Source organism: Malania oleifera, chromosome 8 (assembly GCF_029873635.1).
Source record: "Malania oleifera isolate guangnan ecotype guangnan chromosome 8, ASM2987363v1, whole genome shotgun sequence".
Classification (NCBI taxonomy): domain Eukaryota; kingdom Viridiplantae; phylum Streptophyta; class Magnoliopsida; order Santalales; family Ximeniaceae; genus Malania; species Malania oleifera.
Window position 1 is genome coordinate 1,800,563 of NC_080424.1, and position 288,358 is coordinate 2,088,920.

Sequence of the window (288,358 nt, forward strand, 5' to 3'; positions counted from 1 at the left end):
TTATTATTTTAAAATAAAATATTAAATAATACTCTGTTTGGAAAAAAAAATTTCAATTTAATACTTACGTAATCTCGCAATTTGGTACTGCGAGATTTAAAGAGAGACGTACTTTTGTGGTGACGCGTGGCAGCAAATCTCGCAGGATGGTCCTACGAGATTTGCCTAGAAAATGGGACAGCGTGTGTGGTGCGTGGCAAATCTCGCAGGACCATCCTGCGAAATTTGCTTGATCTGGTGTTGGCCCCTTCATTTCACTCGCGAACAAAGTACAGAGAGGGTCGTCTGCAGAGCTCCATTTGTAGAGAGAGCAAAGAGCAAAGAGGAGGTGTACGAGCGCAAGTTACCGTTCGCTGGACTGGAGCAGGTGACCGTTCGGGAGTGGATTGAGCAGGTAACCGTTTGAACGGCCAGACGAGAAAAGTTATAAAAAGGAGAAAATGGGGTACGTATTTTTTCTTACCATAAAACAAAATTAATTTCATTAAGTTCTGCTTTAACCAAACGTTTGAAGATTTGTTATTTTAGTTCCATAAAGTATAGTGTGGTTTCGATTTTTTGGTTGAAGACTGCATCCGGCAACCCCCAAGGTTAGGTTTCATTTCATTCGCTTTTTTCCAATTTTTTCTTTTTTTCCTGTTCTGTGGCTTTTGGGTTATAATGAGGTTTGAAGGAATGTATGCTCTTAAGATTATATAATTATAATAGGTTTTTATAATTAATTGTATAAAAAAGTTATTAATTTGTTGGATTAAATTTTCTTGTGGTTCAAGTGGGAAATTTTTATTGAAACAGGAAACGGTAATCACGTGTCACCTTGTGGCTTGTGGAATTTTATAATCAAATTATTTCGAAAATTGACACGTTCTTCATTTCTGCCTCTGTTAATTATCTAATTATAATTTCAATTGAATTATTTTAACTACCCAATTTGTTGCTTAATGTACATATACATTTAACTAAAGTATGTACTTTGATAGGTTGTCTTTTTACTAAAAATGTGAAATTGCTTTGCCTTTCAGCCTTAAGTCTTTATTAATATGAAAATTGGTTTTTGCAGAAGCTCTTGTTTTGTCGCCCTTCCAGCATAAAAGAAAAAAAACATATAGTTTTTGCTCTTAGCAATAGTGAACTAGAAAACAATTGATTGAAGTATTTTGTTTGCTTGGTTTTTTTTTTTTTTTCCACTTTTCTTTAGTATTATTCAGCAACACTTCCCCTCACGGATTATAAAACAAACTTGTTTTCATAAAATAAAATTTGGAAATTTTCTTCTAGAGATTTATGCAGATACTAGACTTTATAAATTTTAAATTAAGAAGATAGAAATCTTCTAATATTGTCTTACAAATATCATCTAATATCTTTATAATATTAGCCTAAACACAATAAAGTATTCCTAATATATAAAACAACTTAGTGAGTATACAAGAGAGTTAAATTATTTGGTATGGTAAGATATTATAATTCATTTGTCGTAGAAATTAAAACCTTATTCTAAACTCCAACTTTAAGAAAAATAGAATGTATTACAAAGTGGATGATTGACTTATTCCATACTAAAAATAATAATTAATGGAATCCTTTTATAGCATGTAGTATTAATACTTAGGTGTCTTATATTTTACTATAAGAAAATACTATAATAAAAATTAAATTATTGTAATTATTTTACTTAGTTATTATATTTCAAAATTCATTTTAGAAGAACAATCATATTGTACATGACACTTGAAATGTAACGACCTACTAAATTAACTAAGTTTTTTTTTTCCCCTCTTTATAATAATAATAATTATTATTATTATGAAATTCCATTTCTCTGATACCCTCCTATATAAAATTAGTCATCCACCTAAGCAGCAAGAAGCTAAAATCACAAAACCACCACTTTATATAAATATGTACAATACTAGAGAACTACAATGTTCCTAAACTATACATATATGACTATTTTTCAAAATACCCTCAACTGGGCTAGGGCTATACAGAAATACTCCCAAAAATACTCACTCTACTAATAAGGCGGTACTGAAGCCCCTCTACCTGCAAGCCTAATCTGCTTGCCTGGCTGGATCACCTAAAAAATATTAATTTAATGAGATGAGACGACACTCAATAAGACGAAATATGCTATTGCTAATGTGTGGCAATAAGTTACAATACTATGAAAATATGTTTCTATATAATCATGTATAACTGAATCTATAAATACAGTACAAGTAATATAAATCACCACCTTTTCCATGTTGCTTAACATATCTGTATTTTAACTTTCTATACATAATACTTTTAATATATATACACATATATTCCCTATTTCTGTGAAACTGTACATACATAATAATAATTGAAAACTTCCTTAGATGGATAATTGTATGTCATGATTTAACCCCTCATAACAGGGTTATGCGGCTTGTAGGCAGGATCTATCACTGGTTGGCCTACCAGGATAAACCACTATACTCCGTCAGTCCGATCGGCCCTCCTCAATCCATATTTAATGGGGAGCCTGTCCACACATGGGTACGATCGACTTATCTACCACATATTATTTAAATAGGTGGTTGCACTCTATTCTGTATATAACAACGGTACCGTGCTCTGTAAACTGTATCTGTAATGGTCCATAAAAGTCTGATACAATATAATACCTCTTTATATACAACTATCTGTTTTACCATGATTCTGTAATAACTGTATTAACCATGACGTTGTAGTAAACTGTATCTATATTAACTGTGTTTCTGAGATTAACTGTAAATTTGTATGTCATGGTACTGTAAAACTGTATAATCATGGCATTCTGAAAATGTTGTAAAACATATTCACTATCTGTATATTTTGTATAACATAACTCTGAAAAATACTATAAAACATGTTTCTCTACTATATCTATATTCCCAAACCACATAGTAATTTAAAACATATTAAGCATACTTGAAAAACTGTATAAATTTCTGTTGTGAATAATAATCTGGTAATAACGTATAATTTATACTGAAAACATACTAGAATTGCCTAGCATAGCATATTTCCCTTACATGATTCCTGCTAAAATCCTCTACTGTGACGGGTCTTACACCTGCAAGGTTCTCCACTCAACACCCTGAAAATCATATATCCTAGAACAACATATTACTATTTCTACATCTATAGCATTTCCTACAACTGCTAGGTAGTCAAATTTCAACAAAAAGGTCTTCCCCTGAATTTGAGATGAAATCCAACTTTGTCCCACCGACGATCCGCTCCGACAGACTTAAGGAGAACTTCCCCAAGAGCGTCGTGGTGGCCTTAGATCGTCAATCTGGTGGTCGATGGGGCCGAAATCAAAGAAAGAAGGAGGAGGAACCGTAGGAGAGAAGAGAGAGAGAGTGTCGATGAATTTTCTACATAAAAACCTTCGTTTAACACTATTTATACTGCAAGCTTCGTCGACGAGCCACGTCACCTCGCCGACGAGGCCAAGAAGAAGGTTCGTCGATGAACACCATCATCTCGTTGACGAAATTCAAAACTTGAACATAGTCTCTCGATATCTTCTCGTCGACGAAACTTGTCTTCGTCGATGAGGCCCTCTTGTACCCTCATCGAAGAATCCCCTAAGTTCGTCAATGAGGACCTGATAAATTTTCTTGGGTCATTGCATCCCAAAGTGCAACGTCGTCGACAAACGCTGCCTCCTTCTATTACCGTTTCCATTTCCCTCCCTCTTTATTATTTAAATACCATTATTATTCGAGTCATTACATGAAAAATAGTAATATTTTTTAATGTTTTCATATTGTTTATTTACTTATATATATCATTTCACAAAATAATTTACCCTACCATAATTGTATTAATATATAGGATAGACATAGGTATAGATATATACATATATAATTAATTTATTTTATTTTGACCAAACAATAGTTTTTCTTTCTTATTCAAGCAATAATTTATAAACATAGGTATAAATATATTTTTTAATTTGATTTTGGTTTAATTAACTTTCATAGGTCTTTACAATTTCCTGAGGGTCAATCTATAAATGGTAGGAAGCTCAAGCAGTGTTCCGGTGACGGTGTTGTTGTATATTGGGAGGGGGGAATTATCACTGGAGTAGAGGGTGTTAGTTATAGTACTACACTGATTCGACTAATTCAAATTAGCCATAGGTGCATTGCGGGTGACCGTGAGATACCCTATGCGATGGTATAATGATAAAGTCCTCTATGAGGTTGTTCCCGTAACTAATCATTACGGTCTACGCATTGTGTTGGATGCACACTGCGTAAGTACGACATATTTAATTGTGCAGTTATATGTCGAAACCATTCCTCACATAGGTGTCACCGCGGATAGGCAGACGGGGACGTCTATCGAACATATGGTTGAAGCGGAGGAAGATACCCAACAGATATGTCATTATGATATGACTGCGGAAGAAGGTATTGAACCATACACAAGTGCGGATGTTGGTGGGATGCCTGTAATGGATTTCAATGAATGTATGGGATTGTCGTTCGAGCCGCCAACGTATGAAAGACTTGTTCTTCACACTGATGATCAGGGAGGTTGCAAAGAAGTTCCAGCAGAAGGTCTAGGATCATTGTTCGTCATTGCGAACAATGCGTTAGATGAGGGGATGAACATCACGAATGATGCTAATTTACAAGATGACACATACGAGTAGGAAACAGGTGAAGGGTTAAATAAGTTCCCCGATGATGTGAACCCACCCCCCGTGAAACGAATGATGTCACGTACGATGCCCAGTTTATGGATGAACTTCCTATGTACGGTCTAATTGACGTAGATGCTATAGATTTGTCACTTGATGAGGAGCTTCCTATATGGGCGACTCGTTGAGATGAATCGTCTAAGCTGAGTAGGGGAATGTTATTCGGGTCGAAGGATCAGTTGATAGCGGCAGTGTGAATATATTACACTCGAACCCACCATGACTTCCACGTTGTGCAGTCTACCCTAGTGTTATAGGTTGCTAGGTGTAAGGAGTCTAATTGCGGATGGAGAGTGCGTGCAATGTATCAGATGAAACACTAATTATTCGAAATCACCTAATATGGTGGTCCGCACACGTATTTGAATAAACTTCTCTCGTAGAACCATAACCAAATGACATCGTCCCTCATTGTTAGGGAGATCATGAATATGATCAAGGGAGATGCATCGACATCAATCGCCACATTGAAAGAGTTCATAGATCATCTCTTTGGCTATTCGATTTTATATAAGAAGGTTTGGTTAGGCAAACAGAAGGCAATTGCCTAAGTATTCGGCGATTGGGAGATGTCTTATCAAACTTTTTCGAAGTGTATGGAATCGATGTATGCATACAATCCTGGTATTGTAGTGAAGTGGAGGTGGACTCCTGTTCTAGGTAGCCAGAACACTGTAACATTTGTATCCGTATTTTGGTTGTTGGCAACATCTATTCAAGGTTTTCGTCACTCCCCTCCTGTTATATGTGTGGACGGGACACACTTGTATGGTAAGTACAAGGGTAAACTCCTAATTGCGATGTGCCTAGATACAAATAGATAAATATTTCCCCTTACATTTGCTATTGTTCAAGAGGAAAGACTAGACACATGAAATTGGTTTTATGCTGTCTTTGTCCCATTACCGATAAGGACGACATTTGCCTTATATCATATCGGCATCCAGGAATTCTTGCTACAGTATAACACAATCCCGATTGGCAACCACCACGTGCCCACCACTGATTTTGCCTTCAACACATGGTCAGCAACTTTAATACGAAAGTATACAATGTCAATCTTAAGCATATGACTAAGCGAGTGGGAAAGGAGCATCAGGTAAGAAAATTTGACAAGTGGATGGAGAGATATTCGATGAGGGTGAGGAACTAGTAAAGTTGTTTTTCAATCAGATCCCTCCTTATATGTGGACTCAATGCCATGACGGTGGATGAAGGTATGGGAACATGACCACTAACCTTGTGGAATGTTTCAACGTTGTCCTGAAATACCCTCGTAGCCTCCCAATATTGACCCTTGTGCAACTAACATTTTATTGTGTTGCACATTATTTTAATAGCCAACGGGAGGCTGCTCATACGTAATATCACTCCACATCTCCTGCTAACAATGGAAAGAAGGAAGTTGAACACGACTAAATATCGAGTCACGACATTCAACCAGTCTAAGGGTAGTTTTAGCATCATAACCGCGCAGTTGGGGCCTCATAAAGGAAACAACCTCCAAACTTTAAGCATTCAGGGTAGACGCGAATGCTCATGTGGGAAGTGGCAAGGTTTACACTTTCCCTGCTCACACCTTCTTGCTGCATGTGCAGAGACACATGACTAAAACCTGTCCAGTACATTGAGTCATGCTAGAGCACTACCGAGCACTATGTGACATATGCTTCGGATTTTCATCTGATTATGCATGAGGCATACTGGCCAGCATCCTCGTTGTCGGATTTGCAGGCAAATCCTGCATATGTTTGATATAAAGGTCAGCCTAGGAGCTCACGTATACATAATGAGATTGATGCAAGGGAAGGCAGGAAGAAGAGCACGTGTAGCATATGTCATCAAGAAGGACATAACCGCACAAGGTGTCTAAGAAGGACCCAACCTAGGGATGCAACTAGACCGTCACATTGACTTCGTATGCACTTATAAGACTTTTAATACACTTCTTGTTTTTTTATAAATTTATTGTGTTGCACTGGTGCATTTTGCATAATCAATCCAAGGTCGTCTGATCAAAGCGTGTTGATGATGGGTGATGATCACCGATCCAGTCGAGCATGGGCTGATGGGCACGCCGACCCCTTGTTCTACTGAGGGGGCACGTAGTTTTCTAAGACCGCTTCTACGCGATGCATTCTTCTATGGTATATATTGGATTGCCCATATCCAATTGGATTGGCATCTTGTGATCACTTTGGTGGAGCTCTAACGACTTGCTTTTTCATGCCATTTTTTATTCCACTTAAACATATATAGCAAATCTCTGTATTATCTGTTAAAAAAAAAATATCCCAGGCCCCAAGGGAGCACTGAGGAAACTCTGTTCACATTACATTCCTAAGCAGTGGTAAACATAAAACTATAAACTATATTTACAATACCCTAAATCTAGAAAGTCCAAAAATATACATTACAAAACTCCCAGTGACATCCATAAAAAACCCTGGGATCTACCCAAACAACCAACACCCAGGAAACACTCAACCTTCAAAAAGGGCAATGCAAGAATCTCTCTACCTGCGAGCCTGATCTGCTCGCATAGCTGGATCACCTGAAAAATGTTAAGTCACAGGGATGAGACAACGCTTAATAAGAGAAGATATGTTATCACTAGTGTGTAGCAACTGAGTTACACATTTAATATACTGATATAATACTGAAACTGTAAAATTGTTAGTCTAGTATACCGTAGAGATTACATTTATTATAATTCAAAATACAATTGTATATCTGAGTTTTCTAGTTACATATAATTCTAGTATTATAATAAATCTATTGTTATACTGTAAATTTGTACATATATAGAAACAACTGTGATAATACCCTGGGAACTGAATGTCATGATTTAACTCCTCATGATAGGGTTGTGCAGCCTATAGGCGGGGCTTGACACTGGTTGGCCCACCAGGTAAGTTAATCTGAAACTCTACCAATCATCAATCCGGCCCACTACAATCTCTCCGGGCACAATAACTAGTCTCTACCTCGTCAAATCGGCCACCTCAACCCAGACCTCTGGGGAGACTAAAATCTCTCCAGGCATAGCAAACGGTAACCCACACACTATCTGAGATATGTGGTTGCACTCTGTTCTGAAATAACAACAGTACTGTGCTTTACTATTTGAATCTGACTGAATAATTCATCAGGGTCTAACACTATTTAGTACTGATACTTATAATTATCATACTGTTTTTATCATGATTTTGTAATAACCATAATATTTTTAAACAGATCTGCACAATCTGAATATCTGACTGAATAATTGAATAACTGAGTGTTATGGTTCTAAAGTATAGCATTCTGAAAAATACTATACATCATATTTGCTGAAAACTGCATATTGATATTTTCTGCTAATATACTGTAAAATATTTGTCTGATAAATGTCTATAAAATATTTCTGTAAATACATATACGTTGTAATTCATAATTCTATAAAATCTAGTAAAACATGTTTCTATGCAAAAACACTGTAAACCATGATATTATGAAAAAATGTATAAATCCTAAACCGATCCAATATTAACTCATGCCACACAATTAAATAAATAAAAACCCCTATAATAAAATTTGCATTTTTTTATAATAAAAATAATTTATACCCTATAGAATTCACCCCGAAACACATATATACTACTAATGAGATTTCTGAAATTTCTAGCATAGCATATTTCCCTTACCTATCTGTCTGGGAGGTTGACCTCCACTCAACTCTCACACCCTCGATGTACCAACCCCAAAAACCTGCATTTACATATACAAATTCTCTAGTGAATCAATACACTCATATTTTCTGAGATTGCTTAGTCATAATTTCTTGAACTATAATTTACCTGGGCTCCCGAATAGATGTTTGCTGGGGTCCTCAACCCATAACTATAGGGGCCCAAAACACCTTATTCTTGAAAATATGATACCCCAAATTTATTTCACAAAATACTAGTATATTCTCATAGAATACAAAATTTGGCCCCAAATAATACTGGTAATACTGAAATTACCTAAAAATCCACTTACCCAAATTTTAAGATAGTTCCTAAACTGCCCAAATTGAATTTTCGCTCCAGCTAGGTTGTAGAGAATCTCCCCAAGATCATCGTGATAGCTTTTGATCGTCGAACCGAGGAGAATCGGAGCCATGAATCTAAAGAGAAGTGAGAGAAACCATTTTCTAGAGAGAGAAAAGGAGAGAGATAGAAATTTTTTGCTAAAAACCCATTTTCTGCATATTTATAGGTGCCTGACCACGTGGCCTTATCGATGAGCCACATCGCCTCGTCGACGAGTCCATGAAGGCGATTCGTCGACGAAGACGGTGCCCTCGTTGATGAAATTCAGGCCTTGAAAATAGCCTCTTGGTAAATTTTTGTTGACGAGACACGCGTCCACGTCGACAAGCCCAAGAAGACAATTCGTCGATGAGACCGTCCCTTTTTTTGAAATTTTCATTTTCTTTCCTTTTTTTATTATTTAATTACTATAAATTCTCCGGGTCTCTACATTCTCCCCTCCTTATAAAATTTTGTCCTCGAAATTTACTATCTGTACTATACACCACTTTCTTAAGAAAATTGACTACTTATTTTATTAATTACCCTCACTTGTGGTGGAAGAATACCGTGGTTACATTCAAAGTCCTGAGAGATTACAAATATACTCATAAAAGAAAATTCTCCCAAAACCAAAACATTACCTATCCTATAATCTAAAATACAACCATATACGTATCACTCTACACTAAACAAACTTTGTCTTTATTTAAACAACACTGACTAATACTATAATTCATTAAATAAGTGTGGGTACTTCTGTATAATTTCTTCCTCAAGTTCCCATGAAACTTCTTCTATAGCATGGTTTCTCCATAAAACTTTCACCAGCTGAATTCCCTTGGCGCGCAATTCTTGTGTCTTTCAGTCTAAGATCTGTACTAGTGCTTCCTCATAGGCTAGTGAATCTCTAAACTCTATTTCTGCATATCTGATTATGTGGGACGGGTCTGGGACATATTTCCTTAGCATGACAACATGGAATACGTCGTGTATTCTAAACAAAGCTGGTGGCAGAGCTAGCCTGTAGGCAACTGACCCCACTCTCTCAAGCATCTCTAAAGGGCCAATATACCTAGGGCTCAGCTTGCGCTTCTTCCCAAACCTCATAACCCTTCTCAGAGGAGCTACCTTCAAGAATACTTGATCCCTCACATTAAATTCTAACTCCCGGCAGTGAGTGTCCGCGTAGCTCTTCTGCCGACTCTGAGCTGTATTGATTCTTTCTTTAATTAATCGAAATTTATCATACGCCTATTGCACCATCTCCGGACCCAAAACTCGCCTCTCGCCTACTTCATCCCAGAAAAGTGGAGAACGACACCTCTTACCATAAAGCACCTCGTAAGGTGCCATGCCGATGCTGGCCTGATAGTTATTATTGTAAGCAAATTCAACCAATGGCATAAACTAGGTCCAACTAGCCCCAAAATATATCATGCATGCACGAAGCATATCCTCTAATATCTAGATCGTCCTCTCAATCTGACCATCCGTCTGAGGGTGAAAAGCAGTGTTGAATGCTAACTGTGTTCCTATAGCCTCCTGAAAGTTTTTCCAAAATCGTGAAGTAAACCGAGGATCTCGATCTGAGACTATGGATACCGGCACACCATGGGTGCGAATTATTTCCTAAACATATATTTCTGCCAATCTTTCCATGAAATAACTGACTTTAATGGGGATGAAGTGAGCTGTCTTCGTTAGACAATCAACAATCACCCAAATAGCATTCAACCCCTGTTACACTGGTGGTAGCCCAGTAACAAAATCCATAGAGACGTGATCCCATTTCCACTCTGGAATGAAAAGTGGCTGCAACTACCTCGCGGGTCAAGTACTGTTGGCACGTCAAGTACTGCTTTACAAATTCAACGATATACTTCTTCATGCCGCTCCACCAAAAGGATTCTCGTAAATCTTGATACATTTTAGTACTACCTGGATGTACGGTGTATAGGGATCTATGAGGCCCCTCCAATATAGTTATTCTGATCTCGACATCTATAGGAACATATAGTCTAGTACGGAACCGCAGGGCTCCATCATCTGATATGCTAAAATCCTCCTCTTATCCGTCTTGCACTTTCTCTATCAACTTCGCTAACTCTAGGTCAAAATTCTAGCTAGCTTTAATCCTTTCTTGCAACGTAGGCTGAATTACCAGGTTAGCAATGAATGACTGGTGATCATCCTCTATCAGCTCCATGCCTAATCTCTTCAAATCCATCAGAATAGGGTGCTGAATCTCCACCGCTGATAATACTGCTCCCACTGACTTTCGGCTCAATGCATCAGCCACCACATTTTCTTTCCCTAAATGGTAGCCAATAGTGCAGTCATAATCTTTAATAAGTTCCAGCCATCTTCTTTGCCTCATATTTAGCTTTTTCTAAGTGAAGAAATATTTTAAACTTTTGTGGTCCGTAAAGATTTCACATTTCCCTCTATACAGATAATGCCTCCAAATCTTGAGAGCGTATACCACTACAGCTAGTTCCAAATCATGTATAAGATAGTTTTTCTCATATTCTTTAAGCTGCCTAGAAGCATATGCGATAACCTTGTTGTGCTGCATCAATACACGCCCAAGTCCTTCAGGGACACATCACTGTATATCACGAACTCTTCCTCTTCTGATGGAATAGCTAACACTAGGGCGGTGACCAACTGCTGCTTCAATTCTTGAAAATTTTTTCACAGTCATCAGTCCATTCAAACCTCACATTTTTCCTCGTGAGTCTCGTCAGCAGACCCAACAATCTGGAGAAACTGTCAACAAAGCGTTGGTAGTAGCCTACCAAACCCAAAAAACTTCTAACCTCTTGGATATTCCTTGGTCTCACCCAACTCATCACTATCTCTATATTACTTGAGTCAACTGATATGCCGACCTTAGAGATCACATGGCCAAGAAAAGAAACCCACCTCAGCCAAAATTCACATTTCTTAAATTTTACGTACAACTTCCTTTCTCTCAATATCTACAACACTAGCCTCAAATGATACTCGTGCTCCTCAATACTCCTCGAGTAGACCAGTATATCGTCAACGAATACTACAACAAACTGGTCCAAGTACTGATGGAACACCCGATTCATTAAATCTATAAATACTACTGGTGCATTAGTCAACCCCAATGGCATCACCAGAAACTCGTAATGCTCGTATTTAGTTCGGAATGTCATCTTTGAAATGTCTTCTGCCCTAACTTTCACCTGATGGTAACCCAATTGAAGGTCAATTTTAGAATGGACCTAGGTCCCCTGGAGCTGGTCAAAAAAATCGTCGATGCTGGGAAGAGGATATTTATTCTTGACTGTCAGTTTATTTATTTCCCTATAATCTATGCACAGCCTCATGGTCCCATCTCTCTTCTTCACGAATAGAACTGGTGCTCCCCAGGGCGACACACTGAGCCTGATAAATCTTTTATCCAGCAATTCTTGTAATTGATCTTTTAATTTCTTTAACTCGGCTGGAGCCATTTGGTAAGGTGCTTTAGATACCGGTGCTGACCCCAGTAGAAGATCTATGGTAAATTCAACTTCACGGTCTGGTGGTAAATGAGGTAATTCTTCTGGAAAAATGTATGAAAATTCTCTGACCATAGGAATATCTACTTGTTTTAGTTCTTCTTTTGGCAATTATTTTATGTAGGCAACAAATCCCTAGCAACCATCTTAAATCAGTTTCCTCATCTGAATAGTTGACACAAGTTGTGGCGAAGCGCACACACGTGAACCAATAAATCTATATTCTTGCTCACCAGGAGGTTTGAAAATCACTTCTTTCAAATGACAATCAATATTGGCATGATTAGCCAACCATTCCATACCCAATATTACATCAAATCCTACATTCTAATATCACAAGATCAACTGGAAGTACTTTTCCCCGAATGGCCACTGGAGAATCCCTAAGTACCTTCCTACACCTCATCACTGATCTAGTCGGCGTAGCTACAGCCAACTTGATATCTAACAACCGAGCCTCATACCCAATCAATTTAGCATACCTCGACGAAATAAGAGAATTGGTGGCCCCTGTGTCAAACAAAACAACAATTTTATATGAAAAAACGGTAAAGGTACCTATAACTACGTCTCCAGCTGCCTCGGTGTCACCCGGCGTCAACGCATAGACCCTTGCTGGTGCAGTGTTCCTATGCTAGCCTCCACGGAGCGCCTAATAACCACCCCGATATGGTCTGGGAGCTTACGCCTAGGCCAGCGATCCCTGACATGGCCAAAACCTGTGCTCAAGTCTCCCACAACGATATCAGACGTTCTCTCCCATCCTACATTCACGTGGATGCCTTCGGCCACATCTGGGACAAATAATAATAGTATATCCACCTTGAGAACCAATGCGCCCCATCATCCGTCCTTGACTTCCTCCATATCGGTCTCCCCTCCATTACCCTTGGCTAGAACCCGCTTGGATATCCTGAGGCGTGGGCCTCTTCCTCTAACTCTGAGTTGCGGCACCCCCTTTACATGCCACTCTCGATAACAGCAGCTCTGTCCACCACCTCTGCGAATGTCTGAGCCCAAAAACCAATTACCTACTCAAACAAATTCTGCCTCAGATCTTTCTCAAATTTCCTTACTTTCTTCTTCTCGTATGGTGCCAAGTGTGGGGCAAATCGAGACAACTCAATAAATCGTGTTGCATACTATGATACTGTCATTTTCCCCTGAGCTAAATGTAAGAATTCTGCTACTTTCACATTTCGAACGATATCAAGGAAATATCACTCGAAGAACAGCTCCTTGAACCGACTCCACGTCACTAACACGAGATCAAACCTCTGCTCCTCAATCAGTTTTGCCGATCTCCACCAGCATTTTGCCTCCCCTATCAATTTAAATGACATAAATGACACCTTTTATTCATCTGTACATGATAGCACCGCCAATATCTCCTTAATGTCCCGAACCCAATTTTCAGCCATAATCGGGTCAGCTCCTCTAGTAAAAGATGGGGGCTTCATCCGCATAAACTGTTCGATTATGCAGCCACACTCCCCCAAGCTCCTAGCCATCTCAACCATCACCTGCTGGGTGACGCTGAGCAGTACTGCATCAGCATCTTTACCCCTCATATTGGAAGGTCCTACTCCATTGCCCCCAACATTTGTACCACTACTCCTTGAGTCCATCCTAAAAAGATAAAGAACATAATATAAGGACCATATCTCCCATACAGATCTAATTTATTTCAACTAATTAAAATCTCATATTCACTATTAACTACCCTCCCTGGTCCTAACTCAAAATCCAATCCTGCAACCTCGACACACGACTCGTCAATAGTTTACTATGACTTTCCTGAAATCGTCACCCTAGGAAAAACACATAAAACCACCACAAAAATCATGTACCCAGACCATAGAACAAAACCTCAAATCTTTTTCCTATATTTTGGTATTGTTTTTGCTGCACTCTAAGGTCTATAGAACCTAGCAACCTAGGCTCTGATACCAAATTATAACGACCTGCTATTTTATGCCATTTTTCTTCCACTTAAACATATATAGAAAATCTCTCTGTATTATCTACTAAAAAAAAAAAACATCCTAGGCCCCAAGGGAGCAGTGAGGAAACTTTGTTCACATTACATTCCTAAGCAGCGGTAAACATAAAACTATAAACTATATTTACAATACCAGAAATCTAGAAAGTCCCAAAATATACATTACAAAACTCCTAATGACATCCATCAAAAACCTTGGGATCTACCCAAACAACCAATACCTAAGAAACCCTCACCCTTCAAAAAGGGCAATGCAAGAACCTCTTTACCTGCGAGTCTAATCTACTCGCCTAACTGGATCATCTGAAAAATGTTAAGTCACAGGGATGAGACAACGCTCAATAAAAGAAGATATGTTATCACTAGTGTGTGGCAACTAAGTTACACATTTAATATACTGATATGATACTGAAACTGTAAAATTGTTAGTCTAGTATACCGTACAGATTACATTTATTATAGTTTAAAATACAACTATATATCTGAGTTTTCTAGTTACACATAATTCTAGTATTATAATAAATCTGTTGTTGTACTATAAATCTATACATATATAGAAACAACTGTGATAATACCCTGGGCACTGAATGTTATGATTTAACCCCTCATAACAGGGTTGTGTGGCCCGTAGGCGGGACTTGACATTGGTTGGCCCACCATGTAAGTCAATTTAAAACTCTACCAATCATTAATTCGACCCACTGCAATCTCTCCGGGCACAATAACTAGTCTCTACCTCGTCAAACCGGCCACCTCAACCTAGACCTCTAGGGAGACTGCAATCTCTCCAGGCACGGTAGATGGTAACCCACACACTATCTGAGATATGTGGTTGCACTTTGCACACATTCCACCTACAACACAGGGAGGCAACTGTCACACTCCAAGACGTCCCAATTTTGTTAGGGCTACCGATTGATGGGAGCCCCGTCACTGGTTGTACTGCCGAACTAGTTGAGGGACCTACCGACCGTTAGGGACGACTCACCCTGCATACTATATGTGTGCATTTGTTAGGAGTCGTGCCACCTAACAGCGAGTTGGTTGGTGCACACATTCATATGTGGTTCTTCTAGGGGGATATTTTTCGTCAGCTCCTTACAGATGCAGATGTGCAAACTATAGCGTGCCACGCACGAGCCCACCTGTTGCACTTTATATGTGGTGTGCTATTTTGTGAAATTTCGGGGAGCTACGCACATATGATGTTCCTTCCACTCCTTGTGGACCTGGGAGTGATTCCTTTGTACAATTTGGGGTCTGCGACTTTGACGTGGCTTTACAGGGAGATGTGTCGCACCGCTCACCTGTTAAGGACACAAATTGTTGGCCCACTCCGTTTACTACAAGTTTGGGTCTGGGAGAGATTTCTATCCTTAGCTCCTATGCGGTGAGGTTTCATGCAGATTCAAAGGGACCAGGATGGTCATCCGGTTGACCCACTCCCACTCCATACCAATTAGTACCAACATCATTTGTCCCTCATCATTCGTTCTATAAGTACTACAAATAATAATTCATAGTACTTACTAGTCGTTACATTCAGAAACTTACGTTTCATCTTGTACAGATGGAGGGAAGACTTGAGGGCACCGTCGGATATGCAACACACATTGCCCTAATACAAGTTCGTGTTGGATGTGCACCAGGAGCATGAGGTATAGTCCGATTAAAGTGTAGCACATAATAGTCTTTTTCTACCAGATATGTATAGTTCGCTTACATTTTACTTATGTTTAAGTGCAGTTCCTATAGAGGCTCTACACGGCTGAGATTCTAGCCGACCTACCTCCTGATTATGTAGTCGGGAGTGACCTGTGGGTAGCTCAAGTGTCACTCATATGCTTTCATATTATCGAGTGGCATCTCCTTGACAGAGTCATGCGGCAGTTCGACTATCGACAGGGCATTCCCGACCACTTCTTGACGTCCGGGGTAGATGTACTTGGGGATGACCTCCATGGCATGGATGGACGCGGTCGAGGGGTCACGGACTGGGCAACTATGCATGTGATATTCGTGACTACGTGGGAGCATCGGCGAGAGTACATCCTACCAAGAGTGGCAGAGGTCGGTTCGATGGGTCCGGATGACCCATATTTACCTAGTATGGGTTCATCACAAGACGCTTCGTCGACAGGACCATTGCTGTATATCTAAACCTCATAAGAAGACTTTAACCCACACTTCTTTTTGTATTGTGTACGTTACGATCTGCATGGGTTAACTAATTTTTTTCATATCCTGCAGGCTGACATACTACATGAGGCAGATTAGATCTCGCCATATCCCACAATCCACCGATTGATGAGTGCTGCATTAGACCATGTCCACAAGGACGGTCGACGGATCCTAGCTGCTTGACCTGATGTACCTGCACGAGGAAGTCGACCAGCTCCAGTACGAGGAGGTTGAGCAGCTCTAGTAGGAAGACGACACACGCCTTCTCTAGTCGTCCAGTGAGTTCCATCTCCTTGCCACCAGTTGTATAGGCAGAGTACGTGTTCAGTTTGTCAGCACCGTATGCGCCTTCGTTAGTAGTTGATATTGCGGGACTGTCTAGTAGACAGACAGACTGTAGTGATCCAAAAAAAAATTTAAAAATTTAAAAATTAAAAAACAAAAAATTAAATAATAAAATAATAATTATTAATTAAATAATAATATAATGTTATATATATATATATATATATATAGGATATTATATAATAAATATAAAAGTAACTCTCCTGAAGCTTCTAAAGCTTCAAGAGATTGAATTTGAAATGCTTGAATTGGTGCAGAGCAGTGAGGCCGCCCCCCTCCTAATTTCATTCACTCACGCCACTCCTCTGTCTCTCTCCTTTCTCTTCTCAATTTCCTCGGCCAATATTCGTCCGATCATAACTCCGCCACCAAAATTTCTACCGAAATGGATTTTTCATGGGAGCGGCGTAGGTGTCATTCCTGAGGTAAGGTAATCTTTCCCTATTTTCTCAATATCTCCTTAAATCTGCCGCTAAATCAATGATTGGGCACCATCACGAGGTCCTAGTCGTGATCGTCGTCATTTTGGTTGGAGTAAATTTTCAATTTGGGTTTCCTAGGAACCACTCCAAAGCGAGAGTGGGATTTGGGGAATTAAGTAAATTGGTTATATTTGATTGTGTAATTAATTATTTGTAATTTATGGGCCTAGGAAACATTAAAATAGTATTTTATTTAGGGTTGATTTAATGGAATTAGGATTTTTATTTCAGGGCTCGGGTGAGCGTCGCAGGTATCTTTTCGGGGTCCCTATTGGAGTAGTTCAAGAAACCAGGAAAGGGGAAATAAAAGGTATATTTTCAGCATATAAATGTTAAATGTTAAATGTAGGTTGACTTATTTTACAGGAAATATATATGAATTTTACTGTTAAATAGCGTGGCATGAGTAAAATAGAATTATGTGTGGAATTATGTTATATGTATGAGATGCAGGATATACAGAAAATGCACTGAAATGAAAATGTTATATGAAATATACTGCATGTAACTGTTAATGCAACCATGTAAAATAGTTAAAAAATATTGGGTAAAATAGTTGAAAGATGTTGGGTAAAATAGCTGAAAAATACTAGGTAAAACAGCTAAAAGATGCTGAGTAAAACAACTGAAAAATGTCAGATAAAACAGTTGAAAGATGCTGGGTAAAATAGTTGAAAAATGTTAGGTAAAACAGCTGAAAAATGCTGGATAAAACAACTGAAAAATACTGAGTATGTTATGAAAAGAAATGAAAATGGAAATGAATGAAACGGAAATGAAATGAGAAATGTGAACAATGTAAAATGGGAAAGAGCCACGTAAAGAGGAACGCTACGAAATGACAAAGCTGAGAACATGAACATATGAGAATTACAGAATAATGATAGACAAAATAATGTATTATGGTATTATCAGTATTTATGCTAGTAGAACATGTAACATTTGGTCGGGGCAAACTCTTCGTCCGAGGGCTTACTAAGAAAGGCGAGTGTTCTATTAAGTATCAGATGTAGCAATAAGCTACATAACATACTAGGGCAGAGGGAAACTATTTGTATGGGCGGGTAGATTTTCCTATTCTCGGGGCCTTTGCTAGTAAACTTTTATATGAACTATGTGAGTACGAGGTTAATCTATCACTTGAGGGCTAACTAAGTAAGGTGAATGCCCTGGTATGCTTCAGCTGTGATCTTTGGGTTTCCTAATGTATCAGAGCAGAGGGATGCTACTTGTATGGGCGGGTAATCAGCCTTATCCTTAGGTAATCTTGTAAGTAAAATACCTTGCATGTGTTTGAATAGGATTAGAAAATGATTTCAGAAATTATATTAATGATTTTCAAATAATGAATAATATGTTATATACAAACCTCATGTTGGTCACATACTGTTTTAATATATTATTTCTTCCTTTACTGAGATGTGTTTCACCCAAATACAAATTTATCTTTTTCAGGACCTCCACGAGATTAAGCTTAGAGAGCTCGAGTTGGATATAATGTTTTTGGGTTATAGGAAAAGGGTATAATTTTGATGATATTTTTGGGATGTAAATATTTCATGACTTATGTTTTATGCTTTATGTTTTGAAGTCTTATAAGAGATGGATGGTTGTGAATACTGACTGTTGGAGATATGTAAATATGTGAATATAGGTGGATGAAAAGTTGAGTTTGGTTTATAAATAGAAGTAGAAAACTCTGGTATTATATTATTGGAGGATTATATTTATGTTTTTCACTACGTATTTATTAATTTAATATTAGGTACAGGAAGTGAATAACGTGGCACTCGGGTCCCACAAGACGGGTTCGGGGTGCCACGAGGCATGTTCTATTCAAGTTTAACGCACCAGACCGAATTTTCAGGTTCGGGGCGTTACACTAACACCCCATCTGACTCTACTACCACCCCATCGATGTCATTTTTATTAGATGACATTTTCGATGGGGAGGAGGTCAATGCACCCGCTATGCCGCCTCATTCTCGTCTAGAGACATCATATCAGTTTTCTCCGCATGCACTTGGCATGGATGATGATTACGCAGTACCTCTTGGCGGAGATGATCCACAGACAGGACAACGGCGGGATAGGACACTTGATGCAGATGATCTGCAGGGAGAGGGCAGATGCAAACGGTAGCCACCACGACCTCAGAGACGACCTCGCTGCGGCACTGAGTAGTATAACATTATTTTCATTTCATTTGTATAGCATTGATTATTTTTATTTCATTTGTATAACATCGTTGTATTATTTATGTATTATAATTGGGAATGTTTATTCATTTTCCCCAACATGTATATGTGAATGAAAGTTGTGCAATTATCAAATATCTATTACTTGTTTTATATTTGGTTTGTTAAACGAAATATGATAAGATTCAAGTAAACAATAATTTAGGCATAACACCGGTCGAAAATAAGATAAAGAAGAAACAAATTTGATGGTTTGAACATTTGAGATGCAAACACAACAACACACTTGTGAGGAGGAGTGAGTGAGTGAGTCGCTGTTTCTAACATGAAATGGAGTAAAGGTAGGTTTAAAATAACTTGAAATGGGATAGTGAAGAAGAATTTAATAATTCATAATCTAGTAAAAGAAAATGTTCTCGATCGGGTGAATTGACAGAAAATGATTCATCTAATGACTAAGACATTTTGTTGTTTTTGGTGTTAAATTTATAATACAAATTGAATTTCAAACTTTTCAGGTTTTGAATTTGAATTTTTGTGAATTAAGTAAAATTTAATAAAAATACAAATTTAATACTTAAAATTTGTATTACTCCAAACACAATTTTAATTTTAATTATTTTTTATATTAATACTTTGCCAATTATAGACGTTTGTATGCATTTATAAATCAAGGAATTTTTGTCATCTTTGATTGGGGCCAATTATGGTACAAAATTTAAAACATTTAATCTCTCTCTCTCTCTCTCTCTCTCTCTCTCTCTCTCTCTCTCTCTCTCTCTCTCTCTATATAATATATATATATATATATGAATATTTGATAGGAACAAATATGCATTTAAGGGATTAATTAATAAGAAAAAGATTCCCAAAAAAACAATAAGTCAGCTCTTTATATTTTTTTATTGGGTATAAAAGTAATTCAGCTCTTCGACGACCAATAATAAGAAATATGCATTTTTAATTTATATATATATATATATATATATACGTGTGACAAATCTCGCAGCACCAAGCTGCGAAATTTTTTAAAAATCTTACAAGATCAAGCTATGAGATTTGATTGACCAGGGTTATAGGTTTTTTATGCGTGGTAAATCTCACAGGACGAAACTGTGAGATTTGATTGACTAGGGCTATTAGGTTTTTGACGTGTGTGCTGTGAGATTACGTAAGCATTAAACTGGGAAAATTTTTCCCAAATAGAGTATTATTTAATATTTTATTTTAAAATAATAATAAAACGAGAAAAAACTCTTGGCTTCACACTATCAAATAAAATTTTATTTTAAAAAAAAATGAAAACAATTTTTTTTTTACCTCTTCTATTGTTGCGATGTCCATTCTATTTAACATTTCAAAAATATGCTTTGACATTTTGCTGTCCTATAAAATGATATTTTATGTTTAAAATAGAGAGCAAAATAGACTATGGTAAGTCAAAACGAAACAACTAAACCAAATGTTTATTCAAACTGGCAAAACGGGTTCACGGGCCAAGTTTGGATGGATCGTAAACGGATTGGGTCATAAACAGGTTGGATCGTAAGCAGGTCCGTGTTAAATGAGTCACACCCATGCAAATCCTAGTCCGTCAGCTTAATAAACGGATGGGTCACCGGAAACCCGTTTAAAAATATATGTTAACTTTGGTGTATTCTCAAGAGGAGGGGTGAATTGGGTATTTAAAAATTTCCTCCTAGGTTCAACTAATCTAGTAACAGTATTACTCAACCTAAGTTTGTCTATGCAATTATAAACCCAATCATTCACAATAGTAAAATACAAACATTCATGTGCTGGAATTTAAAATGCGAAAATTAAAAGCACGCACAAGAAATGTTATCAGGGTTCAGCCAACTATGCTTACGTCCTCGCCTTTAGCTCACAAGCCCGAGGATTCCACTAATGCTCACTTAACGGGTGGAACGACACCTAATACAACCAAGTCAATTCAAGGGGCTGACCTCAACCAATACAAATTCTCCTTGTTGGGTGGAGAAGGCCCTAACAATCCTTACAGGCTGGATTACCGCCCCCTCAGGCCACGTTTGGAATACAACAGTATTTTTCACAACATAACTGGTACAATGATTATGCTTCTCAAGTAAAGCAGATATGTACCCAATATAATCTATCACATGCACATCAACAATATAGGTAATGTAAGTTCAGTAATGTGAATATATGTGCAAATAACACTTAACAAAATATGATCACAGTAATGTTCAAGAGTGTTCTAATCAAATTATTTCTTTGAAACAAGTTATATCAAATCTCAATAATGAATCAAAGTTTCAAATATGCTGCAACAATCTTTAAATCAACACAAAAATATTTTTTTAATGAAATATGCTCAAGAATTGTTTGAAAGAATAATATAGTTTGTTAAAAATATTTTACACAATAAAATCAAGTTATAGGAATCTTTGCAATGACAATGCAAAGATCCTTAAGTTAATGAGTTTTTCCCAACACTAGATTTATCAAATAAAAATCTGTGGCAAAACTCTTTCTTGACTCCCCAAAAACGATATCAAGCAATCAACTAAACAAATAAACACAAGGACAATCAATAAACTCTCACAATATCAAGATGTATCGAGAGACTGAATATTTGAGAGTATTTTAGGAAAAATGAGATTTTGAGATAGAGGGGATTTTTGCTAATGATTTTGGCTAATCTCATACTAATCCTCACACATTAACCCATATTTATAGATAAGGGCCAAATATTAACCGTTTAGGACATAGGGGTCATAATTGGAATTGTTTTAAAACCAATTAGGAAAATTAACCCTGTTTAATTATTTTAAACCTTGGTAAAAAATAAGTTGTGATACCCCATGGATGAAAGACTTATAAGATTAGATATTACTACCCATATCAACAAGGTGCACCTTTCTTTTCAGGAGCCTTCTTCTAAGAACTCCATAGTTAAGTATGCTTGGCTTGGAGCAATCTTGGGATGGGTGACCTCTTGGGAAGTTTTCTCAAGAAGTGTGTGAGTGAGGAAAAAACACACTGAAAAGAATACGTGTTGGTTTATGGGGCCAGTCATTAGTCCGATAAGGCTCGCCCCCTGTTGTCTAGGCCAGGTGGAGGAGGAGAGACGCAGTGCTCCCTGGCAAACCCAGGTTGGGGCGTTACTAATGGTATTAGAGCCAACACCCAATCGAAAGTGTGATGAGATTCACATCGCCTGGGTTTGGAAATGTGGGTTCGCAACGACGACGTTGCGTTCTATAAGTAGGGGAGAATGTGATACCCCATGGATGAAAGACTTATAAGATTAGATGTTACTACCCATATCAACAAGGTGCACCTTTCTTTTCAGGAGCCTTCTTCTAAGAACTCCACGGTTAAGCATGCTTGGCTTGGAGCAATCTTGGGATGGGTGACCTCCTGGGAAGTTTTCTTAGGAAGTGTGTGAGTGAGGACAAAACACACTGAAAAGAATACGTGTTGGTTTATAGGGCCAATCATTAGTTCGATAAGGCTCGCTCCTTGTTGTTTAGTCCAGGTGGAGGAGGAGAGACGTAGTGCTTCCTGGCAAACCCAGGTTGGGGCGTTGCTAATGGTATTAGAGCCAACACCCAGTCGAAAGTGTGATGAGATTCACATCGCCTGGGTTTGGAAATGTGGGTTCGCAACGAGGACGTTGCGTTCTATAAATAGGGGAGAATGTGATACCCCATGGATGAAAGACTTATAAGATTAGATGTTACTACCCATATCAATAAGGTACACATTTCTTTTCAGGAGTCTTCTTCTAAGAACTCCACGGTTAAGCATGCTTGGTTTGGAGCAATCTTGGGATGGGTGACCTCCTGGGAAGTTTTCTCAAGAAGTGTGTGAGTGAGGACAAAATACACTGAAAAGAATATGTGTTGGTTTATGGGGCCAGTCATTAGTTCGATAAGGCTCGCCCCTTGTTGTCTAGTCCAGGTGGAGGAGGAGAGACGTAGTGCTCCCTGGCAGACCCAGGTTGGGGCGTTACTAATGGTATTAGAGCCAACACCCAGTCGAAAGTGTGATGAGATTCACATCGTCTGGGTTTGGAAATGTGGGTTCGCAACGAGGACGTTGCGTTCTATAAGTAGAGGAGAAAGTGATACCCCATGGATGAAAGACTTATAAGATTAGATGTTACTACCCATATCAATAAGGTGCACCTTTCTTTTCGGGAGCCTTCTCCTAAGAACTCCACGGTTAAGCGTGCTTGGTTTGGAGCAATCTTAGGATGGGCGACCTCATGGGAAGTTTTCTTAGAAAGTGTGTGAGTGAGGACAAAACACACTAAAAAGAACACGTGTTGGTTTGTGAGGCCAGATATTAGTCCGATAAGGCTCGCCCCCTGTTGTCTAGTTCAGGTGGAAGAGGAGAGACACAATGCTCCCTGACAGACCCAGGTTGGGATGTTACATAAGTAACCTAAGAAGATTCGGGTGGCTAAACCTTAGTTCGGTCGCCCGAACAGACTCAGTCAGAAAAGCCGCTTTTGAAGGTTCGGGTGCCCGAGTTTGGGCTTGGTTGGCTGAACCAAAGTCAAAAAGTTTTGGTGCGCAGTTCGGGTGCCCAAAGATACGTTCGGTTAACTGAACTGAAGGATTCGATCACTTGAGGCCTGTTTTGAACTGAAAAGTTTGGCAGCCCGAGTTGGTGAAAAGTAACCTTCTAAGGGTTCGGTCGCTCGAGGGCGATAGAGTCATTTTAGGTTCGGTCGCCCGAAGTTTGGCCAAACTACTAACTTTCTAGTAGTTTGAGCGCCCGAGGTGAAATGAACCCTTGGGGTTCGGTCGCCCGAGCTCTCTCATTTTATGCTTATCTTGTTCTGTCCATTTCAAATTGATCCCTTGTTTGACAAGATATTATGGGTATATATTAGTGCATATGTGTGGGGACCTAAAGTCTCACCAAGGTCTTTTCAAGGGCCGTTTTGAGATAGTCCCAAAAATCCGGCGTCGGTCGACTTTCGGTTGACTGAAGGGTGCCCTAAGATCATTCGGTCCCTATGGTCAATCTACGGTCATTTTTGAGCTTACAAAACCTACATGCATGTCATGCATATATTATTACAGACCGATATAAATTATTACAGACCCAAATAATATAAATTACAATAAGAAATAATCTTCAGAGTCTTCAGGCTTTACTTTGTTTGTCATCAATTGATTTGCTAATATAAACTTGCACACAAACTTGAAAGCTATCAAATACTAGAGTATTTGTTATTATCAAAATCGAGTGTGACCTATAAGATCAACAATATAATTTATTTATTTTAAAAACTTTTAAACATTTTATAACATATTTAAAAAAAAAAAAAATTGTCTGTGAGCGCACACACACCAGTCACCACACACAGAGGAAAATGGGGGTCGTGACTTGGCGGGGGAGGAGGGTTGTCGGCGGGGGCTAAGAGGTCTAGGAGCTCTGATTCTTCGCCAGATTTAGTGGCGGGATGGCATGGGTTATGACTTATGGATTTGGGTAGATCGCCGGATGGTGTGGCCGTGTGGGTATGGGGAACTCTGGTTGTCTACCGACCAAATCCCTTCTTAGCCCCTACTCCACAGATCTGCTTATCTAATCTCTACAATAAATATAGAACAAAGCAACAAACATAGATCTGCTTAAATTTTCCCTCTTCTACTGCCGCTGCAAGCCTACGTCTACGTGCGGCGGCCGATGACTACGTATGCGTGTGGCGTGCTTGCATACTGGGGAATCCTCAGGGAGTGACGGACTAAAGGAGTGAGGGAGGCTAGAAGAAATTGGAAGTCTGGAAGATGGAGTGTCGTGACTCCATGGCCATCTCCCTCATGGAGTGCCGTGACTCATGAGAAATTGGAAGTTTGGGAGATGGCTATAGCCGGATGAAATTTCTTCTGCAGAACAGTAGAAGAGCCGTGACTCCTAACCTGCGCCACGTGCTGCAATCTGGTAGAATAAATTAGGGTAGGTTTCAAATGTTCATTAGTTTATGTAAGTCAGATAAATGGGTCACTTAATGGGTGGCATGACTCGAATCCGCCTAACCCATTTAATAATGAACGGATCATGGATTGACCTGTTTATAAATGGATTGACTTCCATAAATTTGAACCCGTTTTAAACAGATGGATCACGAATGACCCGCCAATTTTGGATCCGTTATACCACCCCTAATTCAAACTCTCCATTCAAATGTTTATTCAATTTCATTCTTATTTCATTCTACATACCAAACATGACGTAAGTACCTTGAGTCCTTAACTAAACCAAAGTCATTTAATTAAGTCCTAACAACATAAAATAATAGTCCCTAAGAGAGGATTTTTTTTCCCGACTTATCTTTATTTTATAATAATATATTAAATAATTCCCTGTTCGGGAAAATTATTCCCGAAATGACGCTCACGTAATCTTGCTACTTGGTCCAGCGAGATTTAAACAAATCTTGTTAGACCAAGAGCGAGATTTGCCACGCATCCGGACAAATCTCACTGGATCAAGTAACGAGATTTGCAACACGTCAGGATCAGGATTAGTTTTTTTTCCAGGCCAATCTCGCTGGACCATCCAGCAAGATTTGCATGGCACATTCGTTCCAGACAATCTCTTGACAGGAACCATTCTGGGCCCATAGAATTACAAACAATTTATGTTTTATACAATTTTATGAAAATGAATTATGATTTTAGTTTTATAATGTAAATTGCCATATATGATTTTAGAGCCTTGTGAATATGATGTTATGTTATAAGCACGATATCGTAGCTATATGTTGGTAGATAGTGCAACCATATGTCTTAGAGAGGGTGTTGGTATTAGATAGTCGATTGGAGACCTGGGTTGTACTCCCCAATGCAAAATTCCAGGGTCCCATCCGATGAAGAATTCCGGGGTCCCATCCGATGCAGAATTCTGGGTCACCCTTCTCGATGTAGATTCCTGGGTAAAAGGGTGGGCACAATTTTACTTTGTACCTATTTTGACTTAACTATAGTCGGCCGACTATATGCTAGGTCCAGCCTATGGGCCGCACAACCCATCATAGGGGGAAGCATGTCGTATTAGTATGTGAACACGTGACAACACTAATTTTTGTAGTCCAAGTTGTATATTTTAGGCATATATGGGCATAGTTACTATAAAATGGGCTATATTGAGCCAACAATATTTTATTATGAAATTATGGGTTTGCCGACAGATATATTGCAGTACAATTTTTAGAATGCTAGTTAAATGTATTTAAATGTTAACAGTAATATGTGTACACGACAACTCATGCTAGCTACACACTAATAATAATATAATCTGTCTTAATAAAAGGTGTCTCACCCTATTATACAAATCATGTTTCAGGTCCTTCAAGGGATCGAGTCTAGTGTACTGCCGGGCTGGTGTTAGACAGTTGATAAATATTGTCAGAGTTGGTGAGACATAGACAATAGTTGTTATTTTGGGGATTGTAATCACAAGATATGGAATTAGTTATGTATGTACGTGGGAAATAGCTAGAACTCCGGTAAGTGTTGGATGTATTAGTATGTAATTTCCGTTGTGTATGTATATAATAATCAGTATGGAACATCTATTTCCCCTTATTTGGGCGGGTTGTATATGTATGGTGTGACAACCTGCCTAATTTACCATACATTTTTTTTTCCATAATTCATTTAACATAATAAATCTGACATCCTGTTCAACTGAATAACATAAACAACTTGGACCCATGGGTACTAGGGATATAGCCAAAACACCACTCTGATACCTATGCAGTAGGAAACAATCACATATATATCATCCAGCCAACCGCAATACCAGAGTTCTACTAAACTTGTTATAAATACAAATATACACAAAAGGTAGGGTCTCAGCCCAAAAATAAACCTGACCCTAATTCAACAACTCACCCTTCTAACAAGGTAGCCCCACCGGTCCCTACTATCGCAAAGCTCTATCCTTTCCTCTACCTGGATTTCCTGAAATGTTAATATGGCTGGGGTGAGACACCTCTTAGTAAGGGAAATAAACTAATATCAGTGTGTTGTGCTATGAGCATTTTTGTGTTATACATATAAATAGTATAAATAGCATATCTGATAAAATGTGTCTGCAGTAGAACTGAGTAAAAACATAATTTGTCATATCGTAATAAAGCATACTAGATTGCTATACATGAAAATCATCTTATATAACTGTACAATACTGAAATATACCTAGGATGGATAGCTAGCTGTTGTCATGTCTTACCCCTACATGACTAGGTTGTGTAGCCCAAAGGCGGAACCTAACAATGGTTGACCAACCATGCTAGATCAAACATAAGTCTGTAAGTACGATGGACCCACCCTTACTTGGTCCCAGGACTTCTAGGAGGACTACTCCACTTTACACTGATGCCACATCGACTGCCATTTCCCACACTACTGGTCGTGTGGTAGCACTATCATAAATCTGAACATATAGCTACGGTACCGTACTCCTAAAACTATACTAAACTATGCCATCCGGGTTCTAATAACATTATGTAAAGACTCGAAAAATTAAAATGATTGAAATAAAAAAAATATAAAATATATAAAATAACAAATAAATAAATAAAACGAATGGCGTGACAAAAAAAAAGAAAAAAATTAAAAAAATTAAATTAAATTAAGATAAATTAAATAATTAGTTGTTAAATTAAACATTCTTGCATTGGATTTAAAAAAAAACTAATTAAAATAAGATATATATATATATATATATAAGTATAAGTTAATGTTTAATAAATATATATATATAAAAGGTAAACTTCCTGAAGCTTTTGCTTCAGGAAGAAGATTTGTAGAAGAGAAGGCACACAACCCCCCTGAGAGTTTCCTGTGCCACGACCATCTCCATCTCTGTCTCTCTCTCCCTCTCAATTTCTCGATGGGTTTGCGACGGATTGGGAAACGGAAGGTGTTGCTGGATTCCTGGTTCCGTTGCCGACATTTCTACTGGAACAGATTTATCGTGGGAGTGCCGTAGGCACCATTCTTTGGGTAAGACAATTTTTCTTAATTTCTTAATTTTCCTTTAAATCTGCCGTTAAATCGACGATGAGGCACCATCGCGTGGTCCTAACCGCGAATGTCGTCATTTTGATGTAGGTAAACGTCCAATTGGGGTTTTTAGGCCCCACTCTAAAGCGAGAGTGAGATTTGGAAAATTTGGTAATTTGGCTATATTTAAGGATATATTTATTTATTTAGAATTTATGGGTTTAGGAAATATTAAAATAATATTTTATTCAAGATTAATTACATGGAACTATAATTTTTAATTTCAGGGTCTGGGTGAGCGCCGCAGGTATCTTTTTGGGGTCCCTGTTGGCGTAGTTCAAGAAATCAGGTAAGGAAAAAAATATATCTTAAACCAGAATTTTTATGAATTTAATGGAAAAATAAATTGTGTTATATGTACGTATATATGCTTCAGTATGGGTAAAATGTTAGTCATTTAAATTATATTTTTTTCGAGTTTAGGGCTATTTATTAGATATGTATATGCAAAAATGAACTAATGAAAGTGAAAAAATATTTTCAGGATAATTATAAGAAATGAAAGGAATTTTTAGTATATGAACATTAAATGTTGATTGGCTTATTTTATAGGCAGTGTTTGAATTTTATTGTTAAACTGTGTGTCATGAGATTTTGAGCAAATATATTTTATAGGCATCTGCGCCAACATGAACCTCGGCATCTACGCCAACATAACATAACATGCAACTCGGCATCTGCTGTAATGCCCCGAACCCTTAAACCCGGGTCTGGCGCGTTATACCTGATCATATCCTGATAAATCATATTTCATAACATAAGCAGCGGAAAACATAATCATAATCTCCATATAATAATATACCAGAGTTTACTAATTCTAACTATAATCCATAATAAATCATTCAACACCTGCATTTCCATAAATTTACATAACTCCCAAAACAAATCAGTATTTTCACAATCATTTCTTACTCAATAGTTTTAAAACATAAAGACATAAAACGTAAATTTTGTACATCCCAAAATTAACATAGAAATATACCATTTTCTTTTTCTATTTCCCAATAATGCTATAAAAACCTCGAGTTCTCAAAGCTCGATCTCGAGGAAATCCTGAAAAAAAAAATGAATTCATATTCGAGTGAGACACATCTCAGTAAGGGAAGAAACAATATATTAAAGTAGTGTGTGGCCAACATGAGTTTATAATCAACATAATATTTAACTTTTGAAAATCGTTAACATGATTTTTGAAATCATTCCCTGAACCTAATCAAACACATGCAAATGTTTAACCCACGAGATTACCTGAGGATAGGGGTGATTACCCGCCCATACAAGTAGCACCCGTCTGCTATGATATTTAGGCAACCCAAAGGTCGTAACTAAAGCATACTAGGGCACTCACCTTACTCAGTAAGCCCTCAAGTATTAAATTGATTTCGTACTCACGCATTCAACAATAGTTTACCAGCAAAGGCCCTAAGGATAGGGAATTCTACCTGCCCATACAAGTAGGTTCCCTCTGCCATAGTGTGTTATGCAGCTACTGCCACATCTGAAGCTACTAGTGCACTCGCCTTACTCAGCAAGCCCTCAGGCGAAGAGTATGCCTCGCCCAATTGTAACATGTTCTACGTACATACATACTTCTAATATCATAATACATCATTCTTTTCTGTAATTATACATTCATACACATTCATTCCTGTTCATAACTTAACTTTGCATTTCGTTTCACTTTAAGTGATTCTTTCCCATTTGTATCATTCACATTTCACATTTCATTTCATTGTATTGTCATTTCATTTCATAACATTTTCATTTCATTCCTTTGTACTACAATCGCTCTTTAACCGTCATTTGTTAGTCCACATAGAAATGCGCTATAATCTACTAACACAGCTCCTTTTAGCTGTCATCAGTTAGTCCACATAGAAATGTACTAGAATCTGCTAACCCGGCTTCCAGCTGTCGTGCCTTTACATGATTGCATTTAACATACACATGCAACATTGTCCATATCATATTTTATTATTATTGCTTTACTTACTTAGCCTGCATCTTATACATTTAACATATATTTGCACATAGTTTCATGTCACACAATTTAACAGTAAAATTCATACATATTCCTGTAAAATAGGCCAACCCACATTAAGCATTTAATTACTGAGAATATAATTTCCATTTCTTACATAATTATCCAGAAAATTCTTTTCACTTTTATTTGTTCACTTTCACATATACATAACTATATCGACAATCCTAGGCTCAGAATACATAAATTTCATGGCTGGCATTTTAAACCCACATAAAAACATATATACATAAATAACACATATTCATTTTTAATTCATAAAAAACTTGATTTAATATATAAATTTCTCCCTTACCTGGTTTTTTGAACTACGCCAACAGGACTCTGAAAAATACCTGCGGCGCTCACCCAGACCCTGAAATTAAATTCCTAGTTCCAATAAATTATTCCTGAATAAAATATTATTTAAATATTTCCTAGGGCCATAATTCCTAAATAAATAATAATACCCTTAAATTTAGCCAAATTGCCCAAATCCCACTCTCGCTTTGGAGTAGGGCCTAAAAAATCCCAATTGGAAAATTACCTACTCCAAAATGACGATGACGACGACTAGAACCCCCTGGTGGTGTCCGATCGTCGATTTAACCGAATATCAAAAGCGAAATTAAGAAAATGGGGAAAAATTACCTTTCCCAAGAAGCAGTGCCTAAGCCATTCCCATGAAAAATCTCTCCGGTAGAAATATCGGCTACGGAACCAAGATTCCAACGGCACCTTCCATTTCCCGATCCACCGCAAACTCGTCGAGAAATTGAGAGAAAGAGAGAGACGGAGATGGAGTGGTTGGAGCTCGCAGAATGTTGCAGAAGGGGGGGGGGGGCGTGCCTGTCTTCTTCAGACTTCTTCTTCTTTCTTCTTTCTTCTTTCTTCTTTTTCTTTCTTTTACTTTACTTTATATATATATATATATATATATATATATATATATATATATATATTATTTTAACTTATACTTATCATATATATATATATATATATATATATATTATAATAACTTACTTATATATATCATTCTAATTAGTTTTTGTTTTAAATCCAATAAAAAATTATTTAATTTAATAACTAATTATTTAATTATTTTATTTATCTTAATTTAATTTAATTTCTTTAATTATTATTATTATTATTTATCTGTTATTTTATTTATTTTTTTTCAAATTAATTTAATCCTTTTAAATTTTCGGGTCTTTACATTTGCATCGGCATACATAACATGAAACTCTGGCATCTGTGCTGGCATACATAACATGAAACTCGGCATCTGCGTCGACATACATAACATGATATACTAAAGATAATTTTTCTATAATGTTTAATATGTAAAATCATGATTCCTGTACTGTTTTATAATTGCCATGAAAACTATCATATCATGCTTGATCTGGGAAAAACATTCGATTTTGATATACACATTATACGGAAGTTAAACTCATGCCACACAGAAATAGGGTAATCTCCTGACTGTAAATTCTGTTCCAAAAACCATATTTTCTAATTAAACACGTTTAAATCATATTCCTGTACATATTAGTATTTCTCAAACAAATATATATAATATACATACTTTCCTAAAATTTAATGCTGTAAATTGATAAATAATTTCATCAAAAATTTCTAACTTAGTTTATCCCCTTACCTGGTTTACTGGGAAACCCACATAACACTCAATCCTATATCTGCAGTGTTCCCAACACAACACCCTGAAATCAACATTTTCCTTAACAAAATTTCAGTATTTGCTTTCATAACATATTCTCCTCAGAATAGAAACTCCAAATACCCAATAATACTGAAATTAACTAACTTACCCAAATTTGGGATGGTTCCTAAGTTAGCCTGACCTACAAATCATTCCAACAGATGTGAAGAAAATCTTCCCATGAGTGACGTGGCAACTTTAGATCGTCAATCAGGCAAAGAATGGGGCCAGAATTGAGGAGAGAAGGTGAGGAGGGCGAAAATCTAGAGAGAAAAAGAGCCGCATGCAAATTTCCTACGCTGAAATCCGATTTTGGCATACTTATACACTGGCTTTCGTCGATGAGACACGTCACTTCGTCGATGAGGTCAAGAAGGGGATTCGTCAACGAATTTCAGGCCCTGAAATAGCCCTATCGATAATTTCTTGTCAACAAGACACATGTCCACGTCGACGATTCCCACAAGTTTGTGTGTCGACGTGACCCTGCAGAACCCTTAAGAAAATTTCTTTTCCTCCCTCTTTTATTATTTAATTGTTATAATTCTTCGGGTCTCTACATATGGTATCAAAGAGACATGTATCTTATGTTTTGGTAGCACTTCGGGCCCACGTAGAGGGTCGGGGCATTACAAGGTGGGGTTTATTTGCATATAATTCAATAACTATCATAAAAAGAATAATACTTAACATAATATTCTATTAACTCACAAGTTATTTTTCAATGTCAAATTCAGATGGCCCATTTAGTCACCAACATGTTTGGTGACCGTTTGAAAATCAAGTATAAATTGCTTTGAATAGCCGGTTGATCTTCTACAAAGCTCAATTGGCCACTTGCTGCAATTTTCCCTTTTCTTTATTTGTGATTTTAAGCTTCCATAACCTAACCCCTTTAAAAAAAAAAAAAAAAACCTTTAGTAGGGTCCATACAGAGGATTTAATCTTATGAAAAATTTAGTATTTTGTGTCTCTCCAAAACGAGTTTACATTCATGTAACCTTAAAAATAGAGGGAAGAAGAAAGAAAAGAAGCTTTTAATTGTTTTTTTTTTTTTTTGTTGGAGAAAAAAAAGTTTAAGTGTTTTTTTTTCATTGGTATGCTTGGATTTATAAAGTAGACTTCTTACATTTCCTTTCAAGAGGAATGAAGTAATCCATAGTTCCCAAAAGTATTTTTAAAATTCATTTTAAAATATTTTTAGGTTTATTTGAGAAAAAACTCTTGAACTTTGAATGTTTTGATTTTTTTTTTAGAGAAAAACCCAACTTTAAATATCTAATTTTACCTTTTAGGAAAAAATACTTTTTAATCTACCCAATATGTGACGCTCGATTTTTGTACCAATTTTTTTTATATAAACAATAATAAATATTCACACCTCATCAACAATATTCACAAATCGGTCACGTCAACAACCCAGTTACCACCCATATGACCCGACCAGCATTAGGCGCCGGGTAAATAGTCATTTCATTTATACAACCTAATAGCGGAAGACATTATATACACAATAACTAGAATACAATACCCGAAGTATCAACAAACGTATATATACCTTACCATCTCATACCCAAAAACAACACAACCCTAGGAAAATTACACCTCCTTAGTCCAAGAACTCACCCTATGTATCAGGGTCTCAGCTCCCTACTGTCTCAGAGCTCTTTCACTTGGCCTATCTTTATTCCTTGAAAATTTTAGATAATTTGGGTGAGACACATCTCGGTAAGACAGAATAAATTATTTACAATGTGTGGCAATATGAGATTCATTATATCATAACATTTATGCATGTCCGTGCTAGTATTTTCTGAGAAAATATACCTTTTTCACATTTATTATCATATAGATATACAAGATAAGCTTTCAAAAGCTTTTACTCTTATTTCCAAAATCATTCAATATAGCCCAAATTTACCAGTGAAGTTCTTGAGAATAGGGAAGCTTACCTGCCCATATGAGCAGCTTCCCTCTGCCCTGACATCGTTTGCAGCCTAACCTGATTAACTCGGGTTCAACTACAACTGATATTTATCTAAGCACTCACCTTACTCAGTAAGCCCTCTGGCGATGTGATTTACCCTGCTTTAATTAATTATTAATTCACGCTATTCATTTCTTAATTTCATTCTCGTTTCCATTTTCATGTTCATTTCCATTCTCATTCCATTTCCCATTCTTATTCCATTTCCATTTACATATCTAACACATGAGTTTCACCATACTGATATATCCATGTCTGTACTTATGGCTACCTTGAGGATACTTCGCTACGCCATGCTTCCCCCCATGGTCAAGGTTGTGCGGCTCGAAGACTGGACCTAACTATGGTTGGTTGACCCAGTTAGGTCAAATGTCGTCATATATCTCATGTCTATAGTACGACTGGCCGGCCAAAGCCTTGAACCGAACTCAAGGGGCATAACAACTTTACTATACAGTTCAGTCAACCGTGTGGTTGCACTAACATCACTAGCAACGGTACCGTGCTCAATATCACAACCCATCATTAGGGTTTCAATTTCCGTTCATCAAGGTTAATCATTGCCCCATACCTGCAATCATTATGCGGTATTGGCATTTTATCAATCACATTTCAACGATCCCATTGCAGCTTTCGCACTTTGCAATGTTCACATTTCCCCAGTATTCACAATTAGTATTCTCATTTCAATTTCCATATTGCATTTCATATTTCCCATATTCACATTCCAGTATACACATTTCAGAATTCGCATTTTCATTTTTACGTTTCAATATTTTCATATCAATATACAATTAGTCTCATATCAATATATCTCAATAAAAATGTTTTCATCATTTTCTGTGCACATTTCATCACCTCATAATAGTATATATCATGTTTCACATATTTCAACATTTCCCAAAATACCCATATCATCATCTCTATTCACATATAAATACCACATTTCATAATTTTCCACTAACATATCAATAATTATCATTTCGTTATTTTCTCAGAAATTACCCATCATTATATTTTACATTTTTTAGTATATGTCATATGTCAAACAGTTTTCATCTAATATTCATAATATATTAACTGATTACGCGCTTAAATTGCGTAATTAAGTGTTTTAATTCATGCATTACGAATTAAATTTTTAATTAAATGTCTCATTACTCTCAATATTTTAATATTGTGTCCTATTTATAATATTTGAGTTTTATTGAGTAATTTATGAATTTTTTGTATTTTTTATTGTAGGGCAACTATTGGAAGCTAAAAATCGATGGTACTTCGTATTCTATACGTAACTCTCTTATCTGACCTCCGATTTCAAAGATTTAGGATGCTGTAGAAAGATAAGAAAATGTTCTACAATTTTCATGTTTTGTATTTTGAGAAATACTGGCTGCATCAAGTTTGAAATCAGATGTGAAGTTACCATACGCTGTTTTTATGGACTATTTTGACATTATTTCATAATCAAGGCGTATCTCGTGCGATCTCCGATCAAGATGATTCAAAATTTTAGAGAAATATGAGAAAGAGCTCTACAACTTTTGTGTTTTAAGTTTTGATAAATACGGACGTTTACTAGGTCAAAATTGGGCTTGAAAGTGCAAAATTGATCCTATGTTAACAAAAGAAAAAAAAAATGAATAAAGGCCCATTAAATGATGTGCCCACGTGAGAGGGCTGCATGGCCCATGCCTTGGTGTTTCCTTGGGGCGCCGAATTGGAGTTAAAGGGCTAGGGAGTTCCTTTTTATTTGAGTTGATTTTGAAAAGTTAAGGGAGAATAGCTTAGGTAAGGTTTCCTTAAGTTTTCTTTAGTTTTTTTTAGTTAGGCTTGGCAAGAGAAAGGGAGGCAGCAGCAGCAGCAGCAGCTCTCTCCTTCATCCCTCCTCACGGCTAATCTCTCTCTCTCTCTCTCTCTCTCTCTCTCTCTCTCTCTCTCTTCTCTCCTTATTTATTTATTTTTTTGAATCTTAAACAATTGTTGGATCTATTTTTATTATAAAAAAAATAGTTTGATTTTCTTGTTATTTAAGTATTGTTAATTAGTTTTAAAATTGAATCTCTCTCTCTCTCTCTCTTCTATTCCCTTTGTTTAGTTTATTTATTTAATAAAAAGTTGTGGTTGAAATTTTATTTTAGTTTAAATTATTCAGTTTAGATTTTTTTTTTAAGTCTTGCGTTGAATCTTTAATATTTGTTTGGGTCATTATTTAGTTTGTTTTTCTTATTTGGAGTCTTTGTTAGCATTTAAATATTTTCTTTAGATAATTTTACTATTAAAGTTAGAGTTTTTATTTAGTTAGAGTTTATTTTTGTTTTGGTTTATGTTTAAAGTTAGTATTTTTATTTAATAGAATGATTGCAGGATTTGTTTCTTTCATTATTCTAGCATTGAATCTGACATTTATTTACTTATTTTTATACATGATAAATTTCTAGTTAGGATTTATGTTATTTTAAGTTTCATTGCAAAAATCCCAAAAATCCCAAGAACTGAATCTGAATTGTGTTCAGTAATTTGTCTTTTCTTAATTTCTTTTGGAATTATACAAATTTTGGAACTAAACTGCATTCTCTGAGGAGACAATCTGGCCCTTGGGCTAATTATTACATGACGGAACTCTTATACTTGGGATAGCTTCCGAGCTGCTCATTTTTAAAGTGAGTCAAATTTTTGGTGTCGTTACCGAGGAATGTCAGTTTTAGTTCCAAACTAGTGTTTTTCCCGTTATTTTAATTTTTATCGTGAAAAAGAAAAAAAAATTGAGTTTTGGAAAAAAAAATATGACTGCACCTGCATCACGCACGCTTATGGATTTTTTGTAGTCTACACGAACCATACAACCATTTTGCATCATATTGTCTGAGAATGCACGAAACTGTAATAATAAGCCTGGAATAATATCTGTGATACCTCAATTTTATAAGATAAAGTGTGAAAATTCGTATCAACATTTAACTGATTTTGAACTTGCATGTGTTACATTCATAGATAGGGCTGTCACTAATTAGGCAATTAGATTGCGTCTGTTTTCTTTTTCATTGAAAGACAAGGCTAAGAAGTGGTTTAATTCTCTTAGGCCTAATTCAATCTTTAGTTGGGTTGATATGCAAAACGAATTTTTGCATAAATTTTTTCCCTTATAGAGAACTCAATTTTTGCAGAAATAGATAAGTCGATTCATGCAAGGAGTTGATGAGACATTTCATGAAAGTTGGGAGAGATTTAGAGATTTGGTTAACATGTGTCCCCACCACAGATTTGAATCATGGCGTCTGGTCAACTATTTCTACACTGCGTTGACTCTTGAATTGAAACAGTTTGTTCATACTATGTGTTCAAGATATTTCTTCAATAAGGAGCTTGATGAGGCATTGGATTTTCTGGATCATCTAATTGACTATGCTCATGTAAAGACCAGAAAAATTAAAATAATTGAAATAATAAAAAAATAGATAAAAATAACAAATAAATAAATAAAAGGAATGACGTGGGAAAAAGAAAAAAAATAAATCAAATAAATTAAATTAAATTAAGATAAATTAAATAGCTAAATAATTAGTTATTAAATTAAACATTTTTACATTGGATAAAAAAAAAACTAATTGAAATAAGAGAAATATATACATATACATATATAGGTAAGTATTATAATATAAATATATATATATATATATATATATATATATATATATATATATATAAAGTAACTGTAAAGAAGAAGAAGAAGAAGAAGAAGAAGAAGAATTACAGACACTCACGTGCGCGTCCGTCTCTCTCTCTCCTTCTCTCAATTTCTTGACGAGTTTGCGGCGGATCGGGAAACGGAAGGCGTCCGTCTCTCTCTCTCTCCTTCTCTCAATTTCTCGACGAATTTGCAGCGAATCGGGAAACGGAAGGTGCCGTTGGATTCCTGATTCCGCTACTGATATTTCTACTGGAACAGATTTGTCATGAGAATGACTTAGACACTGCTTCTGGGGAAAGGTAATTTTTCCCCATTTTCTCAATTTTGCTTTAAATCTGCTGTTAAATCGATGATCGGGCACCACCATCGGGTCCTCGTCGTCAATATCGTCATTTTGGCATAGGAAATTTTTTAATTGAAATTTTTTAGGCTCCACTCCAAAGCGAAAGTGAGATTTGGGAATTTTGGTAATTCGACTAAATTTAAGGGTATATTTATTTTTTTAGAATTTATGGCCTTAGGAAATATTAAAATAATATTTTATTTAGGGTTAATTTAATTGAATTAGGATTTTTGATTCAGGGTCCGGGTGAGCGCCGCAGGTATTTTTCAGGATCCCTGTTGGCGTAGTTCAAGAAATCAGGTAAGGAGAAATTATATATTAAATCAGATTTTATGAAATTAAAGGTAATAATTTATGTTATATTATACGTATGTTTTGGTGTAAATTATTAAAATGTCAACCATGTAAAACTATGACTTCTGAGTCTAGCACCACTTATTTAGTTATGTATTTGTGGAAATAAACTGAACAAAGTGGAAGAAATTTTCTAGATAATTATGTAAGAAATGAAAATTGTATTTTCCGTAATTAAATGCTAAATGTGGGTTGGCCTATTTTATAAGAATATGTATGAGTTTTACTGTTAAATTGTGTGACATGAGATTTTGTGTAAATATATGTTAAATGTATGAGATGCAGGCTAAGTAAGTAAAGCAATGAGAATAAAATATGATATGATATGGACAGTGTTGTATGTGTATGTTAAATGCAACCATGTAAAGGTACAACAGTTGAAAGCCGGGTTAGTAGATTTTAGCGCATTTCTATGTGGACTAACTGTAGCAGATTCTATCGCATTTCTATGTGAACTAACAAATAATGGCTAAAGAGCGGCTGTAGTACAAAAGAATGAAATGAAAATATTATGAAATAAAATGACAAGCAATGACAATGCAATGAAATGAAATGTGAAATGTGAATGATACAAATGGGGAAAGAGTCACTTAAAGTGAAATACAAGGAAATGTTGAGTTATGAACATAAAAGAATGTGAATGATTGAATAATGATGGAAAGATTGATGTATTATGATATTAGAAGTATCTATGTATGTAAAACATGTTATGATTGGGCGAGGCATACTCTTCGCCTGAGGGCTTGCTGAGTAAGGCGAGTGCACTAGTAGCTTCAAATGTGACAGTACCTGCATAACGCACTAGGGCAGAGGGAACCTACTTGTATGGGCGGGTAGAATTCCCTATCCTTAGGGCCTTTGCTGGTAAACTGTTGTTGAATGCGTGAGTACGAGATCAAGTTAACACTTGATGGCTTACTAAGTAAGGTGAGGGCTCTGGTATGCTTCAGTAGTGACCTTCGGGTTACCTAAGTATCAGAGCAGAGGGGTGCTACTTGTATGGGCGGGTAATCACCCCTATCCTTGGGTAGTCTCGTGGGTAAACATTTGCATGTGATTGTTAGGTTTAGAAAATGACTTTCAGTGTTATGTTAATGATTTGCAAATATTATAAAATGATATGTATAATCTTATGATGACCACACGCTGAGTTTAATATATTATTTTTTCCCTTACTAAGATGTGTCTCACCCGAATATGAATTTATCTTTTTCAGGATTTCTTCGAGATCGAGCTTAGAGAGCTCAAGATTTTTATAGCATTATTGGGAGATATAAGAAAAATGGTATAAACATTTTAATGATGTCTTTGTAGAATATAAATATTTAAGTTTTATGTCTTTTTGTTTTCAGGCTATTAAGTAAGGAATGATTGTGAAAATACTGAATTGTTTTGAAAGTTATGTAAATTTATGGAAATGCAGGTGATGGATAATTTATTATGGTTGGTGGTTAGAATTAGTAAACTCTGGTATTATGTTATATGAAGATTATGGTTATGTTTTCCGCTACGTATATTATGGATTATGGATTATTAGGGATTTTATCAGGTATAACCCGCTGGACTCAGGTTTAAAAAGGGTCGGGGCGTTACAGATGGTATTAGAGTAATGTCCAGCCAAAAATGTGATTAGATTCACATCGCCTGGATAAGGAAATACTAGAGTATTAGGTTAGGAATGATTTATACCAAAGTATAGGATTGAGTTGCGATAAGGATATGAATGGGTAGATTAAGATACCGTTAGGAATTCTGAGTTGTGTTTCGTATGTTTGGAGGCAGAAATCCCTTGATGGTCTTCTATGTTTTTCTGAAGAAGTTGCTAGCTTCAGAAAATCATGGTAAATCCATCGATGGTGATGTTTCCGAGCAGAGAAATTCGAATTTGGGATTTGAACTTGATGGTGAGGTTAGTTGATTTTAGAGGTTATGGTATCGAGGGAAATTAGCAGATACCACTAGGTAGAGGTGGATGAACACGTGATTATATGATGGTCCTAGATGAGACAGATAAAGCCAAGAGGGCAGGTATGAATTTATATTGAAGATGATGATGATTTTATTTAATTATTGATGATGCAAAAATTTATTTGGGAGACATATTTATTGAATGGTATGAAGTTGGTTAGTTGGTTTCAAAGGTTATGGGGCATTGGGATATAATGAGTTATGAATTCCTGAAATGAAAGATCGGGTAACAAATTTCGAGGACGAAATTTCTTAAAGAGGGGAGAATGTAAAGACCCGAAAAATTAAAATGATTGAAATAATAATAAAAAAATAGATAAAAATAACAAATAAATAAATAAAAGGAATAACGTGGGAAAAAGAAAAAAAATAAATTAAAGAATTAAATTAAATTAAATTAAGATAAATTAAATAATTAAATAATTAGTTATTAAATTAAACATTTTTACATTGGATAAAACAAAAAAACTAATTGAAATAAGAGAAATATATACATATACATATATAGGTAAGTATTATAATATATATATATATATATATATATATATATATATATATAAAGTAACTGTGAAGAAGAAGAAGAAGAAGAAGAAGAGTTACAGACACTCATGCGCGCGTCCATTTCTCTCTCTCCTTCTCTTAGTTTCTCGATGAGTTTGTGGCAAATCGGGAAACGGAAGATGCCGTTGGATTCCTGGTTCCTCTGTCGACATTTCTATTGGAGCAAATTTGTCGTGGGAACGACTTAGGCACTGCTCCTAGGGAAAGGTAATTTTTCCTTATTTTCTCAATTTTGCTTTAAATCTGCTATTAAATCGATGATTCAGGCACCACCACCGGATCCTAGTCGTCGATATCGTCATTTTGGTGTAAGTAATTTTTCAATTAGGATTTTTTAGACCCCACTCCAAAGAGAAAGTGGAATTTGGGAAATTTGGTAATTTGGCTAAATTTAAGGGTATATTTATTTATTTAGAATTTATGGCGCTAGAAAAATATTAAAATAATATTTTATTTAGGGTTAATTTAATGGAATTAGAATTTTTGATTCAGGGTCCGGGTGAGCGCCGCAGGTATTTTTCGGGATCCTTATTGGCGTAGTTCAAGAAATCAGGTAAGGAGAAATTATATATTAAATTAGATTTTATGAAATTAAAGGTAATAATTTATGTTATATTATATGTATATTTTGGTGTAAATTATTAAAATGCTAACCATGTAAAACTATGACTTCTGAGCCTAGGACCACTTATTTAGTTATGTATTTGTGGAAATAAACTGAACAAAGTGGAAGAAATTTTCTAGATAATTATGTAAGAAATGAAAATTGTATTTTCTGTAATTAAATGCTAAATGTGGGTTGACCTATTTTACAGGAATATGTATGAGTTTTACTGTTAAATTATGTGACATAAGATTTTGTATAAATATATGTTAAATGTATGAGATGCAGGTTAAGTAAGTAAAACAATGAGAATAAAATATGATATGATATGGACAATGTTGTCTGTGTATGTCAAATGCAACCATGTAAAGGTACAACAACTGAAAGCCGGGTTAGCAGATTCTAGCGCATTTCTATGTGGACTAACTGTAGCAGATTCTAGCGCATTTCTATGTGAACTAACAAATGACAGCTAAAGAGTGACTGTAGTACAAAAGAATGAAATGAAAATGTTATGAAATGAAATGACAGGGAATGACAATGCAATGAAATGAAATGTGAATGATACAAATGGGAAAGAGTCACTTAAAGTGAAACACAAGGAAATGTTAAGTTATGAACATGAAAGAATGTGTATGATTGAATAACGATGGAAAGAATGATGTATTATGATATTAGAAGTATCTATGTATGTAAAACATGTTATGATTGAGCGAGGCATACTCTTCGCCTGAGGGCTTGTTGAGTAAGGCGAGTGCACTAGTAGCTTCAAATGTGGCAGTAGCTGCATAACGCACTAGGGCAGAGGGAACCTACTTGTATGGGCGGGTAGAATTCCCTATCTTTAGGGCCTTTGCCGGTAAACTGTTGTTGAATGCGTGAGTACGAGATCAAGTTAACACTTGATGGCTTACTAAGTAGGGTGAAGGCTCTGGTATGCTTCAGTAGTGACCTTCGGGTTACCTAAGTATCAGAGCAGAGGGGTGCTACTTGTATGAGCGGGTAATCACCCCTATCCTTGGGCAGTCTCGTGGGTAAACATTTGCATGTGATTGTTAAGTTTATAAAATGACTTTCAGTGTTATGTTAATGATTTGCAAATATTATAAAATGATATGTATAATCTTATGATGGTCACACGCTGAGTTTAATATATTGTTTTTTCCCTTACTGAGATGTGTCTCATCCGAATATGAATTTATCTTTTTCAGGATTTCTTCGAGATCGAGCTTAGAGAGCTCGAGGTTTTTATAGCATTATTGGGAGGTATAAGAAAAAGGGTATAAAAATTTTAATGATGTTTTTGTAGAATATAAATTTTTAAGTTTTATGTCTTTTTGTTTTAAGACTATTGAGTAAAGAATGATTGTGAAAATATTGAATTGTTTTGGAAGTTATGTAAATTTATGAAAATGCAGGTGATGGATAATTTATTATGGTTGGTGGTTAGAATTAGTAAACTCTGGTATTATGTTATATGAAGATTATGGTTATATTTCCTGCTGCGTATATTATGGATTATGGATTATTAGGGATTTTATCAGGTATAACGCGCTGGACTCGGGTTTAAAAAGGGTCGGGTTATTACAGCTCAGTAGTGGAATCTTAGGATTGACAGAAGTCCAATTGTAGCTCAACCATTAAAAGCAGTATATGGTGGAGAGTGGTCTGAATTGAAAGATGATTTTGATATTGAGGCATGTCTAGCTGATTTTACCAAAAGATTGGATGCTATGGAGATGGAAAAGGAGAATAGTACATAGCAACTTCGGAATCAACCTTCCTAGTCCTATGCACCCCCTTATTAGCCATCATATCATTAAGCTGCCTTCCAGCATCAGTATTAGCCACAACAGATCTCTTAGAGCTCTGTACCTTTGAGATTTTAGTCTAATGCAGCACCTGCTCCACCAGAGAATTCTCTTGAGGATGCCTTTTAGAAGTTCATGCAAATTCAAGTCACAACTAACAATCAGTACACTCAGGTCATAAATGAATTACGGGACACCATTAATGCGATGAGTACGTACTTGGATATCTTATAAAAAAGGGAATTTCAGGTAGAACATCAGCCTAATCCTCAAGAATACCAACACCAACAGCAACAAATACACAATGTTTCTCTTGAGACAGTGGAGACCGTTATTACTTCGAGAAATGGAAAAGAAGTTCCCCAACCTGAGATACTCACTGACAAACTAACAGTTGTCCCAACACCTGAAGTTACAATTGAAATTGATGAGGTCAAAGAAAAATCATAGGAAGCAAGACCAGAATTGAAGAAGCCAGTTAATGTGGAGACCGAGACCAGTAAGGAGTACCAACTTATGGTACCTTACCCTCAGAGATTGACAGCCGTGGAACCATCATTCTCTACTGGATTAAATTTCAAGGAGTGCAATGCCGACGCGAATCCTCACAGTGGTAAGGTGATGGGTACACCCGATAAAGAAGGTGAGCAGAATGGTGAATGTTTAATTTTTAAGAAACCAGGTAAAATTTTTAATGTTTATGCTTCTGAAGAACCAAAGATAACTGCTCTAATAACTTTACCTCAAGGACCAGTTCTTAAAGAAGTGAATTTCCTGGAAAATATACCTAATAAAGATCCTTTCTTGTTAAAACAAGGAAGGCAGTTTGCACATGTATTGTCTGGTATTTTGAAGAGCATTAATTCATTTGAGGCTAACTTTTGTGTAGGTAATAAGACTGATTCATTGTGGCGGCTCAAATTTGGAGACCCGCTAGTTCAATTTATAACTGTACCCACCAGATGAAATTCCTCCAAGGCCTCCGCCAGACAGACTGTGCTATTTTTCTTTCCTTTCTTTTCATTTTTTTTTACCTTACTTTATTTTTAGTTTATTTTCAGGTACATTTTTCTGTAGTTTCAGTTTTTCTTTCCCCTTACTTCTCCACCGACGTACGCTCCACTTCCCCCCGTGCACATCTTTTCTATTTCCCCTATACTTTCACATTGAGGACAATGTTCCACTTTAGTTGGGGGGGATGAGAAAATACATTGAAAAAAAAAAAACATTTGAATATGGATGATTAGGCCATGATTAACACTGACTTATACCCTTTACATACTTGTATATACCTAGGAGTTACACACTTAAGTTGTATAGTGGGTTATTTATGTGTAGTTTCTCTTTATATGACTAATCTAGGAATTATAACTTTATGTAGGTTAATTAGTACTTCATTTGTGTTAATCTGGTCATATAAACTCTTATATTTACATGGTATCTCATGAGGTTGAAAATATACGTTCACGTGACTTGTAGCACTTAAGGTTCCTTGTGAGCACTGAGAGAGTGTCCGTGATGACTTTGATACCTTGTGAGGTACTGTTGAGCCATTTATCGTTATTTTGAGTTCTTTGACATCAGCTCATAGTTCATGAAACTCAACTTTTTTTTTTAGATATTTTTCGTACACTAGTCTTTGTTTTTGTCTTGCTAGCCTAGAGGTGACATCTAGTGGGGAGATAGAAACCAAGGTCTTGTAGCCTACTCAAGATGTGAAGGCTGAGCCACCCCTAGAGATAGACTTATTTCATGGATTACTGTTCAAGCTTAATTCACATGGGTGGTATGAAGACAACAAAAGAAGTGTAATGATTGTCTTAATTGACAGTGAAAAGGAAGAAACTGAAGAATGAGTAGAAGAAAGAAAAAAAACAAAAACAAAAGAAATAGAAATACACATAAAGTGAAAGATTAATACCTGTTCCACACAAATACAACAAAAAGTCAGGGACACGATGTAACGACCTGCTCCTTTTTCACATATTTTTTTTTATATATAAATAATTATCATCACATCATATATCCCAGCTCAGCAGGTCACAATCCACCTGGGCCCGTGGGCACCAGGGATATAACAAAACATACAGCAGAAGCCTACGCAGCAGAAAGTATAAAATCATATACATCTCATCATAATGTACATAACACATACCAGAGTCACTATAATTACTATCTCACAGTATATACATCTCAAAAATGAAATCTAGGGACAATCCCCCACAAAACCTAACTGTCCCTACCAAAAACTTACCCTTCCAAAGAGAGCAAACAACTGATCTAGATCAGCGGGACTTTTCCCGCTCTCCTATCAGGGGCTCCTGAAAAATGTATAAGATTTAGGGGTGAGACATCTCTCAGTAAGGGAAATAAACTAATACCAGTGTGTGGCAACATGAGTATTCTGTGTTCTACATATACCATACATAACATATTCAATACTGTTTATCAAATCTGTGAAAACATATGCATATCAAAACATGGTAGAACATACTGCATTTTCATAAACATTTCTCATCTCATATCATAATAATAATAACATAAAAACAATCCTGGTAGGTTAGCTGGCTGTTGTCATGTATTACCCCCACATGACTGGGTTGTGTGGCCCGAAGGCGGGACCTGACAATGGTTGGCTGACCACTGCCAAGTCAAACAGTAGTTTGTAGGTCCGATGGGTCTACCTAGACTGGTCCATACACCAGGGGCGATAACAGCACACTTCTTGAAAATAACCACATCGACCATCCAATCTCACACCACTCCATACAGCGGTGTTAACACAGATATCATGATCACGAGGATCATGGACACATAGTAACGGTACCGTGCAAGTGCTAGCCTAAACCAAGCCAACCAGGTTCTAATATCATATACATATACTAAAACCGTGATACATAAATATCTCATATCATTTATTTTCACATCAATCATATCATTTCACATATATACGTGTATCATGAAAATCATCGGCTCGTACGCCGGTATTACACATTTTAACATAGCACGGCCCGTACGCCGGCAAATCACATAGCACAGCCCGTACGCTGGCAAATCACATAGCACGGCCCGCATGCCGGCAAATCTCATCCACATAGCACGGCCCATACGCCGGCAAATCACATATACATATAAAAATATCTCGGCCCGTACACCGGTTTTCCATCATAGAAATCCATATCGTCCTCATTCAAAAAAAAAACAGTATTTCACAACATTTTTATACTCATGCCACATTAAACAAATTTTCTACGTATTCAACATATCATCATTTAAACAGTATTTTTCAAATATAAATCATATATATAAATATATTTATTTTTTCTGAAACCAGATGCTACATATATATATATGCATTTTCTCAAAACAAAATTAGCTTAATTTATCCCCTTACCTGATTTCTTAAAAGCCCCTAAAAAAAAAAATCTTTCCCGTACCCACAAGGTTCTCAACTCAACACCCTGAAAATGAAAACTCGTAGAATTAAAGTTTAGTATTTTCGTACGTACAACATTTTTTATAACTACCACTAAGTCAAATTCGACTTAAAAAAGTCTTACCTCAACTTAGGGATGATTCCTTACGTTCCCAATCAACACTCCTCCTCACATATGACGAGTGAACCCATCCTTTTCGAGTGTTTTTGAGGGTATATCAATTACGTCGAGTCAAAATGACCATTCTATAGGTATCCATGGATACCCTGGGTGTAACGAGTCATACACATTACACATACGTCGAGATGTCGTCTATTTATACTCGAATTTATATGACTACATTAACTTTGAATTGAATTGTCAGTTGACTTTATGTGGGTATACTGTTCTTAATGACTATATAATGATGAAACTTATATGAATGACTTGCTTCGGAATTGTGTGAATTATGCATGAGCTTGTGTGTAATCTGGTGATATTCATGCATGTGAAATGGTATATTCGTGTTGCATGTACATTCATTTAATATTTATTATAATTGGTGTTGTGGGTGTCGTCTTGGAAACCTTCACGAGACTACAACTCATCCACTAGGATCGACCTAGGGGTTTAGCCTTATTATATTCGGTAAATGCAACCATATTTCTTGCGAAAGAGGAGGTAGATAGGATTTAGTAGCTTTCTCAGTTTTTTTATTTTACTAGGGACTAGCAAAACTTTAGTTAGGGGGTGTAATTATGCGTTTAAATTGCGTAATTAGGTGCTTTAATCATGCATTATGAATTATATTTTTAATTAAATACCGAATTACTCTCAATATTTTAACATTGTATCCTATTTATAATATTTGAATTTTATTGAGTAATTTATGACTTTTTGGTATTTTTTTTATTATAGGGCAACTATCGAACCTAAAAACTGATGGTACTTCGTAATCTATGCTCAACTCTCTCATCCAACCTCCGATTCAGATAATTTAGGATGTTGTAGAAAGATAAGAAAATGTTCTAAAATTTTCATCTTTTGCATTTTGTGAAATATTGGCTGCATCAAGGTCGAAATTGGATGTGAAGTTACCATACGCTGTTTTATGGACTAATTCGACATTACTTCGTAATCAGGGTGTAACTTTCTTGTGCATTCTCCAACCAAGATGATTCAAAATTTTGGGAAAAGTTGAGAAAGAGCTCTATAACTTTTGTGTTTCAATCTTTGAGAGATATAGACCTCTACTAGGTCAAAATCGGGCTTGAAAGTGCAAAACCGATCCTGTGTTAACAAAGGGAAAAAAAAAGAATAAAAGCTCATTAAATGATGTGTCCATGTGAGAGGGCTGCATGGCCCATGTGCTAGTGTTTCCTTGGGGCGCCGAATTGGAGTGAAAGGGTTGGGGAGTTAACTTTTTATTTGGGTTGATTTTGAAAAGTCAAGGGAGAACAGCTTAGGTAGGATTTCTTTAAGTTTTCTTTAGTTTTTTTAAGGTAGGCTTGGCAAGAAAAAGGGAGGCAGCAACGCTCTCTCCTTCATCCCTCCTCACAGCTAATCTCTCTCTCTCTCTCCTTATTTTTTATTTGAATCTTAAACAATTGTTAGATATATTTTTATTATAAAAAAATTAGTTTGATTTTCTTGTTATTTAAATATTGTTAATTAGTTTTTAAATTGAATCTTTCTCTCTCTTCTACTCCCTTTCTTTAGTTTATTTGTTTAATAAAAAGTTATAGTTGTAATTTTATTTTAGTTTAAATTATTTAGTTTAGAATTTTTTTTTAAGTCTTGCGTTGAATCTTTAATATTTGTTTGGATCATTATTCACTTTGTTTTTCTTATTTGGAGTCTTTGTTAGCATTTAAATATTTTCTTTGGGTATTTTTACTATTAAAGTTAGAGTTTTTATTTAGTTAGAGTATTTTTTGGTTTGGATTTATGTTTAAAATTAGTATTTTTATTTAATAGAATGATTGCAAGATTTGTTTATTTCATTATTATAACATTGAATTTGACATTTATTTACTTATTTTCATACATGATAAATTTCCAGTTAGCATTTACGTTATTTTAAGTTTCATTGCAAAAATCCCAAAAATCTTAGGAACTGAATCTGAACTGTATTTAGTAATTTGTCTTTTCTTAATTTCTTTTGTAATTATACAAATTTAAGGAACTAAACTGCATTCCCTGAGGAGACGATTTGGCTTTTGGGCTAATTATTACACGATAGAACTCTTATACTTGGAATAACTTTCGAACTGCTCATTTTTAGAATGAGTCATTAACTTCACGGGGAAAAATACTATAACTTTATTTTCCACATATTCATTCAATCAATAATATAAAAATATTGCCATAATTTATTCCCCTTACCTAACTTATTGAGAGTCTCGTTAAAACTCAGATCCTACGCTCCTGGCGCCCGAAACTCAAATCTTGCAATTCGCATTTTCCCCAGATTAATTTACTCATTTCTCAAAATAATACCCATATATCATTTCCTAAGCTCCATATACTCCAAATTAACATTTAAACTATTATTTAATACCCTTACCTGATTTTTTGAACTATGCACGTAGGGTCCCAAAATTACACCCGCGGCGCTTATCCGAGTCCTGAATTCAATAATTCAAATTCAACCTCAGAATGCCCAAATTCTAATATTTCTAAATCTACATTAATTAAATAATAATTAGCCCCTTAAGAATCCCGTTATCATAATTTTGGGGTTATGCCTACGACGATCCCACGAGAAATTTGCTTTACTAGACTTGTAGAGAATCATCCCTAAATTCTCGTGGTGGTGTCTGATCGTCAATTAGGCTTAAGATTTACAAGAAATTGAGGTAAGAGTGAAAATTTAGCTTACCCCAAGAGATATACTTACGCCAGTCCTACGATAAATCTGTTCTGATAGAAATGATGTTGACGGAAAATGGAGTCCAGCGATATTTTTTTATTTTCGATTGGTCGAAAATCAATCGAGAAATTGAAGAGAGTGGGAGAGAGAGATGGAGGGACGCGTAGGGATGTTCTCTGTGTGAAACCACCATTTTTTTCCTCCTTTCTGCTCCCTTTCCTTCCTTCAGGAAGGATTTGAAGTATATATATTATATTATTTAATTAATAAATATCATTTAAATTATTTATTAAATTAATTAATTAATTAATTTTTTAGGATCCACTACATCTTCCTGTAATAATTAATTTTGGAGCATTACACAATAGCCACATCATGGATATTTTATTAAAAATCTAACTTCTTCAAAAAGAATGATTTGATTTCTTTAAGAGGAAAACCATAAAACCTACTTTGATATCTTTGATTTTGTTTTTTTTTTTTTAAAAATAGACTTTTTAATCTATCTAAAAATCACATCATGGATAATTTATTAAAAATATAAATTCTCGAAAACCGAATTTTGGCCTTTTGAAGAAGAAAATCATAAAACTTGAAGAAAATGATGATTTTTGACATTGTAAAGGAAAAAGTCATAAAATGACGCCAATCATCATTAGAGGACTTTGCCAATCTGAAAATATATTACATGGATATTGTGACACAAATCATCATTAGAGGACTCGACCAATCTCATCATATATTACATGGATTATTGCAGCATTCCCTTGGTGCCATATTAGATCCCTTGAATTTGATGAAGTAGGATGAATTGAAATGATATTTTGTAAATACGTAATTATCTTGTATATTTTAGAAAAACAAAAGAAAGTACAAAAAGGAAGATTTCAACATATTCTAGCCAAACAAGTTGATCGTCCCAAGAGGGGCGGTCAAATGCCTACATGCATGCTCTATTTTATTCAAAATTTCATACAATTTTCGTTGAATTCATAACAATCCTACTCTAAATTAATCTTAAATAACATGTTATCAATCAAAATCAATTATACCAACACACATTCTCAAATATGTAATAAGACAAAAACGTCATGTTAATGAATATCAAATAAAAGATGTAGGATTTACTTGAATATAGCTTTTCAGTGTCGATAAGAGGGGAAGAAATTTCATTCAAGAGAAATATGAAAAGATGGAACAAATGGAAACATGGAAGAAGTGTAAGGAATGATGGAAACTCGAGAATGAGACCCCTCCTTAAGCATGCCAGAGAATCCTCTAAGTCTTTGAAATTCTCCTCTTTATACCTTCTATAGATGGGGTAGCCGATCTATTTACACATCATGCAAAATAGAGGGAAACAAGTTTGAATGTTGAATTTTATAAATTCAAATATGGAAGAAGTGTAAGGAATGATGGAAACTCGAGAATGAGACCCCTCCTTAAGCATGCCAGAGAATCCTCTAAGTCTTTGAAATTCTCCTCTTTATACCTTCTATAGATGGGGTAGCCGATCTATTTACACATCATGCAAAATAGAGGGAAACAAGTTTGAATGTTGAATTTTATAAATTCAAATTTAAACAAAATAACTACCAAAAGCTAACAACCAATGTTTTTGCTCGTTGCCTAAGACGTGGCATTGATTGGGTCATGTGGTACAACCAAAATGATCAACCAATGAGAAGTTGAATTTGCAGTGGACCGATTGATCACCCTAGGAGACTAGTTGACCGCTTGTAAATGATGCAAAAAAATTAGGGAAGAAGGGGACCAGTTAACCACCCATAGGTGGTCGGTTGATCGCCCGGTGAAATTTGATTTTTTTTTTAGTAGGGTTATCATTTGTTAGCCTAAAAAATGACTATCGACATTATTTCATAACTATCATTTGAATATTTGGGCTTATAAGCTAGCTTCTAAAGGGGATTTAAAGGAAATTTTTGGTTCTAACGATTGAAACTTTATTTTTTCCATACTTGAAGCTGTTGACACACTTATTTTCTTTGCTTGAATTAAAGAGCCTATGTCCACAGTACATGTTTCTATTTCCATTAATGGTTCTTTCGAAGGTTACTACATCATGGAAGCTTTAGGTAAGTATTAGGTAAGTTGATCCTATGTCACCCTTTTGGAGGTTCTCATAAAGTTTTCCAAAGAGCATCCTTTCTAGGAATTTTAAATATCATAATACATGCAAAAACAATTGCATTACCAATTTGTCCTTCATTGATGATTTTGTGGACTTCCCTGGTGAAGACTTGAATTCTGGCCACAACATTAAGAATGTTCCTCGCATCTTTTATTTGATTTTTTATATTAAATATTTGTTGTTCACTTTGTCACGATGTCTCGGGAGTGAGGTGCCCCGGGGTGGCGAATAAAGAAATAATAGTTTTAATTTTCAGGAAAAATGGAAAGTTGGAGTCGCCACTAATCTTTTGGAGTGTGGTTAGAACACATGATTACTACCCAATTAAGGGTAGAATTGATTTGCGTATATTAGGATTAGGATCGAGAGTTCAATTATGTGAGGGAAGGTACTAGTATCCCCTACACACCCGTTCTACAAATGGTACCTAATTAATTTAAAATTATCTCAAATTAAATTTCAATGACATTTTATTTTACTCCTTTTAACTGGACACATTAACTAAGTATACACAATTAAGTAAACAAACAAATAAGCACATTATTATAGAGTATATCTAAAATAGGGATCCCTCATAGCTAAGACACGTGAGGCTTAAAAAGCCCATTGCTTTTTTTTTTTTTAAATCATAGGGAAACCCCTTTTAAAAATCAAGAAAATATTTTTATGATAATAGCTCCCAAATTTATTTAAAATTTTATAAATTTTTTCTAAATATTTAACAATATTTTTCAAATTTTTAAAGGAGATTTTGGAAACTATTTCCTATTTTTTTTAGATGAAAAGTGTGTAAAAACAATTTTTTGACCAAAAAAATATTATAAAAAATTTTCTCTAACTTTTCCTGATTTTTTTGTGATTTTTCTATATTTTTTTTGATTTGTTAAATAAATAAAATAATAAGAAAATACAAAATACCAGTTCAAAATCGGTTCAGCGGGTCAAACGATTCGTAGAAGAATAGACCGGGTTAATTGGATTGGGCCACGTGCCATCTACGGGTGAGAACATGTGGCCTATATATATATTCTCATTCATGCTTGCAGATTCTAACGTCATAGTGACGTCGGTTGGCCACGTGTGGGCTTTGGGGTTCTTTTAAAAATGGTGTGGGCTCGGAGTCATTTTACGTACGGCCTTGCACGACTCCTAATAATAATCTGACCGGTAAAAATTAAGAAAAATGAATCATGAAAAGTTTGCAAAAATTTCAGTTTCATCAGATGAGTAAGCACTGTCCGATCATCCATATCATGCGGACTACGTAGGCACCGGTGAGCCTACTGCTTCTGTGGTGAGACGGCTATCCAAGAAATAAAAATAAAGTTATAAAGCTCAAAAAAAAAATCTGAATGGTGAAAATTAATAAGAAAGGGTCAGAAACGTCTTGGTAAAATTTCAACTTGATCGGATAAGAAATCACCATTCGATTGACTTCATCAAATTGATCATGCCAACGATTCCACTCCTGCAGAGACGGCTGTTCGAGGCACAAAAATAAAGTTGTAAAACTAAAAAAAAAAAAAAAAAAAAAAAACAATCTAAATGGTGAAAATTAAGAAGAAAAGGTAAAAAATGATTGGTAAAATTTCAACTTGATCCTACAAGAAATCACGGTTCGATCGTGTTCATCGAGTCAGCTGTGCATGCTCCGGCCGTGGTGTGTGTGCATGTCTGTTCACGTGTGTAAATGAGAGTAGGGGATTTTATATATATATATATATATGTGTGTGTGTGTGTGTGTTCATAATAAATGAATGATGATGGAGGCATGAATAATAAAAAAAATGAATGGAGAAGAAAAATTGAATAATGTCTGTTCACCAATTCGACCGTAAAGAGAAAGAGAAAGAGAAAGTGAGAAAGAGAAAGAGAATGAGAAAGAGAAGAAAGGCAGGATCACTACCTGCAGCAGCGGTGGAGCACCAGTCGGAGAGGTGCGATGTCGAGGTACATATCTTTTCTTCTTCTTTGTTTTTTAAATATATATATTGCTGCAGGTAGTGATCCTGCCTTTCTTCTCTTTCTCTTTCTCTTTATGGTCGAATTGGTAAGTAGACATTATTCAATTTTTCTTCTCCACTCATTTTTTATTATTATTCATGCCTCCATCATCATTCATTTATTATTATATATATATATATATATATATGATAGTGATGTGTTAATAATAAATGAATGATATATATATATATATATAAAGCCAGACTAACCATTGAGATGAAAAAGGACGCACGTGAGGTCACGAACAAAATAAATATAGCGACAACGGCTGTCGTTGCCGGCGGCAGTGATAATGGCAATAGCAGCGATGTGCTGACCCTTTGCAATATTTTCTCTTATTACCTCATTTATTACTGATTTTCCTAACTGTTAATATTTTTCGTCTCTTGTGCAAGCATGCAGGTGTTCAAGAACCGACAAAGTCCCAAGACACTATTTAATTTTGCTGTATTTTAATTTTTTTTGTATTTTGTATGATGTTTTTCATTTTATTTTATGATGTATTTCTCTTATTTTTTGTATTTTTTATTATATGCACAGTATAATAATAATAAATAATAATAATAATAATTTTCTTCTGTTATATTTGACCCGAACAAAATGGGGGTGTCTGCACACTTCTAATATCTCTAATTTTGTTAAGTCTCATACTCAAAACATACTCGGAACAAGTGAAGGAATTCTTCTTTTTAAGTACCTTGGTGTCCCTCTAGTTGCTAAGAAAATAAAAAGAGTTTTCTTGTAGGATATACTATTAGACCCATAAAAATCTCTCTTTTTCTGGTAGAATTCAATAAATAAGTCAACTTTTTTGTTCAGAAAATTATTTCCATTGGAAATTATTGGATTAGTCAAGATTGTAAAATTAGTTGGAATACAGTTTATAAATTATCAACCATCGAATAGAAAGTTAAACGGAAGCAATAAACAAGCATGAAAATACACAAGAGTCACGCAGTAAACCGTGAAGTAACAAAATTTATTATTCACACTTCCGTAGGCAACATATCTTTAACGAAAGAGGCAAGTAGGCTAAACACGTTTACAAATAACTAGTGAATTTTTACGATGATTGATGAATACTCGCCCCTCTCGCCCTCCTCCAAAGAACTTTCGACTTTATGTTCCCACACAAACCTCAATTTCGTTTTCAATATATTGAACATACTTTATAATTAAAAATTGCACTCATAAAAGTGAACAAAAAAAATACAATTTAATGTTGCAAAAAATGGCACATGTAACACAATGGGGCTTGTAAAGAATCAAATTAAAATCTATTTGATTTTGGAGCTATAAAAATTGTAATAAAGTTATGAAAATAAAATTCTAATATCATTTTGTAGGGATGTGATCAATATGCGTGAGACTATTTAAAAGAAAATCTTAAGTTGCTGAAATATTCCATATAATTTTTGTTGCGTGTAATTCCAGCTGATTGCTAATTCTATTTTCAGATTTTAATTAATTTCAAATCAGCCCCAATAACACTTAAACATAAACCTATTTATTTTGACGCGCGTGTGCTAATCCTGATCAAGAAAAATATACGTTCACCAAATAATATACAGCAACGCATAAACATGTCACAAGCACAATCCACAAGAACACATTTACGTGATTCGGTCCAAAACTTGGCCTACATCCACGGCAGATCTCACCTCCAGAGACACTATATAAAACCGGTGAAAATAAATACAAGTACACACTGATTTACCCTTTCTTGTCTTACCGATTTCTTCTGAAAATCAGCCCAAGAACAACCCAAGAAATCTACCCTTCGCACCTGCGAATAACCCTAGGTTTCTTCCTATTGTTCTCCCTAATTTCCCTACAAGAAACCCCTCCCAAGAAATCAAATCTACATGTGTCTTTACCTTCCCTTACCAGTGCGTGAATCTCTATTGGAGATTGGAGATACCCAGCGCCGCACCTCCTCCTGCCGGCTTCTTCTCCCGTGCGGCCTCACTCTCCCGCGCGACTGCTGAAGCCTCTTGGTTCTGCAGGTGCTCGCTCGGTCGGGAAGTCTCCTGCTGCTAGGAAGAACTCGCGGCTGGCTGTGGAGGAAGATGGTGCAGCGTCTCTCTCGGTTCTGGAGCTGCAAACACACGAAGAAGAAAACCTCTTCTGTGCTGCCGTCTCTCAAGGCTGCTCTCGCTCACGGCCGCTGAAAATCCTCTCTTGCGCTCGGGTGCGGCTGCCCTCTGAACCTGCAAAACCGAAAATCCCCCAAAGCCCCTTTTGCTGTATTTCTTTTCCTGAAGTTGCCAAGATCCCCTTCTGCCGCGCCCCCTTTTTTCCTTGAAGCTGCGAAGATTACCCCCCAGATCCAGCTCTTCCCCCCTGCTGTTCACTTTTATTTCATTTACAAAATAACTACACATGAAATTACATCCATGCCCCCCAACAGCAGCTGTTGGATCTGGAGAGGACGAACGGCCTAGAATCTCTTCAAGCCTTGACACTCCAACAATTTTAATTTTTCATTATTTAAAAAAATTATCAAAATGAAGAATCAATGGTAAAGCTTATTTGCAAATTGAAAATATTTATATTAAATCAAATAAAAAATATTAATTGACATTTGATAAAATTTTCAATGAGGTAAATATAAATTTTAAAAATACATAGATACAACAATTTCCACTCAATCTTATGAACATTTGTAAGAAAACATATATAATGTATTAGTGCATTTTAATATTATATAATTTATGAATAGTGGTGAATATATCTTGTGAAGGGAAAACGTATTTCAAAAAGGTATATAAATCTATAATTAATTATGTTATTGATACATGGATTTCATAAATTCTACATATTTCTATCTGAACATACTTTGAACTTATATATGTATCTCGTTACTTTACATATATTTGATATTTATTAAGTTCACGCACAATGAACAGCCAAGTGTGCTTATAAAGCAAATCATTCTTATTCCAATTTAGTCCTTCATTGTCGAAGTCCTATAGAGTTTGACAACCAAGCCTTACAAGGATTCTCCCACTTGTACAGAATTAGTGAGAGTATATGATTTAAATAAGTTGTTGTATTTTGAGGGAGACAAGCTGGAAAAAAGTTTATTGCACCACATCTTGAGTAAGTCAAAATTGTAGAAGGCAAGAATCTCTTTCAAGAAAGTGAGATTTTCATAGCTCACCTAATTATGAATCATGTTTATACTTTATTTCTATCTACTAAATTCCTAACGTAATGCACTAATATTATTAAATTTATATCTGGCTTTAGGACACAAATTGTCGACTGATTGCGTATACTCATCGACGGTTTGTTATTTGGTTGCTCTCTGCCTCAATCAGTTGCACATTCAGTCTAGAATTTATCGACTAATTGCTTTTTGTCCCAAGTCATCGACTGATTCCCCATAATCATTGACTGATTTCCTATAATCGTCGACTGATTGCCTATACTCGTCGACCGATTACTACTGTTACGATTAGTTTATTTTCGATTATTTCAGCATTTGTTTCTTATTATTTTTAGCAGTTAATTAGTTAGTTGGAATATTGCATGTATATATATATATATATATATATATATATATATATATATATATATATATATGAGTTTTATGATGTACATGAATTAATTACACAAGAAATAAAATAAAAATTGGAGATTTGAGTTTTCTCTCCAAGATTTAGTTTTATTTCTTTGTTTTCCTGTGATATTGTTTGTGTTTTCAATTTTAACATGGTATTAGAGCAAGATGCTTGGTTCTTGACTAAGGATTTTTCCAATCCATATTTCCTCCTTCATGGAGAAAGTCTTGGTTCAATCTTGGTTTTTCAGCCTTTGAATGGTGAGAATTATTATACATGGAGTAGATCAATGTTGACCGCTCTCAAAGCTAAGAACAAAACAGGTCTTGTGGATGGAACATTTTCTAAGCCTGAAGATCAAGCTGATCCATTGTATATTTTGTGGTTTCATTGCAACAATATGGTCCTTTCATGGATTTTGAACTCTCGCACACGAGAGATTGCTACTAGTGTTATCAGTTCTTCAATTGTTGAAGAAGTTTGGAAGAATTTGAAAACCATATTCACACAAGGTAATGGTTGTAACGCCTCAAAATTACTACCATTTTTTTTTCACCTCTGATACCGTAACTATATAACCAAAAAATACATACATGCAGCGGAATCATAAATATCAATCCAGAATACAATATACCAGAGTTCTAGTGCTATCTTATATATACATAGGTCGCTCTCCCCAAAATGCTGTCTTAATCCCAGGTGTACAGATACATCTCCTTAAACAAAAATAATTTTCTCCCATACTTACTTTCAACACTCTCTCTCAATGCCCTACTCTGGAGCGCTAGGTTCGATCCTCTCGATATCCTGAAATGTTAGAATAAATATTGGGGTGAGACACCTCTCAGTAAGACGGAAAATGTTATCATTAGTTTGTGGTAACATGAGTTTAAATATCATAAAACACATTAATTTAGTCAATAATGCGATATGAGAAAAATGTCTAAATCTGAATTCACACACACGCGCGCACACACACTCAGATATATATATATATATAACATTCTTTTCCCAAAACATGTTCAATTTCAATAGAATACTTCCATATAAATAATCAACATATATATCCTATCAAGAACCATCCCCATAGGGTCTCACTAGCTAACGTCATGCTTTGATATTCAGAAAAGCATTTATATAATATTCCAAAAATTCTTGACAAAATTCTCTCATCGTATACCTGGGTTCAGCATATTTATAAAATACAGACTCATCGACGAGCCACGTTATCTCGTCGACGAGCGCAAGAAGGAGGTTCGTCGATGAGTACTTATTCCTCGTCGACGAATTTTAGGCCTTTAAACACCCCTCTCGGTAATTTCTCGTCGATGAGACACGTGTCCCCATCGACGATCCCAATAAGCCGCTTCGTCGACGAACATGAATTGTGAACCCTTTTAAAATTTTCTTTTTCTCCCTCTTTATTATTTAATTTCTATAATTATTCAGGTTTCTACAGAAAATATTTCTTTTACCTTGATTACTTCTATCCATTATAAACTTGGATTCTAAATTTTGTATTTTGTAATTTAAAAATTAGTCACATCATTATTTTGAAAAAAAGGTACTCACTTCTTTTTCTAAGAGAAAATATACAAATCTCTCTTTAAATTTCAAAAATCTAACAATCTCACATGTTTGCTATTAGTCATATTTTTTTTTTATTACATAGGAATTTCAGCCACCAACGAAACCTTCGGACCCCTTGGTGGGGGTACCAAACCTACGGATCAGCATCTTCCACCCCAAGTCTCGCTGATCAGGTTAAAGTCCGGATGTGGACACGACTTCCGTGCATCAGTTAGACGTTCGATCAACCCGACACTCGGGACACATCTTCATTACCATCCACGGTTTCCGCTGGTTCACAGAAAACTCTCACCATCTACAATTCCCGCTGGCTCACAGAGCAAACTCTCACCATTCACAGTTTCCACTGACTCACAGAGTGAATTTTTACCATCCACAGGTGCCGCTGGTTCCTTGAGTATATTTACTTAGAATTGAATACCCGACACTCCTTCATATGTGCTAATATCTTTTCACCGCATCATGACCGTGGGCTGTTACTAGCCCTATTCATACTACTTCAACTAACCTACCAAATCCTCCAAATAATAATAATACTAGTAATAATATAGAGTCGGGCTAAGCATGGCAGCCTTGAAAGTAAAGTCAACAACTACTAACGACTACGGGCAAGGGTAGTTGAAGCCTTCGCCACCATTCAATAGTCCAAATCTCCATTCAGTCCAACTTGCTCTCTCTCTCTCTCTCTCTCTCTCTCTCTCTGTGGAAAAAACGAGATGACGCAAAATTCTCCGCAGTCACCGGAGCTACCATGGCGGACGCGATTCTCCTTAGCCGCCTACAGCATGGCCACCGACCTCGCTTGCCGTCCTGACGGCAGCATCAACCGCTTCTTCATGAACTTGGTTGACTTCAAAGCCCCTCCCTCCTCCAAACCCTACCTCGGCGTCTCCACCTCCGACGTCACCGTCGACGCCTCCCGCAACCTCTGGTTCCGTCTCTACGTCCCCTCCGCCGCCGCCGCCTCCCCCGCAGGCCACCCCGTCATCGTCTACTTCCACGGCGGCGGATTCTCCTTCCTTGCCGCTAACTCCAAGCCACTGGACGAGTTCTGCCGAAAGCTCGCTCGGGAACTCCCCGCCGTCGTGATATCGCTCAATTACCGCCTCGCGCCGGAGCATCGATGTCCGTCGCAGTACGAGGACGGCTTCGACGCGCTGAAGTTCATCGATGGCGACAACTTCCCGGACGCCGGCGACCCCGGCCGGTGCTTCCTCGCCGGAGACAGCGCCGGCGGGAACCTGGCGCACCACGTGGCGGTCAGATCCGGCGAGCACGAGTTCAGAGCGTTGAAGATCGTCGGGCTTCTGGCGATCCAACCATTTTTCGGGGGAGAAGAGGTGACGGAGGCGGAGACGCGCCTCACTTCAGCCCCGCTTTCGACGATGGACCGGACGCATCGGATGTGGAAGGCGTTTTTGCCAGACGGGTCAGATCGGGACCATCCGGCGGCGAACGTTTTCGGGCCAAGAGCGCCGGACATTTCGAGGATGAAGTTTCCGGCGACGGTGGTTATCGTCGGAGGGTTCGACCCGTTACAAGATTGGCAGAGGCGGTACTACGAGGGATTGAAGAGGATCGGGAAAGAGGCGTACTTGGTGGAGTATCCGAATGCGATCCATGGGTTTTACGGGTTTCCGGAGCTGCCCGAGCTTCCCATGCTTATAGCGGAGGTGAAGGATTTTGTAGGAAGGCAATTAGGCAAGTAATGGGTTTTAAATAAATTTGTATGATATGTATTATGTATGTTATTTTATTTTGTAAGGGATGTTTAGTTGTTCTTCTGAGTCTTGTAATAAAAATTAATAAAGTTAAGGCTTGTTTGATGTCTTGCTATTTTTAGTTTTTTAATTTCTGTTTCTATTTTTGTATAATAAAAAAAAATTATAAAACTTTCTTATTTCTCTTTTACTCTTTTCTCTTTGATGCAAGCCTCACTAATTTTTTAATAGTTTTAAATTTATTTTTCAAATTACTTTTCCTTTGATCTCACACAAGTCCTACTAAATTTCTCTATGATTTTATTAATTTTTTTAAAAAATATTTTAAAAATATATTCTCTTTTAATAGATAAAATTTAAAAATTCAAACATAGTGAATTTCACTAATTATTGTTTTAGAAGAATAAGTCAACTTTCCATCACTTTCATTTTCAATACTTTTATATTATAAAATTAACTTAAATTATTTATTTCTATTTTCTTTATTATTTGTTTATATTTACATAAATTAAATATATAAAATTAATTCTAATTATTTTATGTGTTTCAACATAATGATTAGTTCCATACTAAAATAGTATATTGTTGCAATTTTATATTTTCATTATTCTTATCAAGGAAGTTATGTTATATATTTTTGACTTGACAATTAATCTAACTAAAAATATACAAAAAAAAATTCTAGTAAAATATTTTTTTGTGCCATATGTATTTTAAAGGTATGTTTAACAAAATTATTTCTTCTATATATACTTTTCCTATACATTAGTAAAATTGTATTTACGTTCAAGTTTCATGCTATAATTATATATTATTACAATTTTGTATTGTTAACTAAATATATAGATTGATTTTTAAAAAAAAATTATTTCATATATATATATTTTTTCTCTATTATTCTTCCACACAAAATTTTGTATAGTTAACCTTAGTCTTACCATTTAGATTTATTTTTTAACTTAGTGTATATATATATATATATATATATATATATATATATATATAGTTTGATTAATATTTATAAAACAAAAACAAATTAAAAATTTAATCTAAAAATACTCATTTTCGTCTTTAAATCCAATAATATTATAAAAATATGATTATAGCAATATAATAACATAATAGTACACTTAAAAAAATACTACTATAAGAATAAAAATTATTATAATTACTTTATTTAATTGTTATACTTTCATTTTAATGAACATTACAATTGAAAGAATAATAAAAATATTTTATAATTGACTTTATTATCATTTTAAAAAAAGATACGCATATCATTATTTTAATTATATTCAAATTTATATGATCATTTTACTTAAATTTTAAAGCGTATAAAATGAATGATTTAATTCAAAAAAAAATATTTGTAGATATTAAAATTTTTGACAATAAGTTGACAAAACAATTGAAAGTCATAAAATCTAATTTTTTTTTTTTCAAATAGCTAAAAATCAACAAGTAAGACATAAAACTGACAACATAAACAAACACTTTTTTTATTATCTATTTCTTCACCATGCAGAAAAAAGAAACAAAAAACAGAAAATAAAAAATAACAACAATACCAAACAAGCCCTTAGGAAGCTAGTATTAACTAGCTCAAACTACTTGCCTTGTTTTATTTTTGAGTTTCAAATTTAAACTGAAATTTAGCTTGTTTATGCTAATGAACAATTTCAAACAAACTACTATTAAATCAAACACTTGACTCATTTGTAACCCCAAACACTGCCAACAGCATCAAGCATTGCTATCATCACCAACATAAGTACTACACTGTATTTTAATCATCATACTTTATTAAATATTCTGTAGTTAATTATTCTATTGAACATACATGTAAATTTTACTATATACATACACATACACATCATCATATATCAAGCATTATATACTATATAATACATTATTACATTAGAAAATATTTGTGACAATGCTAATTAAATTGAGTATAGCATATAACATAACGGAAGAAAATACTTACTAAAAGATGAATCTTTTTTTTTTTTTTAAAACCGATTAGAAATTTTTTTTTTTAAAAGAGCTTCTCAACAAGCAATCCCCAACATCAACGGTGCATGCTTATTGAGTAATTTTTGATAGAAAAAGAAAATGAGAGAAATTTGAAAGAAAAAGTACAAATCGGAGATTCTTTTTTTTTTTTTTCAAAAAAACAAAAATTTAGACCTGGAAGCAAAAGCCCTCTTAAGTCTTTTCACCTTGCAAGGCTTTTTTTTTTTTTTCATAATTATTAAAACATATTATAAAACTAATAATAGCATTTTTTTTTTTTTAAAAAAAAGACAGCCCAATATACAAAGCTCCCACGTATGCAAGTCCTAAAAAGAGGCGGACCACAATGGATAATACTATAACATTCATTAATAATAATATATTGTTGATAATAAGATAATAAAAATGATGAATAATGTTCATTAGAAAATATTTGTGACAATGATAATTAAATTGAGAATATTATTAAGCTAAATTAACAATTGTATATTACTTTATTATGTATAATAATAATAATAATAATAAATCACTTTATAATAGCTTCAAGTATCCAAACACTATTTATTTTATAAGCACTTATTTTTAGACAACAAAATAATATCTATGACTTCTAGCACTCAACAACGCCTATGAAATTCTAACACTTTCCAATTCAGTACTTCTCCATAAAAGAGAGTGGAGTCAGAAGTGCACAAAAGGAAAACACATTCCTATATGCAATTAAAATCAAAGCAAAATCCCCACAAACCAAATGTTACGAGATCCCTAGAACTGATTATCCCATTGCTAAACGTCACCTCAGAGAGAGAGAATTCTGACCTCTGTTCAGCAAAGAGAGAGTTCCTCAATTTTGTTCCTATGTATAGCGTTGTCAAAATCAAATTAATCTCAAATATTTTCCATGTGTTTAGGCCCTGTTGCCATTCCAATGCTTACGCAAATGGATGTGACAAGTATAATTAGTTTTCAGTCCAAACCCGGAATTTGAGAAATTGCAAGCGTACTTGGTCCAACTTGCTGCATCCAAAAAGAATTTAGAGTAAAAAAAAAAGCATGCTTGTACCTTGATAAAATAACTTGCTCAAATTACAAACTCAGTTCCCTTCAAACAAGAAGGAATATCTGGCATAGAATTTCATCGCAGAGACAAACAAGCAGCGCAAAAGCTTTACCGGATTCATTCATAGAGGCTAAATGGTCTGCTGACAATGCTGGAAGAAAGGAAGACAAAGCGTAGCTGAAGCCCATGCTGCTAACCTTTTTGACTAAAATCCAACTTCAAGGGAATGATGAATTTAAGAAACTTTCAGTTCCCTCCTAGCAACACCAAGCATTTAATGCGCAGCTTCGCTTCATGAATCATCCGTGAGATTAATTGAACAGAACTAGAATTTTACCTGCTAAGGTCGAATGAAGGAATTTCAGGATCAGAACAGGTTGAACAAAAGAACATAAAAATTTTGCTGCATCTGATACAGCAACATTTCAGAGCGAGTTAATGGTTTTATAATACAAAATAAAAATGATACATTTTGCTGATGTGCTATTATGTTCCGCAACTAAAGAAGTCCGAAAGTCACTGATTTGTGCTTTAGTCCAATTTCCATTATGTGGGATACATTTCTACTAAACGAGCATTTCATTTATATTTTGTAGAGTTGACCTAAAGCCCTACATATAGGGCCATGCTAGATCCTTTAGGTACCGACTTGTTTGTCATACTTTACCCTAGATAGTGTTTGGTGGTGAGGATGGACCCCCTCTCAACAACAATACTCTTTTTAAAGAGTAACAACCAAGAGGTTGGGTTGTATCCTGGGGGTGCACTGCAGTCAACTAAAATTGTTCCACCGATTGGGCAAAAAGTCCTAAAATGAATTGTTAGATTACCACTTCACCTAAAAGTCTAAGCTTTTGAATCAGATTCGTACTCACCATGTATATCAAGCCCAGATCTAACAAGTGGTATTTAGAGCAGATGATTTGAATTGGACTTGAGTATTCATGCACGTGTTCCAACGGATGCTAATCCCATAGATGAACGGACTCGCATGGTTTTGTGGTCTCTCTCATGGTTGAGTAGTGAATCCGAGTTGGTTGTGTGAAAAGTAATGATTTTCATTTAAGGGGGAGTAATTAGAACTCACAAGTGAGGGGAATAGTCTTGAGAATTCCACTTGTGAGTTTGTTGTCCCACATTGTAAAAATATAGTGGAGGATGGGTGCTTATATACATGGCTGATACCACTTGTTAGAAGCAAAAAGTCTTTACATGGGCTTGATATACATAGGTGAACAGAAATTTGATCCAAAGCTTAAGCTATTAGGTTGTGAGCCAACAATATATATCAAGCTTTAACACTCCCCCATGTGTAGCCTGACAACACGTGGAGAGATAAACACACAAGAAATAACACCCATGATAGGGAGCATAATAACTGCATGCATCCATGCATTTTGAATCATCTAGTTAAAGCTTTTCTTCATAGCTTTAAGTTAGATTCTACTTCAACTCTATCTTAATCTATTAAGACAATATTGTTTGCAAACAACACACACCATGGAACCTCTACTTAGACATGTACGAAATTCATCCACCAAAACAAACCCTTGACATTTTGATTGACTGAAAATTCAATAGTTTCTCTCCTTGGTCTTAACTAGCTATGACACTGTGCACATCTCTAATAAATTCTATATACACCTACAACTAACTCCTCTCTTTTCTAAAACCACCATAAAGCTTCCTTGGTACCCTATCACCTTTATAGATCAATCATGCAAATCCATTTCTTCAAAAGTTTTGCCCTAAACATGCCCTTCAACTTCCAGACAGGTTGCCTAAGTTCAACAAAATATATATATAAAAGAAGATCAAATAAGAGAGGAAAAAGAGATTACAACGCAAAAGAGGACAAAAATTGTCAAGAAAAAAGAAAACAAGAAAGCAAAAAAAGCTAAACATTTAAAATAAGAAACTCCCTCTTTAAACCCTTGCCAATGTAGTTCGTTAAGCACTTCAAACTTACTAACTCATGCTGTCCCTTCAACTTACTTTCACAAAAACCCAAGCAATCTTCATTACCTTCAGGATCAGATTGCCACAGAACTATCTCATCCAACTATTGTTGAGCCTCAAAATCCTTCCCATTAATCTCATCTACAGGAGTGGGCAAAATCCTATCCTTCTGCTCCTTGTCCATTCCATTGTCCTTGTCTTTACACTTTTGCCCCTCGCACAACCTGAAATATTGAGATACCCTCTTAAACCTTCCACTGGAGATGGTGGCAACTGTAACATATCCCTAAGAAAATCAGATGACAAGAGACAGCCACATTCTTTCCAAATTTCATCCAAAAGCAAACCGCCATCGTCAAACTCACTAACATCATCACATTCATGATCTAACACATCATTCTTTTCCTTCCTTACCTTGCTTCTCCTCACATCTGTCCGACACAGGACAGCATGGAACTACAGCCAACACAACTTGGGGGGAGAGAGAGAGGAGAGGAAGAAGAACAGTGGGAAGGAAAATGGGGCTGAAAATGGAAAATGGCGATTGTGGTTGAGCTCTGATACCAAATGATGCAGGACAGCATTCTGCAATTACATCCAACACATAATGTGGGAGAGATATAGGAGAGGAGAAGTGATCAAGAAGAAGAAACAAGGAAGAGAGGAAGGAGATAAGAGGGGGACATCACGCATTCACTCTTAAATTCAAATTCAACAATAACCACCTCATACATGGCTTTTGGACATTATTTATAAGAGAGACTCAAACACATGAAACAACACATATTCCCTTAAAACTACATGAAATTACAAATACACCCATAAAATACACAAATATTAAAAACAAGCCCCCAAATACAAAATCCCATACTACTAAATTGAACACACATAATAAACTAATTAATTAAATACAACCACCCTTGTCATTCTTTTCCATTAATCTCCAACAAGGGCCAGCCCGTGTTCTGGCTTTTTGTCCTACATTCACTGCATCTTCCTTCTGAATATTTCAGAGATTCCACAACACAGAGTAAAAATCTTTTGATCTTCCCTAAAAGACTCACCCAGTCACTCAGCCAGTGATGCAAAAAGGAAAAAGCTATCAGTTCCTCCCAAAGGCTCCAGAATTCGACAGTAATAGGGCTACACGAGCTCTTCCTGAAATTTGTATCGGATGATTACTTTGATTATGTGGTTTGAAATTTGGGCCGGAAAATGAGGCCCATTTAATTCTTAACCTTCTCTAGGCCCCAATAGGATCACTTCACCTCAAAATTAACTCTCTTTAACCACTGACCGTTGGGCCTCTTGACCGCCCTACTAAATTTGGGCCGGTTCCATGCCTGACAGAGGAGAAACCAACTTACTCAACAATTGCCCCAAGTAAAACACATAGTGACTAGCAAGTGCCCCAGGCCCAGATGAGTTCAACATCAATCCCTGGATAGCCACTTGTGAAACACTAGCTGTCCCTGCCATAAGATTCTTGCCCTCTGCTACTTGTCGTTCCAACTGCCTCACACCATCCCTCCTTATCTCTTGCTGCAAAATCTCACCACACTTTCCATAGAGATGATAATTCTCCTGCAGCAAAACTTCCTTCCAAAACCAAGGTTCTCCCCATAGTGTAGGTAATTCTTCCATATATATATTGGCTAATCATTAGCTATCCATATGTGAACCATAAACTGTCCCAATTCCTTGTCTTGCTTCTGGATTGGAAATTTGGTTTAGTCCAACCACACATACTAGGCACACCTCTGCCCCGACAAAGAAAGAAAAATGGGTAAAAAGAAGAAAAAGGGGGCAGGATGTGGAGTGTGGCATGGGGCTCTTAAGTGAAATTCACATAAATGTCATAACTCCAAGTTGCTAGTAGAACATTGTTCATTAGTCATATACTAACCTGCCTAGACTGAGCCAGGTTCTTTTCAAGCCTGAATGGCCCCAAAAACAGTCAACTGCATGCACTCCCATCTCAAGGAAATGGCCTCTATGATGGATGATGACTAGGATCCCAATAAAGAAAAGAACAGGAAGGGTTAGAGGAGAATGTAAAACTGAATTCTTATCAAAATCCTCTTTCAATTATCTATATAGAAAATGTGGACAACTCACAACTAGCTGTACATTCTGACATATCTCAGGGCATCATACACCGATGGTGGTGATAGCGGCTCAAAAATTACCTTTTATAGGTAGAAGTCGGATGATCCCCAAATAGTTTTCAGCAAGTATAATCATAATAGAGTGCTTCACCATCCTGAATACTTTTTTTTTTTTTTGTGCAATTGAGACCTTACCGAATATTTGCTAGGGCGTCCCCTACGAGCGACGCGTTGCACTTGAACCATTTGGTGTAGCGAAAAGTGGGCGAGGGTGGGGTAGGTCGTCGCCCCGACGCGATGAGCCGTGTCGGCGCTCGGGTACGGTGTCAAATATGCGAGGGTTCCTGCATCATTCTGGACGTAGGCAGGTAAAGACATTAGTTCGGGAAACTAGGATTAGATTAGCAACTTGGAATATAGGGACACTTACGGGTAAAAGCATGGAAATTGTGGATATAATGATTAGAAGAAGAATTAATATAATTTGCCTTCAAGAGACTAAGTGGGTGGGGGAGAAAGCTAAAAAAATCGATAAATCAGGATTTAAACTTTAGTACACTAGAAAAGAAAAACATAATAATGGAGTAGACATTATTATAGACAAAAACTTAAAAGATAGCGTTGTGGATGTAACTAGAGTAAGGGATAGAATTATAAAAATCAAGATGGTATTAGGACAAAAGATAATAAATATCATTAGTGCTTATGCTCCTCAAGTTGGCTTAGCAGAAAATCTTAAGAGACAATTTTGGGAAGATATGAATAGTATTATACGAGGCATACTAGGAATTGAGAAAATATTTAGGAGGAGACCTGAATGGACACGTTGGAAGAGATAATATAAATTATGAGAGGATACATAGAGCATATGGATATGGAGACAAAAATGAGTTTGGGGAGATAATCTTAGACTTTGCTATGTCATATGATTTTAGTATAATGAATACTTGTTTTAAGAAGAGAGAAGAACACTTAATAACCTTTAAAAGTGGACAAAATAGCAGCCAAATAGATTTTTTTTTTTTTTTTTTAACTAGGAGAGTAGATTGTTTATCATGCAAGAATTGTAAAGTTATTCCAGGTGAAAGCCTAACCACACAACATAGTCTTAGTGTTAGATATATGTATTAAAAATGGAAGAAAAATGATAAAATAAATCAGTGTAAGAGAACTAGATGGTGGAACCTAAAAGGAGAAAATATAATAAAATTCAAAGATGAAATGATCAAAGATAAGATTAGATCATAGAGGATGGGATAGATACAAATACTCTTTAGAATATATTAGCTAGCTCTATTAAAAAGATAGCAAAAGAGATTTTAGGTGAATCAAGGAGAAGATTCTCAAATAGCAAAGAGAGTTGGTGGTGGGATAAAGATGTACAAAAAATCATAAAGACAAAAAAAAGTTGGTATAAAAAGTGGCAAAAGTGTAGAAATAGAGATAACTTTGAAAAATATAAGGAGACAAGAAAAGATGCAAAAAAGGTCGTTGGTGAAGCTAAATATAGATCATTTAATAGTTTGTATGATAGATTAGGTACAAAAGATGGGGAAAGAAATATATTTAAACTTGCTAAAACTAGAGAAAGGAAGAGCAAGGACTTAGGAAATATAAGTTGTTTGATATTGTCTTGGTTAAAGACGAAGACATTAAAGAAAGATGGCGAAGTTACTTCAGTAAGTTGTTTAACGAAAACCAAATAGAAGGCTTAAACTTAGAATTGTCAAATAAGGAAAAGACTAAAAATATAAGATTTATTTGCAAAATTAGAGTTAACGAAGAAAAGTTTGCACTAAAAAAGATAAAAAATGGGAAAGCTATGGGATCAGATAACATCCCAATTGAAGTTTGGAAATGCTTGGATGATAACGGAATTATATGGTTAACTAATTTATTTAATACAATTGTAAAAACTAAGAAAATGACAGATGAATAGAGAAAAAACACTTTAATACCTATATACAAAAATAAAGGAGATATTAAAAATTGTAATAATTATCGTGGAATTAGACTTATGAGTCATACGATGAAACTATGGGAAATGGTAGTTGAACAAAGATTAAGGTTAGAAACGAAGATCTCAGAAAATCAATTTGGTTTTATACCTGATAGATCTACCACAGAAGTTATTTATCTTTTAAGAAGATTAATAGAAAAGTTTAGGGAAAAGAAGAGGGACTTGCATATGATATTTATTGGCCTTGAAAAAGCATATGATAGGATACCTAGTGAAATTCTAGGGTGGATTTTAGGAAAAAAAAAAAAAAAAAGGTCTTTGTTGTAGGTATACCGATGTCATTAAGGATATGTACAATGGAGTAATGACAAGTGTAAGGACTATAGATAGAGAAACTAAAGAATTTCCAATTACCATAGGTGTACATCAAGGATCTCCTTTGAGTCCTTATCTTTTTGCTTTAGTGATGGAACAATTGATTAAGAGTATTCCAAAGGAGGTTTCATGGTGTATGTTGTTTGCAGATGATATTGTATTAATTGGCGAAACTAGGGACGAAGTAGAGGCTGAGTTAGAATTATGAAGAGAAACTTTGGAATCTAGAGGCTTTAAGATAAGTAGAAATAAAACAGAATATATGAAATGTAATTTTAGTAATGATAGGAGAAATATTGGAGACAAAGTTAAACTTGATGATGAAGAAATAAATAACACTTGTAGATTTTGATATCTTGGATCTATTATGCAAGCTGAAGGAGAAATTGAAAATGATGTAATGCATAGAGTTAAAGCAAGTTGGGTAAAATGGAGAAGTGCTTCAAGTGTGCTATGTGATCGTAGAATACCTTTAAAATTGAAAGGGAAGTTTTATAGGACAACTATAAGACCAACTATGCTATATGGATTGGAATGTTGGGCGACGAAGAAACATAATATCCAAAAAGTAAAAGTTGCCGAGATAATAATACTTAAATGGATGGGTGGTATAACATTGAAAGATAAATTAAGGAATGAACATATTCGTGGTAAGTTAGATGTAGCTCCTATAGAAGATAAGATAAGGGAGGGACGACTCAGATGGTATGGACACTTGCAACATAGGCCTTATAGTGCACCTATGAGGAAGAGAGACTTAGTTACTGTGGGGGGCCGTAGAAGGGATAGAGGTAGACCTAAAATAACTTGGGAGGAGATAGAGAGTAAGAATTTAATATCCTTAAATCTATTAAAAGAAATGGTCCATGATCGCAAAAATTGGCGAAAAAGGATTCATATAACTGACCCGACTTAGTGGGACTAAGGCTTGGTTTTGTTGTTGTTGTCTTGTGCAATTGAGAGTGAGCTATGTAATGTCACCAAGACAAGTGATTAATTAAAGCTTCAAGAATGTTATTTATAAGACTAAAAGAGGGCATGCAAAGTTCCAATGGCCAAATTGAGACACTCAACCCAAGAAAATTTCTCCTTTTCTAATATATTTTTCTGTAGTAAGCAAAACAAGTATGATATGAAGAGTATGATCTAAGGGAAACAATATGCAAACAGATCAAATAAATTCTAGAAAAGGAAACACAATGTTCTACATATTAGAAGCTATATTCTCAAATTCTCTCCCTACATCATCTCTAAACCTTATAACATTTTGGCCTAGGTAATCTTTGCACCATGGAAATATTCAATCCTCGGGCAGACAATGAATCCTGGCACTGATCAGTGTGCTGTTGTTAACATACTGCATATGTACCACACATGCAAGCATGAATAAAACAATCATCAGTTTACAATGTAGAATGTCATACATGTAATACTCAAGATGTCATTTTTTAAAATTCACAGAAGAGAGACATCCACACATGACATAGGCCAAACAACAGAAAAAGCAAGATCAAGATTGTTATCTGATTTTTGAGACATGGGGTGGGGAAGCTATGCCTTAAAAGGCAGTTTCATGAATTAATTCAGGGTGAAATGTTGAACTGAAAACCACCACCACCACCACCACCAAGCCTCAAGCCCCAATAGGAGGCGTCAGCTATATGACTCCTTATATATGTATGTGCAAGTCAAAAAAAAGTAAAAGCAGAAACTAACCATTTCAAAGTTCTCGTTTCTTGGTCTTGTCAAGAACTTCAATGTATCTCTTCGGAATTCCATACTGTTCAACTAAATGTCTTGCCAAATCATCAATCACACCACCTTGAACCAGAACTTCATGTCCTTTCTTGCCTGGAAGAAGATAGTGGAAAAAACAATGTCAGATCTACATGGAACTACTATGTATCAATGTATGAATAGGGCACATCAATTAGAGGCTCAAGAAACTCAAAAAATACAACTAAAAGGGGCGGGAAGTTCAACGAAACTAAACCTGTGAAATAACATTGGGTGGCCTATAGGGGCCAGGCTCACAAGTCATAACATGTCTTTCCAGGAAATGGGAAAATGACATCTGGCTGAAGACAACATTTCCACTGTTCATATGAATATTTGGAAACGTGAAGGCCTAAGGTGAAGTGTTTTCACCCTTGCGGGTATAAAATATAATTTGCAAACTACTTGTTGGCCATTCAAATGTACTAGAATTCACCAGGCAAATCAAGCCAAAAGATAAATACAACAATATAACATTACAAGGTTCAAATTATTTTCAGGATGTAAGATGCAACTCCTAATCATCGTGAATGGGTCTGGGTTCAAGAGTTTTTAATGATCAATTCTTATTAGGACATTCCTTTCATTGTGTTTGGTTCTTGGTTTAGGTTGCATTCTTTGTAACTAGTTTCTATCATAGTAGTCAAAGGTGTGGCGCAGGCACAAGGCACACTGAGGCGAAGAGGCTTGTGCCTCACAGGGATTTTGGCAAGGTGACCTTTAAGAGGCACAGTGAGGCGGACCAAGGCGGGAGGTGCAGTAAGGCATGCCTCACAATGTTCAGATTATACCTTTTTTTTTTCTTCTTTTTTAATCTTAATCATTTGTTTTCTTACTTTTTTCTATATTTTTTATGGTTTTATGGAATTGCTGCCACTTTCTCCTGACATATATACTCAGCTGCCTGCTTTCAGACTTCTTCTTTCCTTCTTCTTCTTCTGGCCTGTTGGGCTTCTCTCAGTCAAAGCTGCGAACCCCCTTATTTAATTTTTTTTCCTTTTGCTGTCCTTTTATTCTATTTTTTTTTTCCTGTTTCATTTCCTGGAATTTCTGCTCTGCTGCTGCAGTTTTATTTTTTTATTTTTTCTTAATTTCCCTGCTGCTTATTGCCGCTTCTATTTTGTGTAACTCATGGAATGAACATCGGTATCACATATTATTGAAAATTTTTGTTATAGTATTTCATTTTTATGTCCTAGTATTGAGTATTTTGATATTGTAAAGTTCAAATATTAGTCCTAATGTGTTTACAATCAATAATCCATTATGTAGGGTATTTTACAGGCAATTTTATTAAATGTGTGCCTCTCCATGAGGTGTGAGCCTTCGCCTCATGCCTAGGCTCCAGGTACCCTTCGAGCCTTAGTTGACTACTATGGTTTCTAATGATGTAAAGGGAGGATTTCTTATTGTCCCTGTATTTTCTTTTTTTCTTTTACTTTCTCTTTCTAATTTTCTGTTGTACATTCTTCTTTTTCAAATAGTGAGAGTTAGTAAAGGTATTGTGGTCATTATAATGTATTTGATTTGTATTATAAATAGAAGGAGAGACCTATCTTCAAGTCAAGTCATTCACTTAATCAAAATCTCAACATGATATCAAAGCTGGTGATCCTGGGTCGTAGTCTTGTTGCCCACGTTTATTGTGCGGTGTTTAAAAAAATTATTGTATTCCTTGTAGTGGGTGTTATATATCATGTGTTTATCCCTCCACGTGCTGTTGGGCTGCATGTGCACAGGAGTGTTAAAGCTTGATATACATTGTTGGCCCACAACCTATCAACTTAAGCTTTTATGTAAATGGAACTCTAACATGGTAGTCGCTCATGAAAGACAAGGAGAAACTTGTGCAGAAGCTCATTACTACCACTTATGTGAAGTCTGATATGCAGCTTGCTGATTTGTTTACCAAAGCTTTGTGGGGTGCTCGTGTTAAGTTTATTTGTTACAAGCAAGGAGGATATGATATCTATGCTCTAGCTTAAGGGGGAGTGTTAAAGGTTATTTTAATCGTTTAGTATTATTATTAAGTGTGTTAGTATGTTAATTACTTATTAGTACGGGTATTATGGTCACTAAAATGTATTTGATTTGTACTATAAATAGAGGGAGAAACCTATCTTCAAGTCACATCATTCATTTAATCACAATCTCAACAAATACAGTTTTTTTTATTAAAAAAAAAATTCCAGAAAAATCTAATTTGAGATTCACACATCCAAATGCACAAGCTTCAACTAAACAGACTAAAAAAATGCAAGAGGCATCCGACTCCTGTGATGAAAAAGGGAATTTATCTATGTTCATCCACCTTTGTTGGAAGGTCTAGAGGGAGTTCCAATTTTTGATAATGATGGGTTGTCCACACCAGTGGAGGAGATTTCCAAGGAGTTAGAAGCTCAAATTCTTATAGATAAAATGGATTTAATGTTGTCATATTGGAGGAAATGAAGTGCGTTCGGATGGTCAAAAAGTCGAAAGGGGAAGAGTCAAAGGGAATTAGTGAATTCGAAGAGTTCAGTAAATTATGACAGGAAGGGCTTGAAAAGGGGGGTTTCTTGGCTAATTTCATTTAGTTCTATTTTGAGAACTTGCGTGTTTTTTTTCTTCTCTTTTTATAGTGGCCTTCTTGTCCCTACACATTGTACCTTCTCTTCTTTCTATCTAATATAATACAAGTTCTTTTGAAATATTTTTTAAAAAAAAAAAAAAAAAGGCATGCCTTTTGTACAAATATGTACACGTTGGTGTACAACACATTTGCCCTTTCTTGGGAATTGGTATTTGGTATTTTAGACTTTTGCCCTCACTATTCAAAGATTTCTTTAATTTCACGCAGTAATTCTTCCCAAAAAAAGAAAAAGAAAAAGCACTATAAAACAAGACTTTCAATGCTGGTAAAGCTGAATGTCCCTCCAAAATGCCTATGGCACAGTGGCAGCTCAAAACTACCTTAAAAAAATGGTATTTCTCTCTCTCGTGACTGGCACATGGAGAGACTGTTAAAATACAATTAAAATGTCACTCTTGTGATAAGACCCCTGTGTACACGGTATGTCATGCCCTCCCCAAATGATACCTACAGGCTCCCATGACACATCAGGGGTCTAAGGAGTGCATGATGTAAGCAGTCTTAGCTCCACAATGGGAGAGGCTGTTTCCATGATGTGAACTAATGACCTTTTGGTTTCAGCTTAGCACCCCTACAACTGGGTCAAGGCCTGCCCTCAATACAGGATAATCCTAAATAACTAAAATAAATACAGAACAAACAGAAACTTGAGCTTCAACACATAAACTAAGCCTACTCCTGAAATAAATGAGCTGAATAGGCAGCCTGCATGGCAGTGGCAGTCGTCTAGCTATATAACAACGTCAGATGCATGTTATCAAAATGACAAATCACTTCGCCGAGAAACAATGCCATGGTTTTCATTATATAAAATAATCAAGGTCTTTATATATGTTTTGAGAATTGTCTGAGCCACATGGTGAAACAAACTAAAGCAACGCTTAAAAATAAGATGTCATACCCGGTAGTTCTGCCACTGATGTACTGCAGGCAAACTTCTTCTGCAGCTCTGAAGCCAGTGCCTCAGCATCCATCAAGAAAGATTCTAACCCTGCGAGTTTTGTCACTTTCTTGTTACCTTGCCTCCGTTCTGTCATTATCTGAATTGTTTTCAATGCACCTTTACGAACGATGGACTCACTTCCCCTTGTCACTCTGTGGTGGGCTTGCATCCGGTTTATGAATGTAGATCCTAAATCTTTCTTATGAATCTCAGTCGGATAAGTTGATCCTTTCTTAACTGTTCCCTTGAACAATGCATCACATAATGTAGCATCTAAAACCACAATTGACTTGTTTGTTGGCTTCACCAAATTTTCTTTTTCAACATAGCTGAAAACAATATCAGTAGCTTCTGAGGCAGTAAAATATTTCCCTCTATCAGCTCCAACCGATGTGAAAATGGGATTGACATGCACACTTGGTTTATAAATTTCTTCCACGCCAAGCATTTTATGCGACCGAGCTTCACTAGCCGCACAATCACTGCTCTTATCAATTCTTTCTTGGTGTTTCTCTGGTCGGAAAGATGTGTAGTCCACATGACTGCGATTGACAGCAAGCAAAACCATCTCTTTTTTATATTTATCCTCTTTTACTGAAATCTGTCATGACAAAATATCAAAATACAAAGTTAGTGAACAGTGTAGAATGTCATTGACCAAAACTAACCTGAGCTTATAAACTACAACTTCTCTACACATTCAATTGTAAAATGGTTCCTTCAAGAATATCAGCCTGGTAACATAGGTGTATTGAATTTTTTATATCTTCTAAAAATAAAGGAGAACTCAAACAAGTATATTAAGTGTTTGAAGCATCTCAATATATAGATCCTGCAAAACCAGTGTTTTTTCTTTTTTTTTCCTAGTGTCACAATCCCAATGAAAGATGAGTTGGAGTATCCCAATTCCACCATGTCAACTCAATTCTACTTAAATAGACTCTTAGTTCAAACCACTAGTTGCCAAAGTTATTCAAAGACCAACTCTAAAGTAAAAGCACTCCAAAAAATTGGGATATTATATTCATAATTTAATATTCATCATAAATAGCATATTAATAAAATGATTTTTCTTGTCAACAAATCCATGTTTTTCAAAATTAAATGAACCAAGAGCCCACCCAAAAAAAAAAAAAATCATGGAATTCAACCTTGAACTTTCAAGCTTTAATTCCCATTTACAACATTCACCAGGATGTAGATTTACTCTGGAAATATATATATTTTCTTTCTTGATAAAAAAAGAAACTTTATTAGATAGAAGGAAAAGAGGATACAACGAGAATAGGGACAAGGAGTCCAATTCCAAATAAAAACAAGGAAAAAGTATTATGATAATCAAGATGCTCAGATTTAAATTCAATATCATTTCCCCTCCTAGCCAAGCCTTCTCATGCCTGATTTATTTAAAATTCCTATTTTAATAAAAAACAAGAAAAAAGAAAAAAGAAAAAAGAAAACCCCAATTAGATCCATCAAGATAGAATAATCACTCAGAAAACAGAGCAGCTTCCCAAGAAACAAAATGACCACCATAGCCTTTTAGAAAACCCAAAAAAAGAAAAAAAGACTAATCTGACTCACCCTAGCTAAAGAGCATTCCATTACTCCATTCTATAATTGACTGGACACAATTTACAAAATCAAGGATTGTTCGTCCTCTTCTTTGTATATTCCTTCTCCCTTTAATTAGCATCTTTTTCCATAAAAAAAATACAAAAAATCAAATTACTAGGAAAAATTTAAACCACTACTAACATATCTTTAAAAAAGCTAAGAGAAGCAATGCTAGGGATACCAATCCTGCTGATGATTTTGTTTGCAACCACTTTGACAATTTCTTGTGGGACGACTTTTTGATATCCAGTGTGATGCCTGTAGGCCTACAGGATAGTACATGGTTTGACCTATAACACAACCATGAACAAAAACATCAATCATTAGAAAAAGGAACACCAAGGACATAGCTCTAGCTACAAATGCTTCATTTGATGATATAATGTCCAAGGAGCTGGTTAATTATAGCATTTCAAGTTCTAGAAAAGAAATGTAAACATAATATAGGGACTGCAATAGGTCAACTCATACATTTGACTGTGAGAGAGATCTCAATCTGCATCTATGAGAATGTGTAGTCTCCATTAGCAGCAATGTATTATGTTGGATTATCAGAAACAATTTTTCTTGGAGAGAAAAAAAAAATTAAAAATGACAAAAGACAAATGAAAAAGGGTAGTATACCCTATTGAAGAATAAAAAGAGTGAGAGAAGAGAAAAAAGGAACTAAAAAACAAAAGCAAAACATTACTCAGCAAAAGTTGTCCATTCTTGCAGGAAGTTCTAGAATGAGATTTTTTTTTTTTGAGTGATAAAAAAGGAAATTCGTTGATGTCTAGGAAAGAGAATTACATAGAAAGCAGGATAAGATATCCTCCTAATACAAGAGCAGGCAAAGAAACAAGTAAAACAGTTACAACAAAGCCCCTTGAAAGAAACCCAAGAACGAGCCTAAAAGGCCCTGAAAGCTGAAAGTAACTCTATCCCAAGGAAAATGCAAGAAATTTGTTTTGACATTGAAGATCCTTGCATTCCTTTCAGTCCAGAGTCCAAAAAATGCCAAAAACTGCACATCTCCATAAATTTGTGCCCTTCTTACCCCTCCCAAAGCCATTGTACAGCACCAGGAAAAAAATATTAACAGTCTGGGAAGCACCAGAGCCTCCTCATACACTGAGAAGAGAAAAACCTAAAGCTCCCTAACCACCTTACAATGGAGAAACAAGTGATTGCTCGTCTTGCTTGCATCCAAAGACATACCAATATTCTTACTGATAGCCTTGTATGGTCTGCTCATTTGCAGCAAATCATTAGTATTGAGTCTATTAAGAGTTGTAGTCCACAAAAAGCCCTGATCTTACAAGGAAGCTTGGCCGTCCAAATCAAATTGTTCAAGGGAAAATAAGAAGTATTCAGTCTTTTCAACAACTGGACGAAAGAAGTTTATGTGGAAAACGAACCAGAAGAATCCCCAATCCAAATTCTCTCAAGTCACCACCATTTGAGGAACAAAAGAATGCAGCATTCGCAACAACATGGTCATATCCTCAACCTCTCTCTCATTGAGATTTCTAAAGAAATGAAAATATCAAGAAAGAGATCCCCCCTTAGAAGAATAAAAAGCACTAACCGATGCATTATGCAGAAGACAAAATCTAAAAAGACAAGGGAACACAGATTCCAAGGAAAGCTCACCCACCCAAACATCTTCCCAGAACTGAATATGATTCTTATTTCTGATAATAGGTAAGAGGAAAAAGGAATTGAGCTACCTGAGAAATAAATTTCTAGCATAAGAAACAGCACCATTACTCCTAGTACCCACCCATTCCTATGCATTCCTACTTGCCTTTAATAACCATGGGCCATAAAGAGTCAACCTCCAAGTGGAATCTCCAAAGCCATTTACCAACTAAAGAGAAGTTTTTAGACACCAAGTTCCCAAGGCCCAAACCACCCAAGACTTAGGTCTTTTAACATTCTCCAACTAACTAGATTGTCTCTCTTCTCTTCCCCAACACCTAACTACAAAACATCTCTCATAATTCCCTCCAAAGCTAGAGCCACCTCTACTGGAACTCTAAAAAGGGAAAGAAAAATAAATGGGAAAATTGGAAAGAACAGCACTAATAAGAGTAATACAACACCCTAAAGATGAATAGATCCTCTTCCAACCTTCCAAATTTCCTACCCACTTTCTCCACCACTAGTTCCCAAAAAGAAGAGTTAGGATTTCCACAAAGAGGGAGACCCAAGTAAGTTAGAGGCCAATCTAACTTACTACAATGAGCTAATCTAACTTAATACAATGAACTAAAGTAGTGAAAGTCTCTAAATCACCCTTCCTCATGTTAATACTCACAACCCCCCTTTTCTTCAATCACGAGATTTTCTCGAAAACTTTTAGCGAAGTCAAAACCTTTTAGAACTTCAAAACATTGTCCTCAAGAAACATTAGAGTATAATCTGCAAATTGAAGATGAGATGCAACAATCTCCTCCCTACCAACCTTAAGCTCTTGAATCATGTCAAGCCCTTGAGCATGTTTCAATATGGCTCATCACATTGATAGCAAGAGAAAAAAGGAAAAGAGGTAGAGAATCACTTGCTTCAACCCCTGCGAAGCCTTAAACCAATCTCCTAGTTGACCATCCACTATGGCTGACATATTTACAAAGTAAAAAGGAAAAGAGGTAGAGAATCACTTGCCTCAACCCCTGCTCAACTAGAGTACGAGAATTACTTGGAAAGAACGATTTTTCACATAATTCAGAATCTACTAATTATAGAATATTATATGACCTTAAACCAATACTTTAGTTGACCATCCACTATGGCTGACATATTTACTGAAGATAAACAAACTTTAATTCACACTCACAAAACTTCTGCAAAACCCTTTTTATCCATCATATGATCCAAAGAATTCCAACTAAACCATGTCATAGGCTTTTTAAAAAATTCAACTTAAACAAGACTCCATTCCCTATTCTCCACTCATATCCCCCACCACTTTATTAGCGATCAAAATAATATCTAAAACCTGTCTATCCATAATGAAAGTATATCGTTCCGAAGTAATTGTACCCCCTAACAACTCTGGCAATCTTTTAGATAAAACCTTAGCCAATATCTTACAAAGACAAGTAACCAAACTTATTGACCGAAAACCGCTCACTTTCTTAGTTCCCATCACCTTGTTACGATGAAATTCATGAAGAACTCCATAATATCCTCTCGAATCACCTCCCAGGTCTCTTGAAAAAAGAAGCATGGTAAAACAATCTGGGCCTGGAGCCATATCTCTCTCCATATCAAACACAAGATTCCCACCTCCCTAACATCAAAGGTCTATCCAACCAGCTAGCCAGGTCCTCGCTAATACAACTCCACCCCTCTTGGATCAATCTACGCTCAGAGACCTCACTCTTCTTCTGATAGTAGAAGAAGAATTTCATTAACAGAATAAGAATATACAACTAAGAGAATAAGACATCTCCTTAACAAAGTCTGGAAAATCCAGATAGGAAACACAAAGAAACAACCTGAAAACAACAAAACAGAGGAGAGAAAAACCAACACAACTAACACTCCAACACATAACACCAACGCGCTACATACCAGAATTAGAAAAGCTCATCCCCTTAAAGTTTCCCTGCCCCGCACACCAACGAGAAGCCAAATAGTGTATCTTTACCCAAACCAGCAAAAGAGATGACTTCTTCCCCAAAAAAAATATGTGCATTACGCTCCATCCACAGCCCCCAAAATACTGCAAAATAAGCACATTTCAGAGCACTGCCATTTCCTTCTTCCTGCCAAAACCAGTGAAGGACACTGCCAAAAAGTCCTCCACTATCTCAAAAGTTAGAACTCACCCAACATTCGCCAAAATACTTGTTTCCACACCCTCCAAGCATAGTCACAATGAATGAACAAATGCGAAGAAGATTTTGTACAATTAAATCAAAGAACATAGATGTCTAGAGAAATAGCCTTCAAAGGTCTCCTAATCTATAGCAAGTTATTGGTATTAATTCTATCAAGTGCAACCAACCAGATAAAAGCCATGATTTTAAAAGAGACTTTGGCCTTCCAAATGGAACTATAGAGAAGAAAAGGTAAATAAGACCTATTAAGAAATCAGAAAAAGATCTGCAAGAGCATACCCTTGAAGGATCCAAAGACCACCGCCTATCCTTCTCTAAAGAAAAATGGGAGTTATTCAACCAGACTAGCAAAAAGGAAAGCACTACCATCTCCCTATCGTCTAATACTCTAATGATCTACAAAAGTGGAAATCCAAAGAAGGCAAAGGACCACTTGGATCAACAAAAAAAGAAGAAATGGAACCATCCTGCCCTAAGCTCAGCCAAAGAAGGCCTGGAAAATAGGTGGATAAAAGTATAAAACAACATTCCCCAACCAATGATATTTCCAAAAACGGATATTACTACCTTTACCCACTAGGAATTTAATATGGGGAGTGAAGAGGAGATAACTCTAAGAGGTAGCTTTTCATAGACTCTCCAAAGAACATCCAAAAATCTCAAGTTAGTATCTCACCCATTCTTGTCTAAACTAAATGCTACAATGAAGAAGTCTCTGGCAGAAACCGCTGAAGTCATCTAGCCAAAAAAGTTGTTTTTTCAGACACAAAATTTCCAATACCCAAATCACCCTCCTGTTTAAACCTACCCACCACTCCCCAACTTACCAAATGATCCCAAAAACCCCCTACCCCCAACCACTAGAAATCCATAATAATTTTCTAAATCTTTTTAGCAACCCCCATCGGAATCTTGAAAATTGAAAGAAAATATAAAATGATACTAGAAAGACAAGCCTGAATAAGCCTTATTCTACCACCATGAGAAAAAAGAGCACCTTTCCACCCATCCAATCTCTTGGAAACCCTTACCACAGTAGGATCCCAAAAGCTAGCAGATCTAGAGTTAACCCCCCAAAGAAACCCCAAGTTAGGACAGCAGCCAATCCAAAACACCACACCCCACCTCCGCAAATAACTCCCTAACACTCTCAACAAGCATATTGAAAGGCCACAATATCGCTCCACGCCTCCACCCCTATATTAATCGAAAATGTGAAGGAGGCCTAAAATATTCATAGAGGGTTTATGATCCTCTAAAAAGAAGATAGTATCATTGGAAAACTGAAGGTGCAACACGCTAACCCCCTCTCTCCCCACCTCCAAACCTTCCACTAAACCTCTATCCACTATCCTATCCACCATAGTACTCAAAGTATCAACCACTAAAACAAACAAAAACATGGAAAGAGGGTCATCTTGCCTAATCCCTCTCGCAGCATTAAACCAAGATTTAGACTCACCATTCACTAAAACCAAGTAGCTCAAATTATGCAAACAGCCTCTAATATAACGCCTCCATCTCTCACCTAACCCCTTCCTCTCAAAAATCTTATCCAAGAACTTTTAGTTCACTCTATCATAAGCTTTCTCAAAAATCTAACGTAAAGATGATACCCTTCTTCCTTCCCCTAATATCCTCAACAACCTCATTAATAACCAAAATGCGATCCACAATTTGCCTACTCCCCACAAACACACCCTGAGCCTTAGAAATAGTCATATCAAGCACTGCACTCAGTCTATTAGCTAAAACTTTAGTGATGATTTTATAAACATTTGAAACTAAGCTAATAAGTCTAAAATCTGATATCTTGATGGATTTATTCTTCATTAGCACGAGAGTTATGAAAGTAGAATTGATACTCTTGCTTAAAATCCCATTCCTATAGAATTCATTAGACTCTAAGAAAGTCAACCTTAACCACCTTCCAACAATCTTGGAAGAAGCCATATTAAAATCATCAGGTCCAGGAGCTTTATCCCTCTCCATCCCAAGAACTGTGGCCCTCACTTCTTCTTCCTCAAAAGGTCTCTCCAACCAAGCCACCTCCTCACTAGACAAAGGGTCCCACTCTAATCCTTGAACCATCCTCCTCAAAATACAAATTAGAATAAAAATCAGTGATTTAAGAAGCAAATTGACTCTAATAAGATATAATGAACCCCCCATCCACTTCCAACTTCTTAATCAAATTCTTCCTCATTTTCCCATTGGCTACCCCATAAAAAAAATCTAGAATTACAATCACCAACTCTAATCCATTTAAACTTCATCTTCTGCCTCCAATTTCTTATTTCCTTGAAATAACCTCCTCCAATTCATTATTTAAAGAAAATCCTCTCATCTCTTCCTCCCTCAATAGAATATTAACTTCTTCATTTCTATCTAACTCAGCCAACTCACCTAAAATACTGCCTTTCTAAATCTTAGTCTCGAACAACTCCCTGTTACAATCTTTCAACTTCTCTTTTAACATCTTTAGTTTTTTTTTCAAGAATCTAAAACCTTTGTAACCCTTCTCCACATCCTCATTACAAGAATTCATGACTAAGGGCTGAAAGGACTCATGATCAACCCACATATTTTCAAACCTAAAAAGAGTAGAACCCCAAGCAACCATCCTTAATTTCAACATGATGGGAAAGTAGTCAGAAGTGAGCCTAGGAAAAATAGATTGAGAGAGATTATGGAAACTCATCCTCCCACTCCAAACAAAAAGGGAATCTATCGAGCCTACTTGCCACTGCTCTAGCACCACCCACTAACCACGTAAAATTTGCATTATCAAGAGAAAGGTCTCTCAAGCCACACTCCCTAATAAAGGACTCAAAACTCAGCACAGTAGCAGCAGCTCTACTGCCTCCTTTCTTCTCTCTAGGAAACCTCACTGCATCAAAATCACCCCCCCCCCCCCAACATTCAAATTAGGAGCACAAAATACAAACACAAAACAAAGATCATCCCAAAAGACGCTCCTAAGATTTGGCCTAGAAGGACCATACACTGATGAAACCCACCAATGGCACTAGCCTTTCACTCCTACTAAGAAGGAAAAGAGGAGAAAAAGCCTACTAGACTATCCACTTTAACAATAGACCAAGTGTCCCACATCACCAAGATACCACCCGCTGACCCTTGAGAAAGGTATCATAGGTGCAAAAAAATTGGCAGAAGGCATTTGCAAAATTCCCACATCAATGCTTGCAAAAATCTTTAACTGTTGTACACAATGAGTGCAAAAATATGCTATGATAGGGACGGTCACCATAACTTAAAGGGCAAAAGACATTGGTCTCCCTTGAGGTTTGACAAAAACACACAGACCTCCCTTGTGGTTTAAAAAATCTCACAGACCTCCCTTAACATTTGATTTTTGGGACCCCCCCCCCCCCCCCCCCCCCCAAAAAAAAAAAGGTTTTGTCTTTTTGCAAAACATATGAAGAGGTTTGTATCTTTTTGACATATCTCAAGTAAGGTCCATAGAATTCTCAAAACTTCAAGGGAGGACCCCTTGAATTTTTGAAACCTCTGGGAGGTTAGTGTCTTTTTGCCAAACCTTATGGGAGGTTAATGTCTTTTGCCCAAATTTAAAATGCCGCAAACAATTGCTAGAAATTTTTTTTGGAGCACACAATTTTCTTATATAATTAATCAGCTACTGGACTATTGCTTATGGATCCATTCTTTTTTCCTTTCACACGAACATGGTCAAAAGTTAGTGGCTTACAAGAACTTATCAGAGCAATTAAAATAAATAAAATAACTCAAAACAAAAATTGCATCATTGGATTAAGAACATTTCTCAAAATATTCACCCATCTAGTTTTATATACTAGTATAACTGCAAATCATGCATGCATATACACACACACACACACACACACAATTACACATGGTTTTTTTAATCTTTTAAAAAAGAGGGGGGGGGGGGGGGGCGCATAAAGACTGGTGCATTGCATCATATTGTGGATCAAAACACAATTTTATTGATTCCACAAGTATAGCGCTAGGGGAAAATGACAACAAATACCATGGCCATGACTTTATATTGAGTTTTGGATTCATAAGCATTTGTTAGCATTCAAGGGGGTAAATGAATGTGTTTGATCTTATCAGACCGCAAACTGGAGACGGACGACCACGGTCCCGCCCTTACCAGCACCGCAGGTGTAACCCCCGAAACCTACTTTCTTTTCTGACAAAATCAACCAAGCCTAACCAGTCATGACCTATTGTTGATATTTCATACCATAATGTGCTTCCAGGCATGGGAAGGTCCTTATCTTTAACTGTTGTATGCAATGCTTGCAAAAGGCATTTGTCTAGAAGCCCATCCACATCCTCAGTAGAAAGAGTATGCTGGTCATCCATGTTTGATTCATCTGCAGTAGCTTTCTCTGTTAACTTCATCTCATCCACATTCGTGATAATTTGAGTCGTATCATTCCTCTCATCCATCTGGGCTGTTGAGTTCAGTTTAAGCTCAGAATTGACATCTACGACAGCAGCAGATTCCCCATATTTGTTGTTTAAGCTATTCAGCTGATCACTTGAAGTGCCATCAACACCTTCAGATAATTCAGAAGCCTGAGAAGATGCCAATAGAGAAGGATCTTCAAACACAACATCTTCTAAAAACCCAGCATTTGGCACATAACAACCTTCAACAAAATCCCTACAGAAAGGATCACCAAATAAAGTCCTGTCAATCATAAAATCACTCAAATTAATAATCAAAATCTAGTGTAAGCTTCCCCCAAAGCTCACCAAAGTGAGTCCTGATAATAGTGAGTTATTCTCAGAGCCTTTCCACGCAAGCCAGCTTTTAATGCTTCCGTATTACTCATAGTAGTAGAACCGACCTACATAAAGGCAAGTTGGTCTTCAGCAATACTTAACAAGACTAACCAATTTTGTTTAATGGCATAATGGCTTCCCAAAGAAGTGTCACTTCCAGAAAGAAGCTTACCGCAATAGGAGCAGGATTGCCAGGGACCTTTACTGCCCATGGTTCCCCAGCTGAAAATGTAGGTAGACCTTCAGCAGGTATGCTAATACCAGGAAACATTAAATCAGCCCCTCCAATGACAAAACGGGAAACCTCTCCCCCTTTAAGCAAGAAGGCTGGCAAGAGTTCAGGGACCTTCCAGAGAGCATACACTGCAACAATGGAAAAGAGGAAAAAAATTTAGCCAAATGAAAAATTGAACATGCAGCATATAACTCATGTTTTAGCCCCCCACAAAACAAGGTGACAAACCGTACACTTACTAAAAAGACAGCTTTACGTTTGAGTTATACTTCTCATAAACCATAATGCTTAATATGTTGCATCCAGGCTGCAACAAGTATTTTAAGCCAAACAAATTACTTGTGTAAGTTAGAAAAAGCCAAAGAACAGATCCTATTGCAAAGTAATGGCAAAGGTAACTTCTTTCTAGTGAAAATACTTGCACTCTGCTCCATCCATAACCCCCACAAAACAGCAAAAACTGCACTTGCAGTCAACTCTCATCTTCATTCCTTTCAAAGCCTCTAAAGGAAATAGACAGGAGTCTTCCACCAAATTCCAAGAAATCCTCTAAACAAGCCAAACAAACTATTCCATAAACCCCAAGCAAGCAAGAGATTTTAAAGCCACCAAAAAGATAATTTTCCAGTTTGAGATTCTCTGTTTCTTCCCCCCCCCCCCCCCCCCCCCCCCTTTTCTCTGGGTTAGGTGGTGGGCAGTGACGGGTGCTAAGTTAATCTGAGGTTAGCCTAAATTTAGCACCTTGGGATGGGTTGATCCATTCCTTAAATTAACAACAGAAACTCCAGGAACACAGATGGACATTGTGGACATTCTCAGACCAGTTTAATATACTGTATACTTTGATACTTTGATGTAGAAAACTAAGTACAACATACAACTACCTAATGTGGCATTCCCAAAACACTATCAACAGTCCCAGTATAAGATGAATCTTCATTATATGGGACAATAACCAGAGTCGCTTCCTCAGCTACAGTATTTGGAAGACCTGCAGTTTCCTTCAAATGGCAAATACAAACCTGTACATTCTCGACATGCCTCCCTAAGTCCAACACCTCCCTCTCTGTCTGATCAAATATGAAATGGCACCCTAAGTTCCAAAGCCCACGAAGCTGGAACAGGGTGCCTCATCAACCTAAATAATTTCATGAGGTTCAATTTCATCACTGAAACCATGAACTTCTGTCAACTGTTTCCAAAAATAATCCTCTCACTGATGCACTCGTACTCTCAAATTCCTCATCCTCCTGAAACAGCTCAAACACTGGAGACATCAGCCCACTGCTCCCTATCAACTGCTGATCTATCCTTATCACTTAACTCCTCAATCTCTTACCCCACAGCTTTCCTTCACCTTGGCATAATCCCTGCTTGGGTTGAACTGCACAGGATACTTGAAGCATCCACCATCGACAAATCCTCCCCCTGAACTGCTCTATTTTTGAATTCCCGTTTCAGCATCCCAGTAGGATTTTTCAATTTTTTTTACCCCAACGTCCAAGTGCAAAACAGGTTCAATTCCCAGCATCACATGGGCCTCCAAAGGCTTATCCCCTGTAGCCTCCTCCATTCAACATTATTGTCAATCTCCATGGACTTTTCCCCCAGAATTTTCTCATCTGTTACCCCACTGAGGTCATAAGGATTTTGGGCTGAGATCTCATAATCCATACACTTCTCCCCAAATATTTCCCCCCCATGAGCCCATTTGGCATAATCCCTGCTTGGGTTGAACTGCACAGGATACTTGAAGCATCCACCATCGACAAATCCTCCCCCTGAACTGCTCTATTTTTGAATTCCCATTTCAGCATCCCAGTAGGATTTTTCAATTTTTTTTACCCCAACGTCCAAGTGCAAAACAGGTTCAATTCCCAGCATCGCATGGGCCTCCAAAGGCTTATCCCCTGTAGCCTCCTCCATTCAACATTATTGTCAATCTCCATGGACTTTTCCTCCAGAATTTTCTCATCTGTTACCCCACTGAGGTCATAAGGATTTTGGGCTGAGATCTCATAATCCATACACTTTTCCCCAAATATTTCCCCCCATGAGCCCATTTGGTGGTCCAAACAGTTTAAGAAGAGCTTTCAGATATTTATTAGCCCGTACCCTTATGCTTTGCAGACAAAGCCCAATTTCATAATGAGGACCTCCCTCCATGATGGAGGATCACTGGTGAACTACTCTAGGCAACCATACCCTGTTTGAAGATTTAGAAGACAAGGATTTTTTTTTTTAAATTAGTAAATTAAGATGTTTCAGAATTTTAGTTAATTTAGGGTTACTTTGTGTATTTTGAGCAAGTTGGGGTTATTTTTGTAGTTTCTGTTTTAGTTAGGATCATTTTTGTAGTTTCCATTTTAGTTGGGGTTAAGTTGTAATTATTTGTGCTAATTGTTGTAAGGGGTGTATAAATAAATAGTGATTGTGTATTGTATGGAAAAACTAGTTGTCAATTTGTTTGGGGATTTGTTTAGGCAGGGGTTTGGCCCATTATTTTGTTGGAATCAATCAATATTTACTATTATCTAATGACTGATTGCTACATTTATCTTATCTTGGGTTTTATATATAATTAGTCGGCATCTAAAATTTATGCATAGTAGTTTCTGTGCGAGTCATTGAGGAATATGACTATAAATATTTGTCTATGGAGTGGATAGCAAGCTCTTATATTTCGATTTCGACTCAAATTTTGAAGCTTCAAAAGTACGAAAATTTTGATGGAAATTTTGGTTTCGATGTTAATTTCGATTTCAATTTGAAAAAAAAAAGAAAAAAAAAGAAAGGGAAATCAGTAGTAAAGCATGAAATTCTCTGTGTAACTTTAGAAATGGTTAGCAGACATAATAATGTAAATTTTAGGACTAATATATTACAAGTTAAATAGACCTATGTTGTGTATGAGGTGAAAAAGTTGTAGTATAGTATGTGTACCAATGTATTTGTAAGATAATGTGCATTAAACATATCCAGTTAATACAAATGAAATCCATAAATCATTTAAATATTATTTTTATACAAATAATGACAATTTAGACATGAATGGTTAAATAAAATATTGTTGTAAATTTATTTTTTCATATAATTTCAAAATCACTTGTAATAATCTTTTGTTTCAATAAAAATAAATTAAGAGAGAAATTTCACTTCACTCCTAAATCTCTCAAATTAATTCCGAGGAAATTTCATTGCATAGTTAAAATTTTGACAAGTTTCACTAAAATTCTCAGATTTAAATTTAGGATGATTCATTGAGATTTTGACATAAATTGTGCAAGATGGAAAACAACTGCTGTTTTGATTTTCGAGGGTGATGGAAACCAGAAATTTCAATGGAAATTTTGACAATTTCATGGAAATTTACGACCATGGTGGTTAGTACTTACAGAATCGAATTAAGATCAATATTATTTTACAAGAAATTTTCAGGATGGAAGCTTTGATGGAAATCCAATTCACTAGTTGCTGATATTTGCATTTGAAAGTCTTTAAAGAGCATATCGTGTTACTTTGGTAGATCAAATGAAGAAGACAACCAATTGTAGGAAGATCAATTCAAACTTAGCACTAGTTCATAATTCTTGTAAGCAGAGTTCAATGTAAGAGCATGGCTACAATAGCATGGTAAAGAGCTGGTTATCAGGAGGTCGTGGGTTGTAGTCTTCTTGCCCGCATTTATTGTGCAGTGTTTAAAATATTAGTGTATTCCTCATACAGGGTGTTAGTTATCGGGTCTTTATCTCTTCATGTGCTATTGGGCTGCGTGTGAGCATTAACACTCTCGCACACGCACAGCCCAATAGCGCATGGAGAGATAACAACCTAAGCTTTTAGGTAAAGTGGTAATCTAATACACCTATTCAAGCTTGGTCTATTTGTCTATTCTCGTGCAAGACTAGGTCATGAGGAGGAGTGTTGGATAGCTTGATACCCATTCTCCCACCATCCAATAGCTTTAGCTTTTACATAAAGTGATGACTTTAAAAATATAATAAAATAGAAGTCATCTTTATTTATTTACTGTATTTTTGCAAGCACATGCTCATAGAACACTTCTCATATGCTCCCAATCTCCAAAACTGGACAAGACACTTTCCTGCTCACGCTTTTGTCACTAATTCATGCTGCTCTAACTTAATGAGTATAATTTTACGTTCTCCAAGTGCTTAAGCCACAGAAAGAATTCCTCAATCCTTTCATTTTTGGTAACACTACAAGATAAGTGAGCTAACCCAAACTTCACATACACCCCATTTTTTCTTCTCTCATATCATTTTTTATTCGCTTCTAAGTTTTAATTTTTTCTATTGATGAAATTAACATGGTCAGAATAAAAAGGATTGATATTAAATTAAATAAAGATTAAGAATTTAGCAAAGGATTAAGATAAATTATCAAGTACCTGTTGGAAATATTTCTGTGCCTCGCCCATCAACATCAAAAAACATAGGAACACCACCTTCTACACCATACACAAGAGCTCGGTTCTGGCACTTTGCAACTGTAATCTCTGCCTAAATTACAGTTGTTGAAAATAAGTTACCGACTAATGCATAAGAAATAACGGCTTAAAGTCAATAAGATTTCAATTGCAAGTTGGTTAAGAACTGCAAATAAAAAAGGTGGATTGCAAAAATATTTCAATTAAATTATTTATCTACAGCTTTCTTGGATAACCAGAACTTGAATTTTGGAACATCTATCATAAAGCACGAAGAATATGAATACAACAAATGAAAATTAGTTCAGCTTTCAGTGAATTACATTGCTCCCACACAGGAAGGAAGTCTCAGAACTTTAAATTAATTCCAATAGCAAGGAAGTTCACCAGATGACGTACGAACAAAGTGTTTTTTCCCTTGTATTAAACTAGCAATACAATAATTTCACTTGTGCGGTAATCATAATTCAAATGATCTCCAATTCCAAAGTTAAAAACTCAAAACATTGTCTCTCCAATAAAACTTAAAACTCAATTCACTTCCAAGCTCTTATCGAAATGGGCTTGTTTACAAACACAATATGCAAAACAGAACCAAATTATCTCATTCCAGCAGCACTCCCAAGCATACCGCGAGTTGGAGAAACAATATATAAGACAGTATAAGCTTTAAAACATCAGAATCGCACCTTAGGAGGCAGCAAGACATCAATATCGGCATCCGAAGCATTGGGAAACCTCTCTTTGACTGTTCGTTTCAGCTTCTTTCTGTCTGCGCCGGACAATCTCTGCTGTGCCTTCGCCTCCACCGCCTTCTTGAACATGGTGGAACGGATCTGATCAAATTCCTCTCTCTCTCTCTCTCTCTCTCTCTCTCTCGTCTGTGCAGATTCTGTGAAGGATTTAAGGAGCTGAAGGTTCTGGAACCGAATAGAGACGGTGACTGTGGAAGAAGATATTGTATAGAACATGAGTTCAAGAATATGGTGTGATCTACGCCATTTTCACAAATTTTATTTTATTTTTAGGGAGTTTAATGGAAGGTTTTTTTTTTTTTAAACAGCATTTTACGTTTGGAAAATTAGTACGATTTTCGTGTGAATAATTTTATTTAAAATAATTTATATTTTTTTTAAAAAAATTAATAGTTTATTGTCATAATTTAATCATTTATAAATCTTAAGCATGAATTTACATTTCTCCAATTTCAAATTTAAATATAAAACCAAGATAATTTATAAAAGGATAATGATACTCACTTCCCTTAAGATTTGACAAAAAAACATAGGTCTTTTATGAAGTTTCAAAAATATCAGAAACCTCGCCTGAGTTTTGACAAAAACATGCATATATTCTCTCAAAACATTTAACTTTTTGTAAAATACAATGGATGATTTGTGTCTTTTTGACAAACTTTAAGAGAGGTATATGAAAATTTTAAAATCTCAAAACAGGTTTCTAATATTTTTGAAATTTTAAGAGAAATAATTGTCTTTTTGTCAAACCTTAGTAGAGGTTAATACCTTTTACTTTTTATCAAAAATATATATTTTGTTTAAAATTATAAAATATAAATATAGGTGTAGGATGTTATTATGATACTATTCAACACGTGAACATGAAAAATATTTAAAATATTAAATATGATATGATAACATTTAATAATGTTGAAATTAAAATAATGTAAAATATTAATTTTAATTTTTGTTAGAGGCAAAAAAATATTCACCTTTCCTGAGGTTTAAAAAAAAAAAAAATAGAGACATGTTTTGAGGTTTCAAAAATGTCATAAATCTCTCATAATGTTTCAAAAATACTATAAACCTTTCTTAAGGTTAGTCAAAAAAAGATATAAATCTCTTCTAAAAAACTTGTCTTTTTATAAAATGTAAGGGTAGATTTGTGCATTTTGACAAATCTTGAGGGGTATTTGAAATTCCTGCAATCTTAGGAGAAGTTTGTGGTATTTTAAATTTCAAAATTTTAAAATTTAGACAAATTTATAATATATAATAAGAGTGAATTTCCGAGTCTATAGTTTGATTTCTAAAATTTATCTTTTATAGTTAGATTGTTATTTGTCTAAATGGCTTTGGAAACTTGATAATAATTTTAGAAGTTGTTAAAAAAATTATCCATTTTATTTTAGGATATATACCTTTTATTTAGCATTTATAATACCATTAGGTGTACATTATTGTTTAATCAAAGAGATTTTTTTTGCTCACACAAAAATTTACACTATTTGTACATTTAAATTTAGTATAATTTTTTTTTTACTAAAAAATACGAAAAAAGGGAAATGAATTCAAAAAAGGATTCGGTAACATAGAAAAGTTAACTTTTTAAGAGAAAAATACGATTACATTTTTTTTTTTTAATTTTATTTTTGAAAGAGAAAATTTATACATTTTTTAATTACTCTTTTGTGTGACACTAACACTTTATGAGTAAAACTAATTATTTGTAGAGGAATATTTTTAATTTTTTTAAAAAAATGGATAGAAAAAAAAAAAAAAATTTTCCCTCCCTTTCATTCCTTCTCTTTGAGAAACCATTTCATTAGTTTGCCCTCGGTTAGATTGTAATTTTGTTCTACATTTTTCTCATTTTTAATGAAGCATTTTCAAATGTAAAGGAGATAAACTTTTCCACTCCTATACTAAGTCACCAAATTTAGTTCAACTAGGTAAAACCCTACACAATGCAAATGCTTTTTGCAAATTATAATATATTACACTAACAATATCAACCATAATATCTTATCAAATCCTTTGGTCATAATGCATGCAAACATCTTTTCCAGTGATTGATTGGAAATTAGAAAATGATAAATTGGGATGCTATGCCTGCCCCATAGAGGCTTATATAATTCCCTTACCAAGTAAAGGGGATTTTACTAAGTAAAGGCAAAGATGTAGATTATAGAAATTGTAAGGAGGGAAAAAAAGTTAAATGTATTGAAAGAGAAAAGGTTCTGAGAAAGAAAGAAGAAAAGGGAAAATGTAGGAAGTTAGAGATGGAGAGGAGAGAAATAAAATGTCATAGGGTGAAAGTGATAGTTATTTGTTATATTATGTGAATGTTTTGAGAGATGTCCTTACATGATCAAGATCATTTATACCATTTCGAGTCAATTTTAGAGTAATAAATATCCCGAATAATCTTGCTATTTGACAATTGCGAGTGCAAATTCAAATCAACTTATTATAAAATGATCCGTCTAATGGATGTAGTTATCACAGCCTTTACCATGCACCACTTTCTTTTAGTAATTCATTTCTTTTGAAGGCTTTGTATGGATAGATTAATATATATATATATATATATATATATATATATACATTTCCCTAGATAAGTAATTAAAAAACATGTACATTCACATTCAACTATTGTAATATTTGCTTCAAATAACATTATTTACTAAAAAATTATGATCTTTGAAGTTTGTTGCCTTAAAAAAGGGGGCAGATGAAATTTTTTCAATGAGAATATTGATGTCTTTTACCCAAAAAATTTGTTTAGTGATTCAGGACATATTTATTCGCTCTTACTTTACTCCAAAATCGAACATAAAAAAACAAAAAAAGATTGCCACCTATTTTCTTTTCCTTTTCCCAATGCTTTCCAAGTTTGAGATGGGCTTAACCATATTTTTTGCAGGTGAAAAAAAAAAAAATCAGATATTTAACAAATGAATTGGAACAGGACTACGAGGTATAGCAGTACTAAAGCATCATCTATTGTTTTATTTTAAATTTTACAGGAAAATTTAAATGAGCAAACATCAAAACCTGATATTGACACAACAAAATTAGCTTAAGCATCCACAATCCCAATTGCTTCTGTATTAACAGCCTAATAGAAACATTAGGGAGGTGGTCGTTGCCAGCTTACCCACTCTCATCTTCTTGTCCATCCTTTTACAAAAACCTGCTACAAAAGGAACACAATCATTATTCCCTATGCTAACTTAAAACAAGTTGAAGAACACATAACATGATGGGAATGCTAGTCATATTGGATTTAGTCAAGTCATTCTACCTACAATAGACAAAACAATTTTCTATACCTCCAATTTACTACTAAAATTGTGTTTTACTCGAGTGAAAGCAAAATCTTCCATAGTTCCATTGGCCAAACTGATATCAGGAAACTTACTGAAAGGCGGAAGCATTAGGGATGCTTAGAGTCATGATCTTTGCCCTAGTTTCTAAAATTTTAGAAAATTGAATAGAAGATCTGGAAATATTTACCTGTTGTCCAAGAAGCTAGGGAATATATATTCACTATATCCAATATAAAAAGCTAGCCAGTTGATTAGCCTTTGCAAGACAAATCCTCAGCAGACATAAAGTGAGATATATAATTTATTGCAAGAAGTTTTAACCAATATAAGCCGTTTCATAGTTGCCATATATTTTCAGATGTTGACTAAAACACAGAGCACAAAGAATGATGGTGATGAGGGTTCTCCCAGTCTACTCACTTTACTAGACAAAATATAACTATTAGGCAATCAAATTTATAAGGAAGGAGTAAGAGAGTGGAAACACATTCCATAACTCAGTTAGTCCATGTCACTAAAACCAAGTTTTCCAAGGTTTTATTGAGAAAGATCCACTCAGTATAATCATTTATATTTTTATTCATACTCAATTTAAGAGCTACATAAGTTGTTTCATTTTTGCTGAACATAAACTTATGATACTTTACATAGTAGACCAGAAGGAGAAAGAGACATTTGAAAACTTACTAGAATAAGAGAAAGAAAGTGAAAAAATTTAAGTAGTATAAAATGTATAAAGAACAAGAATGATGACGTCTTAACTAAAGAAGAAGACATAAAAGAGAGAAGGCAGAGATACTTTAAAAAATCGTTAAATGAAAACCAAACTGAAAATTTGAACTTGGAAGTGACAAATGAGGAAAAGACTAAAAATAGGAGATTTATTCACAAACTTGAGTCATTGAAGTTAATATGACTTCAAAAAAGATGAAAATTGAAAAATCTATATGATTAGATAACTAAAATATCAAAATGCCTAGGGGATAAAGGAAGTATATGGTTAACTCATCTATTCAACACTATTATAAAAACCAAGAAAATGTAGGAGAAATGAAGAAAAAACACATTAATACCCTTATATGAATAAATGCGATATTCAAAATTGTAATAATTATATGTGATTAAGATTATAAGTCACATGATGAAATAGTGTGAAATGGTAACTGAACAGAGAGTAAGACTAGAAATGAGGGTTTCATAAAATCAATTTGGTTTTATACTTGGGAGATTAACAAGAGAGGCTATTTATCTTTTAAGAAGATTAATGGAAAATTTCAGGGAAAAGAAAAGGAACTTGCATATAGTTTTTATGGACCTAGAGAAAGATATGATAAGAGTACCTAGCGAAATTATTTAGTGGTTATGAGAAAAAAAAGTTTACAGTAGATATGCTAAAGTCATTAAGGAAATATATGGTAGAGTAACGACTACAGCGGTTGAGTGGTTTTGAAAACTTTTACCAAATTAGGTGGCTTTTTGAACAAATTGTAAAATCAAGGCAGCCTGCAATGATAAATATGAATTTTTTTCTTAAAGATACATAATTTTGACTTAAATGTTTGTCTTCATGACCTCATTGGTCGTCATTACAATTTTCATCATTTTAGCTATTGGCACTGAAATATTATAGTAATTGCAAATAATTTAACGATAGGGGATCAAAATGACAAAAATAGAAATATTAACATGTTAACTGTTAAAACTAAAACATAAGGGCCTGGAATAACAATGTCTTGACTCGTTGAGAGTGTAATACATACTTTAGTCTTACCTTTGCCTCTCACTTTACTTTTTTCTTTTTTTAGAAATGACAAAAATATTACTGTGTGTTTTCAACTCTTCAAAATTTGCATAGCTAAAAAGAGTTTACAAGTGTTCTCTAAATTCTTTACATTTGGAAGACTAGATGTCAAGTCAATACACAAAAACACACACACACATACATAAGCTGGAGGTGTTACTGTTAGGCCATTAACGTGACTGAATTTGACTCATAAACTTCAATCTCAACCTGTAGCTTGATTGATACAGTCTGTGAAGGTGAACTTAGGGGTGATGATGTCGCTCAAAATTCTAAAAAATTTATATTAAATTAACTTATAATTGCTTTAAAATATCAAATATTTTAGTAGCTGCCCTAAAATTCTTCCTTTTTTTAATAAATTTCATTAAATATTTTATTAATGCTCCTAACTTCCGTTTCCCCTTTGTGCTAGAGTTCATTTTATATGTTCATCAGCACCTCAATTTCCTTCACCAACATCTTTAAGTGGGATGGGGTTGGTGGAACTGGGAGTCAGATCTAGTGGACTTGGATTAGTTTAGGAATCCTAGAAAAGGGGCTGGGAATGCCAATATAAGATACTGAAAATGGCCAAACTGGGATTTTCTATTCAGTCCATTGCCATTCCAAGATGCAACGAGTGAATTGAGCGACTTGGATATTCGAGCAAGGAAAAAGAGGCTTCTTGTTAATTTCATCAGCAAGTTTTTACTAACCACACTGTCATTCTAAGGGTGGAAATAATGGGTTTTAGAACAAAAGGGTGCAAATAATAATCAGTTAAAGAACACAGGATGTTCTAGTAATTTCTCGTAATATTTCCATATGTCATTGTGTGTCAGTTCAGTCAGACTGTGAGAGAGATCAGATGAAAATCAGTGAAAAATATAATAAAACCATGCCACTATAAGCTATGAAAATCCTGTTACATTGTAATGTTACACAAAATTGTGTAGTTTGCTTATGAGTGCATTCTAAAATAACAGAAAGGCATAAATATAGAAAACATTATGGTAAATGCCTCAACAAGGGAACAAGCCATTCACATAACCACCTCCTCCCCCATTTTTTCGCATTAATTTCTATTTTTTTCTCCCACAAGCAAAGGTGGGGGAAATTGAAACATTGATCAGACAATAATGCAAGTGCTTGGTCAATTAATTTTGGTTGGCAGGTGAAGATTGAACAGCGGCTAAATTAGAGAGAGTTAAGGAACTTTTACCATTCATACATGAAGCTTGCATTAAATTTTCCTAGCAACAATGGCCACATTCCGTGGGGATAATGCAGGATCAAAAATTGGCAGCATGACTGCTTCAATGGAACTGCCTTGCTCCTGGAGGAACAACAACCTGTCAAGAAGAAGGAAGGTCTCCAAAAGTGGACCCAAAGCAGCCCGAAGAGACCAATAAGGACCTATAAGTTCCTGCAAGTAATTGATATATTATCACTTTATCAGTACCAAGCCAGCGAAGTTCTATGCAGTCTTTGAAATTATAATGTTAAATACACTATGAAGACGCCTGTGCCAGAATAAGATGCAGAGATGCACCACAATTGCCTTCTATATTCAATATTTCTATCCTAATGCACAAAAAAAAAATTAAAATAAATTGGAATAAAAGAGATTGCTGTAGGTAAATTTTGAATCATTAATTAAAATCAAAATTGTGAACTGAAAAAGAATAAAAGGACTGAAGATCTGAAATGATTCCATGCCTTTAACACATTATGATACATTTTTTGGATCTGAATTCACTTATAGATACAGCGGTGCGCATTTCTTCATGTGTACAATGTCCTACATCCTTTCCATTAATTTCCTCCACTGGAATAGGCAAAATCCCATCCATACATTACTGCTCTTTACCCGGTTTATTTCCTCAAAATAAGAACTCCCTCCAAACCTTCCAATGGAGATGGTGGCACATACACTAAATCCCCAAGTAAATTAGATGATTTAGACACATACCTACACTGTTCCCAAAACTCAACCAAAAACAAACCACACATACAAACTCACTGGCAGCATCCCTCTCATCCTCTGACATCTCCCCATTGCTTTTCCTCCTTACCCTGGCTAACTTTTTCATCTGAATCCCTCTTGACCATTACCACCACTAGTTTTGCAGCGCAATCTGATGAGAATAAACTTACTTAACCCCCCCACCCCCCCAAAAAACAAAAAGCTTTGCTACATCTATTTCCCTCATCACTATGCAGTCCCCCTTGTAGCACCTAAATTTCCCAGAACATCGTTCCACAAGCTTCCGGAACCTTTGTATCCCCATCCACATCAATAGATACGAAAGGATGCTCATTGGCCAACCTCTCACCATGACCATATTTCTCACCCACAAAAGAAGCAGACACATCAACTGAACTTCCAGATTTGCCTGAGACACTTTGTCTTTTACCAAAACCTGCCATCCAGGACGCACAGATCTATTATCCTTGCTTGTGATGAAGATGTAGCCAACCATTCCTGCAATAGCGGAACAAGCCTATTAGGGTGACTTGATTTTCCATTATCTGCAAACCTTGAGGAACAACCCCAACATTTTAAAAGTTACACCCCTGACATATAATTTTGGAAACATTTGTCAACACTCCTGATCCTCCATCAAACATCCTCTATTGAGTCAAACAAGATATGATGCATCCTTCTTTAATCTTTCAAATTGTGTTTTCTACCCTCTTTAAAGGTCTTAGCCATTTATCTATACATATGTATTTGCATGTATCAACAGAAGCAGTATGTTAATAGAGAAATGATAAACAATACAGGAGAATAAGGAATCCTCAAAAAAAAAAGAAAAAAGAAGAAGAAGAAAAAGAAAAGAAAAGATAAAAAACAGCAAAAAATTAAGTAGAAACTAAAACAATCAAGGAGAATAAGAAATCCTCAAAAAGAAGAGAAAAAAAAGAAAAACTAAAGTAGAAACTAAAAACAATTAACATAAAACAGCATATCAATCATGCTGAACATCTTCAAGATATAATCCCTTGAAACAGCCAGCAGCAACATCCCGCCACAAACAAGACAAATGCAGAAACTTATCCCAAACGAAAATCCAAGAAGTCTTCTTCCCTTAAAACGCAATTGCTCTTTTCCATCCAAATACCCCCACAACACAGCAAACAAACCACATCTCCATAGAGTAGCTTTCTCTTTGGCCCTTCCAAGCCCCAAAAAAGAAATAGCCAGCATATCCTCCAGAGACTTCAGATGTAATGAATCTGCTAGTGTGAACTATATGATTGGATGAATTTCAACAAGAAAATGGAATGAATGGAATGAACGATTGAATGGAGATTTACTGAATGCAATAAAAATGGAAATGAAGCTACAAGTTGGCTGGTTCGAGAGAGCCACTCTCCAGAGAAACAAAGAAACAAACAGATTCCCAATTTTCTAGCTGACACACTCATTCCCACTAGCCACTATATACCCTTAAAAAACTTCTAACAACCTGCTTCTAGAAGACCCATATGGGCTTTTTTCTTTAAGTAAAGCGAAAGACAGAGTTTGTAATGAAAGAAGACTTTGTAATAAAAGATAAAATGGGCTTTGGCCCACAGTTCCTTGGCCCGATTTCTACATCTCGGCTCGCATGGACTCAGCCCAACCTCCACACAGTAACTCAGCCCAAACTCGCACGTGCACCTAATCCCCTCCAATGCTCGCTAGCTGTCTCCAGTGTTCTCCCAGCTCCCCGCTGGTCTTCCTCCATCCTTATTCAAGTTTGGCCCATAGCAATACCCTCCCCTTTAGAGCACCTTCCCCACAAGGTGAGAAAACTTCTCCTTCAACATATGATACCACTCCCACGTCGCATCTTCCTTCTCCTGCTGCAGGATTTCCTGGCGGTGCTTCTCTGAACAACGCCATCTGTCTTCTCCCTCCCCTCTCACATGCACAAACCAACAGTAGCTTTGGATCAGAGAATTAGGTTTTGCAAAAAGATGTTTTTCTATTGCCTTTCCCCTACTTCGCATGGTTGATATAAGGTTTTCCACTACCAAGCCTTTGCTAACACCTTGTGGCTTCACTCCAACTATGTGTTGACCTGTTTTAACAACTACAGGCTCATTAGTAAGATCACTTTCAAGATGATCTAGAAGCTCCTTTACATGGCATGATCCAAAATCAGGGTCAGCTCCTTGATAGTGCCATACAAGCGCACTTTCCTTCTATTCTATAGAAGAGCCATTAGTTGTTTTAGTGTAAAGCTCCATCACAGGTTCTGCCATCTTTTTCTAATCAAATTCCATCATTAATGGGCAAGATTCCCATGGGAAATCCCTAGTCCACCTGCTAAAGTAACCATGCTCTCCTAAAATTCCCAGTTTTTCATATGTAGAAAACCATTTGTTGAGAGAATCCTTCCCTCTACCACTGCTAACAAAAACATCGTTCTTGGGATCACTACACAAAGTATTCGACACAGTAATAGCTTCATTGCTGGGAGTTTTGTCCACTGAAGATTCTGACATCATAGTCCCATCATAGTCCAGAAGTATCAACCGGCTATTTGTATTCACATAGGCACTAACAATGTGATCAACGGAGAGCTTCCTGAAGTTAGGACCCATAGCAACAACCCTAAAACACAAACCAAACCCAATACCCCAACACCCACTCAAGTAATGCTCCCAACAGGCTCTCTCAAGGTCCTGGCCAATACTACAAGACCAATAAGCAACGTCATGAGAGCTAACATACTTATAGTGTTTCTCATGTTGCCATTGTTTCTCTGTGACTTCCTTTGTGATGGCCAAACTCATAGCCTCTAATACACAATCAATGTTCCAGGGGTTTGCCCGGATTGCACTACTGAGCGACGGCGAGCTCCCAACAAATTCTGAAACAATGATAACACTCTTTTTCAGAGGTGCATACCCATCAGTTCCCAAAGCCATGTCCAAAGCAAGGCTGCCATGTCGGCAAACTGTGTGCTTGTAAGGCACCAAGTTCATCCCATTCCTTACATCATTCACCACACAGCACTCAGAGATAGCATAGTATGCAACCTTCTCTTGTGTCGGAACAAACCGGTTGACAAAAGCAATTGGCTCATTCCCTGGCTTTCCAGAGCTTTTATTGATTTCTTTCGCAATGAGATGGATTTCATTCTCAACTTTTGAAATATCCTTACCCCGGCTGCTTGCTGGTTTTGCAATCTAAACCCAAACTACTTTCGCTTCCAATCCAGGATTTTGAGCTAATAGCTGCCTCATCCCAAGGAACTTCAAACTTATGCCTGTAAACATAGCCATGTCATCCACACCTAGCATTACAATTCTCCCCTTAAATTGTTCCTTCAACTCTTTGACCTTATCAACAGTCTCTGGAAGAGGCATAGTCAATTCAAGCTGACCCATATGAATTCTTAGGAGGATTTTACGGCTTAATGTTCGACCATAATACTCAATCCCAGGGTAACCCCCTTTTGATTCATAATCCAAACCCAACATCCTACTACAACATGACAGAAAGTGCCTAGCATAATCAAATGTATGGAAACCAATAAGATCGGAATTCAATAAGCTTCAAAGAATCTCTTCCCGCATGGGAAGTGTTCGATATATTTCCGAGGAAGGAAAAGGGCTGTGCAAGAATAACCCAATCATCACCTGGTAAAATTTTTTCCGCAGATAAGACGACATAGCCATGAGGTGATAATCATGTATCAAGACGAAATCCTCATTAGGGTTGTTTAGCACCTCCAAGATCTTATTCGCAAAAATCTGGTTTGCCCTTACATAGGCACGCCACTGAGACGGGTTGAATTGGGCATCATTGATTGGCGAAACAAGCAATATATAATAAAACAGAGGCCAAAGGTAATGCTTACAGAATCCATGGTAGAACTAGTCCTGAATTTCATTGGACATAAAAGTAGGCACGCACCCAAACTTCTTCAGCAAGAATTGGGCAACCTCTTCTTGCTCCGCCAGTTCAATCTCCGCCTTCAAACTCCCCACATACAAGACCTCAACCTCCGGCGGGAACCTCTTCCCGCTAGCAAGAAGCGGCTTCAACCCTTGCAAAAACTCCATTATAGGAGGACCCTTGAATGAAGACATTTTGAAAGCCCCCATAGAACTCGCTTTCAAGACACCCGCCCAAGACTTCATCAAGGAAATCAAACCAAACACAAGATAGTGAGATTTTATGTGATTGCAGCCCTAGAACGGGCGCGAGAACCTTTTCTTTTTGGTCTCAACGTAGCTCAATGGCTTGGCGAGCGCTTTTGGGGTTGTGAGTTGATTTTTGTGAGCTTGCATGTGCTTTTTCATATTGACATCTCGATGAAACCCCTTTCCGCAGATCTCGTAGAAGTGGATGTGCTCGACAAGCCACTCCATAGCGTCGAGCTCCACGATCTCGCATTGATTGTCTCCATCCACCTCATCAACCACCTCCTCGTTGACCACCTCACCCTTCATCGGAATCTTGTTCAGAGCATCGAAGGAGTTACTGATAAGTTCGCGAAGGATGATCTCCGCCTGGAACGCTAATGTCTCTGCCTCTGCCATCAGATCAGAGAATGAGCGATCGCTGGACGGCCGAAGCTGATTTGCTTGAGTGATTTGCATACCCTACAAAAACTTTTGACGCACTTCTTGTGATTTTTTGTGGCCGATAATGGTTCCGAAATCTGGTTCATGCGAGTTCCCTCTCCCATGGTTGCAAGAATTTGGCTCTGATACCAATTGTAATGATTTTGCTAATGTGAGCTATATGATTGGATGAATTTCAATAAGAAAATGGAATGAATGGAATGAATGATTGAATGGAGATTTACTAAATGCAATAAAAATGGAAATGAAGCTACAAGTTGGCTGGTTCGAGAGAGCCACTCTCCAAAGAAACAAAGAAACAAACAGATTCCCAATTTTCTAGCTAACCCCCTCATTCCCACTAGCCACTATATACCCTTAAAAAACTTCTAACAACCTGCTTCTAGAAGACCCATATGGGCTTTGTTCTTTAAGTAAAGCGAAAGACAGAGTTTGTAATGAAAGAAGACTTTGTAATAAAAGATAAAATGGGCTTCGGCCCACAGTGCCTTGGCCTGATTTCTACATCTCGGCTCGCATGGACTCGGCCTAACCCCCACACGGTAACTCGGCCCAAACTCGCACGTGCACCTAATCCCCTCCAATGCTCGCTAGCTGTCTCCAGCGTTCTCCCAGCTCCCCACTGGTCTTCCTCCATCCTTATTCATGTTTGGCCCATAGCAAATAACTTTCCCCAAAAACACATGAGAGACAAATTCAGAACTATTGAGGCAAAGAATACATACATTGGGAGATAATTCCTCAGAAGGCCTCCTACTCTGCAACAGATTGTTAGAGTTAACTCTTTTAAGAACAACCAACCAAATAAAAGCCTTAATTTCAGAGGAAATTTTGGCCTTCCAAATCATATTTAAGAAAGAAAAGAACATATTCTCTTGGGACAAGAACTCAAAGAAAGAATTGCAAGAAAATTCTCCTGACGACTCCAGCACCCTCTTCCTCACATCTTCCATATTGGTAGGACAGCAACCCTCCAATAAACTCAACAAAGACACGAGCCCCACCACACTTCTATCATTCAAAGATCTACAAAATTAAAATCCCACAAAAAATTCTCCCATTAGAAAGCAAAAAGGAAGAAATACAGACATTATGTAATGAAAGACAATATAAACGAGAAAACAACATGAAAAAGCTGAATCCTCCACCCAAGGGTCTTCCCAAACAAAAATATGCTTCCCATAGCCCGCCTTAAATTTGGTATTAGGAATAAAATGTGGATAAAGCTGAGATATAAATCTCCAAGGACTCTCACAAGAAGATTGTACATTAGTATCCCATCCATTTCCTTGTATGCCAAATTTACTTTTTAATTACTTTATGCCAAAGTGAGTTTTCCTCCAAAGAAAACCCCCTGTAACCATTTACTCATTAAGGCAATGTTTTTAGACACCAATTCCCAAGACCCAAACCCCTTCTTTTTTAGACCTACACACAACCTCCCATCTATTCAAATAATCTTTCTTCTCACCCAAACCCAAACCAAAGAAAGTCTCTCATGATTCTCTCAATAGTCCTAGCCACCCAGCAGGAACTTTAGAAATAGATAGAAAGTAAACAGAAATACTAGAAATAAAATACTGAATATGAGCTACCCAACCACCTAAGCTAAAAAAAAAAGCACCCTTCCACCCATCAAGATGCTTAAACACCTTCTCTACCACGGAAGCCTAAAAGCCCACAGATCAAGGATTACCACCGAATGGAAACCCTAAATGCAACAAAGGCCAGTCAAGGATAACACACCCTGCTAAAGGAGCCAACTCTAAAGATCTATCACCTCCAATATTAATACCTACAATCTCACTTATTCCTAAATTCACTTTTACCTAGAGACATACTCAAAAGTTGCAAGACGGTGAGCATGTTTAAAAGAACTCCCCATGATTATCTAAGAATAATATAGTATCATCAACAAAATAAAGATGAGAAACCGTGACCTTGCCATTACCCACTCCAATACCTCTCATTAACCCTCTATAGACCATCCTATCCATCAATCTACTCAAACAGTCAACAACCAAGACAAACAAAAAATGCAGACAAGGGTTGATGTGTTTAAATTAATTAGTTTTAAAGTTTGTTTTTAGCATTAACTAGTATAGGATTATGTGTATTTGGGGGCTTATTTGTAGTACTTGAGCATCTTAGGGGTACGTTTGTAATCCCATGTAGTTTTAGGGGTATCTGTGTAATTTCAATGTTAAAATGCCTTCCTATAAAGTGTGAAACCATGTTGTAACTTGTAAGTAGGTTGTTGAATTTGAATTGAATTGCACATGAGTTTTCCCCCTTGTACCACCTCTCTCCTCTCTTCCCTTTTTTTCTCCTCTTCAATTTCTTCTTATCCATTCCATGGCTGCAGATCCTTGATGCTGCCCTGGCATCATTTGCCATCAGAGCCCAAATTTTATTTCCATTCTTCCATTTCAATCCACCCATTTTCCTGTCTTTTCTCTTCTTCTCTTCGTTGTCTCTTCTTCTTCTCCTTCTGTTCTTCATTGTTCTGTCTCTTAACTCTATGCTGTCTTCTAATTTCTGTCTAATCTGCTGCTGCCTCTCTTTCCTTCTCCCTTGTTCTTCCTTCCTTCCTTTTCTTCTCATCTTCTCTCTTTTTCTCTCCCTTAACTCTCTCTCATTTCTCTCGCTCTTTCTGAATTCCAGAATTTCCATTCAGTTTCTCTCTCTATCTCTCTGAATTCTGTAATCCACTAGCTGTCTTACATCAAAATCAATGCAAATGACTTCCAATTATTTCCAACCTTGCTTCAAACCACATAACTCCAACAAATAACTTCATAAATTGCAGGAAAATGGCAGAAACCTGAAGCCCAGTCATCTATAAGTTCCAGAAATCCCAGCTGTGTCCTCAACTTCTAAACATCCCTTTCCTGGAATATTCTGAGACATCTCCAATACCATAAAAAACAGAACCCCATCAAAGATCTTCCCTTACAACTTTGTTGCTGTCCGAACACTGGAGGCCCCCGCATGCACCGGCCAAACATCTCCGGCTTTTCGCCCATCAAAATCCCTTACCTCCTGCTCTTCTTTCATCACACCACCACCACCAGTACAATCGTCATCCCTTGATCTCCCTTCACCCAAAATTTCATCACCAGAAAGTCGCTTCCAGTGACTCACATGCTAGTAACATGTGTAAGAAATCCCCTGTAACTTCCAGAATCGTGAGAATTGGTTCCAGCCTCGAGAATTTGGTGTTTTCTCCTGAGATTATGATTTGCAGCATGATATTTTGGTTCCCAGACTTGATATTTGCAAGTGTGATAATTTGCTACTAAAAGCAAGAAATTTTTGGAAATCAGGTTTTATTGCTGCATTTGTGAGTTCTATGAGTGAATTTGTTTCATTTCTATGTGATACCCAAGATTAAAGTTGACTTGAAGGTAGCCCTTGAAAATAGAGAGTCAACTCGTGATTTTGCATGAACAGATTGAGAACTGTGGTCAAATTGTGTTGAGGGCTTTTGGTGATATATATTTGCAGTATATATGTATAAATCCAGCAATACGGTGACAAATTATTGGAAAAAGGAATGACATTTATAATACCTTGGGCAAAAAATCAAGCTTTTCTACACCTCTCTCAAGCGTGGAGGAAATGTTTGCAAAATCCTCATCGATGGATGATAACCTATGAATATGGTTTCAACAAATGGAGTCACTTGTATGCAACGTCACTGAAAGCTTTTATGAAATATGTTTAGTTCCTATTCAAATGGGTGATTATTTCGCTAATGTTTGGTGTGGTATCATAACTATGAAGATTGGTCATGTACTCCTTGATTCTCCTTTGTGTATGATTTGGGGGTGACTCAAGGACATGAGATATGTATTCCAATATAATGGGAAGAAAATCATTTTGAGGTCCACAATGCTAATCAAATCTGCTGGAGTTACTCAACTTGAAGACACTACAAGCAAGGAAATGGATGTCTTGGATGACATCCAAAGTCTTTTAGACATTCCTATTGTAGAATTTGTCATCCCGATGAGTTCATTGATGCCAATTCTCATTTCAGGTCTATGGTGCTATCAATTGAACATGGTATCATGTCTCAAGCACTAACTTCCGAAGAATCCAAGTTTGCTTCTTACTTCTAATCCTCCAACATTCCAAAATTCAAGGCTGAATTTTTTATAATTGGGGGAGATTTGATGTAGGACAAGAAGCCAACCCATGGGTTGACCCTTGTTGGAGATTAATAGAGATGCATGGGACAAAGATTGATGTGTTTAATTAATTAGTTTTCTTGTCTGTATTAGTATTAACAGTATAAGATTATGTGTATTTCGGGGCTTGTATGTAATACTTGTGTATTTTAGGGGCATGTTGATGTATATGTATAATTTCACTGTTAGAGGCTTTCTTATAAATAGTGTGTGAAAGCCATATTTTAAGTAGGTCGTTGAATTTGAATTGAATTGAACGAGAGTTTTCCCCCTTGTATCTCCTCTATTCCCTTTCCTTCTCTTCAATTTTTTCTTCTCTCCCATGGCTGCAGATCTTTGATGCTGCCCTTGCATCACCTAAACACAATTAGGAACCAAAATAATAGGCTGAATATCTGCAACATGCAAAGATTTACTCTTCTTACTTCTTAGGCACCAAAGTGATGAAAGTAGAATTAATACTTGTTAGGGCTTGAAATACCTTGTTACATTACCCACTTTACCTAAAAGCTTAAGCTATTAGAGTTGTGGTTCAACAATGTATTACAGGAAGTCCAGGGTACTAGTCTCATTGCCCGCCTTTATTGTGTACTATTTTAAAAAATTATAGTATTCCCTGTAACAGGAGTTATTCATTGTGTGTTTCTCCCCACGTGCTGTCAGGCTGCACCTGAGGGGTGGTGTTAGGGCTTGATACACATTGTTGGCCCACAACCTAATAGCTTAAAATTTTAGGTAAAGTGGTAATCTAACAATACTCTTGCTAAAAACACCATTAAAAAGGAAATCCTTAACAATCCTCATTAAATCCACTTTGGCTACACCCCAACAATCCTGGAAGAAACCCATATTAAGCCATCTAGACCTTGCACCTTATCCCTATTCATCTCAAACAGAACCTAACTAGCCACACTTTTCTTAAAAGTGTCTCCAACCAACCAAGACTGTTGATCCAAGGAAATGGGATTCCACTCAAAACCCTCAATCATTGGCCTATCTCGATCCTCAGAAAAAAGATCCCATTTTGTTGAGGGGTATCCACATAGGAACCTTGATGAACAATTCTATTTTCTTGAAGATAATGTCCCAAGATATTATTGAAATATTTTGTACCATTATCAGTACGTAAAGTTCGAATGTGAGTTTGGAATTGTGTTTGAATCATGGAGTGGAAACTAGCAAAAGTAAAACAGACTTCAGCTTTATCTTTCAACAAGTAAAACCAACAAATATAAGTATGATCATCAATAAAAGTAACAAACCATTTCGTGTGAATACAATTAAGAGAGCGTGAAGGCCCCCACAAATCACTGTGAATCATAGTAAAAGGTTTGGATGGTTTGTATGTGGACTTTGGAAAGGAATTACGTTGGTGTTTTGCAAGTTCACAAATTTCACACTGAAATTCAAAAGACGTTTTATTTCAAATGGAAGGAAATAAACGTCTTAAGTATTGAAAATTTAGATGACCCATCCTAGGATGCCATAACAAATTTCACTATCCCTAAAAACAGATGCAGAATCACAAATAACAGTTTTACATTATTCACTCGTATTTGCCTCCTCAAAGTAGTAGAGTCCCTCACACGCCTTAGCACTACCAATCGTCTTTCCCGATGATAGGTCCTGGAAAACACAGTGAGAGGAAACGAATTTAGCAGAGCAATTGAAATCTTTTGTCAACTGACTAATGGATAACAAATTGCAAGACAACTTAGGGACATGTAGGACAAATTTTAGAATTATAGAATCAAAGATTCGAATACCCTATGCCCGCAACAGATAAGAGTGATCCATCTGCAATTTTAACTTTCAAATTTCCGACACATGGTGAATAGGATGAGAACAGATGATAAGAATCAATCATATGATTAGAGGCACCAGAATCAATTATCCATGGTGATTTGTAATGAGATATGGTATTTAAGGCTGTCAAAAAATTACCTCAGTGGGCAAAAGAACCAAATGGAATACTTGTGGAAGACTGACCCGATGCTTGAATGGTAGAGAGCATTTTATAGAGTTGCTCCAACTGCTCTAGATTGAATGCGCCACATGGAGTGGAATTGTTATTTTTCTCACCTTGTGGTTTCCGAGCTGGGTTATCAATAGCAGCCTAGCAGCCACGATTTTTTTGATTCTATCTCGGCTTCCAATCTGCAGTCTTCCCATGTATTTCCCAACAATTATCTTTTGAATGGCCCAGCTTGAGGCAGTGCTCACACAAGGGTCTCCCTTTTTGAGTCTTTTGGCCTGTACCTGCAGGAGTTCTCGAGATTAGGGCCGACATCTCAGGCCCATTATTTTCAGTTGGTGCCTTCAGCATAACCTTGCAACAACTTTCCTCACCTCTCACCTCCGCAAAGACTTCTCAAGTCGAAGGTAGAGGGTGTCGGCTGAGAATCCTCCCTCGCACATCGTCTAGGTCGCGGTTGAGTCAGGCCAAGAATTCAAAGACTCGTTCATTCTCGAGTCTCTTCTTGTAGCAAGGTACTGTGTCCAGAGCATTCCCATTCTTCCTCAACACTTAGGTCGAGCTCTTGCCAAAGATTCGTCATCTCCATGTAGTAGTCGGTGGCGTCTCTCTCTCCTTGCCGCATCTGCCATAGCTAAGTCTTTATCACAAAGATCTAAGAGTAGCTTTCAACATCGGAGTACGTCTCTCAAACAGCATCCCAGACATCCTACGCCGTCGGTAAGAACAGGTAGGTTTTGCCGATTGAAGGCTTCATGGAGTTTACGAGCCATGTAGTTGCCATGGAGTTCTCGGACTTCCACTTCTGCAAAGCTGTAGTGTCGGTTGAGGCAGGCTTCTTCCTCTCGCCGGTAAGGTATCCCAACCTTCCTTTGCCTTCAATCACAAGTTTGATGGAATGGACTGAGCCCATTCACGGAAATTTTTTCCGTTCAATCTCTCCACCGAGAGTGGAAAAGACGAGTTGTCTAGCCCATTCAAACCCACGATGGAGGTGGCTTCAATCTTGCCGTCGAGAGCTTCGGAGGTGCTCGACCCTTTGCTGTTGACAGCGTCGTCTGCCATTGCTAACTAAGGTTTAGAGACCCTAACTTTGATACCATGAAATCAAAATAGGTTTTATGTATTTCTTGAATGATTTTGTACAAGCCAATACACAATATTTATAATACAATCAGGAATTCTAAATATGGAAACAATCTACTCCTAAAAGAATCTCTCTCAATAATATATATACCTCCCTAAATTACTCCAAGATACTCGGGATTTCTACAGTTATCTACCACCTTACATCAAAACTTTAGTATTGGTAGTCACTTGCTCTCTGTAAAATACCAGCTATTTTACATGAATAAAAAGCATACACATGGAGCAACCCCCACAATATAATTTAATTTTAAATAATAGGGTCTCTGGGGTCCAGTAATTGTGTCCAATGCAAATATGAGTCTGCTTGTTGAATCCCTCAGATTTCCAAATATTTGGTTCCATGGACACGGTGAAAAAATTTCTAAATTTTGGACATTATTAGAATATTTTGTTATGAATTGAAAGTTCATTTTACTAATTTACAACCAGAGCTAATGCAAGCACAGTATATAAAATTCTAATAGAAGGTTTGTTAATATATATATAAAACTAACACAAGCAGTGTAATAGCTGATGTTGAAAAATATAATGATTTGGGCGTAGAAGAAATACCATACTGATACTAATAGATAAGAGTTTGTGTTTACTATTATGATTATTAGATTTTTAAAGGCCCTAAAAAAATCATGAGAGAGAGAGAGAGAGAGAGAGAGGGACATAGTTAAGTCCATTAATCGGTCATTTGATAAAATTAAGTGTTAAATTCTGAATTATCCTTTTAGGAGAGTCTCAAAATTATCAAAGAAGGGCCGAAACAAATAAAACATTAGTTAAAAAATAACAGAAAATTACTGAAAATAAAAATGACTAAAAATATTCAAGACAAAAAAACAAAAAATATTCCACTCTTGCTGGACATGGGGGCTTGAACCAATTGAAATGCTGAAAGATTTCATTGGGTGGGAAAAAGCAAGTGGCTGTATTCTGGTCATTCAGAATGAACAATTAGAAGAAGAAGAGTGAGGCACAGTTTGATTTTCTAACAAGGCAGATAAAGGAGTAAACGCACAAGAACTATTGAATATTCTTTGGTTTGGTGTGTCAATCATCTTCTTCATAGGAGGAGCAGCACATAATTGATTAGCGAAAGAAGAGGATGCAGGAGGGAGTGGTTCACAGTCACTGGTAGTGTGTCCATCTCCATTAGATCTGGCAGTGGGAGGACATAGATGATGAGGTTGTCATTGGTGTTGATCATCACCACCATAGAAGTTGAGTTTCTCATCAATCATGGGAGGAAGTGTTCGTATGTGGTCAAGTGAGGAAGTCTTGGGAGGGCAGCTGTGGGGACTGGGGAGGATGAGATCATGGAGAATTTGTTGGGAGGTGATTGTGAGAGTCTGAAAATCATTAAGGGATTGATTGATCACTGACTGAATAAGAGGATAGAAGAGGGTGTTCAGAGATACAAACATATAAAGCTGGTTCCTTAATTTTGAAACTCATTCAATCAACCAGCCCATTGAAAAGTTAATAAGAGCAAAAAAACCAAACATTAAAGTAAAAGCATAACTAATTTGTTTGAGAGCAACTTACATGGAAAGGTGCAGTTTCCTTCCAAATTTGAAGGCAATTGATACCTTGCAAAGGCTTTAGACCCAAGCGATGCAGTCCAGATTGGCTGAATTTCTCAAACAGGGAATATTTTTCAACAAATTTGTTCCCTTCAATTATAGCACTGTGTCTGAAAAGCGTTCCATGAAACAAGGAATCCGCATTCAACATTGAGCCTTCATCTGTTACACATATTTTAGTAGAATATTTGTAAATGTCCTTAAAGAATAAAGAAAATGTCCTTATTGAAATTCAAATTAAAATAATTTTGCAAACATTATCAGTAGGAATGATATGACACGAAAGCTGCCAAGAATATGCATCCAATCCTCCAATCTTTTAACCATACTACTATGATACAAATACGTACATCAATACTAGCACATATTGAACATTTTCCGGGGAGATTTTACATTAAATCTAAGGGTGTAAAAGAGTCTAACCAGCTAACAAGCTCCTCAAGCTTGACTTAGCCAACAGCTTGGTTTGACTCAATTTTGTTCGACTCAAGCTACTCAAGTAGCTTCTTGAGTCGAGATCAATCCTCTTAATACTTGACTCAGCAAGCTTGCAAGCCTAATTGAGTTTGCCTTGTTTGTATCTTTCATTTTTATGAAATAATAAGCATCACTCTCTTCATCAGTTATTCAAAGAGCCCATTCTGCCAGAACTCTCCATAGCCTACTTGTAACGCCCCAAAAATAATTATTACAGAAAGATATAGTGATTTGCAAAAAAAAAAATTAAAATAAAATAAAATTTTAATTTTAATTTAAATTTTAAAAAAATAAATAAATAATAAATTTTAAATAATTAAATAATTATTATTAATTAAAATAATATTATATTATAATATATATATATATATATATATATATATATATAATCTAACCTTATATTATATATTTTTATATAATCTAATCTAACCTTACTGAAGCCTCTCTGTAGGAAGGAATTGATTTTTTTTTTAAAGAAGGCAGAACGCCCTTTTCCCCCTTGAGCGTCCGTCTCTCTCCTTTGTTCTCTCTCCCACTCTTCTCAATTTCTCGGTTGATATTCGGCCGATTGAAAATCAGAAAATACCGCTAAACTCCATTCTCGGCCATTGACATTTCTACCGGAGCGGATTTATTGTAGGAGTAACGTAGGCATATCCCCTGAGGTAAGGTAAATTCACACTTTTACCTCAGTTTTTCTTAAATCTTAAGTCGAATTGACGATCGAACACCACCATGAGAACTTAGGAATGATTCTCTACAAGTCTAGCGGAGCAGATTTCTCGTGGGGTCGTCGTAGGCATAGCCCCACAATTAGGATAAGGGGGTTATTTAGGAATTAATTTTTATTTAATTAATGTAGATCTGAAAATGTTAAAATATTGGATATTCTAGGGTTGAACTGAGTAAGTAGGGTTTTTAGAATTTAGGGTTCGGGTGAGCGCTGCGGATATAATTTCGAGATCCCTGCAGGCGTAGTTTAGGAAACCAGGTAAAGGGAATAAATTATAGCAATATTTTTTATATTATTGATTGAATGAAAATGTGAAAAATGAAGCTATGACATTTTCCCCTATGAAATTAGTATATTATGAATATAAAATAAAAATTGTGTGGCATATGATGTATACTGAAAAATGTAAAATATGATGAGTATTTCCTGAGAAATTGATGAAATGAGAACTATCGATATGTTTGCTGGAAATGATGAAAATGATATATAAATACGTGTATAGAAATGATTTTTATGAAAATGGGAAGTATGAATTCCGATTTGAGTATGTTGAGAAGCATTGAAAAACGTGAAATGAGTTATATGCTAGCACGAGAATGAAATGAATGTGAAATGAGATATATATGTATTATTATGAAATGAATTTTGAAATGTGAATTATGAAATACGTATATTAGAAAATGAATATGAAAATGGGAATAATGTAATGTAAATTCTGCAATATGAACATTGAAATGTGGGAATTGAAATATGAATATTGAAATGTAAATATTGAAATGAGCATACTGAAATGTGAATATGACAAAATAAATGCTGAGTTGAGAATGAGAAAATGAGAATATTGCAACGTGAAAAATGCAATATGGAAATTGAAATGTGATGATGGAAATGAGAATACTAATTGTGAATATTGGGGAAATGTGAACATTGCAAAGTGCGAAAGTTGTAATGGGATCATTGAAATGCAAATGATGAAATGCCAATACCGCATAAGGATTGCGGGCATGTGGCGATGATAACCCTGATGGATGGATATGGAAACCCTAATGATGGGTTGTGATTAGGGGTGTACACGGTTCGGTTCGGTTCGGTTTTTACCAAAACCGCCAACTGAACCGAACTCCTCGGTTTTCAAAATGACTGAACCGAAACCGAACCGTATACCGTCGGTTTATGAACAAACCAAACCGTGAACTCTACGGTTCGGTTCGGTTATTTTCGGTTTTACCGAATTTTGAACTATCAAAACAAAATATTACTTGAGCTGGGCTGCATCAACAGGCCACAGCCCATTGTGAAATTATAAAATTCCTGGGCTAAGGCTTTAATAGCAAAGCCCAAAACGTAAGACATGTTGAAAGGATGATCCACATAAAATATATAGGGTGGGATACCAGTTCTCTTCCCATTTCCAACCGATGTGGGATGGGCCGATGGCTAGCATGTGGTTCCTAGCTTCCTGCATATGCCTTGGCAAATCTGTACTTCCCCAGTTGCCCTCTTTGCAGTTCGTCGGTGGCCTCTCTCTCTCGCAAAAACACACACACACAGAATGTGAGCAACAGGTTATTCACAAGGACATAAAGACCAGTAATATAATGCTGGATGGAAACTTCATCGCAAGGCTTGGGCATTTTGGATTGGCGAGGCTCATGGTCCATGGATCATGACAAGAGCCCTGTTTCGACTCTAACTGCGGGAACAATGGGGTACCTTGCCCCAGAATATCTTCAGTATTGGAGAGCAACTGAGAAGACTGATGTTTTCAGCTACGGTGTGGTCATACTTGAAGTGACTTGTGGGAAGAGGCCAATTGAGAAAGAAATAGGTACTCAGAAAATGATCAATTTGGTTGATTGGGTCTGGAAATTGCATTCTGAGGGAAACATTATTGAAGCAGCAGAAAAAAGGTTGAGTGGGGAGTTCAAGGAGGAAGAAATGAGGAAGCTGTTGCTTGTGGGTTTGAGCTGTGCAAATCCAGATTGCATGGAGAGGCCTTCCATGAGGAGAGTCTTTCAGATCCTTAATGACGAGGCAGAGTCTGTGCTTGTGCCAAAGATGAAGCCAAGTCTCTCTTTCTCTTCCAGGTTGCCTTTGAGTCTAGAAGACATCATGTCAGATGGCGAAGAGTGCAAGACTCCGTAGCACCGTAGCATCTCTTGTATAAAATTATACAATTATTATTTACTAATTCGGTTTTCGGTTTTTCGGTTCGGTTTTGGTCCAAAACCGAAACCGAAACCGAAACCGAAATTTTTTGTATTTCAAAACCGAAACCGAAACCGCAAACCGAAAAACCAAACCAAAATGTGTTTCGGTTCGGTTTCGGTCCGGTTTTCAGTTTTTCGGTAAATTTTGTACACCCCTAGTTGTGATATTGAGTACGGTACCATTGCTAGAGGTGTTAGTGCAACCACACAGTCTCGTGGAGAGTGTGGCGTGGGGCAGTCGACTGAGCTATTTAGTAGAATTGTTGTGTCCCCTGAGTCCAAATTAGGGCAATAGGCCGGTCAGTCGTACTACAGACGCATGGATGGATTTCCAATCTAACCGGGTAGGCCAACCGCAGTTAGATCCAGCCTTATGGCCACACAACCCTATTCATGGGGGGAAGCATGATGTGGAAAAGAGATCCTCAGGGCCGCCATGAGTTACAGACGCGAGGTTGGTACTGAATACCAAAGATACTCGTGTGCTGGATAGTGAAATGGAAACAGAAAATGAGAAATAAAGAATAACAGAATTGAAGAATGGATATGTGTGAGTTAATAACATAAATAATAAAGCGAAATAAAACTCTCCGCCTGAGGGTTTACTGAGTAAGGTGAGTACCCTGATAGGTATCAGATATAGTCATATTTGACGGCATAACGTATTAGGGCAGAGGGAAGCTACTTGTACGGATAGATAGACTTCCCTATTTTGGGGAACTTCGCTGATAAACATGGGTTGCATGCGAATGAGATTGGAAATGGAATTAAAAGCTTATAAAAGTTTTTGTTTTATATCTATATGATTATGAGCATATATATCAGTGTATTCCCACAGATGAATTGATGATTTGAAAAGTACAATGTGTTATAACTGAACTTATATTGTCACACACTGTAAATAATTTATTCGGTCTTACTGAGATGTGTCTCACTCGAATTATCTAAACTTTTCAGGAAACAGAGACAAACCAGGTGATAGGGCTCCGACATAGTGTGGGGCAGATACCCTGACATATAAGGTGAGTTTTGGACTAGGGAGGTGTAATTCCCCTAGGGTTGCATTATTTTTGGGTATGATAGAAATGTGTGTATATGTATGTTGATACTCTGGATATTATATTCTGAATGGTATGTACATAATGTCTTCTGCTATTAGGCTAATATAAATAAAATGTCTGTTTACCCGATACCTAATGCGAGTCGGGTCATGTGAGTGGTATCAGAGTTGTTGACGTGGCCGATGTGATGTTTGATGTGTATGATTTAATTATTATTGATGATTTTAAAAAAAATAATCGTATGAAAAATCGGGGCATCACACTACTGATTATGGAGTAGTCCATGTTTGACATACTATCCTAGTGTTCACTCCCTCTATTCCCAAAATTTATTCCTCTCGTGTGGTTACTGCTTACAATCTGAATAATGGAAGACTTGTTGATGTCTTCTTCAGCGTGCAGAGTTATTGGCTTGCGTGAGCAAGAAGAATGCCTTCTGTAATGCACATAAGATATAAGCTACAAGACCCTCTGAACACTTGACTAATCCACCCGGATAATGATCCTATCCCTCTACCCTTCTCCACTTAAATACATGACAACTTCAGTAGTATTTTAGAATTTTTTTTCTGCACTTTATCAATCAATGCACTGCAATAAGTTGTGATATTTTTAAAATTATATCTTCATCCTGCCTAAGTTTCCAATATTAAAAATACAAGAATTAGCACAAAAGAAAGCAAACATTACTTTGTAACGCATTTACATAAAAGTAACAGAAAGTAGAGAAATCAAAACCTCATATGACAAAATATTTGAAATATGTTTGATTCAAATTTTAAGTTTGGATGTAAACTGCTTGCACAGCTCTTCTGTTTCAATAGAATATTAATGGCATCATTCATTTTTGTTCCTTTTCTTTTCTAGCCAGCAGGACAATAGATAAAAACAAATAGTCCAAATCTATTCATTGATTATACTACAAGAAGGAAAATTTGTTAACATGGCAGTTATTTTCTATTCACCTGTAGCTGATTCAGTGAAAGTCAATGCAGGACAATTCCCATTCTCCTTAAAGTTCTCTTGAGGAAAGGAGGAACATTTACATTCGTCATGACACAATGAACATTCTACAGTCTTCCTTTGCTGCTGCCGACGCAAAGCCTTCCCTTGACGCCCTATTACAGGACTTCTAGTCAAGGCTTCTGGAAAACATCTATAAAGAAGCTTCAAAGGGACCAAAATGTGAATCATCCTAATCACAGCGAAATGCAAGAAAAAAAAATTAATTACAGAAACTTTAAAAGGAAGAAAGTCCCACATTTTCTACGGTTCAGGTCTCTGCTTGAGATGTATGCATGGATTCAAGATCTGGCTCTGGGGCATTTGCTAGATGATTGAGAAGTGGGCACAGGGTAAGGAACAAGTAGATCACTTAGATTAGGGTGTGCAGGATCCTAGTTTTCATGCATTAAATTTCACCAACTGATTTTGGGTTATATGGAAATTCAAATCAACTTGCGAGTTGAACATTCTGATCTCAAGAATTTAAGATTTCATGGCAACAATATTATTTTCAATATAGGACTACAACAATTATTTTATAAATTGTATCAATCAACAATTGGTAGATTCATGTACACCACCTATGTAGCACTAATTGCCCTAAATATCTTTACACACAAAGCCCAGATAAAGGAGTAGGGTTGCACTGTGTAGTTGACAGCCAAGATAAAAATTTTCAGATCTATATGATATAAATCCTTTACTAAATATCACTGGAGTGTTCCCTACGAGCAACACATGCACTTATACCACTCGGGTGTAGTGAAAAATATATAAGAGTAGACCAGGCCAGATCATTCTAGACAGAAGAGGGTTAAGAAGTTAGTATCGGGAACTAGGATTCAATTAGCAACTTGGAATATAGGGACACATGGGAAAAAGTATGGAGTTAGTTGACATAATGAATCAATGATTAGAAGAAAAATAAGCAGAATCTGTATCCAAGAGACTAAGTGGTAGGGTAAAATGCTAGAGAAATTGAAAAATAGAGATTTAACCTTTGGCACATTGGAAAAGAAAAATATAAAACTGGGGTAGGAATCATTGCAGGAAAAGACCTAATAGATTATGTGGTAGATGTTAAAAGAATAAGAGATAGGATTGTAAAAATCAAGATATCTCTAGGCCTAGAGATAATAAATGTCATTAGTGTGTATGCTCCCCAACTAGGCTTAGCAGAAAATCTTAAAATACAATTTTGGAAAAAATATGGATGGTTACACAAGAGAGATACTAGGGTTTGAGAAACACAATCATAAGAGCTTATTTGAATGGACACATTTTAAAGGACAATAAAGGCTATGAGAGGATACGTTAAGGCCAGGGATATGTAGATGAAATTGAGCCCAGTGGTATGATTTTATAATTGGCCATCTCATATAATTTGGTTATATAATATTGAATACTTACTTTAAGAAAAGAGAAGAACATTTAATAATTTTCAAGAGTGGACGCAATAAAAGGCAATTATCCTAGGTGAAACTTTCACCATACAACATAGGGTCCCAGTAATAGATATATGTATTTAAAAATGGAAGAGAATGAGCAACATAAATCAACAAAAGGGGACTAGGTGGTCGAGCCTAGAGGGAGAAAATATAGAAAAATTTAAAGATAAAATAATGAAAGAGGGTGATTGGACAATAAGAGATATTATAGACGCAAACACTTCGTGGAATAGGATGGCTAGCTCTATTAAACGGATGGAAAAGAAGATTTTAGGTGAATCTAGAGGAAGATTCTCAGGTAGTAAAGGAAGTTGGTGGTGAGATCAAAATGTCCAAAAAGCCATAAAGATAAAAAGAATCTAGTATAAATCAAGGCAAAATTATAGAAATATATAAAAGCTTGAAAAGAATAAAGAGGCAAAATCAAAAAGCCATTAGTGAAGCTAAACAAAGAGCGAATGATAATTTATATACTATACTAGATACAAAAGAAGGAAAAAGAGACATAAACTTGCTAGAGCTAGAGAAAGAAAGTACAAAGATTCAGGTAATATAAAATGTATAAAGAACAAGAATGTTGATGTCTTGGTTAAAGAAGAAGACATAAAAGGGAGGTGGCGGAAATAGTTTAATAAGTTCTTTAACAAATACCAAATTGAAAGCTTGAACCTTGGAGTAACAAATAAGGAAAAAACTAAAAATATAAGTTTTATTCGCAAAATTAGAGACACTAAAGTTAAGATGATTTCAAAAAAGATGAAAAGTGATAAATCTATAGGACCAACTAGCATTCCAATTGAAGTTTGGAAATGTTTAGGGGATGTATATGGTAAACTAATCTTTATTATTATTATTATTATTATTAAAAAATAAAGTATATTCGATAGGGAAAATGGAAGTTACAATGTGCAGGGACAAGGAGTCACCAATTAACAATAGAAAAAAGAAAAAATAAAGGAAATAAAAAAGTTTCAAAATCACGTATGGTTAACTAATCTATTCAACACGATTATAAAAACCAAGAAAATGTCGAACGAATGGAGGAAAAGATGTTAATACCTTTGGTTGGGGAGTGTTGTTTTGTCCAACTCTTTTCCTTGCCCCTTCCATTTGAGCTCAAGATAGGAATGGTTCCACTTCTTATTTTATTCTAGATCCGGGTGCACCTTTATCTTCTTGGGATTTTCACTATGAAGATCCTTTTATAATAAGGAGATAGACGAATTATCCTCTTTGTTCGTCAGACGAATTATCCTCTTTGTTAGTCTTGTGACTATTGTTGAATAGCTGTCAGGTCTCTTTGGAAGAGTAAAAGTTGATCCTGGTCTTTGAATTCCTCAAGATTTTTTTCTCGCAAATCTTTTTGTGAGTTCTTATCTACTACTAATTTTTCCTTTTCGCTTTACAAAACTATGTGGAAGGCCAAAGCAATCCCTAAAATGAAAGCTTTTCTCTAGTTGGTTGTGCTCAATAGGATCAGCACTAATAACTTGTTGCAAATTGGGAGGCCTTTGAGGGTTCTCTCTCTCTTTCTCTCCAATTGTGCATATGCTTTGCTTTAACCGCTCAGAATCTGCTCCGCTTCTTTTCATGCATTGTAATTTTTCCTGGAGGGTATGGAACATGTTATTCAACTATTTTCAAGAATGTCGGGTTTGTCCAAAGACAGTGCAGCAGTTTTTGGCAATTTTTTTTGTTAATTTTGGTAAGAAAAAGGAACAGTGTAATGGAAATGTGCTTCATTTGCAGTATTTTGGGGTCTGTCGAAGGAATGTAACATGCATATTTTCTCAGGGAAGAAGTTATCGTATTTTTTTTGGTTTGGAAGAAGATTCATTATTTGGCTTCTCTTTGGTTTGTGGATAATGGGAACTTCAAGGGGATGTGTTTTCAGATATCCAATGCTATTGGCATTCTTTGTTGACTTGTTAGGGCATGCTGATATTTCTAAACTGTTCTTTGTGACTTTCAGATTTTTTGTTTTTGTTTCCTCTAGGGTATCTCAAAGTTAGTTAAGGACATGTATTTTCTCTTTTCTCCTGATTGTAAATTCTTAATCTATCAATGAATTTCTTATGAAAATACCTATAACATTCAAAATTGTAATAACTATTGCGGAATTAAATTTATGAGACATAAAATGAAACTGTGGGAAAAGGTAATTGAACAAAGAATAACATTAGAAACAAGTCTCAAAGAATCAATTTGGTTTATGCCTAGGAGATCGACAACAAAAGCTAATTATCTTTTCATAAGAGAAATGGAAAATTTTAGGGAAAAGAAAAGGGACTAGCATATGGGCCAATGATAGGGTGTCTAGGGAAGTTCTTTGATGGGTTTTAGAAAAGAAGGGAGTATGCAATAGATATACTGAGATCATTGAGGATATATATGATAGAATATTGACTAATATTAGGACTGTAGGAGGAGAGTTCACAGAATTTCTAATCACATTACGCGTGCATCAAGGTCCTACTTTGGGCCCTTATCTTTTTACTTTAATGATGGACGAACTCACTAAGAATATCCAAAATGAGCTCCAAGGCATTTGTTGTTTGCGGATGATATTGTTTTGATTGATGAAAGTAGGAGTGGAGTAGAATCCAAATTAGAACTATGGAGACCAACTTTAGAGCCAAAATATTTTAGGATAAGTAAAAATTAGATAGAATATATGAAACATAATTTCAGCCAAGGAGTAATATTGAAGATAACATTAAACTTGATAATCAAGAAATTAATAGCACTAGTAGGTTTCAATACCTTGATATATTATGCAAACAGGAGGAGAAATTGAAGAGGATGTATACATAGAGTTGAAGCTAGTTGGGTATGATTGTAGAATACCCTTAAAATTAAAAGGAAAATTATATTGGATGGTTATAAGACCATGCTCTATCAATAAGAATGTTGGCAAATAAAAAACAACTACTTCAAAAAGTTATAGTTGACAAAATGCAGTGGATGGGTGGTGTAAATTAAAGAAAAATTAAGCAATGAACATATTTGTAATAAGTTATGCATAGAAACTGTAGACGATAAGAAAAAGGAGGGGCTGCTTAGATAGTTTGGGCATTTGAAACACAAGCCAAGTATGCACTAGCAAGGACGAGTGATTTAGTTATTGTTACTAGTATTAGAAGGGGTAGAGGTAGACCTAAATAACATGGTGAGATAGTGAGAAATGATTTAATAGCTCTTAAGCTAGTTGAAGAAAATGCCCTTGATCGTGTGAATTGGCAAAAAAGGATTCACGTAGCCTACCCCACCTAAGCTTCTTGTTGTTGTTGTTGTATCAATAATTTTCCTCTTTGATAGCTGAGTCTGCCGGCAACGAAGGAGATTCCATTTTGTGCTCGTGGGGTGCAATGGGGAATAAGCTCTTCAACAGGAAAAATTGAGGACTTTATATTCAAAATAAATACTATTGAATGCACCCAATGCAGAGGAGAAAGCTGTAAGAGCTGGTTATCGGGATGCTGATTATGGTGATTTACTGGCTTCTGAAGCTGCAACAATTGGGTGTTGGGTGAATATGGTGAAACAGGGGAGGAAGCATAATGATGGTGCATGAGAATCCTGTTAAACATGACCAACAGGGAGTTTTGAACTTGAATTCCCAGGGATTATGCTATGGTTCCAGGAAATTGGGATTTAGTTTACATAGAGGATTTACTCCAAACTGAGGCAAGAAGCAGAATGGAAATTATAAGTTTCCAATTGAGGAGGATGGAGCTCTATTTAAGGATGGGGAAAGTGTTTTAAAATAAGTTGAGTAGGAAAGTTGCAGGTCAGTGGGCAGTATTCAAATTGATCATTTTTTGGAAATGGCAGGGGGATCTTGCACCCTTGCAGGAAAAAGAAGGGATCAAATTTCATGAACTGTGTTGGGCTAAATCAAAATCAGGAGACACCAAGGGCTCATTTAGTTGTGGAAAACATTAGTTTTTCAAGATTCGTATTAAAAAGGTAGAAAATAAAGAGTTTGTTTGAATCTGCAATTTTATTTTATTTTTTTCATTTTTTATTTATAAATTTCAAAATAATTAAAAAAAGGCAACTTGTTTTTCAATTTTCCAAAAATTATATAAGGTAATATTTTTTTATTTTGGGGTTCGAATGTGGATTTGTATAGATTTAGAAGAAACTTTATACATATATACAAATTAAAGTCCAAGATTCGAGCATCATGCTCCCACATACAAAATAAGAGTTAAGAATCTAGAAAAATAACAAAAAGATGTTTTCCAACATTTTCAATTTTCCAAAAATTATATAAGGTAATATTTGTGACTTTGGGGCTTGAATGTGGAGTTGTGTGGATTTAAAAGAAACTTTATACATTAATACAAATTAAAGTCCAAGATTTGAATCTCATGCTCCCATATACAAAGCAATAGTTAGGACTCTGGAAAAATAACAAAAAGATGTTTTTCAACTTTTCTATAAAAATTTGGAAAGTTGGAAAACAAGGTGCCATTTCTGTAATTATTTGGAAAATTAGAAATGGAAAATAAAACTACTTTCACAACCAAATAGTTCCAAAACTGTTTATTGTTTTTCTGTTTATCTCATACAAATGTTGTAAAAATGAAAAATTAACAGAACTTTTTCATGTTTTTGAAAACTAAAACGGAAAATGAAAACCATCAAGGACCCTAAAGTGTTCTTATGTTTCCATGGCCCAGGTGAAGGCAAGGCAAGTCTACATGGAGATTAGATAACATGGTGCTTTTGTTCCAAATGTGCCGTACATAGAGAAGGGAAAGGCTGAAGTTTTGAAGGATGATGTAACTGGGATTCAAAGTTTAGGCAGATAAAAAGAGCTAAATTTTTTAACAGAAATTGTACGATGATCCCATAAACCAAAGTTTGGGCAGCTCCTTTGTAACTGATTGAGCTTTTCTTTTTTTGTTGTTTTTTGGAGAACATATTGTTTTCCTTGTATTGTATACTGCTTTTCTCTTATACATTTTTTCTTATAAAAAAAAAAAAAAGAATCAGAGAGACTCATGGAAAATGTGAGGTCAGAGCATCTTTTAGGTTCAGAGGAAGAAAATGATGATGAGATGAGGAATGTGATGATGATACAGTAGAGATGAAAACAAAATTAAAGGAGTCGATTACATCTAAGTCTAGTTGCTCATGGTGGAAGATGATGCAAGGTGGGAACTTGGATGAGAATCATGTTGGGGGTACCAGGGCAGGGCTGGTGTACAGAGCTATTCGAATTTGCCAAGCATGGAACATGATTCTCGAAGATTTAATGAACAGTCTAAGAAACAACTTATAAGGGCAAAAACATGCTGCCAAGTTATTTTCAAGGTGCTTGTCATTCAATGTTCAGAAACTCTAAATCACACAGCAACAGCTGTAACAGATCTCCAAGCTCAGCAGAACTATGGAAAAAGCAGAAACAACAGAAACATCACTTACAGAAGTTCCAAGTGATTACTGTATCAGATATTAAGTTTAAAGATGGTAAATGGGATAGAATAGAGTGGGAATCAAATAATTATTTTATAGGGATCAATCCAGGGGCCAGACACAGACAATTGGGAACCACATGTACTAAAAATAAACAAAAAAAAAGAAAAAAAACAGAAAGCAACGGCAGCAACAACATCAATCAGCCAGCATGCACTGGAAATCAATTCACACTTCAGGTGCCTAGATCTTGACTAACTCCTTGAATCTTGATCTTGAGCAATAAATGAGGATTTGCAGAGTAAGTATAATAAGTTGAAAACTGTAGAATTTTTTTATGAATACATCACTAAGGCAGCTTCTATACTAAAACATAGATAGTTATGGTTGTATCCCTCCCATGAGAGTCCTAATCTTTAAGTCATGTCATGCGTCAGTGTAATGTTGTGTCTCATGTCAGGTCAACGCCCATGCTTCATTTCTGGGTCATGACAACTGTTTGATAAATCTACAATCTATAGCGAAATTAGTAAGTCAATAAATACATACATGAAAGATAAGCAAGTTATATGCTAGCATATACCATCTGAAAGGCAGCACGGAAGGCATGCAACTCAAAATTATGAAGACCAGCCTCTTTTCCCAAACTTCTCCATCTCTCAGCACTCTACTATCAAAGAGTTCTAATTAGAAACAATAAAGTTGAAGGAAAGTTCTTTAACAGAAAATAAATACAGGTACACAACAGCATGGTATTAGCAAATTAGGTAGTCAATCACTATAATAATTAGAAAAATAAAAAAAGTCAAATTATAAACAAAGACAAACAAAAAACAACTGCAAGGTCAAGAGCTACACTATCCTGGGATCAGGGGTGTGTTTACTTTGGTAAAAGCCAATTAAACTGACTTAACTGACTTAATTTGGTCAAATCAATAAAATGGTTCCATTGGGTAAAGAGCACTTGAATTTTCAGTTACTCAGTTTGGAATTAGTTTTTAATTGCTAGAGAACCAATCACACTAGAAGAACCAATTAAGGCTTTTTTTTTTAATGAAAAATTATATGTATATAAGGTTTTTCGTATTTCTGAAACACCTTTTCAATCTTTCAATCCTTCTCCCTTGATCACTAACCACGCTCAGGTGCCGAACCCTCCACAGCGAAACCTTTGGCCAGCCACCATCTAGATAGAAGTCCAAGGCTCGAACTATTCTTTTACTCCTCCTTCGATCACAATATTGCAACAAAACTGCAGTTTGATTGTTGTCCGTTGAAGGCATTCCATCATTTCTATGCATCAACCTCAAGACTCAAGGCAGTTTCTTCTTCGGAGCACCAGAATTATTATTATTGCAAAAGTCCACATGATGGAATGGATTAAAAGCAACAGCATAAGCATTGAATTCTGCCCACTCCTGTGGTGGAGGTTAATAGGAAAGATTTAGAAGCTTTTCAATTGTCTAAGGGGAAAACTTTTCTGATATTCAGCGCTATTGACATTATGTGTTGGAGTGTTCGTTTGTGACTGGTTTTTTCTCTTTTGTTCTTTAGTCTGTAGGTAGTTTGTGTTTTTTTTCTGAATTTTCCAAACTTTGTTAAGGAGACGTCTTATTATCAAGATGTATATTCTTATTCTATCAATGAAATTTCTTTTATTATCAAAAAAAAAATCAGAAGCTTGGCAATTGGTGGATAAGATGAGCTCGTGGCTGACTGATCCTGGAGGAAATGAAGCTCGATTGGATGGTTGTAAAAGTAAGGAGAAGAACGGTTAGAGGAACTAGCAAATTTGCAGTGCTTGGTGAATAACAATGGAAAGAATTTAAAGACAGGTCTTTCTGAAGGATAATTTGGAGAGAGCTGCGGAAAAAGATTACTTGCACTATGCTCCGGGATAGGATATGGAATACGGCATCTTTGTGGGCTTTTACAGCTGGCTGTTTCAAACGGCTAGCTTTTTCTGATCTTCAGCGTGATTGGAAGGCAGTTTCGTTTTGACATTTGCTTCCATTTTTTCTTTTGGTTCTCATCTCTCATAAGGAGGATTTCTTATGCTCCTTTTTGTGCATTCTCTTCTGCACTAAATTTGCAAAAGAGAAATCATACAAAGAAAGGTTCTTTCATTCAATGCATAACAGGCGGGCCTCCTATGGCTTCCTCCAACTCAATGAATGAAGGGAGGAATATGAGGAAGCCGGCTATGCAGATTTGAGTGGCGCTTAGGTTGTACTCTCACTCCTTTCTTTCCTAATGTATCTTGTTAAATTTAAGGGCATCTTGAGTCCTAGATGCTTTAGTTTTTTTAAATTCTGTGTTGGTTGAAGAGTGTAAATCAATGGATACTATTGTTTAGGAAAAACTTTTGCTACTGTATAGAACTTATTATGAATGGGTTAAATGCACTTTTGGACACTTAACTTCTAAAACTTTTCTATGTTGGTCAGTACATTTTTTCCCTAATTTGTTCACTGCACATTCTAAATTATTTCAATTCAGCACAAACCTGGTGCAATCATTGGACTGATATTGCAATGATTTAGAGGGTACAGTGATAACATTAGTAAATAAAATAAAATAAAATTGAAGTACCAAGACAAAGAAAAAAATATTGAAGCAAGCAAGCCTGAATAATTTTTTTAAAAAAAAATTTGGGGCTAAAAATTTCTTTTAACTCATTATATAAATTTGAGGAAGAGGCAACAATACTGGGCATCACACATTTACCTCAATATTCCTCTCCTCTTTCTGCCTCTTATCCTGTTCTCTATCACAAAAGTCAACATGCTATTAGAGCCAAAACCCTAACCCTAAACAATTCTACATCTAAAAAACGGTGCCAACATTCTTTTCCCCATTTGTATAGACTGTCCGCTTTGCACAATGAATTTATTTCCTCTTTATTTATTCAAATGGGGAGGTATTTTCTTGAGATTTCCATTTTTGTAGGGATCTTAATGATAGGGACTTAGGGAGATGTTGGAGCTTGCCACCTTATGTAGTTCGTTAGAGTGTAGGCATCTTTCTGAAAGGAAGGACTACTGTTTATAGATTCTTGATTCTTCTAGGGAGTACGCTTGTAAATCTTTTTTTTTTTTAACATTTAACAAATAAAAACTTGTGTTTCCCAGTTCATAGTTCTATCCAGAAGACTGAACTACCCTCAAAGCTTAAGGCTTTTATTTGGTTGGTTGTTCTTAATAGAGTTAACACAAACAATCTGTTGCAAAGTTGGGGGCCTTTTAAGGCTTCATCTCTGGATGTTTGTGCTCTTTACTTTGAAAGTTCACAATACGTTTCTCACTATTCCTTCATTGCTCCTTTTCATGGAGGGTGTGGAATAATATTTTTGCCATATTTGGAGAGAGATGGGCGCGTCCGGAATTGGAGGATTCTTTGTGGAGGTGTACGATTTTTGCAGTTTTCTGGGAGATTTTAGTTATATCAAAATGCTCAAATTTTTACAGGAAAAGGGATGTTCTCAATTATGCTTTGGGATAAGATTCATTATTGGCTGCATTGTGGGCTTTTCCAGTAGGATGTTTCAAAGGGGTTTCTTTTTCCGATTTACAGCATGATTGGCTGGCTGTGCTTTTTTTTACTTTTTATTTTTATTTTTTTATTTTTTGGTCTTTTTGTCTTTTGTTTTTTGTTCTTGTAACCTTTAAGGAAGATTTCTTATGCTCCGTGTTATACTTCTTGACCTCCTAGATAAAATGTCTTCATCATCACGGTCTTTCAACACATCTAGTGGTAAGGGTAAGATGGTATGCTTCTTAAGTTAAGGGCCTCATAGAGTTGCTGATTGCCCTCACAAGTCATTGCTCAATGCCTTGCAAGCTTCCATTGCGGAGGGGCAACAAGGACATGATGAGCATGAGGAGGAAACTCCTAGGATGGGTGCGAGCACTATGGTCACTCAGCGTGTTGGAGAGGCTGGCCAAAACAATCAAAATTACCCAAGAAAAAGGGTTAATGTTTGTGGATGTACGGATCAATACTTGTGATTGCAGGATCTATTCTTGTGGTTATAGACCAGCTTTTTAAGTATGGTATTATTTGGAAGGGGAGACACAATTGTTCTTCATGCACATCATGAAGTACTAGGGTGTTCACCAAGACATCAGCACAGGCAACTTCTGGACAAAACTTTTTAGAATCCTTGGTTTCACAGCTTGATATCACTTTGAGCTACCACCCACAGATAGATGGACAGACAGAGAGATGCAATGGGCTAGTAGAAGAGTACTTGTGCCATTCGTCACTGCCAACCAAAAGAATTTGGTCCAGCTACTCGACGTGGCCCAATTTTGTTTCAACACCTAAAAGAGTTTAACTACCAACAAGAATCCATTTAAGCATGTTACAGGCCAGTAGTCACCGCTACCTCAAATAGTGGACAATCTATACGAAGGAAAGAGTCCAAGAACATACATCTTAACCAAAGAATGGAGACAGAATGTAGAGATCACCCAAACCCCTAGAGAGCTTTTAAGCAGATGAAGAAGTGGGAAGATTAGGGGAGAAGATCATTACACTTCATAGTGGGTGACTTGGTGCTTGTTAACAGCATAAGTGGGGGAGAACATCACGAACCAAGCTTGTTAAAGGCATTATGCTTGCTTGTGACCGCTTACCTGGTATACATGGGATGGGTAACCATCATGTAAATAGTACCATAGGTTTTATTCGAAGAGAATTGTTAGATTATCACTTAACCTAAAAGCTTAAGTTGTTAGGTTGTGGGCCAATAATGCATATCAAGCTTTAACAAGTAAGTGTATGCCTTAGTGTAAAATGGGAGTATGACTTCTCGGTCAGTTTGATGCACCCTAGTGTGAGAGCTAGAATAGCATACAAAACTCTTTAGGGGATGATGAATGTTTGCCTTCGTATCCGTGTTAGGAAGTCAAAAACACTCCTTGCTGCTACCATGGAATAAGGGCGAGAAGGAAGAGAAGAAGGATTAGTAGTTGCCTAGCCGAGGAACTTGAGGCCAACATTTAGTAGACTTTTGGAGCCAATCCCAACCCCACATTGATCGAGACATCCATGAGGCATCAGTCATTATAAAACCCACTAACATTTGTAAACTCGTAAAGCCTACTTGCCTCTTTTGCTAAGCACACATTGCCTATGAAGGTGTTATTAATGAATTACATTACTTCATGTTTACCGCATGACTATCATTTGCTTACATGAATTGCTTACTTCTTCGACCTACCTTGAATTCAACTATTCAGAATGAGTCTAGTTTTTTCTATTAATTACAAGTGCATAAAAGGGATTGGCAAGGGAAGTAAGCAAGTCAAATTATGAAGCTTGTTAGTTGGAATGTAAGAGGACTATGGGGTTTAGGAAGACGAGTTTGACAAAGGAAGTCCTAAACAAATACTCTCCAAATATTGTCTTTATCCAGGAGACTAAGCCCCCGTTTGGGAGCACTTTAAAAAAAAATGATTATAGCACTTATCACTTAAAATAAGCATTTTTACAAAAAATAAGCATTTGGTGTACACTACAACAAGCACTTATAGCAATAAGTGCTTTTCCAGAACCACTTGTTTTAGAACTATTTACGTGAATATTGAGAAGCAATCCAGGATAGCTTCCGGCCACATATAAGTGATACTGTTTATAGGTAGGGTCAATTTTAAATATATAAGAAAATTTAGTCACTATTTTACAATTTTAAAAATACAATAAGTGATAATCATAAATTATTTTATTATGCATTATAATATATTAATTATTAATGAAACATAATTAAATTTTGGAGTTAAAAAAACCATCTATTAATTTAAATTAATATCAAAAATTAAAAATACTATTTTAATTAATAAAATTATTTTAACATAAAAAAAATATTTTATTTAATAAAAATATTTAAATATTAACTAAAAATAATAGTTAAAATAATTATTAATTAAATTGTTAATAAGAAATTAATTATATATTAATTTATTATGCTTTATAACTTATTAATTATTAATTAAATATAATTAAATTCCGTAATGAATAAAAAACCATCTATAAAGTTAAATTAATATTAAATAAATTAAATTTTTTAATTTAGTTATTAATACTATTTTAACATAAATTAATGTGATAATCATATGTTATAAATATACATTAATAACAAGATTATTGTTAATTAATAAATAATATTATATTATTTTAGTTAATAGAACATATTTATAAATTTTAATTAGAAAAATAATATAATTATCATTTAAAATTTTAAATATAAAATTATTAATATTTTTATATAAATATATTTAAAAATACACATTTATTATTATAATTAATTCTGGGTTGAACAAGAATTATTTATTAATTTAAATTAAAATTTTAAATTTAATTAATAGTATTATTTTTATCATAATTTAATATGATAATAATATGCTATAAATATACATTAATAACAAGGTTATTATTAATTAAAAATAATAATTTTATACTATTTTTTAATAGAAAATATTTAAATTTTAATCATAAATAATTAAAATAATTATTAATAAAATTGTTGATTATAAAGTCGGCACGTTTCTGAAAAGTACTTCTACATAAGTGGCTCCAACAGATCCCTAAATTGGACGAGGTTGATTTTAACAGCCGGGGGGGGGGGGGGTTGGGGGTTCTTGGTCTTTAGTAGGCAATGAGAATTCTTACCCTCATGTGGCGCTTCTGGTGTCATCCTAGTTATGTAGGATTCTCAAAATATTTCCAAGTCGGACACCTTATTCATTTTTCTCCCTTTCTGTGTTATTAGACATCAGAGGGAGGGGTTAATGGTGGGTTTCCTCTATGTATAGGCCTACTAGACCAATTTCCCCTAGGTGGATCATGGGAGGTGATTTTAATGCAGTGAAATTTAACAACGTTTTGTGTTGCAACAAGTGGGTGGACGAATTTTCAAACCTTTCTCATTGTGTTCTTCCTAGGTGTCTTGGGGTCCTACGCCTTTTAGAATTGAGAATATGTGATTGGATCATGCAGTAAAAGTGGTCGAAATGTGCATCTTAAGGTGGATGAGTGGTATAACATTAAAGGACAAATTAAGGAATGAACATGTCCGCAATAAATAGGCATAGCAGCGATAGAAGATAAGATAGGGAGAGGCATCTTAGATGGATTGGGCATTTGAAGCATAGGCCAAGCAATGCACCAATGAGGAGTGAGCTAGTCATTGTTAATAGTACTAGAAGAGAAAGGGTGGATCTAAAATAATTTTGAATGAAGTAGTAAGGATTTAAAACTCTTAAGTCAGGTCAAAGAAAATGCCCTCAATCATGTGAATTGGCAAAAAAGGATTCATATTGCTGACCCTACATAGTGGGACTTAAGGCTTGTTATTGTTGTTGTTGGTTGAGGCTTCTTGTATTGATAAGCGCAATGGTGGGGCAAATGTTCCCTTCCAAGCCCGAGATGCAAATTCTTCTTCCAGTATACTACTTTATTCAAATAAATAAATAATTAAAAAAATATTGAAGAATGCAAAAACCCCTCAAACGAGCTCATCAAAGAGCTTCTAAACAACATTGTAAGCAAGCTTGACCATAAGCATTGATTCACAAACCTAAATGAGCCAAGCCTACCACTATTTAAGCCCAGCTTATTTGTTAACATTGAAGCTAGTTCATTAAACAAAGGAACATAAATGGGTTCTTTGTCTCTCTTTCTTTTTTAAAAAAAAAAAATTACAAAAGAAATATAGCAAGAGGGAGAAAAAAGCAAAAACGGGGCTCTTATCAACCGAAGCTTCAAGCTGTTCACTACAAACCCCTACGTCGAATCCCTTGCAAAGACTTCAAAAATCAAAAGATGCAAGGAGAAAAAAAACATATGTATTTACCTGGCAAGCGAGATCGAATGAACTTTTTCCCATTGATAAGCTGTAAGATTTAACACCTTTACTCATTGGAAACCCACACTGAGAACCAACATTTTCAGAGCCTTCTTCAGATAGTAAGTTGTAACAGCAACCAATGCTAATCACAGCTTTAACATCCTCGCACTCTAAAAAAGTTCTGACAAAAACACTTCATTTCTCAATAGAACAGTTACAAAATACAGCACAAAGATTGCACATTTACAATTGTAAAGAGACAAACCCATGATGCTAGATTGCCACGGTGAAACTGCAAAGTTTGAATTGAAATAACAAAGTACAACATACAGGCACACACAAAATAGAGAGAAAATCAATTGCTGTGTTAGGTTCTTCAATTAACTAGATTCTCTGTTAACATGGTATCAGAACAAGGTCCCAAGACTTAAAACTCAAGAGAGAGACCACCACAGATTCCACCCATATTCATTTAGCTATTGAGATCAGCATCAAAGGAAGAGTATTCAAAGTTCCTATGAGTATCAAGCATCACAACAAGACCCTCTCCCTATTGCATCCCTTGCGCAGAAACACAGTCCTACAGGCTTGTTTGCATCTAGTATCCCTCCAATTAGCCCTTGGATCATAGATTCCATTACCACTAATCATTTTACACAAACAACCAATTTCTTTTCCACCATTGAGTAATCTAATAACTTATCTTGTGTTACTGTTGAACTACCCTTTCACATTTTCTTAAGTTTTATATATTTCTAGATTGCCCCTCAATCTCATGTCTATTTCTTAAGTTGATTGTTCTTTTCATCTTCTTTCCCCATTCTGTTCTTATTCAGGATTTGAAGACATGGAAAACATTTGGCAAAGGAGACGATGCTTGTGGTACTACCTTAGTCACCAGTACTGCTGCTGCCACACCAATTCAAATCCATCGTCATCTCAGTCATCCTTCATTAGACAAGTTAAGACCAATGATTTGAAAGGTGTACGCCTTAGCTGCAAAACGCGCATTTCATGGCTCAATAGACAAAGCATACACATTTTGTACCCATTCCATCAACTTATCTTCATAATATAAAAATTTTAAAGAAAAGCGAAATTGGAAATTTGGGCACAAATGCCTTTAAGCTCATGCAAGCTACAGAGTAGACACAGAGTCCCTCATCTATCATGACCTTCTTCAGATCTTCAGCACCTCTTTAGATCATCAACCAACCTCAAATCTTCTCCAAGTCTTTGTACTTCACTGGCCTTTTGCCTTCTGAGGTGACCTCTCCCTTCACAGGAGAGTCAGGCGACTCTTCTTTCAAATCGGTGAGCCATAATGACTTTCTTCTAGGGGGTGTGGAAGAGAGTGAGAGAAAGGCAACGGTTGGCAAGCTTATTGGATGGGCAAGTAGTGGCCCTGTAATGCCCAGGCAGGGGCATAGTTTGGACCCCCTAAGCTATTCTCTTGGGGTAAAGTATACATAAAAGTTTATTTTCATTATTCAATAAAATTCATATCCTTTTAGTATGTATAATTTATTTAAATACATCTTTAATAATTAAATTCCAAAAATGTCATGCCTTACACCTTCGCTTTTAAAACAATGCCTGATTTGAGTTTTGTATTTACTTTGGAGCATGTTCCGTCAACTGGGAGAGTGATGCAAATAGGTATAGCAATAAAAGACAAAATTCACAAATAAGAACTAAGACTTCAGATTTGTGTTTTAGCAACCTTACTTGATTCAAATAACTACTGAATCCTCAAAATAATAAAGAGATGACTGTTGTTTCTAGGCACAAGTGCACAACAGAAATTAGGGCAACTTCTAGGCACAATAGCAAGTTAATCCTCATACTAGTGCCTGTTTTAGCACTGTTTCAGAACAGCAACCGGCTTTCTGCTGGCCTCTTGCACCTTTAGCAGCGATGGAGGGATTGGTAGGTGCCACAAGGTCAAATCCTCAAAACCGAAGCCTCAAAATCGTCAAACGCTAGCTGGTATGGGGCTGGGCTCTAGATGGAAATCTTATCAAAGATAAATGGCAAAAAACTTCCTGGAAGAGGGGCTGAAGACTCCTATTAATAATAAACTGCAACTGTCGAAAGAAGCCAACTACTATTTTTGCACATAACCCCCTCAAAAAGCCACTTATCTTCTAGAGTCCAACAAAAGAGCTACAATCACAAAAAATACCCTTGAATATTACAAAATGACCCAAAAAATTAATTTGACCAAAATAAGCCCTCAAGTGTTGGGTCTGAGGGTAGGGTCATGGCGCACACCACATGTGCGCTGGATTAGCTGACAAACATGTTTGAAGAACTTGATTTTCCACATTCTCATCAATTGAGTTGATGTGATAATAAAATTGCTATTAGGATTGCCTACGTCTAGGTTCTCTAGAGGAACAAACACATTGAGGTTGATTTTCATTGTTTTGCAAGAGAAACTTGTGGAGAACCTTATTGACCCTGCTTATGTGGCCACTTATTTGAGTCAACATGTAAGGGCTATCTAGGTTAATTTGTAACAAGCTAGGAGCATATGATTTCTATGCCCCAACTTGAGGGGAAGTGTTATTGGTTACATATTGTTATTAACGCATGTAAATGAGCGATGGTTAGTAAGGGTATAACGGTCATTATGATGTACATAGATACAACAACAACAACAACAACAACAATGATAGAAAGCCTTATGTCCCACTAGGTGGGATTGGCTACATGAATCCTTTTTCCTCAATTCACCTAATCAAGGACATTTTGCTTCGCCAGCTTAAGAGCTATTAAGCCCTTCCTCACTACCTCATTCTAGGTTATTTTAGGTCTATCCCACACCTTTAATACCAAAAATAATAACCAACTAACTCCTCAGAGGTGCGCTACATGGCCTGCATTTTAAATGCCCCAACTATCTAAGCTAACCCTCCCCTTACCTTGTCTTCAACCAGTTCTATGCCAAGTTTATTATGAATGTGTTCATTTCTTAATTTATCTTTTAATTTTATACCACTCGTCCACCTTAACATTTGCATTTCAACAACTTTCACTTTTTTCACATGTTGTTTCTTAGTTGCTCAACATTTTGATCCATAAAGCAAGGCTGGCCTTATAGACATCTTATAAAACTTTCATTTTAATTTTAAGGGTAATATACAATAGCGCAACACAGTTGACACACTCCTCCATTTTACCCATCCAACTTTAACTCTATATTAGATCCTCTTTAGTTTCTCCTTCTGTTTGCATAATAGATCCACAATATCTAAATCGATTAGTGCTATTAATTTCTTGATTACCAAGTTTAATCTTATTTCTAATACTCCTTACGTTATTGAAATTGTATTTATATTCAATCTTATTACTACATATCCAAGAACCTTTAGACTCTAAAGCATTTGTCCATAGTTCTAATTAGGGTCACTCTGCTCCTGCTTTCATCAATTAGGATAGTATCATCTGCAAACAAAATACACAAGGGATCTCATTTTGGATATTCTCAGTGAATTCATCAATCACGAAAGCAAAAAGATACGGGCTCAAACTAGAACCTTGATGTACACCTATTGTCATTGAAAATTCTCTAGAATCCCCTCCTACAGCCCTAATGCTAGTTGTTACTCTATCATACATACCGTTAATGAGAGGGAGACTCATTGATTTAAGCCAAATTAACATATACGATTACATGAAGCAAGGAGATCCATCAACAATGTAATCCTGCAAATACGCCATCTTCTTACACACAAGTATGTATGTTCAAAAATGAACCAATGGCACTTAACACAAAGATTATTTGTAAATTAACAAAATTATCAGACACATCATAATACTAGTGAATATTTCGAAGTAACTTAATAACTAATTTACCCCCAAACTCAAGGAAGGAAGTGGTAGTTTGGACCTACCAATGTACATCATACACATCTTTCACAAGAACCATTTCTACCTATATTTGTCATATTCAACTCCAAGACTAGCCCAAACCCTTTTTTTTATTTTGCAGAGCAAAAGAAAATTTATTGAGAGAGATAGAGAAATAAGTACAAACTGGAGGACAAAAAATCGTAAAAAATAAAAAGAAAAAAAAATAAAAGAAACAGCTCAATAAATTAAACACCAATTTTTAGAAACCCTTCTTAACCATTCCCATCATATTTTATCTATCACTTCAAAATTCTGAACTTTCTTTCCACAGTCCAACCTCTCAAATCCTCCTAAACTCCCAAACAATTGCAAGCTCATCTTCTCCAAATGATCTTAAGCTTCCCTATAATAAACCTCCATGGCCAGATGGAACTTAAAATGAAATGAATAAATAACATCCCTGTCATATCATTATCCTGCTGCCTTTGAACGTCAACATCAACCAAATGTTAATTTACCCCTTCAACATTAAATATAGGAACTCCTTCCAAGTTGATTTTTTCGAGAAGCAGCATTAAAAGAAACCAAATGCAGCCATATTGATTGCAAACTTCATCCTGCTAGAACACCTCATAATAGTTATCAAAACAAGTCAGGACTGGTTGATAAGATGAGATGATTAACCAGACTAAGTCACATGCTCAGTCCAAATCACCATACAACCTGGAAGTTTACTAGACCAAGGATAATCCCAGCCAACCCACATTAACAAGTATGACTTAGGCAAGCCCATGGGTTGTGAGTTAGACCAATCTTCAGTTAAAACAAATAAAATATAAATGGACCGCCTAACCTTACCACCACAGTTTCTTTCTTACTCTTCCAAGAAATCAAATTACCACCAACCCATGAATATAAGTGTGACCCTAATCACGATATAAAAGACCTCCCCCAGGTGACATCTGACATATCTCAAGATGCGAATTACTATGTTCATGGCCTTAAATTTCCACGAAATTGTCGAAATTTTCGCCAAAATTCCCAGTTTCTGTCACCCTCAAAATTGAAATGGTAGTCAATTTCCATCTTGTATAATTTCCATTGAAATCTTAACAAATCATAAGAAATTTATCAAAATCCCAAAATTTTAGCAAAACTAGTCAATTTGAACTATGCAATGAAATTTCCTCGAGATTCAAATGAGAGATTTAGGAGTAAAGTGAAATTTCTCTCTTAATTTATTTTATTTATTTTGATCGAAACAAAAGATTATTACAAGTGCTTTTGAAGTCATATGAAAAAATAAACTTACAACCAAATTTTATTTAACCATTTGTGTCTAAATTATCATTATTTTTAAAATAAATAATATTTAAATAATTTATGAATTTCTTTTGTATTAACTGATTCACTATATATGTTTAATGTACATTATCTTACAAATATGTTTGATGCACATATTATATTACAACTTCCCCACTTCATACGCAGCATAGATGTATTTACTTGTAATATACTAGTCCTAAAACTTACATTATTATGTCTATTAATCATTACTAAAGCTTCATAAAAGAATTCCATGTTTTACTACTGATTTAGTCGATAAACAAAGGACACGCACCCAAATATACGAGGAGGAAGAGAAAATAAAGGTGAATTAGGAAAAAGAATGGAGTAGGGAATTTTACCACTAATAGGATAGCATTTTGTTGATCAGATAACAAGCAGTAAGTACCGCCTCACTCCAAAGTCCAAAACACTTTAGGTACATGCATTTGATAAAGTAAAGTGCAAGTGATTTCAAGACAAAGTCTATTTTTCTGCTCTGCAACCCAATTTCATTGAGGTGTGTTGGGACAGGATGATTGATAAAAAATGCCAAACTGAGTCATAAAAGTAGTGAATTGTGCATTGAAAAACTCCGTAGCGTTATCACTTTGAAGAATTCAAACTAGCAAACCAAATTGAGTCATTATTTCAGATTAAAAGGCACAAAATACATGAAATAGAACGATCTTTTATTAAGTATAACCAAGTCATTTTTGAATAATCATTCACAAAGGTTACAAAGTACTAGAAACCCAAGGACTAGGACGAGAAGTACTGGATGACAGGCATATTGTGTGATTACCTGTTTGGGGAAGAGATGCAATGGGAAGAGATGCTTGTTGTGAAGCTAGATACTGTTAAAACTTGGAATACTCTTCCTCTGACATAGGGATAGTACGTTGCCCACGCTCGACCCCCAAAGGTGAGGAGTCGGTGGTGGCTGCATTGGCTGCCCCCAAAGGCGTGAAGTCAGTGGTGGCTGCATTGGAAACATGTGAAGGTACTCCATGAAGATCCCAACATTGCTCAATAGTATGATTATTCTGTCCACAATGAGTGAACTTGCGAGGAGTATCTCTGCCTTATCCGTATCCAGCACAATGACTACTCGAACCACCGCAATAACTTTGTAGTTGTTTGGTGGAGAACTAGAATCACTGTGTGTAGAAAATGCTGTCCTCTCAGAGCCATATACAAGAGCAAGAGAATGCGTGCTAAAGGAAGCACGAAGGACACCACAATAAACATAAGCAAATGATGGCAACTTGGCACTACTGAGTATTTGAGACCAATCTGCCTCAAATTCAGGTCTCAAGCTTGCTAGAACACGAAAAACTCTCACCTGCTCCCTCTGCTTCTACATCTCACGAACGTCGGTAGTTATAGGTTGCACAACGTTAAGCTCCTCATGAATACACTTCATCTCTCCAAAATAATTTGCAACGCTCCTATCTCCTTGTTGTAATTGAAAGTACTCCAGGATAAATCATAAATACATGTAATGTTATCTAAGACTGGAGTATAGAAGTTTGACATAATCCCAAATCTCCTTGCACGTATCTAGATGCATACACATCCGTGCAATCCGTGGCTCCATCGAATTCCATAAAAGGCATCTTCCTGAACCCACACATCTTTTCTCTTCTCATCAGAAGAATCATATTGGAGCAAGTGGTCAGATTTCCCTAATCCTGCTAAATAAATCCAAACAGCTTTAGACCATTGAACATAGTTCTTTCCATCCAACTTTCGATTCGTTATTTGTAGCAACGATGTAGGAAACAATTTTTTGGATTCATAGATTCCATCCCAGCACTCAAAAATCAGAAGTCACACCAAAAAACAAGAATGATCAAAACTAATCAGGACAATCACAAACTATGTGAAGCACCAACACAATGACCAACAAGGAGAACAACTCACCGACGGATAAAGCGCTGCCACAGCACTCACAAATCAGCAACCACACCAAAAACAAGAACAATCAATAATCATAACAATCACAAACCATGTGAAGCACCAACGCAACCACAGACGAGGTGCACAACTCAACAACGGATATAGCACTGCCACAGCCTCACAACTAAACATACCAATGCCGCCATGGCTCCAAAAAACTCACAAGGAAGCCTTCACAAACCCTAAACAGAAATTAACGGAATATCACGAGTGCATGGTCGAAAAAGGCTGCATTTTTAGCCAAAAAAACTGTCCTAACAGCTTGATAATATAGTCTAGAGAAGGAATCAGAGCATGGCGGAAGAAAAAACAAAAAAGCCACCGGAACTTCACTCACGCACCGGCACGTGGGGTCAGCCTTGTTGGGATTTGGCCAGCACGACGGGGCATGTGGAGCACCCTCTGACGATGGGAATTTTTTGGGGTGGGTCATCAAAGGGGTCTAATTATGGGTGTATGGTTGGTTTTGTGATTTAGCATGGCATGGAGGTGGATCTCGGAAGAACAGTCGTGGAAATGGTGTTTTCTAGAGATGGCTAAGGGGAATAGGGTTCAGAAAGGATCATGCTCTAATACCATGTTAAGATTTGATTAAAATGAATGACCTAACTTGAAGAGTGGTCTCTCCCTCTATTTATAATACAAATTAAATACATTCTAATGACAATAATACCCTTACTAACTCTCACTAATTGACATAACAACAACAAAAACAAGCCTTAAGTCCAACTAGGTGGGGTCGGCTATATGAATCCTTTTTCGCCAATTTATGCAATCATGGACCATTACTTTTGACAGATTCAAGGCTATTAAATCCTTACTCACTATCTCTTTCCAAGTTATTTTAGGTCTACCCCTACCCCCTCTACTACCCCCCACAATAACAAGTTCACTCTTTCTCACTGGCGCACTATGTGGCCTACATTACAAGTATCTGTACCATCTGAGTCCTTTATCTTATCTTCTATACGAGCTACACCTAACTTACCGTGAATACGTCCATTCCTTAATTTATGTTTCAGTGTTATACCACTCATCCATCTAAGCATCATCATCCTAGCAACTTTTACTTTTTGGATATTTTGTTAATTCGTCACCCAACATTCTAATCCATATAGCATAGCTGGTCTTATAGCCGTTCTATAAAACTTCCCTTTTAATTTTAAGGGTATTCTACGATCACGAAACACACTAACATAATAAAAATAATAATATTAAAAGACACATATAACCTCTAACAGAACTCATTGCATTTAGGAAGGCCATTTAATTGTAGAGTTGTTTGCTTTAAAGATGCCTCAACTAATACCTTTATATAGCGTAACAAGTTGAATGGCATAACGTGCATATTTTAAGTAAATAAGGTAATGTTAGCTAATAATATATATCTAGATATTGATTAAAAATAAAAATTTATTTAATTCAATCTTTAAACAAAATATATAAATTTTTATTTTCCTAGTATATATAAATATATATAATATATTGATAACTTAAAATATATAAAAATATACATAATGTATAAAATTTGTAAAATGTATAAAAATATTAATTCTATGGTTTGACCATTAGATCATTGGATCATCAGTTGGACCAACCCAATCCCTCTTTAGATTGAAGACATCCGAGTTTTAAAGCGTTGATTTCACATAACAAGTAGGTAAGTAGCTTTACGGCATGTAACATGCATCCTCTCTTGCAATACAGGCAATATAATTAGAGTGACAAAAAGAATTCTATTAAATGTAGTAATATTATAATTCAAGAAACTTTTAGCATATCTGACACACACCTAAGCATTGTCACTGAAAGGTCTCCACAAGCATGAAGCCCAGCAAGAAGCACTGAAGATCCATTGGTTGCATTGCACGGAGTAGGTTTTCTCACGTTATGTCCATCATGATAAGATTCTCCCAAGGATTGATCAATCAGCATTTGTTGTTCAACCTTACCATTTTGTTGCAAGGAGTCGCTCAAGGCATTCAACGCATCAGTGGACAATACTTGACATGTAACTATTCTGGGCCCACTTAGATCATATATCCCATGACCAGATCTGGAAAATTGAAAATCAAATTTCACACAAAAGGCACGCCGAAATGTATTTTATTGAGATATTAGAAATCTAATTTAGATATTGGCAAAAAGATGTTGACCTCCCCTAATATTTGGCAAAAAGGCAAACCAGGAAGAGAAAGTGTCCCAAAAATAAAATGTGAGGAAGGTTTGTGGGATTTTTGAGATCTCAAGGGAGGTCAGTGTCTTTTGCCTTCTTTATTATGATCAACACTGCACAATGTTTGTCCACAACATATTGGATACATGTCATTTGTGCCTATCATTTACAGCATATCGTCTCCAAAGCATGCATTATCATCTCTAACAAAACTTCCTAGCGTATCACTAAAACACCTATATTCTATGACCAATTTCCATCTGTTTTCAAATAAAAAATTGAAAACAAAATTTTCAATAAAATATGCACAGTTCAGGAGCGTGAAAACTGAAACCAGGTAGCAGCATCCAAAAAAGAGTCTAAGAAGCAAAGTTAACCAGGTTTTTGCCCAAGTTATGGCTCAGTAACATTAACAGATCTAACAAGGCTATTCTAAACCATAAATCTCTTATGTGATGATCAAATGATAGCCTCCACCCCTCATTACATTTTCTCACTGCGCATTAAAATAATTTTACAAAAGATAAAAAAATATATGAACAGCTTTTATATTTTTCCTCATACAGATATTTACGCATCTTAGCTGCATAATGCTTCTTGATTCGCTGCGCACGTGCATTGGTGATCTTTCCATGATGAGAAGAAGCATCTATTGCAACTACAGAGAGTTGGTACTGGAAGGAAAGTACTTGCGCAAGATAACCCTAGAGAGCAGTTACAACCATGATTGCGTCAAAATTGTTCCAAAAATTAGAAAAACAAAGAAATACTTGAATGTGTTATGCAACTGTTTTTAGCACACAAGAAAACAAAGATATCCTGATGGTTTCATTACAATGGATTCATAAAAAAGCCTAGCATGTCCTAAAACACAAGACTAGCCACATTCACACCCAAATAATAGTTAGAGATGCCTAACAAGAGGATACCTTGGAAGGCCTTATCACCATATATTTGTTTATTATTTGAATTCTGAAACAGCATCTCATTTGTTCTTACACTGATTTTTCTTGCAGTATCTGGAATAAATTGTTTGGCGTGTTGGGAGAAACTTGGGTTTGCCCAGCATTGATAGAAGGAATGCTCACTATTTCTTTTGAGGATTTTGGAAGGAAGGATAAGGGTACACTTTGGAAATGCAGTACATTTGCAGTGCTGTGGGGATTATGGTTCAAGCGTAAAGCAATTTTTCATGGAAAAAAAAAATTTGAATTGGCAGCTGGTTTGGGAGAACATTCAACACTTGGCCTCTTTATGGTGTGTTGGCTTTCAATGCTTTATGGGAGTTAGCTTTTCGGAAGTTCAGTGAGTATTGAGAATGGAGGAATCTTATGCTTTGATATTTCCCACTATTTACTTCTTTTTTTAGTTTCTTTCTTCTATTTTTTCAAGAATTTTGACAGGAGTATGTTATTCTCCCCTCTGTAGATTCATCTCTTATTAACAAAATCCCTTTTTTTTCTATCACCAAAAAAACAAAAATAACTAACAAGCACTAGATACCTTCGCTACACTTTAGGAAACTAATTCATAAATGAGTTGGGAGTTGGGACAATTTTGTTTCATGTTTGGTGTAGGGAATAGTTCAGAATCTGTTGGATTGAATCTAACAAGAGGATACATGATTTCTATTCCCTTTCTATAGTTTTTTTTTTTCCACACAAAAATATAATTCCTTATTCTCACTCAACGGAAGATTTGCATCCTCCTGAAAGATCACTCATATGATTCATCTGCAAATGACAGACACTCAGCACAAAAACCTTCAAGCCTCTATTTATATGGACAACTGTGGCAGACGGTTATTGCGCTAGGTGTCTCAAAAGTAGTGGATCGATTTAGGGCTAGACACCCCCCCGGGTGGATTATTCGAAAAAAAATCTCCACATTTTAAGCTGATTACATCATAGTAATCTATTGCAAAAGCATACTGACATTTTATAATGGATTTATATATATTAGCAAGGACTTAAATTTCAGTCTAAACATCAAAATTTTGAGTTTCGGAGGGTGTCGAGTTTAAGTTCGCTACTAAATTTGTTTTTGCAAAATCTTGAACGGAAATTTAATGTTTTAGTAAAATTGATTGAAATTTTGAAATTTTTGGTAAATTTCATAGGAAATTTTGAAATTTCAGAAAATTTCAATGGAAATTTCAAAATTTTCAATAAAATCAGTATTGTAGCTCAAATAACAACGGAAAAAAATTGGAAAATAAAAATGAATTTTGAAGCCCTAATAAACAAACCTCATCACTTCACCCTTGTTTTGAAGCCCTAAACTAAGCATAAACCCTAGTATTATTCATGTTCTTTTTTCTTGCTTGCTACACGATATGCAATTTATATATACCCTACACACTAAAAGTTGTCATGCATGCATGCATTTGCTAAATATATTTTGTTTCCAAATTATGCAAATAAAGTATTTTAATGTTTCCCAAAGTTCATTTGTAAATTTCCGTCATTTACTATAAATTTATGTCATTTCATTATATCAAAATCAAAATTCCCATAAGAATTTCTGTAAATTGAGACCATCAAAATCAAATTATAAGCCCCTGTATATTAGTACCAAAAGTCAATGGTAAATCTGTTGCAAGGTAACTCACAAACAATGGTTATATGCTGTTTCTGAAACTTTTTGACATCAAACATATGCTGAAAGGAAACTCGTAGTTATATGTAGTTCCAAACAAGGTCCTAAATTTCAATTCTGACTTAAATTTGAAGCTCCAAAAGCATGCAAATTTAAATGAAAATTTCTAGTTCGATTTCAATTTTAAAAAATGAAAGAAATTAGTAGTAAAACATGGATTCTTTTATAAAACTTTAGAAATGTTTAATAGACAAAATGATGCAAGTTCTAGGACTAATATATTATAAATCAAACACATCCATGTTGAGTATGAGGTGCAACAGTTGTAACAAAATATATGTATTGAACATTCTGCAATATAATGTGTATTAAACATTTTCAATTAATATAAATGAAATTCATAAATCAATTAAATACTATTTATTATACAAATAAAGATAATTTAGACATGAGTACTTAAATAAAATGCTGTTGTAAGCTTAATTTTTCATATAATTTCAAAAGCCGTTTGTAATAATCTTTCGTTTTGATAATAAATAAATAAATAAAAAGAGAAATTTCACTTTGCATTTAAATCTCACATTTGAATTCCAAGGTAATTTCATTTTATAGTTAGAATGTCAACAAGTTTCATGAAAATTTCAAGATTTCGATAAATTTTGAATGATTTGTTGAAATTCCGATGAAAATTATGTCAGCCAAAAATAGACTGCCATTCAATTTCGAGTGATGGAAAATGGAATTTTCAAAATTTTCATGGAAATTTTTAATCATGCTTCCAAACACTTCTTTACAAAACATTGGTCTTGGCACCCATTCAATGTTTTATTGACAATCCAAATAGTGTTGCTACAATGTTTGTCGCATTCAAACAATCAAAATAATGGTCATTTTTGCCTTTTTTTTATACAAAAAAAAAAATCATTAATAGGAGAAGAATTTACAAGAGGGAGAATGAGACATCTCCTGAAAAAGATCTGGAAAAAAACAGAATAAACAACTAAGAACTACAAAAAGAGAAAAAATCAACAAGTCAGCACATTCCTCCAATCTCTTAAAAATCTCCTAGAAACTATTCCCTTTGAAAAATCCAAAACCAACGCGCCACAATGATGCCAAGTACTGAATTTTGTCCCCTACCAGCACTCAATTTAATTTCTTCCCAGAGAATATTCATGCATTACACCTCATCCATATCCCCGATAAAGCTGCAAATATGCCACCCCCATAAAGCTGCCCTATCCTTCATTCTACCAAATCTGATGAAAGAAATGGCTAATAAATCTTCCACAGATGCAGGACTTATCCAAATCTCTCCCATAATACCAAAAATCAAATCCTCCAAGAAAAATCACAATGAAAAAGGAGATGAGAATCTGTCTCCGCATTCTTGAAACAGAGCACACATATATCAGAAGAGAGAGCTTTCAAAGGTCTCCTGATTTGCAGCAAATTATTACTATTAATTTTATTAAGCACAACCAACCAAGCAAAAGCCTTAATTTTTGGGAGAGCCTTCTAAACATAAAAAGCTCAACCAACCAAGTGAAAACCTTCATATGAAAGATTAAATTTTCATGAATGTGAAAAACAACCCTCACAATAACACAAAAAAGCTTTTGGAATGTAAGTCTAACTCCCTAGGTGACCTATTCCACCTGAATTAGGCAGATTCATACTCCACACACAAATACTCGTGTGTGTGCATCTCAGTGCTCTGTGTCTGTGTGTGTTGTGAATTTGAAATAAACTGAATATTCAACTAAGAAACTACAGCATTTAGGGCCAGAGATGGAGAAAAGAAGAGAAGAAAGAGACAAAGCCCTACGAACACTTTCCTAGAGCACTCATGCAACTCTAGGTCTACTCGCTTATATATTAATAATAATAAAACATTAAGGACAAATATACCCCCACTCACACCCTCTAATTACTAAAACAACATATTCCTTTCCAACAGTCCTCAAGCTCGTGGTATGTAAATATCACCTAACCAAGCATGTTATAACCATTAACAAGTGAGGCATAAAGCCTTCATGAAGACACTGCCTAACTAATCCACCAATTTTACAAAAGAAGAGAAGAAACTACAGCATTTAGGGCCAGAGATGGAGAAAAGAAGAAAAGAAGAGAAGAAAGAGACAAAGCCCTACCAACAGTTTCCTAGAGCACTCATGCAACTCCAGGTCTACTCACTTATATATTAATAATAATAAAACATTAAGGACAAATATACCCCCACTCACACCCCCTAATTACTAAAACAACATATTCCTTTCCAACAGTCCTCAAGCTCGTGGTATGTAAATATCACCTAACCAAGCATGTTATAACCATTAACAAGTGAGGCATAAAGCCTTCATGAAGACACTGCCTAACTAATCCACCAATTTTACAAAAGGAATGTTCACCAACTTCTCCAACCCAACATCCCTCACAAAATGACAGTCAACTTCAATGTGCTTTATCTCATGAAACATTGGGTTCCCAGCAATATAAATGGCAGCTTGACCATCAGAAAACATATCTATGGGCTTCATTACCAAAAACCCCATCTATGTCATCAAAGACTTCAACCATATAAGCTCACTCACAATAAGAGGTATAGCTCAGTATTCTACCTCATCACTAGATCTTGCAACATTAGTTTGTTTCTTGCAGCACCAGGCAACAAGACTACCATCCACAAACAAAATATCCAATAGTAGTCACCAATACAGCCAAGCCAATCTGCATCGAAATATCCAAGATATCATGGTTTCTATTACATTTATATATCAAACCTCAAGGATAGCCTTTGAAATATTGCAAAATCCTATAGGCAACATCACAATGTGGCTGTTGCAGAAAGGATTTGCCAAGCTTATTGACAGTCACATAGATCAACTTGCCAACCAACTGCCTACGTTGACATTTGTCTTCACCCCAACATCCCTAGACAGCTTCATGGCATGATCCATGAGAGTATCCGGTTTAACTGCCAAAATACCAATTTCCTCAGCAAGTCCAAGGTATATTTCCACTGACATGGATTCAACCCCTCTCAATACTAAGATAATAATGCAGAGTACCCCAGCCCTTGATCTTAAAATCATTCTTGACATCAGCAATCCTGCTCTTGCCACTGTCATTGTGATGATATCATCAACATAAGCTATAAGGAGTAACACGCTTATCTCCAAACTAAGACCGAAAGATTGAAGTAGCTATGGATAAAACCAAATGCAAAGACCAGCATACCAAATTTATCAAACCAAGTTCAAGGAGACTGCTTAAGACCATAAATGACTTTATGCAACTAACATACCTGACCATCCTCCCCATGAGCAACATAGCCAAGAGGTTGCCCCACGTACATCACTTCCTACAAGTCTCCATATAAAAGGCATATTCGACATCCATTATAAGGGTGAATCAAAAATAACTGCCAAGGAGTCATTCACGAGCATAATTTAGTAGAATGTTAAGTGTACCCTTTGCAAACTATCAAGCCTTAAGGCATGAGGAAGATTTTTTTACGGTGTAGATCTAACAACACCAAACCAATTCCTTACAACAAAGAATACCCACAAGGTTTCATCACATGCCGCTCGAGAGGTCAAGGAATGTGTTTCTACATCCATTGCATGCTTCCAATCAGGGTTAGCAAACGCTTCAACATGTGAGAAATGGTGGGAAACAAATGGAAGTAGACTAGGCAAAAGAATGCATGGTACTAAGAAGGTGAAGAAATGAAACATAATGACTTATTAATGAGCAATAGAATAAGCAAAAGGACTGGCGAGGACATGTGCCAGCACCATCCTGGTGAGTTTGACAAATTCAAGTCTTGCTAGGATGGATCTCGAGGAAAGAAGTCGATACAATAAGGTCAGATAAGGCAGTTGCACAGTGATAGTGATGTTTGTGGTTGCTTCCCGTCATTCATACACCCTTAATTGTTTTTTTTAGTCAATAAGTGGATTCAGTAACTGATGGATTAAGGAAAGGAGTAGAAGCCTTCTCCAAAGGAAATAGGGCAGGAACAAGAGGATCAACAATGAGAGGACCAAAAATTGTTGATCGACACAAAATAGATTCATCCAAAGAGGATCCAACAAACGAGAAACAAGGTATCCCCTAAAAAAAATGATCTGCACTAAGTAGCTAACATATTTCCCGCAATGTGCGGACCATAAAATCTATATTCTTTCTAGGTTCAAGTACCCAACTAAGACACATTTAACAGCACATGGAAGAAAACTTGTCTTCACTAGTATGTGGAATCTAAACAAGACATGTGCAACCAAGGACAAAAGGCACCACAAAGAACATGGATGTGTTTGGGTACACAATAAAGAACAGAATTTGTCCCCCTAGAACACTGGATGGTATCCTTCAAAGCAAAAAATAAGTTGTAAGAACATCATCAATCAAAAAGGTTTTATAAACATGCTTATGAAAGAGTAGGAGACTATGTGTCACGGTCCCACATCGAATGTATACAAAGGAGATTTTGGGCTTATAAGGATGGTTTGGGCTTCAACTATGTGAGGTGTCTTTGACAAACCCGAGAGGAAAGTGGGTCAAAGCGAACAATACCTCACCAAAGTTGGGGGAGGACCGTTACATTCGGTATCAGAGCCACCCTAAGGGTACTATCATGTCAATGGATCCTACACAGAGGTGTAAGCCACTCTAACAAGGACGTTAGAGATGGAACAAGAGAGTCTGTCACGGTCTCACATCAAATGTGTACTAGGGAGATCTTAGGCTTATAAGCATGGCTTGGACTCCAACTAAGTAAGCCTTTTATAGGACAAACCCGTGAGGACACTACCTCACTGGAGTGGCCCAAGACCATTACACTATCCTACGTCAAGCAAATGTCCATTTTTCCACTCAACTAATCCATTTGACTAATTCAAGCGAAATCAGATGAAAAAGTTTAAATATCAATGCTAACTAAGTTTTCATTTTATTGTAGAATTGAGTAAATATATTAAGAAACTCAGACCTTGCAAATAGATCCAAATTTTAAAAATCATCCGCAAAGGACACAAAATATCCATGATATTTCAAATTCTTGACTCTACAAAGACCCTAAAAATTTGAATGAATGACAAAAAACAATGATTTACTACAAGACCTCTAAACAGAAAATTAGTCCTTATATGCTTTCCTAATTGACAAGAAAAAGAATCAAACAAGAATTTGACTTGAAAATGGAAAAACTTGGGGTGTTTTTGAAAGGATTGATGACTGAGCATGCCACCCATCTAGAGAAACACCATGAGCAAAAATTGAAGAAGTTGTATGACAAAAGGATAGACCACCACACCACCATTGAAATGGTATCGCCCGTCCTTCTCAAGCTCTCCACCAATCTTCTCTTTATCTTGAGATCCTAAATAACACAACAAGAAGGAAAGAAGGTTACAAAATAAATGTAAGATTTCATTAATTGACTAATTGATACCATGGAAACTTAGGCACATATATCATAGAGGAAAGAGGAATTGAAGGAACAAAAGAAGATTTCCCAAACAAAAATCGTTGTAACCGAACCATGCAATGCTAAACTTAAGTGAAAATGTGAGTTTTAGGACTAAATGTCATATGAGGCAAGGCATGAGAATCAATAACCAACATGAGGAAGATGACGAGACAAGAACCACGACTCTTTAGATGAGCCACAGTAGCATTGGATGTGGATGACTGAGTTTAGGGTTATTGAACCATGTGGACAAGATTGTTACACTCATCTCAGGGCATTATGGGCACGATAGATGTACTCAATTCCCAATTTTTAGACCTACCAGGAACAAACACCAAGATTAGCTTGCCTTTTCAGCTCCCTAACTCCGAAAGCTTCCCACCTTTGTTGATCGACTTACCCTCCAATACTAACGCTACCAAATTAGCTTCCAAATTCCCATCTCACCTTTAAAAAGCCCATGAAAACCCAAATACTGTAAATAATACGCATATAAGTGTTTCAGGCTAGCCTCTCACAATTCTACCCTTTCTATTCATCTACCATGATATTGATCAAAAGCCATGATGGAGAAATCTCTAGTGATAACATAGAGAAATCCTTTGATTAGAGACTAGAAGGCATTGTGGTATTAATCAACAAGAACAAGAAAAAATATCAACGTGTGCAGGCTCCTTTGTTGGTGATAAAATGGATTTTGTGGAGTTTGTCCTAGGCATGGTCTCATTTGAGCATGTTTATTCGTAGAAAGAAACTTGGTTGTCTCAATTGCGTTGAGCCATTATGCCAACTTGAAATGGCAGATTCTAGGAGTTTTCAATTTTTGGTCCTTAAGGGTCAAAAGGAGATAGTTGAAGAAGTTTTGTGGAATGGTTACAAGATTCGGTATGAAGGAATGCATTGAACAAATCTAATCTTGAGGGGGGTGGTACCAAAGAGTTAAAAAGGTAAGACTCAGTGGAACAAGGTCATTAAGGGAAGAAATTTCCTATTGACTCCTCTGCTCATGGATGAAGTATCTCCTACTTCATATATTATAGAGCTCCTTTTTGTCTCTCTTTTTTTTTGTAATTAATAAGAAGCCAATGGAAACCCACTCATGACCCCTTCGCTGCCTCCAATGAGATGCTAGCCCACCAGTTAAGAAATGGTTTACAATCAGTACAAAAAGAGATCTCATACAATGCCATTCCTTCATGGCTACAGCAGCCATAACAATCAAAAAATGAGTACAATGCCATCCCTTCATGGCTACAGCACCTATAACAATCAAAAAATGAAATTTACAAAATATATATATATATATATTAATTAATAGACATTTGAAATTGATAATTACAAACCATGGAATTAACTGAATTCCTGAAAATATTATTATTTATAGAAAATTATTACATTAAGAGGGCTACTGAATTTGTGTTGAGTTTGAGACTCTAACCATACCCATTTGAAGGGTTGTGGGTCAAGCATGTGCTAACCAAGTGCACCCAAAAAATAGAAAAACAAAGTCAGCAAACGAATATATAAAATTTCTCTAGCGAAAACATCATATGACTAGATTTAATAATGCATTCAACATGTTCAGAAGGACACACATTCCTAGATTTTTCTTTGCTCAAATAGGATCAGGAGGCGTTTGTTTAATCTAAATGGCCTTTGAATAGAGGCTATCTTTGAACTAGTTCACTAAATAAGTGAACCAGTTAGACATCAGAGCAATTGGTGGCAGCTCTGCATTTTCTTAAAATTCCCCAAATAGAACCAGACATGGAAACATGTCTTATTCAGATTCAGACGTCTCTTTTTGAATTTTATTCCTTATAAAAAATGAAAACTCAATACCCAAGTGATTAAAATAAAACAATAAATTTTATTTTTATACAACAATAAATTATACATTTCATAAAATATGGCAAGAAAATATTATTTATTCTACATTAAAAATTTAGCTTATGCAATTTCTCATTAATTTTATCAAATATCTATGCTCATAAACATTAAGACGGCTTTTTCTCTTTATAACAAAAGAAGATATTATTAATAAAAAAAGAATTTACAAGACGGAGAATGATAAATCTCCTGATACAAACTGAGACACTCCAAGACTAAACAAAAGCATTAAAAATGCCCAAGAAAAAAAATTATCCACTCAATGCATTCCTCCAATCTCTTTGCAACCCCTGAAAGCTTGCCTCTTTGAAACATCCAAACCCGGCACACCACAAACAGGCCAAATACTTTATTTATTCCCAAATCAGCATCTAGTTCAATTTTTTCCAAGAAAATATTTGAGTATTACGTTCTATCCATAAACCCCATAATATTGCGAAAAAGCCAAACTTCCATAAAGTTTCCCTGTCCTTTCTTCCACCGAAACCTAAAAAATATTTCTAAAATGTCTTCCACCAAGGGAGGACAAACCCAACTTTCTCTCATAACGCCAAAAAGCATATTCCAAATACTCCAAGCAAATTCACAATTCAAAAGAAGGTGAGAAGTTGTCTCAGAGTCCTAACATTGCACACACACATCAGGAGAGAGAGTCATCATAGGTCTCCAAATTTGCAACAAGCTATTAGTATTTATCTTATTACGCACAACCAACCAAGTGAAAACCTTTATTTTAGGGGGAACTTTAGCCTTCCAAATAGTAGAGTTTTGCAAGAAAGAAAAGTTGTAAAAATTCAAAAAAAAAAAAAAAATTTGCAAGAAAACACACCTGATTGGTCCAAAGACCAAGAATGAACGTCCCTCCATAAAGAAAGATTACTCCCATTCAATAAAGAAAACAGAGATGACAATTCCACCATCTCCCTATCGTTCAAAGGTCTCCTAAAATGATTTCAAGAAATCAAAGGGCTACTTAATTCACTAACAAAAAAAATGGCTTTATTTTGTTCAGAACTTAGATGAAAGAGATGAAGAACATAAGTAGAAAATGGTGCATTCCCAGCCAAGGGTCTTTCCAAAAGCAAATATAAGAACCCCTCCCCACCTCAAGTTTAGTCTGAGGGATGAAAAAAGGATAGATCTGAGAAATGGATCTCCATGGACTCCCTAAAGAGCATCTTAAATTACCATTGGTGTCCCACCCGTTCTCGTCCGAACCAAAATTCACTCTACGCTAGAGAGACGATTCTTCTAGAGGGAAGCGCCATAGCCATTTAACTAGAAGAGCGTTGTTTTTAGACACCAACTTGCCAAGACCCAAACCCCTATCCTTTTTAGACATACAAACCTCATTCGAACTCACTATATGGTCCCTATGACTCCTCCCGCCAGACCACAAAAACTCCCTCATGATCCTCTCGAGCTTGCTAGAAATCCCCACTGAAATCTTAAAGGCAGACAAGAAATATAACAGGATGCTAGAAAGACAAGCTTGAATCAAAGTAATTCTACCCCCAAGAGAAAAGAGAACTCCCTTCCAACCATCTAATCCCTGTCACACCCTCCACTATTAGGTTCCAAATATTTGCACCTCTAGGATTACCCCCAATAGGGCCACAAAGGCCATTCCAAAATACAACACCCCACTTCACTAGCTCATTCCCAAACACACTCAACTAGCACATTCACAGCCGCTAAACCACTCTGCCTCACATTGATTTTGAGCCTAGAGACCCTCTCGAAAATATGAAGAATTCCCAAAAAATACTCCTAAAAAAGAGACTATGATCGTTTACAAAGAATATGGTGTCATTAGTGAACTGGAGATGCGATACCACCACCACCCCTCTCTCGCCACTTCTAGACCTCTAAACAAACCCCTCTCCACCACCTTATCTACCATCCTACTCAAAACTTCTGCTACAAAGACAAACAAATAAGGGGTTAAAGGGTCTCCTTGTCTAATACCCCTCGATGCACCAAACCAAGATTTAGGCTCACCATTCGCAATTACTGAAAACCACACATTAGACAAACAACCACTGATCCAACAAGCCAACGCACACTGAAACCCTTTTCTTGTAAAAACTCTATCCAAAAAAACTCCAACTCACTCTATCATAGGCTTTCTCAAAATCTAGTTTAAAGATGAACGCCCTTTTCTTATTCCTACGAATATCCTCTACCACCTCATTGACAACTAAAATAGTATCCACTATTTGCCTCCCCACTACGAAGGCACTTTGAGCCCTAGAGATGGTATCATCAAGCACCATGCTCAACCTATTAGCTAAGACTTCAAAAATAATCTTATACACACTAGAGACAAGACTAATAGGTCCAAAGTCCTCACTTTAATAGAATTAGATTTCTTCGGAACCAACATTATAAAGGAGGAATTAATGCCCTTACTATCCCAACATTATCAAAGAACTTGCTAAAAATTTTCAGCAGATTCTCCTTTAGTATATCCCAACATTCTTGAAAGAAAACAATGTTAAAACCATCTGAGCCTGGAGACTTATCCCTATCCATCCCATAAACCACCCCCCCCCCCCCAACTAATTGATAAGGCTCTAACTTCCTCCTTACCAAAAGGTCTCTTTAACCAACACATCTGATCAGCCGATATATGGTTCCAATCTACAGTGATCCTCCTTTAAATAAGAAGGTTAAAATTAAAAAACAACACATTCAAATACCAAATAAAATTGGAAAAACAACACACTCAGATATTAAATACCAAATAGTTAAGATAATTCAGATTTTAGATTCAACAACCGGGCATAAGTTCAATTTAGAACTGATTCAAAAAATCATATTTGAATTCAGTGTTCAGCACTTGACACTTAATTTTACCAAACACAACAATTTTACCAAACGAAACCTGATTGTGCATTCATAAGTGATGAAAAACTATGCCATGCAGGAAATTCTAGGTAAAACTGAGGGTTCTAAGTGAAAGTTTAATTAACAAGACAATAAATTAGCAATCATAAAGCATTGGAAAATTTGGGTGCACCTGTCCAGCACCAACATCAATTACTGTGCGAGATCCAATATTCTTTGAGATTGAATTGACGAAGGCAGAGAGAATTTCCACCTATTCAAATAAAATTTCTTCCACAATAAACCAACCTCCCAAGACTAGGCATGAAACAAGGACGTATATAATTGTTCATAGAGAGATTAAAGACAAATAATTACTCAGAGAGATTAAAACAATGTAATGTAAACAGCATGAGGCACATGTGCAGAATGGAATCAAGGACGTATATAATTGTTCATAGAGAGATTAAAGACAAATAATTACTCATAGAGTGATTAAAAACTGTGTAATGTAGACAGCATGAGGCACATGTACAGAATGGAATCAACATGGATTGACCAATTTCCATATGCTTCCTATGTCAAAGAATTGGTCATTGCATGGAAAATGTTTTGAAATACACAAGCATGCTCAGCCAAAGTGATATATCTTGCACAAGCATTAGTTTTGTTGGTGGCGACCAAAACCTGCTGGGCAATGACTGTAATGCCAGGACCCTAAGGTAGTGAATTCCTTGTCTCGTAAGTTGTATCTACAGTTGTTACAGTATAATTCACACACAGGGACCAGGGCTCAATGGCAGCATCAGGCAAGGTGCCCCATAATCTACATCAAGAATGTGACCAAGGCGTCCATGGCTCATTTTGCATAAACAGCAAGAGGTTTATCCAGTTTTCCAGGGGAAGTTAATCCTAACCTCAATAGGTTTATCCAGTTTCCTGTAAAAGGAACCAACTGTGATGTGGCCATTTCTATTAAACATCCACACCGAGGCTCATTTGTTTAGTCCGATGTGTGACACTACTGCATATGCAACCAAATAAATCATCCCAATATTGAACATTTCTCACAAAGGGAATATCCCAAAATATTCCCTTGTCAGAGGAATCAAAATGCATGCTCTTACTGCTGCATCTTTATTATGAACCAAACAGAAAATGTCAGGAAATTGAGTACTAAATGGAGTGAACCCACACCACAAGCCATGCCAAAAGAAAATATCATCCCCATTACCAACTTCAGCTTGAACGAGAGCAAAGTACAAGATCACTGAATATGTTGTCTTCACTCAACCAAGCAAAGTGAAGTACAAGATCACTGTAGAGATTGTCCCCATTACCAACTTCACATTGAACTAAAGTAAAGTACAACATCACTGTAGATCTTGTACTTTAGTCCACCAAACAAACTGAAGCACAAGATATATACCTCTCACTACAATGATGGTGCATGGATGAACATCTTCCATGAAAATCACCCAATCCTTTCGGATGTTAGAAAAACTCTGCTAATTAGATGGAAGCCGATAATAATTCAATTTGTTCCTCCAAAGGTGACAACTACAGCACCTGATGGATTCTACAGATCATGTTATAATAGATTCCATAAGCAAAAAGGAAGATCCCAGTCAAGTGCGTGTTTGGAAATTAAAAAATTCAATAACCTACCTCATGTCTTTTCTTTGGGTTCATGCCTTGGGTGAGAACATTATCAAGTGAATACAAAAGCAGATCTGGATATATCTGTAGGAAGCACTTTATGATTAATATCCAAACCTTTAAGCCAAAGAAATACAAAGAAAAACACACAGACAAGAAATGAGAAATGGAATAAAATAGAACAGGCTATCAAAAATCAAATCCTTGGAAGCACATTCACAACTGCAATCAAGCTCACCAATGCCAAACGAGCAGGGAACAAGCTTGGCATCTGGTCTGGGCTAGAACTTGAGCAAGGCTAAGTTTAGCTTATATAGGCTTGTTTATTTTTATTCTTTTCTTTTAATAAACAAAGAATTGTACCAGAAGAGAAAAGAAAATGCATCAAAAGAGGAAAATAAAACAAGGAAAACAAGAAGTCCTCCCTTCACAAAAAGAAAACCAGCTACAGGATAACAAAAACAAAACAACTCAATGAAGCAGAGCCAACCAATCTCTCCACAGGTCTTCCAAATAAGCATTATGAAAGAAACCACTTGCCAACACCAACAGCGAGGCAGGATAAACCACTCAACAAAGCAGGTCGTTAGTAGTACCCACATTTTTAAAGATTCTAGCATTCCTAACCAACCAAACACAACATATAATATCCATAATAATGCATGGCCACTAAACTTTCCTGTCCTTTCCCTTGCCAAACCCCCTAAAAAAACCTTCAACATGAAGGGGCAAGCCCAATTTTCACGAAGATGCCAAATAGCTTATTCCAACTGGCCAAAGCAAAGAGGCAAAGAAGAAACAAGTGTGAGCTAGTTTCCCCACTCCCCAAATAAAGGATACAAACGTCATGTGACAGGGCCTTAGTAGTTCTTTTCTTCCAGAGCCAGTCATTTGTGTTGATTTTCTCAAGCATCACAGTCCAACTAAAACCCTTTATTTTTTAGAGAACTTTAGCTTTTCAAGTCAGAGAATACAAGGCAAAAGGAGCCACACTGGGACCACAAGTTAGAATAGAAAAAAGGACTTGCAAGAGAATTTTCCAGACAGATCTAAACTCCAAAACCTTTTAGCATCCTTCCCTTTACCAAGACCAGCAAAAGAAGTACGAAACCGATCTTCAAAAATGAGCTTCCATGGCATATGTTGTTTGCAGATTAAATTGTCTTGACTCATAAAACTAAGGTCAGAATCTAAGTTAGAATTATGAAGAGAAGCCTTAGAATCTAGAACTTTTAGGATAAGTAGAAATCAAGACAAAATATATGAAATGTAATTTCAGTCATACCAGCAATATTAGAGAAAAGATTAAACTTGACAATCAAGAATTTAATAGCACTAGTAGATTTCAATACTGTGGATATATTATGCAAGCTATAGGAGAAATTGAAGAAGATGGAATGCATGTAATTAAAGCAAGTTAGGTAAAATGGAGAAGTGCTTCGGGTGTGCTGTGTGATCACAAAATACCCTTAAAACTAAAAGGGCATTTCTATAGGACTGTTGTAAGTTATGTCATATGGATTAGAATGTTGGGCAACTAAGCAACAACACATCCAAAAAGTAAAAGTTGTCAAAAAAATGACAATGGTAAAGTGGATGAGTGTCATAACGTTAAAAGATACATAAAGTAATGAACATATTCGTGGTAAGTTAGGAGTAGCTCTTTAGAAGAAAAGACAATTCAAGTGTAGTTCAAATGGTTTGGGCATGTGCAACACTAGCCAAATACTGCTCTGGTGAGGAAGAGTGAGCCAATTACCATCAGGGGCAGTAGAAAGGATAGGGGTAGACCTAAAATAAATTGAAATGAAAGAGTGAGAAAGGATTTAATAAACCTAAATTTGTCAGAGGAAATAGTCATAATCATGTAATTTGGCGGAAAAGGATTCGTGTAACCAACCCAACCTAGTGGGATTTAAGGCTTGCTTTGTTGTTTGTTGTTGTTGTTATATCTTCCACTAGTTTTGGCATAACCAAATTTTACCAAGCACCCAAAGATAAATCCACAAATTTCAAGCAAAAGAGCAATGAATGGACAAGTGAGACATATCCTTCGAACTTTTCCCACACATGAGACACATATCCAGCAACACAACTTTAGAGGACCGTCAGCCTCCGACTCTGCTGCTGATTTGGTGTTAACTCTATTAAGGGCCACTGACCAAACAAAAGCCTTTATCCTAAAAGGAACTCGGGCCTCTCAAATACCCTGATTGAGAGGAAAGATAACATCAATCTTAGTAAGGTGAGAAAAATATTTACAAGAATAATCCCCCAAGGAGTCCAAAAAACCAAACTCTACCATCATTCCTACTAGATAAATGACAACCGTCCAGTTAATTGAGTAAGACAGCTCCTCCACCTCTCTATCATCCAAACCCCGTCTACAATGAAAGTCCCAAGAAAAAAAATATCCCTCTCAACAGTAAGAAATCGGGAAATCACATCATTATGAAGAAAAAGAAAGGTGATATAACGAGCAAAGGAGCAACATAATGTCCCCCCCTTACCACTCCCAACACCTAAACATCTTCTCAAAACCTAATATCAAAAATCTGAGAAATTCACCTCGAAGGACTTTCAAAAGAGCTTCTAACATCCCAATTAGCATCCAACCCATTAATTTGCAACCAAATTCACTTTTTATTGCTTTATACCAAAGAGATCTCACCCCTAAGGGAATCCTCCACAACCATTCAGCTGCAGGAGGTGTTTTAGACACCAAATTACCAAGACCTAACCCACCTTCCTTAGACCTACACATCACCTCCCACTCAATGAAATGATCTCTCCTTTCCCTACATCTGACCAAAGAAAATCCTTCATAGTCCTCTCTATATTTTGAGCTATCCCTCCCAAAATCTTGAAAATATGAAAACAATATAACCAAAAAGAAGGAAGTGTGTAAAAGATCAGTAGATATGATTGTGAATCCCTTTTTCTAAACTTAGCTTTGGACTCATTAAATGATAGTAGATACGATTACAGATAACTGCACCAAAAGGATACTTGAGGAACACCTACCTCCCCCACAAAAAAAAAAAAGGAAAACTAAATAAATAAATAAACCTCACTGTTAATGTGAGACACTCTGTTGAAACTGCACGCATGCAGCTACGCCATTGTTCCAAAACAAGAGGGACAAAATGAAACACTTTTTTTTCAGGGAAGAAGATGACTAATATTTTTGCGTGAGAAAGGACTCAGTAATTGGCTTCTCTCTGGTCCTTTGTAATGGGCTGTTTTAAAGGGGTGCCCTACAGCGAGAGGGAGGTCATTTTATTTTGTTTCTAGTCTCTTCTTCTATTGTTTCTTTTTTTTTTTTTTTTACCAAAAGGAGGATATCTTACTCTCCTCTTTGCACATTTTTTCCTCTTTGATGAAATCTCTTACTTTTCTACAACAATAACAAACCAAACCTTAAGTCCCACTGGGTGGGGTCAGCTACACAAATCCATTTCCACCAATTTACATGATCTTGGACAATTTCCTCTAACAATTTGAGAGTCACTAAATCCTTATTCACTATCCCATTTGAAGTTAGTTTTGGTCCACCCTTACTCCTCCTACTACCACTAACTAGACTGTCAGTTTTTGGTGTGAATACCCTTTCCATAAGGTTTGCTTTCATTATATAAAATAAAGTTACATAGTTGGTGCCATATTTTCAGGCAGATTTTCAGCACCTAAATGCTGCCAGAATTTCAGGCACCTGCTGCCAGAATTTCAGGAACATGCTGCCAGAATTTCAGGCACATATTCAGTGCCAACATGCTGCCTGATTTGCAGCATTATTTACAGCTGTTTTATACAATATAAATATAAACTAAACTAAGCTATTTACATCATAGAATACAAGTCATGTTTTCCCACACTCCCCTCAAGCTGGTGAATAGGTATTTTCCATTCCCAGCTTGGATACAATACTCTGAAACACTGAAATACTTAACCCCTTGGTAAGTACATCAGCAAGTTGGCCATGAGTAGACACATAAGGTGTACAGATCAATCCGCTCTCCAACTTTTCTTTGATGAAGTGTCTATCAATTTCAATGTACTTTGTTCGATCGTGCTGTACTGGATTATGAGCTATGCTGATTGCCGACTTATTATCACAATAGAGTTTCATCAGACCATCCCACTTAATCTTCATGCCTTCTAAGATAATCTTCAACCAAAGTAGTTCACATACACCTTGAGCCATTGCTCAGAATTCTGCCTCCGCACTAGACCGAGCCACCACATTTTGTTTCTTACTCCTCCACGTCACAAGATTTCCGCCAAGAAAGGTGCAATATCCAGAGGCTGTCCACAATTGATCCAGCATAATTGGCATCTGTGTATGCCTCAAGAACTAAGCTTCCGTTCCTTTTACACAGAATACCTTTTCCTGGTGTCCCTTTGAGGTATTGTAACACTCGGTGAGCTGCCTGCAAATGGACTTCCTTCAGGCTATGCATAAATTGACTAATGACACTCACTGCATAAGCTATATCCGGTCATGTGTGAGATAGATAAATGAGTCTTCCTACCAGGCTATGGTACATTTCTCTATCTACTGCAGCATCCTCCTCTGCCTTTCCAAGTCTAAGGTTAGGATCTATTGGAGTACTTGCTGGTTTGCACACAGTCTCGCTGGTTTCTTTGAGGAGATCCGTAACATACTTCTGCTGAGATATAAAAATGCCCTGTCTAGAGTGAGCCACCTCGATCCCAAGAAAATATTTCAGCCTCCCTAACGCCTTGATCTCAAACTCTTTAGCCAAATACGGACTCAAAATCTGTCGCTCCTTATCATCATCCCTTATCACTATTATATCATCGACATATATCAAGAGGGATGTGACTCCCCCTGAAGGTGTTTAATGAACAATGTACGATCCCCTTGGCTCTGTTTATATCCCATGGTCATCACTACTCTTGCAAACCTTCCAAACCATGCCCGTGGCGTTTGTTTAAAACCGTACGAGGCTTTATTCAGCTTGCACACAGTATGAGCAGCCAAATTATTCCCATAACCTAGCAGGACTTCCATATAAATTTCTTATGCTAGCTCTCCATGCAAAAATGCATTCTTGACATCAAACTGCTGCAAGTCCCAGCCATAATTAGATGCTAAAAACAACAAGATTCTAACAGTGTTTGCAGCTGGAGCAAAAGTCTCAAGGTAGTCAATTCCATAGGTTTGAGTATAGCCCTTTGCCACTAACCTTGCCTTTTATCTCTCTATTGATCCATCTGCTCTATACTTCACAGTGTAAACCCATTTACACCCCACAGGTTTCTTTCCTGCCGGCAGTTTCACCAACCCAGGTTTTGTGTTTTTCCAACGCCTCCATCTCCACATTCATAGATTGTTTCCATTTCTCATTGGATAAAGCCTCGGATAAGGTGGTAGGGATGACAATGGTGTTTAAGCTAACAAGGAAGGATCTATGGTATGGTGAAAAATTTTTGAAGGACAAGAAATGTGAGAGAGGATATAAAGGATGTTTTGTGCACTCTCCAGTTCCTTTTCTAACAGCAATGGGAAGATCTTGGTCATTAACCTGAGGTTCAGTTTCAGCTTGCAATGAAGGGTCAGAAATTATTACCTCATCTTCAAGATCCGAGTTGGAGTCTTGGACTTGCACAGATTCAGGGACAGCCACCTTCCTCCTTGAAAACACTTTGCCAAATCTCACATTCTCTAGAGTAGAATCAGCTTGTTTCTGGGGAATTTCAGGCACGAGTTTGGACATATGATTTGGCACAGGATTTGGCACAGGCTCAGACACAGACTCAGACACAGGACTTGGCACAGGGGAACAAGAAACTGGTTTAGATACAGGAAGCGACAGCAGATCAAGTAAAATATCCCTATCCTCCCTATCCTTATCATCCATTGTTGAACTCTCCCACTGAAGATAAGGAGTGGTGAAATAGGATTCTTGTTCATTGAAAGTAACATCTGCTGAGACATAGAACTTCTTAGATGGGGGATGATAACATTTATACCCCTTCTAAGTCGAAGAATAACCCACAAAGACACATTTTAACGCCCTCAGATCTAGCTTTCCCCCACTTTGACTATGAATATGAACAAATGACATGCGCCTGAATAACCTAGGGACAAGATTATTTGTAGTGTGTAGCATGGTCTTAAATTTCCACGAAACTGTCAAAATTTCCGTCGAAATTTCCGATTTCCGTCACCTTCGAAATCGAAATGGGAGTCGATTTCCGTCTTGCATAATTTCCATTGAAATCTCAACGAATCATCCGAAATTTATCGAAACCTCGAAATTTTAGCGAAATTTATCGAAACCTCGAGAGTGAAGTGAAATTTCTCTTTTAATTTATTTTATTTATTTTATTGAAACAAAAGGTTATCACAAGTGCTTTTAAAATTATATGAAAAAATAAACTTATAGTAATATTTTATTTAACCATTCATGTCTAAATTATCAATATTTGTATAATAAATAATATTTAAATGATTTATGAATTTCATTTGCATTAACTGAATATGTTTAATGTACATTATCTTACAAACATGTTTAATACACATACTATTTTACAACTTTTCCACCTCATACAAAACATAGATGTATTTAATTTGTAATATATTAGTCTTAAAACTTATATTTTCATGTTTGTTAATCATTTCTAAAGTTTCACAAAGAATTTCATGCTTTACTACTAGTTTCCGTCATTTTTTCAAATCAAAATCGACATCGAAATCGAAATTTCCGTACTTTTGGAGCTTCGAAATTTGAGTCGAAATCGAAATTTAAAACCTTGGTGTGTAGGTAAGGATAGAATGTTGAGAGCATTTCCATTGGACTTTTGAATCCCAAGACTCTAGAAGGCAAACGATTTATAAGATGAGTGGCTGCAAGAACCCCGCCCCCCCTCAAAAAAAAGATTTAGGCACACTTTTCTGAAACATGAAAGCTCAGGTTGACTCAAGAAGGTGACCATTTTTCCTTTTCTACTATGCCGTTTTACTGTGGGGTATTAACACAAGATGACTCGTGTGCTATCCCTTCCTTCTGAAAGTAAGGGGTTAGGACTCGATTGAAATAATCCCTAGCATTATCCAATCGAAACCTTTTGATATTGACCCCAAATTGATTTTGAACCATAGAACAAAAATTTAGGAGAATGGTACTAACATCGGATTTATGTTTGAGCAAGAAAAGCCAAGTAGTCATCAATGAATGACACAAACCATCGTACCCCAAAAACATTAGGAATATTAGAAGGACCCCAAATATCACTGTGGATGAGATAGAAAGGAATAGAACTTCTTTTATCACTGATTGGAAAAGATACCTGTTTGTGTTTAGCAAGTTCACACACTTCACAATGAAAATTCTCAACATTTAAACCTTTAAGTAAAGAAGGAAACAGAATTTTAATGACTCTAAATGGCAGATGTCCAAGTCGGAAATGGTGAAGCCAAACTTTCTCTTCATTGGACAAAAAATGCTCAGAAACAAAAGAGTGAGATAATTTGCCCTTGGTTATGTTGACTGACTCGGTGCTTCGAGGAAGTAGAGTCCATCCCATTCTCTAGCATGTCCAATTATCCTCCTTGAATCCTCGTCTTGAAATTCACAATAACTATGATGAAAAACCACATTGCAACGTATATCTTGAGTGAGTTTTTGAATAGAGACAAGGTTTGTGGATAATCTAGGAACATGAAGAACATTTTTTTAAATCAGTGATGGGCCTATTTTGACATCTCCTACACCTGCTACACTGGTCAAGGAACCATCGGCTGTGGCTATTTTCCTACTGCTTGGGCATGGCAAATATGTTAAAAAACCATTCGATGAGTGGGTCAAATGGTCGGTAGCTCCTGAGTCCATGACCTAGGAGTTGGCAAAGGTTTCACCCAAGACACTTAATCCAATAGAGGTAGCAAACTCACCTGAATATGCCAATGAGCAAGTACCTGCAGATTTGTCAAGATTGCCAATAAGAGACCTCGCCCTCTCGACCTCTTCTTGGTTGAGGTAGTTTTTTCCATTCAGCATATATGCTGCCTGGATATTTTGCAATTCCCCGGGTTGTTGGGATCGAACAATCTCCTCTGATTGTGCTGTAGTGGTTGTCTCTGCAACCTCCGACATTCTTCACGAACAATGATCTCTTGGCAATTAAGGCCAATCACCCAAAACGGAAACCACCAGCAATGAAGGCTGGCAATGGTAGAAATAAGAACAGAAACTGCTGTAAGAAACTTCAGCAATGAAGGCTGAACAGAAAAAGTGCAAAAATACTCTGTTTTTGAACTAAAAGTAGGGTAAAACAGGGTACAAAGAAGCAGCAGTAGGCTCTGATACCATGTCAGTTTTTGGTCTGAATACCCTTTCCATAGAGTTTGCTTTCATTATATAAAAGGAAGTTACATAGTTGGTGCCATATTTTCAGGCAGATTTTCAGCACCTAAATGCTGCCAGAATTTCAGGCACCTGCTGCCAGAATTTCAGGAACATGCTGCCAGAATCTCAGGCACATGTTTAGTGCCAACATGCTGCCTGATTTGCAGCATTATTTACAACTGCTTTATACAATATAAATATAAACCAAACTAATCTATTTACATCATAGAATACAAGTCATGTTTTCCCACATAGATCACTCATCTTTATTGGCGCACTATTTGGCCTACATTGCATGCGCCCAAACCATCTCAACAACCCTCCTTTATCATATTTTCAGGGCTATGCTAACTTACCATGAATATGTTCATTCCTTAATTTATCATTTAACATTATACTACTCATCCACCTTAACATTCTCATTTCGAAAACTTTTACTTTTCGGATATGTTGTTGCTCAGTTTCCCAGTGTTGTAATCCATATAACATAACTAGTCTTATAGTCATCCTACAAAATTTCCCTTTTAATGGTTGCACGATCACACAACATGTCCGAAGCACTTCTCCATTTTACTGACCTGCTTCAATATATGTATTATTATTTCTACAATTTCTCCTTCAGGTTGCATAATAGATCCAAGGTATTTAAATCTGTTAGAGCTATTAATTTCTTGACCATTAAGTTTGATCTTTCCCCAAATATTACTCCTACCAAGACCGAAATACATTTCATTATTTTTTTTTATTTCTACTTATCCTAAAAGCTCTAGACTCTAAAGCTTCTCTCCATTATTCTAACTTAGATCCTAGTCCACCCCCAATTTGGTCAATCAAACAACATCATCAACATACAACATACAACATTGAACCTCATTTTGGATACAACATTCATCCATCTCTAATGTAAGAAGATATGGGTTCAAAAGCCAATCCTTGATGTACACCTATTATGATTGGAAATTTTCTAGATTCAACCCCTCCCTAATGCTAGTCATTACTGTCTCACAAATATACAGATCTTTAATACATCAATATACCTTCCACATACTCTCTTTTTCTCTAGCACCCACCAAAACTTCCCTAGGCGTCCTATCATAGGTTTTCTTTACATCAATAAAACCATTAGCAAGTCCCTCTACCTTTCCCTAAACTTTTTCATTAATCTTTTTAAAAGATATATAGTTTTTGTAGTCAATCTCCCAGGCATAAAACTAATTTTTTGAAACCCTAATTTCTAACCTTAGTTTTTGTTCAATTATGCCTCCTCAAAGATTCATTGTATGACTCATAAGTTTAATTCCACACTAGTTATTACAATTTTGAATATCTCTATTTTTCTATATAGGTATTAAAGTGTTTTTCCTCCACTCCTCCTGCTTTTTCTTAGTTCTTGCAATTGTGCTAAATAAATTAGTTAACCAGATAATTTGAAATCTCTTTCTTTTCTATCAGCCAAAAAAAAAAATTACAATGAAAAACACTTCCATTTGTGCTTCAACAGAAGACAAATGAGCCTCTTTATTGAGGTGAATAGATACCTTTTTCATGTTATATAATCCAAAAATGCCCTTATTGGGATGAAATTCCCCCCCCCCCCCGGCGCGGGGTGAAAGTAGCATTTTGGGCACAAGAATGCTTTACCCTACTAAGAATCCACCTTCCTCATTCCTCACACAGTAAAATTTTTAGGGTTTCATAAAGGTATTCCAACTAAGGATAATATCAAATGTATTAGGTGTTTGACACGTTTAAGATTGAAATCCTTCAATCAACATAAGCCTGCATTACAAAGTAAAACAAATAGCTGATAAGAAATCTTAATGACTATATAACCCAAAAACCAAAGCAAAACAGCAAGGTCAAGAAATTAGAGACAACATAAAGTGCAACAAGCCCCACAACCAACAAAAAAGACAAATCCAAACATATACTAATATCCAACATCAATGAAATGGAAAATATCACGATACCGTTTGCAGCTTTACTTGTTCGCGAGGGAAAACAAGAGATCTCAAGGTGAGAATAAATTCCTTAAGCGAATCAGGCCAGTTATCCTAACATCACAAGCAATAGATATACACATATTAGTCCAATCTTAAATAGGGAAATAAAATAAAAATCAAAAATGAAAAAACTAAAGATTAATCAATAAGCCTCATTTCTATTATTACTAAACAACAACCAAGTTTATTTCTACATAAACTTCATTATAATGCAGGGAAAATCAAAATTAGATACTTTCATCTAATTGATTTAATGGTTAGAACCACCCGATCACACTCCATTTGCATTCATGTATAACCTTTGAAAACTGATATAACTTGTATATTTAACTTATCAAAAAATTCTAACTAATAGTAAACCCCACCTAGTGGGACTTAAGGCTTGGTTTGTTGTTGCCATTGGTGGTGGTCAAGAAATTGCTACTAGTAGTAGATTTAGCACCTTAGATCTATTATGCAAGCTGAAGGAAAATTGAAAGTGAAGAAGATGTGATACAGAGAGCTAAATGAACAAATCTGCAGAAAGTAGGTATAACATCTGTGGAAGATAAAAAAAAGTACGGCTAAGATTGTTTGAGCATTTACAAAATTGACCAACTAACACTACTATAACAAAAAAAAATATTGGCCAATGTTAGAGATCATAAAAGCCAAGAGGGGACACGGTAGACCTAGAACTAGAATAACTTTAGATGGAAGTAGTAAATAAAGATTTGATAGCACTCCACACTTCTCTAAGGTCTTGCATTAGATCATGTGGAATGGCAGAGAAAATTTCATACAGCCAACTCTACCAAGAGTAGTTTAAGCTTTGTCGTTGTCGTTGTCGTTGTCATTGTTTTTATTGTTGTTTTAACCACAAATGCATACACAGCCCTAGTCATCTCCTCAACTTTTGAGACATATGGTCTTATCTTTTGCTAAAATTTTTTATCTTTAAAAACTAAGTAAACATTGTGTTGAAGAACTGCAGGGTAGTTATTATAGAAGATAACTGCTAAGAAACTAAAGAACATAAAATAAGAATAGTTTTTGTTAGAATCTAACAGAAGTAAGTGGGTTCCTAACCCCTTTAAGTTCAAATATATGAGGTTTAACCAGAATTCTTTTTCTTCTTTGATTAAAAATCCTTGGGCTGAGGTGTTTATAAGAGGTCGGGAGGGTTTTACGATTATGGGGGAAGAAAAAAAAATCAAGTAGTTAAATGGAGTTTTGAAAAAGTGGAATGTGATAGTTTATGGAGATAATAAGGTAGAAAATCTAATATCTTAGCTCAGATTGACTTTCTAGATAGAGGATGATGGAGTCTTAACATAGATGGAAGAGGCAAAGCAAGTTTATTGAAGAATTAGATGGAGGAGGTAATTTTTATGGAGAAGAGGAGTTGGAGACAAAAAACTAAATTTAAATAGGTTAGAGAGGGTAATTCTAAGTTTTTCCATAAACTAGGTGATGGTAAGATAAGGAAAATTTTAGTGTAGGAATTGCCGTTAAGAGGAGTAGTCTCTTCTTATCCTTGATTGACTGCAAATGATATCAGCAATTCCTTTTACCAACTTTTTTATCACGGAGGTTGAGAGTAGATTATGATTGAGGGGTTGAAGTGGAGCCCTATTTCTAGTGATTAGATGAGACGGTTGGGAAGGCCTTTTGAGGAGATGACAATTAGGAATACAATGTTTGAGATGGACAAAGAAAAGGCTTTGGGTCCAGTTGGTTTTACTATGGCCTTCTTTCAAGATTGTTGGGGTGTGGTTAAGGCTAATAAGGTCTTTAATGAAGACCTTGGCAAATAGCTTTGAAGAAAAGACCACCTCAAGTGCAAGCACCAAGGTGGCAACCTTGGTAAATAGCCTTAAAGAGATGACATCAGCTCCAATGACAAAGATAGAGCACCTCGGCTCCCCTCGGCTCCAAAGCACCTTGGTTCCAATAACTGATGAGGTCTCTTGGGAGAATGCCCAGGGCAATGACCAAGTACAAAGAGGAGCACATCTGCTCCAATGACATCTCTTTGGTTCAAAGAAAAAATGCCAAGGGAAAAAAAACTAAGGAGAGCACCTCAATTCTAGCACCCAAGGTGGACCTCCTCGATTCAAAGGGAGAATGCTCAAGAAAACATTTAAGGGGAGCACCTCGGTTTAGCACCCAATACCTTGGTTCAAAGGTAGAATGCCCAAGAAGTAGAGCATCTTGGTTTTTAGCGCTCAAGGTGGACCTCCTACACTCAAAAGGGGGAATGCCCACAAAAAAATCATGCACATCAGTTTTAGCACCTAAAGTAGACCTCCTCAACTCAAATAAAGAATGCCCAAGAAAACAACTAAGGGGAGCACATTGGTTTTAACACCTGAGGTGGACCTCCTCATTTCAAAAGGAGAATGCCTAACTGAAAAAAGTAACTAAAGGGAGCACTTTGGTTTTTATCATCCTAGGTGGACCTCTACGGGCTTGCCAAAGAAAACAACTAAGCGGAGCACCTCAGCTCATAGCACCAAGGCAAACCTCCTCGACTCAATAGGGACAATGCCCAATAAAAAATAAAAATAAAAATGAAAATAAAAATAAAGATGGAGAGCACCTCAGTTTTAGCTATTGAGATGGACCTTCCTGGCTCAAAGAGAGAATGCATAAGAAAACATCTAAGCAGCGCACCTCAATTTATAACCCATGTGACCTCCTTGCCGCTAAGGGAGAAAATTTAGCCAATGCCTTGCAAAGGATTCTTTGGCTACCTAACAAGAGAGACCCTCGAGTTTCTTTAGTATGGACAATAGAGAGAAACTTTATGGGGTGTGAACTACATAACCATCTCATAATGGGTTTGTAACCACCTATTCATATGGGACATCTAACCCCCGGAAATAAGCCTAGACAAAGAAATAATTAAGGGAGTGGAGGTGAGACGCATTTTTTTTTTCTACTGGTGCCCATTATCACACTCTCCCTTCGTACACCCTACCCTAATTCTAACTTACGCATCAGAGCTATGCCCCGGATGCCACTGCGGTTCCTCCCAAGCTCCTCTCTCTCGCTTACGCTTTGCACATCCGTCAATACAGTAAAAAGCGGCAATACAACCTCACAAAAAGGAATTCAGAGAGAGAGAGAGAGAGGGACACCTGCACCACTCCAGAAGGAATTTTGAGAAGATTCTCAACTGGCTCGTTTCTTAAGCAATCAACCCATTCCTTATCAACGGCTTCCCATAGTCTGTCCTGTGAAATTTAGAAAGACAATCTCAAAACAAAAAGCAAATGAAGAAGCAGGCTAACAACACTCAAAACACGAAATATTAAAATTCGGCGAACGTCGAACAAAGGAACAAACAAACTTTCCGGGCAATCAAACGGAGAGATTAGGAAACAATTGGAACCTTGAAGAAATTGACGACGTGAGCGTTTATCAAGAAGGCGTAAGGTCTGATGAAATCGATGATGGCGGTAATCCATTCGAGAGTTTGAGTTGCTGTTTGACAAGAGTGCTTGCACTGTCCCGCCATTATCAGATTTCAGGGCGTCCTGTGCACTCGCAGCCAATGCGTATGCACCTTCTTCTTCTCGCTTTGAGCTCCGTAGTCTGTGTTGCTGCAGTGTTGTTAAACCGGACCACTCGTAGAAGGACCGAATCACCGAGTCACTGACTCACTCATTCTTCCACTCCCTTGTTTAATTATGACAACCAATACTTTTAATCATTTATCTTACGTCATTAATCCTTAATTATGATAATCAATCCTTTTATCATTTTAATTTATGCCAAATAAAATTACATTTTAATCATTTATTTAATTATGATATGTTAAATTAAAAAACAGACATCAATTTAATATATTACATTCAAAAAATTTATATAGCTATAAAACCGAATTGATTAAGTGAATCGGACACACAACAAATTATCAAGTTGTCTAATCCAACTAGTCTAAATTTTATAATTTTTATTTATAAAATTATTTACAAAATTTTAATTTATTTTTTTCTAACATTGTTTATTATGTTATTATAACTTAACAATATTATACTATAATTTATTTATTTTAAAATATCTTTAGTCATTTAATTTGGATAAAATTGCATATAATTAACATGTTGTAGCATCAAAATTATTTATATTTTTTTCAAATTTACCAATATGTTTATTTCTTCTTTTTTCATATATTTTAATTTTTTTGGAATAATAATAAATTTATGTTGTCATGTTTGTGTCAATTATTTGGCCTAAATAAATCAAATTATTTTGATCGATCAAACCAATAATTGTTTTGGAGTTTGATTTGAATATCAATTGAGTTTTTAAAATATTGTTCTTAAAAATGACTTAATTTATTTTTATTTTTTAGATTACGCACCGGGTATCCACGTGTCCGTTTTACGGTCCACGTGACTAATCCTGCTCCCCTTGAAGTTGACCCCACAACTCCAAATGGAGGGTAAATTCAGGAGTCCAGGGGTGGAAACGAGTACGAGAGGATTTGAACACCTGACCTCGTAAGAGGCACTCCCGCAGCCCGCACTACCACCTAAACCACACCCTGGGGGTTAAAATGACTTAATTTATTAAATGGACATCATCTTGATTGAGTTTATCAAAAATTGAGTGAATAGTTTTTAAAAAGTCATTTATAAAAGGGAAAAAAATATATCTTTCACGCAGGCTTATGGTTACAAGCACAATGTTTTTTCTATTAACAAAATTAAATTTTATTAGGGGTTCTTTTATAGTTTTAGAACCTCTAGAATGTAGTGTCATATTCAATAAACTTAAGTGTTTTATTTAATTAAAAATATTATGATAATTTTAAAATATCGTTCAAAGTAAATTATAAAATATGAATTCAATACAAATTCAAAATGAAGGGAAGGTACTCCATCTTTAGTTTTCCACCTTAGTTTGCAGGGCAAAAGACGATGACCTATCTAAGGTTTGACAAAAAGACAATAACATCCCTTGAGGTTTCAAAAATTTTGGTAACCTCTCCAGAGGTTTCAAAGACCCCCCCTCCCCCTAAGAATTGCCAAAGACACAAACTTCCACTTGTATTTTGTTAAAAAAAACAAATATTTTGAGAGGATGTATGTGTCTTTTTTATAAAATTTAAGGGAGATCTATGACATTTCTTAAACTTTAAGGGAGTTATGCGTCAATTTGGAAACTTTTGGAGAGGTCTCTATTATTTTGTCAAATTGAGGGTAGGTGAATTTCTTTGACCTAATTTATATTCTCAACTCACTGCACAAAGCTAACTTAAGCATAGAGCATTTTTTGTTTGTGCTTGCACAGTCTATGTGCACCTCAAGAAATGTGAAAAAGAACTCATGATCAGTATTTCACCTCATGCTGAGACTTCTGATTATAAATTTGACTTATACTTACCTTTGATTTCAAATGCCCTCATTGAAATACATATCAATTCTTTTTGCAAGGAAGACCAAACATGTTAGACCCACTTTCGCTCTAAATCATTGTTTTGATTCGAATGTCACAAATTTTATAAGAACCAAATAGAACTATTAACGTACGCCTAGTTTAAAATTTAAATATTAGTCTCAGTAAGCATTAAAATAAACAAGATAACAATGAGTACGTTTCTGCAAGTTCTCAAAAAACAAGGGCGTAGAGAATACGAAAAAATGAACATAAAAATAAAAATAAAGCAATAGTTTAGCAGTCATTTTGGCAAAACTACTATTAAGATTACAATCCAAATATACATCCCATCTAAAGATACTAAAAAAGGAGATGCTAAGAATTTTAATACAATCCAAAACCCCACCATCTTTTCCAGCAGGTCATTTTCCACCATCTTCATTCTCTCTCATTTGTCAACCACATCGACATTTTCCGGCGGCAGTGTTGCCCCGGCCACCAATTGGGTCTACCACGGCCGCCAAATTACAATAGTCCAAATAAGAATAAAAAGAATTGAATTTTCCAAGGTATTTGTATTTATTTTTCAAAAACAGAATGCAAAATTTAATTATCCAAATACATTTTGAACACAAAACATGCATAATAAAAGCTTTTGGATTCTTAATCAAATGAGTGAGACAATGAACGAGAGCACACCCACATCTGCTGATTAAAAGAAATTAAATAAAAAAAATTGCTCTTGAACTATAAATGCCAATAACACAGGGATTACATACGTAAATATTGTACAGCTCTATTTTGCATCATCCTTCAAGTACATTTTCTGATCAAGCATTTGGAGATGTGTGGCAGAAAACCTATCAGGATAGTTGACCAATTTTTTCTCTTCATTTATGTCTACTACTTATAACCACTGCACTAGAAAGAAATCTTCCATTCTCAGATATGTAATGTGAGGTAAATGGTGAACCAGGAGTGACCTTTCTCTTCCTCTCTTGACTAGCCTCTCAACCCTTGCCCTGGAAGGAACAAGAAGAAAAAAATACATAACATGATCACAAACTTTGCAACCAATGGAGTTATTATAATATCTTCCGTAGTGCCATTATCACCCAAAAAGACCTTAGTGACTAGAGAAATAACAAGAAGATTCTACTCATAACCACTGAGGTTGTGCTTGGGAGACTGAATTTTAGACCATGAATTTGGATTTTTGTTGATTTGAACAAAACTCAGTCATTTTGTACTGTATTTTGTCCAAATCCATACAATTGCAAATACAAATCCAAGTCCAAATCCAAGTATTGAACTCTAGGCTCTCAAAAACATGGCCACGGAAAATATATTACCAAACTCTAATCATTCTCCACTTCTTTGCACGTCATCCACAGCACTGGTGAGAGCATCTGAAGTTCTCTTCCCTGAAACCATGATCATGATTGCTAGTCAAAAGCATTACTTTTTCTCAAGTACAAATATGCATATACACCCCAGTCTCCGGAGTCCGCATCCTAGAGACTCAAACCTGATTGTCAAAAGATAAAATAAAAAATTAACGACAGAGACTGGTCCAACAGTTCAAGAGACAACATCGAGAAATTCCCGGGATAACGTAGCTTCTCTTGTGGCTTCCTGGTTTTGTTGCAAGCTTGGTTTATGAGAAACTTGATCATAATGCTAACAAGATCTCACATTTATTTTGTTAATTTAAAAATTAAAGAAAAAGGTAGTAAATTTTGTGAAGAAAAGTAGTCGAATAAAAATGTACTAAAATATTCTTCTAGACAGTCTGACTTTTAAAAGCCATGCAACCTACCAATTAAACATCAAAACAGGAAGTCAGCAAGTAGCATAGGTTATTACAATATAGTTAGGAGTGCCTAAACCACATGATTATGAGTATCAATGCAGTAAAACATTTTTTTCTATAGATCGTAAGCAGTTTAACTATGTAAGACTATGCATTAAAACAGCCATTAAATTCAATGATCCAAATAAAAAAACATAGTACGCGGCAAGCAATCAAGAGAACATCTTCTCAGTTTCCCCACGTCTGTAAATAAAAAACTGCAGTCATTAAAACAACAATGCCAAAATAACTAATATTTTCACAGCATTTATTTCAACCTTAATGATCTGCTTCTTTTCTATTAATCTCAGTCTGCGTCTAAGTTTCATGCAATCTAGAATCCAAAAACCAAAATAGAACACATGCTGAAGCCTGACCTGATTTCTTCTTTTTATTGGAAGAGTCTGTTCGATATTTCTTGGGCTTTCCTTTCCATGTGTCAGCAAAAAGATCACTGTACTTCTCCAATACCTGCTTTTTGTCTTCATGACGGCCCAACATCTCATATGCATCCGCAACCTTTTGCACTACTGATTTCTCAGGGGGCTTACGATCAAAATCTTCCAGGCCTTTAAAAAGCTTTATAATCCAAGTGTGTCAAAAATACGTAAGAACAGTCCGATATAAAGAAAATGAAAAAGTTAGTTCTAATTATCAATCTCTAAGGAGAATGCAAAACTGAAGTAACATCATCTATAACAGCTGACGGTCAAAAAGACTACAACCGCATAAATAAATGTGATATGCATACTATAGTGCACACTAGCTGCACTGAGAAGTTAATTACTACCCTCAATACAACCAAAAGTTATTGCAAATTTACATTGTCCCTGCTCCTCCCATCACTAGAACCTATACTATAGTACCAAATAGGCCTCAATGGCTGAGACTGATTCCACTGCAAAGAAGCAGTCTGGTTGTGTGCAAGCTGAAACTTTTCCTCCTTTGGAATTAGAGCTAAAAAAGTGGAGTTCAGACTATTACCCACCAACCCATTACTATCATATTCCTCCAAATATCTCATAATATTCTTCCTTCAAAATCTTGCAATTACCATGAAAACAGGCCATTGTAAAACCATCAGGACCAGGGGCTCTTTCCCTACAGACTAGACATCTCAAACACTTTACTTTTAATTTCGACTTCAAAAGGAACACCAAGCCACAGAGCTGAGCTCGCCTTGACAGGACTCAATCAAAGCACTCCAGTATCAGTCTACTCAGACAATCCTCTGTAAACATGTAGAAGTTCACAATCTCCACTCATTCTGAGTATGACCCCTAACCCAATTCCCATAAATATGCCACTTCCTTAATAAAACTCTTCCTCTAGCTAGCCACTCTACAAGAGAAGCCTGACTTACAGTCCCCTAATCTAGCCCAATCCACCCTCGATTTCTGTAACCATCTTATGTCCTCTCCAATAACAATACCAATTAATCATTACAAAGTTCAGTCCTTCTAGCCCTAACCTCCTGATCTAAGAAACCACATCCCTCCCGCTAATCCAGCTTACCCAAGCCAGAAATTTAGAAAAGTTGCCACTTTTAGTCTCTTTTAAATTCCAAAAATCTCTTTATTCCATTGTTTTAGCTTCATCTTCACATACGGCATTTTTTCCTATCAGTTTAATTCCCTCTCAGCCTTGGGACCCACTCCCCCGACCAATCCCTCACAGACTCCTTGATGAGGAGAGTATCAACCACATGTTCTCAAAACTAAAAGGGGAAGATCCCACTGTTATGAGTTAGATTCTAAAAGAACGACACGGGTCTGAAACAGGCCCCACACTGGTCTCCTGAACTACACATGGGAAAAATCTTCCCACTTGTTGGTGAACAGAAATTGATCAATACATGAAAAATACAAACTGTTTGCTATCTAGGAATAGCCAGCTCAGTCCAATGTTTAAAGGAATAGCCAGGTCAATCCCAAATAAAGAAATTAAACCTCATCATACCACTAGAGACCCTGGAAACCTGGACCCCCTAAGTCTACCCTTGGAACTACAGATAACATTAAAATCACCCCGAGCACTCACTGCTACACAAACCAAAAACACAAACTCATCGAAAAAAGAGTTCTGCAAGGAGGATGAATTTGGACTATAAACTGGCGTAAACCACCACTCCCCAGAACCTCTGAAGTTCGAGCAAAACCAATAGAGAGAGACCCCTCTAGGCAATCCTTAGTAGAAGCTACTCTTGTGTCTGAAAGAAATTGACCCCCAAAAGCAACAGATAAACAGATGAACCACCCGATCTCTCCCCATAGGACCCAAAGTACTTCAAATGAAAATGGAATCTAATACTTCTAGCTTAGCATCCTTCACCATTCTCGTCTTGCCAGCTCCCCCCAATCCCTTGACATTCCAAGAAAGGATCTTCATATTACAAAATTATGAACCCCTGAAGACCAACCTCCCTTGTAATAATTAACCTATGGGCTACGAGGCTAGCCAAACCAATTCCCTGCTTAATTTATTTTCATTTTATCCTACACCCAAGCCCCTCAATCTAACTCTCTCACCACAAGAATTGACCAAAGGAATATGCACCTTGTCTAGGAGACCCTAAGCAACTCAATTTTCCATCTCATCCTCAAAAAGGTCCAAAATTGTGGAAGACCCCAAATTGGTCAACTTCATACACAATAAAAATCCAAAAAAAGGTTAAAAAAAAAACAAACAAACAAACAAAATAACAATGCTTTCCATCTGCAGCATATCTGAAACACACTCCTCTAAATTAATCAGTGGCAAAAGACCAAATCGAGGTCAAAAAATGAAATCCTTTCTCATGATAAAGAAATCAACCTTTTTCCACATAAATATGTGTCATTCCATTCCATCCAAATTCTCGACAACACCACAAAAATTGCATATCACAATGGAGAGGCATCTTTACCCCCATCAAACCTTGAAAATGATGTAACCAACAAATCCTCCACCAACTCCAGCCAACCCATCCTTCTCCACATAATTGAAACAACTTATTTGAAATTATCCAAGAAGCAGCAACTGTTTTTGAACTTCCAAGACATAAGGACACGCAAAGATAATACTTCTGAGTTCTGAAGGTCTCCCACTCTGCAGCACATTGTTGATGCTAACTCTATCAAAAGCAATCAACCAAATAAAAACCTTAGGTTCTGTTTGGTATTGTTACTATTCTCTTTTTTCGTTTCGTTACACTGAAGAACCTGATTATGAAAACACATTTGTTTATGTTGCAATTTTCTGTTTCTGTTGTCAACCATTTGTTTGTGAAAAAAAAAATGAAAACCATATTCCAGATAACACTGAAAGCCAAATTTTACGGTTGTCAGTTGTTTTAGAAACCTATTGCCAGAATATTTTAGATTAACTTTTTTTGGATTAAATTATTCATTTTATACATATTTTCATTAAAAATAAAATAAAATAGTTATATAAATTTGAAATATAATCAAAATAAAAAATCTACAAATTTTCAATAAATATTAAAAAATAATAAATCTATTTGCATAATATTTTACCTATATTCAATTTTCATGTATAATAAAATGTTCTTGTCAAGTGAATTTTGAAATATAATAATTAATTAATATAATTATGAGTAATTTTAATTTTATTAAAGTAATTTTAACTTGTAGTATTTTGTAATTTTATTATTTTAATCATATTTTTTAATTGTTATTTGATTCAAGGATAAAAATGAGAATTTGTTCAATCAAGTTTTTAATTTGTTTTACTTTTACAAATATTAACTAAACAATTGCTGGTTTTTGGTTTTTAGATTCTGTTTCTGATTTTTAATTTTTTTCTTTGGTTTTCATTTTCGTAACTTTTGTTATGATACCAAACAGCCCCTTAATGTTAAGAGGGAACTTTGGCCTTCCATTGACTTTTATGGAATGCAAAAGGACATCTTTAGCACAACTCAAATGATCATAAAAAGATTTAGATGAATAAGCCCCAGAAGAACCTAAAACCCACAAACTATCCATCGTATTGAATGAAAGACATGCCTCCGACGACAATAACAAAGAAGGGAGCACCTCCATTCCCTATCATTTAGGGTTCTATGAGAACAGGAATCCCAAGAAGACACACGAGTCTATGACCATACATCATTGAGACCCTTTCCAATGAAAGAAAATCAAAAGGAGCCAACGCAAAAATGAAAGTTCCTCATGATGCATTGTAAAAGCAGGCTAGAACTCTCTCAAAAGGGAATGAAAAGTTACTATTGTATCAATCTTTGCAGCAGCACAAACAGTTGGATATCCTGGATGAAAAGGAAAATATGGGAAAGGAAAGGAGCCTAGAAGGAGGAGGACAACAACAGATACACTCATGTCATCTAAAATTTGACAGCAGCTTTGTCAAGAAAATTTTGGCAGAGACTGTATACATAGTTTACAGTTTTGCTCTGCTGGAATTAGACCAGCTAATCGAAAAGCTACTTTTCTACACCAAAAGAATGGTTCTTTAATTCTTTGAAGGGCATACTTACCACCTTGATTTTTTATTTTTTATTTTCGTTTTGAAGGGTAGTTACTGGCCAATGTTGTTTTGTATTACAGATTTTGCAGTCTGATTCATTGTATTGGCAGGTACTCCACTTTTTCCTATTGACTCATGTTCCTCTCAGCATTTTTTTTCTTTCTGATCAAATTTTGTTTCAATTTCCAGTAAGAATAAGAAGAAGAAGAAGAAGAAGGATAAACAAGACTTTCAAGGGTTGTTACCAGCAATATTGTTTTGTATTACTACTTTTTTTTGGGGGGGGGGGGGGACGACAGCTAATTAGCTACAAAATGTGTCCATACAACTAGGAAGAAAACCAATTGATCCTAAAAATCAGTATAACAACTATGCATTAATAAATAGAGCAATTAATACAAGCAGTCCATGACACATGACTATCTGTTCTTAGAAGCATTGTAATTGATGGCACAAATGTAAACTTGTACCTTTACAAGACTCTGCAGCATGTTATTTCGATAGTAAACAGATATCATACGATTGCATAACTGCCAAGGCACTGAATGTAGATCAGTACCTATTTTCTTCATCCAGAACTTGTGTGCTTCTTCTGCTCTTTCGTCCATATCTAAAGCTCGTATCAACTGCCCATATGTTCCCATTGTCATACCCTGTCCCTTGCTTAGCATCCATTTAATTACCTAAAATGAAGTTTAAAAGAAAGCTCGTAACAACGCAAAAAGAAAGTAAAGACTATTTTAGTCATAGATCATTTTCTGGGGGCAAAATCCAATATACATACATTTGTTTGCACAAGCACATGCATATTTTAAAATGATAATAATATTACAAGAATCTTAGATATGCAGAATGGAAACTTATGCAACGTTGGGGTAGGAGATCAATGACCCTTTTTTTGGCCCAGCAATAATTTTATTTATTCTTCATATAATGAAAGAAATAATTAAGAGAAGAAAAAAATATATATATATTGCAAGAGAGCAAAGAACTAAAAGTCATCGCAATAAGAAAAAAAAAAAAAAGGAAAAATTAAACTACATATCCCAAAACCTTTTTTTTTAAATCTCTTGGATCATTAATCAAGAGCATTTCATTGTGGTCTTCATTTTGTGAGGAACCCTAATGAGAGGGAGATGAATGATCTTGCCCTTGTGTTAAATATGCTTTGATAGGCTAAAAAGACTCATGATGAGATACAAGGGACAACCTCAATCCAACCTCACTAGTTTAAGCCACCTCAAATATTCTTTCACACTTTGAAAGCCCTTGCCCACTGGACCTCCCAGCCTCCCAGCATTCAATCCTTTTTTAGGGCTTTGAGTCTTCAACTTCAAGATGTAAGCCCTTTCAAACGGAAATGAGGGTGAGACAGATAAAGTTTTTCTTGTGAAACTGAAAAACTCAACGACCAAGACCATGAAGGGCTTCAATCCCACAAAGGCTGTTTATGCTCCTGCAAAGGTTCTTTCTTAGAGATTTTGGTCGGATTATGGGTGTTCATCACACCTTTGAAGTCTAGCAGAAGTTATTGAATGTGGATCACTTTCTTAAAATTGCATTTCATATCTCAAAAATTGCGAGAAGGCATTTTTCATTACTCCAGTGGAGGAAGGATAAAGTTTGCTGGATTTCAAGGAAATTTTATCCTTTGCAATCTGACAGCAGAAAAGGGTGTTTTCCAGATAGCTGGAGAAGCTGTGAGCTTGTAATTTGGGTCAACTGGAAGGGGAAAATTTATGTGTTTGGAGAAGCTCAACAATGGAGGGAGGTCTCAGGATGTGTGCATCCTTGAGGGAATAAGGCTTTCAGTCAGTGGAATCCTCTCCGTACTCTAAAGAACTCGTTGACTGGCAGGGATGACTCTGATGATGATCAGGATCCTAGCATTTACTGTATCAATTGACACTTCAAAAACATCTGGAGAGTCAAACTGCATGGAAAAAGGGTGGGCAACATTCAAAGACTTGTGCTAGGCATTTCCTTCTACTATGTTGATAAAAGACTAAAAGATTTTCCATGAAAGGATCGTTGCTCTCCAGGAGATTTGGAGTTCCAAATTGCAGGGCTACAAGGAAGTTTCCAAAAGTATTCTTGTTTCTTCACAATCTGATGGCAGAAAGGATTGGTCTAGAGGCTTTGTAAAATTACGGCCCTCAGCTAATGGGCCTCATCCAAATGGGCTTAGTAAAAAAAAAAAAAAGGCATGATTTCTAAATGGGCTGTAAGGAAAACATCCTCTGAACGCTAAGGCCAGACCATGCCCTGGGGCTGTAGTGCAGTGCTCCAATTCTTTTGTTGAAGAAAGGGGATGTAGCCAGAGATAAACAGCTGAGATTGGAAACATATCATAAGGCAGATACACATGGTTGAAATATCCACAGGATGGAAATTTTTCACTGATGAATGTGTGGAAGTCAAAAAATACGCTCTCCTATCAGGGTGATAATAACAGTTTGGAGAAGGATCGCAACAATGCCTCAACTGAAATATTATTACTGTTCAATAGGCTTTCTCTTTGGTGATTTCGAATCTTAAGGGATGTGGTGCAGCCTCAGGGTGTTGTTGGTGGTTTCTTGGTTCAGAATATGATATGGGCTGTATGTGTAACTCTGAGAAGGGAGATGTGTTTCAGCATTAAGAGCAGCACTTGAAGGCAGGGCTCTTAAAATATAATTGAAAATCAATCTGATCCAAACCAAACCAAAAATTCGGTTAACAAATTTGTTTGAGTCAGTTCCAGTTCTTTTTTTCTTTTTTTTCACAGTTTTTGGTTTCAGTTTTTAATGTTCATGAACTGATGGGTACCTGAACCGAACTGACATATGTATTTATTTACAATTTATTATTTATATTATATACATTTTAAAGTTACATATTAGTATGCACAAATAGTTTTGGATGATTGATTTATATAAATAAAGTGTAAATGCACGCACTAAATCAAAACCCATAAAATATATAACTTCTATTTTTAAAAATTATAATGTTTTGAGAATCGAATAACCAAACTGATCCATCAATTAACATATGTGTTCGGATTGATTTTGGTTCACAAAAACACTGAAGCAAAACCTTCGATTCAATTTGGTTTCTGGAGTCCCAAATCAGGTAACTGAACCATGAACACCCCTACTTGGAGGGAAGTAGTCCTGAGTAGATCTGAAGGATGTACATAGGTTGACATTAATCTTCATAAGAACACAAACAACTAAGTGCAAAACTTAGGGTTTGTTTGGTATCGATGCTATTTTCTGTTTTTGACACTGTTTCCCACACTAATAAAAAAAAAGATTATAAAAACGCATTTGTTTCTATTGTCAGTTTTCTATTTCTGCTGTCGATTTTCAGTTGTTTGCCAAAAATTTGAAAATCAAATTTTATGATTTTCAATTGTTTTGGCAACCTATTGTTAGAAATTTTAATATTCAAAAATAGTTTTTTTGGATTAAATTATTTCTTTTATACACTTTTAAATTAAAACTAAAATTAAAATTAAATGATCATATGAATTTAAATATAATTAAAGAAAAATATACATAAAGTTCAAAAAGTAATAACAAATCCAATTACAAAATACTTTTACTATTTTCCAATTGTCATGTCCAATAAAATTTATTGTAAACTAAATTTTGAAAGTAGAACAATTAAGTAAAATAATTGTAATATATTTTACTTTTATTATAGTACTTTTTTATTGTATATTATTTGTAATTTTATTATTTTAATCATATTTTTATAATATTTTGATTTAAAGACAACAATAAGCATTTTTTTAATTAAGTTTTTAACTTGTATTAGTGATTTTTGGTTTTTGTTCCTCTCATTTTTTACAGTGATACTAAACAACCCTTACCTTTTAGGGTTTCTCAGGTCACTTCTCCTATCCTTCAGCAAACTCATGTTGATACTTTAGGTAATCTTATTCCTTGCTGTTCTATTCATACAAGAAATACTATGTGCCAAAGAGAGGAGTCTACTGAGGGAGATGCTTTTATATCTAGTCCTTTGGATTTTTTTTCCCATGCGTGTGAGGGTTGGGGTGGAGGGGAGAGGGAGGGAATGGAAGACTATAGAAACCCACTTAAACCCCTAAGGACATGGGCTTAAAGTTAGTGAATCCTTTAGGTCGAGGTGAAGGTGGGGGTGAGTCCTAGAATCAATAAAAGGAAGAAAAAAAAGGTGGGGGAGAAGAAGGTGATTCAAAGAGAACTTAAAATTTTAGCATCTTCTAACATTTTTTTCCTTGTTTGGGGGGAAGGGGGGGTGTGTTGGGTTTGTTGTTAGGAACATTTGGGAAGGGGATATTGTTCCATTTCCAAAGTTAATGGTCTTGTGAGATTATTTTCCCTAGTTTTGCTAGGGATCATTGGCAAGTTTCTTCGTTTATGAGGCCTTCTAGACCTACTCTTTGGAACGCTTTCTAGGAAAAGCTATATACGGTTTTTGCCTTTTTGGTTTTTGTTCCACTAGGTGGATTATCAATGGAGATTTAAACATTGTTAGTTTCCTTGTAGAGAAAATGGGTGTGGGAGTACTACTTTGAGCATATAGAAATTAGATGGGTTCATCAAATATTGTGGCTTAAGAGACCTCTCATTGGATAATGTGCTTTCCTCTTAGTCCATAGGTGCGTGGCAATGTGGGACTTGGCTCCATTTTGAGAATATGAGGCTAGACCATGATTCTTGTCAGTCTTCTGTAAGGAAGTCTTGGACTTAGGATTTCAAAAGCGAGTGGGAAGGATTTAGATTTATAACAAAGCTTAAATGTCGTAAAGAGATGTTGAAAAAGTGGAATTGGGAGGTGTTTGTGATATTACGAGTGGAAATGCTAGCATTTTGGCAAATTGGATTATCTACATAGGAAAGAGGCAGATGCTAGTCTCTCGCAGACTGAGGAGGTCAACCGTGTTACATTGAAGAATAAGTAAGGTTTGATTCTTAAGTGATAATTTAGAGGCAGATGACTAAATTTAAATGGATTAACAAGGGTGACTATAATTCAAAAAAAATTCTATAAGTTATCTAATGGGAAGATAAGGAATGATCATGGAATTGGATATTGGTAGGGGTGGATATGGGTAGAGGAGAGGTTATTTTGGATCCTTGTTTGATTGTGTCTGAGATATTTTTTCCCTAGTATTTATAATGAGCAGGATGCTAGTAGCCCGATGATTGAAGGGTTAGTTAGAGTCCCATTTCTAAGGCTCAGATGACTTTGTTGGAAAGAGCTTTTGGGGAGGAAGAGGCGAGGCCTATGTTGTTCGGGATGGATAGGGACCCTGGATTTAGCAAGTTTTTTTTTTTCAGCAATGCTCGAATGTGATTATAGGAGATTTGTTGGAGATTTTTAGCAAAATTTATTGGAATAGGATCTCAATAAGAACATTAATTCCAATTCTATCACTTTGGTGCCTAAGAAGAGTAATCTATCAAGATCACTGATTTTAGACATATTAGCCTAGTAACTAGTGTGTGTAAGATTATTGCTAAAGTGCTAGCTCATAGGCTGAATGCTAGCTCATAGGCTGAGTGTTGTGCTTAATAATTCCATTTCTAGGGCTCAAGCTGCATTTGTGGGAAGTAGGCAGATTGTAGATGCCATATTGGTTGGCAATAAGGTAGTGGAGGAGGTCCAAAGAAAAAGAGAAGCGGATATTTCTAAACTGGATTTTGAAAAAAGCTTATGACTAGGTTCGTTGGAATTTCTTGGATAAAGTATTTGTTAGAAAGTGTTTTTGGGAGAAGTGGCATTCTTGGATCAGGGATGCATGTCCAATGTTTTCTTTTTGATATAGCAAATGGGGAACAACATTCATCGTTTCAAGCATTGAAGGGTCTTAGCAAGGTGATCTGCTCCACCTTCTGTTGTGGATGTTTTGAGTAGACTAGTTGATAGGGTGGTACATGAGTGGATAGTGAAAAGTTTGGTAGTGTGGAGGGAGGGATGACCACAACTCCTCTTTTTTTGAACATTTTGAGCCTCCTTTGTATGCTTGAACAAATTTCTGGGCTACAAATCTCAGTGTCAGTAGAGTTAGGGAGTTGGCATTGTTAACGGGCTGTGGCATTTTGGACTTTGTATGCTTGAACGAGTTTCTGGGTTACAAATCTGACTGTCAGTAGAGTTAGGGAGTTGGCCTTGTTAATGGGCTGTCGCATTTTGGGCTGGCCCATGTGTTATTCAGGGGTCCCTTTGGGTGGAAATCCCAGGAGAGTGATTTTTCAAGATCATGTTGTGAAAAGGGTGTCTAAAAAGAGTTTAGATGGATGGAAAGGCATGTTATTTTCTTAAAAAGGCCGCATTATTCCTATATAGGCTTGCCTTCCCAACATCCCTTAATATTGCTAATCTATTTTTAGATTTCTGTAGGCATCTCTAGTAAGCTAGAGAAAGTAATGAGAGATTTTCCTTTCTCTAGTGTCACAAGGAAGAGGGCTACTCAATTAGTTGAGATGTGGTGTGTAGGTCTAAATTGGAAGGGGGGCTTGTATTCTAAACCAAAGTCTTAAATGTCAATTTCAACTAAATTTTAAATTTCAATATAAATTTCAATATCGATGTTGATTTCATTTTCAATTTTAAAACATGATAGCAATTACTAGTAAAGCATGGAATTCTTTTATCAAACTTTAAAAATTGTTAATGAACATAATAATGCAAGACGCAGAACAAATATGTTATAAATAAAATACACCAGTGGCATGTATGTGGTATATAAGGTGCAGTAAGTGTAATATAGTAATCATATTAAACATATCCAATTAAAGTAAATGAAATCCATAAATTAGTTAATATTATGTTTCATACAAATATCAATAATTTAAATATAATTGACCAAATAAAATATTGTAGCTAGTTAAAAGGCGTCCCTAGGCCACAAGGCTCCTCACTTTGCTAGGGTAGGGGACGGTTGTTACAGTGTATGCAGTCTTACCCCTGCTTTTTATGCAGTAAGGCTGTTTCAACTTTAATTTTCCATAGAATTGTGGAGTACAAAAGGCTATCAATCATATCCTTCTTGCAAGAATCTTTAGTTTTGACAAAATATATAAATAAGATTAAAATTTTATATAGAGAGAGAGAGAGAGAGAGAGAGAGAAAATTTCGTTTTATAGTTAAAATTTTGCCAAATTTCGAAGATTTTAATAAATTTCGGATAGGGGATGCTATCATGTGATCAGAGTGGATTTATGAATGTTAAGGAGTTATTCTTTGATGGTGTTTTGAGCAAGAGCATTAAATATTTGTCACTTTGGTGCCTCAAAAGAGTAAATCTTTGCATGTTGTTGATTTTCGGTCTATTAGTATGGTATGTGTGCAAGATTTTTGCCAAGGTACTAGCTAATAGGCTGATTTGAGTTATAAGAAGTACAATTCCCTCAAGCTCAGAGTGCTTTTGTTTTGTGGCCGGGGGGGGGGGGGGGGGGGGGGGGGGTAGGCACATTGTGGATGCTATTTTACTGGCTAATGATGTTGTGGAGGCTGTTACGAGGAATAAGGGATGGGTGTAGTGTTTAAAATGGATTTTGGAAAAGCTCATAAGCTTTTTCCGTAAATAAAAAGGGGGATTGAAATTTTCCATATTAAAAAAAACTTAAAAAGGAACATGAAGAATTCCCTAACCAAACCCTAGAATTACTCCTCAATGAGGAATGAAAGATTCCAAAAGTTTAGCAAAGTGATGAGCTCATCAACCTCTCTTTCCTCAAGATCCCTAAAAAAGCAAACACCAAGGCTTTCAAGGTAACTTCCCCATCCAACAATCCTGTTCAATCTTGGCTTGTCAATAAATGGGCTTAAAATTTTTCTTTAAGCTTGTTTATTTATTAGTTAGCTAAATAAATGTAAATGAAGTCTCAACAAGGTGGGTTCCAAGCTATTCATGAATTGCAGGGTTCAATTATTACTTCTTTGCCTTTCCTTCCTTTTAAGTTTTCCATATATATATATATATATACACACAAGCACAGACACATACGCATGCACATCCACATATATATCTATGGAGAGAGAATGACAGAGATCTCTCTACCTGAATAACTTTATGCCATTGTTGTTCCTTCTCAAGCATAGCCAAAACCCTCTTTAGCGAGGCTATAGGAAAGTTCTGTTCCCATGCAACCCAGGCATCAAGTGCACCATAAACAGCTTCTTTACTGTCCTTGAGATCAAAAAGCTGTATAGATGTGGTTATTTTAATAAATTTGCTTAACATGAATAGTAATATGGAGACAGGTGTTACTTATACACTGGAAAAAATTCAACATGGTAAAGAGAACATACTTAATCAACCATGGTACAAGGTCATTGCTATCAATATGAAAATTATGTGCAAAAACTGATCTAGAAAGTTAAAATCCCAAATTTATGAACTGGCCAGCACAGACCAAATCATTAGCAGTGAAGAATAATAATTATGCAATGAATATTATCAGTTACTAATATTCAGGAATTGAAGAAAACTTCTCCAGAAGTAAGTGCTTCACATACATAGGTGGCACATGACACAACATGTAGTATATATATGTGTATATAAAATGAAAAATCATTTGGGGTACTGAATTTTTTTTGGACATAATAGTGTCAGAAGCCCTTTGGACACTTGATGAATCCACCAGGATAACAGGTTTACCTCTCCACCCTTCTCCACCTAGATATCAAGGTTTAATCTCAATAAGAAAGCTGTAGCTGCCAAGTAGGGTTATGGAATATCTAATAGGATAATCACTGAAAGACTAGTAAAATGTTTATGCTTTTTGGCATTGTGCTCATAGCACCAACCACACGCGCCTAGCCAAAATAAAACATGCACAACACATTATAGATTTTGTCAATTTTGTGAGTGGTAAATGATTTTCATTTTATAACAAAGGAAGACGATTTCTTTAAGGAAGAAAGACTGTACCAAAAGGAGAATAAGTTAAAAGAGATCCTCCTAATCAGAACAAACAAAACTAAAAGTAGAGAGCAGGGGAGGAAAAACATCAATCAAACCACAAAAGAAAACAAATTTTATTGAATGTTAAAGAAGCTAGCTCCCTAGAAGCACCCCAAACTAAAACAGCACAGCAAGGACAGGTAATGAATGTTGTCCCAAGTTAAGGAAATATTCAGCTTCTTCCCAGAAAAAATATGCAAATTACTCTCGAACCATAACCCCACAACACTGCAAAAAAATGCACATCTTCATAATACTGCAGCATCCTTCTTCCTGCCAACACGCTAAAAAAGATACCCAACAAATTCTCCACAGAATTTGGGCAAACCCCAACTTTCTCCCAATAAAACAAATAGCTTATTCCATGTTTTCCAAGCAAAATCAGAGTGCAAAAACAGATGAGAAGCTGTTCCAGAACTGCTAAATGATTTGATGTACATAGGTTGGCACTCTCTGGTGCCAATATTACTATATTTCATATTACAAATCAAAAAAAAAAAAAATTAAATCACAAAACTGATGCAAAACCTACAACCAAATTTTTCTGAGTCCAATTACCATCATGCCCATAAACCAAAATAATAATAAAAAAAAAATTAAACCTAATAACATATTCACATGATCTAGATGAACCTCAGGAAGATCTCTTCTAATACCGTAGAAATATAGCACATCTACATTACAGGTGGCATCACCACAAAGGGAAAAATAAAATCCTTGCTTGAATTGATAATGACATTATTGACTCCTTATTTCTTCTGCCCATTCGGCATGCTCAATGGTTTGAAGACTTCCAAACCTAAGCTGTAAATCCAAAAATTGATCCTTTTTTAGGAAAGGTCTTCGAACAAAAAGGAGGTTAAGATATTAGAATACAACACAAAAAAGCAGTTGCTTCTCATTGCAAGCATAACAAGTCCTTTAAATCGGTGTGTCTCAGCCAGGGACTGACAAGTGTAAAGAGTGATTTTCAGATAGGCACACTAAAAAGGTATCTAGAAGGAATATTGGTGGTGATGTATATGCGCAAAACAATACAAAAAATATAATGGAGAAATTCAATTGTAAGTGGATGCTCATCCGAATATCAGAGAAAGCTATATTGCCAAACCACCCAAAAATGGCCCATATAAGATCTATAGAATTATAGATCATGTATGATTGTGAAAGCAACAGACTGCCACAAAGACTTTCCCTTCTCTCTTTCCAAAGCCAACTCACTCAATCAACAAAAAATCCTCCAAATACTGAAGAAAAAACCAATACTCTCCCAACCACAAAAAAAACAAAAAAAGCTTCCTTCATAAACACCAAGGCACAGTCGAATGAAGAAATAAAAGTGCATGATCCTCACTATTACCATAACATGTAAAGAATGACATGTACGGCCTATAAACCTGAAACAGATTTTTCTTCCCCCAATAAGAGAGAGATTTAATGAATAGCCAAAAGATAGTACAATAAAAGAGGACAGGGTGTCCTCAAATAACAAAGACTACAAACCAAGACAACGACAAATGGTCTGGTTTCCAATCCTTTTGAAGGTCAGGCAAGGTTAAATCCCTGAAGAGTCCAAATGAATGAGCTCAAAAGGAAGACCAGCACTCTATCTCATAGCAAACAAGGAGTTGTATGACCCTTGAATACTCTCGCATTCTTCTTAACCCTAAGAGTCCAAAGGATAGCAAAAACTGCACCACTCCATAACACGTGGCCTTTTTTGCTTGAGCCAAAAACCCCAATACCTAATGAGCAAGAGATCTCCCACATTCCAAGGCACCATCCAAGCTTCACCAAAGAGAGACAATAAAGCATCCCAAAGATCAGCAGCGCCCCCACAGTTGAGGAAAATCTAAGTGTTCAATTTGTTGGACTTGCGGCGCATCAGCACATGTCAGGACTCACAGATATGAAGGCTTTCTTGTCTAAAAAATCATACCATAGCCTCCTCAATGATGAAATTCTAAGGAAAATAATTGGGAGAAGGGATTTCTGACTGTTGTAAAAAAAATATGTTGAAGAGCGTAGACCTGAAAAAGCACCCTCCCAAACCCTCTCAACATCCTATTGGAAGAAGCAAAGCAGTCCAACACAATAAGCAAGGTGGCAAGCTCATCGACTACTCTTTCACTACGATTTCTAATAAAGCAGAAATCCCACGAAAAAATAAAGAGACTCTCTGGAAGAAAAGAACAAATTGATAGGTGAACTGTGAAGAGAAGAAGGCTTAAATACACTGTCAGCTCCAATGAGTCCTCACCCACACCAAACATCCTGCCAAAACTGAACCCTATTACCATTACCCACTGTGAAGCAGGTGAAAGGAAAGCACTGATACGCCACATAGGAAGCAAACTTCAAGGGCATGCGTGAGAAATAATGTCACATCTCTAGTCATTCACCTAGTTCAATGGGGCCCATATTTACTCTTAATCACTTTGTGCCATACAGAGGGAAGCCTCCACAACCATTTACCAATCAGGGAGATGTTTATCCCACAATGACAAGCCCCAGCACCCCTTCTCATCTGAGTCTTAAAACAACCTCTTGACTACATGCTCTCCCTTACCACTCCCAGAGCCATCGCACATCAGCCTCTCAAGAATCTTGGCTGCATTCAAGGGCACTCTAAACTGAGAAAGTAAATAGGGATACAGGCAAGTGAGGCACGAATGATAGTGACACAACCCCAAAGACGCCCTCTTCCACCCATCCAATCTCATGCCCATTCTCTTGAGATCATTGGTCCAAAAAATCCGCAGACTTTTGATTGCTCCAGAGAGGGAGACCAAGGTAAAAAAGCAGCCACCAAGGGACATACAACCTGCCAGGATTCTCTAAGTCGCCACCACTCAAATTGATTCCAACGGTCCAACAACTCAACACTTGGAATAGATGATCTTTAAACCCAAAATCTTTTTGAAGATTTTTAACAGGATGATGAATTTATGGAATTTTGCAACATTGTCGTCATGAAACAGCAAAGTATCCTCAAGGTGAGACACCTCCACTTCCTCCCTCCAAACATAAAGGCCTCCAATCACACCCAAGCCCTAATTGTCCACGAGCATCATGATCCAGGAATCCGCCACCAAGGTTAACAAGAATAAAGACAACAGGTCCCACTGCCTAAGCCCTGAGTAGCCCCAAATTGCTCTCCAGGTTGACCATTGACAATAACTAGCAAATTGGTTAAGCTCAAGCAACCTCTAATAGGCCGATACCATTCCTCCAAATCTCTCCAAAACCTTTCCTACACATTACATTGTCCAAAAAGCCCCAATTAACCATAGTATAAGCTTTCTTGAAGACAGTTTAAATAAGAACCCCCTTCTCCCCCTTCTCACATCTTCCACCACCTCATTAGCCATAAAAAGGGGATCTAATTTTTATCTGTCTTGACTAAATTCAGACTCAACCATTGCCACTATGTCCCTCAAAACCTCACTCTCGTAGATCTCCCCTTTTTTCTAGGATTAGGGCAACGAAAGTATAGTTCACACAATTACCCAGCACCCAATTATGGTGGAACTCCTCAAAAAACCTCTAGATGTTTCCTTGCAAGAGCGCCCACTTCTACTAAAAAAAGGCCATCGTGAAACCAACAAGACCATCTTCGAAATCCGGTGTGAAGGGACAGTGTACGAGAAATCAAATCATAACTAACTGAATGAAATTTCTAATAGATCTATGCCATTTTTTTTTTCTCAGGTTAATAAAAAGAGAGAAATTACATGAGTTTCAAACGTTAATTTTGATTAATAATTTTAGTTTTACCTTTTCTCCCACCATAAAAGCTTTCTCCCCCCTCATTGCAAACACCATTGTTTTAATCTCATTAACTTCAAAAGGTCCCTCAAGCATTTGAGCTAAACTCTCTCCAATCGAGGTCCTCCACCATTAGTCTGTTTAGGAGCTCCGCAATGAACAAGTGTTTGTGAAAATTCATAATCTCAACTCAAATTTGAGAATGACCCCTTGCAACACTCCGTGAATCTAATTCAAACTCCTCGATGAAATCATTCCTCCTCCTCCCATTAGCTCCTTCAAAACCTCTCCAAGTATATTTGATAAGATGTTTAGACCTTGTACGAACTAGCCAGTAGGCACCAAACCAACAAGCTTAAAATCCCTCACCCTTCTAGATCGCACCTCGGAATATGAGCCATAAAGGTTGAATTCAGAATTATTTCCTACCACCCTATAGCTATGAAATTGCCAAAAAACCTCAAAATGTTTTCTTGCAAAACCTCCCTCCTATCATGGGAAAAAATCCACCATAAAACCATCAGGATAGAGCTTTACCCCTATCCATTTCAAACATTGCCATATTAACTTCTTCAACTTCAAAAAGGCAACTCTAACCAAATAGCCTTATCCGCCCCTATGGGGCACCAATCAAGTCCCTCAAGCATCAATAAATGCTGACAATCCTAGGTAAATAAAGGCTTATAAAAGCGCGTGATCTCATCTGCCATTTGTTTCTAATACCTCACAAGACTCCCCAAATCAAACTCTAATCTTAATAAAACATCTTCTCCTCCTCCTATTGGCTGCTCTATGAAATAAATGAGAATTTCAATGCCCTCCTTCACCCATTTTATCCTTAATTTAAGAAGCCAACTTATTTCCTATCTAGAAAAAGCATCTCTCCAGCTCATTACACAGATGGCTCCTTCTAGATCTATCCTCCTCACCCAAGAGCTCGCAATCCTCTAGTCTATCCAGCCCTTCAATCTCAAAAAAGTTCTTGTTCCTTTGTTCTTTTATATTCCCAAACACCTCTTTATTCAATAGTTTCAACTTGAAAACCGAGTTGAACCGATAATTTGCCCCAAACGCAACCGTAATTTCATTAACCGCTGATCTGGTTACAGTTCACCCTCTTTATATTATCTGGTTTGGTTTCTAATGTCGATTAACCAATGGTAATCTGAACAAACCAATATATGTATTTATTTGTAAATATATATTTTTATAATATATGTAAATTATATAACAATATATACAACTTATCCTAAAACAACAAACTAGTACACGTGGCTGTTTGAGTATTTGGTCTACACAAATAAAGTGTGACCACCACATCAAATCAAAAGCCAAGCAGAAAACCTATTATTTATTAATTTGTGACTAAATTAGTTGGATTGGAAAACAAACTCAAACTGTCGGTTAATCAAAATGAGTTTGGCTCAATTTTCAGTTCCCATAATACCAAACCAATATGCTCTGTTAGGTTTGGTCCAGTTGGTATTTAGCAATTTGGTGCAGTCGCCCGACCCATGAGCAGCCTTAGTTTCAACTTGGTAACAAAATTCAATTTTTTCATCACTTTGAAGTCCTCCCACCCCTGAACATGAAACTCTTCCCACCAAGCTTTTACAATATCCCCCAGAGAAGGGTGCATGAGTGCATCAATGACATTCTTTTGAATCTAAATGGCATAGGACCCATTGAACAGGATTAGAGTCGACGAGCACCAGACAATAATCTGAGATAGGCCTAACCATAAACTCTAGCGCGACACTTGAGAAAACATCTTTCCAAATATTTGTAAAAAGTTTATTAGTCCAGAATATAACCACCTTCACATTAGTAAAGGACTAGAAAACCCAGAACTCTATAGAAGTCGTACTTACAGTGTTGACAAGAAAATTCATCTTATCTTTTCTCGAAACATTCTCCCCAATTTGGTGCTTACGTACAACTCCAGCACCAGGTTCTAAATACTTAAATGCAGCTTGATTGTTGCATTGATCCTACAGATGATTGCAGCAATTCCAATAAAAAATTACAGCAAAATAGATGAATACATAAAGCAATAAATTAGGATCATAAATTTCAATTCCAAAAAAAATTCAACCATCGTGTAACATACTCTAACTAGAAAGTAAATCCTCGTCCAAAGAGACCATCAGATACAAATTCTGTTGACTGTGCAGATTAAAGACAAACAGATTCTTGTGCATATTAATTTAGGAGAGGTACTACTGATGACTGTTTTTCCGTAATTGTTTTTCTATGAAGAGTATCTTGTCCCCTTTTCACATTTCTGTCTTCCAAGGTATAAGCCTCAACAGCCTCGTAAGAACAAGCATTTAAGCTCTCAAGAACATCAAAAACAAGACATCTCAAGCACTGAACTTCAAGTTTGTTCATGAGTCTCAAGATAATTCAATCTCTTCCAAGTCAAAGCAGAGGAGATCTTCTCTATTTGTCCAAGATCAAGTCATTAAGACCCTTGATTTGAATTTTTCAAAAAAAGAATTAGAGGAGAGAGATCAAAATCCCATTCTTAAAGTTAATAAAGCAATTTATCACATAATTATCTTGTCTATTTTGACTTGAAATTTGTGTGCTAACGAACCTATGATCTTAGATATTTACAGACGTAAGATTCATGTTCCAACCTGCATTTTTTTTTTTAAACCTTCCAACCTGATTTTCATGTTTACCTTATTATTTTATCAGTTCAATGGTTACCACGAGTATTTCTAACTTTTGAAAGCAAAATAAATAATATTGCCTTGACACAGTAGAAAGACCAATTAGTTATTCATGTCATCAACCTGAACACGTCAACATTGGTACTAACAGTAAATAAATGTAACTTGTTCAAACAACTATCTAGTGTTCCTAAAACCCCTTATAAGACTTTTTTTAACTTGATTAATCGCTTCTTTTTAACTTTTGAAAGCAAAATAAATAATATTTTCTTGACACAGTAAAAAGACCAATAAGTTATTCATGTTGTCAACCTAAACATGCCAATATTGGTACTTACAGTAAATAAATGTAACTTGTTCAAACAACCATCTAGTGTTCCTAATACCCCTTGTAAGAATCTTCTTTTTAACTTGATTAATCGCCCTTTGTTGTTTGAAACTGAAATAGTTTTGTTCCATAATTTTCTAATTATGGTTTGTCTCATTTGAGAGAATACTACCAATTCAAGTTGGTTAGATCATAGTTGCATGACTCCGAATTTCTTTGGAATTTGTCATCGCCCCTAATTGTATCACACAATTAAATTATGCACCCCTCTAAACAAACACAAATAATTATCAATAGCATTTTTATTAGTTCATCCTGCATTCGTTTATTAAAATGAGGCTACAATCAAAACCACTTATGCATAAAACATTATCAATTTTGAATCTTAAGCAGAAATTTCTACAGCAAATCAGATCACACGCGTGTCCATCGTGCAATGCCACCATGTGGCCAATATATGTCTTTATTTGCAAATCAACTCACAAATGCATGTATTACTAATTGATGTACAATTATTTGAGGAAATGTTTACATTAATAACTTGATCACTTACTCACAGGATTGTGGATTGGTTTGGTCGGTTCAGAAATGGAAAGCAAAAAACTGAATTTTTTTTCCGTTAGAGTGAGAAGATGAACCAAACCAAACCAGTGGCACAACCAAAACCAAACCAAACTGTTCAGTTCGATCTGAACATGCTGAAAACCACTGAACTGAATTACATGAATCAAAAAAATGAGTTAAAAAAAAAAAAAAAAACTGAACTTCCTAAAAAGGACCAAACTTCCTGACAACTGATCAAACTGATATGCGATGTGTGTGCAATCATGCATGTATACCATGCACAGCCATCTTTATGCATTGATCCATTGGAGAAACAGTTGCTTAAGTAAATTAGTATCTAACATTATTTTCATTAATCTTCTTCTCTCTTTTTTAGTCTTTTTAAAATATCTTCATCATTCTCTTGTGTCTTGTGCAAAGCTAACAATTGTATTATGATTAAGACCAGGGCCAGCTCAATGTGTAGGAAGCTGAGGTGCTCGCCTAGGGCCCCCAAAAATTTTGGGGCCCTTAAATTTTTTTTTAATATAATAATATATTTTTGGGACCCAATTTTTTTCTTAATTAAATAATGTTAACAATATTTATTATGCTCTCTTCCCATACATTGACTTCCCAACTAACAAATAAATGAAATTATATTTTAAAATGTAAAATAAATGCAATTTAATTCTTTTTCTTTTTTCAAGTCTCATTGACTTCCCAACTAATAATTTTATTATATTTCTAACTATCTATTAGTCTCATCTCTCTCTCTTAGCCTCTCTAAAAAAATCTTTCCATCTCTCACACTCTCTCACTCTCATCTCTCGGTCTCTCTATGATTTTTGCTCTGGCTCTTGCATTCATCAACTTCGGGCCTCCGATTCTCTGTAATTTTCATCAACCCTAATTTTGATTTCAATGTTTGTGCATTATTTTTTTATTATTTTCACTCTGAATTTTTTTTTTTCTATTTTTTCTCAGATTTTGGAAGCTTTGAGGCTAGAGCGATGTATTCGGCAAGAAGCTGATATCTCTAAAGTCTCGCTCGCCAATCGATTTGCAATAATAATAATAATCAGGTTATATTGTTTCAATCTATTATTTCTATAGATTTATTAAATTTATTTTTATTTGTTTACATAATTTGTCAATTTATAATTAGTATTAATTTTGAAATTTAATTATGTCAACTAGAAAATATGAATCTGGATATGAAAAACAAAGAAAGAAAAAAAAATAAAAGAATTAATGTCATCTCAAAAGGGAGCTCTTGATAAATTTATTTTTAGTTCTAAACAAAATATAAATGAGCAAGATGAAAATCCTCCAAGAAGCAAGCAATCAATTCCAGAGATGGAATTAGGATCTAATATGATGATAGATAATAATAATAATAATAATAGTGATAAAGATAACATTAATATACAAGAAATGCTAACTAATGATATTTCTTTTGAAAGACATTTTAAAAATCTAAAAGAAGAAAAAATAAATAATGATGATAATATTTATGATCCAAAATATTGGAAAAATATAGATACCAAATTACGAAATTTATTAGTTGAAAAAGGTCCTATTAGGGATAATGATTTAATTTTTCCAAAAGATGAAAATCCAAGACATTTTTCAAATACATACTATATTCGAAAATTATCAAATAGAGGGAAACATGATAGAAAATGGCTTATATATTCTAAAGATTTAGATAGAGTATTTTGTTTTTATTGTAAGTTATTTGGCCAAAAATTAAATAACCAACAACTAGCTAATGAAGGGTGTAAAGATTGGAAAAACCTTAGTACTAAACTTAAAAGTCACGAAATTAGTGAAAAACATATTTTCAATATAAGTAAATGGGCTAATTTAGAGTTAAGATTGTTGAAAAATACAATAATTGATAAAAATATGGAAGAACAAATTAACAAAGAAAAAGAACACTGGAAAAAAGTATTATTGAGAATTATTTCTGTTGTGAAAACTCTTGCTAAAAATAATTTGACATTTCGTGGGAAAAATGAACGAATTTATCAAGAGAATAAAGGGATTTTTTTAAATTTAATTGAAATGATAGCAGAATTTGATCCAATAATGAAAGAACATATTCGACGTTTTCAACATGGTGAAATTCATAATCATTATCTTAGTCATAATATGCAAAATGAATTGATAAATTTGTTAACTCTTAATATTAAAAAGAAAAATATGAAGCAAATCAATGAAGCAAAATATTATTCAATCAAACTCGATTGCACTCCGGATGTAAGTCATCAAGAACAAATGTTTTTAATAATACGATATTTGAATCTTTCTACAAGTCCAATTAAAATAGAAGAACATTTTATAGAATTTCTAAAAATAGATGATACGCCAGGAGAAGGACTTTTTAATAAATTAATAAATGTCATACAAAAATTTGAACTTGGTATTGAGAATATAAGAGAGCAAGGATATGATAATGGATCTAATATGAAAGGAAAACAACAAGGTGTACAAAAGAGACTATTAGATTTAAATCCTAGAGCATTTTACACTCCGTGTGATTGTCATAATCTTAATCTAGTACTTTGTGATATGGTTAATTGTTGTTCTAAAGCTATAACTTTTTTTGGAGTAGTACAACGAATATATATATTATTTTCTTCTTCTACGAAACGATGGAAAATTTTAACCGAATATGTACCAAATTTAACTGTAAAATCATTATCACAAATACGTTAGGAAAATCGAATAGAGAGTGTTGAGGCAATAAGATTTCAAGCTTCTCCAATTAGAGATGCTTTACTTCAATTAGAAAAAACTAGTGATGAACCAAAAATAAATAGTGAATCTTATTGTATAGCAACTTATGAAATGGAAAATTTTGAATTTTTATTAGGAATGATTATTTGGTATGACATACTATTTGCTGTTAATTGTGTTAGTAAAAATTTACAATCAAGAGATATGCATATTGATGTAGCCATTAATCAATTAAAAGGTCTTATTGTTTTTCTAAAAAATTATAGGGAGAATGGATTTATATCTTCTACGATTTCAGCAAAAGAGATTGCACTTGAAATGAATATTGAACCTATATTTCGTAAAAAACGTGTAATTAGTAAGAAAAAGCAATTTGATGAGAATGCTAATGATGATACAACACACTCAGCTGAAGAATCTTTTAGGATTAATTTTTTCTTATATATAATAGATCAAGCTATTGTTTCACTTGAGAGTAGATTTGAACAATTTCAAACATATGAGTATATTTTTGATTTTTTATATGATTTAAAAATATTAAAATCATTAGATGAGAATAATTTGAAACAAAAATGTTTGACACTTGAGAATATTTTTAAATGTGGAACACATTCAGATATTAATGATTTTGATTTATTTTCAGAATTGAGAATTTTAAAAGAAAGTCTAGAAGAAACGAGTACACCAATTGAAACATTGAACTTTATAAAAAAGATAAATTGTTTTCCAAATGCATTTATTGCTTATAGAATTTTATTAACGATACCTGTGACAGTAGCTTCTGCAGAAAAAAGTTTTTCAAAACTTAAACTTATAAAAAATCATTTGCGATCAACTATGTCACAAGAAAGATTAAATGGATTAGCTATGTCATCAATAGAAAAAGAAATACTTGAAAATCTTGAATATAAAACTTTAATTAGTGATTTTGCATCTCAAAAAGCTAGAAAAATTAATTTCAAATAAAAAGTAAACAAAATATTAAGGGTCTTGATTAAATCATTCGCCTAGGGCCCTATATGGTGAAGAGCCGACCCTAATTACGACCACTGATCCACTAAGGCAATGCAATGGAGTTTATTGCAGCATGGAGATCAACTAAAGGCTGAAGTTTGTGTGTAGTTTGGATTGTGCAGCTGGCTGAAGTTTGTGTGAAGTTTGGCTTGGGCTACTGCCTGCTGGGCTTGGTTTGGGGGCATGGGCTGGTCTAGGCGGAAATCAGTATTGCCATCTAGGTAGAATTTCCATTTTCAGTACAGAGCAATATTTGGGCTGCAAAACTGAAAACCAAACCATTTTTTTTTTGGGTTGCCAAATTTGGGACCAAACCAAACTGAACCAAGCACATTAAGAAACCAAAACATTTCAGTTTGGTTGGTTATTTCAATGCAAACTGAATTTTGCACAGCCCTACTTACTCGTCTTGATTATCATTAATCAAACAAACCAAATACTGATTAAACATGTGAGATTGATTGACCTTCAGCAAACTAGCCAACTTTTAATAGAAAGTTTGACCACCCATACTACAAATTTCAGATGCCATCAAATTCTATTCTCATGCTAAAAAAATTATTACTTTTTGGAATAAACTATGTTGGTGTGATTCTCTAATACACAGTAATCAAACACATAAGTTTAAAACTATCCTCTCCTCCAATTTTATAAAGTTATCGAAATATTTTATAATACATACAACTTCCTAGCACAATGATTCCACATAATAAATAAATAAATAATCAAACGTTAAAAAAACAAAAAGACCATGCATCAAGCATAATCTAATAATAGTATTGAGAACAAACAATTTATTTTAAAAAATCTACCTCTAGGGTGCAAATTGCTCTGGTGGTGCTTCGGTTTGGCAATTGGCCTTGCACCATGGTACTATAATTGCAATTGAGGATTTGAAGTCTAACCATTCCAAGTCGACCAAATCGACGTACCTGTTACCACAAAAGAAGCAGGAAAGTAGTTCATTTTTATTTTAAATGCAAAAAAAAAAAAATTCAAAAGCTCACTAAAATTCAAACAATTGTTTCTAGAAAAAACTTTACTCGTATGAAATTTACTTCACTTTAGTAGAGATTCAAAAAGATTAAAAGATAAATATTTAAAACAATAAAGACGTCAAAACTTGAAAAAACAAACGTTAACTTGATTAAACTACTAGACATGGCATTTGGTTTGCTAGAGTTGGAATGTGTACAAGATAGCAGTTAGGACCTGTTTAATAAAATACTAAACATTCATACAAAGACTTATCCTAATTCAAGTAGATGGTGGTGAGTACATGTGCATGGACCGGCTGGTCCAGTTTGCTAGAATTGTATCAGAACCAATCAGACTCCCAGTTCAGATTGACCCTAAACCTGGAAATGAATCATATTAGAGTCAACCCAGCCAGAAATAGGCAACTTGGAATGCCTTGGCCAAACCCAATGGACCAGCCAGGTTGACTTAGTATGTTACATTTACACCAAAAATTATTGAATTGTGCATTTGAACCCGACTCTTTGAGAAAGGAGGCGGCGTGCTTTATCTAGAGGGCTCCTTCTGTCATATGATAAGAAACCATAGATATAACGGCTTCTATGTATGATAAAAGACTCTCTCCCTCAAATCATAAATATTTTTGTGATTTTATTGTGTGAACAATATTACAATAATATATGTATTAAGAATATTTAATACGTAATAGGAAAAGTTCCCACAAAATTTTCCTAATTTGTCTTATTAATTATTTTTGGCTATGATTTTATCAATGGGTGATTTGAACATTTTTTCAAATAAATTATAAATTTTATCTGAACTATTTCCAAAAAAAAGAAACATAATTAGCTAATAAGTAATTATTGGTCTATAATCACATATTTGCAAAATTATCTTTAATTATTATTAATATTATTATTAGTATTATTATTATCATATCATAGGTTCAACCACAAGTTTGACCCACTAGTCCGACCAACCCTGTGGCTTCACCAGGTTTTGTAATGGCTTTGGGTTTTTGAACCATGGAGTAGATAAGTTATACCTCTTAAAAACAATTTATTTTTGCTCACCTTCATCCTTAGCAGAGGCACTAATTGAATTTAATATATTCATATAAAAAAGACAACAATTCTTAGTAGATGTCAGTAGGAATTAGAACACAAGAAAACACTTCCTAAATGAAAATTTTGGATAATAAAATTACACTAGGTAGGGGTCTAGGAGAATAGGAAATTCAAGAGTGAAAACTGGGCATGTTTTGTTGTGGAAAACCTTTTCGTTTTCCATTTCTAGTTTTCTAAATAATTACAGAAGTATTACAAAGATGTCCAGTTTTCTAATATTTGCTTATGAAAGTTGAAAACCACACATGAAAAAAAATTTGAAAAAACAAAAAAAGGTGTCCCCGGGTCATAAGGCTTCCCACTTCACGAGGGTAAGGGGAAGGGTCGTCATAGTGTACACAGCCTTACCCCTACTTTTAGGTAGAGAGGCTGTTTCCATAAACTCGAACCCATGACCAACCGGTCACAAAGGCATAACCTTATGGTTGATCCAAGGTCAGTCCTCACATGAAAAAAAAAATCCAAGTTTCGTTTACAAGTGTTGGAAAACTAGAATACAAGATGGCAGGTTTGCTTCAAAAACTAAAACTTGTTTTCCTCAATTAAATAGACCCTTACTTTTTTTAAATTAGATCAAATTTTGTAAATTTATTTTATAGAAATTTAGTATTTTCCATAAATATTCTCATTTTTCTTATAATGATCTTACTGCAGGGGCATAAACCTTTTACCCAGCGGGGGCATTTTAATTTGCATTTGAAATGGTTATTTTTCAATTTTTTTTCCTGTGACTTTTTTACTTACCACTTCCTTGCCTTCAGGACTACAAGCCCTGGTTTCTCCAAACGTAGGAGAGTCAAAAGCTCATTGTCAACCTGTTTAACATTCTCTCGTTTTGTTTTTTTGCAGTACCACTGAGCAATTTTCAAAACAAAAATAGCATAATTGAATAACAATTTTTTTTTTTGTTGGAGCACAGTCTAATCCAGCGCAAAGAACACAATACACAAGAAAACATTTTTTAATAATTCCCAAACAGCTACTAGATGCAGACATGCAGTTGCCACCAAAAGCATAGGTGAGACCACACAGCTAGATAAGCTACCAAAGAGATTTGAGTATAAACACTCGAACACTCTATATGTCAGGATATTAGTCTGCAACCATTAAAATCAAGTTCCATCAAAACCAAATTGCCCTCGAAAAATGGCAATGTTTATCATCATAAACATTAGAAAAATCCACATACATAGACATGCATAGAAACATATGAATGCCCGTAAACGCAGAGTAGAACCGAAAAGCGTAGAAGAGAAAAGTTACCAGGTAAGCCATTGTTGATGGAAGTGCGCAAGATGCAGACTGCTTTCCTGCGACTGATCTTCCTTTTTTCTTTTCTTTTTTGGTACAGCTCAAGAAGAGAGTGTCTCCCTCATCCGTCTCTCTGCATCCGCCTCCCCTCTCTGACGCTCATATCTGTCTTCAGGCTTCACCAGCAACTCTCCTCAGTTTCTCGTCCGACTTTCCCCCTCACAGATAAGCCAAGGGCAGGCAAGAACGCGGTCGACCAAGCTGCTAAAGCCCTAACTTAGGGATGCCCAGGCTTATTTAAACTTAGAGCATGAGCCAGTCCAAATGATATTACATAAAATCTATTTTAATTTTTATACTTTTAATTAATCAATTTTTAGTGCATGATTTTATGCAATTATTTTTGCCATCCTAAACTAAAGTTAAAGATATTAGTGAATCTTAATAAAATCATTTACATAAATAGTATAAGGACATTTTTGGATCGTTGTAGATAGTTATAAGTGTATTATAGGATAATTATGACTAGTTATAGAAATAAATTTGAGATAATTATATGGCTATTTTGATATAGTTGTGAGTAGTTAAAAAAATATTTTGAAATAATAAGTAGTAGTTGTTAGATAATACCATATATATTGTAATATTTTAGTTAAGGGGCACTTTAGTCTTTGTATCATTATTAGAGTTAGGTTTATTCATTAGTTCAATTATATTCAATACATGTATAAGTAGCATAAAGGCGACATCGTGTGTGGCCCTCTTTGTATTGAATCTTGAAATCTAACATGGTATTAGAGCCTAACGGATCAACCCTAATCCCTAATCTCTTTCTCATCAGAGTCGTAGCTGCTACACCACCTCCCACGCACAATCGCGCACCGTCAACGTCTCTTCACACCGTCGACGTCTCTCTGCACTATCGCATGCACCGAGAAGCATTCATCGGTGAATTTCTATAAGAACTCCCAATTTCGTAGGAACTCAAGAGTTGTGATTCCATATTGGTGCAAAATCTCGATTTTGCATATTCTTGTTTCATGTCCAAAACCCTAGAACACGCAAGAGGCTTAGATTTATAGCCTTTTGGGTCTAAACGTATTTGTTTTGTTAATTGAAAATTTTGAAGATTTTACATACGCGGATTGATTTGTGAGTTTACTGAGGTAATTATTTGATTGAATTTTGGATTTTGATTAGTGATGATTTGTCTCATTGTGGGTACCTCATTATAGGATTTGTTATTGTTTCTCAAAAAGCATATTTATTTTATTATGCTTTGTTTGTATATGGAAAAGGAGAAACCTTAGTTGGATTGAATTACATTTGATTGCAGAAGTTGTTGATTTAGTGGAAACAAAGAATCACCTACGAGTTTGCGGCTAGTCTCGCACTCTCTGCAACTCTGTAGTCGCACTCTTTGCAACTCCGGCACATTCGCCGCCGCACTCTCCTTGCAACTTCACCGCACTCTCTACAACACCATCGCTAGAATCGCACCTAGCGGCAAATTGTGAATGTTTTGGTCTTCTCGCCAACGTTGCAATCACACGTGAATGACTCCCAGCGCTCCACGCACCCACCAGCGACATCTAGTTTCTACGCAACAAACTCTTTATGCTTCTCAGCGCGCCATCGTGAGTTTGAGGGGGATGTTAGATAACATCAAATATTATATATATATATATATATATATAATATTTGATATTATCTAACATCTATATATATATATAATATTTTAGTTAAGGGGCACTCTAGTCTTTTAATCATTATTAGGGTTAGATTTTTTCATTGGTTCAATTATATTCAATATATGTATAAATAGCATAAAGGCAAAGACATTGTGTGTGCCTCTTGTGCAGCAACTCTCTCTCTCTCTATTTGTATTGGATCTTGAATTCTAAGAGTAGTTATAGGAATAAAATTTTAACTCCACCTGTGATGCACTTAATATCCTTTTTTTTTTTTTACACATTGTCAGTCCCTAGTTCGGGTAAAGGAGGAAGGTTGTGTTAGGAAGCTGACATCCAGCATAAAATTTGTCACATCACTATAATATGAATCATTATTGAATATTTGCTGGGGCATCCCCTACAAGCGACGTTTTACACTTATATCACCAGAGTGTAACGAAAAATGGGCGAGGGTGGGTTAGGTCATTGCCCCAAATTGAGATGAGAATGCTTGAATTGATTAGTGGTATAACATTAAAAGATAAATAAAAAAATTAACATAAGAGCAGTAAGTTAGGAGTAGCTCCTATAAAAGATAAGATAAGGAAGGGACGACTCAAATAGTATGGACACTTGTAACGTAAACCACATAATGCACCAATAAGGAAAAGTGAGTTAGTTAATGTGGAGGGCAATAGAAGGGGTAGGGGTAGACCTAAAATAACTTGTAATTATATAGTAAGGATTTAATAGCTTTGAATCTATCAAAAGAAATTATCCATGATCACATTAATTGGCAAAAAATAATTCATATACCTGATCCCACCTAGTGAGACTTAAGGCTTGGTTTGGTTGTTGTCGTTGTTGTAGTTATAGTAATGAATTTGATATTTTTGGAAGATTTCATCAAAGGAGAATTCCCTTTATAGCATTGTAAAAAATTATATGGGTATTTTAGGATAGCAGTAGGTAGATAAAGGAGTATTTTCGAATAATCATTGGTAGTTATTGAATAAATTTGACATTTTTGAAAGATGACACCTAAGTGAGAATCCCCTTTATAGTCTTAGAGATAATTATACGGTATTTTGAGATAGTTGTAGGTAGTTAAATGGGTATTTTGGAATAATAAATTATAGTTATAAGAATAAATTTGACATTTTTGAAAGATGACACCAAAGGGAGAATCACCTTTATAGTTTTAGAGACAAACTTACAACTAAAAATATATTTGAAAATTTTCTTAATTATGAAATAATTATGTAACGACCTGAAAGATTTTTCCACAGGGCCTCGTTGACGAACATAGGGAGTTCGTCGATGAGCGTATAAGGGGACCTCGTCGACGAAGTTACGTCTCGTCGATGAGAAGATACCGAGAAGGGTTTTTAAGACAGTCTAAAATTCGTAGACGAAGGAGGAAGTTCGTCGACGAGGTGACGTGTCTAGTTGACGAATCCGGCTCTATAAATAGTGAAAACCCAAATTTTTCAGCATTATTTGGCGCAAATTCTTTCTTCTTTCTCTCTTTACGCCCCTCCCTCCTTCTCTCTTCGATTCCAGGTCCGTTTTACGTTGAGTTATTGATCTGAAGCCATCACGACGCTCCTAGAGAAGTTCTCTGCAAGTCTGCTGGAGTTGATCATTGGTGGAGTTGGTTTGGATTTCGTCCCAATCTTAGGGTAAGGCATTTTATTCAGTATTTGTCTTTCCCTCAGTTATAAGAAATACAATATACGAAGAAATACTGATGTTCTGTTATGGTGGATTTGATTTCCAGGGTGTTGAGTGGAGAACCCTGCAGGTATCGGGCTAGAGTACAGTAGGGGCTTTCAGAGATAAGGTAAGGGAAATATATTATGCTAAGTGTAAGAACCCGAATCGTGATAACTGGGTTTAAATAAATAAGAGAGGGGCAAATAGGGAATTTGGCAGATTTCATCAACGAAACCAAATTTTGTCGACGAAGTCTTTGTTCTTATTGTCGATGAAATTCAAAGACTCGTCGACGAGGAGAAGCCGAGGAATCTCGAAAAAACCGGTGATCTCAGATTCGTCAACAAGGTCACCGATTCGTTGACGAAGTCAGTGAAAGATTTGTCAATGAGAACACCATTTCGTCAATGAATTGGGCTGGGTCAAAGGGCTATAAATAGGATTTTTCATTTATTCCAAGCTAAGAAAACTCAATCTTATCTCTCTCTCTCTCTCTCTCTCTCTAGAACTCTCTCTACTCTTCTTCTCTCTAGATTTCTTCGCCAATCATTGATGGAATCAGAAATTTGAAGTTACCATGAGGATCATGGAAGGATTCTCAATGATTTCTATGGATCGGAATCTCGTTTTGGATATTTTCGGGTTTTGGCGTAATATCGAGGAAAGGCTCGATCTTCAATTCTGATCCGGTAGTTTTGTAGGTAACATTCTTGTGAGTATATTCTGTACTGTGATTTGTAGGTTTTGGAACTCAATTTGCTGTTTAGGGGGCTTGGAGTTTCGGGATTTGCTATTCGGGGAAAAGGTAAGGGGAACTATGTTATATTAGTTATTTTTGAAATCGGACTCGGTGGAACTGTGGTCCACGGTCCTGTGTGTGTTTTGGACACTCATTTGAGGGGATCTAACGAAAAAAACTATGGGTTTTCATTATTACAGTTTTGTGAAAAAGGGGGCGACGGGCTAAATCCCGGGTTTTGTTAAAAATCGAGTATATGTGTGATTTATACTGTGATATTGGGATGGTCGTGCCTTGACTTGTTTAAACTGTATTTGTTTGAAAAACCATGTTTTAGATTACCAAATGGGTGTGGTTTGTTTGGTTATATGAGCATGCATATGTGTGTGATATATTGAAATGCTAGTAGGAACTGGGTTCCGAAATTAATCCAGGTACTGAGAGTGTCCGGCTCTATATCTGAGGGTGTGTGTTTATCGCCTGCCACTTAGGCAAGAGTTTTCGGCTCTATATCCAGGGGCGTGAGCCTATACTGGCAGATCAGACTGAAGGGTGTGCATTCACCAGTTAGCACTGGTACGATGCCACAAGAGTCGAGGACTTGCCATGTGCCGGTGGCGCCATGCTTCGCGGGTCAGTTACGAGCCGACGCCAAATTGTCGGGGATCGGCTTCGGGTCGAAGGGTGTGATGACACCGGGACTGCTAATCATGTGTTGTGTGTGCGTGTGTGCACTGTGAAAATTAGTACTGGAATGCATTTAACTGTGTGTATGTTGTATCATGATAACACTCAAATGCCACACACCGATAAAACCTGTGTTCTTCCTTACTGAGAGGTGTCTTACCCCTGTTGTACATACATTTTTACAGGTTCTTTGAGTAACCGGAACTAGCATCCTGGTGTTGGGAGCGTAGTGGCCGGTGTACTGCGTTTTGCGCTTGGGTAAGTGCTAGGACTGTATTTTTGTTTGGTTGCCATTTTGAGATGTATTTGAGCACCCAGTTTGTATGTTTTGGTAGAGCCATGTTCTGCTCTTGTATAGACTCTGGTATGGTACTGCATATGTGTATATAGATGACCTTTTTTTCGCTACAATTATGATTGTGTTTGGATGTGTTTAGGGTGCCTGGGAACCCCACGGGGTCGAGCCCTCATCCTTTGTACTGTATCTTTGGATGTTTTTATCGGATACAAGAATAGGTTAGGTTACATTCTCACCCCTGGGTCCCATTTCGGGGTTCGGGGCGTGACAGCTTGGTATCAAAGCTAACCAGGTTACTAGATCTTGTAGACTTGGTTAGGCTTAGTTGTAAGTACATACTAGAGTATAAGATTTGGATATGAGTAGAGTTGGTTGGGGGTTGTTCAGTTGCTAGATCAAGATTTGTCGACGATATTCCGTGTTTTCCCCGGGATGACGATTCCAGTAAAAGCAAGGCAGATTATTGATGACTTTCGTGTCAGTGTGATAGGACAGACCTAGACCTGGCAGGGAGTAGTTAACACGATTAGTGTAGATCATTGTGTTAACTATATGTGTTGTAGAGATACTGATAGATTCCTATTGTGTTGCAGAATGGATCCCAAGGATAATGACCTAGGAAGTGGCTCTGAGGAGACTGCGAGTGATGAGTCTCCTTCTGTGCCTCGAGGTTTGACGAAGCAGGTGTTACGGGAGATCAGGCTGAGTGTGAGGAGACGCGAGCGCTCTCCTACTGCTGCGGGGTGCACCATTGAGAGGTTCACACGCATGCATCCTTCGACGTTCTCTAAAGGACCTGACCCGAGGATAGCAGAGGATTGGGTGGAGAAGACTGAGAGGATCTTGGAGGTTCTGCACTGCACGGATAGGCAGTGAGTCCTTTATGCCACCTTCCAGCTATCTGGGGAAGCGGGTCGATGGTGGACTGCAGTAAATCTGCTGGGGAAGCAGAGAGGTGGTCCTGAGGATAGACCTGGCAAAATGGATAAAAATCCATTAATCCGAACCGTATCCGACCCGTTCTAACCGACTCATGACCATCCGTTTGTTAAATGAGTCGAATATGAGTTTTAATTTTCATATCCGCCCCCTTAGCGGGTCGAGTCGGGTTTATTCGGCGGATATCCGCCAACCCGCTTAACTATTAACTCATAAAAGTAGCCCACAGGCCACAGCCCACTGCTCGTCCGCCCCTAAGGCCTAAGTTAGCCGGTCCAGTGGCTCCAGCCGCTCCACGCTCCAGCCCATTGAGGCACTGCCCAAAACTCAAAGGCCCAATGGCCAATGCCCCGGCCCAAGCACCCACAGCCCACATGCATGCCCCTCTTGACTCTTAAGTCTCCCTCGGCCCTCCCAGACTCCCAAGTCCCACCCTTAGGCTCCCAATCTCCCAGCCCCCACCCAGGTCAGCGGCGTCAGCCCCATTTGCGATTCTTCCATTCGAGCCCTAGCCACAGACACAGAGATTGAATCACTCAGATAAGGAGAAGTGGAAACCAGTCGGCGCTGCACAAGAGACAAGACCCTTCTTCTTCGACCCTTCGAAGCCCTCTGCCCTCGGCCCTCCAAGTCGTGAGTTTCTTCGATCCTTTGAACCAGTCTTTGCAATCGCCATAGTAGGTTCCAGGAGCTTTGCGCTTCGAATCAATAGGAGCTTCAAACCAGCAGGTGCGAGGAGCTTTGAACCAGCAGGAGGGGGCTTTAGAACTCAGAACTCATAAGGTAGTTTGGTTACTGGTAGTCCTCCGAGCTCCACTCTGGTTTATGCCTTCCAGGCTTCCTTTGTTCCACAATTCCCCCCCCTATTTGTCTGTTCCACAGTCCACACTTCCACTGTCACTGTGTATTGTATTTTTATTTTATTTTTCTACTTTTCTTCTTCATGCATCCATGAGCCATGCTTCTATTTTTATTTAATTTTAAATATATTAAATATTGATTCCTTGCAAATTGTTTAAAGAATTGGTATTTGCAAATTGTAACTTAGGCTTGCCACAGCAGTGTTTATGTTTTCCCCTAATTATGCATGGATGTTTCCCATTGTGAGCATATTTGGTACTGCAATCCAGTCATTGAAAAAAGTTAAGGACCATTCAGTTGTGAAAAATAATTTTTATTTTTTCAAAGAATTACAAAAGATGACTCATGACATACCTTGCGTTGTAGTTTTCTATTTTTTGTGCAGAAAAGCTGGAAAACAATAATAGAAGAAATCCTTTTCTAGCTTTCTTGAAAATAAAAACTCATTTTTGTAAAACATAGACACTTACAGGAAATACAATTTGACATTGCAAAACATTACTAAATATACTGTCGTGTAAATTGATAAGAGTCGGATGGAATGAAAAATGTAAATGAAGAGAATGACAAAACTGAGTAATAAATATGATTTCATGTCGCTTGATTTCATTATATTCTTATGTACTAAACATGCAGTAAACCATAACATGCATGCATGACAATGACAATGGGGGTAAAGATGAGAATAAAAATGAGAAGAATACAATATTTTAGGTTGTGCAAGTAAATGTTTTCTATAATTTTTGTCTTATTTTATTCTATTCTTAAGATTAGATATTTCGGGAACCAAACTTTGATTTGCAAGGATAGTGTTGAGAGCATGGATTTTGGAACATGGAACTGAATTTGTGTGGATTTTTGAAATAAAATCAACACAATTTTGTATTATGGTTTGTTCAAAGTAACGCATATCCAAATCTATGTCCTAAAAATCCATGCTCTTCCTATGAATCCTATGCATGGTTAGTGTCTGTTGCTCAAATAATCATAATATAAAAATTGTACAGTTCATAGAAAACGTGTTATTGTCATAAAAAAAATTAACAATATAATATATATATATATATATATATATATAGACCTATAAAAATAAAGTTCTCTTAATGCATCTATCAACCTTGAGATTATTACTAAAGTCTTAGCTAATAGGTTGAGTGCAATTATTTGATAATGGAGTCCTTAGTAAAAGCATTAATTCCTCCTTTAAAGCCTTGGTACCGAAGAAATTTAATTCTATTTAATTCCTCCTTTATAGAAAAACAAACCAATGTTCAAGTTAGTGGAGGCTAGTGAAAATATGAATTTTTAGCTCTAAGCCAATACTTCTAGCAACTACATTATTTGTTATGTTAAATACTTTGACATTTCTGCATTGCTATTGTTGTAGGTCTTTGTCATTTTAAATACTTTGACATCTCTGCCCTGTTATTGTTGTAGGCCTGCATAGTAGCATTGTTTTTGTTTCAAGATGAATTTAATCCTTCGCTGGGCAATGTAAACATTTAATCCCATTTTATAATTTTTTGCAGTGCATTACAAGGATTTGGGAAAAAAAATGTCTCAGTCAATAGCAAATTCAATTGATCAAAATGATGAAATGAGTGAAGAAGAAGTTCAGTTGCCAGATTCATCAAACACAGAACCTACAAAAGAAACAACTCCACAGGTAAAAAGAGCTAGGAAAAAAACATATAGTATTTGGACAGATTTTGAGTTGATTGAAAGTGGAGATAAACAATATGCCCAATGTAAGTATTGTCCTAAGAAATATCTCTACCATAGTAAGAACTCTGGGACATCAAACTTACATTGTCATATGAAAAAATGCATGGGAAAGAAAAATAGTGATTTGAAACAAATGCTAATGAGTCAAGGTGATGGAAAGTTGTCTTTGCATACACGAAAACTTGATCAAGTTGTACAACGTAGGAAGTTGGCAATGGCAATTGTGAGACACAATTTGCCATTTTCCTTTGTTGAGTATGAAGGAATTCATGAATGGGCTTTAGAATTAAATCCAGAGAAAAAATTTGTGACAAGAAATACTGCAAAAGCTGATGTTATGAGGGTTTTTTTCAAGGAAAACGAGCACATTCGTGAGCTTTTATTGAATAATTCTAGTAGAATTTCTCTTACTTCGGACTTATGGACTTCGTTAAATACTGATGGCTATTTATGTTTAACTGCACATTTTGTGGATAAAAATTGGAAGCTTCAGAAGAAAGTATTGAGTTTTTCAAGCATGCCTCCTCCACACACTGGTCTAGCACTTAGTAACAAAGTCATGGACTTATTGGTGAATTGGGGTATAGACAAGAAGCTATTTTCCATAACATTGGACAATGCTACATCCAATGACTGTTTTGTAGAGTTTTTGAAGTCTAATTTGAACTTGAAAAATGCTTTGGTAAGGGAAGGAAAATTTTTTCATGTTCGTTGTTGCACTCACATATTGAATCTCATTGTCCAAGATGGCCTAAAATTATCGCATTTCGCTGTGGACAAAATACGAGATTATGTCAAATATGTGAAGCATTCACAACATCGAAATCTTAGATTTCATGAATGTTGTGAAAAGGTGAGAGTGCCACGTGTGAGAGGATTTCGCCAAGATTGTCCTACTAGGTGGAATTCTACTTATATGATGCTTGAAAGTGCTTTATACTATAGAGATGCTATTTGCCAATTCAGATTTAGTGAGGAGAATTTCAAGTTTTGCCCAAACAATGATGAATGGAAGGAAATTGAGAAAATTACTAGTTTCTTGAAGGTTTTTTATGACTTGACAAATATTTTTTCTGGGACATCTTATCCAACTGCAAATTTGTACTTTCAAGGAGTATGGAAGGTACAAGTAACTTTACTTAATGCAGCATTGGGTGATGATATCTTTTTAAGGAATGTGGCTACTCAAATGCAAGGGAAATTTGACAAATACTGGTCAGATTATAGTAAAATTTTGGCAATGGCTGTTATTCTGGATCCTCGTTTCAAGATACAATTTATATCTTTTTGTTTAAAAGAAGTGCAACCAATGTCTTGGAAAGATCGAGTAAACGACATCCAGCGTGAGATGCATTCACTTTTTGATGAGTATGTGAAGCACCACTCCCCTTCGACTTCTAATAAAATGCCTTCCTTTGAAGCATCTATTAGTCATGATTGTGGTCATATGACACCTATTGCAACATCAGTTGACGTGACACTAAAAGTAAGATTTTTTTTTAAGTACAAATTTTATTTACTTTTATTATACATCTATAGAATTTTTATATTTTTATTGTTATATACTTGTTTTTAGGGTTTTAAAGCTTTTGCTAAGGAAGATGAAGAAGCTCCAATGTCAGAACTAGAAATGTTTTTTAGAGAGAGGATGGTAGATTGTGATAAAGAATTGGATATTTTGGACTTTTGGAGGAGTCATGAATATAGGTATCCGATTCTTTCTCGAATGGCAAGAGATATCTTATCAATTCCAATATCAATTGTTGCATCGGAATCAGCATTTAGTATTGGAGGAAAAGTCATAAATATGTCACGTAGTTCTCTTACGCCTGATAATGCTGAAACTATCATTTTAACTCGTGATTGGCTGTATAGTCGAGGAGGTATGCTTATTTACTTATATTTTTATGTTATTAAAAATACTATGTATTATGCAATATTTATTTATATTTTAAAATTTGAATGCAGTTGAAGAATTTGTAGATAAGGAAGAACTTGCTGAAGATATTGCTCAAGCTGAAAGAGCAGGTCGTACCTCATCTAGTGTATCATCTTGCTCTATTTGACCTTATTTGAATATTTCTACACTAGCACAGGTTGTGCAGCTAGTGCTTCTATTTATCTTTGAAAATTATGTAGTCGATAAATTATTATTTATTTGTTGTTTTAACTTGTAGTGTTGAATAAATTATTTGTAATTTTTTTTCCAGTTTGATAACTTGTAACTTTTGAGATGTTAATTAATAAGTTCAATTTATGTTATTCTATTAATAACTTAAATTATATATTGAATTCGTTCATGATAGGCACACGAGGAGAAGAAGATGAAAGCTTTGATGTCACAAATGAAAGCATTTCAATTAATTCAAGGCATTCAAATGATTTTGAAGTTATTTGAAGGATGGATTGAGATTTTTTTTAGTTTGTTGATAGTTTTATTTTGAGAGATTCACACGATTTGAAAATAGTTGTATTTAAAGAAACTCACATGCTGTAAGAACAATTATAATGTTTAGATTTTAGACTCACACGAGTTACACAGTTTGAGTTTTTATTTTGAGTTGGATTGAGATTAATTTATTGTGTTTTACTGCTTACAGCTTTACTTGCATGAATTAGGAGTTGTTAATTAGTATAAATGATTGAATGATTGATATAGTTACTAAAAAAGTTAATACACAAATTAATTGCAAGTTATCGTATACAATTTAAATTATTATGACAAAAATAAATTATTAATAAAATTATATTTGAGAATGGCGGATTATCCGCCCATCCGCCATGAATTATCCGACCCGAAACCGCCTAATCCGCCACTTAAACGAGTCAAATATGGATTATGATTTTTTCACTCGATAATCCGCCTTATCCGTCACGGATAAATCGACCCGATCCGCTTTGCCAGGTCTACCTGAGGAGATGACGTGGATCCGTTTCAAGGAGGTGTTCTTCGACATATACTTCCCAGCTTTAGTACGTGATGCAAAGGCAGATGAGTTTTCTGCACTGACTTAGGGGAGTTTGACGGTACAGGGGTATGCTGCTCGATACATAGAGCTATCTCACTTTGCACCATGTATGATCTCGAGTGAGTATGAGAAAACTCGGAGGTTTGAGAAGGATTTGAGGAAGGATATCCAAAGATTGGTGGGTATGCTTCAGATCCACGAGTTCTCGGTATTGGTGGATAAGGCCACGGTGATCGAGATTGGTATTCGAGAAGATGAGGCAGATCAAGAATCGAGGAAGAGGACAGTACCTTCTGGTTCTCAGACAGGATCTCATCAGGGATCGTGAAAGAAGAGGAGCAAGGGCTCGGGTTATCGTCAGAATACCGAGCGCCAAAATTCTCAAGTGAGCCAGACTGGTGGTCGTTGTACTAGGTGCTTCAGACGACATGAGGGTAAGTGTCGATCATTTGAGGGTAACTGTTACAATTGTGGCCAGCCAGGTCACATGGCTCATGATTATTGAGCACCGAGGCGGGATGTGCCTGCATCTAGTGTGAACCGAGGAAGCAATCAGATACCTTGGGGGACCGTTCAGATGAATGCAGCTTCGGCCAGAGTATACTCTTTTACTACAGCGGACGCTGAGCATGCAGGTAACGTGGTGACAGGTACCTTATTATTGCTTTCGAATAAAGCTTCTGTTTTGTTTGATTCGGGTGCGACCCATTCCTTTTGTGTCTATGAATTTTGTGGGACGATGTGGGGTTGCAACCCAAGACATGAATGAGGTGTTATCTGTTACTATGCCATTTAAGAGTATGTCTTTCTATAGGAAGATGTTGGTAGACTGCCTAGTGGAAATTCAGGGAAAGATGCTACCAGCAAATCTTGTTGTATATGACATGTCGGGGTTCGATGTCATTCTGAGGATGAATTGGTTGTTCTCCAGTTATGTCATGATCGACTGTCGTAGGAAGGTGGTAGTTTTCAGACCTCCTCGGAAGCAGGAGTACGAATTTGTGGGATCATGTGTGCATTCAGCGCCACAGATTCTGTTCGCACTACAGGCGAGGAGGTTACTCTTGGACGGATGTCAGGGGTACCTCGCTTGTATGAAGGAACCGCCGCAAGATGAGTTAAGACTCGACGACATCCGGGTAGTCAACGAGTTCCCGGATGTGTTTCCAGATGATTTACCCGATTTACCTCCGGATCGTGAGGTGGAGTTTGCGATAGAGTTACTGCCTGGTAAGACACCGATCTCTTAAGCTTCATACCAGATGGCTCCAACGGAACACCGGGAGTTGAAGGATCACTTACAGGAATTACTGGACAATGGATTCATTCGACCTAGTGTTTTGCCCTGGGGAGCTCCAGTGTTGTTTGTGAAGAAGAAGAATGAGTCGATGCGGATGTGCATTGATTACCATGAGATTAACAAGGTAACTGTGAAAAATCGCTATCCTTTACCTTGTATAGATGATCTTTTTGACCAATTACAGGGCACGCGGGTCTTTTCGAAGATCAATTTGCGGTCAGGATATCATCAAGTGAGGGTCAAATCGGAGGATGTAGCGAAGACTACTTTCCAAACCAGATATGGCCACTACGAGTTCTTAGTCATGCCTTTTGGGTTGACGAATGCTCCGGCAGTGTTCATGGATCTGATGAATAGGGTTTTTTATGAGTACTTGGATCGGTTCATACTGGTATTCATTAATGACATTCTGGTATACTCGAGGAGTACGGAAGAGCACGTGCAACATTTGAGGTTGGTGTTACAGATTCTGCGGGGAAAGAAACTATATGCTAAATTAAAGAAGTGTGAATTCTGGTTGAGTCAAATTGCATTCTTAGGCCATGTGGTTACTAGGGATGGTATATCAGTTGATCCTAGTAAGATTGAAGTTATGGTCGACTGGGTGAGGCCGAAGAATGTGCAGGAGGTTCGGAGTTTTCTGGGACTGGCGGGTTACCATCGTCGGTTCGTAGAGGGTTTCTTTAAACAATCTGGACCTCTGACACGATTAACCAGGAAAGGAGTGCAGTTTGAGTGGACCAGTGATTGCGAGCAGTGCTTTCAAAAGTTGAAGCACCGGATGGTTACTGCTCCAGTGTTAACCATTCCTTCGGGGGATGGTGGATTTGTGATTTATAGCGACACGTCTCTGAAAGGCCTGGGATGTGTGCTTATGCAGCAGGGTAAGGTAGTAGCGTATGCTTCTCGACAACTGAAGGAATATGAGAAGAACTACCCTACGCACGATTTGGAGTTGGCTGCTGTTGTATATGCACTGAAGATCTGGCGACATTATCTATACGGGGTGCAGTGTGAGATTTTTATTGATCATAAGAGCCTCAGATATTTCTTTACACAGAAGGTGTTGAACATGAGGTAGAGGCGGTGGCTTTAGTTGATTAAGGACTACAATTGCACAATCAGTTATCACCCGGGGAAGGCTAATGTGGTAGCTGATGCGTTGAGTCGGAAGTCAGGGCCTATGACTATATCTGCGGTTGTAACTCAGTGTCACATCAGACGGGATTTGGAAAACTCGGGTATTGAGTTAGTGGTTGGTGATCACCAGGCTTATCTTGCTGGTTTGGTGATCCAACCAACCTTGTTTGAGCGTATAAAAGCCGCGCAAGCTAATGATGCAGAGTTGGCAGAGGTTATGGAAAAGGTACAGCAGCGACTAACTACAGGGTTTAACATCTCTGAGGGAGGTGTATTGAGGTTTGGGACCAGACTATGTGTTCCGAACGATGATGAGATCAGAAGGATGATTTTAGAGGATTCACATTGTTCTATGTATACGGTACATCCTGGTAGTACAAAGATGTATCGGGACTTGCGTGAGACCTTTTGGTGGTCTAGTATGAAAAGTCAGATTGCTCAGTTCGTGGAGTAGTGTCTGACGTGTCAGTAGGTGAAAACTGAACATCAGAGGCTGGCAGGGCCGTTGCAGCCTTTGCTTATTTCGGTGTGGAAATGGGAGCATATTTTCATGGATTTTGTGACCGGTTTGCCACCAGCGCTTCACGGGCAAAATGCTATTTGGGTGATCGTGGATAGATTGATGAAATCTACTCATTTCATACCGATGAGAGTTAGCTATCCTTTGAGTAGGCTAGCAGATTTGTATGTGCAGAAGATTGTGAGAATGCACAGGGTATTGGTGTCCATTGTGTCAGATCAAGATTCAAGGTTTAATTCTCGATTCTGGACAAGCTTGCAAGAGGCATTGGGGACGAAGCTTACTTTCAGTACAACGTTCCACCCCCAGACTGATGGACAGTCGGAGAGGACGATATAGATCTTGGAAGATATGTTGAGAGCTTGTGTGTTAGACTTCGGTGGTAGCTGGATACAATTTATGTCACTTGTAGAGTTCGCTTATAACAACAGCTTCCAGTCTAGTATCGGGATGGCACCGTTCGAGGCTTTGTATGGTCGGAGGTGGCGATCTCCTTTTTATTGGGATGAGATTGGTGAACGTCAGGTGTTAGGACGCGAACTTGTGTAGCAGGCATGTGAGAAGGTGGGTTTGATCTGGGAGAGGATTAGATCAGCTTAGAGTCGGTAGAAGAGTTACGTAGATGTTCGCCGCTGTGAGTTAGAGTTCGAAGTGGGAGGTAAGTTATTTCTTCGTATTGCTCCAATGAAAGGAGTGATGAGATTTGGGAGGAAGGGCAAGCTGAGCCAGAGTTATATCGGACCATTCGAGGTACTTGAGCGAGTTGGTCCAGTAGCCTATAGAGTTGCATTACCACCAGCACTTTCGAAGGTCCATGATGTGTTTCACGTATCCATGTTGAGGAGGTACATGTTGGACCCTTCACATGTTATTAGTTATGATGAGTTGGAAATTGAGGATACTTTAGCGAACTGTAAAGTTTAGAAGCTTCGTACCAAAGAGATACCGTTAGTGAAGGTATTGTGGCGAAATGATGAGGTTTAAGAAGCTTCTTGGGAACTGGAAATGGAAATATGCCGGAAGTATCCACAGTTGTTTTGAGCACTTGTACATGATACTACTGTGGGTTGGGATAGGTGATTAGTCGTCGGGAGTGTGTGTGTATTGTGAACTCCTGAGACCATTGTTTATGTAACCACGGTATTCCTCCACCATAAGTGAGGGTATGTATATGTATATGCATGATGGGACTACGTTGTAGTGGTCGCCGGTGTTCTCTAGAGTGGTGTATATGTGTTTGATCGTGTGTATGACTTCATGAATGAGAGGTGGCAAATTTCAAGGACGAAAATTTTGTAAGGAGGGGAGATTGTAAGAACCCGAACCGTGATAACTTGGTTTAAATAAATAGGAGAGGGGCAAATAGAGAATTTGGCAGATTTCGTCGACGAAGCCTTTGTTCTTCTCGTTAACGAAAATCAAAGACTCGTCGACGAGGAGAAGCCGAGGGGTCTCAAAAAAATTGGTGATCTCAGATTTGTCGACAAGGTCACCGATTCGTCGACGAAGTTAGTGAAAGATTCGTCAACAAGAACACCATTTCGTCAATGAATTGGGCCAGGTCAAAGGGCCATAAATAAGATTTTTCTTTTCTTCCAAGCTAAGAAAACTTAATCTTATTTCTTTCTCTCTCTAGAACTCTCCCTACTCTCCTTCTCTTTAGATTTCTTCACTGATCGTTGATGGAATCGAAAATCTGAAGTTACCACGAGGATCATGGAAGGATTCTCTATGATTTCTATGGATCGGAATCTCGTTTCGAAGATTTTTGGGTTTTGGTGTAAAATCGAGGTAAGGCTCGGTTTTCAATTCTAATCCTGTAGTTAGGTAGGTAACAGTCTTATGAGTATATTTTGTACTGTGATTTGTAGGTTTTGGAACTCGATTCGCTGTTTAGGAGGCTTGGAGTTCAGGATTGGCTATTCGGGGGGAAAAGGTAAAGGGAACTATGTTTATATTGGTTATTTTTGAAATCGGACTCGGTGGAACTGTGGTCCATGGTCCTGTATGTGTTTTGGCTACTAATTTGGGGGAATCTAATAGGGAAAACTATAGGTTTTTCATTGTTACAGTTTTGGGAAAAAAGGGGCGACGGGCAGAATCCCGGGTTTTGTTGAAAACAGAGTATATGTGTGATTTATACTATGATATTGGGATGGTCGTGCCTTAACTTATTTAAACTGTCTTTGTTTGAAAAACCATGTTTTAGATTACCAAAAGGGTGTAGCTTGTTTGGTTATATATGAGCATGCATGTGTGTGTGATATGTTGAAATGCTAGTAGGAATTGGGTTCCGAAATTGTTCTAGGTACTGAGAGTGTCCAGCTCTATATCCGAGAGCGTGTGTTTATCGCCTACCACGTAGGCAAGAGTATCCGACTCTATATCTGAGGGCGTGAGCCTATACCGGCAGAATAGGCCGAAGGGTGTGGATCCACCAGTTGCTAGTGGCGCCATGCTTCGCGGGTTGGCTACGGGCCAATGCCGAATTGTCGTGGACCGGCTTCGGACCGAAGGGTGTGACGACAACGGGATTGCTGATCATGTGTTGTGTGTGCGTGTATGCACTGTGGAAATTAGTACTGGAATGCATTTAACTGCGTGTATGTTGTATCATGACAATGCTCAAATGCCACATACCGATATAACCTATGTTCTTCCTTACTGAGAGGTGTCTCACCCCTGCTGTACATACATTTTTACAGGTCTTTCAAGTAACTGGAACTAGCGTCATGGTGTTAGGAGTATAGTGGTCGGTGTACTGCGTTTAGCACTTGGGTAAGTGCTAAGACTGTATTTTTGTTGGGTTGCCATTTTGAGATGTATTTGGGCACCTAGTTTGTACGTTTTGATAGAGCCATGTTCTGCTCTTGTATAAACTCTGGTATGGTACTGCATATGTGTATATAGATGACCTTTTTTTGCTGCGTAAATGATTGTATTTGGATGTATTTAGGGTGCCTGGGAACCCCACGGGATTGGACCCTCATCCTTTGTACTGTATCTTTAGATGTTTTTATCGGATACAGGGACAGGTTAGGTTACATTCTCACCCCTGGGTCCCATTTCGGGGTTCGGGGCGTGACACTAGGAGATTTATTTATGTTATTAGAATATATATATATATATATATGCATGCATACCAGATATTATACAGAATGTGAATTTTCAAAGTATGTGTGGCCTGAGTACATGATATTGATATGCAGTTTTTCAGTATTTCAAGTTATATAGCTATAGATAGATAATTGCAAATTTTATATAGACAGAATATATATACATATACAGTTTTATTTAGATGAATACATATAAAATATAGATATATATACATATATATATATATATATATATCAGTATACATATATTTATTCAGAACATGATATTCAGTGTATATAGAAAGTTATGTTTTCCTAAATGCCATAACACTTAGATTATACAAAAAGAAAGATTACAGACAGATTATATAGAAAGAAAGTACTGACAGATTAGACAGTTATAGCATCAAGATGCTACAGATATTACAGTATTTACAGTATAGATTAATAGTGTTATGGTTATTTTGGAAACATGATGAAAACAATTTAAAGAGTATAGTATGTATATATATAGTATCAGATCCCTGTGAAAAGATTATAGACAAATACAATATTGATATAAAATATAGAGCACAGTACCGTTGCTAGATACAGATAGAGTGCAACCACATATCTCAGATAGTATATGGGTACCGTCGACCGTGCTCGGAGAGTATGTAGCTCCCCAATTCGCTGGGTGGAGGGGGGCGGTTTGACGAGGTAGGAGCTAGTCTCGCGCCTAGAAGAGTATGCACTTTGGCCAGGATGAGGTAGTGTAGAGTATAGTGACTTACTTGGAGGGCTGACCAGCTTAAGTCCCGCCTACGGGCCGCACAACCCTGTTATGAGGGGTCAAATCATGACATATAGAGTCCCAGAGAAAGAACACAACTATGTATATATATACAATTTTACAGCTTTTATTGTATATAGTATGATTTAACACTATGAATGATAGAAAGTTCAGATGATACAAATGTTTTAAGTTATTATGCATGTGTTTTACAGAATTGCTAGATCATGCGGTTTTAATTACTATTATTATAAATTTATGACTCGGACGCCACACACTAGTAATAGCATATTTCCACTTACTGAGCGTCGACTCACTCCATTACTTTAACATTTTTCAGGCGAGCCAGCTTGGCGAGCAGATCAGGCTCGCGGATAGAGATAAGTTGGTCACCCTAGTTATAGGATAAGTTTGGTGTAGCGTTTTGTATTTTTGACACTGGAGAGAGAGAGAGGTATTATGTTGTTATGGTTGAAAATACTGAATTCTGGTATTGTATAGTTATATGTATATGTGGTTATGTGATTTATGTTTCCCGTTGCATAGGGGTGCCTATTATATTCAAATATTGGAGTAATTTGTTATAAAAAAGAATGGTGAGAATTTTGAGGATGTTACATTTTGGTAGTAGAGCCTAGGTTGCTAGGTTATGTTGACTTTAGAGTGCAGCGGAAAACAATATCAGAACATAGGAAAAAAATTTAAGGTTTTATTTTGTGATCTAGATATGAGATTTAGTGATTATTTGTTTGTTTTTCCTAGGGTGACGATTCCAGGAAAATCATAATAAACTTTCGACGAGTCATGTGTTTAGGTTGTAGGATTGGATTGTGGGATAGGATCAAGGCGAAAAGTTGATAATAAATTTGAGGTTTTAATTAAAGGAAACAAGCTAGATCTGTGTGGGAAATAGAATTCTGAAAACGGTGATTTATATGTTTACAGGATGGACCCAAGAGGCAGTAGCGCTCACGCTAGTGGGGATGATGGAGCAAGTCCTTCTGGCGCAGGAGGTGGAGATTCCGATGTTGTGCTACATAATGTGGCTCAGCAGGTTATGGCTAAGATAGCACGGAGCTTTAGAGAACAGAAAGGTCCATCTATAGTTTAGGGATGTACCATAGAGAAATTTATGAAGATGAATCCACCGACCTTTTCTGGAGCGACTGATCTTATAGTTGCAAAGAACTGGGTGCAGGAGATAGAGAAGATCTTGACGGTACTTCACTGCATTGACGAGCAGAGAGACTTATATGCTACATATAGATTGGGAGGGGAGGCCGAGAGATGGTGGTCAGCCATCAGACTGTTGGAGGAGCAGAGGGCGATACTAGTGTCGATGACCTGGGCCCGATTTAGGGACATGTTCTTTGATAGATATCATCCTACTTCAGTTAGAAATGCTTGAGTACAGGAGTTTCTGAGTCTGTCCCAAGGGTCATTGACTGTCCAGCAGCATGCCACGAGATTTATTGAGCTATCGCGTTTTTGCCCCTATATTGTCCCAAATGAAGCAAAGAAGATTAGAATGTTTGAAAGAAACTTGAGGCGTGATATTTACAGGCAAGTAGCAGTACTGAGGATCCAGGACTTCTCAGAGTTGGTTGTCGGAGCTATTATAGCAGAGGAAAGTTTGCCCAGAGAGATAGAGACACAAAGTCAGAGGAAGATGATTATGCCCTCGAGTTTTCAGGTGGGTCCTAGCCGAGGCCCTTGGAGAGGGGGTAGATTTGGCGGAGGCCAGAGACAGATGGTAGAGCACGGTGGATTTCAGGGTGGACAGCTTCTTGCCATTTGTCCTAGATGCGGGTGAAGACATCCTAGTGAGTGCCGACTAGGGGAAAATATTTGTCATCAATGCAGGAGGCTCGGTCATACGGCTTGATCGTGTCAGATGCCGTTCAATTATGCACAGGCTCCTAGACCATTTCGAGGTGGATATCAGGCACCCCGCGGTGGTCAGCAAAGAAATACTGCACCGACAAGAGTCTATGCGGTGACACCAAGAGACGCTGAGACGGCTGGAGACGTGGTCACAAGTACCCTTACTGCTTTACCATATACAATTGTTGTTTTTTTTTATACAGGTGCCACCCATTTCTTTATATCGGCGGGGTATGTCAGAATAACTAGGGTAGAGACTCGGCTACTCGATGTAGAACTGTATGTGGGTATGCCGATGGGATCTGTAGTTAGATGTAGGAGGGTACTTCGAAATTTTCCAGTAAGTATTCAGGGGAGGGTGTTGTTAGCTGATCTTGTGATCCTTGATATGCAGGGGTTTGATGTGATACTAGGCATGGACTGGCTTGCTACTCATTACACTACCATAGAGTGTCATAAGAAAGAAGTTATTTTCAGACCCCCGGGAGAGTAAGAGTACAGATTCGTAGGATCACGCGTACGTGCTTCACCATAGCTAGTGTCAGCTATTCAGGTGAGGAGGTTGCTGTAAAGTGGTTGCGAATGGTATGTCACATACATAAAAGAATTGCCAAAAGAAGAATTGAGACAAGCTAACATACCAATAGTGAGAGAGTTTCCTAATGTATTTCTAGAAGAACTACCTGGTTTGCCACCTGATCATGAGATTGAATTTACTATAGACCTGTTGCCAGGATCTGCGCTAGCATCTAAAGCATCGTATCGTATGGCTCCAATTGAGTTGAAACAATTGAAAGATTAGTTACAGGAATTATTGGATAAGGGTTTTATTAGGCCCAGTGTGTCACCCTGGGGAGCGCCGGTTTTATTCATGAAAAAGAAAGATGGAACCATGAGATTGTGCATGGATTATAGGGAGATAAACAAACTGACAGTCAAGAATAAATACCCTGTCCCTAGGAACGATGATTTATTTGATCAGACAGTCAAGAATAAATACCCTGTCCTTAGGAACGATGATTTATTTGATCAGCTTCAAGGGACCCAGGTTTAATCTAAAATTGATCTACGGTAAAGCTACCATCAGATGAAAGTTAGAGCATAAGATATTTCGAAGACCGCATTTTGTACTAGATATGGGCATTACGAGTTTTTAGTAATGCCATTTGGGTTGGCTAATGCACCAGAAGTATTTATGGATCTAATGAATCAGATGTTCCATCAGTATTTGGACCAGTTCGTGGTTGTGTTCATTGATGATATATTGGTCTATTTAAGGAGTTTTGAGGAGCACGAGCATCATTTGAGGCTGGTGTTGCAGATATTAAGAGAAAGGAAATTGTATACAAAATTAAAGAAATATGAGTTTTGGTTAAGGCAGGTCACTTTTCTTGGCCATGTGATCTTAAAGGCAGAAATATCAGTTGATCCAAGTAAAATAGAGGCAGTGGTGAGTTGGGAAAGGGCGGGAAATGTTCAGGAAGTCAGGAGTTTTCTAGGATTAGAGGGTTATTACCGTGCTTTATGGATGGTTTCTCCAGGCTATCAGGTCCATTAATACGACTTATGAGGAAAAATGTAAAGTTTGGCTGGACCGACGACTATGAGCAGAGTTTTCAGGAGTTAAAGCGGTGGTTAGTTTCAACTCTAGTACTGGCTATTCCATTAGGTGAAGACAGGTTTGTAATATACAGTAATGCCTTTTTGAAGGGTCTTGAATGCGTGTTGATACAGCACGGCAGGGTTATTGCATATGCGTTTAAGCAGCTTAAAGAATATGAGAAGAATTATCCTGTCCACGATTTAGAGCTTGCTGCGGTGGTATATGCTCTTAAGATTTGGAGGCATTACCTATATTGTCGATGAGTCCTGTAGAAAGTTCATTAACGAACTTAAACCCTTGTCGACAAATTTCAGGTTTCCACAAATCCTCTCTCGATATCTTCTTGTCGATGAATTATGTCCTCGTCGATGAGCTCCTCTTATATCCTCGTCGACGAGTCCCTTGTATTCGTCGATGAGGAACTAAAAATTTCCTCGAGATTATCCCATCCAAAATGCAATGTCGTTCGTCGACGAAGTCGACTACCTCATTATATTTCTGGTTTCCATTTCCCTTTGTTTTTATTATTTAAATACCATTATTCTTCGGGTTGTTACAATATCTCCCCAACGGCATCAGTAGGAACTTCATCACACAATTTCCATACTGAGCATACCTCCCCAACAACATCAGTAAAAACTTCATACACACAATCTCCCTACTGAGCATACCTCCCCAACGGCATCAGTAGGAACTTCACACACACACACACACACAATCTTCATACTGAGCTTACCTCCCCAACAGCATCAGTAGGAAATGAATACCACCCACCCGCAATTATTGTGCGATATTGGCATATGATCAATCATATTTCAGTATATCTCAATTCAGTTCAATATAAATATTCTCATCATTTTCTGTACACTTTCTATCATCTCATAATAGTACATACCATATTTCACGTATTTCCACATTTCCTAAAATACCCATATCAGTAATTTGTACAATCTCATTTTTCATGCAAATAATTTTTACCCACATATAGATATCACATTTAATATTACTCAAATGCCACACAATTTGTTTAATATTTATATCATAATAACTTTCAAGAAAAATACCATATGCTCATTTTCACATATTAATTTAAACAATAATTCCAAAAATGCTGCTATAATTTATTCCCCTTATCTGACTTACTGAGAGTCTCGTTAGAACCCCAAATCCTACGCCTTTGGCGCCCGAAACTCAAATCCTGCAATTTGTATTTTCTCCATATTAATTAACTCACTTTCCCAAAATAATACCCATCTAACCTTCCCTAGGCTCCATATACCCCAAATTAACATTTAAACTAATATTTAACACCCCCACTTAATTTTCTGAATTTTGCCTCTGGGTCCCAAAATTACATTCGCGGCGCTCACCCGGGCTCTAAATTCTGAAAATTCTACTTTAACTCCAGATGCTCAATATTTTAGAATTTCTAAATTAATCATAATTAATTAAAAATAAGCCCCTTAATAACCCCCGTACCCCAAATTTGGGGTTTTGCCCACGACGACCCCACGAGAATTTCATCCCGCTAGACTTATAGAGAATCATCCATAGATTCTCGTGGTGGTGTCCGTTTGTCAATCGAACTTATAATTTGCAAGAAATGAGGTAAAAAGGGAGATTTGGCTTATCCCAGGAGATATGTCTATGCCACTCCTACCACTGATCCGCTCGATAAAAAAAGACGGCAACGGAGAATGGAGCCTAGCGATATCTTCCGATTTTCGATCGGGTGAAAATTCGTCACGAAATTTAGGAGAGAGAATGAAAAAATAAAGAGAAATAGAGAGAGAGAGAGAGAGAGAGAGAGAGAGAGAGAGAGAGAGAGAGAGAGAGAGAGAGAGAGAGAGAGAGAGAGCACAGGGGGGCTGATGGATCTCTACAACTCCCTCTTTTTATTTTTGTTTTGTTTTGTCTGGTATCCTCCCGAACCTTCAGGAGGATAGTAATAATAATAATAATAATAATAATATATTTTATTAATAAAAATAAAAAATAAATTTTAATTATTATTATTTTCTTTTTAAAAATTTGATTAATTAATTAATTGATTGATTAATATATATATATATATATATATATTTTGGGAATCACTTCACTAATCTTGTATAGCCCTTTTTGGGGTTATTACACCTGCTCCCTGATCTCACTTTGGATAGAAGTCCTAAACTCACCGAAGGATGTAGTGAGACCAGTGATAGCTGCCATGAGCTTAACATTGGTTGACATGTGTGGCTACTCCTGAGGAACCTCCTGAGGCCTTGGTCCTCTCTCGGGTATGGTAGGCAACCACATGTTACCGGTCAGCTCGTAACCCATCAGCTTCAGGGTTGTGGATGAGAAGGTGTCAGTGCCCTTTATCTTCTTCAATACTGCATACGGAGTCCTAGTGACTCTCCGCTTTACAAAAATCGTAGTCAGGATGCCTCCGTATGGTAGAATAATCTTCTTGCCTAAGGTCTTCACAAACATCCACTTTAGGATCAGTCTAGGCAAGTCCAGCTTATTCCTTGAAAAGAGGCACCGCATCACGAAGCAGTCTAGGTATGAAACATGATCCCTAGACCCAGACAAAGGTAAGATATTGTAGGAGATCAGGTGGTGCACAACTTTAACTTTGAGAGTCAGCGACCTATAGCTGGGGGTGTGACTGAGATCAACCACAGGACTAGTCATAACCAAATTCATAAAGGTACTCATTGTGAAAATCCTACTCATTGATCCAAGTTAAGACCGAGTTGGGGCAGTCAAAATCTCCTTTCTGGATGTTGAAAGTCTCAGCCAAATAACCATCGTCAAATCGTATGTCAGTCGCAAAGACCCAAGAATAGCATCCATAGGTACCCTATCCAAGGTTTGTATAAAATAAACAGACAATAATGGGATATATCCCTCTAGGCTGATAGCTAATGTAAGAACCTGACCCGAGAAATATGGATTAAATAAATAAGAAAAGGGGAAGGAATTTGAAAAGGTGAAAATAGCAGGGCTCGTCAACAAGACTCCTTCTCTCGTCGACGAAGTCTCTTTTGTGGCTCGTTGATGAAATTCAAAGGCTTGTCAATGAGATAATACCGAGAGATTTTTGGAATTTTGAAATCTCAGGTTCGTCGATGAGGCCAACTCCATCGTTGATGAACACCCTTCTTCTACTCGTCGACGAGAGTTACAATTCGTCGACGAGGTTGGTTGGGTCAAAGGCCTATAAGTTGAATTTGTGTTGCTTAATGGTTAAGAAAACTAAAATCCTCTCTCTCTCTTTCTCTCTCTCTCTCTCTCTCTCTCTCTCTCTCTCTCTCTCTCTCTCTCTCTTTCTCTCTCTAAGATCTCGGGCCACCTGTTACTCGAATCAACGATTCGACGTTACTACGTGGATTAGGGGGAGAATCTCTACAATTATAGAGGATCGGATCTTTGTTTTGAGGATTTCTTGGTTTTACCTTAAAATCGAGGTAAGGGCATAAAACCATTTTCGGTTTGGTAGACTTGTGGTAAAAAGGATTGTATTGAAGTTGTGTTTTTTGGTTTTTCAGTTTTAGGGATCCCGTGTTGATGTTTTGGACCATTTAGCTTCGTGTTTTGATTTTTGGGAAAAGGTAAGGAGATTTTGTTATGTAAAAACATGACCCGAGATATGTGTATTAAATAAATGAGGAAAAAAGAAGAAAAACTTAAAAGGTAAAAATTTGCAAGGCTCGTCGACGAAGCCTCTTGTTTAGCTTGGCGACGAGATTCATTAGCTCGTCAACGAGGAGATGCCAAGAGATTTTGGGAAATCCTGAAATCACAGGCTCGTCTACGAGGCCACCTTGGCATCGATGAACTTCCTTCTGTGGTTTGTTGACGAGGACGTCGTCTCATCGACGAGGCTGGCTGGGTCAAAGGGTTGTAAATATCTTTTTCACTTGCTTCATTGCTAGGAAAGCTAAAACTATCTCTCTCTCTCTCTCTCTCTCTCTCTCTCTCTCTCTCTCTCTATAACTCGAATCCTCTCTCTCTTTCTCTAGGATTTCAGGTCGTTAGTTGCTGGAATCAACGATCTGATGTTACCACGTGGATCAGAAGAAGAATCTCTATGTTTATAGCGGATCAGAAATTCATTTCAAGGATTTTCGGGTTTTGACCCAAAACCGAGGTAAGGGTCCGATTTCAGTTTCATTTTGGAATATATGTAGTAGTAAAAATTATAGTGAAGTATAGTTTTTGGATGTTTTGGTTTTGGGAACTCGATTCGTAGTTTTGGAGCCGTAGAGTTCATATTTTGGTATTTGGGAAAAGGTAAGGAGATTCTGTTTATATAAGTTATTTTTGAAAGCTAGATCAGTAAACCTGTATTTTACGATCGTATGTATGTTTTGGTTACTTATTTAGGAAAATTATCAGGTGAAAATGCGAAATTTTCGGATTATAGTTTTTGGGTAAATTGGGGGTTTTGGGTATCATCTCTATTTTTGTTGAAAAATCATATGTTATATAAAACTGTAATATTGAGATGATCGTACCTGTATTATTATTCAATTGTATTTCTCGAATTGAAAATGATATGATTGTTGTATACTCAAATAAGTGTGGAATGAAATGTTGTATGTAAAATGTTCTAAGGTTTTGTAAAACAGTTAGGGGAGGCTAATTACCATACACTTATGCCATGTCTCGGCTAATTACCGTAGGGAAGAGTGTCTCGCTCTATATACGAGGGTGTGAAATATCACTTATTTGTTTCAGCTGGTCACCGATGGTTGTGAGTCAACACCATATTAGCATGATATCGCTGTGAGGATTTGGTTATTGCAGGGTATCAATAGCTTGAGTGTGACGACACTAATCGTATGTTTGGTATCATATGTACTCGAACTGAATTGTGAAAATACTGTAACTATATTGTGTTATGTTTTATGTTGAAATAACATTTGTATGTCATACACTTATATAACCTACTTTCTTCCTTACTGAGAGGTGTCTCACCCCGAATATACAAATTTTTTTCAGGTCTTTCAGGTAGCTAAAACTAGCATCTTAGTGTTCGGGAGCATGGGTGTCAGTTAGTTACGTAGTGTAATGACCTGCTAAAATAACTGAGTTTTTGTTCCTCTTTATAATAATAATTATTGTGAAATTGCATTGTTCTGATACCTTCATATATAAAATTAGCCATCCACCTAAGCAGTAAGAAGCTAAAATCACATAACCACCACCATATATAAATATGTATAATACCAAAGAGTTATAATGTTCTCAAACTATACATATATGATTGTTTCCCAAAATACCCTCAATTGGGCTAGAGTTATACATAAATACTCCCAAAAATACTCACGCTACTAACAGGGCAGTACTAAAGCCCCTCTACCTGCAAGCCTGATCTGCTCGCCAAACTGGATCGTCTGAAAAATATTAATTTAATGGAATGAGACGACGCTCATTAAGACGAAATATGTTATTGCTAGTGCGTGGCAAATGAGTTACAATACTATGAAAATCTGTTTCTATATAGTCATGTATAACTGAATCTGTAAATGCAGTACAAGTAATATAAACCACCTTTTCCATGTTGCTTAACGTATCTATATTTTAGGTTTTTATACATAATACTTTTAATATATATATAAGTATATTCTTTGTTTTTGTGAAATTGTACATACATAATGATAACTGAAAACTTCCATAGATGGATAACTGTATGTCATGATTTAACCTCTCATGACAGGGTTATGCGGCCCGTAGGCGGGATCTATCACTGGCTGGCCTACTAGGATAAACCACTATTCTCTGTCATTCTGATAAGCCCTCCTCAACTCGTATCTAATGGGGAGCCTTTCCACACGTGGGCACGATCGACCTACCTACCATGTATTATCTAAATCGGTGGTTGCACTCTATTCTATATATAGTTACAGTACCGTGTTTTGTAAACTGTATTTGTAATGGTCCATTATGGTCTGATACTATATAATATATCTCTGCATACAACTATCTGTCTTACAATGATTTTGTAATAACTGTATTAACCATGACGCTGTAATAAACTGTATCTATATCAACTGTGTTTCTGAAATTAACTGTAAATCTATATGTCATGGTACTGTAAAACTGTATAATCATGGTATTCTGAAAATGTTATAAAACATATTCACTGTCTGTATATTTTGTAAAACATAATCCTAAAAAATACTGTAAAACATGTTTTTGTACTATATATATTTTCTCAAGCCACATAGTAATTTAAAACATATTAAACATAATTGATAAACTATATAAATTTCTGCTGTGAATAATAATCTGATAAAAATATACATTTCATACTAAAAATCATTCTATAATTGCCTAGTATAGCATATTTCCCTTACCTAACTTCTGCTAAAATCCCCTACTGTGACGGGTCTTACACCCGCAAGGTTCTCCACTCAACACCTTGAAAACCATATATCCTAGAACAAAATATCATTGTTTTGATGTCCACTATATTTCCTACAACTATTAGTAAGTCAAATATTGCTTAAAAGACCTAATCATTAATTTAGGATGAAATCCAACTCTGTCCCACCGACGATCTGCTCTGGCAGACTTGGAGAGAACTTCCCTATAAGCGTCATAGTGGCCTCAGATCGTCGATCCGGCGATTAACGGGGCTAGAATCGAAGAGAGAATAGGGAGGAACCATAGGGAGGAGAGAGAGAGAGAGGCTTTGAGCGTCAAAATTCAGCTGAAAAAATGAAGTTTGGCCTTTTTATACACTGGCGCTTGTTGACAAGCCATGTCACCTCGTTGATGAGGTCAAAAGACAATTTGTTAACGAACTCTACCCTCGTTGACGAAATTCAGAGTCGCCCAAATATCCTCTTAGTATTTTCTCGTTAATGAAACATGCCCTCGTTGATGAGACTCTATATTATCCCCGTCAACGAATCTCCTGCATTCGTCGACAAGGTCTGCTGCCTCTTTCTATCTCTGTTTCCATTTCCCTCCCTCTTTATAATTTAAATACTATTATTCTTCGAGTCATTATACGTAGAATATTTATGTAAGTACGAATTCTATAACTGGGTTGTCATTTTTGGGTTTTGTAGACACCCGGGGTATGAATGGTATTTTGGAATGTAGATTCTAGTTATGTATAGACTTTGGTATGGTACGTTGTATGGTATGATGTATGCATATCACTGCGTATTTGATGTGTATGGACATGTATGTGATTGTGTATAGGGTTTACGTGTACCCCACGGGGTCGGACCCTCATTCAGTATAATATCATGTATGTTTTAAATGATACAGAGACAAGTTAGGTTACTAAAATCACACCTAGGACCCATCCGCGGGTTCAGGGTGTGACAATTTATATTAGTTATTTTTGAAATCTCAACTGGTAAAACTGTGGTTTATGATGATATGTATGTTTTGAATACTTATTTAGGAAATTCTACAAGGTGAAATTACAGGATTTTCAGGTTTACAAATTTTGGGAAAATTGGGGTTTCGGGTATTATCTCAGTTTCTATTGGAAAATCATATATTTGAATAAATTATAATATAGTGATAACCATACCTTCATTTATGTTAAACTATATCCTTAGATCAAATGTTATGTGATTATTTATGTACCCAAATAAGTGTGACATGAGCTGGTATATTTGAAATGATTTGAGTTGTGAAATGTTGAGGAACCGTGGTTCCAAATTGTTTTCAGGAAACTGTGGAAAACTAATGCTGGTTAAATGTCTAGGTTCTATGTGATGATTGTTACTTCACTACCGATGATTCGAGACATCCGGTTGAATTTCAATGGGTCTCAAATCCGGTTTTAATTTTGATGAGTCGAAACATCTAGTTTAATACCGATGAGTCGAGACATTCAGTTTAATTCCGACATGGACAAGTGTTGTAATTCGATTTTAATTCCGATGAGTCGAGACATCTGGTTTAATACGATGAGTCGAGACATCTGGTTTAATTCCGATGTGGACAAGTGTTGTAATCCGATTTAATTTACAATGTGGACAAGTGTTTGTGAACATATTGGAATTGCAAAATGTTATGCTTTAATGTTGAAATAACACTCTTATGCTCACACTGTAACGTCCCTCAATTTCTAAACATAAAATGTCACATAATAGATAAAATGGTCAACCCGAACTCGTGGGTAACGGGGACACCTGTCAATCACAGCGGAAGCCTAAGCAGCAGTAAAATAAAATCTCAATCATTCAACCATGAAACATAATACCAGAGCTATTTACATTCCCAAAATACTATATTTATTTACAATCTTTCAAAAAGTCAAAAATGACACTAGGACCTTACAACAAAAATCTCATAGTCCTAGTTCAACGCTTACCCTTCTAGTAGGGAAGCTCCACTCACTCAACGACGGCCTTGAACATTTAGTAAGGGAAAATAAACTAAATATAGCTGTGTGGCAACATGAACATTTAAAGTGCTTATATATATACAGTACATTTAATAACTTTGGCAATAATCATAATATCATACTGGATAATCATGTACTTTCATATTTGCTAATAAATCATAACATACATAAGCATCTGTTATAACTGTAATACTAAAAATCTACCCAGGATGAATAGCTAGCAATGTCATGTATTACCCCCTATGACGGGTTGTGCAGCCCGAAGGCGGGACCTGACAATGGCTGGTCGACCATTACCGAATCAAATATGTCTGTAAGTATGATGGGCCCTCCACACCCTGGTCCGAACTGCTAGGTGGATGTCCACACTCTACTGAAAGCCACATCGACTATCCATCTCCCATCCCCTCGTGGGATGGTTAGCACTAATCTGACGTAGATATCTGATCTACATATATAGCTACGGTACCGAGCCCTGAACTGAACTATACTAACATCCTGGTTGTAATAAAATATAATACATAAACATACATAACATCATCATGACCTCATGCCGAAAACATAGATACGGCCTCGTGCCGAAATCATAGGTACGGCGTCGTGTCGAAATCATAAATACATGGCCTCGTGCCAAAATCGTAAATACGGCCTCGTGCTGATAATATAAATACATGGTCTCGCGCCAAAATCGTAAATACGGCCTCGTGCCGATAATATAAATACATGGCCTCGCACCAATAACATAAATACGTTTCAGGTATTTACATTCTGAAAATAACTCATTTTCATATATTCGTCAAACTTAGTATAACATAACTCATATTTTCAAAATACCTGGAAATATGCTTGCTTGTGAAATCATTCATATCTTGATTCACTTCACATAAAAAAAATAATGTTCATGCCACACAAATGCCGTTTAAAGTCATGCTTCATATTCTCAAAATCATCATTTCTGGCATCTTATACATACATATACATTTTAATCATAATAGCAGTATTTTCCAAACATACATTTCATCTATAATATACAAGTATAACATTTGTTTTTCTGGATATAAATTTACTCATAATCAATAATAAATTGCGTGGAAAATAATTGCTTTAATTTATTCCCTTACCTGACTACTGAGAATGCCCCCAAAATATCCTAGGCTAACCCCCGTATGTCTTCCTGATCAATACCCTGAAATTCAAAACTCCCAGTATTAAACATCAGTATTTTCATGCGTACGTCAATTTCTATAACTACCATAAAGTCTAATTTGACTTAAAAAGCCTTACCTCAACTCTGGGATGATTTCCAACTTTGTTTCCCCAATGATCCGCTCCGGCAAACTTGTAGGGAATTTCGCCAGGAGCGTCGTGGTAGCCTCAGATCTTCGATCCGGCGTAAAACTAGCCCAAAATCGAAGAGAGAGAGTGAGAGGGTCGAAGAGGTGAGAGAGAGTGTGGAAAGGAAGCTTAGAATGACATAAAAATCGGATTTTTCATATATATAGATAGTAGAATTCGTTGACGAGCCCGATCTTCGTCGACGAGTTCTTCATAAATTTCGTTGATGAGACCCTGTATTCGTCGACGAAATTCAGGCTACCTCAAAACCCCTCTCGGTATTTTCTCGTCGACGAGGCCGTGTGTTTGTTAACGAAATCCTTAAAGCCTTCATCGACGAAACCCTATGTTCGTCGACGAAGTTTGGCAACTTCCTTCTTTATTTTTGTTTCCATTCCCCTTTCTTTTATCATTTAAATTCCATTTTAAATTCGGGTCATTACATCCTCCCCTCCTTATAAAATTTCGTCATCGAAATTTACTATTCATGTAATTCATCATCCCTTATGAGGCAAAAATGGTCTACTTATTTTATTATTCACCCTCACTTGTGGCGGAGGAATACCGTGGTTACAACTCAAGTTTTGGGAGATTACATATATCAAAAGAAAATTCCTCCCAAAACTAAAATATCTCATGCTATCTAAACATTACATATACCTGTACAAAACATTACATATTTTGCTTACATTTCTAATTACATTTAAGCTTCTAGGAATAGTTGCGGATACCTTTGTCTCATCTGCTCTTCAGACTCCTAAGAAGCCTCTTCTACCGCATGATTCCTCCACAAAACTTTTACTTGAGGAATCTTCTTATTACGTAACTCCTGTACTTTTCTATCCAAAATACGTACTGGTATCTTCTCATACCCCAGTGAATCACTAAGTTCCAACTCATCATAACTGACAATATGAGAAGGATCTGAGACGTATTTTCTCAACATCGATACGTGGAACACGTTGATCGCGAGCCACAGAGCGTTATTTAGGGGGTTTTTGTGGTTCATTTGATATTCGATCGAAGATCTGCTTTGTTTGATCTGCTATGCGCCAAGCTGTGACTTTGCTAGCTGACGAAACATTGATCACCTGTTAATAAATGAATCAATCTAAACCCAAATCTGTTTAATTCTATCCTTCCGCTGCTAAGAATTGTATGCCTTTGTTAAATCGTCCAGCCGAGCGGGCCTGTGGCAAGAGTGGGCCTGGATGTCAGTTCCATGTGCATGGGCCTACAATTGATAACAAACTTTTCGGCCCATGATGATCCCAATTGTCATCACAGATCGCTTTTGTAAACCGAGAAGGGAGAGAGAGAGGGAGAGATCCAGAAATAATTTCAGACACCTTGATTGAGGTCCGTAACACGCCAAACTTCCCGCCATTTCATCCCTCAAGATCGTAGCTTCTCCTCCACCTTACAGTCGCGCTCTTCTTCTTCTTCTTTTTCTCATGTGAAATGGAGAAGCCATGAATGCGGAGAAGAGAACGCTGAAGAGAAAGGCTCTCGCCGATTGCACCAACACCGTCGCTTCTCGCCCCTCCTCCGTCTCCTCCTCCTCAAAAGTACCGCCCTCTCTTCTCAATCCCTCTAAGCCCCCTCCTCTCACGTTGCCCGATGCCATCAACCTTGACGCTCCCATTGCCTCCTTCATCAATGCTCGAAACCCTAGCACTTCTCGACGCCGCACTTGTACTTCTACCTCTGGTAATTTCCCCTATCCATTTGTTGTTTCTCTGCCTCTTGTTAGCCGAATCGAATTGTTGTTGATCGTCTAACCCTAGGTACCCTATTTGTTTGCTTATTAAAAAAACTTCGGAACGATCGTTTTCTTTGTGATTTAACATTGTAATGTGATTTTCGTGATTATTGTGAGAACTAAATGTTGTTTTATATTCTGACGTTTGGGTCACGGATTTATCGCTTCTCGTGGATTAATGCTTAAATAACCCTAGCATCATTCTCTTACACGTTACGCAGAATAGGATTAGTACGCTGATTATTGTGCGATTGTTGAAAAAAAATTTATTGCTTCTCCACCCGTATGCAATATCAGTTATAGTTATCTAAAAATTAAGCTGCGGCTGAATCTCGTCAGTCTATGTACAGGGTGATAAAGTTTGTTAAGGGGAGTCTGTAACGATGGTAATGTAAGTGTAATGGTCTTGTTCTTTGTGCACCATTGTCATTTACTTTCAATTCATGGTATAATTTTAGGACTGCTGAATACATTTGTTGTTTTAATTTCTGGGGATCTTTTATTATATAAATGTTAGTCTCCGACATATTTGAGCCTCTTACAGCATTCAGCCAGAGAGAGAGTGCAAAGGAAATAAAAAAGAAGAGGACACTGAATGAAACTGTTGAATGCATAGATGCCGAAGACTCTTCTATTCCACATCTACCACTAGAATCTTCACATAATCCTCCCTCAGGTGATTTTCCCGCTATTTTCTGTTTCTATTGCCTTAACCAAATCCAATTGTTGATATGGAAATCATGGATTCTCTTTTCTATTTGATTGTGGTAATTATTCAAAGAGATTATTTCATTTATATTTTCACATGTAGGTTACTGATTTCTTTCTTCTTGCTGAATGCTCAATTACTGTGGTATTAGTCTATTACACATTACTTAGGAATTCTATGGGGGTCACAGATGGACTTTATGAGAGAAATATTGAATTGAAAAAGTACTGATAATATGTAGTGAATTTGAAAAGTGTTGAAAGTCATAAATAAGTACTCATCAAATAAGTGATGTTTGCATAGTCACTTCTAGCTATGAAAAAATTATATATGCTGTATAAATTTATTATAATATTATTATGATCATAATGATATTTCAACATATAATTAATATATTATAATATGCAGTAAAAAATAATATATGATAAATTATGTTAGTACTTAGTAATAATATTATTAACAAAAAAATTTTAAATTAAAATTTTTGATTGACATTTAAATTATCATTTTTAATTAACAATTCAAACATTGTCTAAATAACATTTAAATGGCATTTTAAATTAATATTTTGAAATTGACATTTAGAATATTACCTTCTGCAATATTAACAGGAATTATATGTTGAAATTTGATGCAGTAATAATTTTTTTTCAAAGTAATTATACCCTACGTTTGGGAGCATGGAATTGGGGCCTTGGATTTCGATAAAACATGGTACAAAATATTGACTTTCTTCCAAATCCACACAAATCCAAATTCAAGTCCCAAAATATTACCTTGTTAATGAATATTATAACATATAATTAAAAATAATTAAAATTTAAAGAATTAAAATGTTAATATTTTAATTGAATTATTATATGTTAAATAAAAATTTTAATTACTGTTAATTATATTTTGTTAGTTACTGTTGATTTTCAATTAACAGCCATTAGTAGCAACTACTGAATTAGCTAACAGTAATAGAATATAAGTAGCTGCAATTAACAGCAATTACATGGTAAGTTGTTAACATTTTTAATTCAAAAAATGTAATGAATCTGATAATCATGCATATTAACAAATCTAATTTCTATTAAAAAAAATGATGATAGTAACAAATATGTTTGCCAGATTATACCACACAGAGATCGGGGGTGGAAGAGGCACTGGCTGGCGAGGGCAGATGGCAAGGAAATAAAACTAATTACGAACATTGTTAAGATGTCACTGAAATAAATTTTAGTGCCTCAAGGATTTTAAGTTTCAGACTCAATGGTGGTTCTGAATGCTATGTTTTTGTCATAATTTGCTTTGATTCCTTTTTGTTTTATTTCAGATGAACATTTTGTGTTTCAAATCCTGGGGATTATTTATTTATTTATTTATCCTTGTGGGGGAAGTGCAGAGTTCTCTAGCTTTATTATTATTATTATTATTACTGTTCCTTGAATTAGAGTACCTATGATTGTGACATATTATAGCTATTTACAGCATGCAATCAAAGCCAGACTGCTGAGGAAATAAAAAATAAGGGAAAGACAATGGTTGAACCCTTTGAACCCATCAATGGCCCCTCTACTCCTCATGGACAGCCAGAATCTTCATATAATCTGGGGAAGACAGTGAATGAACCCCTTGAACCCATCAATGGCCCCTCTACCCCTCATGTAGAATTGGAATCTTCATATAATCAAGGTATGTTTGCTCTCTTTTCTTGTTTGTCTTAACTTTGTCAATTATTCTGGACTTTAACCCTAGCGGGATTCCTGATTTGATCCAGACTTTAAGCCTATGTTGCATCATATTTTAACGTTTGATCAATGTTTCACTTGCTTCTCTTGGAATATTTAACCTTTTGGTGTCTTTGGAGATAATTACCTTTTAATTATTATGATCATGTTTGAGACATATTTGTGCTTATAGTTGATACAATTCTCTTTGATGTTTGGATGTCGAGATTATTGTTCTCCATATTTAATATTGGGTACACAAAGTCTTTAAGATGCAAATGAAGTTGTTGTTACCTTTTGTTTAGAGATCAATGTTTTAAAAGGCCAAGGTGTAAGGCGATGCATTTTAATCCTTAAGAGGTGAGGTGTAAGCCTTTTGAGAATTTTTTAAAGATAAAAATATGTAAATAGATTGTATATATTTTAAAAATAAGGGAAAAGTAAGAAAATCAAAAATATAATGTAAAAAATAAAAATTATATTTACTTTGCAAACTACTTGTGGGCCATTAAAAACTTGCTAACTTAAATACATAACATAAATCATGACCAGAGATAACTATACTATTATAATGTTCAAACTATTTTAATGATCTAAAATGCAACTCAGTTATTTTGGAAAGATTGAGGTTCAAGAGTTTTATAAATCAACTCATATTATGAATTTACTGCATTCCTTTTATACAAATATGTAGTTAAAGTTTGTTAACCAAATCTAACTTGAGAATCACACACCTAAAATGCATAAGCCTCAACTACAAAGGTGCAAAAGGCATGCTTTTTATGAAAATGCATAAGCCTCAACATATAATGCGTTAGCCTTTTTGGAATTTGGAATTTAGATTGAGCCTCAAAGCACTATAGGCATGCCTTGCCTTGAGGCTAGCCTTCATTGAGCCTTTTAAAACACTGGTTTGGATTATAATTTTCATTTGGAGCTAGTCAAATATCTTATGCCTTATTTCATTGTTTCAGAAGACTTGTTCTTGTGAGAATGAAACTTTTATAGTGCCTAACTACTTTGCCATTTATGTGTTTATGCCTAATGATTTGGCCCCTAATTTGCACAATGTAGTCATTTCATCTGATTCATAATGTATTCAAAGCTAGTGAGTTAAATGTTTATTCTGATGCCCAAATTTTACCTAAGGTACTGCTGATTCTGTGGTCCTCAAGTCTTCCATACTTTACAGTCGAAGGCAGCCTGCAGGGAAAAGGAAGACCACAGGGAAGGCAGTGGCTGTAACTATGAGTGCCCCTCCCATGAAGAGGATCAACAGGACTGGGTCTCTCTCTCTCTCTCTCTCTCTCTCATACACTCGCGCACACACACACACACAGAGTTTTCCTCTACTTGGTCATTTTGTCTGATGTCGGCTTTACAATCTTTGAAGAGAAAAAAAGACCGATGTTTATAAATTCTTTTTTAAAGAGATAAGATGTTGGGACTTGGACTGATGACTTCTTTATAAATATTTTGAGGGCCTTAAATTATGTTTGTCTGTGCATATATAATTATTTGAGATAGGTCTCTACTCTGTTTTTGTCTTCCCAAAATGATTTTTGAGGGATCCAACCTTTTGCGTGTGATAGTGTATCTGTGACTCTGTGTGATGCTGTTGCAGGCTTGATGCAGTGTATGGACTTGTGCTGTCTTCTCTACATGCTTCATCAATATATGAATTTGTTAGTGGAGTTGATAGGATGTTCATATTTTAAAGAAAACAAGCTTCTTTTTGTAAAATTGTTGATGTCTGTATGTCACTGGCTTATGCATCTGCATTGGATTTTGACTAGAACCCTTGTCTGAGGCAGAGGAAATATGCTGTGACCTTTTTCCCTTTCTCCTGATATTTTATCAGGAATCATTTTGTCTGAATGCCCTGGAGAATTGAGCACAAAGTTGAGCTCAATCAACATTGACTTGCAAACTCTTGATCATTGAAACTTAGGGCTTTTAAAATTGGATTCACATGCTTTCCCCTTGTCCAAAAACTTGCCAGTTGTAATAGTGTGTAATTTTTGAACTAATAAGTTTTAAAAATTTTGGATATAAATTCTTCTGTTTCTTATTTTATCTCCGCATGTGTGACTCTTTCTGTTGAAATCTTGTTTTTTGCCCTGTTGTATGCTTTTGTGCCTGATATTCTATTCTTCATGTATGCCTGCCGTTTCTCTAAATGTTATTTTGTTAAGTATCTTCTTTTTGCTTCTAATAGGGTCAAACTTAACGAAGCTGGGGAAACTCGTTTATCCAAGTCATGCACAGTTCGTTGGCAAAAACATAAGAAGGTATGTTTAAGACTTTATTTAGTCTTAATTTTCTTTTTGTTTAAGGTATAGAACTACACTTTTTTTTAACTTGCCCTGGGAGTGCATGTGCTCCAGCTTTTTCTAAAATTTTCTACTTATTTTGAAGAAGTATTTGTAGAGAAAATGAATAGGGCTTAAAGGGTGATTGAATTTGATTAGAAGAGCAGTTATGATTAATTATAAGAGCAATTTGGGGTTGTTATGGGTGGTTTTTGGGGTATTTTGGGAGAATTATTGGTAGTTAGTCTAAAAACTAGACCTAGAAAGGTGAATCCCTTTACTGTTATTAGAGATTAAAAAAAAAGGCTTTTTTACCCTGCACCTTGAGCATAAGAAAAACTTCTCACTCAAGGTTGTGCATTTTTTTTGAAGTTGCTGAGCTTGGGAATATTGTGAATCAGATTTTTTTTTTAGTGGCTAGAACACATCGTTTAATAAAATTCTTTTATTTTAATGCCAACAATGGAGTGCCTGATAGTTCAAAGTGTATTAATATGAATGCTATAATTCTCGCTGTTTAAATTTGTATGATGCCATGTACTCTTTATGAAATCCTGTACTGATGATTGTTAACCCTTCATATGCTGATTATTTTTATTATCATTGCTATTCTTGCCAGAAACTGGATTCCTGGCAGCCTGAGGAAGGGGTTTCTGAACCTGCCTTACCACGAGACTTTATAGAGAAGCAGAGAGCTTACTTTGCAGAGGTTGATGCATTTAAACTGCCAGTGGAAGAAGTTTCTGATAGTGAGTTGGAGTAAATACAATAGGAAGGTAGTTTTATACTTCAAATGGATGGTATGGTGGTAAGGTGCCATGTCCCCTTTGACACCTACTGTATAGTTTCAATAGCATGCTCCAGGAATTATATGGGGGAAAAAAAAACTCACCTATCATATTGTTAAGTGGTTTGTAATGTTTTCTCCATGCGGAGTGTAGTGTACATGGGGTGTTGTAATTTTCAAAAAAAATGAAGTTGATTCTTTCAACACAAAACAATTGATTGATTCCCCAAGTTGATCAAATTATGAGGCGCTTCCCCCCAACCAAGCTGGTTGGTAATGTGTTGAGATTTGATTCTTTACGTGGCAGTTTGGATGTGTTCTGATTTCCTGTCTGCAAGGTCTAAGCATCTTGCAAATGAAGAATAATCCCAATTAAGCCTTATTCATGCATCACTAGGGGGATGAATCAGACCATTTGATTTAAGTGCAAACCAACAAGGAAAGGAGGAACTGAAGAAAGTGTCGGTCAATTTGAGCGTTACGGTTGAACTATTGAGTTAGAGACCTTATGTGATGTTTCAAAATCTAACCACTTAAGTCAGGAACATGGTTTTTTATTGTGTTTTTTAGCATTTAGTTTCTGTGGGGTAGGCTATAAATTTGATTGCACTGAAAATTCCACTCCTGCTTCATGAATACCGCATAAGATAATTTTGAATTTTTGCTGCCGTCATTGAATGTAATTTAGAACCATGCATCCACCTTTCTTGTATTAATAATCATTAATCCAGTAAGATGGATCGATTTCTAGTTGCTCCATACGCCACTGACAACATGGTTGATTGCGGACAATAGTTGGCATATGGATCATCCTGGTCTTGCTTATGGCCAGTGAAAGGCAGACTATTTTTGGAATAGACAAGTTAACTAAAGCACCCCTTAATATATATATATATATAAATATAATGCTCCACTCTAATACTAATTCCTCGAAGCCAGCTAGTTGACTCTGCTGCAGTGGAGTCTGATCTGTCCCTGGGTTCCAGTGAGGGGCTTGATGTTGCCCATTTTGACCATGGCTCTGGCGAAGTCTTTGAAGAATGCATGAGGGTCGCAAGCATATTTTTTGACTAGACAATCAGCTGAGGTGCTACTGCCATTGAAGAGCTCCTGGTCAGAATGGAGAAGACCCTTACTTGCTACTAAATTCTCAAAGTAGAAATTATCAAAATGGGTTGGGGTTTGGATGTCCAGGCGTTCAAGCTCGTTGTCGTTTCCACTCATTGGGCAGTTGCGCTTCAAAGATCTGGCGAAGGAGGCATCAATGTTGGAGTCATTGTAAATACGTCCTCGGAATGATGTGCACCTTGCCTGCCCTATGGTGTGACTACCTGAAATTTACCAACGCCAACGCTAAAAGCTTATATCAATTACGCGCAAATTTACAGGAAAAAAAAACTGTTATTTCTTTGTGCCGAAATTGTATTTCTAGGGTGTTAAATTTTGGGATAATCTTCACCCATATTCTGATATTCACAGCTCTACTGAATGGTATAATTTTCCTTCTCTTCTATACTACTACTATAAAGGAGATTGTCCTATTTTATGTTATCTTTTTAAAATTCAAAATTGATCTCATATGGTTATGGTCTGTTTGGATCAAAGATTTTGACGGAGGAAAAGAAAGGAAAACATGAAGGAAATTTATTTTCTATTATATTTTATCTTTATACCAAATAATATTAAAAATAAAAATTTGTTCTAATATAATTAAAAATTAATAAAAATCAAATATTAAGGATGTGTAAAAATAAAATTTTATTTATTAATTTGGTATATTTTTTTATTTATTTTTCTTATTTTCTTTATAACCAAATATAAAAAAGTGAATTCCTCCATATTTTCCTTTCTTTACCCTCTCATTTTCCAAGTTCCAAGCAGGAGGTGTAAGTTGTAAAAAATACATTATAATTCACGTTTAACCATTCCTAAAAATTGAGAAATAGTTTTCCTTCTACTTTAACCTTTTTCCAAAAATGCCTTTATAATCCATGTTTAACGATTTCTAAAAAATTGAAAAATAGTTTTTCTTCTCTTTAACGTTCGTCTAAGTACGGGTGGAATAGCTTGTTGTGGGGGGTGCAAAATGTGGCAGCGGCGTTCAGTTTCTAAAATGTCCTTATATTATTTAATTTATTATTATTATTTTATAAATTTTTATAAATATTAAAAAATAGATAAACTGTGAGGCACGCATTATTATGAATAGTGGATAATAAATTACATTGCTCAAACAATGAAACCTTACCCGACTAGTGGGTACTAAATTATATTGCTCAAACAATTAAACCTTGCCCTTTGTATGAGATAAGGTATATGCATACCTGAAAGAGCCACCAGGTCCTTTAGTGCAAGACCTTGTGCAGAAAAGCTTGAAATGAGAGCAGTTAAATTCAAAGTAGGAGCGGGGATGAAGGTGTTGGCAGCACTTCTATTGGCTGTGGTAGAATCTCTTCTTCCCAATGGTACTGTCCACGATGGCCCTCCCAACTGCAGGCTCCACATTCAATTATTTAAACTGGACTAATATATTTTAATTGAATGATAAGTTTAAAAAAAAGTAAAAATATTTCCATTGAGTTTATGAGCTAAGCACTTCATTATTGCTATTATAATTTTTATTTTTTGGGAAAATGATGCATGGAACTTACATAAACAACAGAGTCCCGAGCAGCTATGGCAAGAATATCAGCACAAGACACCACGCCCGGGCATGCCTTCTCTAACTGAGCTTTTATATCATCCACAACATGGAACCCTCTGATCGAATTGTTATTAGGATTTGCGGTTTGCTCCCCTATGAACTTGTCCGTGTCGTTCAATAAAATCGACCCATCACACCCCTTTATTAATTTCATTCATTGCAAAATTCTAATTGGTTAGTACGTTCTAAGCTCAATTTTATGTTTACGAACATGCACATGTGCGCTAACGCATGCTCAATTAATGAGAATGCAGGTGATTTAAACAGAAACTGAGAGATGATAGTGAGTCACGCTCACATTTACAAAGCAGTCATGGAAATGCAAGCGGAGGAGAGAGGCGCCTATACGTGCCTCCTTCTGAATGGCAGCGACCACCACAGACTGAACAATGGAGGGGGCTTGTGAGCAGGAGGAGGAGTAGTAATGTGGAGAGAGCTTACTGTGGACTATTTGGAGGGACGAAAAAGCAGCAGCGAAGAGGACGGCAAGGTGGATCAATGAGTTATTGCCACGATAATAATTATAAGCTGCCCCCATGATCTATATTGGTGGATGACGTTAGAAATGGAAATGCTGAGAGAGAATCAAAGAGGATTTCAGAGAAAAGGAGGGCAAGAATGCTCTCTGTATTTCTGTATATATTTCAGTAAGTGCACAGTTGTGTGCTCATATGCAATTGCCAAAGAATATTTTTAACTAATTGAGAAAATACAATACTGCCCTTTATATACAGTTCGGCAAGGAAGAAGAGCAACTAATTGAGGGAATAATAAAAAAAGAATATGGAAACGGAAAGAACTTTTGAAGGCAAAGCCTTGGTCATGGTGTCAGCAAGTTCAGCAAAGCTAGGGACATAATGAGTGCAGAGGCTTCCATCTTAGATTTTGTCACGAATTAAATGGCAATCGAGTTCGATATGTTTTGTTCTTTCGTGGAAAACAGGGTTCGCAGCAATGTGGAGGGCAGTTTGATTATCGAAGTGAAGTATAGCTGCCTGAGGATGAGGAACTTGAAGAGCAGATAAGATGAACCGTAGCCATGTTAATTCAGAACAGGTAGCAGCCATGGATCTATACTCTGCCTCTGCCGATGAGCGTGAAACAACCGATTGTTTTTTAGACATCCAAGAGATCAGGGAAGAGCTAAGAAAGATGCAGTAGCCCTCGACAGATTTTCTGGTGTCAGGGTAGGAGGCCCAATTCGAGTCACAGTGGGCCTCAAGTTGAAAGGAAAAAGAACTGGGGAGAAGGAGAGCTTGACCAGGTGCACCCTTGAGGTATCGAAGAACCTTCTGAGCTACCAAGAGGTGTGAATCAGAAGGGTTGGCCATGAATTGGCTTAAAGTTTGAACACTAAAGCGTATGTCTGGGTGGGAGATAGTGAGGTACAGCAGGCGACCAACAAGTCTTCTGTAAACACTGGGGTCGGATAGAGGAGTACCGGTGGACTTAGTGAGTTTAAGGTTTTGGTCCATAGGAGCCTTAGCAAGATTGCTGCCCAGGGTACCAGAATCTGCCAAAATGTCTAGTGTATATTTTCGTTGACACAAATGTATCAATTTAGATGGCCTTGCAATCTCTATGCCAAGAAAGTAGCGCAATGTGCCGAGGTCCTTTATCTGAAACTTGCTATGTAGGAAAGCCTTGAAGTCAATCACAGCATTGAGATCATTGCCGGCGACAAGTATGTCATCAACATAAATGAGTAAAATAACAATGATGCCATTTGTGTTGCGGGTGAAAAGGCTATAATCAACTTTGGATTGAGAGAAACCAGATTCAAGCAAAGCAGTGGAGAGTTTAGAATACCATTGTCTTGATGCCTGTTTGAGACCATACAAACTTTTGAGTAACTTGCAAACTTGGTTGGGAGAACCTTTCTTGTAGCTGGGAGGCTTGGTCATGTAAATGTCTTCATGTAAATCCCCGTGTAAGAAGGCATGGTTGACATCAAATTGACGTAGATGCCAACCCTTAATTGACGCAATAGCTAAAAGACATCTCACGATGACTAGTTTTGCAACTGGAGAGAATGTCTCTTTGTAATCGACCCCGTCAAGTTGAGTGTAGCCTTTAGCTACTAATCTGGCCGTCAATCTCTCAACACTGCCGTCAAAATTATATTTAATTTTGGACATATTTACAGCCAATGGTTACTTTTCCAGGAGGTAAAGCAGTGAGTTCCCAAGTATGGTTTGCTTCCAAGGCAGCGAGCTCATTATCCATAGTTTGACACCAACTGAGGTCCTTAATGGCTTGTTTAAAAGTTGGTGGTTCAATGTGAGTGGAAATAATGGTTGAAAAGGCTTTATATGGAGGGGAAAAAGATTGATAGAAGAGAGTATGATGCAGGGGAAAGGGTTTACCTGAGGAAGACAGCAGCTACTTGTTCAACGATAGGATGGGAGCAGCAAGAGTAGTTTGTTGGCAGTGGAAATCCTACAGATAACGCGGTGCAGTTCTGGCTCTAGTGGACTTGTGAGGGAGGAGAGGAGAGGAGAGGAGAGTTGGATGGTGGGGGAGAAGCAAGGGAAAAGGAAGGAGGGGTTTGGGAAAGGGGGTGGGGTTCCTTGGGAAGGATAGTGGTAGGTAATGATGGAGGAATAGGAGAGGAGGAAGGAAGCTAGTGGGAATTAGAGGAAATGATAGGGTGTGGCATGGTGGTGAGGGGAGGAGATGGAGAAGAAAGAGAAGGGGATGGTGTGTTGGGGAGGAGAGAATGGTAGGGAAAAGTCGTTTCATGGAAGTGGACATCTCGAGATAGAAAAACTTGCTCAGTTTATAAGTCAAGTAATTTATATGCTTTAATGTCGAAAGGATATCCTAAAAAAACACAAGCTCTACCACGGGGGTCAAATTTCTTCCTCCCATGAGAGAGTGTAGAGGCTTAAGCAAGGCAGCCGAAGACTCGTAAGTGTTGGTAACTGGGTGGGATATTGAAAAGGGTTTCATAAGGGGTTTTATTATGAAGGAGGGGGGTGGGGGTTCTATTAATAAGGTACACTACTGTAAGAACACAGTCAATCCAAAACTTGAGATTGAGACGTGATTGGAATCGTAATGCACAAGCCACATTCATGATATGTTGATGTTTTCTCTCAACAACCCTATTTTGTTGGGGTGCTTCCACGCAACTCCTTTGGTGTATGATGCCTTTGGTTTGATAGAAATCTTTCATTTGGAATTCAGAACCATTGTCACTCCTAAGTATCTCAATTTTTGTCTAAAATTGTGTTTCAATGAGGTTGCAAAAGGTGACAATACAAGTTCTAGTATCAGATTTATTTTGAAGCATGTAAACCCAAGTTGTTATAGAGAAATCATCAATAAGAGTGAGGAAGAAACGGGATCCATCAGCTACAATTGTGGAGTTGGGACCCCAAATATCACAATGGACAATATTAAAAGCATGTAGAGAGGAGTGCTCAGATTGTGGAAAGGGAAGACGATGTTGTTTGGCTAAATGACAGACAGAACATGGCATTTTATTATTGTGTTTCAAAGTGCGAGTTACAATGGGGTCATTAATTAAAAGTAATCTAGAAGGAGAGAGATGTGGCCAAGTTTGTAGTGCCATAAATCTGAACAAGAGGTTGTCTGAGTAGCAGAAGTAAAGCGGAGGTGGTCTTTGTGGAGGAAAGTAGGACAAGCATCAATAAGAGCAGAAGGTGACACCCGTGAGCTGAGTAAATGATAAAGGCCACCTCTAACTTCACCCATCCCAATCGTTGTCCAAGAAGCTAAGTCCTGAAGATAGCAAGAAGCAGATAGAAAAATTAGGCAGTAGGAAGCATGTTGAGCAAGTTGTTTGGTAGAAAGAAAGTTAAAATGAAAAGAAGGCACACACAAGACATGGTTCAGCACTAAGTGCTCAAAAATTCGCACAACACCAGTGTGGGTAACAGGGACTGCTGTGCCATTAGGTAACTTGACTTGGTAAGAAATAGCAGCGGTTATGGATGTGAAGAGGGAGGAACAACAGATCATATGATTAGTTGCCCTTGTGTCAATAATCCAAGGTGGGGCGTGTGAGTTATGAAATATCTGTGTGTGTGATTCTGAACAAATGGCCATACCAGCAACCCGAGAGGTGTTGATATTACTAGAAGATGGAGATGGAGAGGGCTGAGCAGTAGAGAGAGCAGCCATGGGTGAGCTGGGTTCCTTGGGATGCAAAAGAGCAAGAAGTTGCTGATATTGGCTCTTAGTAAATGCCATAGATTCAGTTGGGACAACCTTATGATTAGCCTCTAAGAGAGTGCTAGAGTGGGTGGTAGTGGGTGCAAAACTTCTGGGTTTCCCATAGAGCTTGTGTCCGGGGGGTAGCTGTGTAGTTTGTAACGTTTAGCAACAATCTGGTCAGTCTTGTGACATTGTGAACACAAAGGAGGTTCAGCATTGCCAATCTTAAAACAATTATCAAAAGAGTGGCCTGGTATCTTACAGTGGGAGCAATATGGATGGTTGGTTTTCTGGGCATTTGGGTTGGAGGACTTGGGGGTGTATTTTGTGGGATTGTATGTAGGTTTGGCCATCATAGCCAAAAGGTCAGAGGGGTAGAGGTGGGAATGAGTTGGTGTTGTCGTTCTTGTTGCCGGACCATAGAGAACACTCGGTTAAGAGGTGGTAGGGGATCAAGAAGCATAATCTGGTCTCTTGTGTTTGAGTAAGAGTCAGACAATCCCATGAGGAATAGAATGACACAATCACGGTTGTAACGATCATGAAGAATCTTCAATTTTCCATAGTCACAGCTGGGAAGGGGGTCATAAACAGCAAGCTCATCCCATAATCCTTTGAGGCGATGAAAATATATAGCGACAGAATCCTGACTTTGTGCTAAAGCAGCTAAATCACATTTTGTTGAGTGAAACGATCCCTAAGTTCCAACCACAACACTATGGAATCATCAACTAAAGCAAGGCTTGATTTCATAGAAACATTTACAGAATTATGCAGCAATAGACAACCAGATCATTGCATCTCTCCCAGGCTTCAAGAAGAGGGTCTGAAGAAGCAGAAGGTTTAAGAAGCGTGCCATTGATGAATTCGAGTTTGTTCTTCGCACGAAGAGCTCGGCTAATAGCACTCGACCAGTTGACATAATTATTAGCAGTAAGGAGGTCAGAGACCAATGCAGTAGCAGGGTTATCACCATTCTCAATTCGGAATGGGTTAAAGGGGTTAAAGAAATTTAGGTATCAGTCTGGAGAGTTCTTCTCATTGGAGAGTTTGGAAGTATCATCATCTCCAATGTGAAGTACTAGTGAATCATGCTCAGATACCATGTCAGAAATGGAAATGCAGAGAGAGAATCAAAGAGGATTTCAGAGAAAAGGAGGGCAAAAATGCTCTCTGTATTTCCGTATATATTTCAGCAAGCGCACAGTTGTGTGCTTATATACAATTGCCAAAGAATATTTTTAACTAACTAAGAAAATACAATACCACCTTTTATATATAGCTGGGCAAGGAAGAAGAGCAACTAACTGAGGGAATAATAAAAAAAGAATATGGAAACAGAATGGCAGACGTTAGTATTCAGGTGTGCCATGTGCTGTGTGCTGTGCTGAAGACATCTCCAATAGATGATGAAATTTAATTAATAATTGAACTCTTCCTATATATATATAGATATATATATATATATATATATATCTCTATTGTTGGGCTTTTATGGAGCCTAGTTGCGTTAAATTTGGATGATGACCTGACCTTTCTTTAATGAGAGATTTCTATCCCGACCTTTCATTGGGCCCGTTTTGTAGCCTATTCGGAACCCTGTGCGCAGCATATAAGATGATTATTTTTTAGGTGATTAGGGTATGCGGTCACACTTCGCGAGAGAGCAAGAGGGAGAGTATTGTACCGCTGCACTCTCTGTATTTTCTTTTTGATAATAGTGAAATCCCTACAACTCCGTGGACGTAGGCAAAATTTCCAAACCACGTAAATACTGTCTTGTGCGTGTGATTGATTTTTCTTTGGCATGTATTCTTTCTCTATTTTGTTTCTCGCAGGTTTTAGGAATTTGTTCTTAATTCCCAACAACTGGTATTAGAGTCTAGGGTTAGGTTCGAGTGGGAGCAATGGCAGAGAAAGCAGGAAAGGCGTTTGGAATAGAAAAAAGTTTGATGGCACAGACTTTGGATTCTGGAGGATGCAGATCGAGGATTATCACTATGGGAAGAAGTTACATCTGCCGCTTCTAGGAGAAAAACCTGCAACTATGAAGGACGAGGAATGGACTCTCCTTGACAGACAGGTACTGGGAGTTATAAGATTAACTCTGTCTAGGTTTGTTGCACACAACGTTGTAAAGGAGAAGATTACAGTAGATCTGATAAAGGCTTTGTCCGGTATGTATGAAAAATCGTCAGCAAATAACAAGGTACATCTGATGAAGAAATTGTTTAATTTGAAGATGGCAGAGAATGTATCAGTAACACAACATCTGAATGAGTTTAATACTATCACAAATCAATTATCATCTGTAGAAATTGATTTTGATGACGAGATCCATGCATTAATCGTTTTGGCTTTGTTTCCAAATAGTTGGGAGGCAATGAGGATGGCAGTAAGCAACTCTATAGGAAAAGAAAAATTGAAGTATAATGATATACGGGATTTAATTCTGGCTGAGGAGATTCGTAGAAGAGCTGTGGGTGAAACCTCAGGATCTAGTTCTGTCCTAAACCTTAAGACAAGAGGCAGAGGTAATGACCGAAATTCAGATTGGGGTAGATCAAAATCTAGAAACTATAATCGAAACAGAAGTAAATCTCGATCTGGCCAAAAGGGATAATGCTGGAACTGCGGGAAAACGGGTCACTTTAGGAGACAATGCAAAAGCCTTAAGAAGAAGAATGAGGATGATTCTACTAATGTTGTAACAGAAGAGGTACATGATGCACTACTTCTTGCAGTAGACAGTCCACTTGATGATTAAGTTTTGGACTAAGGAGCTTTGTTTTATACCACTTCACACCATGAAATCATATAGAACTATGTAGCAGGAGATTTTGGTAAGGTGTATTTGGCTGATGGTACAACCTTGGATGTTGTGGGTATGGGAAACGTCTGGATGTCGTTGCCCAATGGGTCTATTTGGTTTCTGGGGAAGGTACGACATATTGCTGACCTAAGACGGAATTTGATTTTTTTCGGACAACTTGATGATGAAGGGCATGCAATGTTGTTTGCTGGTGGCACTTGGAAGGTTACAAAGGGAGCAAGAGTATTGGATCGTGGAAATAAATCTAGTGCTCTATACATTACCTCAAGTCCAAGAGACACAATTGCAGTTGCTGAAGTAAGTACTGATACAAGCTTATGACACCGCAGACTTGGTTACATGAGTGAGAAAAGGATGAAAATGCTGCTGTCAAAAAGGAAACTACTAGAATTGAAGTCTGTTGATATTGACTTGTGTGAAAGCTGCATCTTAGGAAAGTAGAAAAGGGTGAGTTTCTTGAAAAATGGTAGAACACCGAAGGTTGAAAAATTGGAGTTTAGTGCACATAGATTTGTGGGGATCCCTTGGAGGTTCAAGGTATTACGTTACTTTCATTGATGACTCAACCAGAAAGGTATGAGTTTATTTTCTAAAAAATAAATATGATGTATTTGAAACCTTTAAGAAGTGGAAGGCTATGGTTGAGACAGAGACAAGTTTGAAAGTAAAGTGTTTGAGGTCGGACAATGGAGGAGAATACATAGATGGAGGGTTTAGAGAGTATTGTGCTGCACATGGAATCAGAATGGAAAAGACCATTCCTAGGACACCACAACAGAATGGTGTGGCTGAGCGCATGAACAGAACTCTTAATGAGCATGCTAGGAGTATGAGGTTGCATGCTGGACTACCAAAAATTTTCTGGGTTGATGCTGTTAGTACTGCAGCTTATCTGATAAACTGAGGACCTTCAGTTTCCATGTAGTTCAGACTTCTTGAAGAGGTTTGGAGCGATAAAGAGGTAAAGTTTTCTCACTTAAAAGTTTTTGGTTGTGTTTCTTATGTTCATATTGATTCTGATGCTCATAGTAAATTTGATGTAAAGTCCAAAATATGCTATTTCATTTGCTATGGTGATGAGAAATTTAGCTATCGATTTTGGGATGAACAAAATAGGAAAATCATTAGAAGTAGAAATGTGATATTTAATGAACAGGTTATGTACAAGGATAGGTCAACTGTAGTGTTAAATGTCACAGCGATAGATCAGAAGAAATCTGAGTTTGTTAACTTAGATGAGTTGACTGAAAGTACTGTCCAGGAAAGGGGTGAAGATGATAAGGAGAATATAGAATCACAGGCAAATTAGATTACAGCTGTAGCTGCGGTCCATAGATCTTCCAGGACCATTAGACCTCCACAGCGTTGTAGGATGAAATTTCAAGCAAGTGGGAGTTAGCCATGAAGGATGAGATGGATTCCTTATTAGGGAATCAGACATGGGAACTGACTAAATTACCAGTAGGGAAGAAGGCTTTACATAACAAGTGGGTATATAGAATAAAGAACGAACATGATGGTACCAAACGCTACAAAGCCAGATTAGTTGTGAAAGGGTTCCAGCAAAAGGAGGACATTGACTTCACAAGAATATTTTCTGCAGTTATGAAGATGTTGACAATTAGACTGATACTGGGAATGGTGGCTGCAGAAAATCTACATCTTGAGCAGTTAGATGTGAAAACGACATTCCTTATGTAACGACATGCTTAATTTATCATAAATGAAGCATAAATATTAACAATATCAACCCGAACCAGTGGGTAACGGGGACACCTGTCAATCACAGCGGAAACCTAAGTAGCAGTAAACATAAAAATCTCAAATGTCCAACCATAAAACATAATACCAGAAACATAATACCAGAGTTATCTACATTCCCAAAATACTGTATCTATTTACATTCCTCCAAAATATTTCAAAATACATCTTGGACCCTATAATCAAAACAATTCTGGTCCTAGTACACTACTTACTCTCTAACGGGGTAGCTTAGTATACTCAACGGCGGTCACGACCTGCCGGTCACTCGGGGTCTCCTGAAAAATATATTAAGTTTGGGGGTGAGACACTCTTCAGTAAGGGAAAATAAACTAAATACAGCTGTGTGGTAACATGAACATTTAATGCAATTATACATATACAGTACATTTCATATTTTCGTAAACGTTCATCATGTCATACTGAGTAATCACATGCTTTCATATTTTCTAATAAGTCATATCGTACATAAAACATCTGTTATAACTGATAATACTGAAAACATACCTAGGATGAATAGCTAGCTAATGTCATGTATTACCCCCCATGACAGGTTGTGCAGCCTGAAGGCGGGACCCGATAATGGCTGGCCGACCACTGTCGAGTCAAATATGTTTGTAAGTACGATGAGCCCCCCACACCCTGGTCTGGATTGCCAAGTGGACATCTACAACTCTACATTGAAAGCCACACTGACTATCCATCTCCCACCCCCTCGTGGGGTGGTTAGCACAAGTCTGAACATAGATATCTGATCTATAAATAGTTACGGTACCGAGCTCCTGAACTAAACTGAACTAACATCCGGATTCTGATAACATATATTACATAATCATATAACATCTTTCATAATTGCATAAATGTGGCCTTGCGCCAAATATTTCATATATCACGGCCTTACGCCAAATATTTCATAAATTACGGCTTTGCGCCAAACATATCATAAATTACGGCCTTGCGTTGAACATATCATAAATTACGGCCTTGCGCCGAGCATATCATAATATCATTCTGAAAATAAATCATTTATCATGTATTTCAACATTGTAATGTATAGTACTCTTTTATAATTTCTCAAAACATATCCCATTCGTACATTTATCATATCATGACATTCTTCCATGTAAAATAATATTCATGTCACACATTTTGTGACGACCTGCTTTGTAACGTCCTTAAAATTCATACCATTTTATATATATATATATATATATATATATATATATCCATATCCAAACCTATGCAGCGAAAACACATATCATGCAACATTTACATATTTACTATGCAATACCAGCATCCTGTATATACAGACTATAGCCAAACAAAGATACCCCTCCAGCATCATCTACTCAAAAATACACAATTCTGTCAAAAACTCACCCTATAACCAGCGTAATCAAACTACTCTCTATCCGCAAGCATAATCTGCTTGCCTCACTGGCTCACCTGAAAAATATTAAAGTAATGGGGTGAGTCAACGTTCAGTAAGTGGAAATATGCTATTACTAGTGTATGGAAACTAAGTTAAAAGTACTTTTAAATAGTAACTGAACTGTAATGAAATAAATGATCTATAAAGCATGTCTTTCTTTCATAATTTAAAATATACTATATCGTCTGTATTTTCTACTTTTCATACTGATAATACCATACCATACTTATCATATACTGTAAAACTGTATACATATACATAACTGTGTTTTATCCCTAGGACTCTGTATGTCATGATTTGACCCCTCATGAAAGGATTGTGCGGCCCGTAGGCGGGACTTCATCTGGTCAGTCCTCCAGATAAGTCAATATACTCTACACTACCTCAACCCGGCCAAACTGCATCCTCTCCTAAGGGCGGGATTGGCTGCTACGTCGTTTAACCGGCCCCCTCTACCCAGTGTACTAGGAAGCTGCATCCTCTCCGAGCACAGTTAGACGGTACCCACACACTATCTGAGATATGTTGTTGCACTCTATCTGTATATAGCAACGGTACCGTGCTCTGTAAACTGTATCTATCTGTAATTTTTTCACAGGAATCTGATACTATATACATATATACATATATACATATATACTCTTTTACTGTTTTCGCCATGTTTCCAAAATTATCATAATGTTATCTTTCTGTACTGTAAATATTGTAATCTCTGTATACTGTATCGGTAACATCTTGATGCTACCTCTGTATATCTATCTATATACTCTGTTTATTTACTCTGTATGTTATGGTAATAGGAAACATGACATACTAAATACTGTAATCTCTGTATCTTTGTCTGTATACTCTATATATACGGTTTTGTATAAAACTGTGATATAATATTGATTTGAATAAAACTGTATACATGTATATATATATATATATATATATATATATATATATATATGTCTATTTCATGGAACTACTCATATAAAAACTGTATATGTATGTAAATTTCTCTGTATCATCGCTGTGGACATATATCTATATCTGTATATTCAGTATAGTATGATACATTATAAAAACTGTATACATTTCATCACATAAAAAACTACTCAGGCCACACAAATATTTAAACTCATATTCTGTAAATACTATATAATAAACTGGTATAAATATATATCTATGAAATCTCTGATAGCATTATGGAAATTTCTAGCATAGCATATTTCCCTTTCCTTAACTTTGAAAAGCCCCTATAAAATTCTGGTTTTATACCCGCAGGGTTCCTAACTCAATATCCCGAAAACACAATCCCCCAGAACAAAATATCAGTATTTTCTTACCTACAACATTTCTCATAACTGAGGGAAAGACAAATATTGAATAAAATGTCTTACCCTGAAATTGGGACGAAATCCAACCCAACTTTTCCAGCGATCAGCTCCGGTAGGCTTACACAGAATCTCGCTAGGAGTGTCATGGTAGCCTCAGATCTTCAATCCGGCGAGAAACAGGCCCAGAAACGAAGAGAGAAGTGAAAGAGAGTCGTAGAGAGAGAGGGGCGCGGATAAGTGATAAAAATCCGAGTTTTCCCCTTATATACTACGACCTTCGTTGACGAGACACGTCATCTCGTGGACGAATCTTTCAATAAATTCATCGACGAATCCCTGTATTCGTCGACAAATTTTAGGCTGCCCCATAACCCCTCTTGGTATTTTCTCGTCGACGAGTTTCCTTATGTACTCATTGACGAAGCCCTGTATTCGTCGATGAGTTCTAGCAATTCCTTGAAATTATTATTATTATTCCCAACTATTATTATCTCCAAAATGCGATATCGTCGACGAAGTCTACTGCCTCCTTCTATTCCTGTTTCCACTTTTCCTCTCTCTTTAATATTTAAATATCTGTATTTTCTAGGTCGTTACATGCTTAATTTCCATATTTTTTTTTTATAAAATCAACAGCATAAATCTCGGCAGATCATAATCCACTTGGACCTGTGGGTACTAGGGATACATCAGAACATATAGCAGAAGCTTAAGCAGCAAGAAATACACAATCATATACATCTCATTATATCATTCATCACAATACCAGAGTTACTACAATCACTGTATATATATATACAACACTCAGCCCAAAAAGATGTCTTAGGGCCAATTCCACAAAATACATCTGACCCTATCAAAATACTTACCCTTCTAGAAGGGTAGATTTACAGCTCTAGATCAGCGAGGCTTTTCTCGCTCTCCTATCTGGGGTTCCTGAAAAGTTTATAAAATTTTGGGGTAAGACACCTCTCAGTAAGGAAAATAAACTAATACCAGTGTGTGACAACATGAATATTCCGTGTTATACGTATACCATATAAAACATAATCAGTAACTGTTATATCAAATCTGGGAAAACATATATATCATCAAAACATGGCAGAACATACTGTATTTTCATAAACATATTTCATCTCATATCATAATAATACAACAACATTCCTAGTAGGTTAGTTGGCTGTTGTCATGTATTACCCCCACATGACTGGGTTGTGTGGCCCGAAGGCGGGACCTGACAATGGTTGGCCGACCACTGCCAAGTCAAAAGTACAGTCTGTAAGTCTAATGGGTCTGCCAGACCTGGTCCGTACACCAGAGGCGCTCACACACTTCTTATAAACCACATCGACCATCCAAACTCACACCACTCCGTACAGCGGCGTTAACACAAATATCATAATCACGAAAACCATGGACACATAGCAATGGTACCGTGCAAGTGCTAGCCTAGACCAAGCCAACTAGGTTCTGATATCATATAACATATACTGAAACTGTGATACATGGATATCTCATATCATTAATTATCAGATCAATCATATCATTTAGCATATTTACATATATCATGATAAATCATCGGCCCATACGCCGGTATTACACATTTTATCATAGTTCGGCTCGTACGCCGGCAAATCACATCCATAGCTCGGCCTGTACGCCGACAAACATATCCATAACTCAGCCCGTACAATGAAAAATCATAGCACAGCTTGTACGCTGACAGATCATACACATAGCACAGCCCGCACACCGGCAAATATATAAAAATCTCGGCCTGTACGCTGATTTTCCATTATAAAAATCCGTATTATAATTACATTTACAGAAAACAGTATTTCATAACATTTTATACTCATGCCACACTAACAGTTTTTTCATATGTTTAACATATCATCACTTTCAACAGTATTTTCTCAAATAATCAATCATATATATGAACATATTTACTTTTCTGAAATCAAATGTTATATATACATATATTTTCTCAAAAAGAACAAGTTTAGTTTATCCTGATTTCTGAAAAACTCTTAAGAAAATTTGTCCCGCACTCGTAGGGTTTTTCGTTCAACACCTTGAAAACAAAATTTTTCAGAACTAAAGTTTAGAATTTCTACGCGTATATCACTTCCTTCAGCAAGGTGGATGAATGAGTTATTGCCACCATAATAATTATAAGCTGCCCACATGACCTATATTGGTGGATGATGAAATTTAATTAATAATTGAACTCTTCCTACATGTATACCTCTCCATTATAATGGATAACTGCACAGTAACCTGATAACTGCTGTTGCAGCGCGCAATAAATTAACTTTTGGACGACGCGGGCGGACGCAGGCACAAGTTAAAATAATTAAATGGTCGTGCTCCATATGTAGGCTGCGTCGATCGGCAATATAATAAATAATTGGAGAGAGAAGCGAGAAGAAGGCAAGGGGGCATAGCTGGCAGTAGGGACAGTGGTTGGATTATAGTTGCATAAAGGGGGTGAGAAAGTGGGTTTCATGGAAGGACCAAAAATGGTGTCATCTTGTGATGATTAGTGTGTCTCATCTAGGACTCTTTGTTTTTTCAATTGGAATGCGTAAAATTGGCATACGGGTTGACCGACGCTTGACAGTCGTGCTAGCTGTTGCCTGCGAAACAAATTTGTATGAAGGGGCCGGGAAAGCTATTGACAATTGACTCTGTACGTCCTACTTGTCGCTAATGGGCGACTTATATTACGAAACAATTATTCGCGTCAGGGGCAAAATTTTGTATGAACGGGCCAGGAAAGCTAGATAGGTACAATTCATGTTCAACTTGTTACGTACAAGAGATAAAGTATATGCGATGTAAAATATTAGAATTTCTAAATATTGATAGAAGAAAAGAAGCAGGCCGACATTTAGGTATGCAAAATTTGTACAATTTATCTATTACCAAATGTTAAAAGCAAAAGCTTCTTCAATTATTTGATGATGAAAGTTATATGTTGGGAATTAAGAACAAATTTTTAAAATCTATGAGAAAAAAAGTTAAAAAAAAAAAGAATACATGTCGAAGAAAAATCAATCACATGCACAAAACAGTATTTACGTGGTTCGATAATTTCACCTACGTTCAGAGAATTATAGGGATTTCACTATTATCAGGAAGAAAATACAGAAAGTACGACAGTATAATGCTCTCCCTCTCGCTCTCTCGTTAAGTGCGACCGCATAACCCTAATCATAAAAACAAAATCATTTTATATACTACGCACAGGGTTCCGAATGGGCTACAAGACGAGCCCAAAAATTTTTCAGCCCAAACTTTTGCTCCATGGACTAAGTCTTAGGATAAGAATCTCTCATTAAAGAAAAGACGGATCATCATCCAAATTTAATGTAATTAGGCTCCACAAAAGCCCAATATTATAGTATTCATGCATGCTGTTATGAAATAAATAAATAAATAAATTAGAGTACCTTTTTACTTTTGGTTTCTCATTTAAGAATTCCTTTCATTAGTTATAAGAATAATGTAATTAAGCTAATGCTGACTAGCATAATTTTCATCTGAAGGATACTACAAACCCATTTTACGTGCAATGAACAAAAAATTTTATTTTTATTTATTCTTTATAGGTATCGCCCATCAATCTATCAAACTTTTTTCTCTGGTTTGCTATTACCCAGTGTTAAAATATGTTCCACATGAAAGGGTAATATGGACATTATTTGGACTTAATGAAATCAAGTGGTTATTGGATTTGAAAAAGAGATGTACGGTTACTTAATTAGTGAGAAATCATAGGGTAAGTTATTTTCTTATACTTAATTAGTGAGAAATAATAACGGAAGTTAAGTTCATAATATTGCAAAAAATAATAATAATAATCTATAAATAATTATTTTAAAGAAGGTAGGAGAAATTTTTCATGATTTTGAAATCACGTTCAATCTGTAGTAGACATGACAAAATTGATAAAAAATCGTCAACGCGAGTTGAATATTCAACCCTTTTAAATTAATTCATAATAAATCCGCATGTTAAATGAGATGGATATGATTTACAAATTTTTCATCCACTTCTAGCTAAATGGTTCGATTAGCATATATTAGGTTTTAATAGATTTTTGCAAATTCGTTAACAATTATTGATAAAAATCATAGGTAGTTCTATTTCATATGCTCATGCTTATCGGGCATTCGCCTAACCAGCATAAGTTAAATTGGTCAAGGTCTAATCTCATACTCTCAACTCTCACACTACTATTTGTGCCTTTAAATCGATTCCAGCGCCCTCATCAAAGTCAATTCCAAATGTCCAATTGTTGTAATCAAAACAAAAGTCCTAAATTCATGATCTAAAAATAAAAATATATATAACTTTGTGAGTTGTTATTTAAATGTTTAACAATTTGTCAAGTTATAATTTCAAAAAACAACTTCAATCATTATGCTATAAAATAAATTGTTTGTTGCATAAAAAAATTATACTTAAAATATAAGAGATGTATTATTTAATCATCCGCCGCCCATTACCTAATCGAATCGGATATCAATTGTAGGTTCTTCGTTCAAAAATTTGCCTATCATTCAACTTGATCCGTTTTGACAGGTCTCATATGTAGAGTGGAATATTGTGAATTATGAGTATGAAAAAAATTAAATGATAAATTTGATTTAATTTCAATTAATTTCATTTGTCCTTGAGTATTATAATGTAAAACTTGAGAATGAAAATTTCTTCCTCATCTCAAAGGGCTGCCCTTTTCTTTTCCCTTTTTTTTTCTCTGTGACACTGAACTATATAGTTTTGATTTGATAGTTTACTGGGGGTAGGAAGGAGAGACAATGGGCTGAGTCAGCAGGGCCCAAGGTATTCCTAATGCATTAGCCCATTTTGAGAAGTACGGCCAATTTTATGAACATGCTTTTTCTTGGACTTTCCTGTAAAATTGATGGATACTTTGCGGGCTATTGAAGCCTAGGCCCACTGTTGGGATTCTCATGGTAGTCTTCAGCAAAGGCTCAAAGCCCACCTCCGCAAGGCTGGAGGAGATCCAGCGTCGTCCGAGATTCAACTGAAGCGGCTACAGCGGCAGCCACAGCAGAGTTCTGGCGGAGTTGCGGAGGTAGTTCTGGCGGTGAGATAGAGAGAGAGTTGAACGACAGCCAAGCTGGAGTCCGACAGAGTTACAGAGGGAGTTCTGACGGAGGTAGTCGCTTGATTCCTGGCGAGCCCAACCCAACGTATCATCCCCTTAATTTCTCCGCGAAACGTAATTTCGTTGGCGAAATTTTGATGCTTGTTTAGAAAGCTACTCTCCAACGGAGAAATGTTTCCAAATTTTAATTTTGATGTTAAAAAGTTTCCAAAACTTGTTTTCCAAAATTTAATTTCCATATTTCTTCCTCAACCGCCCTGCACAGAAAGGAAATTAAATACCTGCTTCATGGCCATGGTACATGGGAACTGGTTACCACTAAATAACTGTAAATTAGTAGTTCCAAATGGCTATTTCGTGTAAAACTTAAAGTTGATGCGTGAGACTTGTCTCTACAGGTTATAATCAACGTTAGACCTTCAGTCTTGTTGTGAATCCTGCTACTATTAGAACTGTTTTGACAGTTGCTGTGATGCAGGGATGGCCTTTGAGACAACTCCTTGTCAACAATGCATTTTTACATGGACAGTTGACCGAAACATTCTATATGATGCAACCCGTGGGATTCAAAGATGCCTTGAAACCTGCTAATCATGTTTGCATGTTAAATAATGTCATCTATGGAGCAGGCTGCTCGAGCCTGGTACTCGGACTAAAAATGACAATCATGAATCTTGGTTTTCAAAATTTGAAAGTGGACTCCTCTTTGTTTGTATATCACCAATATTCTATTTTGTGCTATTTATTGGTATGTGTGGATGATCTAGTTATCACTGGCAGTGACATGAACTTTGTGTCTTATATCATTGAACAATTTCTGTAATGATCTCAAAAATATATATATGATGAAAGTAATAAAAATGATCATTAAGTTAATATCAATATAGAGGTGTTTTTTTTATAAGATCCTTGATTTCATATTTGATGTTTAAGAAAGACCTTTTGTAAGAACCCGACCCGAGAATTTTGGATTAAATAAATAAGAAAAGAGAAAGGAAATTAAAAGGAGAAAAATAGCAGGACTCGTCGACGAAATTCAGACGTTCATCAATGAGTGAATACCGAGAGATTTTGGGAATTCTAAAATCTCAGGCTCGTCGACGAATGCCCTTCTTCTGCTCGTCGACAAGTGTTCCAATTTGTTGACGAGGCTGACCGGATCAAGGGGTCTATAAATATCAATTTCACTTGCTTCATTGCTAAGAAACCAAAATCCTTTTTCTCTCTCTCTTTAGAATTTTGGGTCGTTTGTTACCCGAATTAACGATCCGACGTTACTATGTGGATCAAGAGGAGAATCTCTACGTTTATAGCGGATCATATTTTCGTTTTGAGGAATTTCGGATTTTATCCCAAAATCGAGGTAAGGGTCCGAATTCGTTTTTGGTTTGATAGATCTGTAGTATATAGGATTGTATTGAAGTTTAGTTCTTCGGTTCTTAGGTTTTGGGAACTCGGGGAAAGGTAAGAGGATTCTATTTATATTAGTTATTTATGAAATCGGAATCGGTAAAACTGTGGTTTCCGATGATACGGATGTTTTGATTACTTATTTGGAAAAATCTATCAGGCGAAATTACGAGATTTTCGGGTTTACGGTTTTTGGAAAAAATGGGGTTTCGGGTATCATCTCAGTTTCGGTTGGAAAAATCATATTTTGAATAAATTGTATTATAGGGATGACCCTACCTTTATTTATGATAAATTGTATTCTTGAAGTAATTATGATGTAATTGTTTATTTGCTCAAATAAGTGGGGCATGAGCTTGTGTTTCTAAATGATTGAAGTTGTGATATGAATGAAATGAGATATAGGAACAGGAGTTCCAAATTGTTCCAAGTTTTGTGAAAATGCCGAGTCCTAATAATACCGTAGAGGATATATCAAAGCAGGCCGGATTAAAACGCTATAGGCTGAGATATTGAACTGAGTCGGAATAATACCGTAGGCGGCTGAGTCTGTTAACTATTGTAGGCTCAGATGTCTGGCTTTTGCTGAAGAGTGTGCAATACCACTAGACAAGCCGGTTCATACCGAAGGCTGTGAGAACACCAGACTTGCATCGGTTCAATGTTGTGGGGGCTTATGCTATGCCAGGTTACCAGGGGCACCGACTTTTGCCGAAGGGTGTGAAATATCACCAGACAGACCGACTTAGGTCGAAAAGTGTGACGATACTAGATCATATTGCTTTGTATCTTATGTATACTATAACTATATTGTGAACATACTGGAATTGTGAAATGTTATGTTTTACTATTGAAATAACATTCATGTGCCACACACTGATATAACTTGATTCTTCCTTAGTGAGAGGTGTTTTACCCCTTTCATACAAATGTTTTTCAGGTCCTTCGAGTAGCCGACACTAGCGTCCTAACGTTTCAGGAGCGTGGTTGTTGGTTAGCATTGTCTAAGTACTTGTGTAAGTACTGATCTTTGGTCGAGTTGTCATTTTTGGGTTATGTAGGCGCCCGGGGGTATGTGTTGTATTATGGGACTAGATCCTGGTTTTGTATGGACTCTGGTATGATGTTATGATTTAATAGGTTGAATTATTCCGCTACATATATAGTGTATGCGATTGTGGATAGGGTATACGTGAAGCCTACGGGGTTGGAACCTTATATTGTGTAGTATCATGGATGGTTGTATGATACAAGGACATGTTAGGTTACTAAATTACACCCTGGGGCCCATTTTCGGGTTCGGGGCGTGACAACTTGGTATCAGAACTAACTGGGTTGTTAGGTCTTGTAGACTTAGTTAGGCGTGAACATGTGAATATACTAGAGTATAAGAATGTAGGGAATGGGTAGAGTAGGTCAAGGATTGTCTTGTAGTTAGATAGCAATCCATCCCTAGGATTACATCAAACCCATGCATATCAAACACGATTAGACTGGCAGGCAACCTCCTCCCCTAAATCTCTATCGGGTATTCCTTGACCACTCTACTGCATACCACCACTAACCCTGATGGCGTATCTACACCTAACTCGACCTCTAATGGTTGAGCCTCCACTCCACACCGTTTAACAAATTCTCGAGATATAAAGGAGTGGGTTGCACCCGAATAAAAAAGAACTACAACATTATATGCTAAGGTGTAAATGGTACCTGTCACCACATTGTCGGCGTTCTCTACATCGCCCGACGTCATCGAGTACACCCTAGCTTGAGCGGTGCCTCCCTGGTGACCACCTCGAGGTGCCTGGTTACCACCCTAATTCTAAGCCTGTGTTAGAGGGAAAGTCACTGTCGCCCGATAGTCTCGTATCGAATGCCCTAATTCCCTGCACCTGTAGTAGCCCATGAATCAAGACTTGCACTCGCCTCAATGATGCTTTTGGTACTTGGGACACATTGGCTTCTTCGAACTCCCCTGGGAAGCCTGAGATCCTGACTGCTGCTGCTATTGGCCCAAAGGACTACCAGACTTCTTCCAATAACTCTTGCTGGAGCTTGACTGCGGATTTTGGGGAAAATGCCTCTTCTTCTGATTTGTCTCTCTCTCTCTCCCCCTTTTGGATGCTAGCTTCATCCGCCATAGCTCTATCAACAAGCTCGTAAAAGCCCTGGACCATCAACGCTACCACCTACGCACGTATAGCCTGCTTTAGGCCCCTTTCAAACATATGAGCCTTCTTCGGCTCATCTGAAACCATATGAGGCATAAAACGAGATAACTCCATGAACCTAATTGCGTACTGCTGCACCCGCATCGATCCTCGAGTCAAGTGGAGAAACTCCTCAGATTTCGCCTCATGGGCGGCGATAGGGAAGTATCGTGCGAAGAACACCTCCTTGAAGTGACTCCAGGTAGTCGACATGTACCTTGGGCGTTGCTCCTTGACCACCTTAGTTGATCGCCACCATCTCTTAGCCTCCCCCACCAGCGTGAGGGCAACGTATTTAACCTTCTATTCCTCTGTGCACTTAGACACCTCCAACAAATCCTCCATCTCTTATATCTAGTCCTCCGCCGCAAACGAGTTTGGCCCTCCTGAAAATGCAGACGAATTTGTTATGGAGAACTACTGGTACGTGCAGCCTCCATCTGCAATCATCTGATCTTGCTCCCTGGAACCCCACCTGGGTTCCTTCCTAGCTTCCTTGCTATATTGCGGAGGAACACAAGAGCCTCAGTCTCATCCTCACTGGAGGCATCCAGGTAATTTTCGCCTCCTGCCATAATCCCTTTCCCTTTGGGTTCCATCCTGTACACACGTAAAATCCAAACAAATCATTCCACATTTAACACAATAAATGCAAATATGGAACAAGAAGATTAAACAACACGTATTCTAGACACCGACAGCCCATACACACTAGACCGTTTATCCTTTCATCTCGACATCCGAGTCAAGTCTCTCAACCCAGAAATGAAACCATCGATGGATTTACCATGGTTTTCCCCAAATCGTCATTCCAGGTAAAGAAAAAAAGATCATCAAAGGAAATCCCACCTCCGAGCCTCCAGACTAAAACCCGACTAACTCTCTAACTCTATCTCATTACAGCCAATACTCTGGTAATTTACTCTCTGATCATCAAAGTTTGCAGAATCTAGCAAACCTAGGCTCTGATACCACCTGTAACACCCCGGTCCCAACTTATGGCCCGGGTGTTACTATAGCGACGTATATGTACCTAATATACTTTTCCACAAATATATACGCAACGAAAAACATAAACATCCATCAAACTATTACCAAAGTTCTAACTGCCTGATAGATACATACAGCTATTCCAACATCCATATACAATACTGTATGATACTTGACGCATCCTTGAGTCTTACAATATTTTACAAGTTCTAAAAACCTATAACATATCCTAAAAAATCGAGCACGTGGATGATAGGGACCTGAAAAGACAGTTTGTATGATAGGGTGAGATACCTCTCAATAAGGGACGATTTAGGTAATAATAGTGTTGATTAGCATGCTTATAGTGTTTAACAAAAACATAAACATATATAATCATTGTTTTTGTAATTGTAAAATACGTAGCCCATTTTCATCATATGAACAACCCCATAGTATATAAAAACAACATACATAAATGTAAAGATATGCAGAATAGGACATGCCCTTAAACTTTATACCATGTATAAATCCCCACAATCGGGGTTGACCGCCCCTACTGTCTCAATATGGCTTGGGTACACGATCAAGAGGCAAACTCACACTAAGACAACCCCTGCTGTCTTAATACAGTCTAGGTTCATATAGATCAAAAGTATGGTGCCCTCACTGGCAATGGATCTGTGCCTACACTATCAGTCCCTAGGGTTCTTAAAGCATATCGTGCAGTTTAAGCAATTTAAACACTCTTTTGAAATCATTTCACAAAACACATCATTATGTGAAATCTGGTCTGTAGCCTTCAAATAAACTTCCTGCATTTTCACAACAGTTCCAATATTTCACAACATCAACACCTGCTACATAGTTTCCCACATTTGAAAACAACCCGAAAGTAAATATAAATAGTTAATATCACAGTATGAGTTTTTAACAATGAATACAACATTTCCAACCAGTGAAAAGGTTTGGAATGACAGGTACAATATTCTAAAAATATAACATTTGAATTTAACCTGTTCGTTTTGAAAATAAAGTCGATTTACCGAATCGAGGCCCAAAAACCCTAAAATCGCCGTAACTCGATATCTAAGAGTTATTTTAACATTTCAATCGATTCATATTGTATAAATCACTGTATTAACATAACCCTTTTACTTGCGTGTGAATCGGAGTCCGAAACGACCCGAAATTCAAGCCTTAGCTTTCCAAACCCCGAACCTAAACGATTCAAAATAATGGCATGAAAACCCCGAAACCTAATACTCGAAGAACAACACTTCAGTATAATCTTGTATACTACAGATCTATCGGACCAAAAGCAAAAATCGACCCTTACCTAGATTTTCGGGAAAAACTCAAAAATCTCTAAAATGAAATTATGATTCGTAGAACCTATAGAGATTCCTTCCCTGATCCACTTAGTGACGTCGGATAGTCGATTCCGACAACACACGGCCTGAAAATTTTAGCGAGAGAGAGAGAGAATGAGAGTTTATAAAGGAAAACCTAACTTAGCCTTTAAGTAATCAAAATAAATATCTCCTCCAAGATATTTATATATAAATATCTCAAAATATCTCCTTTCAAAATATCTTCTCCAAAATATCTCTTTATTTATTTATTTATTTATTATACATTTTTTTAATCGGGTTACTACATCAATGGTAAAAACTAAACATCCCAAATCCTTCAAGGTTTGAGGTATTACAACTTGGAGTTCAATTCTCTTTAAAGGACATGGGTCAACTTCATTTTTTATTGGGAATAGAAGTCATTTCTACTAAATCAGGTCTCTTCCTCTCATAACACAAATATATTTGGGACCTCCTATCTAAAACCAACATGACGGGTGCAGTTTTTACTGCGCTGTCCACAAGCATAACTCTAAAGTTGGTTGATAGGACAACATCTTTTGATAGTACCGAGTTTCAAAGTGTCATTGGAGGTCTCCAATATTTGTCTCTCACCCATCCAGATATTTGTTTTTCAGTAAATAAACTCTCATAGTTTATGCACAAACCCACAATAATTCATTGGGTAGCTGTAAAGAGACTCATCCGCTACTTGAAGCAAACAATCTTTTGTGACATTCACATAAAAAAAAAATTCTAGTTTTGATCTCACAACATATTCCGATGCTGATTGGGGGGTAATTTTGATGATTGTACATCGACCTCCACATACATTAGTTTTCTTGGATAAAACCCCATATCTTGGAGTTCAAGAAAATAAAGAGTTGTAGCAAGATCCTCAACCAAGAGCTAAATATAGTTCCCTTGCAAATGCAGCTTCAGAAACTGTGTTGTTGCTATCACTATTCAAAGAACTCGATTTACCAATGAAAGCTTCATTAAAACTATTATGTGATAATTTGGGTGCAACTCACATCAGTTTTAATCTAGTGCAACATTCTCAGATGAAGCATATTCAAATTGATCTACATTTTGTTAGTAATATGACTTAACATGGCATTCGCAATGTTCATCACGTCAACACTCAAGATCAGTGCAAATATTTACTAACAAAGCCCTTGTCACGACAATATATAGATTCTCTCAAAATAAGATTGCCTTAGTCGATGACAGCTCCATCTTGCGACGGCGTATAAAGGAAGACTCCTCAAATCAAGCACAAGATCATACAACTAGATTGTTAGGCTGAAATTTGTGTGTAACAACTATAAATTTTTTGTAACAATTAGGCAAATAAAGAGTCAAATTTTTGTAACAGTTAGACTTATTTTTAGCTTTTATTCATAAAATAGATTCTGTATACTTGTATATATTTTCATACAAACATTTGTAATGTATGTGTGAAATATTCTTCACGAGAGCAATAAAAAATTTATTGTCAATATTTTTAAACTTCATCACACTCTTCCCGCAATTCAAATGCCCAAACCATCTAAACACCTTAATGTTCGTATTTCAGCAATTTTTATTTTTTTGTACATATTATTTCTTTAATACTTTATCACCGACTACAATTGCCTTTCAAAAAGGTACAAAAATCTTTGAAACTTTATATCAAGTTTAATAATTTGCCGAGAGAAAGGAGAGACAAGTAAAATCCAAAGGGCCCAAGAGATAACCCGGTCCCCATAAGAGAATTGCGACCCATATTATATTTTAACATGCTCTTTATTGGAGTTTCCATAAAAAAATGATGGATACTTTGGGAGAGTAAGGGCATCGGTTAGATCGGAGGAGATCCACATCGTCTAAGATCGAACTAAAGATGCTACAATGGCAACCACAGCAGGGTTCTAGCGGAGTTGTGTAGAGGTAGTGTTGGCGAGAGTAGAAAGAGATATGAACAGTAACCAAGCTGGAATTCTGACGAACGTTGTTGCTTCATTCATTTCTCTGTGAGCCCAATCCAATGTATCATTCTCTTAATTTTGCCGTTCTAATGCTTACTTAGAAAGATACCCTCCAACGGAAAACAAAAAAAAAAAAACGTTGTTTTCAAATTTGAATTTGACTACATTATTAAATGGGTGGCATTTTTTTGTTTGTTCGTTTCGTTGTGGGGGTTTGTGGTTTCTTGAAGTAATTTACTGGTAGGAATTATTTTCTTTGGAATTTTTGATATTAACCAGTTTGCTGTTACCAAAATTTGGTGTCCATTGTTGTCTGAAGATAGTCCTAGAGCTTCTAGACTACTGGGAATAGAAAGTGCCACCAAAGCTGGGGTGAGAAATGAAGATATAAGGGCACAACTTGAGCTGTGCGGTACTAATTGACATATGACTTGCAACTTGAGATTTTCCTTGATATAGTGAGTTGAGATGATGTGGAATTCATTATGGAAAAATTGGCCACCCAATTTTGTTGCCCTCTATATTTTATTTTGACGTGTTATACTTCTCTCTCTCTCCTGTATTTTTTTCTTTAGTGACACAAAACTGTTGATGCTCTCTAGCTCTACTCCTCCCTCTCTCCTAGGCCCTCACTCTCAAATATGATTTGTTTGTATAAATGCTGCCAAATTTTGACTTTGAATTTTTGCAAATATGCTTGAGTACATTTGCATGAGGCAAAATCAAAATTTCTTCACACCTATATCTTTATTCCTTCAAATTTCATTATATATATATATATATATATACATATATATATTCTTGTTTCATCAAATTTTCTAATTTCTAATGTCTCATATTTGATGAATGACAGTTATAGGAACACAATGATTGAATACAAGGACGCACATTTTTCTAATGGATTTTGTGGCAACAATGGTGATGATAAATATTTTTTTGTTTCTTATTGTTACTAATTATTTCTATAAACAAAGATCGTTGTTATTTATTAGATTTCTTTCTATTAATCAAGTTCATGAAATTTTTTTCCTAATGAACTATACATTTACCCTATGAGCTCACAAAATGCTTTTACAATTTTTTGTTCTCAGTAGACGGCTGCTGATTCTTCATCAATGTCATCTCAATTGGCAGCCCAGCCCGATGTACACACACATGCTGTACCCTCGATTTCTATGGACGATGATGATGGCATCTCATACAAAGGTTAGTATGATGTTCATGAATTTTATGAGAAGGCTAGATATACATTGCTTGCCGGGAACCTAATTGCTTAGGTCAAGTTGTGAATTAACATCATGTTAGTTCCACTGCTGCTGGGAGGCACCATATGACATGCAGGCCAAATGAGGGAAGTGTTAGGGCTTGATGTACATTGTAGGCCAGCAAGCTGACAAGCGAATTTCTTAAGCAGAATGGTGACTTAATGTTTTCTTCAGCATTTTGCTCGTTCCTTGATGAATTTAATGACTCCCATTGGTTTACCTTTTTCTTCATTATAATGATATAGATGGAGATTCTTGTGTTATAACTTTGTTAGGACATTGTCTTCACTTCATTATGTTTCCCTGCTCTTTTGTTTTTGGAACATAAATCTGAAGATTTAAAGTTTTAGAAATCTCACGGATATAATTTTTTTTTTCAATCTACTAAATTTCAAATCCAAGTCCTGAAGTTGAAATTCATGTTCTCAGTCTTTATATATCTTTCTTTATGAACTTATATTACTATACCTGATGTTTTGATTACATTTACGGATCCTAATGAATTCAATATTCAATTCTTCTTGGTTAGCCCGCCCAATTTATAATTCTTATCTTATTTTGCATTATTTCATCCTCTTAGTTAAATTTTTATCTTGTACTTTGTTGATTTTCTTCTTTTAGTCCTTTTAACCCCAATTTATCCCTTCTTTCATTGTCTTATTTGGAACAATAAGTAGTTACAGTGGGAGCCACACAACCCTCCAGCAAAAATAAAATAAAATAAACAAAATAAAATAAAACTTCAAAAATACATGAGTACTACATTAATGATCATCACTATCCTCCTACCTTAAATTTCATTTTCATTTTATCTTTGTTTCTATGAAATTTATTTAAGCTCAGTCTCTTATTGTTGCATTGTTTTAAGGGTCAGACAAGCCTAAAAAATGAGTCAGAATACACTTTCAATGTGTAAGGATCCATGCAATTCAGGCTACATGAATCTGTGTGTGCTAGAGCGCTGTTAGCAGGTGGGATGTGTTCTATTATTCTGAGAAATTTCATTTTTTTGCAGCATTTCAATGTGCTGCAGCACATCTAATTATGCAAAATGAGGAGGATTTCAATAAATTTTTCATTAAAGTATACAAGCATAAATCTTGCTTTTCTTTGTTGTTTGATTCTGTGGTTGACATATCTTGTTTGCTTTATTGGGAAGGGGAGAAGTTTTTTTAAGCTGTTTAATGGTTATAGCAGTTCAATTTGAAGTTTTGGCATGCACAATGATGGCTTGATGTAGTCTTTTGAATTGATTTTTTCCTTTTCTATCCTTGTTGTTTCAGTTTTTTTTTTTTGTCCTTCTGATTTGTTCCAGAATTTTGATGGGAGATGCCTTGTTCTCCTCTTTGTAAATTCTTCTCCTATTACTGGAATTTCTTCTTTTGCTATTAACAAAAAAATGCTTGTTCAAAATCAATTTAGCATTATCATGCGTCACTGACCATTCCATATATTTAGCTAGAGGATTTTTCTCTCCTTTTTTTGTTTGTCTTCAGCATTGTCATGCACCATGATTCCTCTTGCGTCAATTTCATTTTGTGAGTCAGATATAGTGTTAGCTCTTTCTTAGTTTACTCTTTAAGATGATATTATTGAATGAATTATTTCTTTTACTTTAAAAAAACAAGATTGCTTGGGATGTACTTGCCTGGTTCTCCCTTGTTCCAAGACTGTAGGGGCAGCATCAAGGTTCTGCACCATGGAGAAATTAGAATAGAAGGGAAAGGGAGGAGAGTGGAGATACAAGGGGAAAACTCATGTTCACTTCAATTCAAATTCAACAATATGTGCTTACAACATAACTTTCACACACTATTTATAAGAACCACTAAACTCATGAAATTATACATATACCCCTGAAACAACATGAATTACAAACAAACTTGTAGAAAACATAAATACTACAAAATAGCCCCTAAATACACATAATACTCTACTAATTAAACTAAACACATAATAAACTACTAACTTAACCCAACAATTCTTTGACCCAACTCTTCTTAACTATTCTTTAGCAAATATCTTTCCAAGGTCTTTCTTCCTGTCCTACATAACATTTCCTTTTGGTTCTATTCCAAATGTCTCAATCAACTTCAACCACACAAGCACAACCCAACCCTCTCCTCTCCATCAATCTGCATTTCTTTTGCCCCATATTGTGCATTGCTCTGTTCTTCATCACATGGTAGAGATCCATAGACCTCCACACACGTCAACCATTTGTGTTCTCATTTGTGATTATGATGCAACTTGAATGGTGCCCAGCCATGAAGATTCTGGTAGCTTATAATTGATGATGATAGGTACGATGACAATTATTGATCAAGCAGCTCATCATGTTGGAACTAGCAGTTGTATCAAATCAAAGATGATAAGTCAAAATGCACCCTCTACCAGGAACAGGTTCTTTTCCTGCATTATTTTACAGTTGTAATGTGATGTTAGTTATGGATCTCTTCTCCAACCCGTGAGATGAGAACATTGTTACTGAACCCATCTGCTAGCCTTACATGTTGGAACTATGGCATTAGTATCAAATCAAATATGATATGACAAAATGAACTCCCTAGTAGGAAATGGGTGCTTTTTTCTGCAATTTTTGGTGCAATAGTGCTATGTTAATCATGGTTTTCTTCAGCAAAGGCAGAGCTGTTAAGCTGTGAGCACTTTTCTTTTTAGTGTCTCTTTTCCATGCTGCACATGGGAATAATTAAAATGGGAATGCAGTAAAGGGAAGAAGAGCACAAATGGTGCTTTGAGAAGTTGTGAATGTGATTTGCTGATTCTTTCTTCTTAAATTAAGGGTTTTGTATTGGTCAAACAATTTGAACCCTAGAAAGTGACTTCTTAAAATTTCTGGTGTGATCCTACGATAGTCCATGCCCCAAAGGAGGCAAGAGGTAAGGGAATGAACCCCTAACTTTTATTGGTATACAGAAGTAAATTGAAGGAGAAGGAAAAGGATTGTCTTGAAATTTTTTACTCGAGTGTCTTTGTCCCTGAAACACCCGCATGTCACAATATTTAGGAATATCTCTCCACCCTCTCTCTCTCTCTCTCCCTGCTTTTTTCAATTGATCAGGCTCAATGTTATCTAAGATACTGTCTACATATCCAAGATGAGTTTCGCCACAAGATTAAATAACATTTTCTTGTTTGTTCTTATTTCTTACCAATGGTATTCCACCTTTTTTCTTTGAAAAAAACCAATGGCATTGCTTCAGTGTGACGATTTTCACCCAGGTGAGAGACACTGTTTAGATTTGCAAATGTTTGCCTTGTCTTTAAGAGATTTAGGCCAATGCATGTTTTTTGAAATTTTTCATTTTTAAAATTTTTACCATTCTGCATTTTTATGGTTTTTGTTCTGAAATTGCTGTTAGGTGACTAGGCTTAAGAAATACGACCTAGCGTGCATTTGGATATATCCATCAAAACAGAGTTAGGTGGTTTATCTTGAGGCAGCTGGCAATTAGTGGGCTTAATCATGAAGATAGTTGGGATCATGTCTGTACTCCTCTCTTTTATTTGGAAGAAAAAAAAAAGTAATCTTGTGGTTTTATTTATTTATTTATTTATAATACAAGATAACTAACACACTTGAAATAATGAGAATAGATAGGTCATTTTGGAAGACACAAAAGTGACCTATAACTTGGAGATCAAAATAATAAAACCCTGTTTTCCTAAGCTTTGCCTGTTAGGAAAATATGTGATTCCAAATCCGAATAACCTTTTACCATCCCATAGGTGTCAAAGTCTTTGTTACCTATTTATAATTTAGCTATTAATATTAGATGTACTCAATATATTTACCATGTATGGATGTTGAATATTAGGAATACGTTAAGACTTTCCTTTGTATAGCATAATATCTACTTTCCTTGTAAAGATTGGCTATTACTACTTTCCTGTAAAGATTGGTGATTTGCCTTTATAATGAGAAAGGGCTGAATCGAGAATGGTCAGTTTTTCCAAAAGATTTTTTGACTTTGATATGGTATCGGAGCAGGTTTCTAGTTTCTTACCTGTTTCTTGAATTTTTTTTCTTGGATTTTTTTTTCTCAGGGGTATGTGTTTTGGGATTTCGGTGATTTTTGTTGGTGGTTTCAGCACTGTCTGCTGGTGCTCTTGTGGATTTCGGCACATGGTTGGTGAGTTTGTGGTATTTGTTTTGGTTGTTGGTGTGCTTTCTGTGGTGAGTTTGTGGGTTCTATGTGTTGAACTTTTGTTTTATATTTTTTTAGTTTGTGGGTTTTTGGTCCTTTGTCTTTTTCGGTGCTGAGATTTTTTGTCTCTTCGTGGGTGCTGGGATTTCTTGTTTGTTGGCATCTTCAGCAACTTCTTTGTGGGTTCTAGGTGTTGCATTTTTGTGGAATATTCTTTGTGGAATTTCTAGGAGATCAGTGTTTTTGTTGTGGGTGGAATTTTTTTATGATTTTTGGTATTTATCTTGGTTAAATCATGTCTTCTAGCGAGTCTTTCGGGGTCTGTTTTACTGGCAAAAATTATTCTGCTTGGGAGTTTTAGTTTCAATTATTTGTCAAAGGGAAAGACTTGTGGGGTCATATTGATGGGAGTGATCCCGCACCTCGAGAAGGCGAGGCTCTGTCTAAATGGGTAATTAAGGATGCTCGAGTTATAACCTAGATCCTTGTCTCGGTTGAGCCTCACCTTGTTCTCAATCCGAGGCCTTATAAAACTGCCACTGACATGTGAATTATCTACATAAGGTTTATAATCAAGACAACGCGGCTTGGAGTTTTCAATTGGAGTATGAGATGGCTAATTTCACACAGGGAAGTCTCTCTATTGAGGGATATTTTTCTGGTTTTCAAAATCTTTCGGGCTACTTATTCATAAATTGTTTATGCAAATGTTCCCACTGCAACTCTCTCTGTTGTTCAAGCAGTGCATGAAACAAGCAAGAGAGATCAATTCTTGATGAAGCTATGTTCTGACTTTGACATTGCACGTTCTAATCAGATGAATCGTCATCTATTACCATCTCAGGATGCTTGTTTGAGTGAACTTCTTCGTGAGGAGCAGCGTCTCGTAACTCAGGCTTCCATGGAATGTTGGGCTACTGTCAGTGCCCTTATTACTGTGGCTTATGCAGCACAAGGGAGGAATAAGGGTCGAGACACGCGTGTTCTCCAATGCTATAGCTGTAAAGCCTTTGGTCATATTGCTTGGGATTGTCCTCAAAAGTTTTGTAACTACTGCAAGAAATAGGGACATATCATCTCCGCTCGTCCCATTCGCCCTGAAAGGAAGCAAGGTACTCCTTATCATGCCTCCGCTAGTGCCTCTAGTTCTACTACATTGCCTATTGCCTTGCAAGTTGTTCCTACTCCTACAGCCTTAGCAAACCCAAATACACTCACCTCTGAAATGGTACAACGAATGATCCTTTCTGCTTTTTCTACTTTTGGACTCTTAGGTAATCCTAACGTTTCTTCTAAACCATGGTATTTTGATTTCAGAGCCTTTAACCATATGACCAATTTTGTTTTCCTCTTTCCAATGTCTGAAATTATGTTGGAAATCTAAAAATTAACACTGCTAATGGCAGTTCTCTACCTATCCATGTCGTTGGTGATCTTTCATCTTCCTTAACTGATGTTTTTGTTTCTTTTGACCTCTCCACAAATCTTTTTTTTTTTGTTGGTTAATTGGTCGATAACAATTGTAATGTTCATTTCTCTCGTTCTGGTTGTGTTGTGCAGGATCAAGTGTCTGGGAAGATGATCGCGAAGGGGCCTAAAGTGGGATGACTCTTTCCTCTGCACCTTTCTCCTTCCACAATTATTCCTTGTTATCCTCTACTTTCTTTCGCATGTAATGTTGCAAATCCTGGAAATAAGATGTGGCATAGATGTCTTGGCCACCCAAACTCAGATGTACTTTGTACTTTTTTAATTCTGGTTTGTTGGGAAATACAACGTGTTCTTCTCTTAATCTTTCCTTTGATTGTACAATATGCAAACTTGGAAAAAGTAAAGTTCTACCTTTTCCTCAACATGCATCTCATGCCTAACAATGTTTTGATATTATTCATAGTGATGTTTGGGGAATTGCACCTTTTGTTTCTCATTCTCATTATAAGTACTTTGTTACTTTCATTGATGACTTTAATCGTTTTACTTGGGTTTACTTCCAATGGGCTAAGGTAGAAGTTTTTTCAGTCTTTAAGTGCTTCCTTGTACTTCGTGAGACTCAATTCTCTGCTAGCATCAAGATCTTGTGATCTGATTTTGGAGGAGAATACATGTATAATGAGTTTTAGGACTTCCTTTAAAGCAAAGGGATCATCTCTTAGCGTTCTTATCATTCGACACCACAACAAAATGGTGTTGCTGAGTTAAAAAATCGTCACCTTCTTGATGTGGTAAGAACCCTTTTACTTGAATCATCTGTTCCTCCTCGTTTTTGGTGTGAAGCGCTTTCTACTTTGGTTCATGTGATTTGTAAGGACCTGAAAATAATAATAATAAATTTGGTTTAATACAAGACCAAACCGTCTACGATTTTAGGGAGTTTAGGGAAACCGTCGATAGTTTCAGACAACTGAGAGCCTATATGTAAGAACACAGAAAAAAATGGTTTGGTATGAGACCAAACCATCGACATTTTCAGGAAAACCGTTGATGGATTTGTGTGGGCTGAGGGTCTATAAGGAAGCTTATATTTCTTTCGTTATAACTCTCTCTCTCTCTCTCTCTTTCTCAAATTAGGGTTTTGGGCTCTCTCTCTCTCTCTACTCTTACTCTCTCATGTCTCTCTATGACGCCTCGATTTTTCATACTTTTTTTAAAAATAAATATTCATCATCAAACTTCGGACATGTCAAAAATTCTAATACCGTATCAATATAATACGACTCGAAATAGGAATTGGGTATACAGTCATACAAAATAATCCTAATAGCGGAAGTCAACATATTTACATACCACAACGAATACATATACTAGAGTACTATCCATCTAGATATATATACATATCTAAATATATTATCAAAAACAACAAGACTCTAGGGGAAACATACATCCCTCGCTCATACACTCACCTAGTATATCAGGGTACCAGCTCCCCACTATCTCAGAGCTCTATCACCTAGTCTGTCTCGATTTCCTAAAATGTTTAGATATTTGGGTGAGACAAATCACAGTAAGATGGAATAAATTATTGATATATGCTCGGAGTCATATAAATATACAATACAAGCTTTGAAAGCTTTATTTCCATTTCTTAAGTTTATTCACATGCAACCCATATTTCTCGGTGAAGTTTCTAAAAATATGGGAGATTGCACGCCCATACATGTAACTCTCTTCTGCTCTGATATCGTTTGCAACCTTACCCAAATAACTCGGGTTCGGTTACAACTGATACTTATCAGGGTACTCACCTTACTCAGTAAGCCCTCAGAAGGAATGTTTTACTTCGCTTACATTATTTATATTATTAACTCACACATTCATTTCCCATTTTCATCATTCTTTCCTTTCTCATATTTCATTATTCTTTCATTTCTCAATTTTCATTATTCTTTCATTTCCATCCAGCCCATGAGTATCCTCAGTAACCACGCGTCTGTAACTCATGGCTTTCCATCTTTATCAATCTTTCATTTCACCATCCAACCCATGGGTATCAGAGTTGTTGACGTGGCTGATGTGATGTTTGATGTGTATGATTTAATTAATATCGATGATTTTATTTTATTTTTTAAATGGTATGAAAAATCGAGGCGTCACAATTTGATATTAGAGCTTAGGTTGTTAGGTTCTGCAGACTTTAGTAAACAAAGGAATACAATACCAGAGTATAGGAGTAAATTTTGAGGAAAATAGGAGATGGGTAGATTGAGATATGAATCAATTGTTGTTAAAGGATGGGATTGGAGTTTAAGGTTCTAACTTGCAGCCTGAAGGCAAGAATTTCGTGATTGTTTCTGTGATTTTCCTGGGGTGACGATTTCAGGAAAACCATAGTAAATTATTGTTGGGTCTTGTTTATGAATAGCTTAGAGGACCTAGGGTGTATTCCGGGGGATCACTCCAATGCCTAAGTTAGGGACTGTGGGAGGTTTAGATTGCAACAATAAGAGAGAATGTGTGAGAATGAGATACTTACCTCATTTTGGAGTATCCTTTTATAGTGGTAGAGACATGTCTTCCTTTAATTTCATATCTATGGGTGCATTATTATGTTAATTGGGGGTTATGGATAATTTGAGAGTATTTCTGTAGGGGTGTTAATGGTGTTTTTATGCCTTGGAGATCGACAATAACTGTTGAATAATTGATTTGAGGACTAGACCAGACTCTTGAATGAAACCTAACTAATGTTTCTTTTGATCCTATCATTTGTTTAAGAATACCTCCAAATCCTGCATCAGAGACATCTATTTCAACAATCATGAAAGCCTTTGGGTTAGGAAGACTAAGGTTGGTAGACTTTTGACTAAAGTTTTGACTTTAATTACTGTTTGAGTATGCTCATCAGACCATGCTAATGGGTTTTTCTTTAACCTATTGAATAATGATTTGAGAATTATTCTTAAGTTAGGAATAAAGTTTGCAACATAATTAAGATAGCCTAAAAATCTTTGCAATTGATTTTTGTCTTTAATTTCATTTGAAAACTTTTTTTGCAAATTCTATTGATCTTTGTATTGGAGTAATTGTATTTTAATAGATATTATGTCCCAAAAATCTAACATTAACTTGAAACAATTTGATTTTTGGTTGAGACACAACAAGACCATTCTTTCTTATTAATCTTTTGTCAAGTAAATCTTTGATTTCTTTTTTGCAATATTCAAGTAGTTCTTGATTCATTTGAATTGGTATTGCCTTAGTAGGTATTTTATCTTCTGAAAATTCCTTTACATAAGGTAATTTTACCATATGCTTTTTCCTTGACCAAAATGGATTTGGTAAATTTGAACAGACTTCTTTTTCTAATTTTTCTTTAAATTGTTCAATTTTACTTTTGATTTCTAGGGTTTGGATTCTTTCTTCCTTTAATTTCATATGTATGAGTGCATTATTATGTTAATTAGGGGTTATGGATAATTTGAGGGTATTTCTGCAGGGGTGTTAATGGTGGTTTTATGCCTTGGAGATTGACAATAGAAGCTATTTGTCTTTTAGGAAAAATAATGAAAAAGTTTAGGAAAATGACGAGGGATTTGCACATGGTTTTTAGTGACCTAGAGAAAATGTATAACATAATACCTAGGGAAATTATTTAGTAAGTCTTATAAATGAAACGGGTATGTAGTAGATATACTGAAGTTATTAAGGATATGTGTGATAGAGTAATGACTAACGTTAGGATTGTAGGAGAAAAATCTAGAAATTTTCTGATCACAATAGATGTACATCAAGGTTTTACTTTGAGTTATTATCTGTCTTGTTGACTTTGGTGCAATCTCAAGAGGGGGGTGAATTGGAGATTTAAAAATTTCCTCTTACGTTCAACTAATTTAGCAACAGTATAATGCAACCTAGGTTCAACTAATCTAGCAACAGTATAACATAACCTAGGAGCAGTCTAAGTATATATGAAATTGCAGATATGATATATTAATCACCTTTTAGAACATATAACGTAATTCCAATATTTCCCAATCAAATACAAGATCGTGCTAATCAGAAATGCGGTATATTCAGTAAGGAAATTAAATCAAGCACAAAGCAGAATATAATGCAGGAAATGTAAACTTGACATCGAATATGATATCGGTGTTCGGTCAATCCTACCTACGTTCTCGTCTTGGCTTACAAGCCACTAAGGGCTCACTTCACGGGTGGAGTGACATCTAATGCAACACCTTACCAGGATGGTGCACCTAGTTTTCCTAACGGGTCAAAGTCAATCCGGGACTTTTATTAGGGCAAGCCTCCCTCTTCAAGCCCGCTCCTGGAATACAATAATCAATATAGTTTTTGAATACAAATGAAGTGCTTCTAATCAAGCAAATGTGTATATCACAATACAGTCTAGATAAATATGCACTCACAGATGATAGTACATATGCTCAGTGCCAATAACATGTGTTAAACACTCATACCGATGTTAATGTACAATCATGGCCTATAGTGTATTTCCAAACAATCTTTGAAATAAAGTATCAATGTAAATCAATCACTACAAGTTCAAAGAGTTCCAACTAGAATATTCATAATATCTAAAAAATAATTTTCTCAAAATAAAAGCTCAAGAGATATTTAAAGAATAAGTGAGCTTATAAAAAATATTTTGCACAACTAAAAACCACAAGCTTGATGAGTCTTGCAACAAAGATGCAAAGACTCACTAGCTACAAAGGTTTTTCCATACAAAGATTTATTAGTTAAATCGGGGGAGGGGGGGGGGGGGAACCCTAACTAAAACTTTCAATCAAAAACAATAACTCAATTTATAACCAAAAGAGTTTAAGTATTAGAATCACTCAAGAATATTCTTTAAAAACTTGATTTCTCAGGGGAATAGCAAAGGAGGAGTGTATTTGACCTAGTATAGGAAAAATATACTCTTAAAAATTCAGAAGATTTTTGGCTCAATGATGTTTCTATTCACACATTAATTGTGTAAATAAACCCATATATATAGAGAATGTCAAAATTATAACCGTTGGAGACATTTAGGGAACTATTAAAATTGTTTAAAATATGTTTAAGAAATTAACACTATTTAACCCCAATTAATTGTGGAAAAAATTTGGCCAACCCGAGAGTTTCAGTAGACCAAGCCATAGGTTCGGTCACCTGAACAGACAATAGAAAAAGGTAATTTTGAAGTTTGGGTGCCTGATTAAGGGTTCGGTTTGTTGACCAAGATGATTTTTCATTCTGTCTGAGATTCGATCACCTAGTCTCAAGTTCGGTCTACCGAACTTGAACATTCGGTCGCCTGGGGGTATTTTGAACGTGTGGTTCGAGTGCCCGAGTTGTTGGGAAAGGACAGGGTACGAGTTCGGTTGATCGTGGATGGTGAAGTCATTTGTGTTTAGTCGCTCGAAGTTAGGTCAACTATTTGACTAGTCCACGGTTCGGTCAACCGAGGCAATTTGACTTATCTGGTTTGGTCGCTCGAAGCCCTTATGATTTTAGCCTAAGGTTCATTACTTGATTATAATTTTACCCCTGATGACATGTGAACTATAGTGAGGTTTCGTGCACTAAGTGTGGGAACCTAAGGTCAATCTAAGACAACTTGAGTACACAATCCTATCATGCATGATGTAGTTATTATAGACCATATTGAATTACAATCCGGAAAGAAGAATATAAAAATACAAATACAAATTAAGCACAATATTCTTCAATCTTCTTTTAGGTCACCATACGCCATCATGATATAGTGTTCTTTTCAATTCAATGCGTAAAGTGAACCTGCATGCAAGTTCAGGGCAAACATTAGTATCAAGTATATTTGTCATTATCAAAACAAGATATAACCAATTAGGTCAACAATCTCTCCTTTTTTTATGATGACAAATACTCTATGTAAAAGTGGGTACAGTCAAGAAAGGCTCCTCATGACAATATGTATAAAGGGAATTGAAAGCTCAATTAACTTCTAACGACCCGAAAAACTTTGACTATTTAAAATAATAAGAAAGATAATAAAAGGAAAAAGGGAAAAGAAATATTTAAAGGGAAATAAATAGGTGTTCGTCGACAAGCTGGATTTTCTAGTTAACGAGAAAACTATAGAGCCTTGTCGTCGAATATGTTTGTCTCGTCGTCGAGGGTTTACTGAGAGAGGGTTTTTAATACCTAAATTTCGTCGACGAGATCTCGATCTCATCCACGAGTGGTGTTCTCGGGCTCGTCGACGGGGCCATATGGCAAATTGCTTATAAATAGGCAAAAATCATATTTCAGCGTAGGAATTTTATTTCTCCTTCACTTTCTCTCTCTACCCACGGCTCATCTGCCTTCTATCTTTGATTTCGGGCCGAATTTAGCTCGGTTCAACAATCGGAAGCTACCATGAGACTCTTGGAAAGATTCTCTGCAATATAGGCGGAGCAGATTTTTGATTAGAGAAGTTTGGGAAACATCCCAAAACTAGGGTAAGTAAAATAATTTAAGGTTTTATTATTATTTTGAGATATTTGGAGCCTGGGAAGTATTATATTGGTATTTTTCTGAGATTTGAGGAATTTTGAGTTTTTGGAATATAGGGTCTCGTTTTGTTAATTTTAGGCAGGAATCCTGAGGAGCAGGTAAGGGGAAATATTTTATAATAGCTTTTTAATAATTTTAAACGACTAATTTTGGGTATAATTTCTACATATTCAGGTATAGTTTTTCTGAAACATGTTGGTATTGAAAATACTGAATATATATATATATATATATATATATATATATGTATATTATATTGGGAAAAATCGTGTGGTTGAAACCATTTTTGTTAATTAAATGATAGTGAGCATTGTGGAAAGTTGAATGATTGAGATTGCGAATAGTGTTTGGCTTTGACTTTTGATTGGTTGATTTTGCTAGTTAATTGCAAATACTGGATGATTGTGTATACTGTGGTAATTGTGTGGATGTGATTGATTGATCAAGTTGGTTATTGATTTGTGTTATGGTTCATGTAAATTACGATATAATGTTGGCAATGGTATGAGGAGGTCGTTATATGGGTGTATATATTGGGAGGTAAACATTGACAGTGATATGAGGAAGTTGTTGACCTATTTACCATGAATGAAGTGTTTGTTTTGTAATCTATGTGGTTTGATCAGTCTTGTGTGGACATATATGCTGTGTGATTGGTTTCTCTTGTGTGGATCGTGTAATCTATGTGATTGGTTAGTCCTGTGTGGACATGTATGTTGTAATTGATAGTCTTGTGTGGACGAGTCTTGTGTGGATGTGTATAATATGTGTGTTAGTAGTCTTGTGTAGGGGTGTACAAAAATTACTGAAAAATCGAAAATCGGACCAAAACCGAACTGAAACTAGAAACGGTTCGATTTTTCGATTTTTTATTTCGATTGCTGTTTCCAAAAATAAAAATGTTCGGTTTCAATTTTGGTTTCAGTTTTATGTTGAAACCGAATCGAAAAAAACTAAAAAATCGATTATATATATATATATATATATATATAATATGGCTAGTAAAAATATAGCATGCAATATAACTACAGAGCCACTATAGAAAATAAAAATGCTCAATAAATTTTTTAGAATTTTATGAAAAATAAAGGTTATTTTTGTTAAAAGTGTTCAACAGATTTTATTTTGTTAAAATTATGAGTCCCTATAAAAAATTAAAATGCTCAATAAATTTTTAACAACTTTATGAAAAATAAAGGTTATTTTTTTTGTAAAAAAAATTGGTTTAAAACCGCAATCGAATCGCCACATTTTCAGTTTTCAATTAAAGTATAATTTCGGTTCGATTTTGGTTTTGGTTCGAAAATCCCAAAACCAAAAATTTTGGTTCAATTTTCGGTTATGACCACCAAAATCGAACCGTGTATAGTCCTAGTCCTATGTGGACAATTACATATTGTGTGGATATAGACCCTGTGTGGTTATGATTGAAGACTTTATGTTCATCCTGTGTGGATTGATTGTGATTTGTTTATGTGTGGAGTTCTGCGAAACGAATATGGTTGGCTGCGTGTGGCTTTAATTAATTAGGTATTTTGGATAAAGTATATTATTCCACCCGAGAGCTTGTTGAGGAAGGCGAGTGCTCTGGTAATTATTTGTGGATACTAGAATAGAAGAAAGATACTTGTATGAGCGGATTAACTTCCCTATTCTCGGTAACTTTACCTAGATATATAACCCGAAGGCTTACTGAGAAAAGTGAGTGCCTTGGTGTTAGCATTAGAGCAGAGGAAATCTACTTGTATGGGTGGGTAGACTTTCTTATTCTCGGGAATTATCAGTAAAATATTTATGAATGTGGGCACGTGATTGGATGACAAAGACATTGACCATAGTGTGATTATGAGCGTGTGATTTTGGCTACTAGTAGATTGTGAACGCTTTTGTATGAATATTTTAATTATATACTAAACACTTCAGTCACATACTGTTACAAACTATTTCTTCTTTACTAAGAGGTGTCTCACCCCGTCGTTGACTTAATCTTTTCAAGTTATCTAGGTGATCGAGTTTAGATTGCTCCAGGACGGGGTAGTTTGTGAGTGGTACCAGAACAGATATGTTTTAGTTTTTATGTCATATATTTTATTCAGGCTTTGTAATATGAAGAATTAGGTTGTAATTATTATGGATCTGTATGTGTAAGTATAGAACTCTGGTATATTTTGTTCAGGTTATTTTATTATTTTCGATGCGTGAATGGTATCAAAGACGTGTGTCGGTTTCATAACACTTCGGGCCCCACGTGGCGGGTCTGGGGCGTTACATAACTAATGTACCCAATGTACCCAGTTTTGCATTTTCTTCCCCTTTTGACAATAGCAAAAATGGTTAAAATAAAAGAATTATAACATGTGGGCAAACAATGAGTAACAATCATTTAGATATAAGATATAGATTGGGAAGATTTTTGGAAATTTTGGTAGCATGCTGTTTGAAAATGAAGCATTTCTCGAAATAAATTTGTACTTAAGTGACCTGTTTGAGTTCAACAAATAATATACAACAATTTACATTCAACAACTCAAATAGTTCAATATTGATCAACGCAAATGATGATATAATCATGCAAAACACAATGATTGAAACACATTCCCTCAAAATATAGAGTATAGTAGTGATATTATGAGATAATATTTAATATTTCAGAGCCGTATATTTCTAAATTAAGTGGCCCTCCCTCAGATTGTACATTCTCTTTATTCTTACAACTTGAGCGTATGACACAAGTGTTTTAAAAATTTATAAATACAGAGCATGACAAAAGATTATCTTTTAAGATCATTTCATGCAAATTTATCTTTTGAAAGAATCCCCCTTTTGAAATAGTCAACAAATGCCTTGGGGATACAATTTGCTACAAAATATTGAATTTAAGTCTAGCAAAAAAATTGAAGTAAGTTATAACAGATCATTCTGAGAATATTCATAAAGATGATGTTCTAGAAATACAACTTAAGTTCAACATGTTCAGTTTTTATAAAAACATAGGATGTGTGTAGTGAATTTGAGAAAATTTTGGCAGCATTTCATCTAAAAATACACTTTTTCCCATGAATACCTGCCTATTACTAAACATTTAAGTACATGCACAAGTTTTAGATGTTTCAAATTAAATAGAACTAAGTGCAAGAAATTTAAAATTTGAAACAAATTTTGCATGCACGTCCATCAATATTTTAGCAAAAATTTTGAATATTTTGGAAAAATGTCAAGCGAAAATTTGGCAGCATGTCGTCTGTAAACAGGACATTTCCCATATAAACCTGCATAAAAAGGATTCAAGCAAACATTACATCATCTAGTTTTGAGCATACGAAAACCTAACATATCTATTAGCAGACAATAAACATCAATTGCATTTGCTATGCAGGAGGCATCAATCAAGAAAATATAATAATCAAAGACATTTTTAAAAAAAACATGCATGCAAGCCATCATATATAGAATGAAACCAATCACCACAAAACAATAAATATACGTATTTGTGTGTGAGTGTGGTGAGAATGTAAAGCAAAAAGCAAAAATAAAACTGTATAGTTGTTACAGACCCAGATGTATGTATGTAAAAGATAAGATAGATAAGCTGGATAATAGCTTATCCTCAAAACCTCCTCTAAGCCTCTCCATCATCAGGCCCTTCCTCGTCGCCGCTCACGTCCATTTGCTCCTCACCATCATCCTCATCATTCATATAGCAATCACAATTTCTAAATAAGAAATATAACATAAAAAATGAAAAAGTCAACCCGAACTCGTGGGTAACGGGGACACCTATCAATCACAGTGGAAACCTAAGCAGCAGCAATCATAAAATTAAAATCATTCATCCATCAAGCATAGTACCAGAGTTTACTACAACATCATATAATTGTGTTTATATACATTCTCATAAACATCAAAATAACTCTATGATCAGACACAAAATAATTTTGACCCTAATACAAAATCTTACCCTCCTATCAGGGTAATATCCCTAACTCAACGGTGGTCTAGACCCACCGGTCCCTCTGGGTTTCCTGAAAAATATATATTAAGTTCGAGGGTGAGAAACTTCTCAGTAAGGGAAAATAAACTAAATACAGCTGTGTGGCAACATGAATATTTAATGCAATTATACGAATATAGTACATTTCATATTTCATAAACGTTCATCATATCATACTGAAAATCACATGCTTTCGTATTTTCTAATAAGTCATATCATACATAAAACATCTGTTATACTGATAATAATGAAAACATATAGTCAGAATGAATAGTTAGCTGGTGTCATGTATTACCCCCCATGACGAGTTGTGTAGCTCGAAGGCGGGACCCGACAATGGTTAGCCAACCACTGCCGAGTCAAATATGTTTGTAAGTACAATGGGCCCGCCACACCCTGGTCCGGACTTTCAGGTGGACGTCTACACTCTACTAAAAAGCCACATCGACTATCCATCTCTTATCCCCTCGTGGGATGGTTAGCACTAATCTGAACGTAGATATTTGATCTACATATAGCTACGGTACCGAGCTCCTGAACTGAACTAAACTAACATACGGATTCTGATAACATATAATACATGATATAATAGCGACCTCGTGCCAATCATTTTCATAAATATGGCCTCGCGCCAAAATCATAAATATGGCCTCTTGCCAATAACATAAATATGGTCTCGCGCCAAATTCATTTCAGGTATATACATTCTAAAAATAAATCATTTATCATATATTTGTCAAATCATCACAACATAACTCATCTTTTCATAGTACCTGAAAAACATGCTTTGCTCATAAAATCATTCTTATCATATTACATTTCACATAAATTAATATTCATGTCACACATATGCTGTGTAAAGTCATACTTTATATTCTAAAATCGTGATTTTCTGGCATCTCATACATACATATACATTTTATCATCATAGTCGTATTTTCCCAATCATACGTTTCATTCGTAATAAACAAATATAACAGATGCTTTTCTAAAAATAGATTTACTCATAATTAATAACAATTTGCATGGAAAATAATTGCTTTAATTTATTCTCATACCTGGCTTCTGAGAAAGCCCCTAAAATAATCTAGTCTAACTCCCGTAGGATTTTCTGACTAATACTCTGAAACTGAAAATTCTCAGTATTAAACTTTGGTATTTTCATGCGTACATCATTTCCTATAACTATCGCAAGACCAAATACGGCTTAAAAAGTCTTACCTCAACTCAGGGATGATTTTCAATTTCGTTTTTCCAACGATCCACTCCAGCAAACTCGTAGAGAACTTTGCCAGGAGCGTCATGGTGACTTCGGATTGTCGATTCGACGTATATCTGGCCCAAAAATGATGAGAGAGAGAGAGAGAAAACCAAAGGGAGGAGAGAGAGGAGTGAAACTTGCTTAATAATGAAGATAAACTCGGATTTTTCATATTTATAGAGCAAAGGATTCGTCGACAAGCCACGTCATTCGTCGACGAGTCCTTCACAAATTTCATCGACGAAATTCAGTCGGCTCAAAATGCTTCTCGGTATTTCTTCATCGACGAAATTCAGTCTTCATCGACGAATTTTCTTAAGCCTTCATCGACGAATACAGGGGATTCGTCGACGAAGTCCTGATGATCTCTTTTTTATTTTTCCTTTCAAAATGCAATGTCGTCGACTGCCTCCTTTTGTTTTCGGTTTCCATTTCCCTTCCTTTTATTTAAATCTCATTATTATTCGAGTCGTTACAATTCATCTCCCTCAAACGCTCACCGAGGATGTGGAAGTTTGTCTTTACCATAGATTGGAACTCTGAGAACTCGGCGTAAAACTCAGAATGCCTCGCCTGGGATGAAAAGGCCTGCTCCCTAATTTCGCCCTGGATAGAAGTCCTAAACTCACTAAAGGATACAATGAGACTAAAGATAGCTGCCATAAGCTCAGCATTAGATGACATGTGGGGTTGATCCTGAAGAACCTCTTGAGGCCTTGGTTGTAACACCCAAATCTCGAAGGGTCTGAGATATTAACTTTTTACCATTGATTTACAGCGGAAGCAAATAAACTCAATTATTATTAAATCAGAGCACTAATTATCCATATTACAATTATTTATTTCAAAAGAAGAAAAATTACACAAGCATAAATATCTGACATCATGCTAATATTTCTAATCAATTTTTATTTTTCTATTTCCACCCTCATACTTGTTAAGCCTGATTTCCGACATGCCCTTCAGAGTTATCTGAAATAAAAATATGATTGGAGTGAAACAACACTCAATAAGTAAATAAGATTATTATTAGTGTGTGGTCAAAATGAGTTTTTTTAAAATTTTGTAAAACAATATTTAATAATATAACTTCAAATTTCTTTTAGAATAAATATAAATTTAAAATTTTCTGCATAAAACTTTTGTCATCAATTATAACAGTAAAATTTTATAATCATATACTAAAACTGTTAAATTAAACTTTTAACTTTAAAACTATAAAAATATTTAATGATAAACATATATATACTTTTCCTTATACGTTTTCCTTAGATTGTCATTTAAGCACCAGAATGATCCTTTTCACGTAAACTTACAAATTTTCTTCAAATCATCAGTAACTTTGTATACGTAATTAAATATGTATAAACATATATTATAAAAACTACCTTTATGCCTATTTGCCGTAAGTCATTTTTACCCCCATGACTGGGTTGTGCAGTCCGAAAACTGGACTTAGCTGGCTGGCCGACCAAACTAAATCAACGTACGTAAAGTTTAAGTGAAATTTTCCTTATTAAGTCCTGGTCCGGAACTAGGTGTGCACTCAGGAGAAATCTACTAACATAAATAATCACTCTGTAAACAGTGTGGGTGCACTCTGATCCATTTAAACTTTAAGTTGCGGTACCAAGCATCTGTAACTTTGAACTTTCATTGCCATAAGGGGTTTTAAAATCATCTTATTATAATTTATACAATTTAAAATAATATCGTGAAAATCTCATCTTTACTCATATTTTCATAAAAAAATACAACATAGAAATAAACTCATGCCACACAATTTTTGTGTTAAAAATATATATAATTTTATTTTTGAATAGAAAGAAATGCTGAAAATTTACCCAAGAAGATTAGAACATTTCTTAACCCAAAAATTGATGCAAGTATATTAAAGATAGAACTGGTATAATTAAATATGCGTAAAAATAAACTCATGAAAATTTTATGGAACTAATTAATATAATTGAAATTTA

General features: G+C 36.3%; 7 protein-coding genes, 1 long non-coding RNA gene and 1 pseudogene across 82 annotated transcripts; 4 read left to right on the plus strand and 5 right to left on the minus strand.

Annotated features, from left to right (window-relative positions):
* Positions 1-58,193: 58,193 nt before the first annotated feature.
* On the minus strand, positions 58,194-91,751 carry LOC131161545 (uncharacterized). 16 transcript variants are annotated; one of them, XR_009138543.1, is made up of 11 exons: positions 91,439-91,747; positions 90,711-90,822; positions 86,237-86,427; positions 86,035-86,129; positions 85,517-85,942; positions 77,616-77,724; positions 75,776-76,418; positions 72,183-72,317; positions 68,327-68,485; positions 64,177-64,401; positions 58,194-58,484 (listed from the first exon to the last, which is right to left on the minus strand). XR_009138543.1 is itself a non-coding variant. In XM_058117374.1 (9 exons), the coding sequence occupies exons 1-8, from the start codon at positions 91,718-91,720 to the stop codon at positions 72,187-72,189; spliced, it is 1,989 nt and encodes a 662-aa protein (XP_057973357.1). In that variant the 5' UTR covers positions 91,721-91,751; the 3' UTR covers positions 63,845-64,401; positions 72,183-72,186. The 16 variants fall into 16 exon arrangements, 3 of the variants coding, with proteins under 3 accessions (XP_057973357.1, XP_057973358.1, XP_057973359.1); XR_009138541.1 differs by having other exon boundaries at positions 64,262-64,401; positions 91,439-91,731; XR_009138540.1 differs by lacking the exon at positions 58,194-58,484 and adding an exon at positions 63,845-64,021 and having other exon boundaries at positions 64,262-64,401; positions 91,439-91,731.
* Positions 59,235-61,093, plus strand: LOC131161546 (probable carboxylesterase 18). Its single transcript, XM_058117377.1, has one exon. The coding sequence runs from the start codon at positions 59,984-59,986 to the stop codon at positions 60,974-60,976; it is 993 nt and encodes a 330-aa protein (XP_057973360.1). The 5' UTR covers positions 59,235-59,983; the 3' UTR covers positions 60,977-61,093.
* Positions 91,752-94,469: 2,718 nt separating the features above from the next.
* LOC131162464 (uncharacterized) lies at positions 94,470-170,088 on the minus strand. Of its 7 annotated transcripts, XR_009138819.1 has the most exons (14): positions 169,819-170,056; positions 169,565-169,660; positions 166,410-166,493; positions 156,074-156,148; positions 154,599-154,679; positions 142,177-142,316; positions 141,229-141,492; positions 132,297-132,471; positions 125,025-125,108; positions 117,527-117,728; positions 112,043-112,242; positions 97,824-98,027; positions 94,822-94,909; positions 94,470-94,682 (listed from the first exon to the last, which is right to left on the minus strand). XR_009138819.1 is itself a non-coding variant. In XM_058118963.1 (13 exons), exons 1-12 carry the CDS (start codon positions 169,942-169,944, stop codon positions 97,845-97,847), a joined length of 1,710 nt encoding a protein of 569 aa, XP_057974946.1. In that variant the 5' UTR covers positions 169,945-170,088; the 3' UTR covers positions 94,470-94,682; positions 97,824-97,844. The 7 variants fall into 7 exon arrangements, 5 of the variants coding, with proteins under 5 accessions (XP_057974946.1, XP_057974947.1, XP_057974945.1 ...); XM_058118963.1 differs by lacking the exon at positions 94,822-94,909 and having other exon boundaries at positions 169,819-170,088; XM_058118964.1 differs by lacking the exon at positions 94,822-94,909 and having other exon boundaries at positions 166,425-166,493.
* LOC131161336 (probable alpha,alpha-trehalose-phosphate synthase [UDP-forming] 11) lies at positions 99,546-102,706 on the minus strand (annotated as a pseudogene).
* Positions 170,089-172,364: 2,276 nt separating the features above from the next.
* On the minus strand, positions 172,365-201,852 carry LOC131162371 (pentatricopeptide repeat-containing protein At4g18975, chloroplastic). 5 transcript variants are annotated; one of them, XR_009138767.1, is made up of 8 exons: positions 201,538-201,826; positions 198,982-199,101; positions 192,733-192,852; positions 186,188-186,331; positions 178,620-178,832; positions 174,042-174,243; positions 173,165-173,340; positions 172,365-172,834 (listed from the first exon to the last, which is right to left on the minus strand). XR_009138767.1 is itself a non-coding variant. In XM_058118778.1 (8 exons), exons 1-7 carry the CDS (start codon positions 201,547-201,549, stop codon positions 173,175-173,177), a joined length of 873 nt encoding a protein of 290 aa, XP_057974761.1. In that variant the 5' UTR covers positions 201,550-201,826; the 3' UTR covers positions 172,365-172,834; positions 173,165-173,174. The 5 variants fall into 5 exon arrangements, 3 of the variants coding, with proteins under 3 accessions (XP_057974761.1, XP_057974762.1, XP_057974763.1); XM_058118778.1 differs by having other exon boundaries at positions 173,165-173,236; XR_009138768.1 differs by lacking the exon at positions 192,733-192,852.
* Positions 201,853-234,413: 32,561 nt separating this feature from the next.
* LOC131161638 (uncharacterized) lies at positions 234,414-240,668 on the plus strand. The gene is made up of 6 exons (XM_058117554.1): positions 234,414-234,856; positions 235,453-235,584; positions 237,091-237,294; positions 238,479-238,614; positions 239,548-239,620; positions 240,261-240,668. Exons 1-6 carry the CDS (start codon positions 234,619-234,621, stop codon positions 240,402-240,404), a joined length of 927 nt encoding a protein of 308 aa, XP_057973537.1. The 5' UTR covers positions 234,414-234,618; the 3' UTR covers positions 240,405-240,668.
* Positions 240,669-241,108: 440 nt separating this feature from the next.
* LOC131161637 (peroxidase P7-like) lies at positions 241,109-243,863 on the minus strand. The gene is made up of 4 exons (XM_058117552.1): positions 243,431-243,863; positions 243,080-243,271; positions 242,753-242,918; positions 241,109-241,759 (listed from the first exon to the last, which is right to left on the minus strand). Exons 1-4 carry the CDS (start codon positions 243,668-243,670, stop codon positions 241,368-241,370), a joined length of 990 nt encoding a protein of 329 aa, XP_057973535.1. The 5' UTR covers positions 243,671-243,863; the 3' UTR covers positions 241,109-241,367.
* Positions 243,864-259,639: 15,776 nt separating this feature from the next.
* On the plus strand, positions 259,640-260,678 carry LOC131162042 (uncharacterized). Its single transcript, XR_009138673.1, has 2 exons — positions 259,640-259,853; positions 260,281-260,678. It is a non-coding gene; the product is annotated as an uncharacterized LOC131162042 (long non-coding RNA).
* A 6,728-nt stretch (positions 260,679-267,406) lies between these two features.
* Positions 267,407-275,043, plus strand: LOC131161372 (uncharacterized). 50 transcript variants are annotated; one of them, XR_009138413.1, is made up of 9 exons: positions 267,457-267,777; positions 268,040-268,174; positions 268,570-268,634; positions 268,808-268,922; positions 269,850-269,952; positions 271,285-271,384; positions 273,050-273,135; positions 273,995-274,262; positions 274,711-275,043. XR_009138413.1 is itself a non-coding variant. In XM_058117105.1 (7 exons), exons 4-7 carry the CDS (start codon positions 268,832-268,834, stop codon positions 274,746-274,748), a joined length of 315 nt encoding a protein of 104 aa, XP_057973088.1. In that variant the 5' UTR covers positions 267,457-267,777; positions 268,040-268,174; positions 268,570-268,634; positions 268,808-268,831; the 3' UTR covers positions 274,749-275,043. The 50 variants fall into 50 exon arrangements, 11 of the variants coding, with proteins under 11 accessions (XP_057973088.1, XP_057973086.1, XP_057973087.1 ...); XR_009138436.1 differs by lacking the exon at positions 271,285-271,384 and having other exon boundaries at positions 267,418-267,777; positions 268,811-268,922; XR_009138418.1 differs by lacking the exon at positions 271,285-271,384 and having other exon boundaries at positions 268,036-268,174.
* Positions 275,044-288,358: the final 13,315 nt, after the last annotated feature.

Bases quoted from the DNA above. Each gene is read 5' to 3' on its own strand.
- LOC131162371 (XM_058118778.1), bottom strand. The intron at 192,853-198,981 runs GTAGATTTTTTA...AATCATCTGTAG, and splicing joins GAGCAATTTGCACCCTAGAG to GATCAATGCAACAATCAAGC. The intron at 178,833-186,187 runs GTAGAGAGATCT...ACTTCATTTTAG, and splicing joins AATGGCATAAAGTTATTCAG to GTAATTAAATGGATGCTAAG.
- LOC131161545 (XM_058117374.1), bottom strand. From the start codon at position 91,720: ATGTTCTATACAATATCTTCTTCCACAGTCACCGTCTCTATTCGGTTC. The intron at 86,130-86,236 runs GTAAGCTTCTTT...GCCTTTATGTAG, and splicing joins GCAATCCTGCTCCTATTGCG to GTCGGTTCTACTACTATGAG. The intron at 76,419-77,615 runs GTATCCCTAGCA...TTGTCATGACAG, and splicing joins CAAAATCATCAGCAGGATTG to ATTTCAGTAAAAGAGGATAA.
- LOC131162464 (XM_058118963.1), bottom strand. From the start codon at position 169,944: ATGGCGGGACAGTGCAAGCACTCTTGTCAAACAGCAACTCAAACTCTC. The intron at 169,661-169,818 runs GTTCCAATTGTT...TAAATTTCACAG, and splicing joins ACGTCGTCAATTTCTTCAAG to GACAGACTATGGGAAGCCGT. The intron at 142,317-154,598 runs GTGCACCCAAAT...ACTGCTCTCTAG, and splicing joins TTGATGTTGGTGCTGGACAG to GGTTATCTTGCGCAAGTACT.
- LOC131161638 (XM_058117554.1), top strand. From the start codon at position 234,619: ATGAATGCGGAGAAGAGAACGCTGAAGAGAAAGGCTCTCGCCGATTGC. The intron at 235,585-237,090 runs GTGATTTTCCCG...AGCTATTTACAG, and splicing joins TTCACATAATCCTCCCTCAG to CATGCAATCAAAGCCAGACT. The intron at 239,621-240,260 runs GTATGTTTAAGA...TATTCTTGCCAG, and splicing joins GTTGGCAAAAACATAAGAAG to AAACTGGATTCCTGGCAGCC.
- LOC131161546 (XM_058117377.1), top strand. From the start codon at position 59,984: ATGACGCAAAATTCTCCGCAGTCACCGGAGCTACCATGGCGGACGCGA.
- LOC131161372 (XM_058117098.1), top strand. From the start codon at position 268,614: ATGGATTTTGTGGCAACAATG. The intron at 268,635-268,810 runs GTGATGATAAAT...TGTTCTCAGTAG, and splicing joins TGGATTTTGTGGCAACAATG to ACGGCTGCTGATTCTTCATC. The intron at 268,923-271,284 runs GTTAGTATGATG...TGATGATGATAG, and splicing joins TGATGGCATCTCATACAAAG to GTACGATGACAATTATTGAT.
- LOC131161637 (XM_058117552.1), bottom strand. From the start codon at position 243,670: ATGGGGGCAGCTTATAATTATTATCGTGGCAATAACTCATTGATCCAC. The intron at 243,272-243,430 runs GTGAGCGTGACT...AAATTAATAAAG, and splicing joins TCCATGACTGCTTTGTAAAT to GGGTGTGATGGGTCGATTTT. The intron at 242,919-243,079 runs GTAAGTTCCATG...TGGAGCCTGCAG, and splicing joins CTCGGGACTCTGTTGTTTAT to TTGGGAGGGCCATCGTGGAC.